The 288358-nt window shown below is 44.0% G+C and overlaps 3 protein-coding genes across 3 annotated transcripts; 2 read left to right on the forward strand and 1 right to left on the reverse strand.

Annotated features, from left to right (window-relative positions):
- Positions 1-13439: 13439 nt before the first annotated feature.
- On the forward strand, positions 13440-156309 carry SULT4A1 (sulfotransferase family 4A member 1). The gene is made up of 7 exons (XM_085652466.1): positions 13440-13901; positions 73464-73594; positions 129036-129116; positions 129215-129341; positions 133777-133871; positions 143532-143670; positions 154121-156309. Exons 1-7 carry the CDS (start codon positions 13733-13735, stop codon positions 154231-154233), a joined length of 855 nt encoding a protein of 284 aa, XP_085508592.1. The 5' UTR covers positions 13440-13732; the 3' UTR covers positions 154234-156309.
- Positions 156310-218486: 62177 nt separating this feature from the next.
- Positions 218487-220658, forward strand: LOC146855002 (uncharacterized). Its single transcript, XM_085652467.1, has 2 exons — positions 218487-219249; positions 220077-220658. The coding sequence occupies exons 1-2, from the start codon at positions 218599-218601 to the stop codon at positions 220539-220541; spliced, it is 1116 nt and encodes a 371-aa protein (XP_085508593.1). The 5' UTR covers positions 218487-218598; the 3' UTR covers positions 220542-220658.
- Positions 220659-230405: 9747 nt separating this feature from the next.
- LOC146855003 (uncharacterized) lies at positions 230406-232577 on the reverse strand. Its single transcript, XM_085652468.1, has 2 exons — positions 231815-232577; positions 230406-230987 (listed from the first exon to the last, which is right to left on the reverse strand). Exons 1-2 carry the CDS (start codon positions 232463-232465, stop codon positions 230523-230525), a joined length of 1116 nt encoding a protein of 371 aa, XP_085508594.1. The 5' UTR covers positions 232466-232577; the 3' UTR covers positions 230406-230522.
- Positions 232578-288358: the final 55781 nt, after the last annotated feature.

Genomic DNA, 288358 nt, shown 5'->3' on the forward strand with positions numbered 1-288358 from the left:
TTCATATAGGTTTTTTTCTGCAGATATTTGGTTAGTTTCCAACCCCAGGAGCTTATTATGTTTCCCTTTCATACCTTGTTACAGTCGATCGGACTCTTGGAACATAAGCGACAGCTATCCAGCAGTTCGCGTTTGCAGCTCCCGTTTCTTTATCATATGTAATCAGACCCTCACGCCGAGTACATTCAACACTAGATATCCAACCAGTGGGCTACTGCCTCTTCGTGAGTCCCCTCTCACAGGGGTAAGTAGAAAGTTTGAGCACCCTGATAATCATGTATTTTTACGATATCGAGTTTGGCACTAATAGTTTTTTCATTGTTCTCACACAGCACCCGGCTGGGTCCCTGTGAGTTATTTTATGTCAGAGGGCAAATATTACCAACAATGCTCCGGGACCAGCATGGGCGCAATTTTTGCACCGAATCTGGCAAATATTTTTATGGACAATCTAGAACATAAGTTTGTCCTGAATAACGACAATATATACCATTCCAAGATTACCTGTTGGAAAAGGTATATAGAGGACATTTTTTTGATTTGGTCTGACACTATTCCTGAGTTTAACAACTTTGTTCTTTATTTAAATTCTGTCCAACCACACTTGAAGTTTACATCTACTATACATGATTCATGCATTGCTTTCTTAGATTTAAACATATCACATGATGATGGGAAACTGTACACTTCACTACACAGAAAACCAACCGAGCGTAATACATTACTTGCTTACAACAGTTTTTTCATTGTTCTCACACAGCACCCGGCTGGGTCCCTGTGAGTATTTTATTTCACATTGAGCACGGTGACACTGCACACTAAAACGTTTCATATCATCCATGACGACCAGGTAGAGAGACTTAATATCAATGCTCCTCTAAAACCTTTTTCTTGGAGATAAAAGAGCATTTTTTCTGACAAGTATTTTTCTTTATTATTTTTTCGTAGGTGTCCCTATATTAGACTGTCCTGACAAGACCCTTTAATTGTCATAGGGTCGAAACGCCGTTGACGTGAAAGGCGAATCATTCTTTCGACACTCAGAATGCTTGAGTGTTGATAATTGGATTTATTAATTGTTTATGATTGCCTTCGTAATGAAAAATTGAAACCTTTCTGTATGTTGCACTTTATGTTACTTGTTTGTTTAGGTTAATTTTTTCACTGGGACACTATTTGAAATTCGTATAAATATTGTCAATTTGTATTGTGAATTTATGTCCACTTCCTACAAAACTTTTTTATTATATAAAGAGAAAAATATTTTCTACAAAAGATCTAATGTGTATGGCTGTGCTTTTCTTTCTGACATCACATTTAATCCTCTTCTTTGGACTGCTATCATGTATTATACATTATATTAGCAAGTATTAATCCACACGAGCCATTGTTTCCTTACAACACATAATACCCAGGCTCCTTGTGGGTAGGGTTTCCTTGTTTCCTAATCAATATGTGGTGGAAAAGGCAGCAGATTCACTCCACTGAGGATCAGTCTACATTTATTATCTGGTGGTATACCTGCTAAAGAGGCCGATCCTGCCTTCTCTGTAAAGCTCTGTGTACAGTACTAATTGTTTATGGCTATTAGATCGTGCTGTGAACGTACTAAGTGCAAAGTTAAAACATATCTGTTAAAGGTACTCCTAAAATAATATTAAGAAAACATTATACAAAAACATTCACCTGCACTAATTCACACTCATGGTGGAGCATTCTATGATATCCTTTGCCTTTATGCATTAAATCATCGATTGAATCAAAAACTGAGAGCGCGTACTGGAATCCCATAACCTTGGTAGTACTGGAATCTCAACTATTTAACACCAGTATGAAAAGTTAAAAATATTGAGGGCATAATTCCAAGTTGTAAGGAATTCTGTGTGGAGTTGGAATTCCGGGCAGCTGGGATTTCTGATACCGGCCAGAACTGGGCATAGGACTGTAACAATTACAAGTTATTTCCCTCGGAATGGGGAATAACTGTTTCTTCCTGGAATTATCAGGCACAATTCCGCACAGAATTCCTGATTCCAAGGGTTTCAATGCAGACACTGACCATCTGTTATGAGCAGGTGATAAATGTCTGAAAGTGTGTGGGGGATGGTGCGAAGGATGGATGTGGAGAGGGTGGGTGAGGGAATGTTAGAATGGTTGTTGGAGGGGGCATTACTTGCCTTGGCTAACACGCCGGTGGGGGCTCAAGAACAGGCCTACACTGCAATTCAGTCTTTTCACAAGAGGATTTAACAGGCTGCATTTTCTGGCCTCAGAAATTGGGTCTGGTGTTCCCACACCAGACAACTGATAATTGTGTGGAGCGGAATTCCACAGAATGAAAAGAAGTGACTATGCAGTCTGACAACTGGCAACCTGCACGGAACCGAGGGAGTTTTGAATGCTGCACCACAGACCACAAAGACATGTGAGTAGCCCTGAACCACTAGGTAAAAGTCTGCAGTTGACTCATTCATCCCAAATTAGGTCTCCAGGTGTGAAACTAAAACGTGTGCACAAAGCGTCCAAATTAAATCCATAACTGACTAACTAATTAACCAAGTTGGATCTTGCTCTTCCAGCAGGTAGTGAAGAAAGACCTGTGACGCAGTCACGCAGGTGCTGGAGCGGTGACCTCAGCGCTGATGAGTCACACAGCCTGGACACTGGAGAGCATGGTGGCGGGCTATGAGAATACAGGTGGGGCTGTGAGCAGCCAATCAGGAGTCTGACATGCTGGAGCCGGAAGAGATGCTGCTGCCTCCTGTTCAGAAGTAGGCCAGGGTGACATTTGAATTACGCCGGAGTGATTGGAGTATTTTCTCTTTACCTTTTGATGCAAAATTACCCAACATTAATCAGTTATGCCCATTTGCTTAATTATGAGTCACTTTGCACAAAAATCCTACCCCAGGAGAACAGGAACAACGAACTAAGTGAGAGAGGGCAGCTGATTCTATTTATATTCTGTTGCATTTTGCACCATTTTATTAGTGCAAAATGCATCCTCGTGTCCTTTGTGGACACGAAGGTGCCCTTTCCTAAGGTTTCACTTATGTATTTCTGCACAATCACGCATAATGTTGCTGTCATTTTTGTAATTATGCTACAAAAGTTACAGGAGTTACTCCCATCGCAATTCAGAATTCTGAAAGACTAGCAGAGAGATCACAATTGTTTATGGATTTTAGTTTTATGAGTCATAACCAAGGGAGTACCCCAAAATTCAAATACCCCCTACTAAGAAGTAAGGCCCAGATGTACGACTGCTTTTTGCGGTCGCAAAAGGAACATTAACCCGTATGTGACTGCCAAAAACGGTGGTGGTATGTACAAAAGCTATTTTGCAAGTCACTGACTCGCAAAATAGCGTTTACGACTCACTATTAGGAATGGGTGTGCCAAGGGCATCCCTTCCTAATAGCGACTCTAACACCAATGTACTATTGTTTTGCGACCGCATTTGCAGTCGCAAAACACTCGCAGTTGATCACCTACTTCAAGTATGTGGTAAACCACTTGCAAATGGGAAGGGGTCCCAAAGGGACCCCTTCCCCTTTGTGAATGGGTGCGAAAATATTTTTTAAGAGCAGGCAGCGACGACTGCCTGCCCTTAAAATATGGAACTGGAAAGTCTCATTTTTCTTTTTTAAATGAATCCCGTTTTCCTTTAAGGAAAACGGGCTGCATTTTTAAAAAACTGCTTTATTGAAAAAGCAGTCACAGACACGGTGGTCTGCTGACCCCAGCAAGCCACCATCCCTGTGAGTGCCAGCCATTCTCAATGGGGGTTCGCACATAGTGGTTGCCTCATAAATATTGATGAGGCATGCAATTTGCGACCCCATTGGGAATTCCAGTGTCTGAGACACTATTGTATATTCAGTTTAGCGAGTTGCAAATTGCGAGTCACCATTCTGCGAAATTTGCGACTCGCTAAACTGAATGGTCATACATCTGGCCCTAAAACAGTTGATGGCATGAAGCAAGCAAAGCAAGTGAGCCCAACCCACCCTAGGAATGCTCTCTTGTATCTTCCATTCAAGCATCTATCCATTCATCCTGTCACCCTTCCATCCACCTGCTGATATCCACGTTTTCACTGTTGCATTTTGTTATCCTTTAATTCTTTCAACCATTAGTAAATATTTCCCTATTCCATCCCTCCAACCAATCTGTACCCATCTATCCATTCATCCACTCTGCCATCCCCCAGTTCATCCGTCAATCCACCCACTTTGTCATCCATCCAACCACTCTATCCACCCTGGCATACATTCATCCATCCACACGTCCATCCACCCACCCATCAATCCATCCATCCATCTATCAAGCATCCATCCATGCATGCATCCATCCATCCCTTCTGACATCCATCCATACACTTTGCCATCCATTATTCATTCTGCCATCTACTCTGCCATCCATCCATTCATCCACTCTGACTTCCATCTACCCACCTAATCACTCTGCAATCGATCTATCCATCCATCCATCTGTTCTGCCATCCACCCATCCACCCATCCATCCATCGTAGATTCATCCACTCTGCCATCCACCCATACATTTGTCCATCCACTCTGCCATCAATTTACTCATCCTTTTACCCACTCATCCATCCCTTTACTCTGCCATCCTTTCACCTGTCCGTCCACCTATCCATTCAATCACTCAGCCATCCATCCATCCCTTTACCCTGCCATCCTTTCACCTGTCCATCCACCTATCCACCCAGTCATCCTTTCACCCATTCATCCATCTATCCACATATTTATCTATCTCTCATTCACCCACTCACCTCATTTCACTCTTCCTTCCATTCAATATTCCTTCCATCTTTCCTTTTTTTATTTGGCCATCTTTCGCTCTTTTTTGCTCTTGCTTACTCTTGCTGTATTATTTTATTTCAGTATTTAACAGATTTTGGCTGTGGAGTGGCAAACAGAAGAGGTCCATAAAGAACCCTACACCAGTTGAAGCTGCTAAAGCAGTGGGTTTACAACGCCCCGGGTCACACCAAAGAGCTGGAGCAAAAGGAAGTTTCAACAGAAAACACAGAGTTCAAGTCTTAGTGTAGCTTTCAAACTAAACAACATTTGAGGTCCACATGGTAAGACACCAGTCTTTGCTTGTGCCTAGAAAAATTGAGGTTCAGGCTAAGGCCTTTGGCTACAGCATATACTCACTCCCTCTGACCTCAGAGCCAACAGATCATGGCCTTTATCTATGCCCAGGAGACTCGGGTCAAAAGGAGTGGTCTTTGGTCACATCGTGAGCCCACTGCGCTGGCACCATAGTCCCCTATCAATAAAACAAGAGTTTCCCATAATCCAGCAGACGCTGGGTTTACATAATATTGCAGAAACAATGGTCCAACTGAATTTCATTCAACAAATATTTCCGATAAGCCAAACATGTTCTTTGCCAAACACTATATGTCGAAAATACAGCAGAAGTGTTGATTTCATATAAACCATAAATTAAAGACAATTATTAAAAAAATACAAATCATATGACAATACACATATATACAAAGAATAGACAAATCATGTTGTGCACTGTAACCCACAAAGAGGTAGCACATTTAAAAAATCTCAAATTGTAGAAAACACTCATAAATTATGTTTTTCAGGCCACACATAAACTGTTGGAATATATCCAAACACATAAGCCTTTTGTAACTGGAATTTTATTTATATAGCGCTTCCTACCTCTGACGAGGCGTTCTAGCACTTTTCAGCGAAACACACGCTACTTCGGAACCCAAAAAGGATTAGTGCTGGACTAGTATAAAGAAATATAAGTTGTTAATTTGAGCGGTGGACATGTGAGTCTGTTAGTTTGACTGAATAGCATAATGGCGGGATAGAGGAGGGAAGAGTCTAGAAAGTGTTATTTATGAGATCATAGTAGTAAGATGAGGTTTGGATGAGTCAAATGAGGAACAGAGGGGGGGAAGAGTCTAGAAAGGGATAAGAAAGATTGTAGTAGTAAAATGAGGTTTGAGAGGAGTCAAAGGAGGGATACATCAGGAAAGATTCTAGAAATAGTTATTTGGGAGATCAGAGTTGTAAAATGAGACTTGGGTGAACAAAGGAGGGATAGAAGAGGGGAGAGTCTAGAAAGGGTTATTTTGGAGATAATAGGACTAGAATGAGGTTTGGGATGAATCAGAAAGTAGAACTAGAGGATTTATTGAGAGAGGTAGTGCATTGGAGAGAGTTGTATGTTTTTTTTCTTCTACAGAAGGAGTAAAATAATACATATATAGGTACATACCGACATTGAAAGGGTAAACATTTATAAGGAATATAATCTATTGTGACACGTTTCCAGCCTCCTGCACTCTGTGCTGGCTCTCTACTTAGTCTGCTTTTCCTTCTCTGACTAATCCATGGGGGGATTCCCATGCCATTTCCACTGAGGCTGGAGAGAGTTTCTCGAAATGCTGTCGTTATTTGTACGGACAAGGTGAAGAGGTTAGAGGAAGAGGCTAGGACGCAGGGAGTCCTGCCATAACTTGTTCTTTTTGTCAAGAGACCTAGAGAACTGTTTCAGTGTAGGGGTCGCTCCATCAACAATGGTGCCTGCTGTTAGAGCCCTTTGGTGCTGGGGCTACTTCAGAGACTCCAACTGGCCCCTCTGGCACTGCTGGTAATCACCCACTGCCCCTCGCCCTCTGGAGGCTCATGCTGTAAAAACTGTTCTAACGTATGCTATACGAGCCTCTTCCTCCTCTCGCTCATGAAGAATATCAGGTTCCTCCTTCCAGGTGGTGTGATGGAGCTTTCCTTGAAGAGCCCTTCTATTCTGCCAATGAGCTTCACTGGATAGGGACTATTGCCATTAACACAGGATAGTGAGCTCGTGAAGAAGAGTCCATAGTACAGTTCTGAGGGGTGCGAGAAGGGAATGTGCTGCAGCTTGTTGTTTGGTGTGCTTTTAGAGTCTGGTGACTTAATTGAGTTAATTTGACCTAGCCTTCAGTTAATGCTGAAATCAATCAATCAATCCATTTATAAAGCGCACTACTCACCTGTGAGGGTCTCAAGGCGCTGGGGGAGTGCTGCTACTGCTTGAACAGCCAGGTCTTGAGAAGTCTCCTGAAGGTCAGCAGGTCCTGGGTCTGTCGCAGGTGGATGGGGAGGGTGTTCCATGTCTTGGCGGCGAGGTGGGAGAATGATCTGCTACTGGTGGTCGTTCGGTGGATGCCTGGAACGTGGCGAGGGCAAGGTCAGCGGAGTGAAGCTGGCGGTTTGGGGTGTAGAAGGTGAGTCGTTTGTTCAGGTATGCTGGTCCGGCGTTGTGGAGTGCTTTGTGAGCGTGGGTGAGGAGCTTGAAGGTGATCCTCTTGTTGACGGAGAGCCAGTGCAGGTCTCTCAGGTGGTAAGCGATGTGGCTGTGGAGGGGGGATGTCGAGGATGAGGCGTGCGGAGGCATTCTGTATGCGTTGAAGTCTTTTCTGGAGTTTGGCCGTGGTTCATGCATAGAGGGCGTTGCCGTATTTCAGCTTGCTGCTGACGAGGGCCTGGGTGACCGTCCTGGTTCCGGTGGAGATCCATCTGTAGATCTTGTGAAGCATGTGGAGGGTGTTGAAGCATGAGGAGACAGCGTTGACTTGCTGGGTCATAGATAATGATGAGTCCAGGATGAAACCCAGGTTGCGTGCGTGGTCGGTGGGTGTCAGTGCAGCTCCCAGCGCGGTCGGCCACCAGGAGTCATCCCAGGCGGATGGGGTGGAGCCGAGGATGAGGACCTCTGTCTTGTCTGCGTTCAGTTTCAGGCGACTGTTCGTCATCCATTCGGCGACGGCCTTCATTCCTTCGTGGAGGTTGGTTTTGGCGGTGGCGGGGTCCTTGGTGAGGGAGAGGATCAGCTGGGTGTCATCGGTGTATGATTGATTGATTTAAGAATTTATAAAGCGCGCGTTTGCCCATGGGCGTCTTGGCGTTGGCCGATGAGACGATGTTGAAGGTCGTGCGATCGGATGATGTTGGTGAGTGGTGCCATGTAGACGTTGAAGAGGGTCGGGCTGAGGGATGATCCTTGGGGTACACCGCAGGTGATCTTGGTGGCATCGAATCGGAATGGAGGGAGGCGGACTCTCTGGGTTCTGCCGGTGGGGAAGGAGCTGATCCTGTCCAGGGCTTTGTCGCGGATCCCTGCGGTTTGGAGGCGCGTGCGTAGGGTGTGGTGGCAGACGGTGTCGAAGGCGGCTGAGAGGTTCAGGAGGATGAGGACCACGTTGCACGTTGCAAATGTCCCGAGAAAGCAAGGGGCCTCATCCCCCACCCATGGCACGCTTAACTCTGACAACTCTTTTTTTCTCTACGTCACTTAATGGGAGGAGCTTAAATATCAACAGAAACGCCCTAACCTTGTGGCGCTTGGCAGGCGCCACATACCACTGGTGTCCGGATTAGTGCTGACAAACATTCCAACTCACACGGTGGCACCCTGTGTACCGCAATATCGGCTCCCATCACGCGGTCACCCGGTGAGTAGCCGGTCTCACAGGATGTGCACACAGTAGTTAGCTGGAAACACCTACAGAGCGCAGGATTCCAGCTAATTGTTTTGAGGTTCCTCACAGCCGGTGTCCATTACGCGTGTGAAAACCCTCCTGGATATCGGCGCAGCCGCAGAAACTTTTTTTTGGGAAGGGGTGAGCGGTTTGGAGAGGGGAAGCGGTGAACTTAAATGTGCCTTTGGCTGTGCTCGGCACTACTCCTACCCCCATTCAAGACCCGCCCCTCCTCACAAGGTGAAAGATTTCATAAGTTGGCAATGTATTGACGTCTCCGTCTTGACACCCTGTGCAAGTACGTTGAAACCGCCACCATTACTGTCCGTGCTTTAGAATCTTTTACATTTTAAAATCCGTTGTTTTGACACAACACTCGAAGGCTCCGCGTTTTGTGCATTCGTTAGGAATGTACTTTACGATGTAAGTGGCCATAGCATAACTGTTGTTATTCGTAATAACAACATGTCAGCACACCTGTCCTCCTCGCGATGTAAGGTGTTGGCCTCACATTCCCAGCTATGGAATGTGAAACAACGGCTTCGGCTGCGCGCGGTGAGGCACGTGACAGGCTCATGTTTGCCCTTAGGTACTTGGGAGGTTGCGTGCACTTTTGAAACGTGAACATGACACAAGAAGAAAAATATATGTTTGCATGTAGAATACAATGTGTTTTATAGCAAAAAGAGATGTAAAAGCAGAGTGAGTCAGGCCTGTGGGACACACACAAACCTCGGTAAGCTGAGGGCCAGGGTGCTGCTTTTAGGGGCGGGTGAATGACAGACCACCAGCTGTCCAGCCTGGGAAACGAGCCCTGACAGGACGCACCCAGTGTTCTTGTGGACACGCTTGTGCATAACTCTCCCGACCCCCCACACCCTGCTGCAGACGGTTGGACTCACATTACACTCACTGGATATGCTAATGAACTGCCTTGAACACATTTCCCAACGCAGCTTTCAGCCGCTGTGCACAAGATTCCTACACTTGCACAATAATGCGTATTCTCCAGACTTACAACAAAGACGACCGGGCGAGCGAGCAATTATACACGCTAACAGTTCAATACATACAAACTTCATCCATACAATCATCAAGAGAGTGGCAGGGGCTTTACGGGTGTCACTGTTTTCCTATCATGAATAGTACATAACACAAAACCAAAATCCACTTTCAAATCTAACACTGCAAACCTAACAGACCGTCCAATCACATGGCTAATAACAATCAAATTCAACTAAACAGCACACACAAGAACCCCCCAGTGCACCTATTCAAGCGAGAGGCAGAGCCCAGGACCACGCAGATGGCAACACGTTGCTCTCCAACAGCATTTAACACTATAAGAGTATCTCCAAACTTCTAATAGAAACATGGTCTATGGCTCAATACTGCAAGCACAACAAAGAACAGCCCCCTCCCCCCGCACGAACAAGATGCCCAGGACCACTTAACAGAACATCCTAACATGCCACATCCTTTTGCAACCAGCACACTAATAATAACATGGCAGACTGTGTAATGTAATGCTCTCCATCAGTATCAATCATAAAGAGACTTATCAACGCCTAAAAACACTGCTAGAACAGTGGCGGCTGGCATGTAAGCAGGGTAGTAGGGCGGGAGGGAAGAAAAGAAAAGTTAAGAAATTTAAAAAAAAGACTCTTACCTTCAATCCTGGAGCGACGTCCTCTTCGCTTGGATCCAGGAAGGCCGGCCCCAACGCGGGACCGGGTAACTGCAGTAACCAATCCTGGTGCTGCTTTCATGGAGCAGGAAAGCAGCACCAGGACTGGAGGGAGCAGCCTCTCTCGCAGCTCCCGAGGGCACCGGATCCCTATGCTGTAACAATTCCCAGGCTATCATAAGTATTTGGGGGACACAAATGATGATTCAATTATGTAAGATTAGTAATTAAGGCAATAGTAGTTGCAAGAGATAATTCTGGAGCTTTTCTCCTGATGTTACTTTCGGTTGTCCGTGGTGAACCACGCACGGGCCCAGGGCATGCGAGCTGTAAATGACACACCCATCCCCCAGCATTTTCACATACGATGCACAACATTGGACAGACTGGAACAGGAAGGCTATGCCTGGGAGTAGAGCTTTAATAACTTGCACCGCTATTACATATTATTAAGTTGTTGACTCTAATAGTTAATAAAAGTCTTCTCTTTAAAAAAATTACATAATAGTCACTGGAAAATATAATTATTGTGTTTGGTGTAGGTGTCAGATAGATCTGAATTTCTGAACTTAACCACCACTTCAAGAGTAACCTTGACAATTTGACCTTGGCGATTCCTGAAAATCAAAGCCAAAATAGGAGATACTTTTCTCCCCAGAAAACCCCACCGCCTTCACACCCATCATCAGAGACCATGCATACAAAATAAAGCTCTTTGGGTTGTGTGGCGGAAAACCCTCATCCGATTTATTAAAACATATAAACAAACAATACATTTTGTCATTTTTATGCACAGTAACCCATAATTTTACATTTTTGCCTACAGAGTTACAGCCTAGCCTTAACAGAGTTGCTAATATGTGGGAGTTACCTAACCATAACTAAGATTGTTCCTGTGATACATCACAAATATCTTCCCCGAGTGAGATAACGACTGATTCCGGGACCATTCCTCTTAGAACCCTTGTCCAATACCAAATGGAAATGGATGGGTCACCCCTTTTAGGAGGATCCAACCGACCGATCTCCCATACTGGGAGTGCCTGTGTAGGGGGCCGTCTGCCCATTAGGATACCTCCCTCAGGCACCCCCTTCACCAATATTCCTCCCCCAAGGGCCTGTGCTAGCTTACGCCCACTGCGCATGTGCTGGTTGGTGGGAGGTAAGGGCCACGTGTCAACGACCACCTCCAAACCACTGCACCACTGCAACCTTCTTTGACTTGCTGCCAACACCCCTTGGAGGGTCCAGCGATGCATCTGTTACTTTGGTCTAAAAAGGGGGCCGTACATGGACCCGAACTGTTCCACCAGTCATGACCTCACCTGCCAACCAACAATAAATACAACATATTAAGATGAACTGCAAGAGAAAAGAACCAACATAACTACGACATAATACGATGACCAGAAAGAGAAAAGGTGTGCTATACATGACACATGCTATTACCGAGACTTTCAATAGAGCTCAGATGACAGCACCAAGCAAGGACTGCAAGATCTAACACTTTCCCCTACCTCCTAAGCCACAAGAACCAAGCAACACCCTCTCCACCCAGTGCCCTATGCTCTGGTGATGGCGGGCGGGGAAAACAAGCTCTTTAACCTGTGCAGCTTCCGGGAGCGCCACCAAAAAATGAGATTTGTGGTTGCAGGGTTGTGGCAGTGGAGCATACTGGTCCTGTACCCCTGTGGAGGAAGTTGCGAGGTCCTTGTTGTGTCTGAGGCAGCGAGTGGGAAAGAGTCCCGCCCACGGCCTCGCAGCACCTTTTGAAGGGGCGGGGCACGAGAACGACCACGGAAGCACTCTAATGCTTCCGAGTCCCGCGGCCCACCCAACCAATCCTGTACCTGACCCTACTCAAAGGGCACAGCGATCTGCGCGTTGACCCCCCGGTGTGAGCCCTAGCGTCACCGCCATAGGCACGGCTCCCCCTAGACAGGTGAGCCTCTGCATATTGTGGAGTCAGTGTTCTGCAGGTTGATATTTCAACCACGATATTGAAGTGTACCACTGTGTGAGCAGGGGGATGTAGGGCATGACTTTGACTGCAAAGTCCCTAACATGTCATGGAATTCTTATATCAAGTCTGTGACATAAACACTAATTTATAATGTCCGATGGTATAAAGTATATTATATTTAATTTTTGTTCTCACAGGGCTTTTGAGACTATGCCAAGAATGGTGGAGTTAACAAACAAGGCATTGTGAGCGATATTTTCCTTTCACAACTTTTGTTTTACCTGGCAAAATCTGTGTGTGTGTATGTGTGCACGCAGAAGACGTGTGCGGGGTCTTTTGTATTGCTATACTTTCTGTAAATCCGATTAAGAGGCAAATTTCCATTTGTGCCCAAATGCATATTCCCACGAGATATGGAATGAGGTCCTTTGTGTTCTGTTTTTTAGTTATGCTCAGGCAGCAGACCTTACACTGACCACTCATTCATGCCACACATCCCATTCAGTTAGGATACTCACGTCTTTGAAAGCAAAAATTGCTTCTTTTCACTATTCTCCTACCCAAAATCGTACTACTTCATGCAACTCGATTGGAAAAGTAAAATCTCCCAATTTATTTTCAAAATGTCCCTCTTTCCACCTCTCAGATGTTGACATTTTTGAGTTCCCCTTTTTGTAGGGAAAAAGCATGCAAAATATACTGTTTGCTCCAATGAACAGCAAATGTTTTTTTTGTTTTTTTTTTATATATATAGAGGTGCTAAAATAAGCAATGCTTAAAAATGAAAGAAAAAATGTCCTAAAGAATTACACATGAAATTTGAGTTCACACTTGAACTTACAAATGAGTGATAATTTAGCAGTGAGATAGTACACTATAGGTATAAAAATATCCGTATTTTATTTTTTGGGCCAGGAACACGACTCAGCGCACTATCCGCACATTTAGCACGTTGTATTTCTTATGTTTAAAATGATTATTATTTAATTTATTTAGAATAGTTATAAAGTACCACAAAGGCTCCCTGACATCATTTTATCAGAAAAGACAGTACTGCAAAAACATCAAACCTCTCAACGGCCGTGCAACATCCAGGCGGAGGTAGGAATTTGAACATGCGTGTGTGAGAGCGCTCCCACCAGCGTGCTTGGGTTCCCAGCAGATCAGTATGGCGTCGCAGAACCCACGCAGGGTATGGCGCATGCGCGCTACAGACGGCTGCGAGGTGTGTGGCACTGGGTTAGGTATTGGAGGAAGCGATGCTGATGCTGATGCTGCGCCCTGCTAGTCTCTGCCGCTCCATCCTTCGCATTACATCATCATCCCCTGAGCCCATTCGCTTGCTGAGGAGGGCGCCTGTACCGCTGATAACAACGTAGCGGGTGGAAGAACAGCGCTGCCGGCGGCTCTTCCTCGTGCCACCCAGCACTACAGCCTGGAGGCAATACTCGCCGTCTTACGGGTCGTTACTCTAGAAGCCTTTCCCATACTCGGCCTGGGCGTCCTGGTCCTGTGCGTCTGCTATTTAATTGCAAAGCCTGGAAGCGACGGCGCGAGGAGGATGGCGGAGAGTGAGGCAGAGACCCCCAGCACCCCAGGAGAGTTCGAAAGCAAATATTTTGAGTACAACGGGGTGAGGCTGCCCCCCTTCTGCAGGGGGAAGATGGAGGACATCGCAGATTTTACCGCGCGGGAAAACGATATCTGGATAGTAACATATCCAAAATCAGGTAATGGTGTGGGGGTGGGGTCGTATTTACATAGGGCATGACAGTGTCGTGGCATATTGTGCATCCGCCACCCCTGTGATTTTTTTTACATCCCCCTAGTAGAGTTAACATTTCACTCGTTTGGTACTGTCCAAGTTATGTGTGTCTTCCTCCCTATCCTAGTTACCAGAAGTTAGTTCCCCTTAATCCTCTCAGCATGGTGAACTCTTGAGCGTCAAATGGCGGGTTCACACGCAATTTAAGGTAAAGCAATATATATTTTGGAGGCCAGTGTACGTTTTTCACTCGAGCATTTTTCTCACATGACAACTGGGCAGCTGCCATCTCAGATTTGCACCAACAGGGTCCTCTGGCCGCGCTCGGTGCATACGAGTAGTTTTGCCCGGTGGTGCCTGCCAGAGAAGGATAGCACTCCTTTTATACAACAAAGCCTCGTACATGCGAGTCACTTCTGTATTTCACTGCAGGTCTGCTAAATGTGTTTCACATTTGATGTTACATTTCCCCGTGTATAATTTGATAAACAGATAACATAGCGGCTTCTCCAGTATTTGTAAAAAAAAATATAACGTGCTGCTTGGCACACCTCGAATGTAGAGTATTTAGCTATGTATTGAGTTAAAATGTAATACAGGGTAAATCTACATGGATATTTACGGCATACGTGGGTTGCCATGGAGAATCACCGTTGTAATGTTTTTTTTCATTTGCAAAGCGCCTCATACCCAAAAGAAGTGCCGAAGCACATTGGCTGACTATAGCATGCTACGTTGTATGTGCTTGGTTGGAAGGGTTTAGGTTGTAGTGTGTGGCACGTTGGAAACTTTTTGGTGTCGTTCTTGATTACCAGAGTGGCGATTTCCTTTAAGTTCAAAGAGTTTCTATTGAAAGAGAATGAGGTGTCTGTGTACAGTATACAAAGTTAAAGTTACATTAATACATCTGAAGCATATTACATTAAAAGTAAAAACATCGGACTATGAATATTAATTTGATAAGAAGAAAAAGCAAGATATGCGAAACATAAATGCCATTGGGATACAAAAAATAACATTTTGGAACCTTTGGGAGAATCAAGGTGGTTTAAGAACTTCCTGTTGGGAAGATTTGCGCATAGAATATCGTTTAGCACTAATATCAATATATTTTGTGACAGGTGACCACAAATCAAGACGTTTCGTTGCCATATGAATAGGATATACAAAGGCAGTATCTAATCTATTATTATGGCAAACCGTATACCACCAAGCCTTATAGGAGATTTTTGTAGAATCTTTCCAATTAATGGTGATTTGCTGAAGAGCAATTGCTAATAGTAAGTTAACAATTTTGACATTGACCGGAACCTCGTCCCAAATAGAAGAGAGGCTGCCTAAGAAAATATGTGAAAAAGAAAATTTGGTATAAAAAATTAAGTTAATTTGAGACCATACTTGTTTCCAAAAATGGTGTACATGTGAGCATGAAAATAGCATATGGAATAGGTCAGCATTGGGAGATGAACAAGTCCAACAGGTTTCTGGTATGGTTGAGAAACTTTTGCTTAAGGTAGCTGGTGTAAATAAGAGTCTATTGTAAACAAAGAATAATGTTTGCGTGGTATTTGCTGCCCTGGAGGATTTGCGTATCTTAGTACATATGCCGTTCCAGAGTGATAATGGCCAGCATGTAGTAAAGTCACGTTCCCACTCTTCTTCCGTTTTAGTCTTTTGTCTAACCAAGTCAATGCCTTGCAAGTAGTTATAAATAGACGAAGCTTTGGGTGCGGTCCTTAATAATGTATGAAGGCTAGGAGAAGGTTCTGGGTTAGCAGAAGTGTCTTGTGCCGCGAGGAGGTGAGTATAGGTTTCCAACACAGTTTTTTTGAGTATGTTATATTTGTGAATAAAGGAGGCTGGTAAGTTAAATAATTGGCTAAGTGTAGCAAAAGACAAAAAAATTGATTCTGATAATAACTGATAGATCCATATTAAACCACTATTGCTCCATGATCTCCAGTAAAAAGGTTTAATATGGACCGTCAGGTTTTTATTGTGCCAAATTATTGAGTCTAGGAAGGAGTCTGTGGTAATGTGAATAAGAGAGGATGGCAAATCAAGGAGTTTGGAAGTATGTCTTATTATTGGAGTGGAGATGGATTGTGGCTTACGTGAAAAGGAGAGGTATTCCCGAAATGAGAAAGGAGATAAAAAAAGAGACTCAAATGAGATCCACAGAGGGCAGCTGTTCGTAGAATCGAGCAGCCAAAGAGAAGCTTGACGCAGAAGGAAAGCTTTCTGGTATTTCCGGAAATCCGGAAAGTTCACTCCACCTTCTGGTTTGGGGCGTATTAATTTCAGTAGAGACATTCAAGGTTTTTTGTTGTTCCACAAAAAGGAGGATAAACTGGAGTTCATTTTCTTAAAAAATTTAGTAGAAATTGGGACTGGAATGTTAGAAATAGTGTATAAAACTATGGGCGACATCATCATTTTTATAGTATCTAAGCGACCCCACCAAGATAAATAAAGGTGATGCCATTTGGAGGTTAAATCTGAAATCTTTTGAGTGCATTTATTCATACACAATGCCACCGTGCCTGAAATTGAGGGTGTAAAGTGTAAACCTAAATATTTAATATGATTTGGGCTCCAGGAAAATTTATAAGCTAGAAAATCTGAGCTAAAAGTGTATTTTGTTAAGGGCAGAATTTCACATTTATCATTATTCAATTTGTACCCAGAAATGAGAGAGTAAGACTTTACTTCTTCTAAAAAAGCCGGGATTGAGTCATTTGGCTTGGATAAAAAAAGTAAAATATCATCAGCATAGGCTGCGAGTTTGACATGGACATTTGACGTTTGAAATCCATGTATGTTTGGATTTTGACGTAGTTTAGACAAAAATGGTTCCAAGGACAAATTAAACAAGAAGGGGGAGAGAGGACACCCTTGATGTACTCCTCTGCCTAAGTTAAAGAATGGGGAAATCCAACCATTGGCGCATACAGCAGCTCAAGGGTTAGAGTAAAGGAGAGATATTAAATAAAAAAAAATAGGGCCAAAGCCAAACCATTTAAGAGTATAAAATAAGTATTTCCATTCAACTCTATCAAAAGCCTTTTCGGCATCCAACGCAATCGCTGCTAGAGATTGATTTAGGTGAGAGGATTTGGATAGAACATTAAAAAAAAGTCGTGTATTGTCTGTTATAAACCGCCCCTTAACAAAGCCATATTGTTCTTTCCCTAACAACTTCGGTAGGTACGAGTCTAGATGTGTGGCTAAAGCTGTAGAAAAAATGTTGTAATTAATGTTGACCAGGGTAATGGGCCTATAGTTTTTACAATACTTAGAGTCCTTACCCTCTTTGGGGATAAGACAGATATGTGCTTCGAAAAAAGAACCAGAGGAGTTATTTGAAGAACAAAAAGTTTTTATCAGAGAGTGGAACTTGGGTATTAAAAGATTAGAAAAATGGAGATTGAATTCAACAGTGAAACCATCTGGACCAGGTGCTTTGTCTTTTTTCAGGTTATGAAGAGCTTTTCAAAGTTCTTGTTTTTATGGTCTGATTCTAAGGAAGACAGATCCGGAGAGTTGTGTTGGGGTTTTTGGATGGTTGAGAAAAACTGTGATAAAGGACAGTCCTTGGGTTGAGTTTCCGATGCATATAAATATTTGTAAAAGAGAGAGAACTCATTCAAAATTTCGGCATCTTTGAGTTGTAAGACATTATGTTCATTATAGTCAGACTCAATGTTTAATTTGTTGTGCTTAATTTTTAAGTAATTGGCTAGTATTTTTCCTGCCTTATTTTTACCACCATAAAACTTTCCGCTGGACTTTAACAAATAAAGTGAGGCATCTTCTGTTGATTTCTTGTTAAATAACAATTTGGCATTTATAAGAGCCGTTAAACATTCTTTCGAGTTAGAGACATAATATGAGTGTTCCAGTTTCTTAATGTCTTGGAGGAGATCTCTGGTGCTCTTACGTGCAGTTTTTCGTTTTTTTTGCAACAAAACTAATAATAAAGTCTCTTGCTGAAGCTTTAAAAGCATCCCAAATAGTCGAACATGGCAAGGACTCTGTTTGATTTATCTCAAAGTAATCATTAAGAAATGAAGTGAAAGAAGCAGTGAACTTTGGGTCTAAGAGAAGCGCGTTGTTAAAACGCCATCTTTTCGGGGCATTAAGTTTGGGTAATATATCAAAGCCAATTAAAACTGGTGCATGATCCGATAAAAGGATAGGATCAATTTAAGCATGTGTGAGGGACTCAAAAATGTTGTGGGAGACAAATACATAATCAATTCTGGATTGAGTTTGATGAGCTGGGGAATAAAAGGTATATTCTCTGGTAGTCGGATTACATAGGCGCCAAGCATCAAGAAGTTTATGCTGAGTAATAGTGTGAATAAAATATTTATGTGATTTATTGGAGACAAAAGACACTTTAGAATTTCTGTCAATGAAAGGGTCAAACACCTGGTTACAGTCACCAGTTAATATAAAGTTGTCCTCCATACAACTAGAAAGTTGTTTAGCCAGTGCAGGCCAGAAAGAGGCATCTCCTCCAGTAGGGGCATAGACATTGAGAAAAGAAACTGGAACACCTCTTAGTAATAATTTAACAATGAGCCATCTACCATTTGCACCTGAATCCTGTGATATAAGTGTAACTGGAAGAGATTCACGGCACAATATCGCAACTCCATTTCGCTTACCATCACCTTGAGAAAAGTAAACCCCCCCCCCACCCAACCTCTTTTTAATTTCAGGGATTCATTTTCCGTAAGGTGCGTCTCTTGCAAAAAGACAATATCGGCATCTAGCTTGGCCAAGTGAGTTAAAACCCTCTGTCTCTTTATGGGAGAATTTATTCCCCTAATGTTTCATGAGACTAATTTCAGTGGCATATAATATCAGAAAAGAATAGAAATAACAAGAGGAAATAATAGTCCAATTCAATGAGGCATAAAAAAAGAGCATACGAAACGAGAAGACAAGAATAAATGAGCCAAATAATCCTGAGCCAAAGAGGGGTAAAAATAACAGTTGACTGAGTCCAGAGATAAAGCTCAGGTAGAACAGAATCGTGAGAGATAGGGAAGATGTATAGATAACAATAGGATCGAAAAAGAGGAAAAATTAGATATATTACGTGAGATAAGAATAACAAAGTAGAGAAGAAAAAAGAAATTGAATTATGAAAGACACCAAGAAAGAAAGAAGAAAAGAGACGTAGAACCAAAGACAGAACAAAAGACAATACAAATAACATACCTACATAAATGGAACAAGGATGTGAGGGTGGGAGGAACCACATGGAGTAGACGAACCGTCTGGGGATGGCTGAGCCGGACCGGGAGGACATCATGCCATATAGTAAACATAACTAGAAAAAGCGAAGAATAGCATAATTACCAACAAGTTATAGAATTAACAAGAACTGAATACTGAAAAGGTAAGAGTAACTGGAGACAACTTAATATAAACAACAGTAAATTAATGAGTTGGTATAAGTAAGCTGACAGTGTATGCAAAGGAATAACAGCAAAAAACTGTCAATTACAGGGGTTAAAGTCCCTCAGAATAGAAAAACAGGAAAGTCAAGTAATGTGAGAAGAAGATGATCCTGAGGAGTCCATCTGAGACGGAGCATGGGAGTTGATGACGCTTTGTAGACATATAGGATCCTCATATGATGTTGTTTTATTATTATACGTAACTTTAAATAGACATGGGTGATACAAACCATATCTGGCCCCCATGGAGCGGAGAACAGGTCTCATATTGAGGAACGCTTTACGTCTGGTTGCTGTATCCCTGGAGTAGTCCTGTGCAAAGAATAACATGGAACCAGACCAAGAAATTTGCTGGATGGCTTTAGCAGCTGACAGAACTTTCAATAGGTCAGTATATTCAAGAAAGTATAGAATGACTCCTCTAGGGCATTGCGTGGAAGAAGTGTTAGAAGAAACTCTGCCTAGCCTGTGAGCGCGTTGTATATTCAACAAGGTATCCTCTGGCAGGTGTAGAATCTTTGGAAGGAAGGACTTAAAGAAGCCAATGGAGTCCGCACCTTCCAACCGCTCCTGCAGCCCATAAATGCATACGTTGTATCTTCTATTGCGGTTTTCAAGGTCCTCAACCTGCTTTTGAAGTGACAATGCCTGGGACTGCAGGGATGTAACACTCTTGCTGGCACATGCATCAACAAAGACTTTTGCGATTCCTTAATTGCGATTTTTAAGGAATCGCAATTAAGGAATTGCAAAAGCCTATGCATGTAGGAATCTCTATAAAAATAGAGATTCCTACAAATTCCTTAATTGCGACTCGCAAATTGCGAGTCGCAATTAAGGAATGCCGTCCCATTCATTCCTATGGGCCTGGAGATTGCATGAGTAATTTGCGAGTACCAGTAGGTACTCGCAAATTGCTCATGCAATTTCAAGGGTGCAAGGGTGTCAAAATGACACCCTATTGCACCCCTGAAATTGATCTGTGCACATATGTTGCACACACACATGCTCTAAGGGCATGTGTGTGCGCAACATGAAACTTTGAAAAATGCACAAAAGTGCATTTTTCAAAGTTTTTGCAAATTACCATGAAGTTCAACTTCATGGTAATTTGCTCCCCCTATTAGCGAAACCGCTATTTTTTTCACTTTCATGCATTGCATTTAAGGAATCTCAATTTGGGATTCCTTAAATGCAATCGCAATTTAAGGAATCGCAATTTAGAGATTCCTTAAATTGCGATTTTTGCATTTGTGATGATGCATCCCAAATGCAAAAATACCGGTCGCAAAGGGGCAGATTCTGAGAATCTGCCCGTTTGCGACCGGTTTTTACATTGATGCATGTGCCTATTGGTGGTGTCAGCGAGGGAGGAAACATTTCGTTCAACAACCGTGAGTCTGGTGTCAAGTTGTGACCAGTTATCCGAAAGAGTTTGAAGCTTGGAGTTGGTTTCTTCTACAAGGGCCGGAGAGCTCTTATCTCCTGTAATAAGAGTTCCATTGATACTGGAGGAGTTGGTTTGGGCGGTGACGGAGGATCTTTTTTCAGGCGTTTAACATTGGAATTTCCTGGTATAACTGGTGCAAGATCCATAGTTGTGTTATTATTTTCTGACATAAGCAAATCTGTGTCTTGTACTTTAGAAAATTCAGAAAATATCTTTGCGTTTTTGACAAAAGAATGCTTTGGCTTAGAGGTATTGCAGAAAGACCCTTTCGTCCTGCCCATTACACATCAGATACACAAAGTGAAGAAACCAAGTAACCAGATGAAGAGTCAATTAGTTGTGAGGAGCAATAATTGAAGTAAAGTTGTGCAGCCAGCAGAACTATCATATGAACTTGTGTTACTCAGAAAGTGTAAAGTCATTTGATGCCCCGGGCTATGATGGCAACAGCTGTGATGAAAGCAGGCAAAATTCAGAGTATTCCCATTCTTTTGTCTTAAAAAACATGGAGAAAATGATGATGGTATGGCATTATGTAGAGGGAAAAGCATATAATGAGTATTGAAAACGAATACACATGATGACAAAGTTCAGGAGATCGTTATCGATTTGCATCACATCCACAAAATGGCGGTCGCACTACAATCTCCTCAGTAAGCATGAGGTATGACATTAGGAAATTAGTGCTTCTCCGCAGTAAAAGGTGACAATAGTAGTCATAAATCAATTGTATATTTCGTGGATGAAGTAGATGAAAAAAGCTAAGAAAAAAAAAAAAGCAAGGCTGCTGCTTGTGGAGGCAGGCAACCGACCACGGCACGGTAAAAATCATCAAAATGGCGGCCGCGACTGAACTGCCTCACATCTAAGTCTTTACCTGCCAAAATAAGTCTGAATTGCGGCTAAAAAACCTTCGGGCGGAATCCTTTCCCAGTGAGCGGCTCTTCCGACTTACATTGCGCAGAACAGCTTCGCGGTAAATGGTATCTTGATGCGATTCGCTGACCTGGCTGCGGGAGCCTCACCGAGACGCCACCATACTCTCCGGGCGCCTAGCCACGCCCCCCAGAGTGGCGCTTTTATCTAGTAAATGTTGCTCATGTTCTTGTTGCGGGTGAAGGTCAGAGGCCTGAGGCCTACAGTGGTTCAGCTTTATATCATTGTTGGGTTTGGTTGAGGCTGTGTTGTGAGTGTAACGCACGTGTGAAGTGTTTTGATGTACATTTGAGCCGTGTGCAATTCTCATATTGCATTATCACGTAGCTGTGTTTATGCATCGAGTGGAACTCAGTCAGTGCTGGAAATTAGGGGAATTCAGTCGGTCATGGGACTGGTATGTATTATTGAGCCGGCCATGGACGTCATTCAGCGGTCGCACTTGCAAACTCTGGCTTGCCCCTTGCGACCTCTGGCACTGTCTTTGTGACCCCTGCCACCAGAGGTGGCAAAATCAGTGCCAGGAACACAAGGGCAGCTCCTACTTATGTAAGTCGTTTGGAGATCCACGCTTCTTGTTTTCTATACATTTTATTATTAGACTAAAAGTGAAAAATATTACATTATTCACTATTAGTGTATGAAAAAATGGAGTACAATTAACTGGAATGTAACACTCCCTTATAGCTGTGGTAAGTAAATAAATGATTTGAAATGTATGTTGTGTGCATGCTTGCTGGTGAGAATATGTCTTTGTGAGAGCGAGTGTTTGTATGTGAGGATGTGTGTGTATATATAAGGGTGTGGGAGTGAAAGAGAAGGTTAAAGGGCATATGATGTAATTTCTGTTACTTCTGGCATTTTTGTGAATTGATGTCCATGAAACCGGTGGCGGAGGTAGCACGGGACCCATGTCTGGGCATACCCTTCCCACTTAGGGTGAAAATGCAACACAAAAAGATGATGGATGGAATGTTGAACATTGTCAAACACTTACCCTAGTCACAGATCTGGGTATAATCCATCAATATCTTGCTCTTCTCTCCATTCCAGTTTGGGCCAGCCATATGCAAAGCGAGCTTGACCTTGTACCCCATGGGAACAGTCCAGCCCGAACTGCCAGTCCAGGTCCTCCCTGGACAGAAACCGGTTCCAGGATGCTTGTTTCCGGTCCAGGGAAGACCTGGCTGGGCAGTTCGGGCTGGACTGTTCCCATGAGAAACAGAGTCAAGACTGATTTCTATATGGCTGGGTCCAAACTCGAATGGCGTGGCGAGCAAAATAACGATGTATTAAACCCACATCTGTGACTTGGGGTGAATGTTTGACAATGTTCAACATTCCATACAGCATCTTTTTGTGTTGCTTTTACTCCATGTCAAGCCACTGATCTGCAGTGTGATATTTTTACTCTTTGACAATTCATAGTATTTGAGGTGTCCCTGAATGAAATGCTCACCAAGATATATTTTCTGATTTTAGGGTGACGGTATTGTTGGAGCGCCCCTGCATTTTTTTAAAACATGTCTGCACTATTCTGACTTTCCTATGCTGATTGGGGGCCCCTTGCATCTCGGATTCTCTTAAATCCACCACTTTTATGTGGGCAAACAAAACTAAAAAATACAGTTTTCATCACAACTGGTTTTATTTTTATGCTGCTGAACTTGTTGTTGTTTCATTAGTGACTTTGAAATATTTGTGCATCCAGACAGGGAATTGTTTGCCTAAACTAGTTTGATTTTCATGCTGCGGAATTTGTTATTGTTTCACCAGCTACTTTGAAATATTTGTGTCTTCAAAAAGGGAATTTTTGCATAAGGAGTTGATTTTTATGCTGCTGAACTTGTTATTGTGTTACCAGTAACTTTGAAATATTTGCACCTTCATGTACAAACCAAATAGGTTGAATGAACTGGATCTATTTGTGTATGCTGCTGCCTGCTGTACTTGTTATTGTTTTAACAGTAACTTTGAAATATTTGCACTTTCATGCACAAACCAAAGGGGCATTGTTATATTAAACTGGTTCAATCTTCGCAAGCTATTGCACCTGTTTTTGTTTGACAAGTCACTGTGAAATATTTGCACCTTCATGCACAAACCAATGGGCCATAGTTAGATTAAACTGGTTTGATTTTTGTAAATGTTTCACCTATTTTTGTTTGACATCACTTTGAAATATTTGCGCCTTCATGCATAAACCAAAGGGGGAATTGTTTGACTAACCTTGCTTCATTTTTGCATACTGCTGGACTTGTTTTATTGTGCACTTTGCAGGTATTTTGACCTCGATGCAAGAAGAAAAGGGGATTGTTTTACAAAACACACTTGATGTTTGTATAATGCTGGACTGGTGAATGTTTTATTATGCACTTCAAAAGTATTTGTACTTTTCAGTTACTTCACCTTGCTAATATGGTTTATTTTTATTCTCAATGATGTGATATTTATGGTGTTGTTTGCACGTGTCTGTAATATGTGTGGCTTAAATTGTGTAATTAGCATTATTTACACTACAGACATGATAAATCTAAACAAACATCTGCATCAATGTTCTGAAGCATCCAAGCAGTTTTCATCCTCGGCCTGGTTTGCCTGCCTGTCTTTGTCCTGCTTACAAAGAAAGCCATGATGGTAGAAATTGAAATTGCTTCTTCATTTTTTTTTAAATTCTAGAGAATGGTTATTATCATGCACAGCCCCTGACAGATGCAAGTGTGTGGCATGTAGATCATTCATGCCAGTTTATTTCTCTTGGAGCTGGCAGGGCACTGAGTTAAATCTTGTGTATTCCTGAGACTGTGGAATCGCAGATTTGGGTTTGTCTTTCAAATTCAGACCCCATGTTGTTGTTCTTTGTTCTTCAGCGATAGGCAGTTCCTGTGACAATAAGACTGCTCCTTGGCATTGTCCTGATTGCTGTCTCAGTTAAATAATCTGCTCTTGACAATATTCTTACAAATGGTGTAGCTTGTTTCCCACTTTCTTATTAGAACTTTGAGTAAAACAATATAGAGCCATTTCATTAAATGTTGGAGATTTCAGTTCGGTCAGGGGCTCCCTCCATGTACTTCGCAGGGCCCCCCTCCCCGAGTTTCGTTACACCAATGGCATGCCTGTGACCAATTGGGTAGGCCTAAAGAGATTTACTGTCTCATTTGTCCTTGTTGCCAATTTGTTTGAAGCAGAGTTTCGACAAAATAAATGTATAAATTAATTGTCAAACTCTCACCCCTCTTCTTCTTTCTCACCTTGACTCTAAAGTTATAGGATCTCAAAGTACATTTTTCCCATTTCCAGCATTGAACACAGTATAGAAATAGATAGCTGATCATGCAATTAGCCTTACAATTGTTATGGCTAATCGCAGCTTGGAACAGGTTTAAAATGATAATTTCAGTCGATGCATTTACCAGAGCACAGAAGAAGTAACAAGCCACCTCTTTAAACACACAAAGTTTTCTCCCACACTTCCTTATTTGCCACTTTGCATGCGATATCAACATACATTTCAAAGAGATTTGTTTTCACTCCCAGTTTATAAACAATATTACTTACATCAGTATTAAAATGATTGGATTTTTTCAGTATTAAAATGATTGGATTTTTAGTTCCCTTATACCAAATGGCCTAGCTCCATTGTTTGGGCTGGCTGGGCATTACCGCTGACTGGAGGCCCATTGTTTCAGTTTCTTTAAAATATATATACTGTGGTCTGTAGCTCCGCCCAAAGGAGTATTTCCCTCTCACTTCATGGTGTTAGCTGTTTAGTGTATCAGGACGACTTGACCACTTTGATTGCAGTACATGATGTAAACATCTCCCTCATATTTTCAGTCTCAAAAGTATAGTGAATAATGACACAAACAATTACTGCGCCTCGTGCATTTATTATGAACTGAAAGCAAGTCTATTTGTTTTTTTCACTGCAGCAGGCTTTTTTATTCTTTTAGTCAGGACTCGTGCATCTTTACTCTGTTTTTCTTCCCCACTTTTCTGCCCCCTCTAGTTCTTTGGTCTTTACTTTTCATTTATGTTTATTTCCCGTTGTTTTTTCCTCCTATTGAATTTTTCCATTGTAACATCCAGCTAGTTCTTCCTCTCCATGTCTTTCCTATTAACCTTGCAGTTGTCTTTATCAACTGTTGGCCAAAGTCAATAGGTATTGTTTTAATGAGCCACCAAATGCAGCTTCAGGCATATGAATGCTGTTTTCATGTTAGTGCATTACAGCTGGACCTACTCCCTTTTACAATACTTCTGTCAAAGCAAGAAGTATTCACTTTTACCTCCAGGGACTTCTTTTACATGAATACTGTGCAGAGCATGGCTGATCTCAAATACCATTAGACAGGTCATTGTGAGGGCAGCATATGAGATAGTGGCAGGATAGTCCATATTAAATTACTGCCTCCAGGGAATTTTTGTCAAGGTTTCATTCATATTCCTCTACTACTGTATATCAGCGGTGCAGAAGGGCCGCAGGCGGGCTATCCTTTTTCATCCCCAGCCAATCCGCTTGGCAAACAGATGGTTACAGAGGTTGGACTTAAAGACCACAAATAGAGAGATTTCAGAACTTATAGCTTATTTTAATAATGTAGAAACATCTTAAGGCCAACATCACAGTACACAGGCATTCTATATTTAATCATAAAGGAAACCTTGTTGCATAATTATTGTTGGTTTTGTAGCAAAGTACGTCTGTAAACTAACTATTTGTTTATAATACTTGTAGGAAAGTAGGATCTGCTTCTGTGGTTAACCCCACTTTTTGCCGGTGCTAAGCTATAATTGACTAGTCTGACTGGGATCCTGCTAATCAGGACTCCAGTCTATCTGCTCTCTTCCTTAAATTGTTATGTTCAGTACTTAGGTAAATCCCAGATTGGATACTGGGGTACCCTTATCAGTCCCTAGTATATGGTACTAAGGTACCCATGACATAGGTACCCCAGAGGTCTCCCATGGGTTGAGGCATGCATTATGCCACCCATGGGAGACCATTCAAAAAAATGGAACTACAGGCCTGTCATTGCAGCCTGTGTAAGCTGGTGCTAGCACCACTTACTAAAGATATAGGTTTCCTATATCTAGGGTTACTGCACTTAAAACCTGTAAGTCACCCCTCTAGCAGGCCTTTGCAATTCTGAAGGCAGGGTGCTTGGTTCTAAGTGAGAGGGTGCCCCTGCATGTGCAGGACACCCCTACAGCCTACGGAGTCCTATCTCCTGGGATGTCAGTGAAGTAGCCATATACAGAGCACCTTTTAAGGAAGGAAAGGCGGTCCATTTTACATTAATCTTACCTATGAGAGGTCTTGGATGTCTTGAGAAAGATGTTCTGCCCTGTTGTGATCTGTTTGTTGGCCTCTCTATCTTTCTATCTATTGTAGGAAAGTGTCCCTTTTTGACATGGTCACACCTACTTTTTGCCTGGTCAGTGATGGCATTTTGACAGAAGTGCACTGGATTCCGGCTATCTAGGCCCCCAGTGCCAGATCTCGTTCCCTAAAATTGTACAATTGTTTACCCAAAAGGCAACGCCTTTAGCACCTCTGTAAGTCCATATCAAATGGTATCCCAGGTACCTAGGGCATGGGTACTAAAGAGGGTCCCTAAGGGCTGCAGCATGTATTGTGTAACCCTATAGGATCCCTCACCACACTCATGCAAACTGCCCCTGCAGGCTGTGTGATCTGGTGCAGGCAAAAGAGAAGACATGACATAGCTCACCTCCTGTACACCATGCCTACAGACACTGCCTGCCATATATATAAGTCCCCCCTACAACAGGCCTTACAACCCTAAGGCAAGTTGCTTTATATTACATGCGAGGACATATCTGCATGAGCAGATTTGACCCAGTGATGTCCAAGTCACTTTTTGGACATTGCCAGTGAACAGTAAAGCCATCTTTAGTATATGTACTCAACACTGGCGACTCCGAGTTCCCCAGCTACATTAGGGGAGTTTACTGAAACCAAAGATGTTTGATATCAAACATCTCGTATTAATGAGCTTACACTGATTCCAGTGATGGATTTATTAATACATGCACTCAGAGGGTACCTTAGAGGTGCCCCCTGAAAACCTACCAACCCCTAGTGTACTGGCTGACTGGTGTATACCAACCTGCCACCACAGACAGGTTTCTGACCCCCTGCAGGTGTGTGCCCACGCTCTTTGAGGGCAGAAACAATGACTGCTCAAGCCGGACGTGTTGTCACCTCCTCCAAGCAGGATAGCTACTAATTAGCCTATCACGGCAGACGGCTTCAAAGGCTTCTTCCGCCTTTCATATGTGACCCCGGCTTGCCCCAGACAGAGGAAACTCTGTTAGAAATGGGGGTCTCTGGTTGGCAAAGGTAGGTACCTTTATCTAAATATGGACCCTTGCTTCTAGTCAGCGTAGGGGGATACACCTCTAGATAACCCCTGCTCATCCCCCTTGGTGGCTTGGCACAAGCAGACAGGCTTATCCCAAAGGCAATGTATAAAGTAATTTTACCAACACTCACAGTAACACAGTGATAACACCACTAATGGACACCACACCGGTTTAGAAAATTAAAGTATCTTTATCTAAACTTAACAAGACCAGAACCACAAAAATCACAACATACAAGTATTAAGAAAAATGACTTTCAAAAGGTTTTTGCAACTGAGTCCGTAGAAAACTATGGATGTGTGATTTCTTGCAATGTACCTGTCGTTGCGACAAAATTCACCAAGCCCATCAGCTGCAGCGATGAAAAGCGCCGAAAAACAAAGAGATGTGTCGATTCCGGGGACCTTTGTGTATGCGAAGCGACAGTTCCGCTGGACACAGGGGAGCGGTGTGTCGGGTCTGGTCTGTAGGAGGAAGAGATGCTGACGCTTCTGAGATGACTCCGATCCGCGGGTGATGCGTTCAGGAAAACTTGCTGCACAGGGACGATACGTGGAAATCCTGGATGCATTGGCTTCGAGCGGCGCTGCATCGGTTTCTTCAGCCGCGATCCCTCGATGCATTGATTTTTGCAGCGGCGACAGGCGCTGTGTCGGTTTCAGCAGCGGCGGTGCGGTGAGATTCTTCACGCACCACAGCGTTGCGTCAGGAAAACTGTTGCAAGAAGATTGATGCATCGATTTCCTTGTTGTTGCATTGCTTTCCAGCTCTCAGCAGCAGAAACAACCTCCAGAGGCCCCACACAGCCATAGGCACTCCTGGCAGGTCAGCACTCCCAGCAGGGAAGTTCAGGGGAGCTGGTGGTGAAGTCTTTATGTTCCTGAGACTTCAAAACAGGAGGCAAGCTCTACTCAAGCCCTTGGAGACTTTCCTCAAGCAGGGAAGACAGCACACAGCAAAGTCCTTCTCCTTTCCTTAGCAGAAACAGCAACTGCATGCCAACCCCAGACACACAGCAAGGGCAGTACTTCTCCTCAGTTTTTCCAGTTCTTCTCCTTGGCAAAGGTTCCTCTTGATTCCAGAAGTAGTCTAAAGTTCAGGGATTTTAGGTCTAATAGTTATACCCCAAAATGCCTTTGTTCTCTTTGTGCAGAGAAGCCCTGTGCCCAGTTAAAACCAGTTCTGTCCTCTCTGGTGCAGTTTCCTGGCAGGGGCTGGAGACAGCATTGTGGAAAGCAGACCAGGCCCATTCAAGTGAAATGAAATCTCCTCCCCCTATTCTAAATGCAGCCCAGGTCTATTCAGCCCAGCCCGACTCATCAGGCTCTCTGGAGCCACTGCTCCTCCCCAGCCCCAGCCCCTGACACTCCAAACCCAGACAGTCAATTTAGATCCTAGCAGAGGCAAACTGGAAGTTTGGATCAGGGAAAACCACACCAAAGATGCAAAGTCTAACACGCCACCCCCTGCCCAGGGCCCCTTTGGCACCAGGATAGGTGGGGAAATTACCTAGTCAGGAGGCGTTTTTACTATCAGGTCAGTTTCAACCCTAATCTGGGCTACACTAAAACTAGAATTCTAGCATCTTGTTTTTTTGGTGGAATTAGGTTCACTGGGTAAGGGTTATGCTCGCTTCCCACAGGAAGTGGCCATATACGGGGTTCAGTCACCATAAAGCTGAGTAGCCCATTGGGTGCTACATGTCTGCTTAATGCCCCTAAATTGAGTATTTAGGTGGTACCCCTGATGCCAGAAACTCACATTCGATGGACCCAATAGAAGAGGACAAAGAAGAGCCGCAAAAATGAGAACTAAAGTCTTGCTGTGGACTTTTTGGTGCCAAAACATTCCGACACACCACTCAGCCAGGGAGGGTATTCGTACCTTGCATTGGCTCCCCATTAGGAAGCGCATCTCTTTCAAGGGCCCTAATGTGGATTATAAGGTCTTGCATAGTAAGGGTTCACTGCAGCTGAAATCCATGTTCCAATGGTACACCCCAGGAAGGACTCCGAGATTCACCTAGCAGAAAAAACTGATCTCTCCAAGATACCGCAGGGCCAGATGGGGCGGTCGCTCCTTTTCAGTAGTGGCCGCCAAACTCTGGAACTCCCTGCTCCATTCCATTCCCAACACGGAATCTCTCACGGTTTTCAGAAAATTGCTGAAAACATGGCTCTTCTCATCATAGATGGTTGATTCGTGCCTCCTTCCTCTCCTTCGTCTGTCCAGTGCCTTGACACCCCTGTGTATAAGTGCGCTTTACAAATTTTATCCTATCCTATGTAGAGAGCCAGCTGTTTCTATGCTATTATCTATCTAATCTTATCTAATCTTATCTAATTTTATCTAATCTAATTTAATCTTAATCTTATCTTTCGTGTTTGGGTGCACCCCATTGCACAAAACGTAGTGATATTATTAAAAACATATTTCACGTAAATCGTGAAATATGGATTTTAACATCATAGTGACATTCCCCAAACCACTCTATGCAGATTTACCAATGTCAGGTCTACTAGTATTATGTGGCATGGAATATATAATTATGAGGAAAAGTTATGTAAATTATGCACCAAAAATGCACATTATTGCAGCGCATTCTCTGACAGTATTCTCATCTTTCAGAGCTAGAAACAAAATTCTGCAGCCAAAGAATTGTATAAATCCACTGGCCTATACCAAATTGTCTTTTATTTCATCATGCACCTACGTATGAAAGGTATACAAAATCAAATATTCTAATTCGAGCCAGTGCTCATTGCTAGCTGTGCTTTGAAAAAATGCTAAATTATGTTTAAAAAATATATTTATATAAAAATACTTAATGGGTAACTTGTAGTGTGGTCATATATATCATTTCAGGGTTCTGGTCACATTTACAAATCACTCTGTCTTCTGTCTCACGGTTTATGATGTCACCAGAAACCCTCATTGCCAATACTGGACCATTATGCTCATTATATATTCTTCTATATATATATCCAGTGGCGGCCGGTGACATTTGAAAGTGGTGTGCGTAAAATAATAGTTGTACTGCACTGTGGCGAGCAAGCGGAGCGAGTAAGCCCTAACAACCTAAGGGGGGTACGGTGGCGTTCTCCCCCGAGAAAATTTTGAAAAAAGTGTGGAGAAATTGTGCATTTTCAAGCAAATTTGAGAAAAACTGTTCGACCCGCCAAGGCTTAGATTAACAGTGTATTTAATACTGCCCTGCTTCCTTACAGGTCGTCACACCCCATGGGCCATTATAACACCTCATACCGTTACAGTTTGATATCTGTGTCACAGCTCACCTCTCGCCCATTAGTAGTCCCTCAACGGCCATACTAGAAGCAATTTCTACATCTTGTGCCTCAATCTTCTCCTCAACCCCTGTCCCCTGCACTTGTGTCACAGCAATGTCATCTCACCCCTCGGCCTTTTTCACCTGTGTAACATGCTCACAAGAGGACAATCCTGCATCTAGCGATTCCTATCTCCTGAACCTCTCTGGGCACATACGTGGTGCTTTCCAGCAGCCACAGCCTATCCACCTAAAAAAGCCCCCCGCCCCAAATCAAGTTTATTTGCAAAACCTTTAGCTCCACAGATTATCTTCCATTACATGCACAAGACTTTTTTTTACTAGCACAAGTCAGGTCTACCAGTAAATGATAAAATACTACTTTTTAAGTGGTTTATTTTCATTTGCAGATTTGCCAATGTAAATATGACCCAAGCGTGCCCTGTCCTGCTGACGCCTAATGCGCCTCGAGGACTTCAGTGCCTCTTTCCTGCTCCAGACACCGAGGGAATGGCTGGAGTATAAGAACCCTTTGGCGTGTACGAGTATTGTAAATGCTAACTTTCTGAACTCCACTCCCCAGACCAGGTTTGGCGGAGCGCTCTGCGTCACAAACTGTCTGTGAGTGCGCTTGCTTAATTGGCAATTTAGTCAGCAGGAAGACAGAGAACAGGACCTCGGGCGCAGGCCAGGGGTTCTGCGAGACGGTATTCCTGACTGTATCCATTCGAACTCAAATTAATTTCTGTTCCTCCTGCAAGTGTCGGCACGAAACCTGACTTACGCACCTGGAAACAATTCTATTTTTGTACGCATATGCTCCGTGAAGCGTCAGTGGACCGCAGGTCAAATAAAGGTTTGTGAACATTTAACAACTTGAAACGGCTTTTTGAAGACAAAAGCATCTGGTTTGATAAAGAAACTGTTCGCAGTTTTGTTTGTCTGACTTTAGGCCTCTTCTTGGCTCAAGGCAAGGACGGGAGTTGCGCTTGGAGGGGGAACACTGCAGCACTTTGTTGGTCAGGCAGCGGGTGAGGCTGGAGTGAGCAGGTTTAAGTGCGCACATCAAATAAAGAAAGAAGGAAAGGGTCCACTCTGCCAGTCGCGGCTCGCAATACTCATGGGAGGGGAGTGGGTTTGCGCGGGGGTAGTGGGGGATTTAAAAAGAAAACTTACCTGACCGGGTCCGCGCCGCCTCTGCTCCTGGGCTGGGGTCCCACGTTCTAAACAGGAACAGGCATGCTGCAGCTCCCTCCCCTCCTGTAAGCCAATCGCAACGCTGCAATGGCAGCGTTGTGATTGGCGCGTAGTCAAGGACGGCGCCCAGCCGGGCACCAGTAGGAGGACATTTTCTCTATGTAGGCTGCCCCCAACCAGGCATATGCTCCCACCCACCCCCAACCAGGCATACCCCTGCTGTCTGCTTTCGCGCAGCGCGAGAAGCAGAAAATAAAATGGTATTTAAAATACTATTTTATTTTCTGCTTCTCGCACTGAGAGAAAGCAGTGGGCGGCGCTCCCATGCCCTAATGGAGTGGCTGCCACTGTATATATCTTCAAGTTAAGTAGATGTGCAGATAAGAATAGTAAATTTATACATATCTACATATGCATACCTTCATAACTTAGGTAGTTGATATTCTGGATGGGATATTTATTTGTAGCACAATATTTAAAAGACTGTCACAGCAAAGGTGATCGCCATATAACGAAGGACATAAAACAAGCAACAGAGATGCAGTGTCCACTTGTTGTGGTTCTCAGCCACCTGATACAAAACGTTCAAAATGAAAACAGGTAAATGACCTTCCCTGGGTCAGAGTCTGTCAGGCAGTCGCTTAAGAACATGAAAGACAAACGCAGTATAATATGCAGTAGAATTATTTATGTGAACAAGCAAAGAAAGAGATGATAAAGACAGTTTCTTTAAGTGAAGAAAATAATTGCAAAAATGCCTGAGGTAATTAGTCTAGAGAAATGTTGGAAACCTTTTTTGAAACAATTTTGAGGGAAAAGAAAGCCTTTCTCATTAAATGGGAAAGTATCTGTTGCTGAAAAAAGGCAGAAAATTCTATTGGAAAGTAATTTAAAAGTTCTCTAAATAGTTCCCTCTTTTCTTCAGTGCAGGGATTTTAAAACATTGCGTTTGGGCTTAAAGGAACCATTCACAGTAGAGAAAAAAAGATCTCTTTAACCAGTCCTGCACCTCTGATAATTACAAATAATAGGCATTCTACAATGTTCCTTTGTTTGATGCCGTTTGCTTGGGTTCTGAGGTGTATTGTGACATCATTCATCGAATGGCTTATTTCATTATTTGAATCCTCTGAATTGTCCTCATTGATGAATAAGCATGCCCATATTTCAGTACCATAACCTCAAGGTAGCGAAGTAAGAAACTCTTTGAGAGCAGTGATCAAGTCGTTACTTGCCAAGGGGCATGCTTTGCTTCCAGGTGGGTCTTCATTGGTACACAGATAATGCTTTCAAATAACTGGGCGGCTTGACTGCAAGGGTCCAATATCCTTAATTCTTCACTGAATAAAGGGATGCAAGTACAGAAATATTTCTTCTTTTTTTGACCTCTGTTTTCCAGATGAGTCGGCGCATCACCAAGTTGTCTCTTGACTTTCATGGACAAGCCTGCCCACTTCCTGGCTGGAACAACTGTCCTTGCAATCAGGTGCCATGACCAGTGAAGCGGCTTTGCAGCTCCACTGCTCTTCAGCCATGGGGATGATTCGAAGATTCCAGTTGGGCCGTTCTGCCCAATTCATTCCCCTACCATAAAAGAAGCACACTGCCTGGCATACCGCCACACAGTTAGCCCAGATGCATTGTGGTAAATGCAGTGTATGATAACACTCACTACAGTTGAAAGTCTTTAGCATTCTCCATTGTTGGTGCAACCAGTGCTGTGTTTCTCTAGACGTGTTTGTTTCAGGATTGTTAGAGCATCTACTGAAGAAGGACCTATATCTTGAAACATATCTAGAGAAACACAGCACCGGCTGCAGCAAAAATGGTGAATACTAAAGACTTTCAACTGAAGTGTTATCACGCACTGCATTTACCTCAGTGCATCTGGGCTAATTGTGTGCTGGTATGCCAGGCAGTGTGCTCACTCTTTTTGCAATTGGATTCCCCGACCATCTTGTTTTTACTGGGCTAAAGAGGGTTTATTTTGTCAGTGAACCGGGATGCCGGGTCTGGTGGCTTAGTCGACTAATGCATCCACTGCAGGGGCCTGTTTTCGACCTCCTGGTCACAGGTTCAAATCTCGGCAGGTCCACTCAGCCTTTCATCTATCTGAGGTCGATAAAATGAGTATCTTTGAGTTAGGTAACAATGAACATCTGTTATTCAGTGCAAGATACCCTGTTTGGGGTGAACGTGCGCTTTACAAATCCACGTGTTATGTTTATTTTATAAATAAAGAGCTTTATCACTTCCACTACAGTGTTTGCAAAACACCTTCCATAGTGCTTTGTCACTCTCATGAACAAACGTGGTGTGCCTATATTTTCATGCCTCTCTCTTTTTGTCAAAATATTTCTCCTGCTCTGGCCAAGTTAAGGTCTACATTAAAAAAAGCATCACTGGCTCCGAGGCAATCACCACACCATGTTTTACTCCAATTTTGCTAGACGTAGCATCATCCTACCTCTCCCATCTCTCACCAGTATTGAGCACATAAATAAATGCCTGGCTTGTTTGCCCATGAGATCAAAATTCTTGAAAAAAGACCAGTGCTGCTATGTTTAGATGGCCCTGGTTACGCTTGATTCTGAAAAATTGTTGTAGAACACAACCTTATCTAACCACACAAGGCTATTCACAAGGCCAAATAATTCGTCTCTGGTGCTCACATCACAAGTGGGAACTGAAAGGTGTCTTTGGGATGTAAACACCTTGCTTTATTGAATCAGATGTTACACCCACACCCCTCATTTTGCTGTAAAATCTGCATAATAGCTTCCCATCCACATTTGCATACTGAATAGGAACAATGAGGTGGGGGCTGACTTTGATTGCTAAGCAAGAAATAAGTCATGAATGACAGCCATTTTTATCCCTGCCAGATTAGCCACCTCCATTTTAAGTGTCCCAGCTATCACAAGCTCTCACCATCAGAAAAGTTTCCAACTCATCAAAACAACCTCTTTTTTACTGATTACTTTCCAGCCTAGTCCTTGCGATCATGTATCATATACTTTGCACCTGTCTTCACTATATCTGTATCTGAAGTTGCTTACTGCTGCATTCAAACATCTCATTCTCATATCTTCTGTAAAGAAAATATTTTAGTGTAAGCTCAAAGCTCAAAGTAACATTATCAAGGCAGCGGGCAAAGAGCAACACTTCTTTGCTCTGTCTCAGGAGTATATAGCGGTAGCTGTTGACAGTGCTGCTCGTTACGTCTAGTGAAGTGCCTTGATGCTAGCCTTAATGTCACCCCTGTCCCTCTGTCATCGTTTCTATGCTGTCTCGCATCAAAGGTAAAAATATATCCAACTTACCATGTTCAAATCTCCCATTGCTTAGCATGCTCAAATTTGGCATAGGACTTCTTATCCTGCCACTTCTTCATAACCGCTATTTCAGCCCTTTTCCTTTCGTATCAATATTGTTTACATCCCTTTATCATTTTTTGTGAAAAATAAATGCTTTACTTACTTATTACCTGATATGATGGTACAAATTAGTTGGCCTGCATAGAGCAAATCTCTAGCTCATAATTAAATATTTGTTGCCTAAGGCAGGCACGTTGCCAATTTGTATCCCACACAGTGGAATCTCGCCAGAGGATCAATTAATCTCCACAGTGCCTCCTTAGCCTCCCTAAAACATATACAAATTATCTCTAGTGCTTAGCACAGCCAATGCACAACGCCAAGAGACAAATGTGTTAGTTGTAGAAAATTGATTTTCCTATTCAATTTTTGGCTCTGAACTGCATTGTAGTCCTATTTTCCAGATAAACCTTCTGAGCAGGTAGAATGTAGAAGAAACTTTGTATTGAATTGGAAAATTCCAGCTTTCTAGAAACCAGAAATTGTTCTGTGGCAGACCCTTTAATATGGAATAACTACAAACAGAAGCAATGTATCCAAGACTGATGGCTTCTCTTCTTGTGAGACCCAGGAAGTCTGCTTCTGGTACTGCCCTACTCCTCCATTTGATTATTAAAATGTCTCATGGGATGATTGCCATCTGGCCCTTTTTCTCGCAGAGGGCATGCCAACAGCACAGTTAGAGACCTCACTTGGTGAGCCTTACCTTTCCCTTTGATTTGTAGGTGGATGAATGTGAGAAGACCTCTGAACATTTTATCTTACTGTATTTGTCCTCTTCCGATGCTACTGCTGTTTGTGAGACCCTACCAGCACTGATCTATGAGGGTACTTTGGATTGCTGCTGATGATCCCTGATTGTCCCCCCTACTCAATTTTTGCCTTGAATGTTAGTGTTCCCGGATGGCCCATATGGTCCATTTGGTTGCATTTGTTGTTTTACGACTATGCACTTGGTAATCCAACCGAGGACACTGTTAAAACACAAGGGATGATTTGCTTATGACCTCTGTGCTTCTGTTGTTTTAAGGTCTTTGTATCCTGGCTGTGACTGATTGTTTTGTTGGTACAACAGACACTTCTTACTTTGGGGGGCTGGGTAGTTCTGCAGGCTCGCTGAGGTGAAGTTTAGGATAGGGATTGGCAGTTTATGGGAAACATGGTAGATTTTCCTTTTCTGTTTATTCATATATGTCACCTGAGTTGCCACTGTGGGTAGATGTGGTGGATCTAGTGTATGGGATTAACACTGCAGCAGAACTAGAGTGTGGTATTCCTTTGAATCTCCTAACTTGGAATGTAAATGGTCTCAACAAAGGTTGGACTCCCAAAACCTACAGAAACAGAGGTTGCATATTGTGTTTCCCCACAATACTCATTCAATGGGAAATTAGTGTCACGTTGTGGCCCAGAGAAATCATAAATTTTTAGCCAAGGCTGGTGTCTCCTTAGAAGTCTGAATATTTGCAGGGGTGGGCGGAGCTCGCGGAGTTGTACTCTGTGGAATTCTGCGGAGTTCCTTAAAAACTCTTCCAAATTCCACAGTGTTCCGCATTCTGGCCAAGTAGTGCTCGGCCACCCATACCCTTTGTCTGTTTGTTGTTAGAAACCAAGGATCCTAGATTGTGCATGTCAAATAAATACATGGACATGTCTGCTTGGCAGGAGCAGTTGCCATTATGATAAAGCCAGGTAAAATAACAATCTTAAAAGTGACAGAACTATGTACGACCGTAGTTAGCATTAGCACTTCTGTCACACTCACTAGTTCAACCGCAAAAGGACAAATTGCAAAACCGAAATGAAAACAACATCACCTGATTGGCAACAGCCTTCGTTATGTTGTTACTCTTAAGGAACGCTCTTAATTCAGGTGAGCAACACTGTGAAATATAACGACATAGATAAAAGCCCTAGTTGCAGTATGCCCTGGCTGATATCTTTGGTCATAGCGGCAGAAAAGAAAACACAAGAACTGTTCTGCCAAGCCTGTTCTAAATACATCGAGACACCTCAGAACAGTTGCCCTTCTTGTATGCCATTGACCCCTCACCTCTCTTATACACCGGCGAGGCAAGGAACTGACAAACTGGACTTCAAATTTAAAGTAAACCTCACCTGACCTGACATTTTGTTTTAATCCTATGGGTGCCTCCAGTCCAACTCCTTAGTATTCAGGGCTCTGTACTGGGTGATCCTTCGCTGTACAGAGCCCTGGGAGCAGAATCCAGCCAGGTACCTTCTTATCAGGTTAAGGGTGCGATTGGCACAGCGCTGGCTGGCTGTTATCCGGCCACTCAGAGCTGCTGCCTCTAATCTCTGGGGCCCGCTTCCCACAGTGATGCTGCATGATAGGTCTTGGGTTAGCACTGCAGTGGACCGCCCTTGTCGGGTTGGTGCTGCTGCTCTCCAGGCTACGCTGGAATGTCCGGGGGCACAGCCTCACTCCCTGCTCGAATTCCATGGAGCGCGCATCGGATGAATTTGTTCGCTACGTGGGGTCCGTGCATATTGGCATCATGACGTGCCTTCATGACCGGCTTTGCCATAGCAACACAATGTTGTGGATGTGCAGCTGATCAACATGGGAGGACACTCAGGTTGGCGGGTGCCAGTAAAACTCCACTAAGCGGCAGAGATGGAGTTTTTGCTGGACTCTGCCTCCAAGCAGAGTGCGGAGTAGCAAAAACTCCGATACCTCTGCCGGCGGAGCAGAGTTTATCGACCACCCTTTAATATTTGTTATGAAGTACATGCTTTACGACAGCTGTTTTACTATGGAACGTCCAGGAAGTTAACATTAAGCATGTTTACACCTCTACCAGGCCCCAATCGCCTATTAATCAATCCGGGTTTGTGAAGCGCACTTCTCACCCGTGAGGGTCTCAAGGCGCTGGGTGGGGGGTGGGAGCAGCTCTGTTGGGGTCATTTAAAGAGCCAGGTTTAAAGGTCCTTTCTGAAGTGGTGCAGTGTCGGGCTGTGTCAGAGGTGAAGGGGGAGTTCATTCCAGGTCTTGGATGCAAGGTAGGAGAAGGATCTTGTACCTGCTCTGGTCCTGTAGACACGAGGGACGGTGGTTAAGGTGAGGTCGGCTGATCAGAGGTTTCTCTTTGGGGAATGGAAGGAGATTTGGTCATTGAGGTCCGGTATTGTGGAGGGCTTTTTAGGCGTGTGTGGGCAGTTTGAAGGTTATTCGTCTTTCGACGGGGAGCCAGTAGAGGTCGCGGAGGTTTTGGGTGATGTGGTCGTGTTATGGGATTTCAAGGATAAGTCTGGCTGCGCCGTTCTGAACGATGAATGAGATTATATGCCCTGGTGGATGCTGACTAATGAAGCTTCATTCAAGAAGTTCCATGAGACTGAACTTGGTAGACTCCACAAGTGCTTAGACTGCATGAGGAAAATGCCATAGCCTCTTGATATTCCCTCTCTGGACGCAGAGAAGGCCTTCGATTCTTCTGAATAGGGCCATGAAAAGATGGGCATTGGTGCTAGATATTTAGGCATGGTTCACCCTGATGCACACGGAGTCCATAGCATCAGTCAGAGCGAATAAAAAGATAGGCATTGGTGAATACATTTTAGATATGGGTGTCCCTGATGCACACAGAGTCCACAGCATCAGTCAATGGTGTTTCATATCAGTGGCAAACCTCAGGACAATGTTGGAGTGCTGTCTCCTCACTTTTGATTTCATTCTCCCTGAAGTAAGTAGCTGGTGATGCTAGGGAGACCTAATTGACCGGGAATATCAGTGGGTTGATTCGGGGAAGGGGAATGAGAGGATTTGACTTTATGCAGGCAACATTCTGTTGCATCTAGCAGATTCCTGTTTTATAGATCACCTGGGGGGCTATCTATTTTTTGGGATGTTCGGTCTCCACTCCAGTTTTTGTAAACTCTGTGTGAAGTTCATATTATTCTGAATGAGTAGCCTACTTTGTTACAATCTTGCTTTTGGTGATCCAGGATTGTGTTATTTGGAGATTGCTAATGATTGGTTGTGATTCTTGGAGATGTACTATTCACACCAAAGAATGTTTATTTCGAGCTAAGCTCATAAACCATATAAATAGCATAGATACACACAATATTAATACAAAAAATCTAAAAAAGATAAAATCTGTACATTAAAATGCATAATTTCTACAGACAGAGAAAAGGGACAATAGTAAACCAGAGCATGATACAAATTCTAAGCACTTCCAGAGTGCCAGGCCTTAAATAGCAGCTGACATGTCTACTGTAGTTAGTTACAAGTCCTGCCTGACCTTCTTCCTAGTAAGCTATACACTGCAAAGAGCTGCTCAGACAGAACACAATTAATTCAGATGAATCAGTCTGAGTGATCCGTAATGCCTCCAGGTATGACTTGAGGCCCAAGCTTATACATATGGGTCGGATCCATCTTCTGTGTGCAGTTTGATAAGCGGTGCAGAAGAAATGGACATGAGGCACTGTTTGCATACTTTGTTATCACACATAGTGCAAATTGTGTTTATTGTGCCGCCATTTGTCCAATTAGCAGTGTAGTTCTTGATTTTAGGAGAGCCATAGCAGAATTCAAGAAATTACATTTTTGCTGTGTTTGGGGTGATGCAATCTAAAAATACTTCAAAGGGAGGAGCAGGTCTGAATTGCAGGAACTTGTTAGTCATGGTGCCATTGTGCAGTTTTGGGTAATGAAAGGATATAATATAATCCCAATACTCTCTTTAATGTATCCTTTGACACCATTTGTAATGACCGGGGCATATCCCATAGGGTCGATATGCCAACAATTGCAAAGCAATTTTTTAATATGTCTAACTCATGGTAAGGAGTGTGAACCCTTTAACTCCAGTAGTTCTTCCAAACCCTTCCTATTAATTTGAAGCTTCCGAGTCGCCCACTAATATATCCAATAGATAAGCGGACGTAAAGCAGCCAGTTGGTCAACTCTTTAAGGCTTTTAAGACTCTGTCAAAATAAATGGGCAATGTGGAGGGGGGGTGCTCACAGGGCGACTGAGTGACACATTAACAAACAAGTTTTCACCGCTGGCCAGTGCAGTGGAATCTTCCGAGCCCCAAAGATCTGGCTCATACAGAGCTATACACCTCTTAAGGGCGGGATTTACTATTCTCAACTCCACATCTCCACATATATATATATATTATCTACTGGCGGTCGCCAGTAGATAGTTATAGTTAGGACCGAGTTTCCTTAGGAAATCTGAAAATTCTATTTTGAATAACTTTGGCGCCGGTTGACGAATCCTCGCGAAATTTTCAAAACTAATGGGGCGCTCCGTTCAGCTCCTACCCTGAAAGTCTCGGGGTGATTCATCAAGCGGGGGCCGAGAAAAAAGGGGGGTCCCAAAACGCGTTTTCCCCATGCATTTTTCCATAGGACCTTTAGTCGAAGGTACAGCCCGAACGGCTGAACAGAATTACTTGAAATTTGGCAGAGAGGTAGTCCTCAGGTCAGGGAAGTGCCTTTTGCAGGTCTGGTGTCAATCTGTTCAGTAGTTCCTGAGAAAATAGCATTTAAAAGCATATAAATATCTATAAGCGCGCACCGTGCGCGCACCGTGCGCGCTTCCTAACGTACGCAAGCGTAATTCTGATTGGTGGTTACATGTTAGTCAACGTTCAAATCGGTCGAAATCAGGAAGTGTCGGCCGCCATTTTGTTTGTTTTCAGTGCGAGAGTGGAAAAGGAAGGTGGCGAACGTGAAAAGGGGGCAGGGTAGAGAGTTCCTGACCCCCTAGCCTTTGTCAGGGGGTCCCTGAAGGACCCCGAAGGCAGGAAAAAAAAAAGTAAATTCTTTTTTTTAAATCGCGGGGGTGTGCGCACCGTACGCGCTCGGTGAAAAACCATAAAAAAAAAATTTTAATACGTAGTTTATTGAAAAATAAATATATAAAAAAAATAATAATACATACATAACTTAGCATTTAAAAAACCATACAAATTCACTGAAAAAACCATAGGTTTCACACATGTTATAGTTAGGAATTAGCATTTAAAAAACCTTGCAAATTCACTTAAAAAACCATAGGTTTCACACATGTTATAGTTAGGTGGATATTTCACTCGTAAAAAACCAATGAAATTCCCCCGTTATAGTTAGTTCAGATAACTATAACTCGCGCGACCGCCACTCTATCACAAGGATGATGTCATCAGTGATGTCATGAGTGATGCCACTGACCATGTCATGAGTGATGTAATATGTGACGTCATGAGCAGTGGATTGCGGGCGTGCGAGTTATAGTTATCTGAACTAACTATAACGGGGGAATTTCATTGTTTTTTTACGAGTGAAATATCCACCTAACTATAAAATGTATGAAACCTATGGTTTTTTAAGTGAATATATATATATATATATATATATATATATATATATATATATATATATTGCTCGAAGATATATATATGTGTGTGTGTGTGTGTGTGTGGAGTTAGGTATAGACAATCTAGACTTCTGTAGATATTTCATTTTTGATTCTTTGGCCTCAAGACTATGTTCCATCTATATTCTGGTGTTGATATTCAGGGTGTACACCCTAAAGGTGCTATTCACTGCGAAGCTCTGCCACAATTTCATGGGGGCAAGAGCACCACTCTTTCCCAAGTGCATTATGGTAAGTGCAGTTCTTTATAGTATTTGTACTAAAATGGTGTTTGCCATCCAATAAAGGCGCAACCAGTGCTGGATACCTCTGGACGTTCAGGTCGTGCATGCATCAATCTTGGCCAAATGCAAACCAGGTGGATTAGGTCCTCTTTTGGCGCCTAACAGTCTGCACCCGGTTCCTGCATTTGCCAGCCAAGGCGGTATCCCCACTAGTGACGTAAATGACTCTAGTCTTAGGACCAACTATTTCCATTTTGTAATCACTGAATAGGTGCAAAATCAGATGCAGGTTTCATGGAATTATAACCATTACTGAGCACACTATTTTACTATTGAAGTTTTGTGCAGAGCGCTGAAGCCTGTAGCAACACCTGGTAAAAGCACACTGTCTCGCGAAGACTTGCTTAATAAGGACGAATTCCAAATGAATCTGCGCGGGTGCTGCGGTTCTTGGGAGTGAGGATTGAGGCAAGTTTTGTAGCCATGACTGTCAGCATTGGTGTAGGTGTGGGTCCATTTAAATTATTATATCATGTGAGAAAGGCAGCTGTCGGTGCATTCCCCTTTCTTTTTAGTTCTTGCTTTTGCAGTAGTAAGGTTCCTTTACTGTCGATCAAGACCCCCAAATATGTGTAAACATCTACAGGCTCAAGAGGCTGCCCATTTAGAAACCAGCTTTTGGTGCGATTGTTACTGGCCGAGATTGTCATGATTTCAGTCTTATTTCTGTTAATTTCCGGCATGTTTTCATGGGTGTATTCAGAAAGCGCATCAACAAGCGCTGTAGTCCAACCTTAGTTAGACTGCAGAGGAACACGTCGTCTGCATACAATAGATGGCTAAGCCGCAGTGGACCCGGACGAACAGGATGGGAGTTTATCTGACCAAGAATCTTTGTTAAGTCTGATAAAAATAGGTTAAAGAAAAACGGTGCAAGGACACAACCCGTTTGAGGCCTTGATGCGTCCATATTTTACTTGAGTACCATTGCCTATTTTTATTCGGATCAATGTGTTGGAATATAGTTGTTGTATCTCTCTCAGGAGGGGTTGGAGAATCCCCCGTTTGATGAGCTTTGACCATAATTTTTTGGAATCAGTGCAATCAAAAGGCAACTTGAAATCAACGAACCACAGATGTAGAGGTTGTTTTTTTTCCAGTGTGTTAATGATGAGCATCACGATATTAATTGTTGCCCCGACCCTATCATAAACCCTGTTTGATTTAAGGGAATGATGGTATTTGTGCGTGACCACGTGGTTAGTTCGGCCTGGAGAGCTGATGCGAAATGCTTTGCCTCTGCATCTAATAAGGCTATTAGGTGATAATTTTCCGTTTTGACCTATCTCCACCTTTAAATATTACATTTAAGATGGAGCCATGCCAGCTGTCTGGAGTTGTGCCTGAGATGGAAACATAATTAAAAAGATTTGAAAATTTGTCGCCCCAAAACTGGAGGGGGGGTGGTAGGGATATTGTAGATAGCCAGTGGCATGCCATTTGTACCTAGCACACCATCAGACCTGCCTGATCTGATGATTTGAATAAGTACAGGTTTATAACATTTTGAATTTTATCCGTAACTACTCAGAGTCTTGGGAACAGCACAATGTAATTGGTTCTGCTCTTGTTGTTTTGAGAATAGATTTTGGGCTTTGCATTGCCATTGTGTTGGACTGTTTTTGGCATTTTCTGCGTTGACAGGCTGTCTTCCAGCAAATACATCAGTTTAGATAGGTGGCTTAGATATATTCAGGGATATTAGAGTTGTTAATGGTGCAAGTTGGTCTAGTGATTTATTCATGTACTGTTTTCCAGAAATGTGTTTAGTTACTTTGTTTATGTTCATGAAGTAACGTCTTGATAGTAAACTCTCAGAATCTATATGTTAAGGGTTATTGATATTGCATCTAACCCGCTTTGTGCTGATGGGCTGAAATGTTCCTCCGAGTTGTGATTGTGCACATGGTCCTGGTCAGAGCTCACAAATGAATGGGCCAGCTCTGACCTTGGACTGGTCCCACCTTAGTTGATTCATTTAGAGTTCTTATCATTGAGTTTGATTTAATAGCTGTTGGAGACATTAAATTAAGTATGTGCTGTGTTGAGTGTTTTTTGTGCTGTACATGTTTGAGTTTGATGGGTATTTGCCTTGTTTGCATAAAGGTTCTGCTCATTGTTGTTTTGTATGTTATTTATCTCTATGTTATTTGAAATGTGTTCCTGGGCAGGTTGCTCGCTTATTAAGCTTTGAATATGTGTCAAGGAGCTGCTGAGGATATTGCTTTTTCCCCTTCTTAAGAGCTTTAAGCACAAAATTACTTGCCTGATTTTATATATCTGTGCACCTGAAACTAACTTTTGTGGAATATCCACATTTTTCCCATCTTCCCAATTACTGCTATTTTGATTGGAAATTTCTTGGTTTGTGATTGGAATAATGGGATGAGGTTTGACCTTATACGTCCTTTCTGTTGGAGTATATGATTGTTGGTGGGTCTTTTGGAAATGTGATTTTGCTTGGTTGGTGTATGCTTCTGGCGAACATTTGCGCAAGTGGGAAAATCAAACAAAGAGCATCATGGACAGTTTTCGACTTGGTGATACTTGTAGCAAGTTCCTGCTGCTGCTCCCTCCACCTCCGGGCCATTGTCTGGGGGGTGGGTACAGATCGGGTCTTCCATAAGTGCTCTAAGACAGTCCTGGCCTCTGGCCTGTGCCTGGAGTTGCTGCTGGCACTACTGGCTTACGGCTCCGGAGTTCAAAGCAGACTTTTGAGTGGAAAGGGGGGTCTGTTAGAAATGGGGTTTCTGGTTGGCAAGGGCATTTGTCTCAGCCAGGTACAACCCACCTCTCTAGTCAGGGTAAGTTAGTTACACACCTAAAATAACCTGTGCTCACCCACTGGTTGCTTAGCACAGAGCAGGCAGGCTTATCCGAAGAGGTAATGTGTAAAGTATTTGTGCAACACACACACTCAATAACTCAATATGTATACCACAAAAAGACTTCACAAAGATTTAGAAAAATAGGCAACAATTTTATGTATAAAATAAGACCAAAATGATAAAAACCTAATTAGTAGATTTAGAGATATACTTTTAGAATGGTTTAAGGATAAAGCAGTGCTTTGGGTTATACGAACATTTTTGAATCCAGGTGAAACATCAGAATCTTAGAAGTAAGTGCGCGTCTATTGTAACCATTCCGCTGGTGATATGCCCCTAGTGTCCCGTGGGCCTACCTTAAGGGTGACTGATGTGTAATAAAACAGGAGTTTAAGGCTTGGCAAGTGGTGTTTAATGCCATGTCTAAGTGGCAGTAAACTGTGCATGCAGGCTCTACAATGGCAGAGGTCTTAGACAGGTTTGAAAGGCTACTTGTGTGAGTGGCACATCAAGTGCTGCAGGCCCAGTAGTAGCATTTAGATTACAGACCCAGTGTCACCATGTTTATACAGGAGAAGCACATGCACTTTAGCACTGATTGACAGTGGTAAAGTGCTCAGAGTCCTAAGGCCAACAAAAAGCTACAACAAAAAGTTGGAGGCAACAGTCAAAAAGTTGGGGGAAGACCACCCTAAGGATGACCGGTATAACAGGGTGTGTTTGTTTAGATTAGTTTAGTTCATTGGACCAAGAGGCGATGGGAGAACATCAAGTCTATAGGCTCATCAGCGGATACGTGGGTGGAGGAGGATACAGCTCTGGTCATACGAGAGCACAACTCAGCTGGACTGTAGTGTGCTATAGATTTGTGATGCGCTATGATATGTTGAAAATTAAGATTAAAGCAACACCGTTGTGGCCTGCCCACCACGTGAAACTTTATAAGTAAGGAGTAATTTTGAGCCCACATGGTACTTCTGCCCAAATGACCACATAAGTGTCTATATTGAGGAGGATACTCTTCATCTTTCATGCCTAGGATGCAGATTTTGTTAAGACCATCCCTCCTAGCAGTGTCTTTATGTGAGTAACAAGATGGCTACCTCTTCCATTTGAAGTCTTCCAGGACCAGTCAATGCTTTTCATTGGATCTTTTGGCATACATCTGTGTGAAGGTCTTCTTTCTCTTTTCTTCTCTGGCCATGACATGGGTTCTGCTTTTCTTGGCACTCTGCCTTGAGTCTAGCCCAAACCTCTTTATTCGTTATCTTTGTAGGCATAGTTTGGACATAATCTGCCATTGTAAAGGGGGAGATTCATTCTGTGGGCCTAGTGTCATTCTGTTTATCTGGGCTGATTTTGCCATCCCAAAAATTATTTGATCCCAAAACATCTTCAGGATCTTTGCCATCCTACCAGTTGGAACTCTCTTGTGCCTCTCTAATCCCATATTGGATCTGACTGATGGTTCCAAATACCCAACCTTCCTGCCCACGTCAGAGGATGTATCATCAGTCTGGATCCCATCTTTATATAAGAAGTCAAAGACCTGCTCATTATATGGCTTGTTTTCCTATGAAGGGCAGTTTTAGAACTGTCACCCTTAGGGTTGTCATCCCCCATTTTTTAGTTTGCCTCCACTTTGTGCTGTATCTTTGTGTTGGCTTTAGGATTATAAGCACATTACCACTGCTAAGCAGTGCTAAAGTGCATGTGCTTCCCCCCTAAACATGGTGACATTGATGTATACCTGATTGGCATATTTAGCTTACTTATAAGTCCCTTGTAAGGTAGTATACCATATACCCAAGGCCTGTAATCTAAATGCTACTAGTTGGCCTGCAGCACTGGTTTTAACACCCACATAAGTAGCCTTGCAAGCCTCAGGCCTGCCATTGCACGGCCGGTATATGCAGTTTACTGCTACTTTGACTTGGCATTTAAAACAATTTGCCAAACCTTAAACTCCCCTTTTATTACACATAAGTCTCTAGGTAGCCCTAAGGGCAGGGTGCTGTGTAACTAAAAGGTGAGCCATTTACTTGTAAGTTTTTCATGTCCTGTTAATGACATACAGCTGAATTCTATTTTCACTACTATGAGCCCTAATCCTCTCATAGGCTAGCATTGAGAATTCCCTAAACACTTTAAAGCTATAATTCCGGATTATAAAGGAGTAGCTGCATCATGTTTCATATCTTTGGAATAGTAATGAGAAATCCTCTTTAGTGGTAAAGCTGGATTTAACATTACTATTTTAGAATTGCCGCTTTTAGAAAGTGGGCATTTCTCCGCTCTTATCTTAGCTCTGTGTGCCTGCAGCCTGTCTCCGATACACTTCTCGGCTGGGTGACAGCTACACTTTATGCATTCCCTGCAGGCAGCCACAAACACAGGAATGGTGGGTGTGGCAGAGAACTCAATTGCATTCATCTACATTCTGATAGCTCTTCCTGGTTAAGAAGAGGGAGAGGGGGCTGACACTTACATCTGAATAGGCATAGTCCTGTCTCCCACACAGAGAGCTCATTACCCCCCGCAGATAGCCTGGCAAACAGGGCTGGGATAAAAGTGGGCCTGTGCACCTCAAGGACCTGCTTTGAAGTAACCCCTGTCACATGGCCCATGTGGATTTTGCAGTCTTCTCTAAGTTAGCATGAGTACACTGCAGGCTGTACGCTGCTTTGTGCACGATGCCACATGGCTTTATTTTTTGCAAATGCCTCATTTGTAATTTTCATATGAGAACCTATTGCTGTGTACATTCTGTGCAGGTTCCTGGGATTTAGTCTGAACATTGTGAGCAAGGTCGATAAACAATGTCCCTTGTGATTCTGTTCTGGTCAGGCCCTAGCACTTAGACACAACATACCAATGCAGCTGTTTTTTGGGAAACGTACTTTGGTCTTATTGGGGTACATGCATAGGGGACGCAAACTTGGAGAGGGACCATTCCGGGGAGAAGAGCGGGGCAGCACCTATGAGGTAGATCTACCTTCTATAGTCTGAGGTATGGGTCTGCAGATAACACCCATAGATCTTATAATATATAATCTTTCTGCTTCTATAAAAGGGGAGAGAGGTTAGGCTACACTGTCTTTTCATAATGACAGCTGCTTTTAGGATGCATGGACTACTTGCTATGCTGACCGTATTTATGTTATCCATTTTTCTGCTTGGTGTGGCACGTATACTGCATATTAGAGCAAGTTATTTAAAATAAATATTTTAAACTTGTTCATGACTCTCTCAGATCTTATTGTGGACAAGTACAAGAGTGTGAGCGAAAGGGTGTGTCTTGCAGCTGCGATTCATGAGAGATTCGGGAGTGTTGGTTTCTGAGGTGTCTAATCACTTGTTTGTCTGTGAGTGGGTAGGAGAGCAACTGAGACACTATAGCTAGTCGGTGCTGGGCTCATGAGTACTAAGGGGGTAGGGTGACTCAGTCCCTATGCACTAAGGTCCCATAATCCTACGCATAGTTCTGTGTTTGGGCAGAATCACTGCAATACCCCCACTTCAAGGGTACATTTGGGTATATGTCCTGGGTTTCTGACCCTACCAAGACAGCACACTATTTGACCTGTGAAGAACTCTGCCAGGAGTAAGGACTGGTGTGCTACAAGGATTGCCACTCAGCTTGACTGACTATTTCAAGGAACTGCTTCACTGCTCTGTTGAGCTACCCTGCTGCCCGCTGATCTCTGCCCTGCTGAGGACCAGGACTGGACCCATCTCACTGGAACCCAGAGTGACTCCAAGGGTTTGCTGGCTTGCCTCCTGTTTCTGAAGTCTTAGTGCCATCAAATACTTCTTGTAACTCGGTTTCTGCTGCCCCTCCAGTCCTGGGCCTCAGAAGGGGGTTCTGCAGCAGTTTTTGCATCAAAATCGACACTTTGACGAATTTGCACCGATCCAAACCAAAGCATTGCCCCTTGATGACGACGCAGGAGCTGATCAGCGACTGCCTCGATGGACAGCATTGACTGCACGGATAAGCTTGTTTTAATGCCATACCTATCTGACCAATCACAGTTGCAGGAACCAATTTATTTTCATCAGGGCATCCCAGATTTAATGCACTGTGCTTTCAGTCCTTAACCTAACATTTGCCTATAACAGTGGGTAATTATAGATAGGCCAGAGTTTCCATAGGAAATGTTTTTTTTGATTTGCTAATAACTTTAGCGCCATTTGGCAAACCCAAACGAAAGGTACCAAAAAGTTTGCGCATGGAAAGTGTTGGGTGATCTATCAAGCGAGGGGCAAGAAAAAGGGGGGGGGGGGTCTCAAAAAGCAAAATCCCCAAGCATTTTCCATAGACTTTTTAAGGCAGTGCTACTGCAAAAGCTGCTGAATGGAATTACACTAAATGTGGCAGTATGCTAGACCTTGGTCCAGAAGGTGTGCTTTTTGTGATTTGGCATTAATCCATTCAGTAGTTTTAAAGATATTAACCGACAAAAATATTTGTGTATCTAGACAGCTGGGTTCGAGGGACTCTTCTGATCAGCTGAGGTGGCTTTTTTACCCTTGGGCCTTGTTGTTCCCACAGGAACAAGCTTTCCATGGCAGAAAGGCTCTGATTGTCTGCTTGCAATATGAAACAAAATGTTGCAGGCAGCCATTACAGGAATTAGGGTCTGATTTAGATCTTGGTGGACGGGCTACTCTGTCACAATGGTGATGATATCCCATCCACCGATATATAAATCCCCATTATATCCTATGGGATTTATATATCGGGGGGCGGGACATGCATCACCATTGTGATTGGGTAATCTGTCCTCCAAGATCTAAATCAGGCCCTAAGTCTTCTGCCCTGCAGTTAAATATTAGAAGGGGGCGGTGTAGGGAAGCCCTGCCCCACTAGGCCCAGTGATGGGGTCTCAGAGGGACCCTAAAGCCACAATCACAATCCTGCAGTAGTACCGCAGGACTCCTGTGAGACAGCATTTTAAATATTATTGAAAGAGATCCCCAGGGTCGGCCAGGGTTTGGAGGTCCTTTCAATATCATTTTTGGAGAGGGGGCGTGAGTGGGGCCCCTTCCCCTAGCCAATGAGGGTCCCGGGGAACCCAACCGTGATGCCAAATGTAAGTTTTAAGGGGATTAGCATGCATACCCCCTCCCTGAGCCTCCTATGGGCCTCTCAATCCCATCTCTTGGGGCTAAAATACAAATACATGAGGAGGGGGCCTACACGCTCATCTCCATGTGCCAATATCAGCTCCGGAAACCCCTTCCCCAGGGCACGATAATCAAAATTGTCTGACCACTGGGACACTGTGGAACCTGCCTGGGAGAGCAACGGCATACCGTGTCCTCACTCTCCCAGGCAGGGACCTGCACTTTGCTCTCTCCCGGTGGGAGCAGTTAAAAATAGCTGCTCCCGCCGGGCGAGAGTAAAGATAACGGAATTCCAAAACAAACTCACAAAATGGCCGGGAACAGCAGTCCACGACTGTCCAACCGAAGAAATGCCACACAAGTCACTGCTCACATTAAAAGGAAAAACGTAGGGAGGGAACAAACGTGTTGAAGCGCAATGCACCCTTACCCCACCACTCTTTGGAGGTTCCTGGCAGACTTAGAGCCAAAGCCTCACAACGATGAATAATTGGACTGGCTCCCTAGGCGGGAGTGTCCATGAAGATTAGCTCCACCGCCTGCTCAGTTGCGCACAGCACATTAGGAACGTGCATGTTCTTGGGCAATGTAGTCTCCATTATCCTTGTGGACTTATTAAATGATTGTGGTCTGCGAGACATTAGTACGGAGTGAAGTGGCTCTGGTTCTAACTGGGGATTCCTGGTAGCGTTTACTGCCCCAGTCTGCTTGCCACACATTACCTCCATGACAGCACATCCCTTCTCCCCGGAGAACACTGACAGGGACGTAGTTTATCTGGATAATGATCATGAAAGCTTTTAACCAGCTTAGGAGCATGAAATGCCGTAGCTGGTTCCCAGGAGTTTCGTTTGGGCAATATAATTTCCATGCAATTAATTTCCATAGTCCTGAGCCTCTTTTCTTGGAATCCTACACCCTCTTAGCTTCATATTCTGGCTCGTTATTTACCCCTATTGGAACGGGTGTTTTCTTTTTTGGAGTATAGGAGGAGTTTACATGAAAGGCAGGGTGAATTTGCAAATTGGAAGGCAAGGCTAGTTTCACTGCTACCGGATTAAAGAGTTTGACCACTTTATAAGGTCCGATGAATTTGGGATTGAAAACACTATACCTTTTAAATCTCATGTTTTTTGTTGATAACCATACTACATCCCCCTTTTTTTTTATTGTGGACAAGGTCTATGGTGTTTATCGACGTGTTGTTTGTATCTGGTCTTTGCTACTTTTAGCAGTTTCTGAGTGCTTTTTAAGGTCTCTTGAATGTATAGTATTCTATCTTGGACCTCGGGAATCTTGTCAGTGCGTTCCAGATTAAGCAAGGGACTAAATCTGAGCGAAAACCATACGTACTATAGAAGGGTACAAACGTGGTGGAACTATGCTTCTCACTATTGGATGCTACCTCTGTCAACCATAAACAACCCACCCAAGAGTCAGTGTTTTTCTCCTCATAACAACGCAGATATTGCTTCAGTGTCTGTTTTAGACGTTCTGTCTGACCATCACTTTGTGGATGGAAACTAGTGGATTTAGCGTAGGGCATGTGTAACGCCAAACACCACTCATTCCAAAATTGGGCGGTTAACTGAAGGCCTCATTCTGAAAATATCTCTTTCGGTAGTCCATGCAATCTCACAATGTTTACCAGCAACATTTGTGCTAATTGACAAGAAGTGGGCAGTTTTGAACATGCAATAAAGTGTCCCATTTTGGGTAAACTATTCACCACCACCAAGATGGTGGTGCATCCCTGATCCAGAGGGAGTCCGACTGTGAAGTCTAAAGACATGTTTTCCCACTGAGTTTCCAGTGCTGCCAAGGAACGGATGAGACCCTGCTTTTTCATATGATCAGATTTAGCTTGCATTCATTTTTCACACTTTCGTGCCCACTGTGCAATGTTCTGATAAACGGTAGCCCACCAAAACTTTCTTTGAGTCATGGCAGAAGCCCAGGCACTCAAGGTACACCTTGTGTGGGGACTGCTTCTTGCAGTCGTGGTACACCTCGAATCCTGATATCTTCGTTGGGGACATTGTTCCCTAACACACTGTGAAGAGGTTTTGAGATCATCATAAGACCAACAAAGGTGGGAGCAGAGATATGGATTCACATCGGAAGTCGTTGAAAGAAGGAAACTGACACAAGCATGCAGGGGAGATGCAGGACTCCACTTATTGTTGCACAAGTGCTTTGCTAGAAAATTCTCTGGATCCAGTCTGGCACCTGTGGGATATTTTAAGGTGAGGAATCTGCAGTTAGAAATATCCAACAAAAGCGGTACTGTCCTCGCAGACCTGTTAGATCTGGTGGCGGAGGTCATTAGGTAGGTTGTTGTTGCTACAGCTAGACTGTCACAAAGATCTCAAAGGAAAGAGTCTGACACAGGATGTAATGTGTGCTTACTCTGCATAATGCTGAGTGAAGGTGGGAGGTACTATCTACTGCAGCTAAAGGAGGGAAAGTTATGCTTGGCGATGTGAGACTTACTTTCTTCAGTGACCTAAATTCAGAGACACTATCCAGAAAATGTTCTCTTTTGAATATCAAGTGCAAAGGGGAATTACCGCATTAGTTGGCTTCCCTGTGAGGCTAAGAGTGGATTATGACGGAAAGTCATTTGTGTTTCACAGTTGTAGTCGGACAGGAAATTCATACACAATCTTGCTGACGAAGACCCTACCTGAAGCGTACAGCACTGTACTGTTACCTTTCTAGTGCAATGACTTTAGAGTGGGGTTGGTACTGTAAACCATTGGGGCGTGGTCTTCCTTCGAGAGGGAGTTGATAGGTAGAGGATAGTTCAGTTTATGGAAAAATGTTCTTTCTTCTTTTTTTCACTGTTTTCTACATTATCTTATGGCCAATGTTGTGTTGTATTTCAGAGCCTGATGGCAGTGCATGACTTAATATTGAATTTGTATTTCCAGTGTGTGGTTTCTTCAATTGTTATACTGAGAAGCTATGTATTAATTCCCACTTTTGGTGTTCACTGTGCAATGTATTTTTCCAAGACGTGGCTGCAAGCAAAATTATTTAATCGTAAAGGTGGCTTGGGATCCGTCAGATGAGACCTTGGGGCCAGAGTCTCCCCTAATGTGGGGGCTAAAGGTCCCAATGCTATGGTTTAAATACACCCCTAAATGTGCCATACGCTATGCTTTTGTAATCATTACTGTGAATGAGCACCCCTGCTTATCAGAGAGACATGCATCGTCCAGTTAAGCCACAATTATTATAGTGTGAAAGGAAAGTTTACAGTTTTGTCATGTTAAGTTAGTTCCAAACATTTAACATCACTTCAACATGCAAGTATAAAGGGATACTATCCTATGACTCAGGTTTTAACAATGTTTCACATTGTTAATTTGAATACAGTATATTTGATGAACGAGCAGTGTTTCTGTGCCTTGTCTACTTCAGTCCACCGTATCTCCAATTTTGTAATTTTGTATACTCTTAGGGATATTTTCCATTTTAAATGCATCGTGGAGCATTTATACATATCCGATTAGATAACCATGTTACTTTCTTTGCATACTTGCTTTGCCAAGGATAGTGAGGGCAATCAGGTAATGTTTATCCTAGGAAGCAATACAGGGTTTGTAACATACTGTGTTACACACAATGTATATCGAATCTCCAGTGAGCGCTATAAAGTAGCCAAGAGCCATTTCCTACAGATACGGGGCAGGTTGTAGCCAACAGGAACTTCTTTCCACCTGGGTGCTACAACAGATTGTAACTAAAATACTCCTCTGGCCACAAAAATGCTGGGGCAGACTGTGGCATTTGTATACAGAGAAAGACAAAAGACAGAGTGGGGAAGAGAAAAAGAGAGATGGAAATAGCGAATGACAATGAGAAATAGAGTCCGGGACAGAAGGGGGCAGCAGAGAAGCATAGAAAGACATCAAGAGACAAGAAAGACCAAAAGACAAAAAGAGACACAGAAAGCCAATGAGTGAAATAGAAAGGCTGGGATTGAAAGAGGGAGAGAGACAAGGAAGGAGAGAGGGTAAGAAGGAGGAGGCACAAAGAAAGACATGGAGAGACATAGAAGAGGAAAGACAGGGAGAGCCTGGAGAAAAACAGAGGTGAAGGGAGGCAGATAAAGAGAAAGATAAGGAGGGACCAGGGATATGCGAAGATATGCCAGGGCAGAGAGAGTGAGTGAAAGTGAAAAATAGGGGAAGACAAGGCGAGACAAAAAGAGACACTGAAAAACAAGGAGAAATAGCAGAGAGATATATAGAGAGAAAGCGATAAGCAGAAAAGGGCAATCAGAGAAGTAAAAAGAAAGAGAAGCAGGAAGACATGTGCAAAGATAAAGAAAGATAATCAGAGAGAGAGAAGGACAAAGAGGTAGAGAAAGTCAGGAGAAATAAAAATACAGAGACGTAGAGAAAGTAAAAGAAAGACAGAACTGAGGTGAGAGGGAGAGACACAGTGATGGAGAGAGAGGGCAACAGTGAAAGAAAGAAAGACTGTCAGAGAAAGTTAAGAAGGATGAGATGCAATTAGGATAGAGAGACAGAGAGAGAGAGAAAGACAGGGCAAGTCAGGGAAAGTGAGATAATGACAGGGGGAGATGGAGAGAAAATAACAAGGTGGAAAAAAGACAAATAGAGGGACAGTGAAAGATAAACAGAGATAGTAAAATACAAAGAGACAGAAAGACAGGGAGATGTAAAAATGCATGGAGTGAGAGATGGAGAAGTAAAGTAAGACAAGGAGAGATGGATGAAAGTCAGGGAGAGAGAGAAAGAAAGAGAATGACAGAGAAAGTGGATCTGCCAGAGAAATCAAGACAGAGAGAGAGACAGAGAGACAAAGAAACACTTAGAGAGAAAGAGAAAGTTTGAGACAGCAGAAGTGGATGAAAAAGAGAGAAGAAAGGAGAGAGAGAGCGAAACAGAGAGAAAGAAAGAAAGGAGCTATGGAAAGGCACAGAGGGATGGAGTAACAGAAAAAAAAGAAGACGAGGCAGAGAAGGCAAAGAAAGGGGAGACAATGAAATAAGAAGAGAGGTGAAAAATGGGAGAGATAGAAGTTAGAGAAAGATGGAGTCACATACAAAGATCGAAAGAGGGAGCAGGGTGAGACAGAAAGAGAATGAGATGACATGGAGAGGCAGAGTAAGAAAGTCAAGGGGAGAGTGGGGAAGAAAAAGAGACAGGAATAGACAAAGAGAGACAAAGAGATAGAACAAGATGCAGGGACAGATAAAGAAAGACAGTGAAAGACAAGAATATTAGAGCCAGAACAAGACAGACAGGGAAAAAATGCGAGAGACACAGAATGTCAGAAAAAGACAGGGAGAGACACAGAAGGTCAGAGAGAAATAGGGTGAAATTGGGAGAGAGTGAGGGGGAAACAAAGACAGGATGAGAGACAGCAAGACAAAGAGAGGGACATAAAAAGTGTTGGAAGAGACAGAGACAATCAGAGACAGAGAAATAGGGCTAGAGACAGGGAGAGAGAAGACAAAATAGGCAAAAGAGAGAAGTATAATAAAAGAGAATCTCTGCCAGAACCGGTCCAGCCATAGTTTGTTCATGTTACTACCATTAGTACAAAGAGTAATAGGTAGCTTTCCCCAAGTGCTTCCACGCATGTGTTTACATCGAAGTCAGTACCCCGACTGCGAAGTTACCACGCGTTCCTTTACCACGCAAGGTGCTACAATGACTTCCTTAGAGGGGCGCTGGACTTTGGAATAGTATAAATTACTATTCCAACTCCAGTCAGTGTATCAGTAGGGAAGGTGTTGGACTTAAAATCCAACACCAAAATATATCTCCTAAAGGAAGTCGTTGTAATGACTTGTGTACTAAAGAAATGCGTGGTAACGTCATAGTCGGGGTAGTGACTGCTGTGTAAAGGCACATTGTGGTCTTGACTGCCGTGTAAAGGATGTTTCCCTCCAAAGGCATACATACATAATAGCATTTCAAACTCCATCTCAGACATAGTAAACTACCTTCAGCCAACATTTCACAACCACATACCTTCACCCTAAGAATAAAAACAAAATTAAAACAACAAAACCTATTACAACCTCTAAGCAAAACCAAGCAATAAAAGAAAAACAAAGACAACAACCCCACATGCAACCAAAGGGGGTTATGATTACACATAGGTGCTGATTTAAATTTGATTGGTCGGCTGTCCTTCACCAGGGCAATGGAATAAATTACTCTGTTGCCCTGGCGGAGGTGCAGACCTGGCTAATTTTTTAATGTCAGTAAGCTCGGCGGGCCTTTCAAGCATTGACAGCAACCGCCACCAAGGCGGTTTCTGCCATTGTATTGGGACTTTCTCGTGTAAGTGACGGCCATTGATAAAAGAATATATATCTGCCCATCTAAATTAGGGATGAACGGACATTTAGCCAATTCTCTGATGACCCTTACTCTCTTGGGCCACTAGATAAGTTTTCCGTAGCAGAGATGGAATAGTCCCCGCCGTCATCAGACTCTGCTTTGCATGCATTTAAATCGGAAGGGCAGACCATAGCCTTAGCAAGACAGGAATGTTGCGATGGAGTTCCCTTTCCGCCCAGATCTAAATCAGGTCGTTATACCTTGCAGGCATTTGTGTGGATCCTAGGCTAAAGGCTTCATTGTCATGTGATATAATAAGCAACACAGTAGAGCCCTTACTCTCTTCACAAATTAAACAATTCAGCCTTCTCCAACTCTTGCCTCATACAGGGGTCCCTGCATCTTGCCTGTTCAAACTAAGATAGCTGGACATTACTATCCTCTTTCCTCGAAGAAAGGGTTGAGACAGCTTCCCACCAACACCCACAAATTTACATCCTACTCAGATTATAAACTACATCTCCCTACACTCTCACAGCAATATTCAAAATGTCAACAACCTTAAAAGCAGATAACTATTTAGACAACTGCATCGTAATGGTTCTACAAGTCACCTTTCTCTTCCTTTCTGACATAGAAATCTTAATTTCCTGATTGTGCTCCTCCAATGTCTGACTAGCCTCATAACAGAGGTTCCTCCTTGGGCTACTATCCCCCCAACATCTCCCAAATGCTAGGAGCAAGACAAGATCCAGGCTTCCTTACCCTGCACAGTTTGAACTGAGAATAAACAGTTACAGACTTGGAGGTGGTTTGTGGGACACTAAAGTAGCCAATGACACCTTCTTGCAAGTATGAGGCTGGCCTCATACTCGCATTATAATCGGTAATACTCACCGCTCTTTTAGCGGGTCCTTTACTCAACTCCACTACTTTGGGGGACATTTTGGGGGGAGAGAAGGACGCCTGGCGGCGCCATCTTTGTTCATGGTCTAGTCGTCAGAAGGACGCTAGACCTGTACTTTAGGCGGGTGAAATCTTGCGGGGATCTGGACCTTGAACTGACACTAGAAGCGCATTGCGCGTCTCGCTGGAAGCGGCGTTAGTGCATTTTGTAAGAATCTTTTTTAAATACGTCCTGGTTTGGGTATTTAATTTAATTTTGTTTCGTTTTCCCCTGCTTTTAACTGGCTGGCCTCATACTTGCATTATAATCGGTAATACTCACCGCTCTTTTAGCGGGTCCTTTACTCAACTCCACTACTTTGGGGTACATATTGGGGGGAGAGAAGGACGCCTGCGGCGCCATCTTTGTTCATGGTCTAGTCGTCAGAAGGACGCTAGACCTGTACTTAAGGCGGTCATGCGGACGCGCAGCGGGCACGCGCAGCGGGTTCGCCGGATTTCCGCCGGATTTCCGCCGGAGTTACGCCTGAGTTCAGCCCATCTGCGCCCGTCCGCGCTCGATCGGGCTCAGGCCAGCGGGCTACTGCTCTACGTCAGGTATATTCTGCCAGAGATCTGCGTTACTTAGACAGTGTTATGCAGAGGTTAGATTCCACGACTATAGCTAGGTTAGGGGACATGAATCTTCTCCGAGCTCCTAGTGGGAGGTCTGGGGCTGACCCACCTCCTTTAAAGTTAACTTGTCTGAACACCAGGTCGCTTCATAAGCACCATCTAGAAATCTTTACACTCCTTCAGGATGAGGATATTGATGTCCTAACCCTTACGGAGACATGGTTGGGTGATGACTCTCTACCTGACATCATAGCCGCCCTCCCCCTTGAATATGATGCGGTTTGGCACAATCGTGCCAATAACGCATGGGGGGGTAGCAATTCTGTACAAAAAACATCTAAAGGTCGTTAAAATTGCGGCCGAAACATTGGATATATCCGATGTTCTTGGAGTGAAGATTATCCTGAATAATTCATGTCTTGTGATTCTCACAGTTTATCGTCCTCCTAATTCTACGTCAGCATTTAATGATTTATTTGCCTCCTTGATGTCTGACCTTTGTACAAGATATCAAAAAATAGTGATAACCGGGGATTTTAATATGCATTGGGATAAAGTTCATAAAGATCTGGCAATTCGTCATCTGGAGAACATTATGTCCTCTTTTGGCATTAAACAGCTTGTAGATGCCCCCACTCATATTAAAGGGCATATTCTTGACCTTATTTGGACCTCAGACCCCAAGGTATATCTTGTGGATATTTTACCCTGTATCTGGTCGGATCATCATATGGTGAACTGTGAGATCCCCATTATGGGGTATCCAGTTCAAAAATCTTTAAAAATGAAAGTAGTTAGTCGGTGGACAAGAGTTGACTCACAATCACTGACCAATATCCTTCCTGGGTATGCCCAACTATTGGTGCCTAGTGGAGATTTAGACCAAGACTACAAGAACATAACACGGAATCTGAGTCAGGCGATAGATCAGATAGCACCTGAGAAATTACAAAAAGTAAAAAGAGTAGGAAAAGGGGCTCCGTGGTTTACCCCGCCCTTGAGGGACCATAAAAAAAAGCTCCGTCTTTTGGAAAGGAATTGGAGGAGAACAAATGAGGGCACAGATAGGGAACAATATAAAATTTCTCTTAATGTATATAAAAAGTTGATTATGGCAACAAAAGCAGCCTTCTATGAAACCCGTATTAATCAGGCTGAGAATACTCAGAAGGAAACATTTAAAATCTTGACAGAGTTAAGCAAAAAATCAGAAACGATTGAAACTACAATAAATGTGGACACGTTTCAATGCTTCTTTTTGGAGAAGGTGGAGACCATTCTCTCTGAGATTAAGAATGGTATTTTGAATAGCCCGCCTTTAATACAGGAAGCCCAAACTCCCCTGGAAGTATCCATTTTCAGGTTTCCGGAAATAGATTATCAAAGCCTTGAACAGCTTATGAGCAGAATTAAGTCAGGATCCCCGGCGGACCCGTGTCCCCCTAGGGTCTTTCGTTTGGCGTGCCCTATTTTAGGAGATCATATTATCTCCCTCCTTAACAGCTCGTTGGAGACCGGCCTTTTACCATCAAGTCTCAAGGAGGCTCGAGTTAAACCATTGTTAAAGAAGCCAGGAGCCGATCCGACCATCTTGAAAAACTATAGGCCGATCTCTCAACTGCCTTTCTTGTCCAAAGTTTTGGAGCAACATGTGCTGAAGTCCCTCTCTTTATTCCTGGAGTCACACCATATACTCCAGGAGCGTCAGGCAGGCTTTCGTGCACACCACAGCACCGAGTTGGTGATGATCTCGGTGCTGGATGAGCTCAGAGGCATGGCTGACAGTAAGAAACCAAGCGCCCTGATACTTTTAGATCTATCAGCGGCGTTTGATACTGTCAGCCATTCCCTGCTATTGGACAGATTGGCCCTTTTTGGGATAAAGGATCTGGCCTATAAATGGTTACAGTCTTTTCTGAAAGGAAGGGCACAGAGGATCCAATTGGGGGATTGTATCTCGGAGGTTGGTGTTCTGGAGTGCGGAGTCCCTCAGGGCTCTGCCCTATCTCCACTACTGTTTAATCTCTATTTGCAACCTCTGATCAACTCCTTAGCTAACATGGGTTGTCGTGTGTTTAACTACGCCGATGACACCCAGTTACTATTGAGCATTGATAATACGGCTATAGCACAAACCAACGCTCAAAATATTCTTAGACACACGGTCAGCTGGATGACGGCAAATCTGTTGAAAATAAATCCAGATAAAACGGAGATACTGGTGGTTTCGACCACAGTCTCACCTTGGTGTGACCTATATTGGCCCCAGGAACTAGGTCCCACGCCGATACCAAGCAATAAAGTAAAAAGTCTTGGTATCAAGATTGACAATGAGCTGTCAATGGCCAGTCAGATTTCTTCTGTTGTAGGGACTTGTACTGGCTTGATTAGACAGTTGCGCAAACTTGTCCCTTTCCTTTCCTTTTCCATACTTTGTACAGTCGTCTCTGCTACAATTATATCAAGGTTGGATTATGGGAACGCCCTTTACTTAGGTCTACCTAAGTCTCTGACCAACAGATTGCAGGTTGTGTTGAATGATGCAGCACGATTTATTTTTAGGCTCCCTAGAAGAACTCAAGGCTCATCTTTATTGCTCAAGTTACACTGGCTTCCTATTGTGCAGAGAGTGGAGTTCAAGAGCCTTTGTACGGCTCATAAGGCAATTTATGGACAGGCTCCTGTATATATTAAAGAACGTCTGGAGCACTACAAGCCTAAACGAGCTCTTAGATCTTGTGACGCTCAGTTGTTGGTTTGTCCTCGATACAAGCTGTCAACTAAAGGAGGTAGATCCTTCTCGGTGCTGGCCCCACAGTTATGGAACAGATTACCAGAACCACTTCGGAGAGAAGGAAATCTTCTGTGCTTCAGGAAGCAGTTAAAAACGCTTCTATTTAAGGAGGCTTTCGGCCTATTTAAATAGTTACCTTGCAAGATTCCTCTCTCGCTTCTTTTATGCTTGAAATATAGTTGTTGGTTATCGGTTCTAAGCGCCTAGAGACCTGTAGGTGAGTTGGCGCTATATAAACCGAAGTTAACATAACATAACATAACATAATCCCTCCATTGACAGCCAACTGTATTGATTCCTGTATGACAAGGTTCAACCTCTCCCCCCTGACCTTTTGTCTCAGGATGATATACTAAAATGCATTTGTGGTTTATCCCACACCTCTTCATAAAAGCTGCAAACACGCACTACAGAATTGAAGACCTTTGGCAAAACCCAGGCAGTGAGGCATTAATTACTTCTATACAAAACACGTCCTTCAGAAAACTTGTAACATTAGGTGCTGAGACTTTATCCACCACCTTCCCTTGAGGCCACTTGTAACAATATATGACAAAAAACAAAGTTAATACTTCTTTTTGACTAGGAAGACACAACAGCCCTATGATGTCAAGCCCCAAATTCTTCTGGCAAAGAAACAGAAAGGTGAAGCATCACATATGACTGGGTGATTTTATCATTGTTAGAACACAACCTACATAACCTCATTTGCGATTCACCTTCTCATCCATTCCAAATAAGACTCCCTGATACGCCGCTTTGTTGCAGATTTCCATACATATCTCTTGTGGCCCCGATCAAAAATGTTGATTCCCAAAGCATGCACAAGAATTGCTCCATTGCATGCATATGTACTCTATTCTCTCATGCCTGCTCACATTCTAATTTGCTAAAGGACTTTAACTCTCGCAATTCTTGCTCATCTGGCTAACCTTCACCCAGATGCAATCTGATTTCACTTATGACTGGTTCACATCCTGAGGCCCCCAGACATTACCCTTCAGTACAAACCAAGTTGCTTCTTGGTACAAGATCAGGCAAACAAAAAACAACTATCACATCCATTGTAATTCACCAGTGGTAGCTAAAGGTAGATGAGATTTACATGGAGTCTTTTGGTTGTTCCTTCCATGTGCGTGCTCAGTCACAAATTGGTAATTCTGCAATATGACCATGAACCAGATCTATCTGGCTCTCATGACTCTGCCACCTCCTGATATCAACATATTCACCAGAGATTAACGGTTCAAAATGAATTGGGTACCCCATAAAAACACTCAAGATAGTTCTGCATCGCAGTTGTGGACTAAATGCTCCTTCTCTATGACAGAGTAATTAGCTTCCGATTCATGTGAAGCCCTGTACCTCTATGCTACCACATATTCAGACCCTTTGTCACACTGCACCAGCACAGCTCCATGGCCATAGATGCTGGCATCCTCAAAACACAGACATTGTTTTCCCACTGCATACAAGTCAAGTCAAAAAGGGTGCTTTATTCGAGTATTACTCATAAAAGCAAACATACACACATATAATAAAAAACAATTAAATCTGAAATGTCATATTGACATACGCACATTTCTAAAAAAGAAACAAATTATTTTCAGAAAAGAAATATACATAATCACAGGTGTAAAATTCATTGGTGTTGATAATAGAATTAAGTACAATTTATAAAATCTTTATACTAAAAAAAAAGAACCATTTAAAGTTTCATTTCACAGGTGTAAAGTTCATTGATGTTGATGATACAATTAAGTATAATTTATAAAAACTTTATACTAAAAAAGAATCATTTAAAATTTCTTTTCCAGATGTCACGATAAATTACACTAAACAGAGAATAGACAATACTCTAGCAGTCTCTGAGCGTCTAGGCAGAGAGTAGTCACCGAACTAGCAATCTCTGCCTTATTATCCATGCCCACTCCAAATACTTAGCGGTGGCAATTATAATCCAAGTTAAAGTAGTCGATCTAACAATGCGCAAAGCCACCATACTACTTTTAGTACCCAGGTTCCTACACATAGGTGCCAACCAAACACGCCTTGGAGTAGAGTATGGTTTACAGGAGAACAAAAAATGTCCAAGTGTTTTGTTACCTTCCCCACAAACTGGGCATGTAGCAGGGCCTCCTTCCCTCCACTTAGATGTTAAGTTACGAAGAGGAAGAGAGCCCGCCCTTAGTTGAAAAAACAGTTTCCTATCCAAAGGTTTGGATATATAATCCCAATACAGTTCATACATGGGGTACAATTTAACCTCAAGAAAACTAGCAGTCATGGACCCACAGTTGATGCTGAGCAAACTCTTGTTAGCAACATTTTCCCAAAAAATATTTTTTAGGGTTGTCTTATTGGGAAATGATGCCCCAGCTGGGTCGGACCATAATGCATTTAGACCCAGTTCAGATAGTGCAAGTTTTAATGATTTGAACCATCTAATTCTATTAAAGCAATCTGCTTTAATAACGTCAGTGAACCCAGCCGCATAATGAGAGAGCTCAGGTGTGGTCCATAACCTACGCCAATATAAAATCGGTCGTAGTTTGCCCATTTTCGAGATTTCTTTCCTGCCAAGCTCGTATCTCAAAGGCAATAACGGACTACTCTGTGGAGTACCCATTAGTTTCCTAAAAAAATTGTTCTCAGAGGTTTGTAACTCCTGTAAATTTTCATGCCCCCATAACTCAGCCCCATATAATGCTGACCCAATTGCTTTAGCCTCATATATAATCAGGGGTGGTTTGATCGGTTTGGTCAATGATTTCCTATGCTCCTTTATAATGGTTCCAGCTAATTGCTTATGCCTTAAAATTGCAATATTTAAATGCTGGTTCCACCTATTATCATTAGAAATAAGGATCCCCAGGTATGTGAATGATGTTACAACCTCAAGAGTGCGTCCACTCATGGTAATATTAGGTTTAAAATTTCGATACGGATTAAAAACCATGAGTTTTGTTTTAGACGCATTCACCTCCAGTCCGTGATCCCCACAAAACTTATCGAAAATGGCCAATGCTTTTTGCAGTCCACTTGGAGTTTTGGATAGAATTAACGTGTCATCGGCGAACATTAAAATCGGAACTTTTACACCTGCAAGAGAGGGAGCATCCACTGCCTGTGATTGAATGCGGGGGACAATGCCATTAATAAAAAGGGTGAACAAAGTTGGTGCCATTGAGCACCCTTGCCGAACCCCACGCTCAACAGGAAATTCGGCTGTGTCTTTACCGTATCCACCCCATTGGATTTTAGCATAGGTGCCTTCGTGTAATCTCATGATCAGAGTCAACAAGACTCCTGGGACCCCTAAGGCCACAAGTACTTCCCACAGTTTCGCCCTTGGTACCAGGTCGAAGGCAGCCCGCAAATCGACAAAAGCCGCATAAAGGCTGCCCCCACCTAGCACCACAGTCCTCCACTGGATCAGCTGGAACCGAAAAACTTGATCCACAGTACTAGTGGCCCTGCGAAACCCAGCCTGAAAGGGAGATAGAATATTAAATTCTTCCGCCCAATCGAGCAATCGATTAACAATCACTCGCCCAACAATTTTTTGCACTGTATCAATTAGACTAATTGGGCGGTAGTTACAAGGCTGGGTACGATCACCCTTTTTATACACAGGGATAATAACAGCACCCCGCCATGATACCGGGATAGCTGCACCCTTAGCAATGTGGTTTATTAACAAGTAAATATATTTACACCACCTTCCAGTGTCATTTAAGAAAACGTCCGCTGGGACCCCATCAATACCAGGAGCACGTCCACTGTGTACGGTTCTAAGGGCCAACAGAATTTCACCCTTCGTGAAGACATTGTCTTCAGAAAATGTATAAATAGGGCAGGTACTATTTACAATCTGATCCCTGATAGCATACTGATCACTAAAAAAATTTATCCAGGCGTCCTGCGGGACATTGTTATTACAAGCCTCTTCAGACCTTTCTTGTCCCCATTTGACAATATGCCAAAATAATCTAGAATCTTTTCGATCACTAGCACACTTCAACTTGTCCCAATGGGCTTCGTCCCAATCTTTTTTCGCCTTGGCAATACAAATTTTGTAAAACTTTCTGGCAGAGCGGATGGCCCCCAGGTTTTTGCTCTTGATTGCTACTCCCAAAGAAATTCGTGCCACCTTGCAAGCATGGTTATACCATTTAGCTGCTCTATAAACACGTGTCATCTTAGAATTTACTGGTTTCAGAAAGTAGCTTTTAATTTCTTGGAAAAGAGACTCATGTACTTTAATAGTATTGACTTGACCTGTAGTGATCCCTGCTTCACATTCTAGGGCCATAATAGCCTTATCGGTCGCAACTCCTATTTTTTCTATAGCTTGCTGGTCCGTCCTAACACTTGTCCATCTTAACCTACGCATATCATTTGTTGGTACAATTAGCGTGGGTAGGGGATCATCCAGAGGTTTAGAAGCATTGGATTCAGACGACCACCATCTGTGAGTAACACATAGTGGATTATGGTCACTCTCTAACATTTCTGTTACAACCATATCACTAACAGTTGACCAAAGGGAAAGGCTACAAATAATATAGTCGATACGACTTTTGCTTCTCCCATTATTAAAGGTCATAGCTGGTACTCTATCTGACTTTGTCCTTCCATTCAAAGCTCTTAACCCTTGTTCGAGGCACATTGCATTCAAACCCAGAATATCCTCTGTCCAACGAGTTACTGGAATAGTATCTAGTAAGGGGATGTCCCATTGTTTGTCTTCCTCTACCCCTAAGAAGGCTTCGCCTGTATCTAGAGGTTCAAACGTGCGGTTTAAATCCCCTGCAATTATTATGTTTTTCCTACTAGAATGTGTCTCAAGGAGATTATACAGGGTAAGAAGAACCTCAGATTTTCCTACATTTCCACCTCTGGCATATATATTATAAATATCGATGGATAAGGATAGATTACTCATAAGTCTAATGAGCTGAATATCTTTTTGACCAATCTCCACACTTTTTACAACAACCTTTAAAGATTGTTTGACCCATATAGTAAGGCCCCCCATCGGACGCCCTTTAGGGCCCTTAGAAGCTGGTACATAAAAATTTAGGTACCCCAAAGCAAAAACGGGGTCACAGGCCCATGTTTCCTGAAAAATACAAACATCGAACTTGCTAACAAACCTAAACCAATCACCACAATCCAACTTGGAACATAGCCCAGCCACATTCCAGGATAATAAATTCCCAATATCCTGTGCCATTACAGGTTTGGGGCTAGAGACAAGCCCATTCGTCACAATATCGTTGTATTTTACGTTTTCAATAATTAAACCAGCTATGGCCTCCATATTAACAATCTCAAGTCGAGTACCTACTCGTTGTCCTAGCTCATCAGTAGAGCGTGAATCAAATGAATGGTGAAATGGTTGTCAATCACAAGCATCCAGGTTTGACAGGGCAGAAAATCTATTTTCCACACATAGACCCCATTCGCGAAATCCAGCATCATTACCACCCCTATTGGTCACAACATTCCATTTAGTTCTTAGAATACTAGGATTCGGACCTCTTCCTTTCCGAGGATAAAAAAAGTCCAGGGTCAATGGTACAATTGAAGTTGACCTTCGCTGTGGAGGCAAGATGTTAGGCAAGATGTTTGATAGTACCTCGGGGTCAGAGAAGTTAAGGACAACACAATCCCCTCTGAACCTCTTAACTCTGTTACCAACCCACTCAACCCTTCTGGCATTAACAAGTTCTCCAGATAGTTGTTGCTTCCCCCAGGGGGATATTACCATGTTGTTTGTAAGCCACGATAAAGATTTATTTAATAAAGAAGGGGCAGATTCGACCTCCCCAGAAGCCAAAGGGGGGACATTTGCAAGGACAAGAACTAATGGAGAGGCTTCAACTACAAGCTCGAAAGACCCTTTCCCCATGTTAGATTTGTTAGTGGCAGAGATAGGGGGTATATCTACAAAGGCACCACTAGGTACATTAGACAGAGGTACAGGATTAGAGTCAGATCCACTATTCTCAACAAGTAAGGTTTTACTCGTTACTGGCTCTACCCTAGACACAGCAACTTCAGTAATATTTCCTGTCTTCACCAAAGTTTTCTCTAGTAAACCACCTAATCTATTAACCTCAGCGGTTAATTTGTCAATTTTACTAACCAGAGGTTTAACTATACCTTTAATTTTTGTATCCATCATGCTCCATAGTTTAGTAAATTGAGCATTAGAAAGGGTTACGCGAGCTTCACTGAACAGATCATCCTCCTCGTCCTCAGATATTTTCCTCGGAGGGGTTGCAATTTTATTTCTGCCAGATCTTAGACCCCCCCCGTTTTGGGATAGCCTTGCTTTTACCCCTAGTAACCCTCGGAGCTGGAACAGGGGTAATAGAAAAAGGGGACTCAATATTAGTGGATGTCACTGACACCCCTTCACTATCACTGTTGGCTTCAGTAAGAACAACTACGCCACTAGGCAAAATGGGGTTTGTATCGTAAGGAGGGTCATGGGCCACACAAGATGTACTACTATTATGTAAAGCCAAGGAATCCCCATACTCTTTATCAGCCATAAGGAATTGGTTGGATGAATCTAATCCCAGTGAGGATCTCCTGTCGCTGTTAATTTTAGCCACAACTTGGATAGCTGGGGTTTGTTTTTTTCCGGGCATGAGTAAGGTAAATAAGGTGGCTAAGGTAAACAATACACTTGAAACACAAGATTCAAATAGATGTTATAATTACCCTGATTAGACAAGCTGCTCATATGTCCAAGAATAGTGAAAATAAATTTTCAGGCAGGGTCCCTGGCCCAACCCAACCTAGTCCAACCTCGGACGGCCACAGACGGTCCCGCCCTTGTCCCGGGCTTCTCCCGGCGCCGCCCGCGCGCGTCCCGCGACGCGGGGGGCGAAATCCGTTAAGTAGCGCCTCCGGGCGCGCTGAGAACGTCTTTCCTGGTTCCGGTTCCCAGGGGATCTTGGGTAATGTAGTTCTTTCTGGCGCTCCCCCCACACGGCGGTCGCGGTGGCAGGCGACAGCGGGAGGGAGACGTTGCAGCCGGTAAGGAATGAAAAGCACCAGGGGACTCGGGACCTCTCAGGATCGCCGCTATTTTCACCCAGCCTTCGTCGGGATTACAGTACTCAGCCCCCGCTCTGCCGGAGGCGAGATCCGTTAAGTAGCGCCTCCGGGCGCGCTGAGAACGTCTTTCCTGGTTCCGGTTCCCAGGGGATCCTGGGTAATGTAGTTCTTTCTGGCGCTCCCCCCACACGGCGGTCGCGGTGGCAGGCGACAGCGGGAGGGAGACGTTGCAGCCGGTAAGGAATGAAAAGCACCAGGGGACTCGGGACCTCTCAGGATCGCCGCTATTTTCACCCAGCCTTCGTCGGGATTACAGTACTCAGCCCCCGCTCTGCCGGAGGCGAGATCCGTTAAGTAGTGCCTCCGGGCGCGCTGAGAACGTCTTTCCTGGTTCCGGTTCCCAGGGGATCCTGGGTAATGTAGTTCTTTCTGGCGCTCCCCCCACACGGCGGTCGCGGTGGCAGGCGACAGCGGGAGGGAGACGTTGCAGCCGGTAAGGAATGAAAAGCACCAGGGGACTCGGGACCTCTCAGGATCGCCGCTATTTTCACCCAGCCTTCGTCGGGATTACAGTACTCAGCCCCCGCTCTGCCGGAGGCGAGATCCGTTAAGTAGCGCCTCCGGGCGCGCTGAGAACATCTTTCCTGGTTCCGGTTCCCAGGGGATCCTGGGTAATGTAGTTCTTTCTGGCGCTCCCCCCACACGGCGGTCGCGGTGGCAGGCGACAGCGGGAGGGAGACGTTGCAGCCGGTAAGGAATGAAAAGCACCAGGGGACTCGGGACCTCTCAGGATCGCCGCTAATTTCACCCAGCCTTCGTCGGGATTACAGTACTCAGCCCCAAATAAATACATACAGTTTTATGCATGGAGCACATATAATATAATTTTTAAGTCAAACAAAAGCATTTCTTTGACTATCTTCCCAAATTAATTGTGCATTCTTCTCTAAAAGCATTCTCAAAGGATCCAACTTTCTGTATAGTCCTGTAAAAGTTTTGAACTGAGTCACGGAAACAGCACTGATTGCTCTTTGGTTGAAGGCCTAGGTGCCTCTTTGACATGGGAATCCTTGGATCTTATTCCCTCCTTTCTGATGATACGACCAAGATACTCAACAGTATAATTCTAGAGTTATTTTATTTTTATATTTTAACTTTGAGCCTTTGTTTGACAGAGCTGGGACTATCTTTCTTGGGTGCATGTTGTGCTGCTCAACATGTACACCAAACAGTGTTGGCCATATCTAATGCTGAGAACACCGCTGACCTACTTAAGTGGAAACCATTTCATGCATGTTGGGCAATGAATGTTGACAGATCCAAATTGCTTGGTTTAGACTACAGAGGTCAACACATAATCTAACTTCACCTGAGCTTTTAAGGGAAATCCCTAGGCGGCAACCAAGGGTGAGGTTTATATAGGCTCAATAATGTCTTTGGTACAAAGATCTTCCAAGTTTTCCTTCAATTTCTCTCAGTACACCAATGGTATGATTCTCAATTTCATATCTCCCTCTTTTAGCCTGTTGTTGTGTTCAAATCCTTTGTATTCCCCTAACTTTTCTGTGAAAAAATCCTGCAAACTCCACACCACATCATCTTTTCCTGCTTTCCTAGCGTCTTCATAATCTCAGCATTCCTTGACTCCCCAGATCGTTAATCACTGACATAAACTGAAGGACCAGCTCAAAGGTCCAACTTGATTGCCATCTCCTCCTGATAAGCACATCCTGAAATCGTCCCCTTTATGGACAACACAGACCATTCCTTGAGTCGTGCGCCCCATATTTCATACCAAAAGGAGCCAAAAATATATATTCCATGCCCGGTGTAACTACCCAGAGATATATTAATTGGCAATCATTTTTATCCTACCAATACTCTTGGACCAATAGCTTCCCTACAATTGTTAGCCAGGCACAGGACTGCAAATTGACATGGCGCTCAGCCAAGGGCTGTAGGGGTGGGCATGTTCTCCATGCAGACTGTAATGCAGCCTGTGTGGAGAACAGGGAAGTGCACATGACTGCTCTGGGTGGCCTGAAAAGGCTGACCAAACAGTCATTGCGCACTTGAGTGGACAAACCATTACGCCCCTGCCCTGCTCCGTGAGCAGAGCAGCCCCGCCCACCCTCCCACCCGCAAAGGAAACATAGCATGACAATAACTGAAAGTTATTATCATATTATGTTTCCTCTTCTCGCACTGCTTGAAAGCAGTGGGGCGACACTACTCTGCCATAGCGATGTCCAACACACCCAGGAGAGTGCTAGGTCAGACTGTCTCTTGCTGTCCATAAACTGTGATGCATATTTGCGCACAGTCATAAAGTTGGCTACAACTTTTGTAATGGTGTATCCCTTGTTAGTGAGCCTCAGGAGTAGGGCCTTTTTACACTTGCAGCCGAGACAAACTAAAAACTATGACACCTGGTATTAAAGTGTAATGTGAGGCATTGCACATGTGTAATAAGTGAATCTGTTAGGTCTTTTATGAAGTGGCGGCTGGTGACATTTGAAAGTGGTGAGGTGCAAGAGTTCAAAGTGAGTGACCTTTGGTGGCGAGCAAGGGTAGCGAGTGAGACTGACCATCAAAAAGAAATTTTGAAAAGAAGTGGGCAAATGGTGCATTTTCAAGAATATTTGAGAAAGCAAGAAGGTAAATAAAGCAATTTTGAAAGTGTATTTTCAGACTCCCAAGCCTGCCAAAAAATCTACTGGCACTGCCCCAGCTCAACTGTCCTTTCAGACTCCCAGTCCGCCCTTTCACACTCCCAGGCCTGCCAGTAGGGGTACCATCACTGCCCCAGCTCCACTGTCCTTTAAGACTCTCAGGACCGTCAGTAAATCTATTGACACTACCCCAGCTCCACTATCCTTTCAGACTTCCATGCCTGCCAGTAAATCTACTGACACTTTCCAGCTGCGGTGCGCGTTCAGTTGCACAAGGGAGTCAAGAAGCCAGAGACCGCGTCAGCCTTGCTTCATCAGTAACCTTCAGGCTTCAGGCCACCCACTGGCACCAAACACCACCCCATCCCCCACTACAGACCTCACCTAGGCCAGCGCCTGTCGGACGGTTAAACCACTTTCTTCCACCACACAAAAGCAAGCAGCTTTGTAATTCACAAAGAGCGCTATGCAGTGCTGTGTCCTCTAAGGGCTTGGCAAGGGGGAGAGGGGTTACTGAATGAAGGTATGGACTGTGAAAGCGTGCCTTATAGAAAAGTGGGAGGCAAATATCGAATTTCAAAATACACATGCCTGCAGAGACAGTCAGAGTGTGGTTAGGATGATGCAGACATCTCCCTCAGGCACAGGGTGAAGGAACATGAAAAAGACAAATACCTCTCTCAGAAGTAGAAGGGGCAACATGAAACAGAGAAACACCCCTCTCAGGCATAGGAAGTATTATGAAAAGGTAAGACATCTCCCACAGGCACAGAATGAAGAAACATGAAAAAGACAGACATCTCTTCCAGGCATAGATAGAAATACTAGGAAAGCCAGACATCTCACTCTGAACTAGAAAGAAGTAGGAGGAAATACAAGACATACCCCAGAAAGGGAAAGACGGAAATAGAGGACCCACTACAGGATTAGGAAGAGGTGGAACTGCCTAAGGGTAAGTGTGTCAGTAACAGACAGACAGGCACCCGCCCTAGAGAGAATGAGGGGAAGTGGAAGGGGAGTTGAAGTGCTGGAGGACCCTCCAGGCTGAGGGCTGTCCCCCCAGCCATGTGGATCAGTCACCACTGTCCTTTGTGCTGAGTGATGCAGGGTTGTTCATTTCCCGTGACTGCACCATAAACAAGACCCTTGCATATCTGATGTAAATGCCGTCCAATTATAGCCCAGCGGCCTCTACCTTTATAGACCTCTCGTGCCGCCGGGATGCAGCCGAACCTCGTGTGCCAGTCAGTGCTGAAGGACGCAGAGGCAGCCAGAGCCGGTCTTTGGTCGGGGGAGGCGGTATCCTGAGAGGCCCGTGGACTTAAAGCTCCGGGCCACTCACCTGTGGCCAACGGCAGTGCAATGATCAGTCTGCAACCCACCTCCGCCAAACAAAGTCAATAGTGAACACAATAGCCACATTTCAGCCATACACCTAGCTGGGCTGGTTGGGCGCAGAAACCTTTGTCTAACCTTGAAGTCTAAGGGCCGACTCAGTTTTTTGTCCTTTCGATGATGAAGAAAGAAGTGCCATTGAGTTGAGAAATGATCTCGCCTATTGTTTTAATACCATGGTGCTACAGTCAAGTGGTGTACACTCAAGGCAGTCTGTCCAATGTCTCTCCTCTCCTGGGATAGATGAGCAAGAAAGGGAAAGAAGGTGGGTGACTTCCGGCACGCGAAACCAACCAATCCTGGAGCTGCTCTCCTGCTGTTTTCAGCATGAGAGAAGCTCCTGGATTGGTTGGAGCAGGCTAACCCAGCATTCGTTTTGAGCCTAGGGGCCTGTGCCTGCAATTCCCTGGATGTTTAACAGTGCTGGGATTGCTGTGTCTGAAGTGCAGATGCCGGATAGGCAATCTGTAGACAACAGGCAAATTCGACATGCACACTGAGCACTGGCAGTGGCAGCCGTCATCCTGCAGTCCGCAGGAATCTACCCTGCCCTCCCCTCACACGCACACTTCAAGAGCACAGGCCGGCATCACACAGATTAATAAAACGGTAATGACCCTTTTATTAATCTGTGTTTACTTCTATGGTCACAGCAGGCGGAACGATGCTCTTCCGCCCTTTAGGAGGAACCGCCACTGGGTGAGGGGTGAACAAAATGCTTGTGTTTTCATTAGGTGATGTTTGACTCCAGATACGACCATAGGTCCAAAGGAGTATCAATTAAAACGAAGTAATAATTAAGGAGTTTAGTTAGGATGACAAAAAAAGAGCATCCATTTAAAACCTTCGTGTCCCTGTAGGGGGAAAAACAGCTTCTCCTAAAAGCTCTCTTGCAATTGTGAAATAAAAGTTTTTAAAACGACATTCAGACCTGTTTACACAATTACCCATACTGTATAAGCTGAATCTTTGTCTTGGTTTCAGGTACAAGTTTGCTGCAGGAAGTAGTATATCTGGTAAGCCAGGGAGCTGAGCCTGACGAAATCGGATTGATGAATATAGATGAACAGCTTCCTGTCCTGGAGTATCCTCAGCCTGGTCTCGACATCATCAAGGTAAACGTGAAGAGAATGTGTATGGGAAACAGAAACGAATTCGCTTCTTCTGACCCCCAACAGAGAGAGTCCAAATGGGAGCCCACCCTGTGAAAGTACAGTCCAACCCGTTCCCGCCAAGAACGAATGGGGCCCCAGATCCATGAAGGAAGAGTGCACGTGCCTGCAGCGGTGTCAGCATGTCTGCTGCTCTCTATGGCTAGCAACTAAAAGAAGGGCAAATACATACGTACATAGGAACCTCGGTATCTGCATATATCCGCAGTGGATCTCTGGGGCCTCATTTATATGCACTATTGCACATTTATGAGTCCACAAAATACTCCTGTATACACGCGTCTCTATCCACTTCTGTATTGAACACTTTTTTGCATTTCATTTTCTTGTTGGTCATTTAATATTCTTGTAAGTTAGTTGATCTTCTGGAAATCTGTTGAGCTGTATTATTTGTGCAGAGTATGTTATTCTGCTCATAAATGTATAATACTGTGTATAGGGGAGCCCGCAGCAAACCACTGTTGCATAGGTCACGGCTGGCACAGATGCAGGTTGTTGTGCCTGACCCGGAACAGCAGTTCTGTTCCGCCTAATACATAATGCAGTGAATTGTTTAATAATATGCTGCACATAGCATATTCAGTTTGACATGTTTCACAATGATGTGTACATCTCATTTGAATGTATTTATTAGGCACAGCTTGTACCAGAACACTTCTAATTTCATGGTGGATGGGGTGGTGTAAAATAAGTAATGATGTCCTGGAAGTTGCACTTCAAAATGATGTTTATTTGGTGAATGAAGTACAGAGATAAGAAACCCACAACCGGTCATCCACAGCTCCCGAAGTAACTGCCTGAAAGAGCAGTTACAGGCAGCCACAACGGAAACCCTGGAATGAGCTGACCATTACGAAAGTACACAGAGCGCGGGGAAGACGCTCGGGGAATTAAATTAACAGCACGTGAATAACAAGTCGCTCTTAAAGGGAAAGAGCGACTTGTTACCTTAACAGGTGGAGAGAAGGAAGTGTGTGAAGAGGAAAAGTACACATTTGGGGGGAGGCAGTGCGAAAGAGGAGACCTTACAAACTGGTCAGGAGTTCACTGGACATTGAGAGAGAGATTGTACATCAGAAGCTTTTTCAGGTTGGACTTGAAAGTCAAGAGTTTAAAAAATATATATATTTATTGATTTTATTTAACAGTTCACAGCAGTGCACGTAATTCTGTAGTATTTAAAAGTACAGCAGTGAGAATATATAAAGTAACAGCAAAATGAAAACATCACAGGGTTATCTGCCGTTTAGATGAATAACAGGGACGATTACATGTCAGATAGCACGAGCCAGACACCTGGGCTACATCGCGGATATAACATCAACTGAGTCAGCATTGTAATCCAAATCAGTCCTCATCAACACGCCCTCCCCTAAATGACATAATTCAGCTTAATGAAGCAGAACAACATTCAGCGGACATTCAGCCCATCCTCCTCCCTGCAAAAAGATATTGTTTATACAAACCCCAAAAGCATTTTGGGCGGCTCTGTAGGGGCATTAGCTCACTGTATATTTCAGACTGTGTATTACAAAAGATCATGTATTTTTCCCATTCAGACTTTGAGGGAGGAGGGCCGCGTGCTCATCGCAACGCAGTCCGGCGCTTTGCCAAAAGTAAGCCCAAACCGATAAGTTTCCTAACATCATTTGGCAGAGGTTTTGTGTATCCTAATAGGGCCAATAGGGGCTCATGGGCAAGCGGAGTTCCCACCACCGTACCCAACTCTTGAAATATTTGATTCCAGAAGGCAGCAATCTGGGTACAGGGCCATGCGTCACCTACACCACAGTGCTCACAGCAGTCTGTGTCTCTTAACCCATATCTATGAAGCCGTGCCGGCATATAGTATGTCCTGTTAAGGAACTTGAATTGGATTAATCTATGCCTGCCGTTTAATGCCACTGATTGAGTGACCTCACAACAGTACCTCCATTTACTATCATCAATGGGAGCACCCAGGTCAAGCTGCCACTGCGCTCTAGGTGGAGAGTCAATTGTACGATTGTATTCCTGGGACATGGCATATATATTAGAGACCAGCTTATATGGAGATTTGGCATGAAGGAGGTAGGTGAAAGAAGGTAGGGCAGGAGGTTGCAGATACTAGGCACCGAGCAGTGATCTCATGGTGTGACGTGTCCTAAAAAATTGGAATTGTGTGAGAGATTTGGCCCTTTGCCCCTTGACAGCAACCTCGTCCCAAGTACGGACTCTACTCTCAGAGAAAAAATCTCCCATATTATGGAATTGAATGCCCCTAAGTGATTAAATCACTGCGACCTCCGCACTCAGTGGGAACCATTGACACCAGCCCAGTGGGAGCAGGGTACCCGCTTGTCTTTTCAATAGCTCGTGCCACGCATCAACAGTCGAACTGATAGAGTCAAGAACTCCGTAGTGTCTATTGGGAGGCTGTGTGAGTTGCCTGGGAAGCGGGGATGGGTCGGCCGCAATCCTCTCTATGAGGAGGTGTGGGAGAGTGCGAGGGCCATGGCACCAGGAGTAAGCATGTGAGCTCTGAGCAGCTTTATAGTATAGACCCACGAGGGAGAGTGGCAGCCTGATTCATTTCTCAATGTTGCCCTCTAGCTTGGTCATTGCACGGCAATAATTCACGCAGTACTAGCTCCGAGTCGGTATGCACCTGTATGCCAAAGTACCTCACAGAGTCGGTGGTCCATTGCAGCGGAAATTCCAGATCAAAAGGGGCCGTAGGGGGTGTGTGTGGGAAAATAAGAGAATTACTCCAATTTATTTTTAAACCTGAGAGTCCGCCAAATCTGATCACTTCACAAATTAGAGGAAGGTTGACAGCAGGGTCGCACACATATAATAACATATCATCATATAGGCTGACATAATCAGGTTGTAGTTCGGAAAGCGGATGCCCCCTGTGCTAGTGGTACTCTCTCAGAGAGCGCGCTAAGGGTTCTGCCACAATAGCATATAATTACAGGGAGAGGGGGCAACCCTGTCTAGTTCCCCGAGATATTGGAAACGGAGATGTGACATGATTCCCAATCCTAACCCTGGCTGTCAGCTGGTTGTATAGTACTGAACCAATCTAAGGAAAATCTCTCCCAAACTCATCCCACACAGCACAGCAATCATGAAGGTCCACTCAACTGAGTCAAAAGCCTTTTCTGCATCTAAAAAAAACTGCAGCGGCCCTGACTTCGGGTCTAACATGTTGTATAACTCCAAATACTGTCCTTAGGTTTTGGGTCAATGTGCGTCCAGGCATAAAGCCAGCTTGCTCTGGACCAACAAGGGAAGGGAGAAGGGGAGCAAGTCTATTGGCTAGGATTTTAGCAAAAGTTTTTGTTTCCACGTTGAGGAGTGAGAGTGGTCTATAGGACGAGCACGTCTGGGGGGACGCCTGGCTTTAGCAATGTGACTATGATTGCTTCTCTCATGGATTGTGGCATTATAACAGTGTCACCTATCTCCTCGAATAACCTACTGAGGTATGGCCCCAACAAATCAATGTAGGCCTTATAGAAGGGAACAGTGAGACCGTATATGCCCGGAGCGCTGTCATAGCGCATTGAATTCAGGGCAGTGCGAATCTCTGTAGAGTCTAGCGGACGCATCAGGTTTTCCCTATGAGAGTTGGACAGCCATGGTAGCTGCACATGCTCCAGGTAATTCAGAACAGCTTATTCAATAACTGTAACGTGAATACGGGGGTAACACTCCATGTGAACGGGGCAACAGTTCGCGGCGGGATTTTAACCTCTAGAATGATTGGGGCGTGATCTGAGAGAGTGCAAGGCTGCACTGAGCAGTCGTGAACACGGGGGAGAAGCGAACCATCCAGCAGTAATTAGTCTATTCTAGTATGTATAGCGTGAGGAGCTGAGTAATGGGTGAACCCGCCCGCCTCTGGATGCATAGCCCTCCATATATCCCCCAGGCCCAACTGGATTGCAATGTCAGAGATGATTTTAGCATCCGCCAAGGGGCGCTGGGCCGCCGGACCTAACACAATTCAGGTCACTGCCCCATACTTGAGGTAATGTAGGACCTTTTGAAATCTGAGCCAGTAAAGACCTATAAAATAGAGGATCGTCACAGTTCGGCCCATAGATATTTACAGCTTGGATATCCAACCCTCTTCCCTGGCACCTGGAGACAGCGAACCTGCCATTTTGATCAGTATTCAACTCAACCAGAGAGATCCCTGATTTGGGGTTAATCCAAGTAAGAACACCCCTGGCATGGGAGGTAAACCCCGCCGCTTGGAAAGCACCCTGAAGTCTCTTGTTATAAAGCATACGATTATTGGGGGCTAAGTGTGTCTCTTACAGTAAGGCAACGTCAACCTCATGCCTCTTGAGGTTGGCCAGTATTTTACGTAGCTTTCTAAAATCATTTAAGCCCCTGACATTCCAAGTGATGAACCAGACTTTTAGCTCAAATGATGAACTCATGTCTTGTAAAGGTGGCTTGGAAAGGGATACTTGCTGACACTGGTGATCTGTGATGTGTAGTGGAGCAGCAAGAGTGTATTGGGCCTTAAGGCAAGCAAGGACAATTGGGCTCTTAACCCCAGGTCTCTCTTACAAGGCAGCTACAATTTAGGTGCAGTGGGCCCCTCACAGGCCTGGACAGCAAAGTCACTGCAGCTACAAGCACTAAGGATAGTCATGTCTCTGCTTACAGGTCTCTGGGTTCCTGATTCTACTTCTTGTTCTTCCCTTTCTCCCTTCCCTCTCTTTTATTAACTCTTTGTGCAATGTCCCTTTACCTTCTCCCTATGCCCTTCTACGTAGTTTCTCGACCCTCTTTTCTCACTTGTCTTCTTTGTCTTCTTCCCTGCGTTACTTTATCTTCTTCTTCTCTTGCTCTTCTTTACCCACTCGTCTTTTTCTCCTTTCTTCTCTTCCCCACTTCTCACTGATCACGAGGATCAGCTATCTATATCCTATGTTTTTACCTTTATTCTCCACGTCCTCTCTCTTCTTTGCCTCCCTATTGCTCTCAAATGCCCATCTTCTCTTATCTTCTCTTATCTTCTTCCTCCCTTTTCTTCTCCTCCTTTAGATTCCTGCCCTCATTCTCCTTTCTTTGTCTTCCTTTTCTCTGTACAGTATTGTTTTCCTCGTGATGAGCCCTCTATATGCAGCTTTTCAATTCTGAGTTTGCCAGTGCCTGCCAGGCTCCTCTCTCTCTTCGTGGCAGTGACTCTTCCCCTAAATTCCCAGGAGTAGTCAACAAGGACCAGGCACCAGGGAGGCACTTCCAAAAAGTATTCTGAGCAGACCGCAGTTCATTCAAATTGCAGCTGGTGCAGAGAACGCTGGGGTCCCTCTCACTTCTGGGCCTCGGTGCCATTGCACCTGCTGCACGACCTTTAGCTACTCCCAAGTTTACATGTACTGTTTGAGGTTGATGCATCCTTTCTTATTTATTACTAAGGAGTCGAGCCCAAGCACAAGCCTTTCCAAGAGCACCGAATTCAGAGTTACAGCTCATGATCAGTTATGTCAAAGGCAGCGGATAAGTCCAATAGGATGCGCTTTGCATAGTAGCCTGTGTCACTAATGCTAACAAGTTGTACCCTGATGTTTAGGATTGCTGTTTCTATGCAGCTGTGTGATCTGAATCCTGATTGGTAGTCTAACACTGGCTGGTCTCCGCCATTATTAAAACTTGATTTGATACCAGTGGAGCTTTGTTGTTTAAGCATATCTACCTCAGGTATAAAATATTTCTTTATTTCTGCCCGATTAACCAGCCTGCACCAATATAAGTCAGTCATGTTCCAATAGACATAATATGATTTAATAATCAGTGAACACTTTCTCAAATGTTGTGGAAGACCTGAAAACACAGGAGGTGGATAATGGCAGTACAGTAGTGTTCGGCTAGGTCACACTCAAGCAAGCCTCTACCAGGAGCAAGTCCCATTAAGTTCCCAACTTAAGAACAACTCAGTGCGATTTACTCCACTAAACTAATGTATGGTGGCGGAAATTCGAATGGTTATTATTCCATTGGATTTAGCACATATTACAGAAACTGGAGGATTTTACATTCCTTTCGTATGAAAAGTATTTATTTATCCCAAATCAATGACAGTGTATGTTACGCAAGGAAATCTGCACCAAGGTTAAAATATCAACATCTCTCAACTAATAGCCTAGAAAAAAGGGACTTATTTAGGAAAAGTGTTGCATGGCTGGGGTGAAACAACGATGCAACACTTTTCAGTGCGCCATCCTTGTGACACCATGGATGTGCCGTATTTACTGGACGGCGCTCAATGTCGCAAGGATTTACAGATTCGTCAGGAATCCTGACGTATCTGTCGGCGCAAAAATGGCGCATTGCTGAAGTGTGTCTGGAAACAGACGCAACTCCTGCAATGTGTAATTTCACACGCCCCACGTGAAAGGCCTGCGTCATCCCTTATGCCTGCTTCAAGCAGGTGTAAGGAGTTTACGCAGTGACGTCATAGAAGTGGTGCAGTGAATTCTCATAGATTTCACAGGGCCTTTTTACAAAGCTTTTTAGCATCTAAGCGCCCACCCTGCATACATTATACCTGTCACAGGTATAATGTAGCGCAGAGGTTTACAAAGTGACGCATCTGCCTAGATGCATCACTTTGTAAATATGGCGCAGTGTGGCACATTTCATACGCTGTCACAGGCTACAAAATAGACATGGTCACTACAGACCCATGTGATCAATCCTGCCAATGACCCAAAAGGGAATGTTTAGCTCACCACTTCCTCCGCCAAATCTGCATATATATAATCTAATATATATAACTGTTTATTGTGCAGTACCATGCAGTGGAGCATGCTCTGCATGATTATACCGATTATAGTTATGGTATTATGTTATGTTATGTTATATTATGTTAATTGAGATTTGTAGAGCGCATGATCACCAACAGGACTCTAAGTCCTGAAGAGAGAGTAGCTATGGCCCACCCCAGTGAGTCTCTGGTCAGTGCGTGTGATTGTGCCCAGGCTTCTGTAAAGAGGAGGGTCTTCAATTTTTTCTAAAAGGGAGAAGGGATTTTTCCTTACAAAGGTTTCCTGGCCGCTTATTCCACAACTGTGGGATCAGGACCGAGAATGCTCGCCCCACTTTGGTCGTTGTGTTGAAGCGTGGACAGGCCAGCCGGCCTGCTTCTGATGACCAGAGGGGCGTCCAGGGACGTAACTCTCCAGGCACTCCTTGATGTAAACTGGAGTCTGTCCATAAAGGGCTTTGTGGGTGATGAAGAGGCCTTTAAACTTGGCTTGCTGCTTGACAGGGAGCCAGTGAAGTTGTTGCAACAGAGGTGTGGGCCGTGCCCGCCCAGGGAGCTTGAAAATCAGCCTAGCTGCATCATTCATTGTTACTTGCAGCTTGTCTAGTAACTTTACGGGTAATCCAATGTATAGCGCATTGTCATAGTCTAGGCAGGACACGATCAATGCGGTCACCACCGTCCGCAAGGAAGAGAAAGAGAGGTGGGGTGATAATTTCCTCAGCTATCTCAGCAGGCCTACGCAGGTCCCAACCACCGAGGACACTGGGTTAGACAATGTGAGTTTGTCGTCTACTTTAATGCCTAAGCTTTTAACGACTGGGGCTGGAGTAGGTGTAGCACCCAGCTCCAGTGGCCAGAAGAGGTCAGACCACAGGGTGCTTCCTGTGGTGATGGCTAGGACCTCAGTTTTGTCCGGATTAACATTGAGTGAATTAGCTGTCATCCAGTTGACCACGTATCTAAGGATATTTTGCATGCGTAAGTGGGCTTGAGTTGTGCTGTCAATTTGAAGAATTAATTGAGTGTCATCGGCGTAGTTGAACACCTACCAGTCCATGCGGGCTAGGGCCCCCACCAGTGGTCTGAGATATATATTAAACAAAAGCTGGGATAGTGCAGCCCCTTGAGGGACTCCACATGTTACTGTCCCTTTATTGGAGACACAGTTCTCCATCTGGATCCTTTGAGTCCGGGCTGTCAGGAAAGAGGCGATCCATTGATATGCCATCCCACTAATGCCCATATTATACCCCTGATTCGTGTCAGGAGTTGGCTGTGGTTGACCGTGTCGAACGCCGCCTTGAGGTCTAGTAAAATAAGGGCGCACAGCTTCTTGCTGTCAGCCGTGAGCCTGAGTTCATCCAGCACCGACAGCATCACCAGCTCTGTGCTGTAGGGTGCCCTAAATTCTCGAGTAGCTGATGTTTCTGGATAAATAGGGACAGCGTTTTAAGGACGTGCAGTTCCAGTATTTTGGCAAAGAAAGGAAGTTGGAATATGGGCCTATAATATTTTAGGTTGATAACGTCTGCCCCCGCCTTTTGCAACAGGGGTGTTACTCTGGCTTCCTTGAAGTTACTGGGAACACTGCCCTTTTCCAATGATCGATTGATCAGAGAGAGGATCTCTCCCTCAATTGCTGGTAGGGCCATTTTAAATATCCTTGTTGGGCATGGGTCCGCTGGTGAGCCTGATTTAATTTGAGCCGCAATGTGGGCCAGGTAGTCATGATCTAGCCTTGGAAAGGAGGCTAGAGGCCCCCTACCATCACATTGAACCTCATTCATACCCAAAGGGTTCTGGCTGGTGGGGGTGGTGTCTATATCAGTAAGAATGTCCTTCACTTTCTCTAAAAAAAGGTCAGGAACCTATGACAGTGTTCCGGTCTAGCGCCTGTTTCCTGTACCTGCTTTTGCCTGAGTTCATTCAGAATTCTGAAAGTTTCTTTTTGCTTGTTATCTGCCTTGAAAATCCTGGCCTCATAATACGCTGCCTTTCATACCAAAATCCCTCTTTTGTATATCGCAAGCTTGGCCCTGAAATCCTTAAGCGCCTCAGGGTCATATAACTTACGCCATTGCCTTTCGTGTTGTCGTAGGGTCCGTTTCTGTCCCCTTAGTTCCTCCGTGAACCAGGGGGCTCCCTTGCCCATATTTCGCACTCTTTCTCTGTGGGCTGGTGCCAACATATTAATGGCGGCTATCAGCTGGTTGGTGAGGAGTTCGCTCTCCTCCTCGAGATCTTCCAGCTGTGATCTCCTAGGTGAGTTGCCTCACAGTGCATACCCTAGGCTGCCTGCCTTAATTTTGCTCCAGCTTCGTACCACTCTCCATTCCAGGGGGGGTTGCGAGGGGCGCCTAGCTTGGGGGATCCGGAGGCTGATCAGGTAGTGGTCGGACCAACTACATGGTCTGATGTCCGTCAGTTTAGCCTGTGGCTGAGTGGACCAGATGAGGTCTAGGATGTGTCCCTTCTCATGGGAGCGGGAATCCACAAGCTGCTGCAGCCCCAATGTGGTCATAGTTTCCTCTAGCTGACTGGCCTGTGATTCTCTAGGTATCTGGTCCCAGTGGTAGTTAAAGTCCCCCACCACCAGTAGGTGCAGGTATCGGGAGCATAGGTAGGTGACTATTTCAGTGAGGAGATCGTTAAATCGGGGGTTGGCCGAGGGGGGCGATACACCACCACCATAGCTAGGCATGATGGTTTCGAGCAAACTTTTGCCACTAAAATATCTGCGCCCTCTAGATTCTCTCCAGCAAACTTTACCACTAGCTGTTTTTTGCCCGCCACACTGTGCATGCTTGGATCGGGGGGACCCATGCGCACCCCCTTGCGACCGATTCGGAGGGCTCCAGCTGAAGAGGTGCCTGTTACAGCCCTCGAAGTCCGATTCCAACAGCCGTTTCGTCTCGCTGACACAGAGTTGCTACAGCTGTCCTAATCGTGCATCGTACTCGCTCTTTCAGAATCGGGCTTCATTCTATGATGTACCTAAAGTTTTTATCTTATGCACTTCCTTTGTATTTTCCCTGTTGGGCTACACCCATCGGGTACGCTGAAAACTCTATAAAATATGTTGTTAAAAAAAGAATCCGGCTTCATTGGGCGGCACGATTCTGCTGTGAACGAGTCGGACGGACAGGATCTGGTTCGGAAGCGATTTAGTCGACGCGGAAGAGATCTTCGCATTGTGCTTGGTTGTTCGAAACGAGGGACGACTCAATCGGAAGCATAGGGTCCAAATTGGATTTGCTTGTTCCGGAACCTGTCTGGAGGCCTTCCTAGCAAGATCGTAATCGGCCGCAAAGTGAATCGGCCGCAAAGTGTGCGTTCCAGATTTTAAGGGGAAATATAGTGTAATACAGTGTACTTTTAATTTCGTACATCTTTAAAAAATGTTACATTTCTGTAAGTACTGCACTACTTCCTAGGTAGTAGAGCAGTACTCCGCAAACAATTAAAAAAAAAGTAAAAAACGTTAATAACCAACTTCATTGTTTTATGTAACAGTAAACTTTCCAACACTTCCAGTTGTTGCCGGTTAACAGTAAAATGAGGTAAATCAACACTGTAACAGACAAGGCATCACAACCACAAGAGACACATTGGGACAAAATTTCAAATACACTTATCTTAGCGAGCCCACCCAGCCCAAAGTGATTCCACCATTTACCCTAGATCTTTGCATGTTTCTTAGGGCAACCTCTAGCCTTGTACACCGTTTTTTCTTGCTGAGCACAACAGTCCACCCCATGACAGGTATGTCTCTTTTTGCCACCATAGCGCCCACTCCCAAAACACTTGGTCAGCCTTTGTGCCTCCCTCTCCATCAAAAATGCCCAGGAGGAGTGACTTCGGTGAGAGTTCCACCTCCCATCCCAGCACCTCCAACAGTATTTCAACAATTGCACTCCAATAACTCACAATAATTGGAGTCCATACAATATGATAGAAATCTGCGGGAGTAACCGGACACCAGAAGCATGCTGAACTTGAATGGAGGTGTGCTCTGTGGAGGCAGGTGGGGCTTAAGTAGGCACCAAGCAAATAATATGTGTGGACGAGCCGCAGTCTGGAGGTAATCGTAATAGTGCGGGGGTCATCATAGCGTCATGACAAACCTCATCTTCCAGTTGTTCCACCCATTCCTCCCACTGAGTTCATAGATGTGTCAAAGTTTCGGGTGCATTTAGTATCGGTGAGTGATAGATTTAGGAGCTACCACCCCTCAACAATGCACCCATCAGGATTTTTGCTTCTAAGGGACTAAACTCAGGGAATTCTATGTCTGGAGGATTGTGTGTCCTCAACGTGTGCCACAACTGTAAGCACTTATGAAATTCTGTAGGCAGTAGGGCATATTTAGATTGAAGCTCTTGAAAGGAATACATCGGGTGCCAGACCAAACATCCCTCACTCTCATTGGAGAAATCCCTCCATGGTGGCAGTTTCATGTAGTCACCATCCCCGCCACAAAGGGGTTCGTTGTGTGAGCCTGGTGTCCCTGCAAAAATGCTGGAGCAGGTCACGCTAGTTGAGAAAGACCTCTCCGGTTAACTCTGAGAGGGTCTGTGGGAGCCAGGCACCGTATAGCATCCCCAGCGCTCTCTCATACACCAGTGAGGTTAATTCCATTATATATGCCGGATCTGACCATCTGTCATTAAGCCAATCATTTATAACCAGGGTCTGAGACGCTAGGTAGTAGAGGTAAAAGTTGGCTGTGCCCAATCCACCATCGTATGGTGTCCACTGACACCTTACAAGAGCTTGCCGCGGTTTGGACTTGTGCCAGTGAAAAGACGTCACCAAGGAGTCCATCTCTGTGAACCACTGCTGAAGTATCAATTGCAGGAAGGTTTGGAAAAGATATAACAACTTTGGCAGGACCATCAGCTTATAAAGAGCAATCTGCCCCAACACGTTGAGTGGGAGGAGCTACCATTTTTTAAAGTCCGCCTTTCCGGACAGTGGGGTAAAGTTAAGAGTCCAAGTCAACTCAGCATGGAGTGCAACTTTGATTCCCAAATAACGGAAGCTCAAAATCTGCACTGGTATAGTGTCCTGCCACTCAATGCACTTATGAGAGGGATGGAGAGGAACCAGCAATGACTTTGAATGATTAACCTGCAGACCATAGGCCTCCGCAAAAAGCTGAAGGAGACGAAGACTACGCAGGCCAGTGTCCTCAGGTTTGGAACGGAATAGGATGACATCATCAACATATAATGCGATGCGATCATTGTATCCTGTATCCCGCTTCCAGTCTTGTACTTTTGCATTACTGCATATAAGTCAGGCCAGAGGCTTGATGAAAAGGGCAAAAAGGGTGGGCTACAGGGGGTATCCCTGACTAGTACTCTGACAAACATGGGCGTCATCAACCCCCCGCTTTAGCAGCTGCAGCGGAAGGGGGGATTTTGATGGGACTCGTCTGTCTGGAATTCAGCAGACAAAGGCTCATAATTAACATGAAAGAGTGAGAAGGTGTTAGTGGATGGATGGATGGCTGAGTTAAGGGGTGGATGAATAGATGCATGGATGAATGAGTAAAAGGGGGATGGTGGATGTATGGATGATGGAAGAAAGGATGGATAAATGAGTGAGTGAAAGAATGGTTGATGAGTGGGAGGATAGATGATATGTGATGGAAAGATGGAGTGAAAGGCTGGATGAATTGGGCAGGTTGAAAGGGTGCTTGGATGGATGAGTGAAAGAATGGATGTAAGGACGGGTGTATGGATGAGTGAAAGGGTGAATGGATGGATGAGGGGGTGAAAAGGTGGATGAACAGATGCATGGATGAATGAGTTAAATGATGGATGTAAAGATGGATGAGTGAAAGGGAGGATGGATGAGTGAAAGACCGGGAGGATGGATGAATGAGTGAAAGGATGGATGGATTAGTTAACGGATGGATGGATGTGTGAGTGAAAAGGGTGGATGAATAGATGCATGGATGAATGAGTGAAATGATGGCTGTAAGGATGCATGAATAAAAGGGACAATGGATGGATGACTGAAAGGATGGAGGGATGTATGTGTGAGTGAAAAGGTGCATTAATAGATAGATTGATGAATTAGTGAAATGATGGATGTAAGGATTGATGAGTAAAAGGGAGGATGGATGGATGACTGAAAGGATGGAGGGATGGATGTGTGAGTGAAAAGGTGCATTAATAAATGCATTGATGAATTAGTGAAATGATGGATGTAAGGATAGATGAGTGAAAGGGAGGATTGATGGATGGATGAGTGAAAGACAGGAAGGATGGATGGATGTGTTAACGGATGGATGGATGTGTGAGTGAAAAGGTGGATGAATGAGTGAAATGCTGGATGTAAGGATGGATGAGTAAAAGTGAGGATGGAGGGATGGATGTGTGAGTGAAAAGGTGGATGAATAGATGCATGGATGAATGAGTGAAATTTTGGAAAGATGGATGGATGGATGGATGAGAGAAAGGATGGATGGATGGTTGAGTGAAAGGATGGACCTATGAGTGAAAGTGTAAATGAAACGATCGATTAGTGGATGGATGGATTGAGTGAATGCATGGATGAGTAAAAGGTTGGATGTAAGGATCGGTGAGTGAAAGTGAAAGAGTAGATGGATGGCTGGATGAAAGGGTGGACGGATGCATGAGTGAAAGGGTGACTGGATGGACGAAAGAGTGAAAAGGTGGATGGATGGATCAGTGAGTGAAAAGATGGATTAAGAAGTGCAAAAGTAATTCGATGGATGGATCAATCAATCAATCAGCGTAAGCGCGCTACTCACCTGTGGGGGTCTCAAGGTGCTGGGGGTGTATGCAGATCTGGTAGCCGAAGAGCCAGGTCTTGAGAGTCTTCCTGAAGGTGTTCATGGAGGGGGCATGTCTGATGTCTGCTGGTAGCTCGTTCCAGGTTTTGGCTGCAATGTGAGAGAACGATCTTCTGCCTGCTCTGTGGATGCACAGTGTTTCGGCCAGTGCGAGGTTGGAAGATCGGAGTATTCTTTTGGGTACGTGGAAGTTGATTCGGTCATTGAGGTATTTGTGTCTGTTGTTGTGTAGGCATTTGTAGGCGTGGGTGAGGACTTTGAAGGTGACTCTCTTCTCCACGGGGAGCCAGTGGAGTCTCTGTATGTGTTGGCTGATGTATTCGTGTCGGGGGATGCCGAGGACGAGTCTGGCAGCGGTGTTATGCATTGTCTGGAGTTTGCGGAGTATGGACTTGTTGATGCCGGCGTAGAGTGCATTTCCATAGTCCAGTCTGCTGGTGATGAGTGCGTGGGCGACTGTCTTCCTTGACTCAGGGAGATTTCATTTGAAGGTCTTGCGAAGGATGCGGAGGGTGTTGAAGCAGCTGGAGGTGACGGCGTTGACCTGTCGGTTCATGGTGAGTGCTGAGTCTAGTACGATGCCGAGGTTTTTGGCATGGTCTGAGAGGGTTGGTGGACTTCTGAGGGTGGTAGGCCACCAGGTGTTGTCCCATGCTGATGGGGTGGTTCCAAGTACGAAGACTTCTGTCTTCTCGGTGCTGAGTTTGAGGCAGCTGTTGGTCATCCAAACTGCGACGTCTTGTATTCCTTTCTGGAAGTTGAGTTTTGCAGTGGAGAAGTCTCTGGTGAGGGTGAGGATGAGCTGGATGATGTTGGCGTAGGATACAATGGTGAGGCCGTTTTGTCAGATGCTGGCTGCGAGGGGGGCCATGTAGATGTTGAAGAGGGTCGGGCTCAGTGATGAAACCTGTGGGACTCCGCAGGTGGTTTTTGTGGGGGCAGAGAGGAAGGAAGGTAGTCTGATCCTGTGGCGAACGATCGGATCCAGTCCAGGGCTGTTCCTTGTATACCGGCGTCGTGTAGTCTGGTGACTAGTGTGTGGTGAAAGACGGTGTCGAAGGCTGCCGAGAGGTCGAGTAGGATGAGGGCTGCGGAGTGGCCTTGGTCCAGGAGGGTGCGGATGTCGTCTGTGGTGGCGAGTAGGGCGGTCTTGGTGCTGTGGTTGCTTCGGAATCCAGATTGTGACGGGTCTAGGACGGCATTTTCTTTGATGAAAAGTGACAGTTCCCTGTTGACTGGTTTCTTTGCTACTTTGGCTGCAAAAGGGAGGAGCGAGATGGGCCTGTGGTTCTCGAGGTCGGTGGGGTCAGCCGTGGGCTTCCTGAGCAAGGGCCTGACTTCTGCAATCTTCCAGTAATCTGGAAAGGTGCCTGTCTTGAAAGTGGTGTTGATGGTGCGTTGTAGTTCAGGTGCAATGGTGTCTGCGGCTCTGTGGTAGATGTGCAGGGGGCAGTGGAGGCCCCCCTAGTGGATGCCTTTCATGGTTGTGGTGGTGTCATCGGTCGTGATCTGTGTCCAGTTGGAGATGGTGGGCTGGCTGGTGTCTTGGGGGGTGTGGTTGTGGCATCTTGAGGGTGGTTGATGAAGTTGTTGTAGAGTGTTTTGATCTTGAGGTGGAAGTATGTTCCAAGTTTATCGCAGAGGTCTTGGGACGGGGTGATGTCTGTAGCTTCGCTGCATGGGTTGGTGAATTCCCGAATCACACTGAAGAGTTCCTTGGCGTTGGTGGAGTTAGCGAGGATTTTGTTGTGAATTAAATTCCTCTTGGTGGTTCTGATTTGGTTGTGGTAGTTCGTCATGGCGTCCTTGTAGGTGGAGTTGTTTTCGGTTGTCTTGGTGTTCTTCCAGTTCTCCAGGAGTCTTCAGGTGTGCCTGGCTTCTTGGAGATCAGTGGTGAACAAGGTGGCTTTCCTGGGGCGCTGTTTGCCGTGGTTGCGTAGCAGGGCGAGCTCGTCTGCACTGTTGGCAATCCAAGTGTGGAGTTCTCTGGCTGCGATGTTTGCGTCGGATGCCCAGGTGTGGCTGCTTCGGGTGAGGGTGGAGTTCAGTTGTTCGTCGGTAACCTTGCTCCAATTTCTTTGTGGAGTGCGAGGGGCTGGTTTAGGTGCCTTGGGTTTGTTGACAGTGAAATGTATGCAGTGGTGGTCGGTCCACTGGCGGTTGCGTTGTGTGGCTGAAGTGGATGCTGTTACCTGCTACAAAGATTGGGTCGAGGGTGTGTCCTGCTCTATGGGTCAGCGTGGTCACCAGTTGGTTGAGTCCAATGTTGGCGAGGTTGTCACGAAGGGTGGTGGAGTTGGGGTCGCTGGGGTTGTTGAGGTGGAAGTTAAGGTCTCCGATGAGTATGTAGTTCATTGATGCGATGGTGTGGGGTGTGATGAAGTCGGTGATGGTGGCAACGAAGGGTGTCCGGGGGCTGGAGGGTCTGTAGACGAGAGTTCTTCGGAGTGTGGTGTTGGGGCTGGTCTGGATCTCGATGTGCAGGTGTTCGGCCGGGGGGGAAGGTTTCGCTGGAGGTGGTGAGGCGGAGGGTGCACTTGTGGGCGATGGCGAGGCCCTCTCCCGGGTGGTTGGGGCGATCCTTCCTCTGGATCTTGTATCCATCCAGGATGGCCGTGTTGATGTCGGGGGCGGAGGAGGAATTGGTCCAGGTCTCCGTGAAGAAGGTGATGTCGGACAAGAGAGAGTCGAGTAGGTTCCAGATTTCCACGGCGTGTTTGTATACGGAGCGCATGTTGAGGAGGATGCATATGAGGGTGTCATCGGTGCTGGCGTCGGTGGTGTTGGGGGCCGGAGTGGTGGTGAAGGTCCAGCGGCAGTGGAGGTAGGAGAACTGGCCCGGGGTCATGTTCGGTGAGGCCTGTTGGCAGTCTCTGCCTGTACCTGGGTTGAGTGCGAGGATGGCGGCGGAGTCGTAATGGTGGGGGGTAGTAGATCCAGGGTTCCTGGCCCTTGCCACGGTCAGGTCGCGGACGGGTGCAGGCGGGCTTTCCTTTGGCGTGCCAGCGGCCCCCATTAAATAGGGGAGGGAAAGTGCAGATGGGAGGCGGGAAGGGCGGGAAGCAGTGAGCGGGAGGTGGGTGGGGTCTGCGATCGAGGGAGAATCACAAGACAGCAAAAAAGAAGAAACAAGGGGGCAGCAGAATAAACTAAATTCACATAACCAAGACTAAAGCAAAGGCAAAACTAAATTAACTTACACAATGACAAAGGCACAGAGAGCGAGTCGAGAGCGGTCTCAATCCCTACTCTTCTAGGTCAGAGGTGGTGACGGCTAGGCGGAGCTGCGTGGAGGGAGACCGATTCCCATGCCAGAAGGTCAGGGCACTCGCTCGGATCAAAGGGTGGATGGATGAGTGAAAGGATGGATAGCTGAGTAAAAGGGTGGCTCGCTGGATGAGTGAAAAAGAGAATTGGTGGCTGTATGGAGTGAATGGATGGATGAGTAAAAGGGTGGATGGATGAGTGAAAGGATGGATAGTTGAATGGATGAAAGGGGGATAAGTGAAATGATGGATATGTTTGATGGATAGGTTTGAAGGTAGATGGACAGGTTTGGATATGATCGGCAGTCAGATGGACGGAAAGGGAACAGACTGGATGAAAGACCGAATGGATGACAGAATGTAAAGCTGAAATGGTGATCATCAGCGGGTGGATGTAAGAATGAAAAGATGAATGGATAGAAGCTTGGTAAGAAGAGACAAGCATGGTCTTCTCGGGAGGGTCGTGATGAGTTAGTCCATTGCTTAGTGTCATAAGAGTTTTGGTTCAAAGTGGGGGGTATTTTAATTTCCTGGCTACTGCCTTGATAACAAATGGATAATGGATCAGAGACCACACTGTTAATCTGCACTTTCGCAATTGGGTTGAAGCAAAGTAACTTGACATAGCCACAAAAGCGAGGTCCCAGACCCATCTTCTGGAGAACCGGAACCAGGTAAGCCCAGTCCACTATGTCAAAGGCCTTCTCAAAGTCTATTAACAACAGGGCCACAGAAGGTGATAGGAGATGCCAGAGGGTTAAGGCATCATGGAGGCGTCTCAGGCAGTGCCTTGTGCCCTTAGCCGGCATCAAGCCACATTAATCGGGTTGTATGAGGGCGTTAAGATCCATTTTCAGGCATTTGACTAAGATCGCGGCAATTCTTATTTCTCCATCAATAAGTGAGATGAGCAGATATACCGCACAGTTAGTGGATGGAGGGTTCGATTTTGGAGTGACCACAATTGTGGCCATATCGAGCTCCTGTTGGAAATGGCCAGCTTCAGCAGCCTCATTATAAAGGTCAAGTAATAGTGGAGAGAGGATCTCCCACTATTTACTATAGAATTCAGTAGAGAATCCATCTGGGCCGGTGTCTTTCCCGCTGTCAGGCCTGATACAGCACTGGAGAGCTCTTCAACCATGAGGGGTTGTTGCAGAGGCTGCCTCTTACTTCATCACACCTGAGGCAAGAGGTCGTTCAGAAGGGGGAAGTCTAGTTCTACTTGTGGCCAAATAAAGGTACTTTTAACTACATTTACTCACTTACATATCCTGTCTCATTCCTTTCTATCCACTTATAAAAGAGTAGTACATTATTTTTACACTTAAAATTAAAAACACAGACTGTTGTCCAAACAATATGGCTGCTTTGAATGTTGTAAGGGCTTGCATTACCCAATCATATACTGTTCTGTCTTCACGATGTACCATGGTATACCGCAGTATACCGAGTAATTGCTGCAGTATAGTGTGGCACAATATATCACTAACTTTTTGTGCATTATGAACCTGATTCACAGTGGTAAATGTAGACTTTTTTTGTATGTTTACCATTGTTTGCTTTTCCCAAAGGTATTTTACTAGTAGTAGCTTTACCACTGTGGAATCTCTGCACATAAAAAAACAGTCCTAATTTTTATGTGTGGTACAACTCATAAAATACCTTTGTGAAAATCAAACAATTGTTAACTTACACAAAGGTGTAAGTTTAAGTTTCTGAATCAGGCATGATTACTTTAAAACTACTGCACTAATTTAGAACTACCAGTTATACCACATAACCTATATTCCTGCAAAATGTGCCATATTCTTGCTACGTCTGTTTAAACTACACTTGACTCCACAGTACGACATGCCCTTCCACTCTACGACACATCACTCTACTCTACACTATTCAACTCTACGCCACTCCACTCTATGCTTTTCCACTCTGTGCCATTACGCGCTATGCTATTCCACTCTACACCACGACACTCTACGCGCAAACGCTCTACACAAATCCACTCTACGTCATTCCACTCTACATCATGACATGTACGCCACTCCTGGCCATTCCGTTCTATGGCACTTCACTGTACACTAGTCCACTTTACGTTACTCCACTCTACGCCGCTCCCCTCTATACCACTCCTCTCTACGTCATTCCACTCCACGCCACTCCGCTCTACGGCACTCCACTGTATGCTAGTCCACTCAGCACCACTTCACTGTGTGCCACTACAATCTAATCTATTTCACTCTACACCACTCTACTATACCCCACTTCACTCCACAGCATTCTACTCTACACCTCTCCGCTCTTTGGCACTCTACTGTATGCCACTGTACTTTATGCCAATGCATAAAAAGAAAAACGATGATGGATTTACTTGCCACTCTACCATACACAGATGTTCTAACCAATTATCTCATTTGAGATGTCGTAACTGTTGTTATGAATGTTATGATGTCCCATGGTATAACTCATGTAATATGAAAGGGCATAAGCAGTGCATCGAAAATGTGCTAGTTATAGTTAATGGTAGTATGGCTAACGAGTTGACAACACTGCGTACAAAGGTGCACAAGTTATAGTAATTTCAAGTTGGTACGTATATTATAAATTTAAAGTATAACTATAACTTTAGAATTTCTAATGTTTGTATAGTTAAAGTTAGGTTTGTATCAAAAGAATAATTAAAGTGTTCCTAACTATAATTGAGATTAGATGATACACATGTAACATGCCAGCCAACATATTTTTACCAGACAGTCTTGATTACGGCAGGTAGTCCCCTGTCAGTTTTCACATTCATACCACTCCAGCCAGCCATTTCTGCTGCATTGTGGTACTGGTAGTTTATGTACTATTGCATCCTGAAAATAAAACAAAACAAAATTGTATATTATTTCATTGTTCCAATTGTGAGATTAACAACATTCACCCTCTAAGTGAGTGAGGTAACCACCTATCTCATGGTTACATGCAGTAATGGCAGAATTAACAGTAGGAATAACCCAGATGTTTGTATCTTTAATTCTTCCCATCTGTATATTTACTTTTATTTTATTTAAGTGTTGCATCAGTTCTTAGTACTCATATTCCTATCAGTGAGGTTTCATGGCATTTCATCCGATTATCCATTATTCATTATTTTCCTTCACTATAATTCTGATCCCTGAGGATGCAACCATTTCTTCGAAACATATGGGAACACATTGAGAAGGATTACGTCTCAGCACTATTATAGTCATTCAAGATGAACATAAAGTTCCTCATCATAATTGAAGCCATTTGGGCTTTTTGTTTTTAACCTGATTATATATCGGGATTCTTTCGCAATAGGCAAACTCTTTCACCTCCTCACGAAGACTTGGCCACATGTTCTATGCCATAGTAAGGGATTGATTCCCACGTTTGTTTTTATTTTTTTATTTTAGTTTTATATAGCGCTGGCTAGACCCAGAGGTATCAGAGCGCTTTACATAAGGTTCCACAAAGTTACAAAGTTACATAAGTTACAAGTTACATCAGTTACTAGAAAAACATTCCACGAACGTAGAAGACGAGATAAGTGGAGCTTAGGAGGGAAAGGGTGAAGGGTAAAGGGGTAGGAGGGAAATAGGACGGAGAGACGAAGGAGAGTCTCTCTGTCTCTCCTTTGTGTTCCTTCATGAAGTGTTTATCTATTGCTAGGTAGTGTCTTTGTTTTCAATGGCCCTTATGTCTTCCAAAATTTGTTTTTTTTAAAGGACAAATTGTACTCCTGATACATTTCAAGCAATATTTGCTCTCAAGTATATATACAACAGATATCTCACATTCTATCCCTTGATTTATTCTGATTGATTTACCATTGTTGTCTTTTATTTCGCTCTTGTTCTTTCCTATTTTACACGCCTTGCATTTCAGAATTATTTTTAAATCCCTTCATTGATTTACCCAGCCATGTATCACCTGGTTTTTATTCAAAGTGGCTTTGTACCAATTTATTTCTCAATAATGGTGCTTTCTCGTAGGTGATGAAGACTGTCGGTTTTAACTTCATCCCTATATCTGGGTCTTCCTTAAGAACATTCTAATACTTTTGAAAGATTTTTCTGACTTGTTGACTTTCTTTGCTATATGTTAGAATTAATTTGATGTCATAGTTTTTGCATCTCTTTGTCAGTCTTTCTTCATTTGTAATCAGGGTCTCCTTTCAATTTATTAATTTATATCTTTCATATCGCCTCTGTATTTGTTTTTGTTGATATCCTTTTTTGCAGAACCTTTTCCGTGTTTCTTTGCGATTTTGTTCAAAATGATCATGTGTTGAACAGTTTCTTTTCAGTCTCAAGAATTCTCCATAGGAAATGGTGTTAAGTAACATCTGGGGATGGAAACTAGAACCATGTAGAGTAGAGATGGTGGAAGTTTATTTTTGATACAAAGTTATTATAAAGTATATGCATTGGTAAACATGTTAAAAATCATAAATAAGCAAAACTGTTGTAATGCACAAAGAATATTCATGAGTGAAATGTATAAATGCCTGTATAAGCTACATACCTAGATGGGCACAAACTACAGATTATAGGTTATATCAAGATTCTAAAGGAAATAGATTATGCCTGATACCTAGATTATTGGTCATTGGATGCATGTACATATTGTTATGTTATGCAGATTTGTAAACCACAGGATCACCCCAGAGGGTATTCTGGTGCTGATTAGGTATGAGTGTAGCCACACCCCGGACTTAGTAGTACTACTCCTATGCCGCTGCCAGCGAATTCTTCCTTTGACCTCTGGGAGCTCTGAGACCCCGATTCCTGGTGGAGGCAAGGACGCTTTAACGGCGGCCTACCACTTTCCGAGTAGCGGCATCACTATTGGACCTTGAGGCGCCCAGGGTCCCCCTACCACTGGGACCGTGCACAAATGCCCAACACTCACTACTGCTGCTGGAAATAGGGAAGATCCGCAGACTTTGAAACTATCCCTTCCACCTCTCCTCTCACCACTCTTGACCTGGGGGCAAGCTGGAGGACGAGGCGGACGGCGCTTCCCAGTAACACCGGGACCCGTGCTTTCGATGGAACTATGACGATGCCCCCCGGGCAGAAACTATAACTGTCCTACTTACCGCGGAGCCCGAGCAACCTTGGCCGATGCCTGGTGGAGCTGTCCTATGCAGCTATAGAGGAGTTTGGCTCACCCCTTGGCCGTCACCTACCCAGCTGGACATCGGACATGGTTTTCCTCGTCTCCCCGTTGTGTTTCCTTCCCAACCCCGCCTCCTCCCTCCCCGATTCTGTTGCTGTTGCTACCTCCCCTTTTCCAGCCTTGCGTGGAGCCAGCTACCTTTATTGTTTTTCGTTTGATTTTGTATATCCCGCCATTTTGGGAAAATGCTATCGGCTTCTGTGGGTCCTCCATCATGGCGGTTTTGACCTATCCTCTTTGCTACTGGTCTGCTCCTTGTTTGCCTGATTGACCTTTTCATCTATTCCACCCCCGTGGTCTCCCACATCCCTCCCTTTGTATACTTTCACCGATACTCAGGTCGCTTTTGTCTGTCTTTCACTTTGACTGCTTTGTTATTCCTGAAGTACTTTTCCTCTTTGCCGGTCTGCCTGACTCTATCTGCATTCCTTACCCGTGTTCACCATTCCCCCTCTACCTTTCATTCCCCATAAGACGTGTGTCTTGGCTATGCTACGTGCTAATAACTCATATTATTGTAAAATCTCATGTTTTTCTCCTATGTCTATACTTGGCTCCTGTAATGATGTAATTATGTAACCTGTAACTCGCTGATCCTCATGTAAAGGGCTCTGATACCTCCGGGTCTAGCCAGCGCTATATAAAACTTTGTAAATAAAATAAATAAATACTAAAAAAGCCAGGTCTTCAGCTTCTTGCGGAATTCAAGAAATGAGTAGGAGGCTCTTATGTGTAGCAGCAAGTCATTCCACGCTTTAGGGGCAATGTAGGAGATGGCTCAACCGACGGCTATGGTTTTCCATGACATGTAACACTGCAACCAGAGCTTGTCATGCACAATTATTTTTTTTCAGTTTGCCACATCCTGGTTACCCACCAGAGGAGGCCAGCAGTTGGCAATAATGCTGTTTTCACCACATAAACTGATGGGATTTGTGCCAGTCAATATTTTCCATTTTTGAAAGTCAAATCTCAATAGTTATTTTCCTGATCAGTACTCTCTTCCCTCAGACTGCCTTTAATTTGAATTAGAGTTTGACTTGCTTTCCATATTATAAAGTCAACTAGTTTATTTTAAGCCCAGGTTAAAGTTTTGTCAGTAACTTTAGCATAGTGACTGTCAGTTATTTTATGGTTTATGTGCCTGACTTTTCATTATTTAAATTGTTATTCAGTTAATTGTTTTATTTTTTTCACTTGATCTTGGAAAGGAAAGACTTGTGTTTCTCTCTATGTTGACTATCTTGGCATGATTGTTTCTAGAAGTTCTTACACAGGGTTTATCTGTGTGACAGCCTCTCTGCCCCAAGCTGTTAGATGATAAAGTAGAACTAGGTTTGTGTTTAACAACTTTTCCATACTCTGACCACTTCCATTTGCCTCATATGGCTGCTGTATGTGATACAGTTTCCACTATCATCTGTGATGACACACTCTTATTTTCTTTCCCATCCTTTACTGCTTAATGACAATGTTATATATTAAACTGCCTAACAGCTGTATGCCACTAAATAGTTCTACATTCAAGTTGGAAAACCAGACTGTTAACTCTGGGGGAGAGTTACTCCAGTGCAGTGCTGATGTGAGCTGTACCTGAACTCACACAAAGGTAAACTTAGCTCATCATAAGTAAGCATGTTTGTGTGCAGAATTCCAATCAAACTATTGATATTTCGGCAAGGCCTTCTTCAACATTACAGCTAAGTCAAATATTCCCAAATCAATTTAGTTAAAAAGAACAAAACCTAATGATCAAACTGTCACAACAATTAAGTAAATGTGATAAAGAGAACACGAGTCATTAAAATACGATTTTAGATTATTATTATTTTATAATTAGAATTTATGTTTGGAAATATAAAATAACACAATAGTGAGCTGGCTATGATTCTCAAAATGGCCAATATTGTGTAGCAATGTATTGACTTTTGTCTCTTACATTTTAAATCAATGTCTCAGACAGAATGTGTTTACAAGAAAGAGTAGTTGTGTTCTTCAAAAATATACACTCGATTGTAGCAACAAACGTTATTGTTCAAAAGTAGCTGATGAAAAAATATCACATCTTCAGGATATTAGTGAGTGGTGTCCAGTTTCAAGTCCTCTCCACACATCCAAGCAAAATGTTGTAAGCTCTTCCCTGATATTCCAAACGTCCCCTAAACTCTCAGAGGATTGTTCCTGGACACCAGCCACTCTGTCCATGCAACAGAGAGACCCCCAGCCAGGATAAAGACACACTTGTTCTTGTTGGACCTCTCTGGCCCTTTGAGCAGGCTTCAGGTGCAAAGATTCAAAGTAAAGCTGGTGTCTCCTCTCCACAGTCATCGTTAATACTTCCAGCAAGCAGTATTTCATCAACTTTCTCTTCTGTTTGTCTCTCTCGCCCTAAAGACTGAAGTCAGCTATGGTTAGAGAAAGTCCTTAGGTGAATCCATCTAAATTGATTTCAGATGCTCCACCTAACGTTTACTGCACTGAGTCCTAGTTCATGTCCCACGCGGTTGTTGTATTGCAAAAATAATGCCGCAGTGCCCTGGACTACAGCTTATCTAAAATGACATCTCCAAAGCTGCTTAGAATTGCCCATCTGTTTCGCTCCCTCCAGCTCTTTTACACACGTCCACCCAAAGTCAGCCCCCTGCAGTCGCTTGAGGGTAAGAGAAAAATCCCACCCCTTCTGGACACATCTGTTTCCCCCTTCTGTAAGAGCCCCTCTATACCGGAAATGCCCCATCCTCTCAAAGGAAAGTGCATTGGATCTATTGACAGACAGATGTGACTCTAGAAGTTGGTTGCCCTGACAAGAAGGCCTTTGATCAAAAAAGGCTGTGAAGTTGCAGAGTTGGCCACTGCTCCAACAGGCATAATGACGTGTGAAAAACAACGACCCTTACAAATGGACAGGAGCAAGGGATTCTACCATTAGTTAGGACTGGTGAAACATTTAGGCAGAAATGTGACAACCCTACAAAAGCAATTTTTGCATTGTAGATAACAAAAACCGAATGTGTTCAGTAGTTTTACTTCAGTTACTTACATGTAGCAAAATTAAGTTAGTGAAACTAACTTTTAGGCCAAACATGCTTCTGTCATAACTGCTAACTGCCCAAACATGACCTTTAAGCCTATGCTTAACAAGTAGGGCAATTTATTAATGTGTTTATTCATGTATATGTTGAACATTATTATACAGCACATCTGCACCCAGGGGTATTGGAGCGCTTTACAATGAACATTACATAGACTAGATATCATCAGCCAATGTGAATAAACAGAAATGTGCAATCTGTATTTTTCAAAGCAAAAACTACTTTGATTTCTCTTTTGAAATCACAGGCCTGGTCTTTACAGCCACAGGTACTTGGTATGATTCTAAGTAGAGTGAATATCTCCTCGTGTTTACATTTAAAATATGACTTTTAGCCAACTTGCGTGTGTGCAATGGCATCTTGCACACAGGTAGAAGCAGGGCCGGACTGGGAACCAAAACCGGCCCTGGCAAAGTGCTCGGCCGGCCCCCCGGGACTTGGGGGTGCCTCCGAGCTCTTTGCCAGGGCCGGTTTTCGGCCGATTTTGTTACAGGGCCGATTTTGCAGCTATGCTGCAAAAACGGCCCTGTAACAAAAACGGCCCCCAGGGGCCCAAAACCGGCCCCCACCCGTGCGGCGCACCGGGGGATTGCGTGGTGCCCACTACGGCCAGTCAGGGCCTGGGTAAAAGAATATGTATTTGTAACTATGTTTAGGGAAGGAAACATGGTGTTGTGAGTTGGAGAGACCCCAACTGCCCATAGGTCAAAATATCAGTCGGTTAGGGTCAAGAAATCAAAAATCTTCTATTGGTGTTGTAAATTACTATTTCTTCTATCTATGTGTTTTGGTTTGGACTGTAGTGGATGTATGAACAGAGACACAGCTGCAGCACTGCCTAGAGGAATTACCACTGGGACCAGAGAAAGAGCTGCATTACTGTCTAGCAGGCTTGGAATGAGGAATTACTGATGAGTCCAAAGAAGCATGGAGCAGCACTGTGTAGAGGACTTAAAATGAGTAATTACTGATGAGACCAGAGAAGCAGCTAGCGGCACTATCTAGAGCACTTAGAATGAGGAATTACCACTGGGAGCAGAGACACAGCTACAACACTTCCTAGGGGACGTAGAATGAGGAATTATGGATGGGACCAGAGTAGCAGCTAGCAGGACTGTTTAGATGACTTAGAATGAGGAATTGCCGACAGAACCAGAGAAGCAGCTAGCAACACTGTCTAGAGGACTAAGAATGAGGAATTACCACTGATACTAGAGAAACATCTAGCAGCACTGCCTAGGGGACGTAGAATGAGGAATTACAGATGGGACCAGAGTAACAGTTAGCAGCACTGTGTAGAGTACTTAGAATGAGGAATTACCAATGATGAGACTGGAGAAGCAGCTAGCAACACTGCCTAGAGGACTTAGAATGAGGAATTACCGACAGGACCAGAGACGCAGCTAGCAGCACTGCCTAGAGGACTAAGAATGAGGAATAACCGGTAGGACCAGAGTAGCAGCTACCAGCACTGTCTAGATGACTAAGAATGAGGAATTATCACAGGGAACAGAGACACAGCTGCAGCACTGCCTACAGGATTTAAAATGTGGGAATTTCCGACGGGACCAGAGTAGCAGCACTATCTTGAAGACTTAGAATGAGGAATTACAGACAGGACAAGAGTAGCAGCACTGTCTAGAGGGCTTAGAATGATGAATTACCACTGATACCAGAGAAGCAGTTAGCAACACTGCCTACCGGACGTAGAATGAGGAATTACCATTGTGGCAAGAGACACAGCTGTAGCACCACCTAGAGGACTTAAAATGAGGAATTACCGACAGCACAAGAGTAGCAGCACTGTCTAGAGGACTTAGAATGAGGAATTACCACTGGACCGGAGAAGCAGCTGCAGTACTGTTTAGAGGACTCAGAATGAATAATTGCCAGTGGGAACAGAGATGCAGCTGCAGCACTGCCTAGAGGACTAAGAATGGGGAATTACCACTGGGAACAGAGGCACAGCTGCATTACTGTCTAGAGGACTAAGAATGAGGAATTACCAACAAGACCAGAGTAGCAGCTAGCAGCACTGTCTAGAGGACCAGGAGTGAGGAATTATCACTGGGAATAAGACACAGCTGCAGCACTGCTACCAGGATTTAAAATGTAGGAATTTCTGACGGGACCATCGTTGCAGCTAGCAGTACTATCTTGAAGACTTAGAATGAGGAATAACAGACAGGACCAGAGTAGCAGCAAGCAGCACTGTCTAGAGGGCTTAGAATGAAGAGTTACCACTGATACCAGAGCAGCAGCTAGCAGCGCTGCCTGCCGGACGTAGAATGAGGAATTACCATTGTGGCAAGAGAACCAGCTGTAGCATTGCCTGGAGGAATTCCTGACAGGACCAGAGTAGCAGCACTGTCTAGAGGACTTAGAATGAGGAATTACCGACGGGATCAGAGAAGCAACTGCAACACTGTCTGGGGGACTTAGAATGGGGAAATCACTGTTGAGACCACAGAAGCAGCACTGTCTGGAGGACTTTGAAAGAGGAATTATCACTGGGAACAGAGACACAGCTGCAGTACTGTCTAGAGGACTTAGAATGCAGCAATTACTGACAGGACCAAAGAAGCAGCTAGCAGCACTGTCTAGAGGACTTAGAATGAGGAATTACCACTGGGAACAGAGACACAGCTTTAGCACTGCCGAAAGGACGTAGAATGAGGAATTACAAACAGGATCAGAGTAGCAGCTAGTAGCACTGGCTAGAGGATCAAGAATGAGCAATTTCCACTGGGTACAGAGACGCAGCTAGCAAGCAACACTGACAGCAGACTAAGAATGAGGAATTACCAGTGTTACCAGAGACACAGCTGCAGTACTGCCTAGAGGGCTTAGAATGAGGAATTACTAACAGGACCAGAGAAGCAGCTAGCAGCACTTCTTAGAGGACTAAGAATGAGGAATTCCCACTGGGAGCAGACAGGGCTGGACTGGGAACCAAAACCGGCCCTGGCAAAGAGTTTGGCCGGCCCCCACCTGGGAGTGGATAAGCTGTTTGCAAGAGCCAGTTTCGGCCGATTTTGTTACAGGGCCGATTTTGCAGCTGTGCTGCAAAAACGGCCCTGTAACAAAAACAGCCCTCAGGGGCCCAAAATCGGCCCCCACCCTGGAGGCCCACCGGGGAAACGCCCGGTGCCCGCTACGGCCAGTCCGACCCTGGGAGCAGAGACACAGCTGCAGCCCTGTCTAGAGGACTTAGAAAGGAGGAATTACTGGCAGGACCAAAGAAGCAGCCGCAGCACTGGCTGAAGGACTTAGAATGAGGAATTCCCTCTGCGAATACAGACACGGCTGCAGCACTGCCTAGAGCACTAAGAATGAGGAATTACCACTGGGACCAGAGAGGCAGTTGCAGCACTGTCCAGAGGACTAAGAATGAGGAATCGCCACTGGGACCAGAGAAGCAGCTAGCAGCACATTAAAAAAGTAAGGAAACTATGATGCTGTGCACAATAGGGGCGGGGCAAGTAAGCTTAACATACCCGGAACGGTTATCTTTTTACAAAAAGCAGGAGAAGTGTTTTCCTTAAATTCGTGCCCCTCCTATCCCGCACACTGGAAGTAGCAAGCATACAGGTGAGGTGGTAAAAAGATGCTATTCGCAAGTCTTTTAGGTGCTTGTATCGGACAGTAAACAATCCAGCAAAGAGCCTGCTTACCAAAGCTACATACCTCATTCCCTGAACACACCATCCTCGAACACAACACCTAGCAACCCACCCAATGTCATCTAGTTAGTAGTTGGTTGGTAGGGTGGAGCTTGCAGAACCTCTTTGGACGCCACACCACAGAAAACATGCACAAGTCAACACACAACGCGATTTAACAGCACCAAGTGGCAATGCAACCGCCGCATATGTGCCACACCAAAAACAGAATTACACAAGACACAATTCCGGTAAAAAAGCCATGTCCAGTAAACGGACGAGAGTGCTCGAGGTGTACCTCGACTCATCACACCCTGCTCACCGCCAAACCCAGCAAGTTGTAAACTAGTAAATATGTTACAATACCAATTAAGATGTGAAAAATGTCACATAGTTATCCTAATGGATGGTCGGCTGAGAGGAGGACAGTGACTGCATGTTAAATTTCATTTCTGTTGTGGCTCCAGTCTGTAAATATGAGCACTTCTTCCCTCTGTCAGCCAGGTCAGTGCATAAATGATATTGCTGGAATTCATAGCACAGCATAATTATGCATCCTCTTCCAGGGGAAACAGCACCCTCTCCAGACGAGCTGCTATTTGGAAGTTGGGTGAATTGGAAGGAAGGGCTGCGAATGAATTGATAAAAGCAAATGGCCGTGTTTGTTTTTCCACTCCGATTAAATATATTTAGAATTGTACCCAAATGGTGCTTAAAATAAGCAGTATATGGAATTAATGCGTTTAGCAGGGCAGTGGGGAGGAGGTGGGGGCGTGAGGCAGGAGCGGTGTTACAAGTGAGCCTTCCTGCGTGCACTAGTGTTCCTGAAGATAAGAAAGCGTGAAAACACCAGCGCAGCCATGGGGCAACAGGAGGTAGGCAGCAGCAGCAGCATGGGCACGAGATTTCTAAGAGAAAAAAAATAGCGTTCTTAACGAGTGGTGGGACCGATCACCCATTTAAAACAAGCATTTGCAATGCAATAGGTCTCGCAGTTACGCGAGTTTCAGCTATTGGCATTGTAAATAACAATGCCTTTTATTTAGGTTTTTAAAAAGAAAACAAAAATGAAAGGCATTGTTATTTTCAATGCCAATAGCTCAAACTCGCGTAAATCCGAGACCTATTGCATTGCAAATGTTTGTTGCTTCTCAGCATCTGGCCACTCTGCACTGGAAGGGATGTCTTGCTGAACTGATTGAGTGCATCAGCTTCAACAGCTTACAGGTTCACAGATGGTGGTCAGCAAGTAGGGGCACAGAAACTAGGAAAGTAACCCATTACGCTGCATCAATTGTACCTTTCTCTCTAGTGAATTACTAACATTGGCAAACGTTATGCAGTTCCTGTGGTCAGATGTTTCTGTGGAAGCTTATTCATCTGTAATAATGCTTTTCGAAATCATGACGATTTTTTCAAACCAGCATCATTTCCGGTGTATCTCGATGGATAAAATGGATAGATTCAGCAAGGAAAGTGTGGGCCAAAACACATGAAAACATGTAGCAAATATGTTCTATCCAAGTCTAGGACAGATGAGACGCACACAGACGCAGTGAAACGCGGCCACTGTGACGCGTGGATTTATGTTATGTAGTGCGATAAAAGGTCACTACGGCAGGTGGACCCCTCTTACACAGGAAATGTGAGCACAGGTCAGTGGGAGAAGCCTGAAGCCAAGGAAAGTCTTCATGTCTGTGCTCAGAACTTTCAAAGTATGTTGTTATCATAATGCAAAGTCGATGAAACAGAACATTTTAAAAATGGGAGCGAAATAGCAACAATGCACTAAAGGGCTCATATATCCTCGCGATAATCTACAACACACCTTACATCCCACCACACTGTCCTACGTGGAGGGTGATGCCATTTACACTATGAACTGAGGCGACCTCGAGCGTTCTGGTGAATGTGTCAACGGGCGGGCCGGTGCCAATTGGGTTCAGTTCTCGCTTTCCCCAGTACCTTTAAAACTGACCTTTTAAAGAACGGGAAGGATCACTCCTTTACCTTTTGAAGTCTTGCATGAGCTGCCGTCTGGCCAGGGTTGACATGGGGCTGCTGCTATTTTTGCAGCTTCCGGTTCTCAGTGCTGTTGGGGGGGGGGGGTCGAAGAGAAGGCGTGGCAGCACGAGGCAGGCAGGTTGGCGAATACCATGCACGCGGACAATTAACAACAACGTTCGCGCATCAGGAACAGCATCATTAGTGAAAGCGCGGTGGGAGCACACAACGCCGTGAGCGTGCACATATGCTGTCCGGGCGCAAGCTCACATCGCCAGACATGAGACGCCGTGAAAGCGCGGTGGTAGCGCGCGACGCCGTGAGCGTGCATATATGCTGTCCGGGCACAAGCTCACATCGCCAGACAAGAGACGCCGTGAGCGTGCACATTGGCTGTCCGGGCAAGTGCACATTTCCTGTCCCCCTTCGGCACCCAAGTCGACAATAGATCTTGCCATGGCGGGCAGCGCATGCGCTGTATCGCTAGACGTGACCTAAAAATGGCTACCTTCCTGGGCAAGTACATCCATGACCCAAAGAAGGGTATAAACAGCTCATGGCATTCCTTCCAGGATAATCTCTTGGATGTCACAGGTCTCTTAACAAAGATTTTCAATATGGTAGAGGAAGCTAAAACATCCGGGTCTCTCAAACCTCCCGATATCCTCTTGGGCAGGGCCCAAAGGGCTATCATCCTGCTAGGTAATACAAACTGCGCACTGTCCACTGAGTGCCACAGGTCTTTCCTTATCAAGGTGGACCCTAAGCTGGGGGATCTTGCTATTTCTGAAGCAGGGGCGGTGGCATAAGTTGGTCTATTCAGTGACCTGTTTATGAAGAAACTGCGATGTTTGGTGCTACGTTCAACTACCTTGACAAAGCCCAGGGCACTATTAAATATATCTTTAACCCAAAGGTTTACGCAGGGGCCAACCATGGCAGGGGGCACTCGGCCAGCCATCTCGCCTCCCACGCACCTTTCCACCGCCACACCTCAGGGGTCATGGCACTAGAAGAGGGCAATGGCGAGACACAACGAGATTCAGAGGTGTCTTCCCCTCCAGAGGATGGCCACATCAACATGGGTAACAGGCAGCCCAAGAGGGCATAAAATACATGGAACACTGACGGCAGGTCTTACCCTTTCTTCCCACATAAGAGCTGGGGGTAGGCTGGCACAATTTGTGCACAAATAACATGCGCTCACATCAGTACTTGGGTGCTGCAAACAATTCAGGGCTTCCGGATAGAGTTCTACGGCTCCTCCTTCCAACCACTACCATCACCTTCTCTGAACACTGTGCCTCACTTATAGGTTTCCTTAGCAACCTTTTCCTGGTGGAGAAACAGGACGCGGGCCAACACCCCATCATCAATGTCAAGGAGTTCAACGAGTGACTGGTATTCCACCACTTGAAGATGGAGGGTGTCCACCTCCTCGGGGATCTACTTCATCCTCAGGACTAGCCAGCACGGCTGGACCTCAAGGATGCTTACCTCTCAAACTTCATCTATGGTCCTCAATGCAGATTCCCCCACTTCCAGTGGAGACACCAAGTGTTCAAATTCACGAATCTGCCCTTCAGCATGTCGTTAGCATCCTGGTGTTTCACAAGGTGGTCAAACCAACAATGGAATACTTGAGGGTCAGAGGCGTCCGACTTATAATCCATCTCAATGACATCCTCCTGATGGACCAATTCCAGAGGGGGCTATCGGGAACACCTGCAGTATTCAGTCTCTCTCCTAGAATCCCTGGGCTTCATAAACAATGGCAAGAAATGAAATCTAGTGCCTATCCAGAGGCTGACATTTCTCGGATTTATCGACTCCAAGGAAAACACCCAGAGTCTCCAATCAAGAAAGATGGCACAGATCAGGCAGATGCTGCGCAAAACTATCAAAATCGGCATCCTCCACCTTATTGCGAGAGTGGCTGGCCTCCTCTCACCATCCATTCAGGCCATATCACCAGTGGCATTACACGATCGAGCCCTACAACGGCTGAAGGCTTTTCACCTCAGAAGGACCCTTATGTATGTGGAATAAGTGCCCCTCTTGCCAGAGGTCAAGGAATAGATGCATTGGTCGCTGACCCACATGGAATACTGAAAGAGAAGAGCCATTTTCGGCTGAAGCCCCAATCTGATTATCGAGTAAGACACCAGCGGGATGGGCTGGGGAGTCTTCTGTGGGGAATTACCCACAGAAGGAGGTTGGTCATCTCACGAACAGAAACTCCCCATAAACTGATTAGTACTACTGGCAAGATCCTTTACAGTATGATGCTGGAGCAAGGTCAAAGTCCAATGCTACGTGCCCCTGAAGATCGACAATGTGTCAGTGCTGCGCCATGTTAATCGCCAGGAGGGCAAGATCCAAAGCCATCTCAGACCTGGTCAGGGACTTTTGGGACTTCTGTTTTGCCCACAGGATATCGGTGACAGCAGAACATCTTCCAGGTTCCTCAAACCTGTGAGTGTGTCCAAACTTGTGAATGAGTTCAAACGAAGGTCCCATTAATTTAGAAAGATGCTATGACAAATTCAGAGCTCTTCTGCTACACTGCCAAAAATTGCTTCACTTGTCAATATATTTGCAATACTTCTGCTCTACCATAGGTCAATTTATGGTGTAATCCAACATGGTCGAAATTTTAGGTTCTCTATACATTTTAGCACAGACATCCCGGACTGGAATACAAGGAAAACACAGTATACATACTAACCCCTGACACCAGCAATCAACAGTTATAGGAGCATAATGTACAACAACGTTTGTAAAACCAGACCATTACCTGGCTAACAGAGACCTTCTCTGGGTACCAGGACACTAATCGAGAACTATTGAAAACATACAAAACATGTGCATTTTCTGTTTACATTATTTCCTCACTTCACAATCAACGCCACTTGATAAAACAGTCAATAGTCAAGGCAACTGTTGTAGGGTTCAGACCAAACTGTAAACGTGAGGAGGTAGTAATTTCAACTGCAGCAAGCCTTTGTTTATGTCACAGATAAACCCATGGCTCAGTAATAATCTAAAAACGTTTTTAGGTGTCTTATTAGTTCCATGTTGCACCATATGCTGCTTGACACTAGCGAGTAAGGAGATGTTTAAAGTGCATACAACTCACTATGTATGAGGGTGCCATGAGTGCTTTGTAAAATTGCAGGGATAGAACAGTATTATGCGTAAGGCATGAGTGAAGTCTGAAAGGTGTCATCTGTGTCCTGCCTGTGACATAAAGCCTGCTCAAGAGGATAAGTAAAGTGATTATACTAGGACTATTCAATCAGGTCTCTCTGCACAGACCTAATACTAAATCATTAAACGACAGACAGCCTAGCTAAGAAGTGCAGACAGTTCAACATAAAATATTGTTAACCAGAACGGCAAGCATGGTGACACTGAATGAACAGAAGGAGAAAGAGCAGATATTGTGCCAGGTTAAAACATACGGAACTGCAGGTACTGTAACAGAGAAAGAATAGGAGCCCTGTTGGCAGTGGACAAGTAACTCAGCTCCACTGTGATCTGAATCAGCAATCTGCAGGTTAGGGAGACCCCCTGAAGCAGAGGCTTATCACCAGGGCCACTGGAATTGTGCATTTCTGTAGTCACAGTGTGTCTGCCTAATTATGGATTTGTCATAAACATTAAATGCTGTATAATTGCATATTTTAACAACAACAAAAAATTTCTAGCACTAATAGATCGAAAGTTACTTGAAATACAGTGAAATGTGTTCCCGCCTGGGGAAAGGCCCTTTGTAAAGGTTGACTGATCATCCTTCAACTGCCGATTGCTATACTTGGGTGTTAAATTGGTACCGATTAGGTGAAATCTTTGCCCAGTGTCAACATGTGTAAAAACAACAAAATAATTAATTCTATCACAAAATGTGCATCATTATGCTGATTATTCTTACTTTTCTTGTTGCATAATTTAGTCATCCCTACAGCATAAACTGGTCCTCAACTAGCGCAAATGTCAGTTGCCTGTCACCCTGCCTTACCGAACAATACACACAAAGTAATGTAATAATCGACGCATGGTGGTTTCTCATTATTCACTGGGTGGCTTTTATCAATATTTGCTGCTCGCGTGGATCATAATTGAGGCTCCCTGTTTTCTGATTTTACTGATTTTTACAGATAAATACAGACAGAATACATACATTTTCTTGTCTAGTGGATAAGAACAGAAATTGGGTTGCTTTTTGGGTAATTCTAAATACTGTCTGCCATGACTGCCAGGCCAATAGATGTTTGGATTGATAGAAAAAGGGGTTAAAAAAGTAAAGAACTTTAGTAAAGAGGCTTTAACAGCAGTAGATATGCACATGGGTGATACAGAAATTTGCATATTTTCATATAGGTGCACTGATTTTTCTTCTGCTGATGTTCACAACACTGAAACCTGGCAGACATTCAACTATGAGCGCCGATTTATCGGTTAAAATAAATATGGAAATATACTTTTTTCAGCTTAATTTTTCCGCAAAACCCAAAATAAATACGGATAAATACAGATACAATTAGCAAAAAATAAATATGGATAAATACAGACAGAAATGGCAAAAAAATAAATACCATAAAACTAGCAGCCCTAATCATAATGTGCTCCGCGGAAGGTCTCTATCTGTGAGCAGGATAAGCGATTGTTTTGACAAAGCCAGCCCTAGCACATATGTGTTGCAGCTTAACACATCCTCCACAGCCTTGCAGGTCCCTGCTGCTCAGCCAGTGTGTGAGGTCAAATAGGATGTAGAGAGTATTTGTGGGATTGTAAGTTGGAGATATGGGCTGCGCACCATTCGCTCCTGTGGGGCTTTACCTGTTTTACCTTATTTACTTGTAACCTGATCTGAATTTACATAAACCTACATCTTTTCAACACTACAGCCGTTGAAGTTTGATTACAAGAATATTCTCTTAGGAAGGGAGCAACACATAGTAGGAAAGTCTTTTCACCTCACTGAAATACTTACAGCCAGTCCTGTTTACTCAACAGAAACAACAGAAACAGTGTTCTGTGACCCATAGTCCAACTCTTGAGAAATGGGAACTACAAGTAGTAGTATTTTCCATGTTGTAGTTTGAAAATCCATGGCCATTTGATATTAAGACAGTCCACCCGAATAGAGCACGGGGCTCACAGAAGCAGTGGCCTTCTCTTGGCTACTTTCCATGTTTCTTAGTGGAGTCATTACACAACTGACAGCCCCTTCTGTCATCGTGTTCAGTGACATCACAACATTTTAAATAACATTGGCAACAGAGAAATATGCTTCAATGAGTTTGGATCAGAACAGCGATACCTAGAGGAAACGTTGTGATGACAAAGGTCAGCGATCGGGGAGAAAGCATCGCCTTAGGAACCTATTAACCCTTATTAATGGACCGGAGCAGTGACTGGGGAAATATCTGGTTAAGTGAGGAAACACTTATACATGGTCGTGTTGCAATCTCTACAAACCGCTCAGTCAGAATATACTTCGGCATGGGACAACACCAAACAAACCCTGAAAAACCAACAACTCACATCCACCTGCTGCCCGCTTCTGTGGACGGTGCTGGATCTGGGTCTTGTGCTGATGAGGATACGATTAAAGGTTCAGCTCGACAAGTACAGCTCAGCTCAGCAGTGGTTGGCTGAAGTCTAGTCCGCCTCGATGACGCATTTCTAAATCTCACCTTTAGCGGGGGGCAAAAGACATCTCTGATCCTAAACGCGCTCGGTACCTTCTAACGACCGGGTTGCGCCACCCCCTCTCTCTGTGTCCACATGCGCGTGCATTGTCGACAGCCAGACGGCGCCATGCGAGGGCTTTTGACATGTGCACGCATACGGAGGGACAAAGATGGCGTTGGGCTGTCCACATGCGCGTGCATTTGCAGCTGTATGTGGACAGCCCGACGCCATCTTTGTCCCTCCGTACGCGTGCACATCGTGAATTGATTACAAAAATGCTTCGCATGGCGAGAGCAGCGCAATGCGCTGCTAACGCCAGGCGAGACCTAAAAAAAGTAGAGTAGTCCCGAGACATTATTACAAATGGCCGCTGTGTATTGTTGCAAGAAGTTAGGCGGTGCAGTTGGGGCAGGGTAAACATTGGAAGATGATCTATGCATGCCCTTAACAAATGGGTAAAAGTGACAAATGGAGCAACAATAGTGCCAACCAATGGGAAGCCTAGGAGCTGGCTGAACCCCTAAGAGTAGATACAGTGGGGCTTATTTACAAGCCTCTTGCGCCACTTTTGTGTCATTTTTAACATTGCAAAAGTGGCGTACGGGTGGCTTGTAAATCCTCCCTAGCATGGCTCTGTTAGAGACAGCGCATGTGCACTGTCTAGAGCCGAGACCGAAAAACAGATTTCCTAAAGCTCACTCATGTTGAACTGATGCAACATTGAAGTTCTTTATTTCCGCAGAGCACCAAGCTTTCTTTTTGGCATCACAATGCTCTTTCCCATTTTTCTCATTTGACATCTTCACACCCTTCTCTTTAAAGTACCCCAGTGTTTTGTCAAGCCCAAACATTAACATAGAAGCTTTCATGAACCCCTTGCCATGCCAATGCAGCGAGATAACAAACAAACACACATAAAAACTGACCTATCATCCATTCCACACAGGCAATGGCCACATCAATGCAATAGTAATGAGTAAAACTATTATTCTAATAAATTACTAGACCACCTTCCACAACATGCCCTTGCATCTGCATCATTTGACAAATCAACAACTTTGCCACAGATTCCCATTTAACCTTCTCACATCAACTCCTGGCCCACACTTACAACTCCATGACGGTTAACACTATAAAAAAGAGCCCCATTTAAAATATTACACTAGTATTAAGTTTATACATTGATCAGCTCCTGCTTATCTCATCCAGGCAATGTCCTGGTGGGTCGTGAACTGCAGAGCGGTTTTTAAAAACATAGAACTGTTGTCATCGCGCCCCAGCAGCCCTGCATAATAGCGACTGTCTCTGCCACTCTCTTTTTTCGCAGTTAGCCCAAGGTTCTGAGATTGTGCAGGACCAGCTCAACATCCTTTGAATAACAGCAGTGATACAACATATAAACATTCAGTGTGATTGACAGTAGAGGGCCCAATAAGGCCCTGCACTGTTAATGACTCTGTACGTGAAATGTCGGCCCTGACAATCGCGTGAGTATCCGGGAGCTGTGCAGAGACCATAGTATCGAAGGATAAGGGCCAGATAACATCTAGCACAATTCTGGATTCAAAACTATAGAGTGCCCACACCTCAGCTCTGTATGCGTCTATGTAACCCCGATGCACCCAGCTTCCCTGAGGGTCCCCCTCTCCTCATACTCTACTCAGTGATGGCCCTCAACATTTTCAACAGATGCAACTCTGAGAATGGGACTGGACTGCACCTGGGGCACATGCATTTGAAACCTTTACAAAGAGGTTGGCACAAGTATGCCTGTCTAGAGCATAGTTACTTCAGTTACTTAGGCTATGGCTGCGCAGCTCCAAATGCCAATGACCTGCTAGGTAGTGGCTACTACATAATACGTAGAAAACGAAAGAATCAACACAAACAGCAGGTGTCTGAGTGATAGGAGCAGAACCTTCGAGATGAATAGTGTCAGAATTTACATATTCACTCACTCATCCAGCTATACTTTGAGCTATACTTTGAGTCACTCATGTCTAAACTATACTTGCTCTGTGAGTGACGAAGGGTTGCATTAGTCTGCCCTGTTGATTTTGTTCTGTAGACAATGGAAGTTGCACTTGATGCCTTCTATGAGAGAAGAAAGCTTGCTTTGCTACTGACATGTCACACACAATTATAATAAAGGTCTGACAAATTAACAAAGAGAGAACATAAATGTTGACATAAGGGACATAACCTCACCCAACCTAGGAGACTGTACAACCAAGGAAGAGTAGTACTCAGATGCTTCCCAGTGCTCGATGTGGAACTCACTGAAGCATACCACATTAGTTAGGGGAGGGTTCATCGGTGTTCATCAAGGCCGATAAGTGCTTGAAGGTATGGTCATTCCATACGAGTTTAGGCTGTTTATTCCTGGAGTGTTGTGCTTCTTGCACGTTTATGTCTGTTTACAGAAAGTGTACAACAGTCCTTTAACTCCTCTCATTCCCACTCTAGTCAGATAACTACCTCTTTTGTACCTGTCCTTCATGTGTGACAGAACCGTGTGAAGTCACGCGTGCCCCCTGTCCTTCACTTATTCTTTGTGTTAGGAAAGAGTGCACTGCTGCTGTCTATGATGTACCTTTGCTGAGTTGTGAAGCTTGGTATAAAACATTCCACTACACAAACAATTTACATTGCAGTTGCTTCAATTAATTCATGGTGAGAATGAAAGACTGAACTTACACAAGATATGTAAGCAGAGTTTTTTTCGGCTCCCTGAGTGAAACATGCATTATTTAAACTGGACTGGATGACTTTGTAGTATTTTAAAACATAGCTGACACATGGCTCCCTGTCATGCATAACGCCGTCTGCCTGCTAGTTCTAACATTGTACTACACAGCAGTTTGCTTACTAGGGTTCTGACCCCATAATGACAGTGTTTAGAGCAAAACTCGAAGTTCCACAATGCAATATGCTGTTGACTGAAAAGCCAGGAATGGATACATCCACTTGATAGCTTGTGAAATAGCAAATACGATTCAGTTAATGACCTGCCTTTTTTGTTATCTCATTCAATGGCTAAACAGAAAAGCAGGGGAGAAGGCAGAGATACCCTTTCAACTGCAGATACAAGCATCTCACTGCTAATGGGTTAACATTAACACACCTTGGAAAAACAAAGCTTTGTGAAGAGCCCAACCAGGGGCCTGCCTCTGTTCTATGAGACATTAAATGATGTAAATCAGGCAATTAATGGCATTAAAAGTTTGATAAAGACTGTAACATGAAAACATGTATATTTTTAGCATTCCTCCGTGTCTTAATTAATTACCTATTATTATATCACTGAATTGAGTGACATTTATTGTAAGTAATTTTTCTGAAAACAAGCATTCAAGAATACCCCCATGCCCTGACAACGTTGGCACGAGCAACCCAAGATGTGTCAGTTTATCATGTTCTATATTTATATAGCCTATAATGTTATTAAATGTGAAGCACAACTATTTTATATTAACCATATGTAAAGGAGGTTTTGTTAGGTGTTTGATTACTTCAATGTGCTTTCAAACTGGATGGATAAAAAAAATGATGCATATTGAAGTAAAGCAATGGGCTGTGGATCACATAAATTGCTCAAGTGGGAAACCCTAGGGTTTCATTTTGTTTAGTTCAGAGACTGTAGGGTTACATCACTCTCTCTTCCGTATGACACCATAGTTCAATGCTTGTGTTCAGGGATTTAGTTATTGTTATTAAATTATTTGTAGCATATGAGGTTCAATAAAAACCCTTGTAATCCTTTTAAATCAAACTGACACTATACACACATATGTACATGTGCGTAGTCCTGTGATCTAAAGGTGTGCTTTCCTGTTTCGTACGATTCCAGTCATTGAAGATCAAACCCAGTGACAAAACATGCCTTTCTGAAATCATGCTGTGTTGCAAATGCCTCCTTTAAGAGCAGAATGATTTTAGGAGAGTCTCAACCCCTCAATGATCACAATTGAATAATTAACAAAACAAAGAGGTCCTTGAGCCCCCATAGAGTTAGCTCCTCTAAATCACTTCAAGGAGGCTTCGGTGATGTGCAATAGATGCCCGGCTCCACATAAAACCATGGAAGAGAGGGGAATCTAAAGTTCAACATATTGGCTATTGATTTTTTTGCTTTCATTCAAGTCCCAATCTTTCAAGACATGAGTTTAAGCAAAACTACTTAATTTCATTACAAGACCGGAGGCTACCATTATGCATATTCTTTAATTTACCACTCCTGAGCAGCTCCTTTAAAGAACTTTCCTTACAAAAACAATACAGAACTGGAACAACATTAACACTAATAAATTCCTCCTGCACAGAATCTTCATCCTCTTTTAAATGCTGCTCCTGAACAGATAAATTAAATCTTAATTCTGTTAATGATATGTTGATTTATGGATATAGTGTTTTTAAATATTTTAATTATGATGTAAGTTTTGTGTTAAGCTTCTAATTTATAGAAGCGGTGTGTTTGAGTTGTTTATTTGAGTATTTTAAGTTTTATTAGCTCTGAAAGTAATCTTCGATTTAGAAATTGTAGGAATGTGGTTTGAAAATGAAAACACTATTGTATTGAGTTCGGTAGTTTTTAAAGGTAAACACAGTCCTTCTTACCGTGTTTATTATGCTGTTTTCAGTGCTTGCATGCGGTTTGGCGTTTATAGGGGCACTCGGCATGTAGGCTTGAAGGTGGCGCGTGGAGACTGTGTTTGCATTTGAGTCACGAGCGCCTCCTCGCGTGTTGCCAGTTGTTTTTCAATTCTGGGCATTCAGAGTTCACGCTCATGAGCGTGAGGGCACAAGTAGTATTTAATCGTGATTGGCCGCTAAAATCTCGCGTGAGATCGGCGACCATCTTGGCTTGGGTAGAATTACATAGAAGTTAAAGATTTTATGTTAGCGGGTTCGCACTGAGTTGAATAAAAATTTTAAAAAAGATATTGACATCGTGAATTGGAGGAGCGTATGATATCAGCTGTTTTGTCAGAACTTGAGGGCCCATTAGGGTGGCGGGTGGATCGCCCCGCTGGGCTGGCGGTAGCCACCGCTGGCCCGGCGGGGGCGATCCGCCCGCCATCCATGCCTGAATGACCTCCCGCCATATTACTATGGCTGAGGGGTTCGCGGCGGAACGGAAAGACCATCCGCCGCTTTTCTGCCGGTCGACTCGTTGACCGGGCGGAAAAAGGGCATAATATGGTGGCAGTGTCTGCAAGACACCACCATCCATATTATGATTCAGGCGGAGATTCGCCTTTCCATGGCGGCGTTGCCTCAATGGAAAGGCATGCGGTCCTTGCTTTTGGGGGACTGTTGCGGGCCCCCAGGGTATCGGGGTGGGTAGGGGATACCTATGGTACCCCCCCTCATTACAATGCACTACGTGGTGCCTGCCATGTAGTGAATGGCAATGCTGTGCACAGTCCTTTTACATTGCGAGCGGGTCTGCAGCCAGCAGATCCACCCGCAATGTAAAACGACCAGGATGCGCCCGCCAGTGTTGCCTGCACATCCTAATACACATGGCGGGACCGCCGCAACTTCGGCGGTCGGACCCTGGCTCCGTTGCGATGGCGGGCGATCGTAATGGACCCCTAGGTATTGTATTTTGGAATTTAGGGTATTTTATTATTTAGGGAGTTGAAATGGGTTCAGAAGAAACTAGTGTTACTCAACAAGTGGTTGAGGGAAGGATTAGTGAGGAGAACTTGAGGAAATTAATTCAATCCGTGGTGAAGAGTTCTAAGAGAGAGGTTATTGAGATTGTTATGGACAAGAAAAGGAAAGATAGTAAATCTGAAGAGGACTTTTGGTCTTTTTCTGATGAGGAAGAAGATATAAGAGAGAAAAGAGGTTCAAAAAGAGCAAGGAATACAAAGACCATGAATAAGAAAGGTAAAGATGAATTTAACTCCATGAAAAAGAGTGGTACCCATTGCGGTGCGCAAGTGAAGGGTGTCCTTAGCGGCACAAAGGATGACTCCGAAGAGGAGTATGATATGGATGTGGATGAGAGGAATCTAGAAGGAGGAGATAAGTTATTTGACAAATTTGTTTTTGATGTAGATTACGATGATGATCTTAATGACGAGCTAAAGAATGATCAGCCTTCTTCCTCAAAGATTACTTTGAAAGATCCGCTAGGAGAAATGTTTAGTCCTTATAAATTAAGGCATCCAAGAAGTGCGGATTGGTGGCTGCAAGATCATGTTGCAAAATGTATTAAACACTGGCTAAGGAAGCCTCTAGAAAAGGAGGTGAGGAGTGTTTTGAGAGCTAAATGCTCAAGGCCTCAGATAGACAACAAAGTCTGCCAAACTCCAAATCTGGATCCAGATTTAATTTTGTATCTGTTTAAATTAGGAAAGGATCCTAGGAAAGGTTTGGAAAGCTCTTTGAAAATTTGTCAGGATCGTTTATTGGACGATTTAGATCCTTTAGGAAAAATATTAGATATGTCAGAAGAGGCATATATTAACGGAGATCAGGTGGACATGCAACTATTGTGTGGATGGAGCCGGAGAGCTATGGTGCTCTTAGGAAACGCTAATTCTGGGTTATTACCTGAGAGGCGCAAGACTGTTCTGATGAAGATCAGCCCGAAATTAGGAGATCTGGCAATAAAGGAACCTTGTGAGGATGCAAAAGGTTTATTGTTTGGGGAAGGTTTTATTAAAAGTATAGGCAAACATGTCTCTACTTTCACTGCGCTTGACAAAGAGCAAAACAACATGAGAAAAGTTTTTGGTGTTTTTGGCAGGGCCGGTAGATAGGGACCTTATGCTGGCCGAGGATTTTAAAGGTCCCAATTTAACACCCCGTACAATTATGCAAATAGAGGATCAGGAAGGGGTTTTCAAGGATCCTTGAGTTTTTTTCCATCAAAGAGGAAGATTCCAGAGGTCTAGAGGGGGAAGAGGAAGAAGTCAGTCATGTCAAGGAGCAAGAGGTGAGTATGCTGACTATTTCTGGTTCTTCCCTTAGAAAAGTAGAAAGCCATTTAAGGTTTTATGTAGATGCTTGGACGAAGATTACAAGGGACCCTTGGGTTTTAAATGTAGTTCAGGGGTTCGAGATAGATTTTGTGGAAAGGCCATTCCAGAATGTGGAACCAAAAGGGTTAGCGCTATCCAAAGAACAGATGGAGATTGTAGACTTAGAAGTGAAAGAGATGCTGGAGAATGAAGCTATCTGTATGATAGAAGAGCATTTAAGAGTTTACGTAAGCACCTTATTTTTGGTGGGGAAAAAAGAAAAATGTTGGAGACCTGTGATATATTTGAGGAGTCTGAACCATTCGTTGGTTTACAGGCATTTCAAAATGGAGGGCATTCACCTCCTAAGGGACATGTTGCAAATCAAAAGATTGGTTGGTGAAGTTGGATTTAAAGGATGCTTACTTCACTGTTGCAGTGAAAGAGGGCAGCCAGAGTTATCTTCAATTCAGATGGAGAGGTCAGTTGAACCAATTCCGTTGTCTTCCTTTTGGCCTATCTTCGGCACCTTGGTGCTATACGAAGTTGATGAGAGTAGTTGTGGCCTTTTTCAGGGAGAGAGGTTTCTGTTTAATTATATATTTATATGACATTTTATTAATGTCACAAGATGCAGAGGAGTTAAAGGGTCAACTCAAGATTGTAGTAGATATGTTAGAGAGTTTATGTTTCTTAATAAATCAGAAGAAGTCAGTCTTTCTTCCTGCTCAGAGTTTGGATTTTCTTGGCTTTACAATAGACACAGTTGAGGAGGTTTTGAGATTGCCTTTGAAGAAAGTAAAGATGATAAAGAAAGAGGTTTTGAGAGTTCAAAAAAAAGAGAGTATGTGTTTAAGAGACTTGGCAAGGATACTAGGTTAGTTTTCTTTGTCGATTCAAGCAATTTTCCCAGGTCCTCTACATTATCGAGCTTTGCAGAGAGTGGAAGCGAATGCATTGAGAGCGGGTTTATGGTATGGGGACCAGGTAGTGTTGGATGTGGAAGCAAAGGAAGAGCTAGAGTGGTGGTTGCACAATTTGGAGATATGGAGTGGGAGGGCAATTTTCGGTTGCCTTCCGGATGTTATTCTAGAGACAGATGCGAGCCTGTTAGGTTGGGGGGCTCGTCTGAGTCAACTAGAAACAGGTGGAGCCTGGTCAAGGGAAGAGAAAGTTCTGCACATAAATTGTTTGGAATCGACCCGTGTTTGAAAAAATCTCTTTTATATATTAATTTTTCATTTATGTTTGGATTTATTCAAGGTTGAGCTATCTCTTGGGGCTCAATTTACAATAAATTAATCTGTTCAACTGTTGACTGAGATTACTGAATGAATTCCCTTGTAGGCATCCTCACCGATCAATAATTTGTCTGCCCAAGCCTCCAAGGGTCTTTTGGGTCACCCACTGTTTTGTTACTGCACTGAAAAACAAGCACTGGCAAAGCCAATTGGTCTCACCTTTACTTATGCCTTTTGCCGATGCTGTACAGCATCAGCAAGATGCAGTGAAACATGGGCAAAAGTAAAAAAAAAAAAAAAAAAGCAAAAAAGACCAAGCATCAATAATGCTGCCACAGCAGCCATATTTCTTTTTTAGGCGTGTGCCTAAAAAAGTATGCTGCCCCATTTATATTTTTATTTACTGATACAAGATGAATTCATAAAGAAAAGAAAATGAAAAAAGAAGTAGTGTGAAGAGGTTTCTTTTAAGGCAGAAGGGTAAGCTACTATTTGCTGCCTGGTCCTCGCCAAGAAAGAAAAAAAGGTTGAAAAAAAGTGGGTGCCCATGGGAGGCGCAATGGAGAACCAGGTGAGGCACGCAATGCAGAATGGACGGGCGAGGCTTGCATAATTAGTTACATGGAACTGCACCACTGTACTGAACAGCATAACTTTGTTGCAGAGAGCAAGTGAATTTTGTTGTCTGTCTCCTTATTCATTGAGCAACTGTTGTTGGGATTCTTATGGTATTCGAGACAAGAAAACTCTTCAATCATAATGTTAGGAAGAACATGTTAGATCAGGCTTCTCCAACGAGTATCTATTAAGCTACAGGTAGCTCTCCAGCTACCTTTAAGCAGCTCTCCCGTGTGCAGCCCAGCCTAGTAAATTAGTTTCACCTTCGTTTAATAATTATATGTATGCTAAAATCGGGAGTGTGTATTCAAGACGAAAATATGGGTATTTTCAGAACTCATAAACTGATTTTTGGAGAAAATAGCTAAAATGCCAAAATATGTTTAAAGCTGATATTCAAGAGCTGTATCATGTGGCATTTGGGGAGACTTAGTATTAACATTATGACATTGGTGCCAGGCCGTTGCATCTGTCGCTGTTACGTATTATCCATGTAGAGGCATTCCATATTGACAAAGCCTTTACTGCATTATTGCTGGCAACCCTGCCTGATGCACTGAGGTGATCACTGCAAGTAATCTTGGATATAGTGGACACTAATGTAATGTTGTCCAATATGGTCTCTATTAGAACACCATCAATATTAGTAACTCAGGATGATTTTCATTGACCATAAACAGCTCTTATCACAGAAAAGGATGGAGACCCGGGTTAGATCATAATCTACAAACCTGCCCATATAGAACTAGCATGTCGAATAGGAACTACAGCCTAGAAGAGTCCTTAGATAAAGTGAGAACCTGATGCCTTTTCGTTAGATCACATTGAATAAAAAGAATGTTAAAGCAGTCTTTTAATAAGAGTTTGGCTTCATAAAGCATGCCACCACCGGGTGGTCTCTTGGTAATGATAATATCTTTGATTAATGAGGACAGAATAATAAGAACTGCTTCTTGTTCTTACCGTTGGCCATAAAAAAATTATATTCAGATAATATCCCTTTATCCCAATGATTTGTAATGTCATTCAGAGATGAAGTCTAAATTTCAGATGGAGCAGTCTTAGTCATGAAGGGTCAATTTACTCAAGATACAAGGTACAGGAGGCAGCGTGGTCCCAATGCCATAGCTTATAACATGTAGTATTCCTTAATGATCTACTTTTCCCATTAGAAAGTGGCAACCTGTTATTATCATCAGGATTGTGATAATTTATGTTTCAAACCATAAATCAATCCTACCTAAACTAGCAATGTTATTTCTTGTGTGGGTGAACCAAAAGGACAGCACCATTTTCATGTGCAGGATTTTGGTACTTTCCTCCTTCAAAATCTTAGCAGCAGAGTTAAACTAATTATTAGTAAAAAAAGATAACTCTTTTGACTAAACTGATGCATTTGATACATAATCCCTTCCTCAGGGACGTTAAAGAGGTAGAACTTGGGAGGGAACAAAAAATTCTTACAAAATATTCTGATGTCTTACACATATTCAACATGGTAAAATGAATTGATATCCACAGTTCTATACTTTTTAAACTAATCATCTTAACCATCACCTGGCACGTTGTTAAAGAGGTAGAAACTGAGCAAACCCCTTGATTGAAATTAGAAATTGACATTATAAAAGTGATTAAAATATGCACTCCTCTGGTATTTAAATTATTGGTCCTTTTAGCCGCATTAAAGGATATTAAAAGGACATTAAAAGGATCATTGTATTTGAAGAATGCGATACGATGCCCTTGTTTTATTTAAGATATCAGACATCCACCCTAAAGGGAGACCTTGGCTTGAATTAGTCAGTGATATGTCCTCTAGATTCATCCACTGGAAGGTGTGCAAACTGTGCTTGAGGCCTAGAATCTGAAACAAGGAGACTTTCAAGTAGTGTTGTGTATCATCAGCATATTGGTGCATCTTGATGCTGTTATCTGTGAGTGGAGTACAAAGCTGCTAAATATAAAGGTTGAAGATGACAGGAGACGATATGAAACCGTAGGAGACTCCACATTAGATAGGAATCTTTTGTGACCTGGATATTCCCATGTGAACAAACTAGTGTAGGTTGGAAAGGTGGGAGGAGAACCAGTGAATGAAATTGCTAGTGAGCCCCATTCAAACTTGAGGGTGCATATGAGGGTGGGATGATTGACTGTGGCAGCTGAGAGGTCCAGCAATATCCAGAGGTAGGAGTCATCTTCATCGGTGGTCAAGAGAGCATCCTCTATGATGTGTAATCACTATGCTGAAGCCAGACTGCTTTTTGACGGATCTTGAAGATGAATGGTAAGTGGGTGATGTGCCGGTAGTTGATGAGGTCGTGAGGGTCTAGCATAGGTCTCTTTAAGAGTTGCAGGATCTGGCCTGGCTTAAGAGCTTCTGGGAAGATGCCTTGAGAGTGGGAGGCATTGGCAATGGCAAGTAGGGGTGGGAGGGTATCCCTAGAGAGAGCTCTGTTGAAGGACGACATCATCTTAATAACTGGTTTAGCGCGCTGTCTGCCTGGCCATAAATTTTGATAAATCCCTTGCCTTCCCCTTTAGGGAGGACAGTGCACCCAACACAGTTCAATTCTGTGAGGAAGAACTAGTAGTTGCCCAGAACACGTTTAAATACCTGGGGGTGTGAATGTATAGAACCCAACAAGACACACTGGATGGCAATGTGCAGAGCACGATTGCCTCATTGCGATCTCAGAAGCTGTTCTGGATCACTCTCCCGCTCTACGATGCCAGCTGCTTGGCAATAGCGAAACTAGTTATGTTACCATGGGTGCTATGTTACTTTACTATGCTCCCAATAGTGGTCCCTCTGAAGGTCTTCAAACTACTGCACTCTATTCTGACAGATCTAATATGGGGCACAATGAGGCGCAGGATCAGCCTAAAGAAACTACAGCTGCCAGCAAATTCCGAGGGAATGGGGGCCCCCGACTTTAGGGCTTACTGCCTAGCAAGTCAGTTACAATGGCTTTCGAACTGGTTGGTGGGACGCAACCTACACAAGATTGCATTTACACCTAGACTGGTTGAATGAGTGGCGTTGCACTCCTTACTACATACTGGGCGGCTGACTGAGTGTGAATCGTCGCCTTTACTACGAGTGGCATTATACTATTGTCAGATAAGGCTTACAAACACTGCGCTACTGTTACCTTACACACCAAATATCCCACTGCTGGGACTCTCTACCCCAACAGGAGTCACATCAAGGCACCAACTGGCTACGTGGGAGGGAGAGAGGGTGACCACCATTGGAGCATTGTTTGAGGATGGCACCCTTCTGTCACACACAGACTTCATTCATGCCCAGGGCCTGCCCATGCTATTTCTATTGCATGCTAGCATGACCTGTTACGTCAGGAGAACCTGGGCCCCGGAGGGACAGGAGCCCCCACAAATGAACTAGTTCACATGATACACTTGATGGGCACTGGGAGACACCTGACAAAATGGCTCTACATAAGCATAAAGGCGAGTGTGACCTCGCCTCTTGCCGTGCTGAGTATGAAGTGGGAGATGGACTTGGGAGAGAGCCTAATGGACAAAGAGTGGAAGTGCCTTCTGGCTTACCCAAAAGCAGTCTCACGTAATGCACGCTTCAAATTCATCCAATATATGACCACTCAATAAGCATACCTCACACCACACCATTTGCACAAGATGTTCCCCTCAGTGACAGCGAACTGTCCCTGTTGTGTGGAGGCAGATGCAGACTTCATCCATATGATATGGACCTGCCCCACACTAACTTCATATTGGACGCAAATAGCACAGACACTAAAAGAAGTGGTGGGCGGCCCAACATGGAACACAGCAAAGAGCTGTCTACTGGGGCTTTACCCACACCACAAGGCATACAAAGTACAGGCGCGATTCGCAGATCTAAGGCTTATAATCGCAAAGCAATTAATAACAAGGCGATGGAAAGCAGTATGGCCACCAACACTCGCTACCTGGAGGGAGGAAGTAGAACACTGGGGCCTGGCTGGAAGCGGAGGGAAGAAAAGCGAGGGCTGCGGAAAATACCAATTGTTATGGCCTGGGATGTATTATTTGAGGCCTTCAAAGCCCGGGAACGGGATAAACAGAATAGAGAGGCTAACTATGCACCTGTAATGCCATCAGCCAGTTAATCATGCCAGGCCACTTATGTACACATGGGCACCTGGTGGGGGGTCTAGGTCATTGAGGCAGAAGAGGTTTGGGTTGTGCACAGCATCTCCTGTAGCAATCCACACACTACACTGAAGTGTGCTCAGTGGGGACGATAAACTCTAACAATAGAAGATGTGCCCTGGATTCATGCATAAACAGTGTGATGGTTGCCCAGTTAGTTAACTTTTGGGGGTGGGGTTGCTTTTCAGAAGGTTTCAGGAGTAATAATGACATACTATCACAGTCAGTGATCTTTGAGGAATGTTAAAACTTAATGTACAGTTATAAGAAATTGTCTGTAGCAATTATTTTCCTTTGCTCTGGGATAGAGCACCAATGCCTGTGTAAAAGAGAATGTACTCACTTCATTTGTATACTCACATGCGGTTATATGCATGATGGCTTATGCATGTTATTTGATGCTCCTGACTAAAATCAATAAAATTTGTTTAAAAAAAAATCTTAATAACTGGCTTACAGATGCTTGAGTATGGCAGCCAGATCTGGGAGGGATAGGACTTTGAAGACTGACCATTGTTGGATTCTACAGAAGGGGTGGGTGTGAGAGAGGGAGCAGGCTTGGTATTGTCTATGTGCTGTCTGATCTTCTGTATTTTTCCTCTGAAGAAGAGGTGGACGATATTGCTCTTGAACGGCAATCTGCTTCTGCTGACAGGTTCATTGATGGCAATGGTATAGTACTTTGCGCTGATGTGATGAGCTGTCTGTGTGTTGCATGGAGAACCTTTAGTATCAAGAGGCCCTTGGGAGTTCTGTTTTTCTTCCACTTCATTTCCTGTCTGTGAATGGTTGTTTATTATCAGCAAGTTGTTAAAGACATAGCCTTTGGCACCCTGGTTGAATACCAGGGTGTCGAAGGATTTGGCTTAAACTTGTGTGTTGTAATTAGAGCACAGCCATTTTCATAGCTTTCTAAAACTTGTTGAAGTTGTGTAGAAGGAGGGTTGACCGCTGCGGAACGACAGATGGAAAGGGATATCATAATCCCTACGTTGGTGCCTGGCAGGCACCGCCGCAATGCAGGGACTAGTGGTCGTTCCGATGGGTGGACGGATTAAATCTGCCCGTCTGGACCGCGGCAGTCGGTCTTTCTGCATTACGATGGCGGAGTGACCGCCACCAACAGCCTGTCGGTGGCAGTCCCTCCACCATCGTAATCATCCCCATAATATGTATTTAATGGTAAAGGAGTATAGACATTTCCTACTCCATTGAATCAAGTAGTATCTGCAGAAAACAACCATTACTGTCTATATAGAACCTAGAACAGGTGTCTCCAACCAGTTGATCGTAAGCTACCAGTATCTCGCAGACACCGCAGAGAAACTTTCAGCCTTGAGTTAATTTTTAACAAGCATCGGGACAATAAATGTTGCATTTTCCTTTTAAAGTAAAGGGAAGGCTTTGTTTATTTTACATTAATATCTTCATGCTGCAAACAGAAGGGCCTGATAATGAGCAGTGCTACAGATTTACGAACCGAGATGGCATGCAGAGGTGAAGAACTGATGCACTGAGGTATTTAACTCTTAAACGTCCTTGTCAACTCCTTATATACATTGGGGAGGAGAACAAAATTATGTTTCTGAATGCTTTAAACTGGGAAAAAATTAAAATGAAGCTAACTTGATAATTAAGTTAAATTCAAATTTTCTCCCATTTCAAAGTATCACATTGACAAATAATAGGCTTCTCGCTTCTAGTGGCTGTTAGACAGTGCCAAATTTATGATAAAAAATGCTGTCAGTTTTTTCTAAATGGGAACATTTAAAGTAAAGAGAAATGTTTTTATTAAACATTAAGTCTTAATGTTTTTCTCCACTTTAAATTAAGTCTGTTACATCTCAATGTTTTATGACGCATGTTTCTTCACTTTCAATCCCGCCCATTTAAACAAATTGCTGTATTTTTCTGTTTAATATATGGCACTGTGTCTACAGGTGATTGGGAGCAGGATGCCTGCTGTTTGAAAATTTGGACTTTGAATTGGGAGAAAATGAAATTGACGAGGTTCATAGAATCCATATAAACATAAAGTTAACTCTTTAGTTTAATTTTCTCCCATTTCAATGTATCATATTTACACACATCAGGTATCTTGCTCCCAGTGGCTGGGCGACATGGTGCCATATTTATAACTGAAAAAACAGCCATTTGTATTTATCATTTGGCAGCAATTTAAAGTACAGAAAATAGTTCCATTTATAAAAAAAAATTCAGAATATTTTTCTTCACTTTAAATTTCTGCCTTTTAAAAAGTATTGTATGTTTGTGTTATACATGGAAGAGTGCAACATATGGTGAAAGGTATGTCCTGTTCCACTAGTAAATATGACTCAGGCTCCAGTCACCCATACACCTATACCCCATTCATACACACACATGTTCATACATCTCCACAGGCCACGCTCTCACTGACACACAAAGCATCCCTGTCATAGTGCACCTATTCAAAGTATTATCTTCAAACCATACTATCTGGCTCTATGGACATTAGGCTTAAAGTCAATGAAGCTGGGTGTAGGAGCGTCTGGTAACAATGTGCGAGTTGCTTGGCTGTTAGTAGCTCACAATGATTTTTACTGATCAAAGGTAACTCTGACTACAACCCCTGACCTAGAATCTTTACACAAGCTGCTTTCTTTTAGAGAAAAGGTTTATTTCATCAATGCAAAATGTTTCAATGTGCCTCTATCCAATAAAACATCATGAATACCATTAAAATCAACGCAGTATTGCTGGTCACCATAATAGTTCAGGTACTTATTGGTTTTTTTTTTATATACAACAAAAATGTCAACGTTGTTGTGGGGAAAATAATTCCAGTGCTCCTATGTCTTCTTCTTTACAATTGGTAACTTGATTTTCACTTAGTCTTAACTATCTAAATGGGATTCAAAGGAGGGACATTTAAGTCCATCCCATGCATTGTGCCAAGTCTGATCTTTAAAACTTTAACATGCAATTTTCCTGCTGTTGTGCTTGTTATGAATTTGGTTTACTCCTTCAGAATATTTCATTTTTGAGAGTTCCACTTCCCCCATCAAACCCTATATTTCTGATGTTAGAATTGCACTGTACATTTGTATTCAGGGAATTGTTTGGAAACACAATGGTTACATCTCAGGACTATTCAGGCTCTATTGTTATAAACTTTCAGGCTTGTAACTTCATTTTATGTTGTTTTTCCATCTTCTCTTTGTTCTTGGTATTTTTATGGTTTGTGTATGTTTCAAAATGGAATTCATAGTACCTTTGGTGATTTCTGAAACATTAAAAGTTATATTTATGCATCATCTTTCCCTTTGCTAATATCCCAATTATTGATAGAAACAAAATATTTAATTATTTAGTGATTTGCAGCTTGAAGTTGCACAAAGTTGTACGCAATAAATACTGCCATTGACAATAAATAATACATGATAAGTTGCAATATGGTCCTAACGGTGTGGGTTGGGAATGTAGAACACAGAGTATTGAAGAGTCACAAAATCATGACCAGGATTTAGAGGGGAAAAATAATGAGAGGTAAGTTTGTAAAGATTTTCTATAACTAACTCCTCATATACGTACTTTGATTATATATATGTACATATACATATATATATATATGTGTGTATATATATATTACCTACTGGCGGTCGCCAGTAGGTAGTTATAGTTAGGACCCCTTTTCCATAGGAAAACCTCAACATTCTATTTTGAATAACTTTGGCGCCGGTCGATGAATCCTCGCGAATTTCTCAAAATAGGTGGGGCGCTACGCTCCGCTCCTACCCTGAAAGTCTCGGGGGGATCCGTCAAGCGGGGGCTGAGATAAAAGGGGGGTCCCAAAACGCGTTTTCCCCATGCATTTTTCCATAGGACCTTTAGAACGAGCTACAGCCCGAACGGCTGAACAGAATTACTCGAAATTTGGCAGAGAGGTAGTCCCTAGGTCAAGGAAGTGCCTTTTGTAGGTTTGGTGTAAATCTGTTCAGTAGATTCTGAGAAAATAGCCTTTAAATCAATATATATATCTGAGCCCGCTTACGGTACGCTTACCGTACGCTTACCGTAAGCGTACGGTGGCGTGCGCGAGCGCGATTCTGATTGGCTCTTAGATCTTAGTAAACATTCGAATCGGCCGAAACCAGGAAGCGGCGGAAGCCATTTTGTGTATTTCACTCAGGAAAAAAAAGAGTGAAAACAAGAAAAGGGGGCAATGAGGAGAGTTACAGACCCCCTTACATTTGTGAGGGGGACAAAGAAGGACTGTAAAGTACAAAGAAAACATTTATTGATTTTAAAAAAAATCACGGGGTACGCGTACGGTAAGCTTACGGTAAGCGTACAGTAGAAAAAAAAAAAAAAAAAAATGAAAATCAGATTTAAGTGTTTAGATATTAGGGGGCTCTAAAAAGAGCCGTTGTGTTTATGAAATGATTTTTTAGTGGTACCTACAAGTAAGTACCGATGCAGAGTCTAAGGTTCAAGAGGAAGACTCTGTTCCCTTCATCATTGAAGTGCACACCATCTCCTCTATAAATGTCTTGCATGTCATAACGCAAGTTGTTGTGGTAAATGGCACCCATACCATAGTCACGGAGGAAAGCAGAAACAGATTTGTTGACGTGCTTTCTTGCTTTGTCATCGCACCGCGTGCCCACCGTGCGTGCACGGCACTAACTGCGTAAAGTGGGCGCGCGGTGCGCGAAGCGCACCGCGTGCTCACTGTGCGCGCACGGTGCGCGAAGCGCACCTTGCGCGCACGGAACGAACTGCGTTAAGTGGGCGCGCACGCCACGAATGGCGTAAAGTAACTTAGCATTTAAAAAACCGTGCAAATTCACTGAAAAAACCATAGGTTTCACACACGTTATAGTTAGGAATTAGCATTTAAAAAACCTTGCAAATTCACTGAAAAAACCATAGGTTTCACACATGTTATAGTTAGCGGAAATTTTACTGATAAAAAACCAATGAAATTCCCCCGTTATAGTTAGTGCAGGCAACTATAACTCACGCGACCGCAATCTTCTGCTGATGACATATGTGTCTTTATGAAAAAAAATATTTGTAATATATGTATAGCTAAAAATGTATGGAAGAAGACATGGGCAAATAAGTGTCTAAATACAGTATTAGCATCAGCAGAGGATTGCGGTCGCGTGAGTTATAGTTGCCTGCACTAACTATAACGGGGGAATTTCATTGGTTTTTTATCAGTAAAATTTCCGCTAACTATAACATGTGTGAAACCTATGGTTTTTTCAGTGAATATATGTGTGTGTGTGTATATATATATATATACATATATATATATTAATGTCAAGGTACGTATATGTGTAGTTAAGAATAGTAAATCCATACCTCCTTCAGTGCACTTCTCTCTTCAATATTTTGTACCTCGATATTCCGGTCATGATATTGTGATCCTTCGATAGTCTGCCATCGATATTCCCTACCATAAATGGTGCTAACATCAAGCACTGAACAATATGCAGCTGAGAAATACATATATTGGAAAGAAAGAAAGTTTACATGAACTGACCCCACTATTTTAAATAGGTTTTATCAACATTGTACAAGAGACACATTGAGGGTAACTTATCCTAGTTCATAACCAAACTAACAAGGACATTAATTTTTCTAGTTGCAAGATAAATATAGATAAGGTTTGCTAATGGAATTGTTTTGTTTTCTTTAATTCATATGTTTATTAAAATGTATTTGTGAATGTCACTTTTGTTGACAACGGAATGACAATGGAATGTTGCATCATGAGCTAGCTCTGAATTCAAATTTTCTGTAAATTATGTCAATCATTTTAATTGAATGAAAATAATGAGTTTCTAATTCACTTTTAATTTAGGAGCTGACATCTCCCCGTCTCATCAAAAGCCATTTGCCATATACCTTCTTGCCTTCCGATTTGCATAGTGGAGAGTCCAAGGTAACTTGCGATACTTTGATTGAGAGTGCACAAATTACTTGAGTTTCATAAAATGTGCAAGAAACCAATCTAACTAGCTTAACATCACTTATTCATAGGTAATATATATGGCTCGCAACCCTAAAGACCTTGTGGTATCATATTACCAGTTTCATCGTTCCCTAAGGACCATGAGTTACAGAGGAACATTTCAAGAATTCTGTCGAAGGTTCATGAATGACAAGTGTAAGAAAGGACTTACCAAACTTTTTTTGTGCATTAAATTAGCAATGCAGCGAATGTCCTTGATAGGTGTTTGTGTATATCTGTGAGTGCAGTGATGCATTTAGCTGCGAGTCATACTGTTAATTCTACTAATTTTGAAATGTGATGTTAGTCTCTGAACCTATGGTGCTAGCGCGATAAATTAATAATTTGTGGAATTGTTCCGGTTGTTTTTCAGGACAGGAAATTCAAAAGTATCTATACAACTAAGACCTTGGTTTATGCCCATAGCATAGAATGAAAATCGACAAAAGTTTACTTTGATTTGTTAGTTTCTACAGTTTGAATGTGTGGGTGGTGTATGAGATACGTTATGTACAGGCCTTCATTTGAAGCTGTAATAGCAACGATCAACTTCCAAATCCAAATTTTTAGGAATAAAATGTGCAAGTGCACGCTATGCAGATTTTAGCACTGTTTAGACCACCATACCCATACAAAGATGCTCAGCACAGTTATTACTGTTCTCACTAATAATCTCTGATGCTTAAAGTGTCAGGAAACATTAGTTATGTCTCCTTTTCCTTTCACAAACATAGAAAAAAGTTCAGTTATATTATCCTGCTTGATCATCAACACTGAAGACACATTAGTGAGTTATAGCGAACATGCTTAATCTTGGTAGACTAATAGATTTCTCTATGCAACAAAAATAATGTAAAATGTATAATTCTGGGAACTGGTAGCCACAATGTTAGATTCTGTGTTTTGGGAGCATCCTCGTCCCTGGTCTTTCGTATGTAAACAAGTGTTATAGTTCTTGTATGATGTATGTGCTGGTTTACCAGACCAGCAGGGTTATACATGGATTGTGTTGCTGCAAAACAAAGGGTTTGGCATGAAAATGCAGATGAGTGATGCTAAGTGCTGCAGCATTAGTCAGATGATTCTGCCCAATGTTTTCAATTTTTCGTTGCTATAACTTTGAAACCTATACCCGCCTAAATAATAAAAAACATAATGACTTTTCAAACAGTTAAATTGCCAGTGAAAAATGTTGCCAAGTTGGAAAATCACTTCAACTATTTACAGGGTTGATATCAAGCAGGTTTTAAGTTGGTGAGCGCCTTTTGTGTTAATTTTTGACATTGCTATTTTGCAATCGCTTCCATTTCTATGTCGCTAGACTACTTATATCGCTTGATACTCTTCTTGTCAATTGTTTTGTTTCATGTGGTTCATTCCTCTGTATTGCATGTATCAAGAGCTTTATAGATTATCCTTTATCACCATGGATATCGGTATAATAATCAATGGATCCTGCTCCTGATTTCATGCACCTTTGAGTCTTGTAACCTTTCTTTTTGTTGCTATAGTTCAATGCAAAAAGGAGAAAAGAGAACTATGAAAGTGTGATGTACACATCCAAGAGAAGTTGAATGGGAAATGCTAATGAATGAGAGTGATTGTATAAAGTGCAAGTGGGAAATTTGAAACAGGGTCAACATGCCCTGAATTGTCTTTAACTATTTAAACCTTTGCACTGGTAATTGAATGCTTTGAGGCATTTCTGGGCCTATGAATAAATTAGGCCAAACCTGTTGTGCATCTCATGGTAACTTATTTCATTATTCTTTGCAATTACTTCCCCTTCGAAATCTATCACGGATTGGAAGTAGCTGGAAATATGGATTCATGGAAGGCGAATAGAGTTTATAATCCTAGTGTTGAGGGAGTCCTTGAGGTACTGAATAGATCTGTAGATATCTTGGACCATATTTCCCTTGTTTCTTATTGCAAGGTTTGTTACATGCAAGTTGAAAGCTTTCCCTACATTATTACTGCATTATTATTGCAAGTATTTGAATTTGCAAAGATTGCTTTTTGTAAAGTTTTTTTGAAACTCCACCAGTGCCATGAATTTGAACAGTATGTAAAACAAAAATTCCCGATGTAATATACCATAAAAGGTATTGTGTGGTAAAAAGCCCAACAAACCTACCATGTGCATAAGAATAACCTTCTGTAAAAAATGTTTTTTCAATAAAAAAACATTATTTTGCCAGACATTTGCAGAGGTGACAAGGGTGATAAACTTTGCATGTATTTTAAGTTGCAACGTTTTCCATCTGAAAATTTGCCAGTGAAATTGCAGTTATGTACCTCCTATATACTATTCTGTTTTCAAGTAATGCCAATAATTACCCCTGAGTGGTGTTTGACATCCTGAGAAGTCTGATGTTTTGGCTTTAGTGGGATGTGTGTGCTGTTCAAATAGCACATTTAACCCTGAGAATCCATTGTCAGGAAGGAGTCATCACTCTAGAGTTAGATCATATTACCATGTAGTCATGGTTTTCCCTACGCCCATACAGTTAAGACAATTGAATAATTAAATCAGCAATTAATTCCACTTGTTCCAGTCTACTGCGCAGCATTTCATTCCCTGGAGAGACATGGTAAGAGAGGTGCTAGCAGAGTCTGATGACCCGGCAGGTGCCTAGTTATACAGGATGCCCTCTTATGTTCATACTTAAGTATCAATTTTTCAATTTTAATTCACGTTTATTTGGACCGTAGATCCATAAACCAAACACACAATATATAAATTACATCTTAAAAAATTCATTTATTTTAAAATATTAAAATACATCTTAAAAACTCATTTAAACACGTTTATAACCTAAATTGCACGTGATCTATTTGTTTACAGCTCGATAAAAGTATTCAGAAGTACTTTCAATTTTTGCATAAACTTAAGTAATGAGCTAACCATCTATTTCTAGAAAGGACTTACTCGCATGTCAGATATTTTTACCTAAAATGTGTCTTGGCACGATAACATAGCAATTTAATAGTTTTTATTGTAGGGCCAATAAGAATACACTTCTTATACTTGCTGATTGTGCTACAGAAGTAACGTGTCACCAATCTTTCACACTATTCTGGACAGACAAGGTATTAATAAGTCCATAACAGCCTTGTCTGTGGCCAATTCCTGAAATAACAGTAAATCATGGCTTGCCTAAATGGGGTGCAGAACACTGATATACAATCTGCATGGGCCTGTCCATGCGTCCCCAAGAGGTGTGCAGGTAAAGCAGCTTAAAATCGATACAGGACAAGTCCTCAATGAGGGCTTTATTACCACACCAGTCTCACACATCATTGATGGAACCTTATTGTCAAAATGTCCGTGCATAATGTTTAATCTGTCAATTTCTTCAATAGGCAATGAGGACCTGAGAGTTCTGGAGCAATCCTGGTGTAGTGGGTGAGGGGCATGACAGAGTTTTTATTACAGCATCACTGCGTACCTACCTGCTTTGGCATTGAACACAATAGTTCAGGACAGCAATCTAGTGGAAGGTAAACAATTGCTCAAGATTTAAAAAATGGTCAGTGATCTCAAGGCCTGGACCATCGTAGGAGGAGATATTTTTGAGTGGTAGAATAGAGGTTTAGTTAGCTCTGATACAAATGCGTTGGAAGGACTTAAAGAGTAGACTTCTGATTTACGACCTTGCGAACCTGTGGGCTGACACCTGAAAGTGAGATAACCCTTACATCAGGGGTGTTTGCAAAGGCTTCATGGGATAAAGAATCTTGCATAGGCTTTGGGACAGCTGCAACATTTATTTTGCAAACTGTTAGGTACAAGGATCGATCATCAATTAGGATTAGTCTCAATGCCTATCGTCATGCAGAAAATTTATTATACTCTTTGTAGTTTGGAATAATATCAATAACCTAAATATTTAAAAGGATGTTTGAAAGGTTTAGGACCAGACAAAAAATATGCACACTCATTTGGACATATTTCATGCAGAACATTGCAAATGTGACGACTGTAACTGAGTGAAACTGCAATGTTTATCATTATGTAAACAGGAGGTAGAGTGAAAATGATTTAGTTTTTTGCACTGGGTGAAAATTTATAAATATGGCATTCAATAAAATCTGCCAACGTTCCCCTGTTATGCCAGCAGCTACAATATTGTAAAATGGATTTGGACCAGTTTTACTTAATACGTCTGTTCAATACCGCTATTGGTGTCATTTACAACTATGTCCACAGTAATTACCAAAGGCCTAAGCTCACGTGTGTGATTTCTGCAGTTTAAGAATTGCATGGAATAGAAACACTGGAACAATAAACATACATGATTACTTTATTATTAACTATTTTACAATACAGCAACCAGTTAATTCATTATTCCAATTTCATATAAAATTGTTGGGGGTTATAGCTTGCCTTCGCCTGTTCACTTAGGCCAATCCCTTCAAGCCTAAGCATAAGGCCCCTTCCACTATAATCCCTATCCTAATAGTAAGAAGGGCTTTGTATACTAACATTGTCATAGAATGTATCATAAGCATCATTGTAGCGCCCACGGTCAGGCATAAAGCTTTTATTTCTGTTGCTGTTTTGACGTCTTCTTTGTTCTCTCTGCAGTAGGATATGGCTCATGGTTTGAACATGTGCAGGAATTCTGGGACCACCACTTAGACTCCAATGTACTATTTCTGAAGTATGAAGATATGCACAAGGTACTGCTTGGGTGACACATCCTTGATCACCTGTTGTTGTTTTGAATTAAATGCTTAATTCTTGTTCCAAGTATAGCAATGCCATTAAATTGAAAAACTATCTTTGTTTACAACTATAACAGGATTGAACTGGATCACCTGATGTATTTATTGTTCTCCAGACAAATGCAAAAAGCAGTACAAAATTGCTTTACAGCACTTTTATGGAAAGTAGGCATCTAAAGAGATGTAAGAGCTCCGTAAGAGCGTACATCCCTTTGAAACCAACCGCTGGCCTTGAAGCATATTTTAACTACGTTAACAACCTTTACAAGCGCTACTTTATAACAAGCTTCAGGCTTGGTGAAAATATAGCATTACCTATGGTCATTCCTGAAAGGCAAGATCATTTCAGATATTCCTATCATTAGTCCCTTGACAAAATGCCCACAATTCACTCACAATCAACTACAATTCTTGTGTAAGTGTTTCTCTATGGTGCAGCCTAGATATATCGTACCTCTGTTTAGTGTTTTGAATTCTGAAGCTGTCAATCAACTTCTCTGCATTTGTCACTACTACATTCTCCACTGGCTTGTCATGCTGTGTGGATGTCCTTCTTTTTAACCCTAAGATACAGAGATACCCAACCAAAGTGGGAGTAATTCATAAGAGTAAGAACCAGTGGTTTAGCATATCTAGGAATAAGGATGGACTATTTATATCACTATTCATGATGTGTATAAAATATTTTTATATCTACTATTTTTACATAGCTTATTTTTTATGCTAACAAAGTGATTTATTATATAATTGTGGAACAATGTTCTGTGGGATGTTCTGTAATGTTTTATATAAGACAAATGTTGATTGATTGATTAATTTAGTGATAATAGTTCATTGTTTCTAACTTTATTCTAAGTCATTTAATATCTATGAGGTACCACTGAGAACTTAAATCTCATAGAACATCTTGGCAACTGGATCTGTTTTTGTGAAGTGAGTATCTAGAGAGAGTTGAATGGGAGGTGGTAGACATCTAATCGCTAGCATTTAAAAGATTATCTTCATAACCATATAGAGGTGTTTCTTGTGCTCATTCCTTTAATTTGAGGAGACTGATGAATACTACAAACAGTTCCAGTACTAACAAGAACAGTATCAGAGACAGCGTCTGCCTCTCTCTCATGCTCTGTGATGCAAAGCAACCATTGAAGATAAAACTATATTTACATATATCTGCACTTGGAATGTTTGGGCATACTTACATTAAAATGTAAATTTCTACATGCAAACAAGTGTAAGCTTTTACATACTGTATGAATCCACTGGTAGATGAGTCAAAATATATCTCCAATCTCCTAATATCTTCTTCCATGTTAGGCATTTCTTTTGTGCAGTGACAGGGATATTTATAGTACAAGTCGATGTTTACAATATTGATGTATTGCTAAGTTTAAGATAATTCATTTTAAATCATTTTAAGGCCAATTACACAATACCTTTATCATATCAAACAAAAAAACTCATAAAGCAGTGACAGTCTACAACACGGATCAGCAGAGCATACATAAGTAAGCAAATACCTTGTATTGCTCAGAGAATGACTGGAGAACATATTCAAAAAACAAAATGGGGGTAAGGGGAGGGACGGCGAATGACCCAGGACTTCCCACACTCCAGATCGTCCGACTGGATAAGATTCTGTCTCTTGCTTGGAAAGCAAAATACACATAACCTTCACCTTTTTCCACCGAAATGGGTTGACATCAGATAGATACACCACTTGAGGAGATACCTCAAAACGAAAGAGGAATTAAAAACTGCAAGCTGGATACCCAACCCCTCCCACCTCGTCTTTGGGATCTCTAAATTTCCCTGTCAGCCTCTGGCTGGGAGGATCTAAAGATTCTTCTGTTATGGTTTGTCCTCAGAATGGAGGGGAACCATATGAATCCTCTAGTCTGCAATGGTCATTGGGCTCTTACCCTCTCCCCACATCCCATCAGCAGCTGCGGTGGCAGCCATCAGTATTCCTCCTGTCCTGGCCAGAGGAGCCTTCCTTTTCTCTTTGGTCGCTTCAGGTGTTCCCTGCATCCCTCTTCTGTCTAATCTAATTTTCTTTCAGGAAAGAGAACAAGCTGTGATATGGGTACTCAATATGTCCACAGAAATGGTGTGAAGGCAACAGCAGGGCTAGAAGCTGATAGCAGATCTGTCCCGATATTCAGAAATGCAGCAAGGGGGCCCGTAACACACCCACTGAAATAAAAGACTGCCAATAAATTCCCATCAGTTAAAAGACAGAGATAACGATATGCTGAAATGATTTTGCCTTTGAAAGAGAAGATGTATGAAATTAGAACTGCACAACATTAAAAGATAAATATGTTTTACTTTTTCAGCCATATCCAGTAGAGCTGCTTAAATGCACAAAACATATTGCAACAACAGGTAAAAAAAATAATATGCCATTGATTATTCTGTTTAATCGATCATCAAGGATAAGAAGTGCTAAATGCAGCTGCAAAACATGTAAAAAATATGCGTCTTTATATAAGTAGGCATATGATATACACCTTAAAGAAGAATCTAAAACGCGCAGGATATGGGTTTAAATTCCATCAGGTGATTATCAGCCTGTCATTCTTCTGAGATTGACAGAATCGAAATGAAATGTATATTTATAAAGCTCGATTGCCCGGGGGCATTTTGGCACTGCTACTATATGAAGGCATGACAAAGAATCCGGCTATTTAACGAAAGAGCCATGTTTTAATGCTTTTCTGAAGGAGAGGAGATTTGAGCTTTCTTTCAGATTAAGAGGAAGAGAATTCCATAGTTTGGCCACACAGGTTATGAAACTTTTGACACCCCAGGAAGCTTGTTTAAACTTGGGAACGACAAAGTACTTGGCTGTAGCGTATTGAAGCGCTCTGGAGAGGGGGTGCATGGTAAACTTTCGTTTAATGTATTCACGGCCCGAGTTAAGCAGGGCTTTGAAGGCAATGCAGAGGGCCTTGAATTTGATAAACTTTTTAATGGGAAGTCAGTGCAGCTTATCTAAAGCCTGAGTGGCTGATTGGTGTCTAGAAAATCCCCCAATAGCAGACATGCTGCTGCATTCTGCAGAATTTGAAGTTTGTGGAAGAGTCTTTGCTGCAGGTTCAAAAAAAGAGCATTGCAGTAATCAAATTTGGATAAGACAAGAACGGTCACTATAGATTTCTGAAGGTCAGGGGGAATAAAAGGACATACTTTCCTAATAATCTTCAAGGTGAAGAAGGCTGAAGATGTCACCGCATTGACCTGATCGTCAAAAAACAGCTTATTGTCAAATAGAACCTCCAGTTTCTGGACTTTCCTTGCTGGGGTTGGCAGCATACCTAGTTCTTGTGCCCACCAACTGGGAGTCCAGAAGGAGATGTCATTGCCAAGGAGAAGAACCTTAGTTTTCCCTGGGTTAATTAGTTTTCATCCAGTTGTCAATTTGCTCCATGCAGCTCTTGAATCTGGCAGCTGTATTGTCTGGATTGCTAGATACTGAAACCACAATTTGTGTGTCATCAGCATACGAGATTACTGAGAATCTAAAAGATTTGACATGCATAGCCAGTGGAGTGACATAAAGATTAAAAAGGGTTGGACACAGGGAAGAGCCCTGAGGCACTTCATAAGACAGGAAGAAAGCATCAGAAAAAATTTGTTCAAAGAGATGATTTGTTCCCTCTCAAACAAAAAAAGGATTTCAGGAGAGCAAGTGCTGTTCCCTTAATGTCTATATTAAAAAGACGGTCAATCAACAGGTCAGGAATGACCGTGTAGAATGCTGCTGAGAGATCTAATAATATGAGAGCAGCCTTACCTCCCATGTTGAGTGTTGCTCTTAGATCTTCTCAGGCAACAATCAGTGCCGACTCGGTGCTGTGTTTGCTCCTAAATTCAAACTGTGTGGAATCAAGTAGATTATTGACGTCTATAAACAAGGGAAGTTCAAGGTTAATTGAATTTTTTCATTATTTTAGGTGGGGAATGGGAGATGTGAGATGGGTCTACATCTAATAGGATATTGAGGGATAAGAATACATTTTTTAAAAAGCAGGCGTATAGAAGCTCTTTTCCATCCTATGGGGAAGTAGCCAGAGTTGATCATATAATTAAAGATGTTAACAAGATGAGAACTTATGATCTCAGGTGCTAGATGTATAATCTTTGGAGGACATGGATCCAAAGGAGAACCTGATTTGGTAGAATTGTCCAAGCTTAACACCTGTTAGGTGCTAAGCAGCTATCACCTACCCAGCCGGATATTGGACAGACTTTCCTTTGTCTCTCCGCTTTATCTCCCTCCAGTTACCCTTTTACATTACCCCCTTACCCTTCTACACGCCACAAACCAACTGATGTAACTTGTAACTGATGTATCTTCTGTAACAATGTGTAACTTGTAACCCATGTAACTTTCCTCATGTAAAGTGCTCTGATACCTTCGGGTCTAGTCAGCGCTATATAAAACTCAAGTCAATAAAAAGCTTTTTTTTTTAAAGCAAGGAGAAAGAGCACAGTATTTCTGAACTAATGGGCAAGATATTATCATCCTGAGATTCTAAGGCTAAGAGCATATTTGTCGCAAAGGTATTATAAACATCCTCTACTTTAGCCTGAAAGAAAACTGCTAGGGTATTGCAATAGGCTTGGGTACAGTTGGTATTATTTTTCTCAGGTAGATTGGCAAGTTGCGCAACTGTCCTAAACAGTTCTTTAGAAGAGTTCTTAGAGGTCTCAATCTTATTGGTGAAATACAGAGTATTTTCCTTTGTGATCAAGGCTTTGTAGTCACCAATAGACTGTTCGTAAGTGTCTCTTTCCAGAGGATCATAGTTCTTTCTCCACCTACACTCCTGTCTCCGGCAGAGTTATTTCTAACCTCTGAGTTTATTGGAAAACCAGGGTTCTGGCTGGGTAATTCTCTAGTTGGTATATGTTCTTTCTGGCGCAAGTAGATTTATCGCCAAGCCTAACCATATGGATTAGTCCGAAATGGCTTACTCAAGATCTTTGATGACAATAGCTTAGATTTGGAAAGCACTAAGTTAAGCTGGGAAGAGTCAATATTGTGCCATGCTCAACCCTTTATGGCAATGGGGGAAGTATTGACTACCGACTGTATGCAGGGTATTTTAAGTTCAAACATAACTGCTCTTGCGATCCAACATGCGGTCTGCTGCATGAGTTGGTGCATCTGCTAGTTTTAGTAAGCCCAAAATAGCCACAGTATCAACAAAAAATTCAGAGTGTTTGTCAGCAGTGTTCTCTAAGTAAAAATGATAGTCTCCTAAGACCGTAAAAAATTATAAGTTTGAACTTGATTCAAGTAGCAGTCTAAGGGCCTGTGTGAAAAAAGATCTGGGACTAGAGGGGAGATAAGCAGAAAGCCTTTGTATGTATAATGTTTGGTTCCCTCTATTTAGAACAGGAGTGCCTCGCATTCGAGATTTGTGGGTGCTGCGAAGAAGGAGGCAGTGAACTGATCACGATAAATTATAGCCAATCCTCCGCCCCTCTTACTGACTCTGTCCCAATCTAAAAATAGATTACCCTGGTGGGATAGCCAAAATCAGATCAGGGCCTGAAGCAGAATTGACCCACATTTCTGTTATAAATGCAATATCAAGGTTGCGGGCATGTAAAAAGTCTGCAAATTAAATGTAGTTCTTTATTAACGTTTTAGCATTAAGCAGCGCACAGGCAATGGTATTCTGTCTAGCCTGAGTATTAGTTTCAGCTAAACTGCTTAGATTGTTAGAGCCAATTGTGTAATTTGTGAGGGTAAGAATGTATTTTTGGCATTTCAAGGTGTCTAAGATGCAGTGAAGCTCCAAAGTAACACAAGAGGAATTCTTACCTGATGTGTTAAGCGGGAAGAGTTTGTTCCTTTAATAACTCAACACGGGAGGCAAATGGAACTGAAAAGGAGCATGGGGTCTGGCACCAGGCGCGATCCGGGCATGGTTTAGATTGAGTATCACTACAGAACATTTACAGTGCTGCAAAGTTTTTAAAATCTGCTGTAGCAAATGCTATGTGGTATACAAATTAAGAACAGGTGTCAAGCAAAGTTTATGTTACAATGCATAACATACTTCTACGCTTGCTAGAAGAAAAGTTTTAAAATGTACTGAATCGGTGAAACTGCTTTTTAAAAGCATAGCCCTTTACATGAATCTTACATCTTCCTGATTAATGAAGTTATGCTGTGTGTTGTGGAGAAATGGTGATTATTTAGAATTAGGATCTGTGGAGCACTATTGTTTCATTTAAGAGCATCTTAATTGATGCATTTCAGAATCTTTCTGGTATACTGTGAGAAATTGGGTTGTTGGTTGGCTGGGGTGTGAGCCCTGGTCAAGCAGCAACCCAAATTCTGGTCAGAGTAAGACACAAGCAAACCTCAAATTAACCTGTGCTGAACCCCATGGCAGCTTGGAACAGAGCAGTCAGGCTTTACTTAGAGGCAATGTGTAAAGTATTTGAGCAAAATTTCAAACCGTAAAATAGTGAAAACACCACACAAAAAGATCCACTACCAAGTTAGAAAAATAGAGCAACGTTTAATAAATAAAACAACCAAAACGACTAATCCAATCAGTTTTTGAGCCTTAAGTCCCGTTTACATTGGAGAGTATCATGGAGAGCAAGGAGAGCGTCGCTGATGGGGGTTGGCATGGCATGTAGAGCATGCCAGTCACCGCAAATGGGCGGGCCGTTGCTTCACAGTCCCCCGTGGCTGTTAAATGCTTGCTGCGGGAAGAGACAGACTGGGTGCGGCTCACTCTGATTTTAGATGTGAACAGCTCAGTCTTGGTGTGAAAGGGTCCGTTTGCTGTCGTGAAGAGCCCAAAAGCTCGATTTAGGAGTCCGCGAGCCACACCAAGGGTCCAGGACCTTAGAGACAGCACTGGGGGTCAGGAACTCACTTCAGCTGGGTCCAGGAGCTGGTTGGGGAACCATTATGTCCCAGAGGCTAGGTTCAGGAGGCCAGTAGACTAGCTCTTGGAATCACTCTGGGGTCCTGGGTTTAAGATGAGGTTGAGGCCAAGTTCTTCTTCCCCAGGCAAGAGAGCAACAGGAAGCAGATCAGCATAACAGGACAGTAGTTCTTTCAAAGCAGTAGTCCAGCAGTGTGGCAGTCCTTGTAACAGCACAGCAGTCCTTCTTCTTGGCAGAGTATCCACAGGTCCAATTGTTGCCAATATAGGAAACTCAGCTCAAAAACTCTCCATCTATAGTGAAAAATGAATTTCACTACAAGGACATGTAAAACTTATAATGTTCTTCTTTTCAAATGCTTACTTACATGTTCATCTTTTCAAATACATTACACCCTGCCCCCTGGGCAGTCCAAGGCCTGCCATAGGAGTGATTTATATGTATTATAAAGGAAAGTTTGTGCCTGGTAAAAGGTTTATTTTGACATGTTGAAATGACAGTTCAAACTGCACACACAGGTTCTGCAAAGGCAGGCCTGAGACATGTGTAAGGTGATACTTAAGTGGGTGGCACAATTAGTGCTGCAGGCCCACTAGAAGCATTTAATTTACAGGCCCTGGTCACGTGTAGTGCCATTTTACATTGGACTTACAAGTAAATTAAATATGCCAATTGGGTATAAGCCAATGTTACTATGTTTTAGACTCTTTAGAGAAAGATCACAGCACATTAGAACTGGTTAGCAGTGGTAAAGTGTGTAGAACAAAGTCAACAAAAACAGGAGGGCTGAGGGCAAAATGATAGGGGAAAACAATGCCAAGGATGACAGGTCTAACATACACTTTTGTTAAGTGATGCACTTTAAATTATTGTACCCTTACTCATGTTTAAAACGTTGCATTAAGTGAGTTTGAGTGACTTTGTATAGTTATGTAGTGCACAGTACAGAAGTGTCCTAAAGTGTTCTTTTTCATGGTAGGATTTCTGAAGGTGAGGGTATGTGGATATAATATTATGTTACATCTAGCTGAAGAAGTAGGGAGATTGGCAAGTAGAGATAGCCTTTAGAGAGAGCAGTGGTCATAAGGATTAGAGATGTCAGGCCCTTAATAATGGTTTAATAGGGTTGGGGTTGTCGTGCTAGGACAGGGAATGCTTAAAATGCACGATACTAAGGTTACCTACTATTTGCCTTTGAGTAACTGCTTCCAGCTCAGATGAGACACTACTCTATCTCAAAAATCAAATGAGGTTGGGATTAAGTTTGCCGGCGCTATCTATTGTGCTCAAAGTCTTGCCACAGCACAGTACACTCTAGTCTGTATGCAAACCAGTCTTTTGTTATCAAAGTATGATTCTCCCATGTGCCAAAACGCTTCCAATTGTTCCTATCTCCCCTGTAGGAAGTCTGTGTCATTCATTCACCATTCTTTCTGGAAGTACTTTGTCATGAAGAACATTCCCCCCCACCCCCCCCCCAAGTTTTTTTTAACTTTATGCTCACTTCATGACTGTTGCTATTATTTTCACCAAAGATTAGAATAGAATAGAATAACATAGATTATTCTACGGCTAACATGTCAGGCATTGATACAGTGACTCACTGATCAGAAATGTGTGCACAGTCTTTTCCTGTTTCCCAACAACACAGCCTGGGAATTGTACATGTTTATGGCAGTGAAATGAACTCTCTGGTATTCTTTAGTATATATTTTATCTAAAAGACAACTGTCAGAGGATGAAATGAATGTACTTGAAATAGGGCTGTTTTTGAGGATTATAAATAGTAAGGAAGGAAGAAATAAGAAAGGAGAAAAATATTGAATCCAATAAATGGGATGTTGGTGATCAAATGGAAGCTATCCCCAGTGAATTATCACAGAGTTCTTTTATGGGTATAATTACTCTTCTACCTAATACAGATAGGTCAGAAACAATCAAAACTGATGTAGTCCAAAATTTAGGATTAGAGCTTTCTATGGTTCCTCCAGTGGAGATGAAACGGAAATATAAAATGTTCCATATAAGGAAGACTTCAATTTGATTGAAGTATTTAACAAAAGTGCTATGATAGGTTTGGAACAAATGTGCTGATACATCCATTGTCATAAATCAATTTTTATGACTTTTGTCATAAAACATGTAGAGAAAGGGTGTAATGTAGTAACTTTAGATACCGATATTTATGTGACAGAAGTGTGTAAACATCTGCATGATAAAGAAACATATACTAAACTGACATGTGAACTCACTATTGACTATTTAGAGAAATTGACAGATCTCATAGACCCCTGGTCAGCATTGCAGGTTCTAACTAAAGGTGATGTTGGCTATCTCATAAATCAAAAAACATAGCACCCTTTTATATACTTCAAAAATTCAAAGTTTACTAGATTACCTACTCTCCTGCCAATTGTTGCCAATATAGGAAAGTCAGCTTAAAAACTCTCCATCTAGAGTGACAAGTTTATTTGACCTTTTAACCAGTGCAATGCCTGGTGTATATTATTGACGTTAAGGGTAAGTGGCACAGTTTATATGTTTGGCTCTGGTAGCAAATGCCTACTTTTTGGGTGTTCTAAGTAATGTTATTGAAGTAAGTGTGTGTGTGTGTGTCTAAGTATGTTGGTGGGTATCACTAAGCTATTGAGTTTTGATCTTCAAAAGTAGCATCTTATCTTATTTCTACAGGATCTTCCTACGATGGTCGAACAGTTAGTAAGGTTCCTGGGAGTGTCTTACGACAAAGTTCAGCTTGAGTCCACGGTAGAGCACTGTCACCAACTCATTGACCAGTGTTGCAATGCAGAGGCACTTCCAATTGGCAGGGGTAAGTGTAACTGTTTCTCAAGTCAAAGTGAACGTCCTCAGTCCTGTGTACTGTTCAATTGAATAATTGTTTAAAATATTTAAAACAAATAGGTTTACAGTTGAAATGTTTAGCTGTTAAATCGGTTCCTCCTTACTGTGTCTCCTCTCACTGTAGGACCCTTCAGCATCGTTCAGCAGTGAGTTCCAATGCAATTATCAATCCCCGCCGCGGCACACTAGCACCATGGCCAAACAGCATTGTCCATATTTAGGTCCAGTAAAATGGGAGGCGCAAAGCATTAATTTCAATGAGCGGTTCAATGACACAATTTATACAGATGGGAAATAGATGCACATTTTGAGAATTCTCAAACTTCACAAATGTTTTCTCAAGTTGTCTTGTATGACTGTATGATGATTAGTCAAAAATACCTTTCTATGTATGTAAATTAGCTTAAAGTTCAGTCAGTCATTTAACATACGTTGGCAAACGCTATATGTAAGCAAAACAGGACAAGCAAACTTTTAATGTTAAGGAAAGTTTAGAGTACAGCCACCTCCAGCACTTCATACTTTCTGTCATTTTTCATGATTTCCAGCAGATTGGTGGAGGGAGACAATCAAAGAGATAGTTAGATGCTTACAATTAAGAACTCTTGGATCTGCGAATCACAGTGTAATGAGGTAAAGTGTGGTGGAACAAATTGTGCAATGATGAAAACGAGAAATTAGCTTTGTGCGAAGTGTGGTAAGTCAAGCCAAAAACTAATAACCAGCTGTGCAAAGTAAATTGCCATGTGCACACAGAAATCTGGTTCTGGCAATGTTTTAGGAGATGTTAGTGTCAGCAATATCCGTTGGATATCCCAGCGAGGAGACTCTTAACCATTGAGAATGAGAGCCAAAAGATAGTGTAGACCCTCTCCATCCATAAGAACCTCTGAAATATGTCCAAGCCGGCCAACTCATTGGTTGTAACACAAAGAATATCTACTCATAGTGGTACCACCCTTCTTTCCTCTATGCCAGCTCACCTTGCAGCCCAACCCCAATCACACACAAAGAGGCATAAAAAGATGAACTTCACAAAGGCCTATTAGGAGCAAAAACACTTTGTTGTTTACCGATCACAAGACTAGTCATACACAAAATTAAGACTGGTCACAAACAAAATTAAGACTGGTCACAAACAAAATTAAATAAAGAGAAAATACTGGGTGCCGTGCAACACTTGTTTTGTTAATTTTAATTAATTTCGGAATTATGTTTGGATGTGCATGTCGTCCTTTCGGCACCACCTGTGGTTTGAAGAAATTATGGTGATTAGTTTAGCTGATGAATTCAGTGCACAAACAAGCCATTTTAGTTAGGGCCTTGCAAAACCTAAACCCATGTACCAACATTTATCCTGGAAATCCTCGTATTATCTTCTTTCACGTTAAGGTGGTTTAGTTGGTCAGTTCATATCATGTAGGAAAGCTAAGGTAAGTCTAATTCACAAGGATGTACTTAGCAAAATATTGTTTTATTAGTCTTATGTACACCTAAATGTCTGAATAAACAAAGCTTAGGTACAACACGTGAAATATGTAAATGCAACAATAAAAAACTCCACTGAGGTCTTTATTTAGTGGGAGACAGCTGCAGCAGTTGAAGGAACCTACAATCTGCCAAGTAAATACCTTTGTCTGAGGTTATTTTTACTGTTTTCAGCTACCATAGTTTTCATGGGTTGGTGTCCCTGTATCTCTCTGCTTACTCTCTATATCATATCAAAGGTTTCCATGATTACACAAAATGCACTAGAAATGGGTCCGGTGGCAGAAATACACTGTGCATTTACCAAGAGATTACACTTTGCATTACTTACTTACATTACTTACATGATTATTTAAGGTTATAATGAGTTATTGACATTAAAATACATTCACAAAGTGAGATATGCTTCTAATCACAGAATGTCCCAAATACGATAAAATTTTGAAGCACAAGCCATTTGGGTCCGGTGGCAGAAATACACTGTGCATTTACCAAGAGATTACACTTTGCATTGGATACACATGATTATTTAAGGTTATAATGAGTTATTGACATTAAAATACATTCACAAAGTGAGATATGCTTCTAATCACAGAATGTCCCAAATACGATAAAATTTTGAAGCACAAGCCATTTGGGTCCGGTGGCAGAAATACACTGTGCATTTACCAAGAGATTACACTTTGCATTACTCAAGGGCAACTGAACCACAGTAGCATGTTACATCTAGTCTGTCAAAACAAAGACCAATTTAATCACAAAGTAACAATAGGAGAAGATCAGAGTGCCTTTGACTATTATAAAAATCATGCAGCAACAGAAAATAGGCATTGGCAAAGCCAATAGGTCTCACCTATGTGAGAGCTATTGACTTTGCCAATGTCTTTGAGCTCTGCTGTACAGCAGCCTGGCTAAACGTTAGTGGCATGATGTAGAGTAGAGTGTCATAGAGGAGAGTGTCATAGAGGAGAGTGGGGTAGAGTGGCTAGAGTGGCGTGGCATATACAGGCATGGCGCGGGTGGAGTGATGTAGACTAGCATGCAGTGGAGTGGAGTGGCGCAGAATGAAGTGGTGTAGAATGGAGTGACGTAGGGTAGAGTGGCATAGATTAGAGTGGACTGGCGTATAGTGAAGTGGAACACCGTAGCGTGTTGTACAGTATAGTAGCAAAAAGTAGAGTGGCATGCAGTGTATTAGAGTGGCATAGAATAGAGTGGAGTGGTATATAGTAGATTGACATAGAACAGAGTGGCATGGACTTACGTAGAGTACAGTAGAGTTGCGTGGAGTGGCATAGGATGGAGTGGGGTAGAGTGAAGTGACTAGAGTAGAGTGGTGTAAAGTGGAGCAGCTTAGCATGCCATTGTGTGGAGTGGCATAGAGTGCCATTGTTTGGAGTGAAGTAGAGTAGAGAGAAGTATTGTAAAGTAGACTGGTGTAGAGTGGTGTGGCATGGAGTGGTGTATAGTGGTATGGTGTAGAATGGAGTGGCATAGAGTGGAGTAGAGAGGAGTGGCATAGAGTAGAGTGGTGCAGCGTTGAGGTGAATGCCTTAGAGTAGAGTGGAGTGTCATAGAATAGAGTGTCGTGGATGGGTTTCCCCCCACAAAAAAATTGGAAAACAGACCAAAACGATGAATTTTACAGCACATTTTTCATTACATATTCAATTGTATCAACTTTCAAAGCACAGTAAATAGTAGATGATGACCTTAAAGAGCACCAGGTTACCAAGTGGGGGAAAAAAAGTAGGGGAACTGTGGGCGGAGAATCAGAGGGTTGGTATAACCCAAGGATTGGATCAGTGGGCAGAGCCAGAGGTGTGGCAAGAATGCGCAAACATCCCAATTTTTAGTATTTGTTTGGCATTTCACTGCCCAGTTTAATCAACCAATGGATACACATGATTATTTAAGGTTATAATGAGTTATTGACATTAAAATACATTCACAAAGTGAGATATGCTTCTAATCACAGAATGTCCCAAATACGATAAAATTTTGAAGCACAAGCCATTTGTCGCCGAGCCATGGAGTTTCTGTCATCAGCACATCTCCATTTTTCCACAACAGCAGTTCAAACACGAATGGCAAAATATCATAGTTTGCAAATGTTTTCTATATAATCATGGCTCTGCCGTATTTGCCTCATAATGCAAGATCTGCTGCATGATCTAACCATTTAAACTAATAAATTGTTTAAAGCTCAAACGTATTTTTATTCAAGTCAGGGATTGGGGGAGTAAGAAGTGATTTTGATCCATTCAGCTTCCTATTATATAATCAAAAATCAAAAGGGGGAATGGATCACTTGTACCTGCCACCAGGGTCCATTATGTTCTATCCATCAGTACTTCGAATGGAGTACTTAAAAAACCCTCATTCACGCAGGTAGCTCGTGCGGCGGTATATCTTGGTTCTCCGCCTTTGTTATGTGCGTGACAGCATCATCATAGGGTCTCTTTTTATGCTTCCTCCACCTGGAGGGAACCACTGGTTTTTCAGTAGTGATCAGAAATCAAAAAGTGAGTGAAAAGTGAGGTGTGGTGCTCCTTTAAAAAGTGATCCTCATACTGGCCAAAAATAACAATTTTATTCTGTCTGGTGTATGGGAAAACTATATAAAAAAAGTTAAGTGCAGCGAGGGCTACTTATCAGTCCACCGCACTATGGTCGACATGTTTCAGCCCGGTGTTCGCCCATGAAGGGTCGTTGGGCTTTGTTCACGACCTAAGAACTGTGCATAAATTGGATATTTACCAATTTAGGTAGTCAGAGTAAATACCCTGAAGTTAAGGTCAATAGTACCTAGAGGAAGAGACAGAAAGTGAATTATCTTAAGTGCGATAAATGTGAGTAGAATGTTGATGCTCGTAAAGGTTCAACTTGAATCATAAAGTAAAAAGTAACAATCAAGAAACTTTCATGATGTACGCAATAAAAAAGGTGATGCTCGTCATTGACCAAACATGGGACATTAAAAAACTACAGAGAAGAGGAGATATGTGGCAATCCTTTAGCCCATAAAGCATACTTTAAAAATGGCAACTCTTTAAATGCTGTTGACCATGGTTTTTGTGAGTTGTTACCAACTATTACAATTAAACATCATTGCACAGAGTCACTGTTGTTCTAGGGTGTGCTGCTTCATAGGCCTGCCCGCAAGACTGGAGGTGACCTTCAGTATGGATTGTGGTGGACAAGCCTTGAAGGTTAAACCACACTTGCCACTGCTAGGGTCCACCTGCTGGTGCTAAGACACCAGGGCTTCTAAGGTCTTGCGATGCCTTCTAAGGTCTAGCATGGGATTGTGCTCTCTCAAGAGAGTGGTCTGATGGACTGGTTATTAAGGTTGAAGCTGGTTCACCAGGTCCAAATTCAGCAGCTCTGGTCATAGTGCCCCAATCTCTCCTCCACTGAACTCCATACTGCCCCACTGAGAAAAGCTCACACTGCCTTCAATTACAACCCAATTGTTGTCAGCTATAAACACCTGGATGCGGCTCAATTTAAATGACGCACTAGACAAGAGCAATATGTGGCCTAAAAAAACAGTAACAACATCCTGGAAAAGCAAACACTCATAGGGAATGCAAAATTAGCAAACCATGTGAAATGTAAGCAGAAACAACATGGTTAGCTTAGCGCCTTTACACTCTCTATTCAGAAATCAGGGAGTGCTTTTGCCTGAAAAGTTGAGGACATGACTACAGGGGCCTGAATGGACCCATTTCAATGTCCATTGCTTATATCCTTACAAGACGTAGGCAGTATGGTAAAAAGACCACATCCCTGGACGCAGAGCCGCAGTACACATTCCAATCCACACATTGCAGTACCTCCAGGAGTGGTGTACTAGTTGCAAGCCCAGGGAAAACAAAAATAGCGCTTCACTGGCAAACTCTGTAAAAGTGATGCTAATGTGTTTGGGTGTAAATAAAATCAATCTGGCCAGTTTTCTACCACTCTGTCTTACTTTATTTAGTTATTTTATCATATTTTTAACCTTTTATATGATGCACCTTGGAAATAAAATAACAGAAAAATACGACATTTCCAGCAAAAGTGTTTTTTCTTTTTTGGATCCATTTCACAGGGGAGCAAATAAAAGAAAGGAGAGGAAAGAGAAAGGGGACGCACATCGCACCGTGAACTAGACTGTCAATCAGCGCTGCACAGTCACTCAGTCCTGCGGCTTTCAGTGTCAGGGCCGGGCTCCACATCGCGTGTCAGGCAGTAGGCGATAATCATAAACCCGTTCTGGGTGCACTGCCAGGCCTGAGCCTGAGGCCAGCCACCACCTCGCTCCCTGCTCACATTCAAATTAAGCAAGCGACAACAACAAACTAAAGCCAGTGCAGTGCCACTGTGCTGCGGAACCGGGCCGGGGCCTAGTAGTAGCCCCCTTGCCCCTTCCTTCCTTAGGCCCCTTTTGCCTTTGAAATTTCTGGTCTGCCCCAGCCCAGTCGCGAGTCGCGCCCCCCGGCCCAATGCCCAGGCCCACTGCCCAGACACTACAGTGCCACCACGCCACCCATAAATCAACAGATCTGGCCAGGAAGGAACAAATAGCATAGCACTCACCTGCGTGCGGCACTGGCAGACAGGGGGAATTAGATTATGGGGTGCTGAGCAGCCGCTCGCTTTCCAGTCCCTGTCTCCTTCTGGCCTCTGAAATGCCTCAGCCGGCCTCGACCCCGCCTAGGCTTAGAGTCAGTGTGTGGTCACGCGCACTTTTTCCCCAATGCACATGAGCCCCTGATGAGCCTTGCCCCCTGATCCTCACTACCACTCTACCAGGCAGCAGACCCTCACCAAACCCTAAAAAAAAACAGGAGCGCAGACGCGGAGGCGGTGACATCTACGCGCTGCGCGCGCCATTATCAAGCAGGCTCTATGATCATCAATGATCATCATGGTCAGGTGACAGGTCAGGTGGTGTTGTTTGTTTAATAAATTATAATGAGTAGGGCGGGCGGCCTGCCTCCTGATCATAGAGCCTGCCTGCCCTGCAATGAAAATCGGCGGACACGTCACACGCGTCGGAGCACCAGCAAGCATTTTTGTGCTCACAGTCATCACCAGGCCGCCGCCTCAGTCAGACAGCCAGGCGGCCCGATTTGGCCATAAATAATGTAAGTAAATGGTGGTCGCTCACTCACTGTGTTCTGTTGTTGGGGCCGATTTGGACCGACCGGGGTCCAAATCGGCCCCAACAGCAGAACCGGCCCCCCTCCCCATTCAGCCTACCGGGGGATTGCCTGGTGCCCAGAATGACCAGTCCGGCCCTGCAGGTCGCTCACTGATGCAAGGTTACACCTGTCAATTTGCTTGAGACGTTGTCAATCACATGAAGGCACCTTGCCTCTCCATGCTCCAGAACGCATATTTCCCACATCCTGCCACAGTGCATATAGTAATCCTGAAAAAATAGGAGGAAAAGAGAAAAAAGTATTTTGATGAATAGTGTGGTTGTGACATCAAACACTGCCCTGGTTGAAGAAAGAGGATACTCTGATTCGCTTCAGCACATCTTTACTCTTCAAGTAGCTAGCTCCAGCTGGTGCACAGCACTGACACAAATTGGAAATGTTCATCTGATTAATGCTCATAATCCTCAGAGTTAGATAAACATAGAAGAAGAATGTCACATGTGTCTTTGACCACATAAGTACTTTTTTATGGCCCGCAGTGCTTAATTTGTAAAGGTTAATGCCTTTCTCAAGAGGCCACTGCAGCTTGCACCATCCATTGCCCCTACCAGCACTGTCAATGACATACCATCATAAGTACGACCCATCGCACTCCTACCAGTGTGACAATTCACACTATTTGAGGCCACCCACACCTATAAGATTGACGTGGGTTGCAGGTATTATTCATCTTTAATGTACAACATTAAAGTATTAAACGCCAGTAGCTGCCGCCACATACAAAAAGTGGTAGGGCAGGGGGAGAGTGCTTGGGGTGTGGGAGAGGGAGCACGGGATGGGCACATGGTAGCAGGGGACTTTAATAATAATAATAACAAAATTTAAGTTGTACTTACCTGCTGCGGGCCGCCCCCCGCATTGTGTCTCGGTGCTGAGACTTCCTTGTCCCAGCAGACACTGTGACTACGTCAGACTCCCTTTCATTCCCGAGCTGCTGCAGGGGGGGGATTGGCCTGAGCAGACCGGAAAGACCCTCCGCTCAAGTCAAGGAGTCTGTGGGGTTTCTCTAACCCGGCTGTTCAATACAGCCGGGTTAGAGAAACCTAAGTGCGCATGTGTGATTTGGTCGGTCTGAGATGGCCGGGCAAACACACACAAGCACTTAGCGAGTGCATTTAGCACTTCTCCGCCCCCTTCCCATGCCCCAGCCCCACCCCTCCCTGTACAGGCTGGCTAAGCCAGCGGCTTAAAAAAAAATGATAATGAAATATCGTTTTATTTTTTTGCTGCTGGCTCTGAGCCAGTGGGGTGACGCTCCTCTGCCATTGCGGAGGAGCCGCCCCTGTTAAACACTATTGTTGTGCTCCTCTCAAAATTAGAGAGACCGCATCACCAAGTGGTGGACTGTTATTTAGTGCCGGTGCCGGAAACCACCGGCTGAAATTAAGCAGTGTGTGTGGGCTCATGTTTGAGCATGACTTGTGCCTGGAGACATGATACAGGAACTGATCATCAGGAATATAAGGCTTCCTCTGATCTGAACCTACCCAGCTTTCTTCTGGAGTTCAGACGGTCGTGCTACCTGTAGAAGCAAGCTTATGGTTAAAGAAACAAAAGTATTTACTGGCTTAAATGGCCATGCACCTGAACTATTTTAAGGTACAGAGTTTGTGTCATAGGATTTATGCTTTTAAGGTACCTCACCTCTACAGCGAAAGCTTTCCAGAATGTTCTAGTCAGTTGTCTCAAGCTGTCCTCCAGGTGTTTGACTTTTATGTTAAATTACCAACACATCCCAATTATAAAACAAGTAAAGTTTTTTTGTGTGTATGTACATCTTTTTTTATTTGTGTAGGGTTAACTTGAACTTTCAGGATGATGTATTATTATGTACAGCACCAATATGTAATGATAAGTGTTTTCTACCTGATGGAAACTGCTGGTAGCACTTGATATTCACTAAAGTTGTGTACACTATTCACTCATAATCTTTTCAGTTTTTATATTATTATTATTATGATTATTATCATTTTTATTATCATCATTATTATTTGCAAGTAATCTTTTATTTGGTTTTCGTTATTAATTTGTTTTTTCTTTTAGCTCATTGATTCTTTTGCCTCGAAGATTTCACTGGGTTGATGTGAAAGCTGGGGATTCCTTTTGCTTTTCTGTTTTCTACAAAACAAAACTGTTGCATGATTCAAACCTGAAATAAGGTGGGTGACGTTTGCCAAGTTGTAAAACATTAAACATGTTATCTTGGTCCTCGGAAAGGGAAAGAATCGTCAGTGCATTGTTGATGATACTTGATGTGAACCAGATCTGACTGCTCTCTGATTTTGTACAGAACTATTCAACAAACTCCATTTGATAGCAAAAGCATCCCAACTTGGACAAACATGTTAGGCCGTTTGTCCCTTTCTAAATCTATATTGGGCCTCTTCCCCGAAGCCATTTGTGCTTGTAAGTGTGTCTTACACACGGAAATTGCTGGATTTATTAGTGCAAGATATTCACAAAAGATGGTCTAAGGCCTGCAAATATTCTCTAAGGTTTGCAAATCCCTTTAATAACCCCTAATGCCAGAGTCCAATTTTGTGATATTATGGACGAGTAAATCCCAGCCCTGGGGTAGAAGTGGAGACACTTCCTACCCCTGGACTGGGATGTACACGTCAATCATATGGATGCACGTTCTACATCTGTACTGGGATTTACTGGTCCATAAAATGGATGCACTTTCTGCCCCTGGACTGGGATTTACTGATCCCTAATATCACAAAATTAGGACAGATTTTGCCTTATCGGTTTGAGAGCACATCATATTTCTCTCTACCCCCTTCCCACACCAGAAATTCTAGGAGATGTATTCCTGAAAAGATCAGAAGTAAATTCCTTTCCAGGGATGGAATGGGAATCTATCTCTTTCAAAACTGGTGGGAGTGGAGGAAAAGAGGTTGCTCCATGGGTAAAAACCTTTTCCTTGAGGAGACAAAGTGACATTGCACCGAAGTGTTGGCATTTTAGCGTACCTAATTTTACAACTCATACAATAAAGAGGCGGAAATGCTAGCGTACTGGCGAGAACGGTAATTCACAAAAGTTTCCCCGAAGTGTGTCAAGAAACCTGGGGCTGATGCCGCTGCCAGACGCAATTCTGAAAAGTATTGACAATAACCAACATATCTAACTCTACACCCATGCAAGGGTGGAACTCTTTAGGTGCAGATCGTTGTGTGAATTGGGACCATTGTGCCACCATGTACCTTTCCATCTCAATAAAACACTAAGCCAACCAGAACCTGAATGTAACACCTTGTTGCACATCATACCTCAGCCCAACCTCTGAGTCACTCCATTATGTGGCAAGACATGAACTTAACCCAGATTAATTCAACGATAGAATCTAAGTGTGTGATCGGATATGAACTTGGCGCACACTTGAAAAGAATGCCCTGGAGCCTTTACAGACCATGTGTGGAAAATCTGAATTCTTTTTTTACAAACATAATTTCTATCGTAATGATTCCTAAATAATATTGGTTTTCCAAAGCAGGGCATTCAGTACTTGGCTTGCCATTTACCACTTAATGAGTCTAGATCGAATTCGCCTGCCTCACCTCTTATTTCCCTTGGTTTTCCTCAATGAGTTTGTCCTGCTGGAAAGACTGTAGCTGGATAAAGGTAGAATAATTGTGGTGCAGAAAATGAAGATGGCAACAGGATATCTGAGTGTGACTATGTATTTTCTTTTTCTTTTTTTACACATTTCAGGACGAGTTGGACTGTGGAAGGACATCTTCACTGTATCCATGAATGAGAAGTTTGATTTTGTGTATAAACAGAAGATGGGGAAGTCTGACCTCACATTTGACTTCAGTTTGTAAAAAAAAAACTGCACACATTGAGTTCCCACTTATAAGCTAGAAATGCCTTATGCGTCTGTTTATTACCTGCTCAGTAAAGTACAATAGCTTTTCGGTGTGACACTATAACAAAGCAAACGATAGGAATATGTTGTTGTTCACAGTCATAAACAGCTGCTTCTCCTTTATTATTCCAGTTATTAAGCTGCCTTCATAAATTTATTGCTATACGAATATCCGCAGCTGTTTATGAATGTACAATAAAAGTATACTGTATGCTTCATGTCTTTATGCAAGTAGAATGTATGTCCCCAAAAATACGTTTTGAACTTTTTAGTGATTGTAACTAAAGATATATTAAACTAAAGCCAAAAAGCTCAATTAAGAGAATTCCTTAAAAGGCCAAAACTGTATATTAAAAGTATCTCAGGGCTAAGATGCTGAAGTGGTTTTTAACATTTTGCGACTGGAACTCCAATCCCAATTGAAAGTGGTTACAAAGAGCAATGGGACGTCCTTTAATGACTGTGTAAGCTCCAGCAGGCATGGTCATGTTTTGGAGTTGATTCAATTCATGGGTGCAGTTCTAGCCATAGACACCACTCTACGTCCCCAGTCACATGGTAGTTTGTCCCCAATTTCTTTGAGAGCAGCAAGAATATACAGCCGTCTATTCATCCCATATATTAGGAATAGCGGAGTATGTTTTTACTCCTGATGACATCACAGGTGGGACTTAAGATCCCACTTTTAGCCACTCAGCAGCCTTCTGTTTGTTGCCGAAGACTTAGGTGGTGGGCACGAGTGAAAAGTGTGCAAAGAATATAGGACTCTTGCTGGCGTCACGTAAAATGACGGGCCCCCTGAAGAATGTAATGAGGGGCCCCTGAGTCTCCCATATCTCACCAATATTCATTTGACTTGAGCTGAATGGGGGCTCATGAAGGATTTGGGGCTTCCCTGCACCCCAGGGGCTTCAGGGGCCTGTGTTAAACCAAAGGTAGCAAGGGCGTCACCAAGTGTAAGAGGGTAAGCCAGGCATAGCATTTGAAATCTGTAATTGATGTCCATAAGAGAAAAACTAAATCTACGTCCCAGTAAGAGGTGATTACTACATGCAGTGGTGGATTTCAGACAAGCATGTATTATAAACCAATCAGTTTAGTGGGAGTGGGCCTGGAGCTCGTCAATTGAAAGAAGTGGCTACCATCTGTGGCAGGGACACAGTTAAGAAACAAACCCTTTCTATGGGGAGCATAGCATTACTTGAAAAATGCAGAGTGTTTTATTGCATGCGATTGTAGGATGGTCACTTTTTCCCCAGAATAAACCAGCATTTTGCATGATAAAATCACCGCCTTATGGGACCTTGCTCCGTATTCTCCTAAGTCACAGAAGACAAAGTGACATTGGCCCACAACAGCTACTGAGCAAAGTGGAGAAAACTATGAAAAGACTTCCCATGGGCAGCCATCTTTCTTTCATTAACAGCAGATGTCTAAAAATGCTCGAAAACAGTAACACCAAAGGCCACTAAGAAGGGAATGTTCAAGAATGCAGTACCCCACTTCTGCAAACAATGACCGGCTTCTAGAAAAAAAGGAATTGCTTTCAAAATTCAAGTTGCATTGTGTGTGTATACTTATTTTTTATTTTTATATAATAGGCCTGCGTTCAAACATATGACTCAACAGAACATGCTTAAAGAATGAACACTGGCCATCGAAGAAGTATTTCCATGATGGGATATGTCGTTAATGTTGTCTGTACTCTGGGTGAAATCTCTGTATTAATGGGTAAATAAAAATGATATTTGTGCATATGTTTCCCGGCTGCAAAGACGCACATACTGACAGCCCTCCTTCCTGGCTCATCAAACGTCTCTGATGGACTTGTCTCTTTCTTATTTCTGCTGCAATGTATCATGCATTGAGACAAACACGATGGTTTATATAGCATGGTGTGCCTTGCCAGCATTGTCCTAGTGTATGTCTGGGTGGAACGGCTTCAACTTAAATCGTGTTCATATTTTTATATATCTACAGTGGTTGCATTTCAAGCAGTACACAGTACACTTCTGTGCTTGCTTGCTTATCTAATAAAAGCAGGTTCCATCCACTGTGTTGCTGGTTTTGTTCTTGGTAATTGAAATGCTGGGGAACCACGTGACCTCTTTGAGAAGACATCCTGAAGCCTGTTAATGTAGTAATATCCGGCTTTTAATGCAGCAATTTCCGACTTTCACAGGGTACTCCGGACTCAGAAGTACATTAATATGTAATGAGAATGCTTTCTTTAAGCTGGTATGCCCTCCATGTTATGATCTTCAAATGATTTGGTCATGTGACCAAGAAGAACCTGGCTAGTAGATTTCAAACAGTTTGTGACAGTGAGAGCGATGCTAAAGCCATTAAGTCACTGGAAACGTTCAGCATGATTTATAAAGTTATTTCTGCTAATAACATAAGGTATAAAGTTTTATGAGCGCATACGGTACGATTCCGACTCCTTGTCCTTTGCAGAAAGTGATCCGCCAATTGTAAATCCATTTACTCCCGCATAACATCACTCCACAACATTGTAATATTTTGTGAGAGTAAATCCCTCACAAGAGTGGGTTGTTCAAGGCATGGTTTCCCTTGAAAGTCTGTGAACTCTCACAGACCACATCCTACTTACCCAGGAAATAAAGATTTACTTCCGCCAAAGGCTGGAGTCAATTCTCTTATAGTGAGAAGAGTATCGGAGCAACCCCAAAGATAGTGGCGGTGTTGGGGACGAGGCTTCTTCAGAGGAAAGAAAAAACAGAAACAAATCGACAGTTGCACAGAGGCGCTAGCTTTGAGGGCCCGGCTAGGAAGCAAAAAGAGCCATGGGTTTCGTGAGCAAGTGAACCTAATGGTTTATGAGGATTTCGGCTCCCAAATTTATTTTGGAAAAACTGAGATCGAAGGAAATGTTCAAATATTGTGGCTGAAAAAGTAGTTTTAAAGGGAAACTATTCTAGTTCTCCAGAGCTTGCCGCAGTAACCAGGGACGCCATTTCTTAATAGCAGTGAATCATGTATATGCATATTGCCAAATTCTCTACAAACAAAATACTGTGTGCACTTCCGGCAAAAATCTTGGTGCTAAAGAAGAAGCAGTGCTGATCTGATACCATTTTCATCATGGAATGAAAAAGGTTCTCAGTACAAATAGGTGTGAATTGAAGAAATGCAATTTCTGGCGTTTTAGCCAATATCACGTTGCATTCTGGGACTTGAAGTTTTCATTTTACAGCTCTAAGAATGGGCTTAACACTTAATGATGCACAATCATATAGGCTGCAAAGTCATAACTGACTGATGTTATGCATGACATTGGGACCACTTGGCAGCATTTGAAACAAAGTACTCATTTATTTTTATTTATTGCATTCTAAAAGAGAGAAACAACAAATCCCCTTTCTGGGAAGAGTATTTTCAAGACTATTAGTGATATGCATAACCTCCTGGATGACACTTTCAAATCAATGAAGTGGAACTCAGCCTTTCATCCTTTGTAATCGATAAAATGAGTTTCAGTGAGTGCAGTAATAATCAGCATTGATTATTAAGCGCTACGGAGCAATTATGTTGTGTGCTCTTTACACGTTATATATAAATATATGACTACTATTATCGTAACTGTGCACTTAGATATACATTGACTCAAAATCAAATCAAGCAAATCTTTATTCGAATTTATATGCAAATCCTTAAAAGATACAAAATACAATAAAAACATATAAAATCCACGCACTTTAAAGTTACATCGAATACGTCAGGTCACCAATTAAAATTTCATTAAAGGTCAATGAAACCAAACAAAAGAAAACATGTCAATAATAATAAAATCCTAAAACCAATGGGGAAATTTGCAGGGAAGTTCAACAGTTAAACATAACCCGCGCCCCTTTCAGTTTTCCTCGTGGCATAAATTATCTAAGTGGGTTAATGATTTATGCCTACGAAGGGCCATTTTATTAAAATCAAGGATCATACAGCAGATATAGATATTTGATCATTTCTTTAGGAAGGTAAGTGCCGCCTAATGGTGAATAACGCCCTGAGACAGGAAGATAGGGCGTAATAAAAGCCTTCTAATGTCATTGTAAAATTTACAGACCATAAAATGTGATGTAGATTCTATTACCTTCTCATCGCATGGGCATCGAGGTAGATTCTGGGGCCACAAATCAGTTTTTGGGGCGACCACTAAATGGTGGATTACCTCTAGACATAATCTAGTCAACAGAAACCTATCATGAACATTTTTTACTCCAACCAAGTAGTCTTGTGTCCACTGTACAACATGGCTCATCTATAAATTGTGGGTTTTGCCTTTTCCTGGTGTTCTTTTCACACATTCCTTTTCCCGACTAAGATATTGTTAATTTCTTTTTTACTATGTTTCAAAATACTGTTGGGTTCTAGAGGGCTCAGATTTCCCCCCAATTCATGTACTAGTGATCCCACATTCTGTAAACACAGGATTTTGTTAAAAATGGTCCAAACCCAGGCAGTCCCTGATGACTTCCCTGGTGAATCTAGTGCCCTCCTTTAACCAGATACCATGCTACTTCTTCAGAATACTGAGTTGAATGGTATCTTCAATATACTCCAGACAAAGCTCTTGTTATGAAGGTAGGGGTCGAGCTGGGCACACCCAGGAGCTTCCGTAGAAAAATATTTTCTTGGACCTGCAGCAGGTTACACTTTTCCCTGCCCCACACCGGGGAGGGGAACCATACAAGGCTACCGGTAAGCATTTGCTTCTATACAGCTTAATTGTATCTCTTATAGGCTTATTTCCTATCTTCTTGAAGAAGCAAAAAACTGCAGCAATAGCGCTAATAAATTTTAATTTAGCTACTTCCATATGAGATGACCAGTTCCCTTTGTAGGAGAATGTAATACCCAAGTAGCTAAAGGCTTTAGGCTCTTCTAGTTTTTGGCCCTGTGCATAAACACTCTTCCCAGGTCTCTTCTTTTTCTCACATGTCATAATGAATGTTTTACCTAGGCTCAGTTTAAGATCTCTATTCTCCATAAAATTTACAATATTGTGAATCAACTGCTGGAGACCGTTTGCTGTCCTAAAGATGGGTACTGTGTCCTCAGCATAAAGCAAAATAGGAGTGGAACGCGCACCCACCCTAGGTGCGTCAGCAATCATTTCATACATTGTGCATTTAGCAACATGTTCATTTTTTCCCTTATCCTGAACCTCTTTCCTATTCCCTGCAAAAATCAGCTGTTCGTTTCTGGAACATACCCAAAATGCTTTCACTTCGTGTCTGTCTTAGCAAGCACTCAGCCGAGGACTTTACCTGCTTCTTTGAGCTTCCTCTGACTGGCTGATAGCTACAAATTGCCCCAATTATCGCATGATGATTAATTTGAGGCGGTGGTTGCTGGTGGGGGCCACCGGCATTCATTTTTGGAGACTATTTTTCGTGATCAGACATTTTCCGAGAGCAAGAGAGGGCAAAAACATGCAGGGGAGATACGGAGGAGAGAGAAAGACGGGACAGTGCTTAATTTGAGCCAGTGCTTTCCGGTGCTCGGCACCTGCACCTAATTGCCTGCACTTGGAACAGCTGCTCATTTAAAGATGAGCAGGAAAACAGTTATTCAATAATTCAATACATGTTTTAAACAACTACTACCAGCCACCCAAACCATTTTTAAAGCTTGGGGGCCTTGAACAGTGTGAATTCTCACACTCGTAGCAGTGTGATGGTTGTTAGTTGTGTAAGTTCTGTTGTTGGCAGCGCTGGCACTGGAAATGTGTGGTGCAAACTGCGGTGCATTCATCACGAGGGCCCCGGCACTTATTTGTTTACAAATTAAGCACTGCGGGACACCCATCACAAGGGAGAAAGAAGAAACCTGTACGAGTGAGATAAGAGGGAAGGGAGTGTCTGGTAGTGGATTAAAGAGGCCTGAGGAATTTGGCACGCTAACAATGTATATCTCTGTATGCAGGCTTTTGAGCACAGCTTTGGGCACCGGCACTCATTCTTTTATAAATTAAGCACTGAATTTGCTCCAACCATACAATGCTTGTGATTTTGTACGCAGTCTGTTACAGAGTTCAGAGACAGATGGGATGTCCTTGCTTGCCGGGCCACAACACAGTAGTTTTCGAACATTAATGCGGGGCAGAAAATGAGCTGCCGCTCTCGCTGTTTCACCAATGAGAGTCGGGTTACCAGGTGGCTTCATGGCACCGACACGCCCTTTTTCCATTTCTGGACTTTGCTTTTACAAGTCATTGTTATTAGGTGTGTTGGTTCAATTGGCTCAATTAAAATTAAGCAAGATTAGAACTCCCAGAATGCACTGATATGTTAAATCAAAACACTGAAAGTGAAAATGATGTCCCCCTGCTATGGAGTCTTCTTGTCACCCTAGAAAAGAAGCTCATTGCGGGTAGGGGCGAGGACAGGAGCAGGGCCGGACTGGGAAAAAAACCGGCCCTGGCAAGTGCTCGGCCGCCCCACCTCCCCCGCCCGTGCGGCGCACCGGGGGATTGCCCGGTGCCCGCTACGGCCAGTCCGGCCCTGGACAGGAGACCCCCCCCACTCACACACAGACAGGCCTGTAGTATTCCTGCAGGCCAGGCATCACAACAGACCGCAGCCAGAGCCTGCCTGTCAGTCCCGAAGCCTGGAACAGTGACAGGCAGCATGCAGTTCTTCACCGATCAGCGGCGCATGGAGCAGTAGGCGGGCATGGACAGGAGTAAGCATGTGCATCACTACGACCTGGCCTGTCTGACACAAAACAGGTATTTTTATATGGGAACACACAGTGTGGTGCTAACACACAGCATCACCCAGGAGTTGAAGGACAGTGATAGTTGCCTTGTGCCACCGAGTCAGACCCCCAGGTTCCCAGCCTGCTATGGAATTGCCACTGCTTATTATGCTCAGTCCAACCATGCTACCTTCCCTTGATTGTACTATGCATATAATTCTGCAGTTGTGAAACACCAACATGTAAACAAGTCACATGGCTTTCTCAGCAGTATGCCTGCACAGCAGCAACTAGAACTGCTTTACAGACATACTTCTGGAAAGGTTTGTGACTAGGCAAAAGTCATAAATCTGCAACCCACAATCCAAACCTCAGCAGTTAAAAGTGGCAAGCAGCTGCTGTGATGTGACGTTGCAGCTTTATTCTAAGGCCAAAGGGCACTTAACAGTGCACCTCACTGACAGCCAAAAAGTGGCAGCAGCCTTCCCCAGAAAGGCTGTGGGCAAGGAGTAAGGAGCATGAGCGAGAAGGGTCCAGTGAGGAGCATAAGGCAGGAACTCATGGACAAAGTGATAGTGTGGAAAAGACCACTTTAATGAAACGGGTGCGACAGCCTCAACCTAAAAGACCTAAACTTTACATACTGAACTTCAAAATCCGGACTCACTAATACATATGGGCGAGTCCTCCATCTTGGGCGGCTCTGGGTCAGCGCTGCAGCTTTTTGGCCTCTCCACCCCCTGCCACTCCCCCTCATGTGTTCCTATATCTTGGCTAGTCAGCCCTGGCGGCGCAGCGGACGGGCGATGCGGGCGCGACGAAGGCGCGCCGAAGTTGCGCCTAAGTTAAGCCCGTCTGCGCCCGTCCGCGACGGGCCGGGACCAGGGGCCACAGACCCTGCTCTTCCTCTGGTTTACACTTCGGCCCAACTGTCTGCACATTTCACCACCCAGTCTCTCTCCCCCTCCTTACTGCACCATTTAGACATCTTGGGTATTAATGCCCACCTTTCCCCCTGTTCCCTTCCTGCTGCATCTAGCTCTACCCTTCCCATGCTTTGTACCCCCCCTGCCACTTGCCCCTCTCCCGGTCCCCCTCCAGCCTCTGCTATTTTGCTTAACACCCGCTCAGCGGCCAAAAATCAAACGGCACTCTCCACCCTCCTCCACACTGACACCTGATTTTTTATTTCTCACAGAAACCTGGTTCTCCTCTGATTCTCTTCCTGATCTTTTGGCCATCCTACCTGACACCTATTATGCCCTCCGAGCAGACCGCCCGGACGGCAAGGCTGGCGGGGGTGTGGCTATGATAATCTGCTCTTCTCTGAAATTCCAACTTCTCGCTCACCCCCCCATACCCAATGTGGACTACTTGGTGGCCCGTTCCCTTAATCTTCCCTCACCCCTCACAGTCGTCCTTCTGTACCGCCCCCCCAAGCTATGCCGCTTTTTGTGCCCATCCTGCAGGATCTCCTGGCCACCTTGGTGGTTAACAACTCATCGTTGCTACTACTTGGTGACTTTAATTTTTGGCCAGGTGACCCCAGGGAGGACTCATCATCTAAAGACTTCACTGCCACACTTCAGTGTCTTAATTTCTCTTCTCATGTTTCGGCCCCCACTCATATCCAGGGTCATATCCTGGATCAAATTTGGTCTTCACGTTGCAATATATCATCTACCTCTATCTTCCCCTGCGTCTGGTCGGATCACTCCATGATTTCCTTCTCTATCCATCTGGGCCCTGCCGAGAAAGCTCCTCTTCCTAAAACCATCCTGGCTCGTAGTTGGAACCAGACTGATCTCAATGCTCTCTCATCCTCTTTGGCTTCATCTGCCCCTGACTTGACTGATCTGTCTTTGGAAAATCAGGCTGATGCCATCAGCATCTGGCTCTCTTCTTCTTGCGATCAGGCTGCCCCGCTCAAGAAGGTTAAATCTGTCCGACCCTATGACGCCCACAAATGGTTTACTAGTGACTTAAAAGCCCTTAAACTTGATCTCAGGCGCTCGGAACGTCAGTGGAGACGGAACTACTGCCCCACTCTCCGGCTTAAATATAAAACCCTCCTGAACGATTACAAAAGAGCCATTCTAGTGGCTAAGACCAAATATTTCACTGCGAGAGTGGCCTTCTCCGCCAATAAATCTTGCGAAATTTTTTCATTAGTTCATAACCTTGCCACTTCCGATCGCACCTGCACATCCCTTGTTCCATCCCAATTGTTATGTTCCTCACTCAATGATTTTTTCATTGACAAGATCTTCAACATTAAGGCTAACATCCCTTCTGTATCCCAACCCGAACTCTCTGCTTCTCCTCCTCCACCCTCCTCTTCTCTGAACTATTTCCAACCTATTTCTTCTCAGCTTTTCCTGGACCTGCTTGCTAAGGTTAAGTCTGGCTCTCCTGCGGATTGTGCTCCCGCACGGATCCTCAGAGCACTCTACACTAGCTGCCCCATCCCCCCTCTTGCCCTTCTTAATGCTTCCCTTACTTTGGGCTCTGTCCCTTCTTCATTCAAATCTGCTATTGTTCTTCCAATTCTCAAAAAACCTAGTCTTGATCCCTCTCTTTTATCCAATTTTAGGCCTATCACTTTGCTCCCCTATCTCGGGAAGATCCTTGAAAGCCATGTCACATCTTGCTTGTCCACCTATCTCGAGGAGAATCATCTTCTGGCCTCCCATCAGGCGGGCTTCCGCCCATGCCACTCCACTGAGGGAGTGGTGCTTGCGGTCATGGATGAACTCAAGGGGAAAGCTGACATCAATCTCCCCCAAGCTCTGGTCCTCCTCGATCTGTCCGCTGCATTTGACACGGTCGATCATGCCATTCTTCTCGATCGTGTCAGCGCAGCGGGCATTCAGGGCACTGCCCTTTCTTGGATCGCGTCCTTCCTCCAAGGCAGGACGCAAGCGGTTCACCTTTCCGGTTTTTCCGCTCCCCCTCGTTTGGTTACCTGTGGGGTTCCGCAGGGCTCCTCCCTTTCCCCTCTTCTTTTTAACCTCTACATCCGCCCTCTTGTCTCCTCTCTTCTCGAGCTGGGGGTCTCTGTGTATAATTACGCTGATGACCTCCAGCTCGTCTTTGATCTTTCGTCCCCTCTTGTTTCCCTCCCCAAGTTCTGCTCCACTTTAGTCTTCATTTCTCAGTGGATGAGCTTCAATCATTTGAAGCTCAATCCGGACAAAACGGAGCTTGTCCTCACGGGTGGTTCCTCCAATCCTTGGTCCCCTGCTCATTGGCCCCTTTCCTTTGGTCCCCCCCCGGTACCGGTTTCTTCTGTCCGGACCTTGGGCATCAAGGTCAGTCATGACCTGTCCATGCATTCACAAATCAGCTCCGTTGTCTCTTCGTGTTTTCTTTCCCTTCGTTTAATCCGTAAGATCTCTCGGTTTTTTTCTGTTGATGCCCTTAAAACCATAGTCATCGCTCTTATCATCTTCCGCCTTGACTATGGGAATGGCCTGTACGTTGGCATCCCCGCCTATGAAACCCGCCGTCTTCAGGCCATTCAAAATCAGGCGGCTCGTCTTATCCTCCGCCTACCCAAATCTTCTCACATCACATCTGCTCTTAAGTCTCTTCACTGGCTCCCTGTGCATCTCAGATCTTTCTTTAAACTCGCCTGCCTGGCCTTTCGGGCTCATCATCGCTCCGCCCCACACTTCATCAATTCTCTCATCACCTCCCACGTCCCCAGTCGAATTCTTCGTTCCTCATCACTTTCTCTGCTTCACGTCCCCCGCTTTCGCAAATCCCGCACTGGGGGCACACGTTTCTCGGTTCTGGCCCCCCGGTTCTGGAACAGCCTCCCCCTTTCTATTCGCTCCATCCCCATCTACACTCACTTTCGTAAGGCCCTCAAAACCTTCCTGTTTTCTCAGGCTTTTCCCAGCTCGTCCTCTTGGGTTTTTCTGTGAGCTTGGATGAGTCCTCGGCGCCAGGAAGCCGCTTGGCCGCAGTGTGCTTAATTAAATACCCTTTTTCATTTCATTTCATTTCATTTCATATTAAATGCTTTCCATTCTACTCCCCCTAACATAAGCAACCCTGGACAACCCAAACACAACTCACCTCACTCGAACTCCCCGCATTCAAAAATCTTGCATACACCGCTGTTTGTATTCTTATTGCATTCATAACTTTACCCCCTCCCCCTGCAGCCTCAAATGGATGTCAACATGACCAAGTTTTGTAGAATAACTTTAACCCCTTCGCTGCCAGGCCTTTTCCTCTCCTGTGCCACGCCCTTTTTTGGCTATTTGGGGTAGTGCGCGCTGAGGCCCCTGTAACTTTTTGACCACATAAGGTATCCACGCCAAATTTGCGTCCTTTTCTTCCAACATCATGGGGATTCTGAAGGAACTCAGGGTTTGTGGATTCCCCTGGAGGGGTCAGTGAAATGAGCCAAAATACAGAAAAATTTTGTTTTTTGGGGGGAAAATGGGAAAAACGGGCTGCAAATGAAAGCTTCTGGGTTTTTCCCTGCAAGTGTTATCAAAAAAGGGTTTGTGGGGCTGAAATCACCATTTTCCCAGCTTTTAGGGGATACCAGACTTTTGTCAGAAACCCAACATTTTTTACACAATTTGGGCATTTTTCTGGGACATAGCCTATTTTTGCAATTTTTTGTGCTTTCGACCTCCTTCCAGTTAATGGAAGAAATGGGTATAAAAGCAATAATGGATCCTGGAAAGCTATACATTTTAGAGAAGTAGACAAAATTCTGAATTCAGCAAGGGGTCATTTGTGTAGATCCATCAAGGTTTTTTTTATAGAAACTAACAGTTAAATATAGGATAAATTGAAAATTTGTTGAATAAAAAAGACTTTTGTGTCAACGTTTTCATCTGTAACTTCTTCTAATTATGACAGCTCTTTGAAAGCAACATACCCTTACATCCGCTGGACATTTCTGGTTGTGGGGATATATAGGACTTGTAGGTTCACCAAGAACCAGACGAACCCAGAGCCAAAAACTGAGCAGCAACTTGCAATGGTTTTTTATTATGTACCGGGTATATAGTAATTATTCTGTAAAAATGTGTACATGGAAAAATCGGTATGAAAGACACCTATATATTTCTGAAATGGGAACAAAATATAGAGTTTAGAAACAGTAGATATTTGCACATTTCCGAAATTGGGAATACTCATACTAGCATGAGAATTATCAGTCATTTTTTAGAATGACTTCTTTTTTACACAATGTCTTTCATTTGGAAGGCAGAAATGCATCGAAAGTCAATAGGTAATAACAGTTCCTTTACAAATCTGAATTACCCTAAGTCTCCTGATAAAAATGGTACCTCACTTGTAGGGGTAGACATAGTGCCCACAACAGGAAATGGCTCAAAACCCAACGTGAACACACCACATTTTCACAATGCAAAATTACCCTTTTTTAGCAAAGTGCCTAGCTGTAGTTTTTTAACCCTAGCTCTGCCGGCACCTAGGGAAACCTAACAAACCTATACATTTTTGAAAACTAGACACCCAGGGGAATCCAGGATGGGGTGACTTGACTGCCTCCCACCAGGTTCTGTTACCCAGAATCCCTTGCAAACCTAAAAAATTGCCAAAAAAAACACTTTTTCCCCACATTTATCTGGTGGAAAGTTCTGGAATCTGCGTGGATCCACAAATTTCCACCCACCCCGTGTTCCCCAAAGTCTTCCGAGAAAAATGGTACCTCACTTGTGTGGGTCGGCCTAGTGCACGCAACAGGTAACGGCGCAAAACGCATCGTGGACACACCTCAATTTCGCAGTGAAAAATGAACTTTTTTTGGCAAAGTGCCTAGCTGTAGTTTTTGAACCCTAGCTCTGCCGGCACCTAGCGATACCTACTAAACCCACACATTTCTGAAAACTAGACCCCCTGGGGATTCCAGGGAGGTATGGCTTGCGTGGATCCCCCAAAGTTTCCTTACCCATAATACCCTGCAAACCTCAAATTTAGCTGAAAAAATCACCTTTTTCACACATTTTTGTGTGGGAAAGTTGTGGCATCACCGGGCTGACACAAATTTCCTACCACCCAGCGTTCCCCCGGGTCTCCCGATAAAAACGGTGCCTCACTCGTGTGGGGGGCCCAAGTACCCGCGACAGGCAATGGCCCAAAACGTGGTGAGGCGACATGAAAATTGCCTATCTCAAAACGACCTGGTTTTGCAAGGGGGGTCACTTGGGTTTTTGGCCCGGTGCTCGGCGGCCACCTAGGGAAACCTACCAAACCCACACATTTCTGAAAACTAGACACCCGGGGGATTCCAGGGAGGTATGGCTTGCGTGGATCCCCCAACGTTTCATTACCCAGAATGCCCTGCAAACCTCAAATTTAGCTGAAAAATTCACCTTTTTCACACATTTTTGTGTGGGAAAGTTGTGGCATCACCGGGCTGACACAAATTTCCTACCACCCAGCGTTCCCCCATGTCTCCCGATAAAAACGGTGCCTCACTCGTGTGGGAGGCCCAAGTACCCGCGACAGGCAAGGGTCCAAAACGTAGTGCACCTCAACAGGCAAGGGTCCTAAACGTAGTGCGCCTCACTACGTTTTGGACCCATGCCCGTGGCGGGTCCTTAGGCCTCCCACACGAGTGAGGCACCGTTTTTATCGGGAGACCCGGGGAAACGCTGGGTGGTAGGAAATTTGTGTCAGCCCGGTGATGCCACAACTTTCCCACACAAAAATGTGTGAAAAAGGTGATTTGTTTAGCTAAATTTGAGGTTTGCAGGGCATTCTGGGTAAGGAAACGTTGGGGGATCCACGCAAGCCATACCTCCCTGGAATCCCCCAGATGTCTAGTTTTCAGAAATGTGTGGGTTTGGTAGGTTCCCCTAGGTGGCCGCTGAGCACCGGGCCAAAAACCCAGGTGACCCACCTTGCAAAACCAGGTCGTTATGAGGTAGGCAATTTTCATGTCGCCTCACTACGTTGTGGGCCCTTGCCTGTCGCGGGTACTTGGGCCTCCCACACGAGAGAGGCACCGTTTCTATCAGGAGACCCGGGGGAACGCTGAATGGTAGAAAATTTGTGTCAGCCCGGTGATGCCACAACTTTCCCCCACAAAAATGTGTGAAAAAGGTGATTTTTTTCAGCTAAATTTGAGGTTTGCAGGGCATTCTGGGTAAGGAAACGTTGGGAGATCCACGCAAGCCATACCTCCCTGGAATCCCCCGGGTGTCTAGTTTTCAGAAATGTGTGGGTTTGGTAGGTTTCCCTAGATGGCCGCCAAGCCCGGGGCCAAAAACTCATGGGACCCCCTTTGCAAAACCAGGCTGTTTTGTGATAGGTAATTTTGATGTCTCCTCAATAGATTTTGGGCCCTTGCCTGATGCGGGCACTAGGCCTACCCACGCAAGTGAGGTACCATTTTTCTCTGAAGACTTTGGGGAACGCAGGGTGGGTGGAATTTTGTGGACCCACGCAGATTCCAGAACTTTCCACCACCGAAATGTGAGGAAAATGTGTTATTTTGGCCACATTTTTAGGTTTGCAATGGATTCTGGGTAACAGAACCTGGTGAGAGCCAGTGAAGTCACCCCATCCTGGATTCCACTTGGTGTCTAGTTTTCAAAAATGTACAGGTTTGCTAGGTTTGCCTACGTGCCAACTGCGCTAGGGCCCAAAATCCACAGGTATGCACATTGCTAAAAAAGATTTGGAGCCCAGTGGGCTTTCTGCCGCCCTGGGGGGGAATCGGGGAAGGGGGTTTCATCCCGATATGCCCCTAAAGGGGCAGAAATACTGTGGCTATGTTTTGTGGGGGTGGGGGCATTGGTATGACCATTTTGGGCAGCCCCCACCCCCACGCATAAAAAAAGCCTGCGTACTCGCTGGCGCCTAGTGGGCTTTCTGCCCCCCCAGGGGGCAGATCAAGGGCCACTGCCACCATCTGCCCTCCCGGGGGGGCAGAGAGATTGGAATTTCTCTGGGGGTGGGGTGGGGTATTGTCATGCCCATTTTAGGGAGCCCCTACCCCTACACTAATAAAACAAAAACATCCATGGTTTCTAGTGGGCATTCTGCGCCCCCCAGGGGGGCCAGATTGGGGGCTACAGCTCCCATCTGCCTCCTGGGGGGCAGAAAGACTGTCATTTTTGTGGGGGGGAGGGTGGGGGCATTGGCGTGCCAGTTTCGGGCAGCCCACACCCTAAAAACAATTGCGCAAAAAAAATCCCTGGTGGATAGTGGGCTTTCTGCCCCTCTGGGGGGGCAGATTGGGGGCTACTGCCCCATCTGTCCCCCGGGGGGCAGAAAGGCTGTAATGGTGGCGGGGGGCATTGGCGTGCCCGTTTCGGACAGCCCCCACCCTAAAATAAACTAAAAACAAATCCCTGGTGTTTAGTGGGCTTTCTGCCCCACCGAAGGGGCAGATTAGGGCCAGTGCCCCATCTGCCCCTAGGGGGGGGCAGAAAGGCTGTAATGGTGGTGGGTGGGTGGGGGCATTGGCATGCCCGTTTCGGGCAGCCCCCACCCTAAAAAAAAAATTACAACGAATCCCTGGTGTATAGTGGGCTTTCTGCACCCCCGAAGGGGCAGATTAGGGGCCAATGCCCCATCTGCCCCCCGGGGGGGCAGAAAGACTGTAGTAATTGGGGGGGTGGGGTGGGGGCATGGGCCTGCCCGTTTTGGGCAGCCCCCACCCCTATTTCTTTTTTTTTTTTTAATTCCCTGGTGTCTAGAGGGCTTTTTGCCCCCCTGGGGGGACAGATTGGGGGCCAATGCCCCATCTGCCCCTGGTGGCGGGTGGGTGGGGGCATTTGCGTGCCCGTTACAGGCAGCCCCCACCCTAAAAAAAAACTAAAAACGAATCCCTGGTTTTTAGTGGGCTTTCTGCCCCCCCGAAGGGGCAGATTAGGGGCCAGTGCCCCATCTGTCCCCGGGGGGGCCGAAAGACTGTAGTAATTGGGGGTGGGGTGGGGGCATGGGCCTGCCCGTTTTGGGCAGCCCCCACCCCTATTTTTATTTTTAAAAAAATTCCCTGGTGTCCAGTGGGCTTTCCCCCCCCCCGGGGGGGTCAGATTGGGGGCCAATGCCCCATCTGCCCCCCAGGGGGGGCAGGAAGGCTGTAATGGTGGCGGGTGGGTGGGAGCATTGGTTTGCCCGTTACGGGCAGCCCCCACCTACAAAAAAAACCTAAAAACTAATCCCTGGTTTTTAGTGGGCTTTCTGCCCCCCGAAGGGGCAGATTAGGGGCCAATGCCCCATCTGCCCCCCGGGGGGGCAGAAAAACTGTAGTAATTGGGGGTGGGGTGGGGGCATGGGCCTGCCCGTTTTGTGCAGCCCCCACCCCTATTTTTTTTTTTTTTAATTCCCTGGTGTCTAGTGGGCTTTTTGCCCCCCCCCCCGGGGGGCAGATTGGGGGCTACTGCCCCCATCTGCCCCCCAGGGGGGGGCAAAAAGACTAAATGTTGCCAAAATTAATTAGGGGGGGCAAAGGCCCTTGCCTAAGGGGCCGCTACCCCCCTCCCTGGTGTCTAGTGGGTGGATCCCTGCTTGGGGATCGCCCTCCTGTTGTGATCGCCAAGCAGGGATCCACTGGGGAGGGGTACCATTGGAAAGGGGTGATTCTCCCCTTTCCAACGATACCTCTCCCGTCTTTCTACGTGCTCAGGGGGCTGAGATAGCCCCCTGAGCACGTACAAAGTGAAACTGAAATGAGCTTCTTGGCTCATTTCAGTTTCACTTTCACTGTAATGACGTCGGCGCGACGTGCGCGCCGATCGTCATTACAGTGAAAGGGGGGGGGGGGGGGGGGCGGGAGCTGGGGAAGCTCTTCCCCAGCTCCCGAGGCTATTTTGAATGAAAGGGAATGCCTCATGACGTGCTGGACACGTCATGGGCACAGCGCGACTGTGCTCCATGACGTGTCCAGCACGTCATGGGCACAGAAGGGGTTAAACTTGTTTAAACAGCCGCCGCAGCACCTGTCCATTGAAATCGACAACCAACAAAAACCCAACCTGGGCACCTAATTCACCAAAAACATATGATTCCACAAACCAGGGGAACCCAAAAAAGAGATTGGGAGTCTCCCCTGAGGAGAAAACCCCACACCCCGACTGAATGGGTAGAAGGAAAGGTACACCAATAGCTCATCACCTGGAATTAGGGTTGGAGGAGTGAGAACAAGAGAAGCGGATCCTGCCAAGACGGTGTGTAGCTAACCTAAAATGGTGACCCATGTCCCCTCACAACTGACCTTATATCCCTGAGCTCCCCCACATGTCCCCTGGCCAATCAATAGCTCCCTATTGTCCTCGGACATTACCACCCCATGAAGATCCTAGGGGGGTAGGGCCTTCTGCCCACCCCATTAAAACCTCATGGGGAGGGATGTAACATCATAGAACTAACAGACAAAGTGATAGTATGGAAAAGGCCGCTTTAATGAAACAGGTACATAAGCATTAATCTAAAAAACCTTGGAATTAAGCCTTACATACTAAACTTCAAAACCCAGCTTCACTAATACATACTAAATACTATCCATCCTCCTCCCACCTCGCCTCCCCTAAGAAACCCTGGACAAACCAAAAGCCCAGTCACATTTCACCTCACTCCCACTCTCCACATCCAAACATCGTGCACACACCACTGTCTGCATTCTTATTGCATTCAGAACTTTCCCCTGCCCCCAGCAGCTTCGACTGAGTGTCAGCATGACCAGCTTTTGTGAAATAACTTTGAACTTTAGACAACCGCCACCAGAAAAAGCCCTGAGTTTTCTATCCCCCCATGACAAGACAAAGAATTCACATGCCAACCAGCAGATGATATAACCCAGCATGAATATTGCGTACCTGCATAAAGTACAACTCTGCCCCAAATACTGAAAGGTGCACGCCGTCTTCCCGGAAAATCTCAGCATCTTCATACCAAATGTCCTTATGGTCTAAAAACACAACTCCCTCTGCTTTACATAAATTCTTTAGCTCCCTGTTCCCCCTCCGCCTTGTTCCTTTGATAGCACCTGGTTTAAGCACCCCACGTCATGCTCTCCTCAGCAAAACCTCAGTCAGTATGATGGTAAAACCAAAACACAACCTCTTTATCTCCAACAAATCCCCTCTGATGCTTCTCAAAAGCGCCAGTCCTTTAAGTTTCACCAGGCAATTTTACCCCAAGTGCAACAATAACACATCTGGGCAACCCTTCGTCAACAAGTTTAACTTGGGCAAGCGCTCAAACCTCGACATGCCCCACTTCCCAACCTATTTAGGCTAGACTGCAGTATCGAGGAAGCCAAGCTGCCTTCCACCTCTCCTTGTCTCCACATGCCGAGCTGCCCATTTGATGAAGGAGTTCCCACATGTCCAAACCCCTAAATACCCCGTTCCAGGGCCTGTAAAGCAACCTACAAATAGAAAACAACAAAACTAATGCATATCTTGCAAAACCCAGCCCAACCGCAAATAACGCTCATAACAATCTGACCGCCATCGTCCTACCTGCCTGATCTCTGCCACCGTCCAACCCCAATGCTCTGCCTCTGTAGCTATCTCAGTCCGGAAGTTATGTGTCTCAAACTTATGAGCCCGGTATCCCAGCTCTCTCAAAGCCTTCCTCAAAACCCCCAGCACCTGCGCTGGCTGAAATATTAGTTCCATCTGCATGCCTGAATACCTCACCCACTCCGTCACCTTGCCCCAGCAGTCTCCTCCACAATGCCCAGGGGAAAACTCACACATGTGGGTATGCTGACAAAAAACACACATGGCTGGATAGCTTCGTCTTGGAACAGGCAACCACACCTGCACTGCACTGTCCCCCAATCTCACGCCTCCCATCGGATCCCACGATTTTCTTTAGAACTTACCACTTCAGTAACCCTGAAAGACAAAAATAAAAAACAGCCACACCATTATCACAGAAATCCTGAGGGTCTTGTGTGTCCTTGCTAACACGAGGTAGCACCAAAATCACCCCTTTGAGAATGCTCAGTGAGCAAATGTGGTTGGTACCTGCAGACAGCAGGGAATTGGCTCCTCTACTTCAAGGGAGATGCTGACTGGTTGGCGAAGTGCTGGCAGCCCTCCAAGGTTTTAGAAGGATGCACATCTGCAGGACCAGTCGGGTCTTTGCAGTTACCAGGGCAGCAGCAGGTAGGCAATGTTCTGTGTCAAATCCGTGGCTGGTCCACAGTCCTTGCATGTTCGGCTCCTGTTTGTCCTTTTTCTGTTCCCAGTAGATGAATCTGAATTCCTGGTGTCAGGAGGCCACCTAAATGCTGAATTAGTGGCATTAATGGGAGCGTAAGGGAGTAGCCAATGGGCTACCTACCCCTGGGGGGGTCTACATCCCCTACATGATGGCTTCCTGTGGAGAGTGGGCATAAACCTGACCCAGAGTTCCTAGTTCTACTAAAAGCAAGATGGTGGCACCCTTCTTTCTTTGTTCATTTCAGGTAGGCCACCTTAGGGGTGTGACTAGCCAGGGACTGAACACGCCTTCTGACTAGCTAATTTTCTCACCTGTCCTGGTGTCAAATGGGCCTCAGGGCAGGGGGTGGTATCTTCCAGGTCTGGGGAAGCCAGGGTTGCATATCAAAGACAGTAAAGGCTTTGAAGCCTCTGGCCTTGATGTGCTAAATCATTACCCATCCTGCTGGAGGAGGTGTGAACACCTTCCTCTGGAGCAGGCATTGTTTCTTACCTCAGAGAGCACTGTCTCTCACCTGCAAGGGGTCAGAAACTTGTCACAGGTGGCAGGCTTTATGATACCAGTCGGCAAGCACACTAAGAGACTAGTAGGATTCAGGGGGCACCTCTAAGGTGTCATCTGGGTGCATGTCAGGACAAATTCGATACTAGCATCAGTATTGATTTGTAAACATAAGTAGTATGGCTACAAACACACTTATTTTCAGTGAAGCCATTATGTAGCTGGGTAACTAGTTATGACCAGTGGCTAGTACATATACTTAAGATGGCTTCCTGAACACTTGGAATGCCGTGGCAATGGAACCAGACATCACTGGGGCATATCTGCTCATGCAGATATGTCCTCACATATAATATAATGCACCCTGCCTTAGGGCTCTAAGGCTTGCTGTAGGGGTGACTTACATATAGTATATGCAGTGTGAATAGGCATGGCACACAGGCAGTGTGCCATGCCGTGCTTTCAAAATGTTTTTCACCATTTCATGGAACGTGCAATGAGATTTGTGTGCGGGTCCCGTAGGGTGGCATACTACATGGTGCAGCCCTTAGTTTTTTAGGTAAAGAGCACTGGTGCCTAGTTAGCAGGTACCTGGTGAATTGTCAGTTGAAAAGCATCAGTACTAGGGTAAAATGTGGGGGTGACAATCTCAAATGGATGCACTTTCCTATAACAGTCCATTGACAAAGCCTTGTCAACGTAGAAATATAACGCAAACTGCATGCCCAACAACTCAAAATCATCAGGGTGACCAGGAAGCAATCTGAAAGCCGATTTTACATCATATTTTGCCTTCAAGGAACCTACACCAGACATGTGGATCAATGCTTTGGCCATGTCGACCGAAGCATAGTGCACTTGACTACACGCCTCTGGGATGAAGTCATTGCCTGATGAGCCCTCGGGCCACTACAAATGTTGAATTAAGAGGAACTCACTAGGTTCCTCCTTTGGGACAACCCCAATTGGGGAAACCCTGAGATTTTCCAATGGCCAATCCTGAAATGGACCTTCCAGGCGATCTCTTCATGCCCCTTGACAGACTTCCAACTGTCTGCCCAACGGTGTACCCTGGGCCCTTCATAACACAAATGGAAACCGTGCTCAAAACCTTTCAAAAACAAATCCTTCTCCCTGTCTGTACTCAACAACCTCAACCAATAATGAAGTCTGTCAACCCTAACTGGTGTCTGAGCCCTTGCCCATTAGGGTCTGCCCCCCACTACCCCTGACTATAACTGGTGCCCTACCAATCACCTCCTGCACTGCCCTCCTGGATAAGACCCATGCCCTGTGGCCCACACTGGGTGAGCATGTGCTTTACGTCACACTTTGAGCATTCATGATGGTACTTGCAATATTTCTGCATTCATTGACCTCTATTATATGACCAGTATGCTACAGCATTACCAGCCTGCCCTCGTCCCACTGCGCCCACCCTGGTTTGGATGGATCACCCTCGAAAGGGCTTCTAAATCAATGGCCAACCACTCGCCGTATAAGTGGATGGGGCTGATCACTCTGGTCTCATGGTCTGAAAGAACAGCTCATTATCTAACTGAACCCACACCCCATTAGCCCTAAACTCCTTGTTGTACTCATATTCAACATCCCATGCCGCAGCCACATCACCCGCTACCTGAGAGACCTCCACTTGTTCCTAGTCAACAAAGAATCACCTTCAAACTCCTCATGCATGTCTACAAAGCTCTACACAATGTTGGACCTGCATACCTTAACCACCGCTTCACATTTCATGCACCTACCAGAGACCTCCTCTCCACCGAACTGGCCCTGGCCACCATCCCACATATCCACAGGACCACGGCCAGAGGAAGATCCTTCTCCTACCACGCAGCAAAGAACTGGAACACCCTGCCTCTCTACCTCAGGCAATCACCGTCACTGCCTCAATTCAGGAAGGACCTTAAGACCTGGCTCTTCGACTGAACCACAGCACCTCTGGCGGACCAGCTGTTTCAACTCCCCCCAAGCGCCTTGAGACCCTTACGGGTGAGTAGTCGCAATTTACAAGTAACCTGATTGATTACCTCACCCAGGCCGAACCTCTGAACATTATCTAAGCCTTCCTCACAATATCTATGTTTTTGAACAGTGCCACTCACCACTCTGGAAATTTCTCGCAATAAACGCTGGAGTAAATGAGAAGCACTCCTGCCCAGTTATCTATATTGACCAGCACCTTATGGAGATGAGATAGCTCGTACTCCTCCACCTTAGATCCATCTTTAGCTCGAATCTCTCTGTTGAGCAACTTAAAAATCTCAACATACTCCCCTTTCCAAATGCGCTCCTTTGTTGCTAGCATTAATTGGGCTCCCAGAGGATTTGTAATGGCCATATATATGGAAGCTTCTTATGCTTGTTCTCCTTGGTCTCCTTTTTGTCCCCACTGCCTCCCTCCTTTTCCTTGCCCCCCTCTGCCTGTACTGCATCCAGCCTGGACTTAACCACTTTGGGCACAGCAGCCGTACCTATGCCCTGATCTTGCACATACTTACCTTTGGATAATTGGAGCCCCTCACCTAAGTTGTCCTTTGCCTCAAACCCCACCGACTTTACCTCAACCTCATCCTTTGCATACCAACAACACCACACACCTTACCTGGCCTCAAGGTGAGGGGCCGCACCTAAGTAGTCCATTCTGACACCGCTCTTGTTTGTGTTTGACTGGAGACTCCTCTCGTAGATACCGCCAGTTGCTGAAACACACCAAAACTCCCCCTCCAGGTAGAATCACCTCACCCATGTCACACATCATGACGGGCCTCCCACCAAGTGCTTTCCTATCTCACATCCACAACGATTCCCCCTCCTCAACCTCGTCCTCATCATAATACAGAGTCAACTCCTCATCACACTCACTCACTCCATTACTGCCACTCGTACCAGGAACCTCACCATCACCAAACACCACCATTTCCAAATTATGCATTGTAGCCGTCTTGATATGAATCCACATGGTCCTGTTCAGGCAAGCCCGGCACAGATCCAGACCCTTGGCGCTACTACTGTTGGTCCCAAGTCGTCCCAGAGCCGGCTGCAAAAACACAAGCTCAGTCTTTAGGTCGGGGCGGAGGGTCGCACTAAACCCTGTTGACTCTCTGGGTGGCACCAAGAATGTAACCCCTGCCTCACTCAATGCGAAGAAAGGAAACCCTGCTCATGAAAGCAGTTCCAATGACAGGGAAAATACTAATTCACTAACCATACCCTTGGCAAATATACAAATCAACTCAAAATTAACACAATTAGGCCAAGCAAACATGAATATATTTAAACCTTATTTATTATTATGGTGACTACTATCTTAACAGTAATTATAATTCCTAAAAATGTGAATAGGCTTTGATGACAACAATGGTCCTATTCATATCTTAAAATCATAATACGACAACAATCATACCTTCAAGCAACCATTCAGTCATACAACATATAATCATAATAATCAACATTAGTCAAGAATAATCTAGGCATGTTACATGAATATATCAATAGTAAATAATCTCAGAACATTTCATAAATAGCATAGATACAGTGACAGTGGAAAGGAGGTGGTGGCTTATATTTCTAGTCATTTCTTCATATGTTATATTCCCTTTCTACTGGCAGACATTCAACTGCTCCTGACCTGCCTGTTCAATACACTCTGTTGGGTCTCAGGTACCCACCCCCGCCTCCCCACCCCCAAATGGTTCCCCTCCCCTCGCACCCATTCCTCCCTCCAAACCTCCCACGCCCCCTGAATTTTTTCTACCCAGTGGACCCCCTGCTCTCCTCCAGCCATTCCTCTTGCTGTGATTGGTTCCTGTCACTCGCCGGTTGGGGCCCCATAGATAAAACCATGGCCAACTCACCGGATTCCGCAATTGCAGGAATGCCTAGGTGCTGGCCTGCATGGCTGGTGTGAAGACCACTCCCACTCCTCCGTATTCTGCTCATGGGCCTGCCTAAGCAGACTATACAAGTCTAGGGGCAGCCACACCCACAACACACAGGAATCCTACCTCCCTGCAGCCGTGCGGCATCACCTCACTCTCTTCGGCCTGCCGTCGTCCAAAGTGGACCACTCTGGCAAGTTCTCCACCTCCCGCCACACAGCCTCCCTGATCTGCCCACTCAATTCCTCCCAGCACTGGCGCTTGACATGTCCGAGCCAACCTCCCTGCCAACTCTCCACACATGCCCAGCTCCCCTGAGCGGGCTCCAACCTGGCCCGAAACATTCACCACAGGAGTGCTAACTGCCGCGTCTCCACCAGGGCGTCACCCGTTTTGATCTGCCTCTTGCCACCAGCAGACATTGCACGATGGGTCATCCAGACCTGCCGCAAGTTGTCTCTCAAATTATAATACAACAAGGGCACTCAAATTAGGTCGACCAGGGACCCTGGGAATCAATCATTTTAAACAACAACGGTCCCTAGAAAGTTCAAGATAAGAAAACAACGGAATGAATATAGACTCAATCAGTAATATATTAAGTGGACTTGTCCAGCCGGACAGAGGTCAAGTATTTACTTATAAGCAGATAAACAATTGTTTAGACATTAATACATAAAGTGGGACATAAGCCAGTGTCCTATTTGACCAACCTAGAACAATACAAAACAAAATAAAACAACAGGGGGCTCAGGCAAAGCTCATGGTTTATTGTGAAGAAACAGTAAACATTTTCAAAGAAACAAACAGCGGTGAACAGCTTTAAACTTTTAAAATGAATTATTTAGGACGTATAAGGTGTTTTTAAAGTGTCGACGGCGTTTAGATCCATTGGGAGGATACAAGGATCATCATCAGGACAACGAGTAATATGTCTGTATAGTAGAGCCTGAATAACCTGGGACAAATTTGGAGGGGGGAAAGATTTAAAACGAAAGATATGGAGAGGATACATTTAATCACAATTAAGCAAGAGGAGGAGTGTTTTTGTAACTATGTGATCATGCTGACAACTTGGGAGGTGGTAGGGATAGAGCCATACATGTACTGTGAGAAGGGTGATAAAACCAATGACAATCAAGGTTAAAAGATGATGCTTGGTGAGCCAAGGATGAGTGTGCATATACTAAGGAATTATCATGGCAATGGTTGGGACGGATAACAAATTAGCATACGGTGAGATTAACCACGAGGAATCCAAAGGTAGGGGCAGGTGAGAACGTGAGGTGGACTCGCCATGCAAGTAATGCGTTACAATGCTATCAATTAATCAAAAATTGCATAGTAGCGAATGGCAAGGCACATTTGTAAGTACATTCCGAAAAAACAGATATGGAGAAACCTTATTCACGCAGTGAGCGACAGTCTTATAGTCAATGCGGTCAATTCCTTAAGAATGAATTCCAGCATAGCGAACAACATATTAATTGAGTACCATGTGTATTAAGGTTCTAGTTCGTCAATGCGAACGGAGTTGAAGCGAAGGAAAAAGTGAGCCAGTGGTGACGTGAGGCTAAATAGGCTTCCCGGTGAAAGAATCGAAGGAGAGGATGGCGTCAGGGCTAGGTGAATAGACCAACCGGTAGTGTGGGGGCAATTAGGCTGAAACGAAAATGCTTCCAGGCTTACCGGTATGCAAGAGGAACGGGGAATAGTCCGGCAGAGAATAGGTATAGCGTCAAATAACAGCTGCGGCTGGGGGAAAAGGATTTCTTGGTTACAGCGATGCGAAAGTTCCCGAGTGGAGGAACGTGTATCTAGTGCTCGAGGAGTGGCGTCACGGTGTTAGTGTGTATGATAACTCACCGGAGGACGGAGGTTGGATCGGAGCCGCGTGTGCATACTCAGGGGCACAATGGCCTGCAATAGAAGGGAGGGAGAGAGAAGGGGGTTAGCCAGAGGTACGTCCAGTACAGGAGGGAATATAGCGCGTACCATAGCTATGACTTACCAAAAAGGTATTGAACCAGGCTGAATAGCGGGATTCCGGTTCCGACAATGCGGGAACTGGGAGTTTGTGTGGGCGGGAATATAAAAAGCCTTAGGAGTAATGTGATTGGTTTTACGTAGTCAAGTGGGAAGTGAGTTAAATAGAGAGAGGACTGACGGCACCCTCGAAGGGAAGGGGCCATCTTGGAAGACGATTAGTTGAGGAAGATAGGCATTAGTGGTGCATGTGAGAGGGGGAAGAGTAAAAGTCAAAAATTATATATACAATTAGAAATGAACCATTAAAACAATTTAAATTTAAAGCTCATGACAGTAGTAAACAGCTTTACAGTAGAGCACAAATCTAGATGAGTGTGGTCCAGTCTTCGAGACGGTTCAATCCAGTATTGAGACTGTTAGTTTTCAAAATCCACTTTAGCTCTTCTTTGTTCAACAATTTTGAAATGTCTCCGCCCCTGGGTGGGAGTTTAACCACAGTGATAATTGTCCAACGTATTTCGTCTTCAGAGTGTCCATTCTCTACAAAATCTTCAACCAGGGGGGCATTTGATCTCTTACACCTGATTCTACTGCGGTGCTGGGAGATTCGTAGTCAGATTTTTTGAGTGGTCTGTCCAATGTAGATTTTACATGGGCAGAAAATTGCATATACAACATTGTTGGTGTTACAGGTTGTAAACATTGTCAACTCATTCTTAATGTTGCCAAAAACTAATTATTTACATTCAATTGTTAATGCACAAACTATACAATTATCACATTTTGAGTGACCTTTTAGAGGTGGTAGTGCCCAGATATCGTTCAGCGTGTTGCTGCTTTTTTTGGTGTTGGGTAATGCTGCACGGACCAAATGGTCCTTGATATTTTAGTTTTTCTTAAAGGCAAACATTGGGCGTTCTAAGTTAAGGGTCCCAGCATTCAGAATTGGCCAATTTTTTATGATGGTCTTCCGTATACCATTAGATACTGTGCAGAAGGTAGTTACGCATACCAGACGGGTAGCATTGGGTTTGGTTTTGGGTTCTAGTAAAACCTCACGTGGACAATACCATGCTCTTTTCATTGCATTCCGTACAAGTCTGCGAGGGTATCCCCTATTGGTGAGCTTTATATAAAGCAATTTGGCTTCATGGAAGTAATATTCCTTCAGAGAACAGTTCCTACGAATACGCAGGAATTGTGAAAAAGGTCGAAGGTCTCTGAGTGCACGGGGTGGTTACTGTCATAGCTAAGCAGAGTGTTACGCTCGGTTGGTTTGCGGAATAAACTGGTTATAAGGATGCCATCCTTGTGTTTAATATTAAGGTCAAGGAAAGGGATGGATTCCCTATCATATGTTAAGCCAGTGAAGAAAGGGTTCGAGTATAGTCTCATTAGCCTGCCAAATCATAAAGACATCGTCAATATATCGTTTCCATTTGCAGATACATGAAGAAAAAGGGTTTGTGGCTGCTAAAATGCAATATATCTCCAATGAATCCATATAAAGAATGGCCAGGTTGGGGGCAAAAATAGCCCCCATGGGAGTGCCCTTTACTTGCTGGTAGAACTGGTCCTCAAATAGGAAAAAGTTCCTAGTAAGACAAACCTCCAAAAGTTGGAGTATAAAATTAGTGGGGACGGTATGTGGGCGAGGTCTTAGATTGAGGGTGGTTTCCATCACAAGTAAGGAGTCTCTCTGAGGTATATTTGTGTACAGGGACTCCACGTACAATGTACACAGAATATTGTGGTTAGGATCAAAGGGATGGTTTTCAATTAAATTAATCATAGACATACTGTCCCGGATGTAGCACTCAGTGTGGGGGATAAAGTCTTTGATGAAATGATTGACATAATGACCCAAAGGTTCTAAAATAGATCCGCAACCGGACACAATGGGCCGACCGGGAGGGTTTTCCAGTCTCTTATGTACCTTAGGTAGTGTGTAAATGACGGGGGTCCTTGGGCTTTTGGTATTTAGGAATTGATGTTCCTGTCTACTCAGAAAACCTTTTGAAGGCCATCGTCGGTAATCTGCTGAATTAGAGTCTGTAGTTCCTTAGTGGGGTTTGTCGGTAACTTACAATAGTGATCTGTTTTGGCTAGTTGGCGATTAACTTCATCCCTGTAGTTGTTAATCTCTTGGAGCACTATCCCCCCGCCCTTGTCTGCAGGTTTGGTATTCTGGCGCAGGGAGGATATAGCTGCCTTTTCTTCTCTCGTAATGTTGTAAGGGATGTAGTGATGTGCGTCAGAGAGAGTGGCTACCTCTTTTAGAACCAGTTTTTCGAATGTGATGATCTCACTAGGGATCATACTGGCGAAAGGTGAAAAGGTGGAAGGGGGCCTTAGCGGTGTGTTAGTAGCCTTGGGGGGGGGGGAGGGGGGGTTCTGTAAGAAGTAACTCTGTAGTCTTATTTTGCGGAAAAAACGTAGTAATTCCGTCTGTAAATCCAGAAAGTTGGGATATGTGGTAGGGACAAATGACAGCCCCTTACTCAATAGTGATATCTCATGGCTGGATAGTTCATGTGTTGATAGGTTAAAGATAGGAATAGTCAGACTGTCAGCGTTCATGTTGACAAGTTGTCTCTCAGCACATCCCACAGGCCTGCAAATTTGGCAATCCGCTTCTGCTTTATTTTGGGGAGGAGAAGGCTAAAATGGTCGCTGCTACACCCCCTCCACTGACCTTTTCCGAGGCCTCCCCTCCCTGGGGACCAACTCCTGTGCTAAAACCACGGGCTGCAACAAATCGAGCCTCCAACATCTTTGGGCTCATGTGTCCCTCCATTACTAACCTTATACTCCTGACTAAAGGGAAAAGCAACAAAATGTTGGATGATATGCCAACGAGTTGGACGAGACAATCTGACCCTGCTAAGCTGGTGTACTTAACCTAAAATGGCAACCTATGCCCCTCACGCCTGACCTTATATCTAGAGCCCCCCATTCGCTCCCTGGCCAATCACTAGCTCTGCATCGTCCTTGGACCCTACGACCTGCCCAAAGTTTCTGACGGGGAAGGGCATTCTTCCCCCCTCCCCCTAAAACTCCAATGGCAGATTTCTGTCATGGCTGAGTGCATTGAGGAGAGAGCCGTGGCAGCACTATGGAAGTGACCTGAGGAGTGGAGACTAAATGGTCAAAACGGCACATATGGGGAGTGGAGAGGCTCCGAGTAGCTAAAGGGACTGGCATAGGCATTCCTGATTTCTGAGAGGTCAAGCCATGCAACACTATGGCCCTGATTACTAGTAGTGTGGTATCAATATTGGCGTATGTTTCTGTAAAATACATATACGTAAAATAGTATGCACACTCAGGGCTTGATTATGAGTTGGTTGTTCTGTGTAAACCCCTGTTTACGCACAGGTTTGGATTACGAGTTGGTAGATATTTAATGCATCCAATAACTATCTGATGCATTAAATACCTCAACCTTTTTTACGTGTTCAGCAGGTCAAACCTGCCGAAATTTAACGGTGGAAAAACACACCGCATTTACGGTACCATGCAGGTTTTTGTGCGTTAACCACCAAAATCAACATGTTATTCCCACCAACGTACAATAGGTGTTAAGCATAGTACACGATAAATAACATACCCAGTGGTATCGGTATTTAACAGGTGCGATGAATAGCACCTAAACTCATAATCAGGGCATTACAAGTTGTCTATCGCATGCATAAATTACCATGTTTGGAAAAAATTACACAATATTTTGTATCGCATGTTTATTTTAACACATGTTATATTTACAATATGTGATAAAATACACATGTCATATATACGCATGCAGTAATTAATATCAAATCACAAGTGAGGTGGAATAGTAAATCTGATCCGAAATTAGCAACAAAAAATAACACCAGCCTTGATCAGGTGGTATTTTCCAAAAAGCAGACATATGTGGAATTAAAGTGGCTTGTGTAGACAACAATAAGTCTGATACATTTTTCTCAATAATTAAAAATCATTTTGTACAGTGATGAGTGGTTATATGTAAAAATATTACATTCTTTTAATGTACTCAACATATATTACACTATTGTGGTGGAACTCATTTCCTCATAATGTCTACACACTATATATGCTTGTATTGTTTGAAAAAAAACACAATATGAAGAGTAACACTGTAGAAAATGTATTTAAAATACAATTAGTACAATCTCACTGCACCAAAACATTGTCACACTTGTCATCGAAGTGAAACAAATCATCAAACCGTAAAATGATGCTTATAAATACTCCCAGTCAAAGATTCTGTGGCATCTAGAGCATGCACAGTACTGCAGTTAATCTAAAGAACATCAACATAACGAAGGGCTTGTCAGTGCTCACGGGTGCGGAGCCGGCTGACTCGCTCGGTCAGAAGCAGTGTGTTCCGCGTTGCGTGGCTCTGCGTCCCTCGTGGAGGTGGAGAGCTGGATATAGGAGACGGAATCATTATCCCAAGCCGCGAATTGGGCCATTTGAGACAATGTCATTTCCGGTCTTTCCAGCAGATGACCCAGGGTTATTAGGGCGGACCCGTTTGAGGTATGTCCATCCACATCTGAAGACTGATAGCGAGTATATATGCGATCATGTGGGTCATGGCACTATCGCAGAAGAGGCCTATGTTGCGCATTTGAATCCTTCATGTGCTGGAAACTGTTCCTTTAGGCCAGGGTTCCTCCGATCGGTGGAACAGCAGAATGCGACTCTACCTAACTCTTGGAAGCTTCTAGTAATCACTCTTGTCCCTCTTCTAGTGTTGCTATGGTTAGTGTAGAGTTGTTAAGGGTGGAATTCTTCGCTATGTAAGTTTGATATAATGTGGAATGTAGGGGGAGAAGGGAGGGAAAGCTGAAGAAGGAAAGACGGTTGATTTGAACTGGGGCTGCGAACTGAATAAAGAAGTTAAGGAGAAAGAAAATTGCGATTGTGACATCTGTACATGGTAACAAGTGACTGTCTGGCCAGGGGACAGACATTAACGCATCCCTGGGTTTATGAAAAGGAAACTGTTGAAGAGCTTCTCATGAGAATACTTCGGTTTGTAAACACGTTCGAGTAGATTGGTACACTGCCTCGCTACAAATGGTGAAGGTATGACTACAGAAAATTCATTTTTGTCAAGTGATTTTTTAAACTAGCTGGAAAGCCGGGCGCGAGCTGGGACCGCATACTCTATACTCTATGCGGTCCGTTGAGGGAATCTCCCAAACAGGTGAACAAGAGTGTGGTTGTCCATATACAAGTGTACGAGATATCCACACCCCCTCCGAGACCATGGGGCACAATTTTGCTTCCTAAGATATACTACCTGATATTGATCAAACGTATGTATTTCCTAACACATGCTTATTAGTTGCAGCGTCTCACATTGGATTTTCTTGCACCTTAATTAGGTCGACTAGGAGTGTTTTTTTGCACAGGGCTGGTCCCTGTGTAGTCCTGAGGAACAGCTAGGGGAAGCTCGAAACTGGTTGACAATATGCTAGGTACACCTATTTCATTATAGCTAGGGCCTTCAGCATATTACCCCGTTTTTAATTTTATTAGCTAGGAGCAAGAATAAAATTATTTGGCCCACTAGTTAATTATTTTAAATACTCACAATATCCCACTCCACTACACTTTCCTGCACTACACATAATTGGTACTACAGTGCTTCTACGTAATCCGCAAGTCGCAGCCCGCCTCAGTCCGTAGAGAACTGGGAGGACCCCAATGATGAAGCATGTCACCGTGGGGAAACCCTGGTGAGTGAGGGGACTCAAGAAAGAAAAAAAAAATTCTTCTTTCTCTGGTGATTTTCAGAACCCAATTGATTTCTGACCCCCTAAATATTTGGAGCTAGGTTCTTTTACCTGAAAACTAAGGTTGTTTATGATTCAACTCAATACTGGCCCATTCAAATGTACAATCATATTTGTGAAAGCACCTATACAACCACCCACTGGTGATATATTGCAGAAAATATCCTAGATCTACTTTGTCATTAATCCCTTTAGGGTCCTGGGTTTCTAATTACCTTATCCAATAAATTTCCCTCTGTAACAATGTTTTCGTCAGATTTGTGGGTTCTACCATCTCAATCACTTGGAATTTGATTTGAGCTATAGAGTACCGAAATTTCATCCAATGTACAGCTAAACTGCTTTTCGTGTTGCAGTTGCGACTCTTATGTTCAGAAATGCATTTTTTTATTTTTCTCTCAGTTTTGGCTATATATAGAAGTCCACATGGACACTTTATACCATATATCAAATTTTTTGAATTGCAATCCGCGTTGTGTTTTAATTTTATTGTCTTGCCTGTCAATGGGTGTTGGATGCCATCCCCACAGATCACGTTATTGCAATGTACACAGTTTTCGCATCGTCTAGTGCCATTGAATTCTTTGATGGTTTCTGCTAATTTATACGTTAACATTTCTTTCAGGTTTCTAGATCTTCTATATGCAAATAAAGGTTTCTCCTTAAATAGACCTTTGAAATCCCTTTCATCCATCACAAAACATGCGTTTACGTCGCAAGAGTTACAACGCAAGCGACGTTACGACGCGGACCATTACTACGCATCCCATTACATCGCATGCGCTTCTACAACGCATGCTTTTAAAACGCATGTGATGTAATGGGCGGCTCCGGGACGGACTTGCGCCGGGATAGAGACGAGGAAGAGACGACGCTGGGACCGGAACCGGGAGAGAGGAACCACGACAAGAGAGAAGTAAGGAGTATTGTGCTTAGAGTAGTAGTGTACGGTAGTGTTTTAGTCTTTAGGACTTAGGGATTAGGGTTTAGTGTTGTGTAGGGTACTGTTTTAGGCTTTAGGGCTTAGGGTTTAGGGTTGTGTAGGGTACTGTTCTAGGCTTTAGGGCTTAGTGTTGTTTAGGGTACTGTTTTAGGTTTAGGTTCGTGTCAAGGGGTCGTAGTGCAGGGTAATTAAGGGTTTAAGGGTTTAGGTTTTAGGCTTTAGGGTACTGTATTGTTTTGTCCTGTAGGGTAGTGTTGTGGAGTGTTTTATGTAGGGTAGTGTATTAGTGTTGGGGGGTTAGCTCGGGAACACAATTGTGATGTAAGAGCATGTGGGGGATTGGTGTGCATTGTAAAGGGGTTTTGTATGCATTTCAAAGGAAATGCGAAGCAATGGTTTGTGATGTTATGACTTGTGCTGTGACGGTACATGCAAACTAACAACTGTGATGTAAAGGCATGCGTTGTTTTAATTTGTGATGTATCGTCATACATCCGTGCTGGATCGACGCTGAAGTTGCTTTGAAAGCGCAAGCCTACCACTCTACAAGCGCAAGGCATTAGAGGAGCGCGAGCAGGTAGAGCACACTGGAGAGTTGCTAAAACTGCTTTGAGAGCGCGAGCCTTTCTGCTCTGCTAGCTTGAGGCCGCTTTGGTGAATTAAGGAGGCCGGATAAAATACTTCTGAGCATCGTGTATTAATTGCGGTGTGTTACTATAAAGGAGACAAGAGTTACCTATCTGTGTAGAGTACACGTTTTCCCTGAATTAACTTCCACTGAAATGTGAGGAATAACTGTTGACAAACATCAAGTTGAGACAACTTCTTCTTAGGTGATTAGAGGAATCGGCCTAAGCAGAAGTAATTCAAGGTAACAATCAGAGAATAAGAAGAACCACAGATTTTTAAGTTACATTTTTATTACAGTTTGTTCTTTTAGTTCAATATATTAGAATTTTATTTAAAAAATTTATTTTTGATTTTTTTTTAAATTCTCATTGTAGGTCTTTGTGGATCAAAACATGGCATCACCCCTTGCCGACTCCTGGTGGACCTCCAGTACCCTGGAAGCAGGGGGAAAAATATTTTTAACGTATATTTTAGCTAGCGGTGGGTATAAATATGGACCAGTAAGGAGACAAGTAATTTTATTGCATAACTTGCATGTTGAAGAAAGGAAGTCATCTGAAGCCTTGCCGAAAATATCCCTGGGAAAATATGCCGAAAATATCCTTGGGAATGGGTGATGGGCAGCCATGTAATGTTTCTGAAATAACATTGCAGATGTTAGACTTGCAGTTCACACCTAAGACTAATGTGGGTCTCAAAGGGCATATGTTTCTCTCTAGAACTCAGAGAATGGATGAAGATATTGCATCCTATGTGGCCACTTTGAGGGGGTTGGCCATATCTTGTCGCTTTGAACAGTTATCGGAATCGCTGATCAGAGACCAAATAGTGAGATGCACAAACATTAAAACTGTGAAGGAGAAGCTCTTGATGAAATACCCTGCTTTAGAAGAAGCTATATAGATAGCCAAGAGTATAACCACAGGACGAGGAGGCGAAGCTGGACCCCGTAGGGGCCCGTGTCAAACGCCTTCCGGGGGCTGGAACGCCCCCCGCAATGAAAGCCCGTGAAAATGGGGTGCACCAGATTGGTCACCCCACAAGCCAACCGCTAGCCACCCAATCAGCATAGGAGGTGGCTAGAGGTCCGGGGGTTCAAAAAGGGGTCGCAAACCCTAAATAGGCACTTGACCCCAGCAGGAATCGGAATCCCACCCACACACACCAAAAGGAAGTGGGATTCGCAGCCGCAAGGTCAAAGGGAAGGGTAGGGCAAGTGCAGTGGAAACCCAAGAAAAATACACAAAAGGAAACAATTACTTTAGGTAGATGTGATGCTCGCACAGTGTGCTTGGGATGCCACATGGCAGGGGCACTGAGGAGCAGGCGAGTGGCCAGCAAGGGTCCAGAACAAGCGGAATGGCACTTGGAGCCCGGGCAGTTCCTAACAGATGCCCACAAATTCGGTAGCAAGGGAAGCCTGGAACCGTAAACGAGATGGAGGATGGTGATCACAGCCAAAAGAATGTGGTTATCGAGGTAGCAAAGGATAGTAAAGTGAAGATGAGAATGCATGAATAGGGGGTAGATAAGAAAAGCAGTGGCATAAAACAGAACTGTGTCACTTTTACTGAAAGTATGAAATGGTACAATAACACTTTCAGAGAAATAAACTGTTTCGGTTGTGGGGCGCCAGGAGATATAGCTTCCACCACGAGGGGTGCTGCTAGAAACATATTATGCAGAAATTATGGAAGCAGAGGACACCTTGCAAAGGTATGTAGGACAAACATGTGATATAGGAAAGTACAAAAAATTTGCCAGGATGTTGATATTTACAAAAGTGTTCGAGAAATAGTTTTAACCATAGAAGAAGGATGTGATAATGTCTCAGATAATGTGAATGAAGTAAAAATATCAGTATCAGAGGTGCAGAAGATAAAAACAGAAAGTACAGACACATTAGACAAACCATATTGTGAGGTCACTGTCGATAATAGACCATTAAAAGTGGTTGTGGACTCAGGAAGTCTTTATACACTTTTATCTAAGAAGACACATGAAGGATTAGGGTTGGATGGTAATGCATCGTTGGAGAAGTCTGACATTAAGGCGGTTACATATGGAGGCAAATGGATTGAAATACTGGAAATGAGGTGGATGACTATCAAATTCAAAGGAGACGGTGTTAATGGATGTGTTTATGTAACCAACTACCAGACTTATTGGGATGGCTTCATCAAAGGGACCTGAACATCATCATAAATCCTAATACTAAAGAACCAGTAATGGTAATTGTTAGACTTGGCATCCTTGGCATAGTTTTCCCAGACTCTTTGCCTCTGCCTCCTGCATTTTTTGACTAAGTGATGGATTTCGTTTTTGCTGGCTTAGATGCTTTGGGCATTTTGATACTACTGATCAGTGTCAAAGTGCAGTTCTCCCTGTGTTAATTGTAAATATGATTGTTTACCCAATATTAGCATATTCAATTTACTGGTAAGTTCCTAGCAAAGTGCACTGAGTGTGCCAGGGCCTTTAAATCAAATGCTACTAGTGGGCCTGCACCACTGCTTGAGCCACCCACATGAGTAGCCCTGTAAATCTATCTCAGACCAACCACTGTAGTGTATGCACGCGCAGTTTTAAACTGCCATGCCGACCATTTGCCAGGCCTCAACCTTCTCTTTTCTTACATTGAAGGCACTCCTCAGGTCAGCTCAAGGTAGCCCTCTGGGCACGGTGTAGTGTGTGTAACAGATAGGACATCTGCTGGTGTGTTTTACATGTCCTGATATTGAAATATTGCTTTGTAACATCTTCCAAGTATACCTATCCATTTGGACAAGATAGAGAAATAGAGTGTAGGCTCTCTTAACTCAGAATTTACTAACCTTACTTCTAATTTGCTTTTTATAGTCTTTCAAAGCCTTGTGATAAACAGTTTTATCCTGAATGTTATGATATTGATGCCAACGGCTCTCGAGATGCTTACAAGACTTTTTCAGCATCCAAAGCTCTTCTTTAAACTATTCGGTTGAGGGTTTAGGCCGTTTAGCTGTGTGACTCGTCACTGGTGCAATACGGTCAAGAGCATCTGTGATGCAAAATTCTAGTTGTGAAATGACCACTTCCAACTCACCACATAAAGTTGGGAAACTTGACGCCAAACCATCCATTTAGGTGGGAGGGGATGACCTTCCTCCATCTTGGTGATTTATTCTGCCTACCTAAGATTCCACGCAAGATAAGACTAGGTGCAGAAATCTAAAAAGGTATGGCCCAGTTGTCCGACCAAATAAGGGGAATACGAGGATCCATCACCACTCCTGAAAAATTAGAGAAGATTGGATCTAACGAGTGGCCCATCTTATGCGTGGGTGCATGCACCTGTTGGACACACTGAAGAGCTTCTAGATCTTCTACAAGCATAGTAGTCGACTTACATCTTGAGTCTTCCATATGAAGATTCAAATCACCCAGAACTAGAAAATGGGAATAATGCACTAGAAAAGAGGGCAAAGTATCAGCCAATGCGTTGACAAAGTTCGAAATCAGATCCGGTGGACAATAGATCAGAAACCCCGCTGGGGTAAAATTGCCAGATAGAGCCAGAGTAAAAAGAGCTGCATCACAGCCCGCAATATTTATCTCAGAAAGGGTACAATAAAAAGTTTGTCTAAAAATAATAGCAATTCCTCCCTCCTTTGAGTCTTTCTATCGAGTCTCATGATTGCATATCCCTGTGGAATTGCAGTTAAAAAATCTGGAGCCAAATGTTCAGTAAGCCATGTCTCAGAAAGAAATAGAGCGTCTGGCCAATAATCTATTAAAAAAATCAAAGAGCTACATTTTATTCTTCGCAAGAGAACGACAGTTTAGCACAAAGCAGTGTGCCCTAACTAAATTGGACTGATTCTCACGTCCTCCCAAAGGCCCTGCTTGCGGTGCAGAAAATAGAAATTCACACCTACCACAGCATCATAGCGTAGCAGCTAACGTTTTTTCACAACTCTCAAGCTTCTCCTAAATATCATACTATCTGACACTACATCCTTATTACCACCCGAAGCATCATTATCATACATCCTAACAACATCACTACACTTCTCTCCTATCACTCTTTCCTTCAGATTTTCCTTGCCATGACAAGAAACTACTGCACGCCCCTTACTCCATATTCTCCAATCATGAGTTTTGATAACATTTTTTTAATAGTTTTCTTACTTTCGGTTCCTTAGCAGCACAAGGCTTTCCCAGTTCTCGCAACCTGTGAATATCAACCTCTCCTTTAATAATTATTTGAATTATACTTCTAAAACATAATTTTCCTCAACCCCTTGTCTCCAGTCATCTTCAGACTCTACACCATCTACAATTATGTCTTCATCTTCCCATCTTTGTCCCACACATTCATTGGAAAAGATAGTTTGCAAACCAATCCCCCCTCACTTACCCACCCTCCTTACTCACTCCTATAGTCTATTCGAACCCCCCCACTCAGCACCTGGCCTCGAGGACCCAGAACCTGCCCCCATACTGGTCTGGAATCTAGGTTGGATGCTATATCACTTACACTCCAACAACTTAAGGCAGCTGTACATAGCCTCTTTCTTCTCACATCGAACCAGTCGGTTAATAAGTAGTCTAGGGGGTTCTCAGAGACTCTGCACACATCTACAGTCATCCCTCGACGTCTGGGTCTAGACTGCCTGTATACACCACCACACTAACTGTGTCCTCACCTCCAGGGGCTCATACTCTCCAAAGCTGGAAAACACTACCCTTCCCTAATGACCCCTCTCGGCCTCTCAGAGCTAAAGTCCCCTCCTAGATTCGCATATTAGAACCCTTCTGCTATCTTATGACCCATCACCTGCTTTGAACACTGATATGATGTACCAAATTTAAACTATCCACTCTGACCCGGCAAGAGAACCCACGGCTAACACTAGATCGTTAAATAATAGCAACCTCACCATAGTCCCCACCACCTCCCTCTCCTCAGATGATCCCAAACCCCAACTTAAATGCACACTTCTCAATTGCAGATTGGCAGTCTGCCACACTGCAGACATCGCTGACCTTATCCTTGCAAATGATCCTGATAACTGCAGTGCTGGCGGAAACTTGGCTTAACGATTCTGCTGGTCCGATAATCAATATTCTAGTGCCCCCCAACTATAACATTATCAGGCTTGACAGACTGTGTGGGCTAGGTGGTGGCATTGTTTGCATTCATCGTATCAATTTATCAGTTAGACAACTGCACTCTGATTCCCTGGCTTCATGCGAATACATGTGCTCTGAGGTCTCATGCAACAACAAGCAGACCTGAAAATTCCACGCCCTCTACCACCCTCCAAGAGACAATCCCCCTTTTATAGAACAGGCTATGGAAATCATTTCAACAAATGTGAGCAATCCCAGAACCCAGATCTTCCTAGGGGACTTTAACTTGCATTGGAATGACTTAAATAACGCATCATTCAATAGCCTTAAAACCTTCATATTAGACCTCAACCGTACTCAAATATGTGACAGCCCTACACACAACAAGGAAGCTACCTTAGATCTGGTTATTGGTAATAGCAACTCCACTCAACTTATACCTATCCTCCTATTTGACTGGTCCGACCACCGCTGGATCTCCATTGTCTCAGAACTGGCAAGAACCATTAAATCGCAAATGAAGAAACCTAGAATCTGGCAAAGAAACCTGACAAATATTAACCAATATGATCTGTCCTGCTGCACAGACAACATACTGCCTCCTCCCCCAGACATGTTGGCGGTCGATGACCTCACACATCACTGCAATCACTCGATGTCCAACATACTAGGCGCTATGGCACCACTACAACTGAAAAGAATACCCTCCAAAATCTCCAAACCTTGGTACAACAGGAACCTAAATACTGATAGAGTAAATCTAAGACAGGCAGAACATATATGGAGAGCCTCGCCCGCCGTGGACCATCTTTTGCAGCTGAGATCTCTCAGAAACGTATATAACAAATGCATCAGAAGTTCTAAAGCTAGCTACTTCAGAGAACAACTAGATCAGGCAAGAAATCGTCCAAAAAAGCTATTTGAGCTAATCAAGCTTCAATCAAACAACACACCTATTCCGACCTCCACAGGACCTGACCAGCAGCCAGATTGTGAGGAGTTTGCTTCCTTCTTCCGGGATAAAGCAACAAAGATTTAACAGGATCTACAGGCAGCCTGTGAGAATCTACCTGCCAGCTTTCTATCCCCTGGGCTGGTTATGCCCCCTCAAAGTCTGGTTCCTCCGCCCAAAAACAATGCCTCTTGGAATCTATTCCAAACCGTTGATGAGAGCAACATGCGAAAAACCCTTGCTACTCTGAAACCTTCCAACCACTTCAATGACCCTGTACCTCCAAACTTCTTCAAGGAGATCAGATCATCCATACTCCTCGATGGACGAAGATAGTTAATGCCTCTCTGCTCCAAGGGTCTATCCTGGACTGCCTAAAGTCCGGGCAGGTCACCCCCATATTAAAACAAACGACGGCTGACCAGACCAATCTTCACAACTTTCGTCTAATCTCCACCATTCCCACACTGACAAAACTCCTGGAGAAATGCATTCACACCCAACTTTGTAGTCATATTGAACAAGTCCAACTTCTTGACAAATTCATATCCGGCTTCAGACAAGGTCATAGCATGGGATCTGCTCTTATTCACATTGTGGATGATGTACTACGTATGCTGGTCCAAAATGAATCATGCCTTTTGATCCTATGTGAGCTTTCATCAGCGTTTAACACAGTCAAACATGATACCTTCATTGGTCTACTGGAGCACAGGATGGGGTTATCTGGGACGGTGCTTAACTGGTTTTCTTCTATTTTTACACAATAGATCTGAAAGGCTGAAGGTTAATCAGTCCCTCTCCGAACCCTCTCTGCTCACTCTGGGAGTACCGCAGGGGTCCACGCTCTCATCCACTCTCTTTAACCTGTTCATGGAACCTCTAACAGAAATCCTGAAAGTGTCCAACATCCATTATCACATGTATTCTGATGACACACAACTGTACCGGAAAATCTCCTCCCCAGAGGACATCAGATCTCTCAACTCAGTGCTTCAAGAAACACAAAGTTGGCTAACACTCAATCATCTGAAACTGAATGCTCTCAAAACTGAATTCTTCCTCATCGCCCCTGACAAACAGTTGGTGCATCCATTTTGCAATGACTGGGAACTGACAGCCCTCAACTGCTCGCCAAATATTATTGACTCGACAAGCTCACTCAAATTAATACTTGACAGACACCTGAACATGCAGAATCACATCAGCTCTTTCACCAAAGGAGCAAACTTCCATCTAAGCATCCTAAGGAAATTAAAACAGTTCCTCCCCCACAACGACCTGAAAACTGCGGTGCAAGCATTAGTGATCTCTAAGCTGGATTATGGCAGTGCAACCCTATGTGTTCTTCCGAGAGCGAGGACTGCCCCACTCAAGGCCTCTCTCAATTCATCTGCAAGGCTCATCACAGGCTCCAAACGTTATCATCACATTTCGCCTGAGCTTAAAGCTCTTAATTGGCTCCTGTATGAGGCAAGGATACATCTAAAAATTGCTTGCATAACTCACAAAGCTCTTCACTTCAACACCCCTCTATATCTTGCAAAAAAACGTGAGCTCTCAGGAGGTTCCAGACCTTCTAGGGGCTCCAGCACCTTACTACTTAAAACACAGAAATTCCATAAAATTAAAACATACAATTGAGCATTCTCAGGTATTGCACCTAGAATTTGGAACTCCTTACCACCAGAATTAAGACTGAATAATTCCACAGCTTCATTCAAAAGGGAAGTCAAACTGATGAAAAAATGTCTGGCGTAGTACTACAGCCCACTTGAGAAGGCGATGCTTTTCCCTTATCTCATGTGTACTACAAGGATTGCTATTGTCATTTAGTTCTGCCCTCTCCTGTTCAGCTATGACATTAACTCTTGCTCTCCGATTAATAAAGTCATAGGGGTACACTGAAAGAACTTGGGCTCGCTGTCTTACTCTCCACCCTGTTGAAATATGCTACGGTTGTGACTGATGGTGTCCCTTTCCGGGCCTCCCTGTTCTAATGTCGTTTTTATTGCTTGTACCCTGTAATGTAGTTTCTATTGCTTGTACCCTTGTACCTATACAACTAACTTTCTGTGAAGTGCTCTGATACCCCCTGTAGTCTTGTCTGCGCTATATAAAACTTTCTAAATAAATAAATAAATAGTCTTATCCACTATTTCATTTCTGGTGTCTAAACAAGACAATCTGCAGGGTAATTGTTTACTGAGCTTATGATCCATCTGCGAATTCTTGATGAAACACATTTCAACCATTTTTAAAAAATACTTCTATAACTGTTTGTGGTCAGATGACAGTTCAAAGTTTGTTCCTCACAGAAAACTCCTGACTCTGTTGAGTGCTCTCTATATACTGCCAATGACTCACGCTTTATAAAGGCCGAATAGTTATGCTCAGCACCACAACGAGCTTGAAAGGCATATGGAATAATTTGCTCCTTGACTTTTTTTTAAAATTAATTATGCTGCTAAATCTTTTGTGCTAGCATCTCTAAGTATGTATTTTCATCCAGAATAAACGCTTATAAGCAAGGTGCCTTGTCTAGCTCCTCTTTCACCAACACAAACTCTTTTCTAAATTTTCCTTCCAGTTATAAATTGCTCTGCTATTCAATAATTTTCTCACAAACTGAGTTTCCCATAATATTCAACCACATCAACAAATAATAATAACTCTTCTGTGCTAGATAGTAAATGTTAATGATTTTATGGTCTTTACCTTTTCTTTCTTAGTATTTACTTCTTCTCCAGTAAACGTATACCCTAGATAGTTCACCTTTTTGATGCCAAATTTACTCTTCTCAGCTTTCAATATGAAATCTGCCTCTTGTAATCTCATGAATACTACTCAAACTCTTTTGTTATGATCTTCCATTGTCCTGATAGCATTTAACTCCTGGCAAACCCTTACAAACTGACATAATAGCTTTCTGAAATATACAGAGGCTGCTGAAATTAAACCAAATAGCATTTGTCTGAACTTGAGTGCTCCAAAATGTGTTATGAATGCTGTTAGTTGTTGCAAATCCTTCTCCAACACTTCATGGTGTACACAGGAACTCAATCAATCGTAGTGAAATATTTTTCTCTTGCGAAGGAGGAAATCATCTCTTCTATGTTGGGAAATGAAAATGTATCTGCCACTACCTCTTATTGAGAGCCAGTAGATTAATACATTAGTGAGCTTCTTCATTGGACCTAAAAGCTACTGAAACAAGGGGTAGCTACTTACTCATATCCACTGATTCAGTAATTCTGAAAGAATACAACCTGCCCAATTCTCACCTCACTGGTTCCTTTACACTTAACAGTAAACTTCTGTCTAGCTCACCTCGGAACAGCTTCTTTCTCCATCCTTATTCTATGTTTATGCCCTTTCAAACATCCCAAGCATTTACTAAAACTTTATTTAAACTCAGATTCAAATAGCCTTTATCTGATTCTACCTCATTAACCTGAACTTGTAGTCTTGCATTGAGATTTAAAATTATCCACAGTTCCTCTTGAAGGGGCAGATTCACAAAATTAATCTGAGACAAAATCCTAAACTTACTACTTTTGGTATTCACAGAAGGCACTTACAATTTTTGGTATTTACAGAATGTACTTACAACTCCTAACTTTACGTCCGCACTCGGGCCGGAATTTCCACACCCGGAGTGTACTCTCCGCACCCGGACAGTGCTCTCCGGCTAGAGCCGGATAAAATGTAATCAATGGACCGGATTGCACTTTTGACAAAAAGGAACATTAGGAATGTGTGATAAATGGTAGAGAAGGTCATGAAAAACAGTTTGGGCAGGGAACAGGGTACAGCCAGACACTACATCATAACCCAGAAAGGTTTTCTCCTTTGCATCATGGTACATGCTGTACACAATGTGCGCTCCCCTCAGTGTTGACTCTGTTGCAGTCAACACTGTTATGTTATTTATTTCTATTAAAAATAATGTTGATCCTTTACACTATTTAAAAACTTTCATTGTGTTGCTGATGTCATCAGCCAGCTAGTGATCCTTTCACACAAACACTATCCATGCTGTCATCTAATCTCTGTAGCACAACTTTGGCACTAATAGGATAAGGCAGGCATTATCCTTGCATTTTTCGTTTCACTGAGGCAAAACCTATGCACTCATGCAATCACCGAGACAATACCCCTGCACCTATGCAATCACTAATGCTCTACCCATGTACTCATGCAATCACTCAGGCACTACTGTTGAACTCATTCATTCACCTCTAATACTACTTCTGCACTCATTCATTCAGTGATACACTACCCATGCACTCATCCAATGACCCAGGCATTTCTGTTGCAGTCATCCTTTTACGCAGGCACTACCCATGTACTCGTCTAAGCAACCAGACATTAGCCATGCACTAATAGAGTCACTCAGGGACTACCCATGCACTCATCCAATCACTCAGACAGTACCCCTGCACTTATGGAATCATTCAGGTACTGCCCATGTACTTATGCAATCACTCAGGCATTATTATTCCACTCAACCATTCACTGAGGCGCTAACCATGCACTCATCCAATGACCCATGCATTAACCTTGCACCCATTCTTCCAGTCAGGCATTACCCATACACTCATCCAATCACTGAGGTACTGCCCATGCACTCATGGAATCAGACAGCATTACTCTTGCACTCTAGCATTCACTTAGGCAGTACCCATGTGCTCATCCATTCACTCAGGCACTACCCATGCACTTATACAATGACCCAGGCATTACTCTTGTACTCATACTTGCTCTCATCAAATGACCCAGACCTTACCCTTCCACCAAACCTTCCACTCAGGCACTACTCATGCACTCATCCATTCACTCAGGCAGTACCCATACACTCATGCTGTGCAGTTAACACTGAGGGGAGTACAAATTGGGCACTGCATGTACCATGATGCAAAGGAGAAAACTTGTCTGGGTTATGATGTAGTGTCTGGCCTTACCCTTTTCCCTGCCCAAACTGTTTTTCATGACCTCCTCTATCATTTATCGCACATTCCTAATGTTCCTTTTTGTAAAAATTGCAATCCGGCCCATTGATTACACTTTATCCGGCCCCAGCCGGAGATTACGGCTCAAGCCCGAGAGTACAGCCCTAGCTGGAGAGTACGTTCCTGGTGTGGAAATTTCGGCCCGAGTGTGGACATAAAGTTAGGAGTTGTAAGTGCATTTTATGAATACCAAAAATCGTAAGTGCCTTCTGTGAATACCAAAAGTAGTAAGTTTAGGATTTTGTCTCAGATTAGTTCTGTGAATCGGCCCCCGAAGTGTCCACCCAATTAAGTTATCTCCTTTCTGTGACACATACACTTCACATACAATCTATTTATTTTTCACTTCTAAACATGCTGCAAAGTACCCTAACATTTTTATCGGAACTCCCCCATATCCTCCTGGTTTTATATCCATTCTTTTCAAACTCTTTTAATGACTAAAACCTTTTTCTTAAGTACTTCTCGAGATGATCGTGACATATGAACAAGAGTCAAATTTCATTTTGATTTCTACCATCAACCAAAATCTTATTTATTTATTTATTTATTTATTTATTTATTTATCACATTTCTAGAGCGCACTGTTACCCAGAGGTGTCCTGGCGCTAGTTGAGAGAGTGTGTATGATCAGGGGATTACTGTGTGAAAAGCCAAGTCTTTAAAGCTTTCCTAAAAGACAAGAGGTCCGGCAGTTGTCTGAGGTTCAGTGGCAGCGCATTCCATGCCTTTGCTGCCCCTAGAGAGAAGCTCCTGCCTCCCCAACGAGTTTTCCTAACTCTGGGGATGACTACCAGACCCTGCTCAGCGGATCTCAGAAGTCTTGTCGGTCTATGCCACTGAAAAAGTTGGGAAATGCAGTGGGGACCTAGGCCATACAAGGCCTTGAAAGTAACGCAAAGTGATTTAAAAATAATTCTTTTGCGAACTGGTAGCCAGTGTAACTTCACCAGGTCCCGTGATACCGAGGCAAATTTAGGTGTGCCTGTGATTAATCGGGCTGCAGCATTCTGCAGAGTCTGGAGTTTGTTGAGGAGCCCCTGTTGGGCGTTCAACAAAAGGCTGTTACAATAGTCCAGCCGGGACATCACCAGTCCTGTGACCACGGTTTTCTTATGCTCGTCCGCAAGAAACGACAGGACTTTCCGAATGGTTTTTAGGACAAGGTGAGTTGCTGAGGAGAGTGCGTTGATTTGAGTCTTGAAGGACAAAAAGTTGTCCATAAGTACACCCAAGTTTTTGACCTTTGGGACCGGAGCAGGGGGAGTGCCCATTTCCTCCGGCCACCAGTGTGGGGACCAGAAATTATCTCTGGACCCGAACAGCAAGACTTCGGTTTTAGTTGAATTTAATTTGAGACAGTTGTCTGCCATCCAGTTGCTGACTTCCCGCATGCAGCCTCTGAATCTATCAGCTGTGCTGTCAGTTTCCCCTGGTAGCAGAGATACCACTATCTGAGTATCATCTGCGTAAGAAGTTAACTTGAAGCCAAAAGATCTGATGACTGGTGCCAGAGTGGAGACGTATATATTAAAAAGGGTGGGACTCAAGGAGGACCCTTGAGGGACTCCGCAGGGAAGCACGAAAGGGTCTGATTCATAGTCCCCTAGTGCCACCTTCTGAGTCCTGTCAGACAGGAAGGCGAGCAGAATTTTAAGCGCATTGCCCTGAATCCCAGTAGCCCTGAGCCGGTTCCCAAGTATCTTATGGTGGACCGTATCAAAGGCCGCGGACAAGTCCAACAGGATCAGGGAGGCTCTACCTCCTGCATCCATCACTGTTCTCACGTCTTCTGTAGATTTAATCAGGGCAGATTCGGTAATATGCCCTGCCCTGAATCCATGTTGGGAACGGTCCAGGCCCTGGCCTGCCCCTAGAAAAGAGCTAAGCTGTGTGTTTAAAATACCCTCCAAGATTTTAGCCGGAAGGGGTAGCCTGGCTATTGGCCGAAAGTTGTTCAGGTCTGTCACCTCTAAATTCGGCTTCTTCAACAGGGGTAAGATGGAAGCTTGTTTCCAGCGTATGGGGAACTCCCCATTGTCTAACATAGCATTGAACAGTGGGGTGAGCCCTGCGGCCACGGCCGAAGAGGCCAGTTTGGCCACGCTGGCTGGACATGGGTCATTAGGGGAACCTGATTTTGTCCGTTGAAGTCTGCTCTCCACCTCCTCCTCCCTAATGGGGGAGAAGTTGAGAAGCCTCGGAAGATTACTGTCTGCCTCAGGGTTAGTTTCTGGAGCGGAGGTCTTGACACGAATGTCAAGTGGACGGAAGATATTTTCTACCTTTTCCTGGAAGAATTTCGCCAGATCTTCGCAAAGTTTGCGACTAGGGGGAATCTCCACTGGTTTGGTGACAGCCAGGGACGAACCTGTGCGAAATAATTCCTTAGCGGTGTTACTAGCCTCCTTAATACGTTTCGTGTAAAACTCATGTTTTGCCTCTTGGATCGCATATTTATACCTTTTTAACTCTAAGTAGAGAAGCTTTCTGTCCTCCTCTTTGTAGTTTTTCCGCCAGATTCTTTCCTGCTTTTTACAGAGCAATTTGTGGTCCCTGATACGTTCAGAGAACCACGGCGCAGAGGGGCTAGATCGAGTGGAGTGAAATGTTACAGGAGGGGCAAGGTTGAGGCATGCTGCCTCCAGCCAGTTCGTGTATGAAGTGGCTGTATCTTCCACATTAACCATAAGGGGCCGCATGGAGGTTTTGAGCAAGCTTTCTAGAGCCTCTCCATCTATATTTTTCCACCTCCTGATCGTTCTGGGCGGGTTCGTGACCTTACTAGGTCTAGAAGGCGGGGCCAGGCTGATTTCAAAATGCACTACCGCATGGTCAGACCAGGAGACCGGAAGAATTGCCGTGATTTCAAGGTTGGGAAGATTGGAGAAGATCCCATCTAGCGTGTGTCCTTCCCTGTGGGTTGGGCCGATAACCCTTTGGTTGAGCTCAACCCCAAGCATCTGATCTAAGAAATCCCGCGTATCGGGATCTGAATCACATTCCAGATGAAAGTTAAAATCTCCCAGCGCTGTAAATGTCTTAGCGCAAAGTGCTTCTTCTAGCAAGCAACTGAGTGCTGGGAGGAACGAGGTTTTAGGTCCGGGGGGCCTATAAATTAGGCCTCCCTTGAGAGATTGATGATCTCTGTAGGATGCTCTTTTGATGCCTGATTAACTTGTAAAACTACTTCGACATAGATTCTTGCACCTCCTTTTTTACATTCTTTCTTTCCGTACTCCTACAACATTGACTAAAATTACCTCTCTTGCTGCAACTGTTGCACATAGCATGTGCTGCCGAATACTCTGTCATTTGCCATATGTCTTAATTTGCCACTTCAAAAACATTCACCCTTAAACATTGAATTTAGATATTTTTTCTCTTCTTTTCTCACTGCACACAACATCTTCCTTCACCTCCTCAATTGTTAACTTCACTTCTCGATTTTTATTGAGCTCTCCTACAAACATGAACGTATTCTTTACTCTCTTGGCATTTAAAAGTGCTTCTTCCAATGCTGCTTTGTTGTTCATCCATAGTTCCTATGTTATTATATCACTATTACCATTTAACAAAAAAGATCTCTTATTCTCTCCCCTGTAATGTATCCAAACTTGCAACTGGACACTTTCTTAAACTTTGACTCAATCTTCAACAGACTCATATTGCCCTTGAACTCTTAGCCCAAAATGAATACCTCTCTAAGATAGGGCTGATTCACTGTTAATAACAAATGTCAAGTTTTGTTTTGTTTCATCTTCCTGACATTACTCTGAAAGGTTCTCCAAAACCTCCTTGTCTTCTGGATTTGACCAGAGAACTTCCTTGAGACATTTTGGTCAATGTTCCAGTCCCGCGCTATTTAAGAAAATGATTTTGAAGGTATTCTAATCCAGGTATACGTTTGAATTTCAGGGGTCAAAGATATTCATTCTACAAGACCTGAGGTAAATTACTTTGAATAAAAGAACGTTTATAAGGGAAGTCATTAATTACTTGACCCAGACACATACTGTAGGGCTAACCTTTGAATGGGAAGAAGAAGCCTTCCAGGTCAAAATTTGCACTACTGAAGTACAACAATATACTGAGCATGCAATACAACCAATGTAGGAAATGACAATCTTTTGCAAGGTATACCACTAGATTTACGCCCTATCTTTTTTTGCTGGCTGTAGACTTATGTGCTCTTTAGCCCTACTAACCAGTATTAAATTGCCTGTGCTCTCCCTTTTAATGTGATTGAATTGGTACATTTAACTTACCTACAAGTCCCTAGTATATGGTACCAAGGTGTACCCAGGGCCTGCATGTTAAATACCACTAGAGGACTGAAGCACCTATTGTGGCATTCCATTCAGTGGCAGTGTAAACATGGCTTCAGACCTACCATTGTGGCCTGACTGTAGCAGTTTGAAAGCTGAATTCCACTTATCAAAATAAACCCTTTTGTCAGATCTAAACTTTCTTTTTGTATATTACTAAGTCACCCTAAGTAGGCCTTATAGCCCATAAGGTAGGGTGAATGGTATTTAAAAGTAGGACATTCAGAGAATTAAACAAGTCTTCACAGTGATTAGCACCCAAAAACTAGTTTTAATGTAACATGGTTGGCTGTTCCATAGAGAAACACTGGGATACACTATGACATTTAATAATGGTAACTTCAGCTAGGAACACACCTAGATCTGTCATTTTTGGGCTATTACTACAAGCCCTGTTCATTACTGAAGTCAGAGTTTAAAAATAAGGAAAATGTTGTTTTAGAAATGTTTCTTTTCCCTGCCCAAAGCCTCTGAAGGATAATTTGCAGGAGCCTCTAGCTGCAGCATTATGAGTGTTCAAGCCCTGAATGAGTTGTGAAAACTGGTCCGAGAGCAGTGAAAAAGACATGGGAGTGGGAAGATGTTTCTGGTCGTCAGGCAGGATTATTGTTTGGGCAGTGCCAGGGACCTTAATTAACTTCAAAGGGGCCTCCCAGTCACAGGCAAATGTCAGATGACATCTAGACAGGCTCCTTCTTTTGTTCCCAAAGTCAGGCATGCACCAATCCTAGTGGGAAGGGAGCTGGCCCCAGAACTGGTTGGAAAAGACTGACCAGGGTGGGGGGGTCGTTCATTTCTCTACCCACACCTCTGGGGTCGGCACAAAGGCTCTGAACGAGCGGAGAAGCATTTCACCATCTTAGATTTAAGCTGGAGGCGCGCTGTGGGATTGTTCGCAGTAGGGCACACAGGAAATGCTGCAAAAAAGCGAAGTTTAACCCCTGGGAGCTTTTACCTGATTGGTAAGGAAAGAACCAGAAATCGCCCTAACACACAAACTGGTGCTAATCATAATTTTGACATCCCCAGTACCCTGCTCAGCATACTATTTGACAGGAAGACGATCAGAAGAGGACTAAACTTGATGCCTGAGACCTGAAATGAGCCTTAAAGGACTAGATCTGCTCTCTCTAGTACTCAGGACAAAGAAGTGGACTCCAAGGGTGAAACAGCTGACCTCCTGTCCAAGCTACATGGACACACAAGCTACAATTGACCATTTCAGCAACTGTCCAGCTGACCAGATCCTACTGGACCTTCCCTCGACCCTGTTGGCCTCTGCTTGATTGAGTCCTGACCCCCAAGTACTGTTCCTGAGTTCCTGGACCCTTTGACTGTATCTGGCAGGACTTCTCCTACTACCCCAGAAAACCTGGAACTCAGAAACATTATGACTCCAAACACCTCCTAGGGACAAACCTGCCAAGCTGATCTGACCAAGGTGTGTTGCAGCTGGGCTTAAGATTCAGGTTACAGGTTTACCTGCTCAGAGATTCTCAGCGGCAAAAATGTAATTCCGCTGGACCTCACAGGCAAGGTGTCTGACCTTGTGGAGCCTGTTCAGCCAGAGCCTGTAGCCTTGCCTCGCTGGAGGGATCTGAGCTCCAAAAAAGTGTGAAGAAAGTAATCTTTATCAGCTGAAGGTGCCAAAAGTATCCGATTGGCGAGGAATCTTCGTTGGGTGCAGAATTCACATTTCTCCTGCTCTGATCTTTCCTGCCAAAAACCAAGAGCTTCACCACGACCTCGCCCAACTGCTAACTGACCTCGTGCAACCCTCCTCAGCTAAAGCCAATAATCTTAACCAAAAGTTCATATGATGGCCCTTCTGAAAGAACTTAATGCTTAGAGACAATGTAGTTGTCTACAGGGCTACATACACATTTTTACTCATTCATTCCAGTCTACCGAATTTTTTTGCGTTCGTCACTAACTTCTCAGAAACATAAAAACACTTAAAAAGAAAGTGGGGTATCCATTACCAAAGCATCTTCATAACTGAGAGTTTCTGTACCCCACGCAAACAAGCAACTATCAAGAAAACAGCTCTGATTAGCAGTCTAGAACAGAAGTCTCCATAAAACATATTCAGATTATGTCACACTAAGAAGACTTAAGATGGCTTCAGTTAAGTCAACTAAGGCCTCTTTGGTATCAGAAACAATAAAGTGGATGTTATTGTGGCGCCTTTGTAAACCTTACCGCAGAATCAGACCTGTGAAATGTAAAGGAGACCGTTTTGTAGTAAGGATGCTATAATATCTTGGAGGCACGCAACATGCCAGTGATATCCACCTTATCATGCCTAGGATGTCCACACCATGCCAGAGCCACTGTAGTGTCTAAGATACCACAATATGCCAAAGATAGACACCTTATGCCAGGACTACTCTAAAGCCTAGATTGGTCACAAAATGTAAAGGACAGTCACTTTATAAAAGTAGGCTAGACACAATATAACAAGAAGGTAACCTTATGATTAGACTAGAAACAATATGACAAGGATCATCACTTTCTGCTAGGGCATGCCTGGAATGCATCCAATATGTGAAGGGTGGTCACCTTATTTCAAGTCCACCACGATGCATAGGATGCTCACACTTTACCAATAAGAGCCACACTCTGCCAGAGCTACTATAATGCCAAGAATGCCACAAAATGTAAATGAGGTGAGTTTTATTCAATGCCACTATAATGTCTAAAATGCTCACAGTATACCAAGAGGGCGCACCTTATGCCCCGGCCACCATTATGTAACAATAGCTTTGATGACAACTATTATAAGGGGGCAGTCACTGCCCATGCTACAAGGAGCCTACAGACTACTGACACACAGACATGGACCTTACAATTCACCTGATGGTTGTTGCAGCTCTAATTTGTCAGTTCTTGCAGGGAGTGGAGGACCATCAGTAGTGCCAGGAGCCACCCACAGCCATGACATCATGCCTGACAGAGCTTAATTCTTGCAGGTAACTGCACACGCACTCATTCTTGGGGACCAGGATTTGTTTATCATCATCAGATTATAATCCAGGACAAGAGAGGGAATGAAAGAAAAGGGAGAGCGAGGGATGAAGAACAAGACAGAAAAACAATGACAAAGAGACCAAAGTGACAACAAGGAACTTGCAGGAGTGAGTTAATGAAACAGAAAGGTGAGAGTCATGGAAGAAAGAGGTATGAGATGGAATCAAGACTAGCCCGCATTTGAATTTGGCAACAATGACATATGACAGCATCAGTGGTAGGCAGCTAAGAAACACTTTGTGGCCCAGATTTTGCGTTGGGGTTGCGTCAATATTTTGGCATAACCCCAAAGCAAAATCAAATTTATTAAATATTGTAATGCACTAAAATGTACTCATGATAGACTTGTTAAACATATGTGAGGTCTTAAGATCTGATGTCACTTCCGCTGAGGTCATGGGTTGTGATGCCACATGTGATGTAATGCACCCTGATGTCACTTCCTGTGATGACACACGTGGTGATGGCACGCCCAGTCTGCCTAACTTGGTGAGTACCCTCACTTCTTTTTTTAGGACTTAAGTCCCACCAGTGGGCCTCTCTGTGCCATATATACTCTGGTGTGATGTCTGATGCCGATGAAGTGTGGCTGGACCAATGTAGTGCCAGCTGGTGCCGCTGGAGAGCTATTGCTGGGGAAATGTTTTCCATACTATACCCAGTCTGACGCCTGGAGAATATCATACAGTGGGCAATCTGCATGGGCAAAAGTACCCAGATGAAGGACATTGGTGGGGGCTTTTTTCATTCAGGGGTGTCTCTTGATAAGTGCTGATATTCCCTTCTCATGCTTTCCAATGCCCCCATTTCCTATTGCCCTCACTTTCTTCTTCTTGAAGTGGGTTTAATAATATGGTTTGAAGGCATCGTCTTTTATAGCAACTAGAAAATTGGAGGTTCCCTTGTTTACTTGTGTGCTGTCGCTTAGTGGGATGAGGCAATTTGGCAGATAATTTGATGTATCTTGCCCTCTTATGTTTTATCTCAGTTGTTAAAGAAGTTGCTTAAGAAAGAGTCAGCTGCAGGTGAGGCAAATGTAATTACAGGAAGGCATAATAAAGGGGCATAATTACGAAATAGAAAAGAGAACTATAAATGGTAAACACGTTGCCTGTCACCAATTGGTCATTATGGACACTGCTTAAAGTCCTGCAATTTTATATGAAAACCTCATGCATTCTGGGTATTGTAGTTTTGATTTCCTTCCATTGGGCTAATACCTGGAATAAGTGGTTTGTAGGTGAAAAGTTCAGGACTGGAGAGTGTCCGTAGAGACCTGGAGTGATTTTGTCGCCCTTTTGACCTGATGGGGTCCCCACTCCACTACGAGGCTGGTGATGGGGAATGTGGAGGGAACCACTGTGAAGAAGGAGTAGGTGACATCACTAGCTCCCATTAAGTGATTTATACAAAGACTTGAGGCATAGAAGAGCGCAAGTCAACGACAAATACGTTTATAATTCAAATCGTCGTTACAATTTAAATGGTGGTTCTAAAGCCAAGGCTAAGGTGACAGGAAAGCTCACACACATGAGCGTAAATAGCATTTGAGATTCACAGGGCCCATGATAAAGATGGTGGCCACAGAGGATGAGAACAGGCCTTGAAACGTGCCTCTAGTCTGCGCCATCTGAAAAACAGTCACTGCTCCGTTTGAAAAACAAACAGTCACTTTTCTGAGTTTACTTGACAAAATGGGCAGCAAATAAAGCGAGGACAATGAACCATTTAAATCAACTGCTGAAATATGCTTTATGTTCTTGAAAGCAGCCATCACATAAAGGGGAATTGATTCTCGTGGACAATTCCATTCTATCAAAAGTAGCAACGTTCACGCTGAAAGCCGTATTGTATTCACGTATTGTGCCGTCTTGCACTTCTTTACGACGTTTCCGGTCATGTTATTTCCTCCTTGCTATGTCCATTTATCGTCTATCAGATCTTTCTTCTTTAGTCTGCTTTCATTTTGAAATACCAGGAAAAATTGTACTTTTTATTTGTTGGCTTAGATCAGAGGCACAACTAGAGCCACATTTCGGGGGGGGGTAGGGGGCAGGGCTGGCGTTAGCGCTGGTGGCGCCTGGTGCGACAAACACATTTGGTGCCCCCACGTCACATGACTGCCTCCTCAGATTCTCTCACTACCACCTGCAATGGTGCCCCTCATCTCTCCTATCATAAGATATTGCTAAACACAGCGCCCCTCTGAGGTCACAGCGCCCCCCTCTACAGGTCAGCACCCAGTGCGGCCGCACCAGTCGCACTGCCCTAAAGCCGGCCCTGAGCGGGTAAGAAAAATGTGTGTGGGGTAATTCTTCCAGCAATAGGCAGAGTGGAGATTCAGGGGCTCTAGGAAGGGGTGAAAACAACAACAAAGCCTCATTAACAAGCAAATGGTCTTTTAAAGCCCTGTGAGGTACTCAGGTGCAGCTATGTGTCCCCGGGAAGCTGTCTCAGCCCGGGCTGCCACACACGACGGTGGGGGGAGAGGGGCTGGGGGGCGGTTGAAGCCCTTTGAGCCCAATGGGCGTTGCGCGTCTGGCTTCGATGGCTTGCGACCCTGCTGTGAAACGCACAGTAAACAGTTTGCCAGAGGCGAGTGGTAGAGTAGACGGGCCTCAGCACTCCTTTCTGACTGAGCCAAGGAAAAGGAGTTCTTGTCTCTGTGCTTCATTGTCATCCGTTACAGCGTACTCTGGCAGGCCTGGGCGCGTTAGAATTATATATTTAAATGAGCATTAATTGTTAAACTGATGTGCTCCCCATCAGCACCACCATGTGGTGGTTTCTCATAAGTAAGTGCCGGTGCTGACAATTATGTGATGGTGCCAAGCACCAGAAAACACTTACAAAAATGAAACACTGGGCCTCCTTTGCCTCAGTGTATGTCAGAAAGGGCACTTGGCCCTGGACCAAATGAAACCCTTACTAATACTCCCACTAGAACAGGACGATTAACAGAAGGGCCCCAATACATACCCTGAGTATTCTCTGGCAAGATTAGACTATACATAACTCTTATTGCCCCATACTCCCTGATTCCTGTGGGAATACCATATTAGGTACATATTACATATAAATTATATGTGAGTGACATAGAGATCACGTATGGTCCTGAAGAGAAAGCCAAGGGGATTGGCTTTGAAACATGTTGACCAAGTAGACTACTCATAACAGCAGACCACCTACATATTCCCCAGTTTTTTAATGTTACCAGCTAGGGAAGTGAATAAAGTTTATTTTTTGACCCTATCACTCTAACTCTTACACTATACATAGCCTTTTTCACTGTATTAAGTGCTCCCACATCTCTGTAGGTTGTAGCACGCCCGCCCCCGTAGAGGGACGGGAAAACCCCCATGATGAAGCATGACACTAAGTGATTCTTAGTGTGTGAGGGGTATTTTAAAAACACATAGTGTCTCCCATGACAACTCTTTGGGTTAAACACTAACTATCCACCATTTTCATTAGAATTTCTTCACACAAGGAAGGATATATTGAATATTGGTAGAATCTCTTTGTCTAATTTTAGCTATATAGGAGGATGATTCTACTCTTCTAGCTCTCCATTCCCTCCTTTTGATTCTTTGCTCTAATTACTTGTTATAACAGAGTAATGAAAATGGCCACGTAAAAAAAAAAGAGATCTATAAAAATGAGAACCCTGTGATACAGTTCCAGTGTAGTCTAATTTCACATAAGCATACTAAGAGCACTGCTTTGTATTAATTTGTTGTTACTCAGTGGCGGCTGGCTTGTACCGAGGGTGGTAGGGTGGGGGTAAAAGTAATAAATTGACTCACCTTCGCAGCGCGACATCTTCCTCCCTCGGATGTCTTCAGGAATCTCCAGATGCAGATACACTACCCAATCCTGGCGCTACTCTCACAGCATGACAGCAGCACAAGGATTGGATAGAGCAGGCTCTCTTAGAGCTCCTAAGAGCACTGGAGGCCTGCACTTTCTCTAACCCAGCTGTCCAAGACAGCTGGGTTAGAGAACTTTAAAACGTGCATGTCTCGCTGGCCGTCCCAAGACCGGCCAAAGAGATATGTGCATTTTAAAGTGCACAGCCGCACTGGCCCGCCCCGTTCTGACACTTAGTTCAGGACGGGCTACTAAAAAATAAAATGGTAATAAATAAACTTTATTACCATTTTCTTTTGCAGCTCTGGGGCATGTGGGGCGACGCTCCTCTGCTCAAATGGAGGAGCCGTCGCTGTTACTACGTATTGGAATATCTGTTTATCCTTCTTAGATGCGTACATGGGAGACCTAATTATGACAAAATTCATGTCCAACAGAGTAGAATGCCATCATTTTCCACACCAAAGATCTCAGGTTGACTGCAGAATAGGCACTGAATGGTTTGAAACTACTTGTTTCGCCAACAAATTTTGTTACATAGACTGAGAGTAATAACTAGATAAAAGAACCGCTGATTGGCCATCATGGGTGTGAGCCCTCCAGCATGAGACACTGTACTACCGATTGACAAAAAGATACAAAACTGTACTTTTTAAAAAAAGTAAGAATGAGGTGCAAGAATTATGTAAATGAAAATGAAAGAAAACTCTTCTTATGTATGAAGCTGTCTGTATATAAAGAGCTCTGTCACTGACTGGGTCTTGTCCACAGAGTATAAAACTGCAAAATAATTAAAGAACTGTCTAGCAGACAACTTAATTCACTACTAATTTATATTTTAGCAGTTCTTTCAGGGCCAAAACCAGATTTTTTAAATAGGGGCGTTCTGGTAAAGAAAGGATACTTTTGTTGCAGGTTTGAAAAGAGCTGGACTGGTCGTATCGGGCATCAGGTGTTTTTCCAGTGGACTGGTGATTTTCATCTGCCCATGTCGTCGTCGTTGAATGCCTGGGTAGGAGGTAGTAATTCCAGGCCCTGGAGTGAAAAACAAGCATTGACAAAACCAATAGGTCTCAGCTATGCAAGACCTATTGGCGTTGTTAAGGTTTCTCTAATTATGTTGTATAGTATGGTATGGCCTGTCATGGTATGGTATGCCTGTCATGTTATGGTCTGGCATGGTATGGTATAGTATGGTATTGTATGGCCTGTCATGGTATGGTCTATTATGGTATGGTATGGCCTGATATTGTATAGTATGGTATGATCTGGTATGGCCTGTCATTCTATGGCATGGTATGCCCTGCAATTGTATGGTATGGTATGCCCTGTCATTGAATAGTATGTTATGGCATGGCTGGTCATTGTATAGTATAGCATGGTATGGTATGGCCTGACATTGTACAGTATGGTATGATTTGGTATGGCCTGTCATTGTGTGGCATGGTTTGCCCTGCCATTGCATGGTATGGTATGGCCCATCATTGTATTGTATGGTATCGTATTGTACGCCCTGTCATTGAATAGTATGTTATGGTATGGCATGGCTTGTCATTGTATAGTATAATATGGTATGGTATAGCTTGTCACTGTATTGTATGGTATGGGATAGTTAGGCCTGTCAATGTATGGTATGGTATGGTAAGACCTGTCATTTTATAGTATGGTATGGTATGACTGTCATGGTATGGTGTATTATGGTATTGTACGGTGCACTATGGTATGGTATGGCCCGTCACTGTATGGTCAGGTATGGTATGGTATAGTATAGTATGGTATGGTATAGCCTGGCATTGTATAGTATAGTATGTTATGGTATAGCCTGCCATTGTATGGCCACGTATGGTATGGTATGACCTGTCATTGTATTGTATGGTATGGTATTGAATGGTATGCCCTGTCATTGAATAGTATGTTATGGTATAGCATGTCACTGTGTATATTACGGTATGGACTGTCATGTATGGTATGGTGTGTTATGGTATGGCACGGTACAGTATGGTATGGTATGGTGAAGTAAGCAAGTAGCAAGTTTTGTTGAACTCACAAATGTTTTAGAACTTATGCTCTTGCTAAGGCAAACATCTGAGTTCCATAAGAATGGACAATTAATAAGTTGTGTAGAAAGTGAGTAAGATGCATAAAAATTACTCTGGAAGAAAAAGTAGAAAGGTAAAATTTGAGTTAATAAATTCTCCCACCTCTACAGATGCTTGTGATGCAGTGTTTACAACATACATTTGTAGGGCTCTAAAAAGTAATGTAAACATGCTATGCGAATATCAGTCATGTGGTTGTGCGGTTACATGGTGCGTACAATACACGAGTCTCCTGGATGGAAATCAACGTAAACTTTCTCCTGGGTATAAATCGCATGCATAATCTTAATTTACTCTTTGAATATTGTGGGTTCTGTATGTGCTTCAGTGCAGGTATTCTCACTTCCGATGAATTTGTAGGCCAAGACCCAGTGCTGAGGTCAGGAGCTACACAGCGCCCTATGATGCGTCATGGTGCATACAGTGGCCATATAGAAACGCTCTCAAATACCTATAACACCTCCTGGAGCGGAAAATCATTAATAAAAAAAACACCTTGATAAGTTCGCATTTGGAAATTGCCACTTTTGTTTAAACAAAAACAACTGCAGTTTGCATGTAGAAGCGGTAGGAATGGACTGCACGCCGCGCATTGGAAAGCAGCCACACGCCGGGACCAAAAGAATTTAGTGGAAAGCAGGTGGACCTCCTAAAAGTGTGGTTGATGCCATCCGTCACTTTTATTTCTCACCTCCCCGCTCTCTCTCTGTGAATCACGAACTTAAATATATATATCCTATCTCTCTTTCTATAGTCTTTGGCTTCTATCTCACTTTTGTTATTGTATTTTTCAGTCTCACCTCCTCACACTCGATTTCAATGACTAGTCCTAGTAACCCTTGCACTGCGCTGGAAAAGGCTTTCTTTTTTTCTTTATTTTGCTATTTATCAAGTGCAGCCTAGTGATAAATGCCAGGGGAGCTGTACAAGCGGAGAGCCATAAAACAAAATTAAAAAACACACAAATGTAATAAATACAAATAGATGAGAAGCAAAACTCTAACAGGACTGCTAGGAAAGTGAAAGAAAAAACACATAATCAAAGAACCATAAACATGAGAAATTCAGTGGACTAGGCTAGGCAAGGCGCAAAGGCGAGGGCTATTCAGGGCTCTCTGCAACACTAGGAGGGTGAGGGAGGGCAGTCTATTTGCAGGTGGGAGACGTTCCATGTGTGAAAGGAAGTAGCATAGAAAGCCTAGGCAGAGGGTTTGACATTTCAGAATTTAGAGCCCTCCGGCAAGACTAAATCCCTGTCACTCTGGATCCACCAGAGGTGACCAGTCTGCATGCTACCCTTGACAGCTGTTCAAACACAAGTTCCTTATTGGTCGTACATTTGGAAACCAGTCCCGTAGAGCGAGGTGCGAAGAGGACAGGAGTGATCTGACCACATTTGTGTGTCTTGGACACCATCTGAGGTGCAGAATGAAGAACAGCTTTTAAGGGAGAGGGAGTGGATTCTAGAAGTCCTCATTAGAGATTGTTGCCTCTAAATAGCTTTGACAAAACATGAGCTTGGGCAGTGGAGCAGAAGACGAAAGCAGAGGCTTTCTCTCCGATGGCATGAGGGCTGATGGAAGCCTGCAGAGGTCAGTTTACGTGAAATGTAATCTGAAGGTCAGGGAAGGATCGAGAGGAGAGCCCAGAAACTGAACTGACCTGAAAAGTGTTGGTGTGATGCTAAAAGTGGCCAGGGTGAAGAGCCATGTGAAAACAGAGGGTGCACAGGAGGAACAAGAGATAAGAAGAAAGGCTGTTTTGGTGGGTTTACTTGTGAGGAAGGTAGATGACACATAGGAGAACATTTGCAATGTTTTGGTGCAGTGTAACACAACATCCAAAGTGGCTGCACTGTGTTGCATCAATGGGAGAGACTAAAACAGTGGCATATCTACAAGATATGACATTGTTGCCCCCACCCAGGTCTGGAACACTTTTGACTGCCATGCGCCAACGAAGACACCCTTGCACATAGTGCTAGGGTCATGTGCATTTTGTCAAGCAAACTTTCCAGTACAAAAACTATGCTTTGATATTTTTCCCACATTGCATGTGTGCTGTACAGTGCACTATTCATGCAAATTTTAAAAAGGTCAAAGGAAAGATAGATTTTCTCAAACCTTACGCCTGCCTGGAGGAGGAATACATTTTGAGAACAAATGCTCAACTCACAATATTAGTAGATAGGGCTTTGTTAAAAAAGGAGGTCTCTAGTTTGGCAGGTTGTTACCCTGTTCAAGTAGGGACCCGTTGTGCTAGTCAGGATAAGGGGGATACACCCCTAAACTAACTCCTGCTCATCCCCTTTGTAGCTTGGCACGAGCAGTCAGGCTTATCTCAGAGCCAGCATTTGCACATAACTAACAGTAATACAGTGAAAACACTACAAAAGGACACCAGTTTTAGAAAAATATCTAATATTTTATCTGCAAAACAAGACCAAAAACGATAAAAAAAATCCACCATACAGTTCTTAGAAATATCAATAAGCAAAAACAGACTTAAAATATAGTTCCTTGAAGTTTGGGGCTATAATGGCGTCATGACCAGCAAATATTGTTGGAAAAGATTGGACACCGGGCACAGTGTCATTATTAACTTCGTTGCCTATTCACTCCCAAAAGCATAGAAAAATACTAACATTTAAATGATAAACTTTACTTGCATGTACTTCTGGAAAGTACGTTTACAAATGACAGAATAAGCAAGTTGGTCTGTTTATCGTTTTTCTCTTTAATTAATTTTTTAGTTAATTTCTTTTTTGTTGTTTTACAACAAATATATATTTTTTTTATATAATCACTCAGTTACTCAATATATACATATACATTTATAGAAAAAGATACATCAATACAATCTCTTTATACATACAAAATGATTCACAAAGAGTGCAAGTAAATCTCGCTGAGGAATGAATAATTATTCAGATACAAGATGCAGTGCAAGCATGTTCATGACTAAATCTTTTCAGACAATTGATATTTCTAAAACACCACAATTTTTTCCGTTCAGGTAAATACTCTATGAACAGCTGAAATACATGGGCTGTAGGTAGACAACGCGTTTCGGCTAGGTCTTCGTCAGGTGCCCATTCAGATTTGTGCACTATATACAAAAAAATATAATAAAACAGTTACCAAATAATAAGTATATAAGTAGAATAAAAAGCCTTTTTATATGCTTAGGGAGTCAGAAATAGCAATCACTTTACTTTTTATAGGGAACTATATACATTGATATGAGAATTATACTCAAGGAATCCCAGTCTAAGGTCCCCAAATCCAGCCAAGGGCAACAACTGTGTCGTAGTTATATAAAATCTAAGAACCCTGCATTGATGGTCACAAGATTATATTAGTGTGAAAAACACTAGCTTGTTACATCAGATTCCGATTTATATGATTGCATACCTTAGATGTAGATTACATTTAAGTCATTTTCTGGATGTTCGGAGGATATCTGTATCAATCCTATACAGTCTTTGTTTATGCCTAATGGGAGCATAAATATATCACCATTCTTTTCATAGGACTAGGTAAGTGTGTCGTTAAAACAACTCAACTATTATTCAAGTTTGATCTATATACCTATTGCGTATCTAGACTTGGAAAAGGCTTATATACTTGAAGAATAATCTTCTTGACTTCAATTTGCTAGCATAGACATGGTATATCGTCAAAAAAGAATACAAAACCTTAAATCAGTTTCAGAAGGGGTATAAATTTACTAACTTCCGATTTTTTATTCTATCTGCATTAGTTACACTATTGATTCGATCTATTATACTGTGATATTATCCAAATGCCTACATTGGCTTTATATTTATAAGATTGTAGTCTCACCAATACGAATACTCACTTCGTTTGATAGAATCAGTTGACTGTCAACATGGCTTATGGTAGTAAACTAAGGTCTCTTTTTCCTGATAATGGTTAAAATGTATCCTTTCTTCAAGCAAGATGTAAGCCTGGGTGCCTAGATGTAACAAAGGTTGCCAGTAAGGTATGGCCAAACATACTTGAATTAGTTTATGTTAAATGCAGGCATTAATTATGAATTATCAGTAAGTCTAATGACGTCACTCGCTTTGACTTAATCTATTTATATTACGTTGTATTATTAGTTATTTCACTCCTTAATTGAACGAATTAGCCAATGTATTTAAACCGACATACCTGAATTGTAAGTTGTAATTTATTTTGACGAAAAAAAGTCTCTCTTGTTTACGTATTCGTCAGAATTCTATGTATTCGGCTCTGTCCATCAATCTAGTTAAAGACACACAGTGTTTTCTATTAGTTTGCAAATCAAGTAAACCGCTACTATCTTTCTCTCGATTATACGTATTCGTTGATATCTATCTAAAGTTTGTTTGTGATACCGTAACTATTACGTAGGACTCCCCCTGTGGCTCCTCACCTTTTTCTTTATGCTGCTCGCGTCTCCGTGTGGTTCCGTGATGGCCACAACCGAGATCAATATGATCTATTTATCTGCGCCGTGGTTTCATGCGAGCGCTCAGCGTAATGGTTCAATGTCAATCTAGTTGAAGGCAAACAGTGTTTCCTATTAGTTTGCAAGTCAAGTGAGCCGCCACTATCTTTCTCTTGATTACACGTATACGTTAATATCTGTCTAAAGTTAGTTTGTGGTATCGTAACTAATACGTAGGACTCCCCCTGTGGCTCCTCACCTCTTTCTTCATACTGTCCGCTTCTCCGTGTGGTTCCGTGATTGCCACAACCGAGATAAGTGTGATCTATTTAACTTCGCTGTGGTTACGTGCGGGCGTTCAACGTGATAGTTCAATGTCATAGAAATAGGACTGCGGTGGAGCCAAGCTGGAACGTATTTACTTCCGCCATGTTGTAATGACCAGCAAATCCATGGCACCGGGAAGACCCGCAAAACAGTACCTTCAGAAATGCAGGACATCGGTGACATCTTGTTGATCTCCAAAGAGCCGGCGTTGGTTCAGAAGGTCAGTGCAGGAGTCGTCTGGCCCTTGAAATCACACGTGTTGCAGATCAAACTCCTCGTGGTTGAAGTCAGGACTGCCAGCGTCGGCAGGTGTCGGCACTGTCGGGGCTATGGTGCGAAGTGCAGCGGTGCGGTGTGCGGTACCCCCAGGTCAATGTGCAGGAAGCGGCCCGATGACGGTCATCCAGCGGCATCGGTGAGACCAAGGCTGTGGTGTGAAGTGATGCGGTGCTCGTCACAGTGCTGGCAGGTCACGATGCAAGCGGCAGCGGCATCATTGCTGAAGTGCTGTAGTCGACTGATGAACTAGAGTCGATGGTGCCGGTGTCGGATCGCCAATGCTGCAGTGCGGGATGAGGGTGGTGCGCCATGTAACTTACGAACGGTGCCATCGAACCACGGTGCAGGCAGCGGCATCGATGTTGGTGCGGAGCGTCGTCGTCTGGGATACCAGGGTGGTGGTGTGAAGTAAGGTGGTGTGAAGTGAAGTGCGGTGCCCACAGGTCAGGGTGCAAGCAGCAGCTTGGTGGTGGCGGCGACAGTGATACAAGGCTTGTGGTGCAAGTTACTTATTTTCACTCTCCAATTAACCTTATGCATGTTTTTTCAGAAGCCTCACTTTTTCGTTGCTTTTCACTTTCTCAACATAGTGTTTTGCATTACTTCATCTGTAATGCCCTTTCCACGTGTCATATTTTACCCTCACAATATGGCCACCGCGTTTTTACATTCTATCAGCAAGCGCGAGTAGACGAGCACCGTAACTTTCCCTTGTTATTTATTTGCGTAGTCTCGCAATCTTCAGGTCACCCGTTTTTAGGTCTCGTCTGAGACAGCGCTTTAGCGCTGCTCTGGCGAGACTTATAGTAAGCGAGTTTTGGAAGTGCAAACAGTGCTTTTCAGGCCTCCAAATACAGTGCATGTGCCCTGGGTGCGCGCACCATTTGGCAGCCTGAAAAGCACTGCCTGATCACTTGCTTTGATGTCCTCAGTGAGCCGCGGGGCCACTGAGGACATCAAAGTGCACACCATTTGCCACCCCCTTGTTTTTTCCTTTGATCCCTATCTTTCCCTTCCTCAATCTCACCCTCTCCCTGCCTTTTACAACTGCGGCCCGCACCACTGCGCCCGCCCCCACTCCCCCCTCCCACTCCCTCCTCGTCAGCTTCAGTGCGCTCTTGTTCTGTGCCACTCGTTTTTCCTCGTTTTTTGTGCCTTTCTGCCCTCTGTTCCACTCGTTTTCCCTCTTTTTGTGCCTTTCTGTCCTCTGTTACACTCGTTTTCCCTCTTTTTTTGTTCCTTTCTGCCCTCTGCTCCTCTCGTTTTTGTGCCCTTCTGACCTCTGTTCCACTCGTTTTTGTGCCCTTCTGCCCTCTGTTCCACTCGTTTTTGTGCCCTTCTGCCCTCTGTTCCACTCGTTTTTTGTGTGCCTTTCTGCCCTCTGCTCCTCTCGTCTTTTGTGCCCTTCTGCGCCACTCTTTTTTGTGCCTTTCTGCCCTCTGTGCCACTCGTTTTCCACTCTTTTTTTGTGCCTTTCTGTCCTCTGTTCCACTCGTTTCCCTCTTTTTTTTTTGTGCCTTTCTGCCCTCTGTTCCACTCGTTTTTTTGTGCCCTTCTGCCCTCTGTGCCACTCGTTTTTCGTGCCTTTCTGCCCTCTGTTCCTTTCGTTTTTCTGTACCGGCTTGTGTGGAAACGCATATAATTGGGTGAGTATCTGTGCTTTTATCTGTGTATGCTTATTTTGCTTGCATACCACTTGGTGAATATCTGAGAGTGTGGGTTTGTGTGCCTTTTTGAGCTAACCAGGGACATTTCCACCTTAAAGATCAGGGAAAATATTTTAATCAAGAAATATTTCCATGGTTTGTCAAATGAGTAGTATAGGTTGTATACTACTCGTCACCATGTATTTTTTGACAGGTGGCCACGCCCCTTTGACCACGCCCCTTTGGTCCGTGTGTCTATATTGGACGCGTTCCAAGTCTGCTTTTAATCGGGGTTTTAATCGGTCCTTATAACGTATTGATAAGATTATAGCATTTTATTGTTATATAGGTCGTTATTTTGTGAATCATGGCTTATAAAATGATACGGCGATGAAATAAAAAAAAAAAAAAAAAAAAAAAAAAAAAAAAGCGTATAAAACGATAAGTTAGGATTTGTGAATCAAGGCTTATAAAATGATACGGCGATGAAATCATAAAGCGTATAAAACGATAAGTTAGGAATTGTGAATCAAGGCTTATAAAATGATACTGCGATGAAATCAAAAACGTATGAATCGACCACGCATGCAGGAGGGTTGCTAAGAAGTGGGGGTAGTGTGAAATACGAGTCTACAAACATACCGCGGGGCGTGTCTAGTATGTTCACAGAGGATATAAGCCAGCATTCCGAGGACCGTGTGTTAAGAAACCCCCGCTTTTTTCCGACAAAGAAAAGCTCGAGCTTTAAGACAACTTTGAGAATGTCTTGCTCTAGCGTGGAAGCGGGACCCCTTGGAGAAACTATAACAGCGATGCTGAAGGAAGCGGCAAATGCTGCAGACGACGCTGCAGAACTCGACGATAGTGATAAGGAAAATTGCGCGCCAACAACGCCTGCGGGTACTACGTCGGAGATGTCGTCGGCGATGCTGAATAAAAAGCCCGAGACAGACGTCGAGGCATCGGCTATGCCGAATATAAAGCCCGAGACCGGAGCCTGCGAAGAGGCGGTTGGTGGCGTTGCTAAAATGGCGAGCAATACCTCCGATGCTACAGACGGCGGTGGAAGAGCGGAACCAAGTGAAGATGACGAGGGTATTGACCTGCAAGAGCCTGAACCCGAGGACTCCAGCGACTGTACAGAGATGGATTCCGGAGAAGAATCTGTAAACGAAACAGAAAAGTGCGAAGTTGGAAAACGAAAAGTAAGTACGAACCGCAATTTTTCGGCAAATCCTCTGGGGTGTTTAAGAGTGTGATGATGAGGCGTGTAGTTGTGAGGAAGGCTGAGGTCGAAAAACCCCTTTTTTCTTTTTATCAGCAAAAGAGAGGAGGAGGAGCCCCAGGCGACAAAACCGCTAGCACGACTATGGAAGTCACACAGCCATCGCTACGTTTTTCATGTCTCTGCTGCTCAAGACAGAAAAAACTTGCCGTAACGCATAAAAACTGCAGCTGTAAGCGCTTAGACGCAATTGTACAATTTTGTCGTGGTGAAAGTTGGAGCAAGGATCGATATCGCGGACTTTTGACAGCGATAGCCGCGATCATAAAATTGTGCTTAAAGGCGGGGTGGTACGACGAATGCGAAGGTTGTAAAATTGACGACCCGAGTCAGTTGCATCACGACTGTCTCACGACGGGTGATGAATATGAAGACAGTTTGATACGGAAACTATGTTACAAGCTGGACCCCTATAAGATTATGGCGACGTTGGGGGCGGTCTATGGCTTGAAAGAAATGTCAGTACCCGAAGATTGTAGTAAGATGATTGCGAATGTTTTAAAGTATATTAAGAGAGTACAGTCCCCATCAGAGCATGTGAAAAGTATGTATGAAGCGGGTGATGAAGACATACGCTTGATAATGAAACAGCATTTGAGAAGGAAGAATTACCGTAGATATTTTAAGATCAAGTATCTTTACAGGAGTTTAAAACCGAGGAACATGACATTTCTTAATGTAGAGTAAATGAAAACATGATGATCTTCGCGATTGCTACTATTATGTATGTGTGTTTTTCCGTTGCAGGAAAGTGTGTTTCGACACATGGTGGAGATCGGCGTGCGACCGAGCGTTAGATGCCTGGAAGACGCTTTTTATTTTCTGATCAGAGCAAAGATGGCGTACCCCAAACCAGTGTTTCGCCCGACCGCGCTATGTCGTAACAAGCGATGTGAAATCATCGAAGAGCTTGAAAAAGAACTGGGTCAGAAACCTAGAGGCTTTTACGACGTTGAAAAGAGCAAAATCTTCTTGGGCGCTGACGACGTGCTCGAAGATTGCATCGACAATTATATCAGGCGGACATTTTGCACCCTAGGAACTACTCTGAATAAGAAACAGTTTTTCAATTTCATGAATACAATATCTGATTTGTTTTGTCGAGCCTTCTTGAAGGGGCGTGGGGAGGATGTAAGAAGACTGGTACCGTTCATAGCTAGCAAAATCCAAATATTGATTCTACGTCACGAGTTTTTGAGAGCATTGTGTTAAATATCTATGTTTTTATCGTTATTATCGTTTATAGCGCTGTACATTCCTATATTACCAGTTTAAATCATACACTGTTTAATTCGTGTGTTATTAAATAATCTACTATTGTAAAATAAACCGGCTTCTAGTTCTGATTATTTGATAAAGAAAAATAATAAAACAAAAGTGAATTAATAGAATAGGGGGGCGGGAGTAGGGGTTGCGGTATTTTAGTTCAAGAAGCGCTACGATGCAGAAGCTTTTCAAAAGAGTTTATTACAACCCCTCGAAAGTTGGTAGTTTTGGCGGTGTAGAAGCCTTGTACAAGGAGAGCAAAATCCACAACGACGGTGTTAAAAGAACACAGGTACGCGACTGGTTATCGGGCGAAGATGCCTACACGCTACATAAGGGGTCGAGAAAGCGCTTTCAAAGACGGCGTGTGATAGTCAGCGGCTTAAATCATCAATGGCAAGCGGACCTTCTAGACGTCCGTGAACATGCCGCGGTTAATGATGGTGTAAAATTTATATTAACGGTGATAGACGTACTGTCAAAGTATGCATTCGCCGTTGGCCTGAAGGAAAAATCGGGGAGCTCGGTCACAAAAGCCTTTGATTACATTTTCAGCAGCGGGAGAATTCCTAAAAAGTTACAAACAGATAGAGGAAAAGAGTTTGAAAACAAGACGCTAAAAGCTCTGCTGAACAAGTATGGTGTAAAACATTTTGTTACAAACAACGAAGTGAAGGCGGCGATTGTAGAAAGATTCAACAGAACTCTCAAGGCACGAATTTGGCGGTATTTTACAGCGTACAACACATTTCGTTATATAGATCGTTTACAAGATTTTATTGAAAGTTACAATCATAGCTATCATAGAACCATTAAGACGTCCCCTGTAGAAGTATCCCCGCAAAATGAGTTGAAAATTTGGAGAACTGTGTACGGGTCCGTGTTCACCAACAACCCTGTTTCAAAAAACACTCTCAAAAAAGGTGATCATGTTAGGGTATCTAGATGCAAGGGGGTATTTCAAAAGGGGTATGAGCAGACTTTTACAGATGAGATCTTTGTGATAGACAAGATTTCCAAGCATTCAGGCGTTACAGTTTTTAACTTAAAAGACTATGCTGGGGAGGAGGTCGAAGGGTGTTTTTACAAAGAAGAGCTGCAAAAAATAAAACAGGATCAAGATCGTGTGTACCGTATTGAGAACGTTTTGGCAAAGAAGGGGCACGGGGCACAAAGACAGTGCCTAGTTAAATGGCGGGGATGGCCTGATAAATTTAATAGTTGGGTCTCTGAGAGTGAATTAAAGGATATACAAAGTCTACAACAGCGGATATAGGCATTTAGGTACCGCGGAAGCGCCATGGAGGTCGGACCTTTTTATCTGACGCTCCCGAGTAACGCGTCTTTGGACACTTTCCCTAATAACAAAATTTCAAATTTTACGGTGAAACTAGCAAAACCTATTCATCTACAAGGAGATTGGGAGGTGGCCCTAACAGAAATTCAGTACCCGCACACGTGGGACACTTTTGAAACAGAGGATGTTAGATTTACGGTGGTACGCAAGAAGGAAAGCGCCCACGAACTTTCTTTCCCGCCGGGGCACTATGACAACATACGAGACATTGTAGAAGTAATGAATAAATCCATTGGTAACATATCGGAACTTGTTGACCTTAGATTAACGTATGAACCACGACTTCGAAAAGTGCAGTTGAGGAATGCTCAAGACTATGGTATTTTGGTGCGTGAAAAACTGGGGAGAGTGTTGGGGCTGACGCCTAACGTTCACCACTCTTCATCAGCGGGGAAAGCCTACACGGATGTACACGGCGGATTTTATATGATGTTTGTATACTGCGACGTGATAGAGCATCAGAGAGTGGGGGATAGCTACGTGCCTCTCCTCCGGTGCGTGGAAATCACAGGCAAGAATAATAGCATGATAAACATCATTTACACCAAAAGAGATTATGTACCGATCAGCAAAAAACATTTTCACACAATAACTTTGGAACTGAAGGACGATTTGAACACTAATATAAGATTTAAAGTGGGTAAAGTCATAGCGAAGCTTCATTTCAGGCCGCGACGTGGTGAAGTGTACTAGAATAATGATTTTACCTGAAAATTACGGCGACGCGTCGCTCTATAGGGATTACTATAGAGCACAAGCCGGCTCAGGCCTCCCGGGGTTCCACGGGGCACCTATTATGTACGGGGCGGGTGTTGGCGGTATATTCAGAAGCCTTTTCAGAAAAGCAGTACCGCTTTTAAGAAGAGGGTTCCAGTTGGTAAAACCGTTCGTGAGCTCTTACCTTGGCAGAAGACGTTTTGCACAATGTATAAAATGCTAAGATTACGATGGTGAACATACTGAGTAAAAGCTTTTTCAATTTCACCGCTGTCACAAGCAGAGGCCATTAGATCATCTACAATTAACATATTAACACTAGAGGGTGGAAATAAAATGTCATCATTTAAGGCGGCGGGGAGCCCCTCGACAAATTTGAGGTGTGGAAGCTTTAGCGCGAGTTCTTGATAGAGCCGCTGCCAACAGGAATAGGCCCACACTACGTTGGTGGGTGGCTGGGTCAGCATTTGATGCGCATTTTCCAAAAGTTTTTTTACAAAGTAACTTTTACCAGAATTGGAAGGACCTGCGAGGATGCATGAGAACGGATGTTGCAATCTAATATCCATACTTTAAACAACCTCTAATAAACTATACACACCAAAAGCGGAAAGTCCTTTTTCTCGCTAGCCCCGTGTTTACACAGAGGCTGCATAACTCTTAAAAGCCGTAGGGCAGGGTTTTATAGTCCTCTTTAAGAACGCGCTTATCATATACAACCCTCAACGTTTTGCGAAGCGGGCGTGTCTCAATATCCCAACGTTTTTTAATTCTCACAATGCAGGGGTGCTGCACTACTAAGCTTTCATCTTCTGGAACACATTCACCTCTTTCGGCGTGCTTGGCATATTGAGTGACCAGCTCTTTTAAGTTTTGAAAATTTACTTTTTCGCGGTTCTGAACATTGAGGGTGATCCCCTTCACCTTCAAGCAGATTTTACCGCCTGATAAGCGGTAACCGTAGGTTTTGGGGCCGGCTGAAACAAACTCTGTGATGTGTTCATCGGGAGGTGTTTCGCTAGTGAGTTCCCCCAGATAGTCACCCACCGGAGGGTTAACATCGCCCTTTTTGCTCACAAAAATCACAGAGTCTGTGTCGTGGTAAAGACAGCGGTCTTGAAGCAACTCCAGGAGCTTGTACAACTCCAATCTAGCATAAGCGGTGGTGAAACTGGCAATAAATATGTTAGCGTTGCATGAAGGCGGGTAATGTTCTTTGGTATACCGCCAACACACACAAGCGGTATCATCATCTATGAACTCGCAAGATGACACCTCGCAGTAGGAAGTAAAAAAGTACTGATCAAATTCATCCGGCTCTGTCACTAGAGTAGTTTCTGAGCGGTCTTCTCTCTGCCCCAGTTTTCCCCATAGAGAGTTGAGAAACAGTTTAGCAATCTGTCTTTTAGTGGGGTTCACATGGATTTTATTAGAGCGCAATCGAATACCCTCTTTCTGAAAATATTCCCTCCGGTACTTCTGTTTCTCGGCATTATCACTACACCACTGGGGGTAACCCGAAGCTTCTTGCTTGTCTCTAAGGTGCAAGTTGATGTAGTCGGTAAACAGATCACTAGAAACATTTTCAAAATGCCATATCTCATAAATGCGATCTATCACATAGCCTTTTTTCAGAGCTACATTCACTTCTACGGTGCACCAGGTGCCGGTCAGAGCACGTTCGTCATCAGAGTGATCACACCGGAAGGTCTGTCTGGCTTCTGTGCAGGAGCGGCACAGGGTAAATAATAGTTTTCCCTCGAATCTGTAAGGAAGCACCGGGAAAAAAAGTCCTCTAGGCGGACGAATTCTACATCTGATTAGACCGAAATACATTTGAGGGGCTCCAAAATCTTTATAAAGGATCTTAGGATGTCCCACAGGGTAGACTTTTGTCTTGTTAACAAAGGGGTATAAGCTGGTAAAATCATAGTAAAAAATCTTTTCATCACCAGAGGCCTTTCGATAAAGAGTAACGGCGTTGGTTCGTCCTCCGTAGAGAGAATCACGCGGTTTCAAGGGCTCGGGTAAGTCACGATCCTTGATAAAAGTCTGCAGATCTAGATTACATGTTAACTGCTCACGCCACGCGTGTTCCCAAATACTTCTGACGTTGAAGCCGCGTCTTTTTAAAAACTCCTGTTTAATAGTTGTGCGGTTAAGCAACTGACCATATGTACAACCGGTCATCTTGTTAAAATCGTTTCCGGCGTAACAAATTGGACAGCCGTGAAAAAAGCAACCATTAAATTCAAAGGCAGTAGGGACCCCGTCAATATTGGCATAACCATCTAAAAAATAGGACCCAATTTTAAGCTCCCCGCCCCTCAAAGCGTGACGGATGGTGATTTTTTCACTGTATTCCAAATACATCAACCATTGAATAGCGGGTGTTGAGAATCTCTTTTGCTGTCTGTGATAATTATCACGAGGTAGCAACGCTAATGTGTAAGGTTTTAAAAAACAAAATCTGAACATCGCCAAGCAGACTGAAGCTAAAGTGATGTACTGAAAGGGGTCGATGAAGTCAACATAGGCATACTCATTGGCCTGACCCGGGTTCACCAAGATTTGCTTGCTAGACATGGCAATGACGCCTTCTCTAAAGCGGATACACGCCTCTCTTAAAATGTTCACATCTTGTTGGCAGTAATGAGACAGCTCCTTCTGGAAATCAAACTCCCGATCTTTGTTCGATTCATACCAGGACACAAATTCTGTTTTCTCAGAGGGTGACATATAGTTTACACCGTAAAATTCTGCTGAGGGCATAGCACCAACGTATTTTTGGTTCTGCAAAGTGTTAAAGTAATGCGGGAAATACCCTTTAGACTCTTGGAAACCCATTGCCTGTGGAAGTTTACTGAGTTTCATGGGCAAAAAGTTTATAGAGTCTAAAGGGTATTTCCCGCATTACTTTAACACTTTGCAGAACCAAAAATACGTTGGTGCTATGCCCTCAGCAGAATTTTACGGTGTAAACTATATGTCACCCTCTGAGAAAACAGAATTTGTGTCCTGGTATGAATCGAACAAAGATCGGGAGTTTGATTTCCAGAAGGAGCTGTCTCATTACTGCCAACAAGATGTGAACATTTTAAGAGAGGCGTGTATCCGCTTTAGAGAAGGCGTCATTGCCATGTCTAGCAAGCAAATCTTGGTGAACCCGGGTCAGGCCAATGAGTATGCCTATGTTGACTTCATCGACCCCTTTCAGTACATCACTTTAGCTTCAGTCTGCTTGGCGATGTTCAGATTTTGTTTTTTAAAACCTTACACATTAGCGTTGCTACCTCGTGATAATTATCACAGACAGCAAAAGAGATTCTCAACACCCGCTATTCAATGGTTGATGTATTTGGAATACAGTGAAAAAATCACCATCCGTCACGCTTTGAGGGGCGGGGAGCTTAAAATTGGGTCCTATTTTTTAGATGGTTATGCCAATATTGACGGGGTCCCTACTGCCTTTGAATTTAATGGTTGCTTTTTTCACGGCTGTCCAATTTGTTACGCCGGAAACGATTTTAACAAGATGACCGGTTGTACATATGGTCAGTTGCTTAACCGCACAACTATTAAACAGGAGTTTTTAAAAAGACGCGGCTTCAACGTCAGAAGTATTTGGGAACACGCGTGGCGTGAGCAGTTAACATGTAATCTAGATCTGCAGACTTTTATCAAGGATCGTGACTTACCCGAGCCCTTGAAACCGCGTGATTCTCTCTACGGAGGACGAACCAACGCCGTTACTCTTTATCGAAAGGCCTCTGGTGATGAAAAGATTTTTTACTATGATTTTACCAGCTTATACCCCTTTGTTAACAAGACAAAAGTCTACCCTGTGGGACATCCTAAGATCCTTTATAAAGATTTTGGAGCCCCTCAAATGTATTTCGGTCTAATCAGATGTAGAATTCGTCCGCCTAGAGGACTTTTTTTCCCGGTGCTTCCTTACAGATTCGAGGGAAAACTATTATTTACCCTGTGCCGCTCCTGCACAGAAGCCAGACAGACCTTCCGGTGTGATCACTCTGATGACGAACGTGCTCTGACCGGCACCTGGTGCACCGTAGAAGTGAATGTAGCTCTGAAAAAAGGCTATGTGATAGATCGCATTTATGAGATATGGCATTTTGAAAATGTTTCTAGTGATCTGTTTACCGACTACATCAACTTGCACCTTAGAGACAAGCAAGAAGCTTCGGGTTACCCCCAGTGGTGTAGTGATAATGCCGAGAAACAGAAGTACCGGAGGGAATATTTTCAGAAAGAGGGTATTCGATTGCGCTCTAATAAAATCCATGTGAACCCCACTAAAAGACAGATTGCTAAACTGTTTCTCAACTCTCTATGGGGAAAACTGGGGCAGAGAGAAGACCGCTCAGAAACTACTCTAGTGACAGAGCCGGATGAATTTGATCAGTACTTTTTTACTTCCTACTGCGAGGTGTCATCTTGCGAGTTCATAGATGATGATACCGCTTGTGTGTGTTGGCGGTATACCAAAGAACATTACCCGCCTTCATGCAACGCTAACATATTTATTGCCAGTTTCACCACCGCTTATGCTAGATTGGAGTTGTACAAGCTCCTGGAGTTGCTTCAAGACCGCTGTCTTTACCACGACACAGACTCTGTGATTTTTGTGAGCAAAAAGGGCGATGTTAACCCTCCGGTGGGTGACTATCTGGGGGAACTCACTAGCGAAACACCTCCCGATGAACACATCACAGAGTTTGTTTCAGCCGGCCCCAAAACCTACGGTTACCGCTTATCAGGCGGTAAAATCTGCTTGAAGGTGAAGGGGATCACCCTCAATGTTCAGAACCGCGAAAAAGTAAATTTTCAAAACTTAAAAGAGCTGGTCACTCAATATGCCAAGCACGCCGAAAGAGGTGAATGTGTTCCAGAAGATGAAAGCTTAGTAGTGCAGCACCCCTGCATTGTGAGAATTAAAAAACGTTGGGATATTGAGACACGCCCGCTTCGCAAAACGTTGAGGGTTGTATATGATAAGCGCGTTCTTAAAGAGGACTATAAAACCCTGCCCTACGGCTTTTAAGAGTTATGCAGCCTCTGTGTAAACACGGGGCTAGCGAGAAAAAGGACTTTCCGCTTTTGGTGTGTATAGTTTATTAGAGGTTGTTTAAAGTATGGATATTAGATTGCAACATCCGTTCTCATGCATCCTCGCAGGTCCTTCCAATTCTGGTAAAAGTTACTTTGTAAAAAAACTTTTGGAAAATGCGCATCAAATGCTGACCCAGCCACCCACCAACGTAGTGTGGGCCTATTCCTGTTGGCAGCGGCTCTATCAAGAACTCGCGCTAAAGCTTCCACACCTCAAATTTGTCGAGGGGCTCCCCGCCGCCTTAAATGATGACATTTTATTTCCACCCTCTAGTGTTAATATGTTAATTGTAGATGATCTAATGGCCTCTGCTTGTGACAGCGGTGAAATTGAAAAAGCTTTTACTCAGTATGTTCACCATCGTAATCTTAGCATTTTATACATTGTGCAAAACGTCTTCTGCCAAGGTAAGAGCTCACGAACGGTTTTACCAACTGGAACCCTCTTCTTAAAAGCGGTACTGCTTTTCTGAAAAGGCTTCTGAATATACCGCCAACACCCGCCCCGTACATAATAGGTGCCCCGTGGAACCCCGGGAGGCCTGAGCCGGCTTGTGCTCTATAGTAATCCCTATAGAGCGACGCGTCGCCGTAATTTTCAGGTAAAATCATTATTCTAGTACACTTCACCACGTCGCGGCCTGAAATGAAGCTTCGCTATGACTTTACCCACTTTAAATCTTATATTAGTGTTCAAATCGTCCTTCAGTTCCAAAGTTATTGTGTGAAAATGTTTTTTGCTGATCGGTACATAATCTCTTTTGGTGTAAATGATGTTTATCATGCTATTATTCTTGCCTGTGATTTCCACGCACCGGAGGAGAGGCACGTAGCTATCCCCCACTCTCTGATGCTCTATCACGTCGCAGTATACAAACATCATATAAAATCCGCCGTGTACATCCGTGTAGGCTTTCCCCGCTGATGAAGAGTGGTGAACGTTAGGCGTCAGCCCCAACACTCTCCCCAGTTTTTCACGCACCAAAATACCATAGTCTTGAGCATTCCTCAACTGCACTTTTCGAAGTCGTGGTTCATACGTTAATCTAAGGTCAACAAGTTCCGATATGTTACCAATGGATTTATTCATTACTTCTACAATGTCTCGTATGTTGTCATAGTGCCCCGGCGGGAAAGAAAGTTCGTGGGCGCTTTCCTTCTTGCGTACCACCGTAAATCTAACATCCTCTGTTTCAAAAGTGTCCCACGTGTGCGGGTACTGAATTTCTGTTAGGGCCACCTCCCAATCTCCTTGTAGATGAATAGGTTTTGCTAGTTTCACCGTAAAATTTGAAATTTTGTTATTAGGGAAAGTGTCCAAAGACGCGTTACTCGGGAGCGTCAGATAAAAAGGTCCGACCTCCATGGCGCTTCCGCGGTACCTAAATGCCTATATCCGCTGTTGTAGACTTTGTATATCCTTTAATTCACTCTCAGAGACCCAACTATTAAATTTATCAGGCCATCCCCGCCATTTAACTAGGCACTGTCTTTGTGCCCCGTGCCCCTTCTTTGCCAAAACGTTCTCAATACGGTACACACGATCTTGATCCTGTTTTATTTTTTGCAGCTCTTCTTTGTAAAAACACCCTTCGACCTCCTCCCCAGCATAGTCTTTTAAGTTAAAAACTGTAACGCCTGAATGCTTGGAAATCTTGTCTATCACAAAGATCTCATCTGTAAAAGTCTGCTCATACCCCTTTTGAAATACCCCCTTGCATCTAGATACCCTAACATGATCACCTTTTTTGAGAGTGTTTTTTGAAACAGGGTTGTTGGTGAACACGGACCCGTACACAGTTCTCCAAATTTTCAACTCATTTTGCGGGGATACTTCTACAGGGGACGTCTTAATGGTTCTATGATAGCTATGATTGTAACTTTCAATAAAATCTTGTAAACGATCTATATAACGAAATGTGTTGTACGCTGTAAAATACCGCCAAATTCGTGCCTTGAGAGTTCTGTTGAATCTTTCTACAATCGCCGCCTTCACTTCGTTGTTTGTAACAAAATGTTTTACACCATACTTGTTCAGCAGAGCTTTTAGCGTCTTGTTTTCAAACTCTTTTCCTCTATCTGTTTGTAACTTTTTAGGAATTCTCCCGCTGCTGAAAATGTAATCAAAGGCTTTTGTGACCGAGCTCCCCGATTTTTCCTTCAGGCCAACGGCGAATGCATACTTTGACAGTACGTCTATCACCGTTAATATAAATTTTACACCATCATTAACCGCGGCATGTTCACGGACGTCTAGAAGGTCCGCTTGCCATTGATGATTTAAGCCGCTGACTATCACACGCCGTCTTTGAAAGCGCTTTCTCGACCCCTTATGTAGCGTGTAGGCATCTTCGCCCGATAACCAGTCGCGTACCTGTGTTCTTTTAACACCGTCGTTGTGGATTTTGCTCTCCTTGTACAAGGCTTCTACACCGCCAAAACTACCAACTTTCGAGGGGTTGTAATAAACTCTTTTGAAAAGCTTCTGCATCGTAGCGCTTCTTGAACTAAAATACCGCAACCCCTACTCCCGCCCCCCTATTCTATTAATTCACTTTTGTTTTATTATTTTTCTTTATCAAATAATCAGAACTAGAAGCCGGTTTATTTTACAATAGTAGATTATTTAATAACACACGAATTAAACAGTGTATGATTTAAACTGGTAATATAGGAATGTACAGCGCTATAAACGATAATAACGATAAAAACATAGATATTTAACACAATGCTCTCAAAAACTCGTGACGTAGAATCAATATTTGGATTTTGCTAGCTATGAACGGTACCAGTCTTCTTACATCCTCCCCACGCCCCTTCAAGAAGGCTCGACAAAACAAATCAGATATTGTATTCATGAAATTGAAAAACTGTTTCTTATTCAGAGTAGTTCCTAGGGTGCAAAATGTCCGCCTGATATAATTGTCGATGCAATCTTCGAGCACGTCGTCAGCGCCCAAGAAGATTTTGCTCTTTTCAACGTCGTAAAAGCCTCTAGGTTTCTGACCCAGTTCTTTTTCAAGCTCTTCGATGATTTCACATCGCTTGTTACGACATAGCGCGGTCGGGCGAAACACTGGTTTGGGGTACGCCATCTTTGCTCTGATCAGAAAATAAAAAGCGTCTTCCAGGCATCTAACGCTCGGTCGCACGCCGATCTCCACCATGTGTCGAAACACACTTTCCTGCAACGGAAAAACACACATACATAATAGTAGCAATCGCGAAGATCATCATGTTTTCATTTACTCTACATTAAGAAATGTCATGTTCCTCGGTTTTAAACTCCTGTAAAGATACTTGATCTTAAAATATCTACGGTAATTCTTCCTTCTCAAATGCTGTTTCATTATCAAGCGTATGTCTTCATCACCCGCTTCATACATACTTTTCACATGCTCTGATGGGGACTGTACTCTCTTAATATACTTTAAAACATTCGCAATCATCTTACTACAATCTTCGGGTACTGACATTTCTTTCAAGCCATAGACCGCCCCCAACGTCGCCATAATCTTATAGGGGTCCAGCTTGTAACATAGTTTCCGTATCAAACTGTCTTCATATTCATCACCCGTCGTGAGACAGTCGTGATGCAACTGACTCGGGTCGTCAATTTTACAACCTTCGCATTCGTCGTACCACCCCGCCTTTAAGCACAATTTTATGATCGCGGCTATCGCTGTCAAAAGTCCGCGATATCGATCCTTGCTCCAACTTTCACCACGACAAAATTGTACAATTGCGTCTAAGCGCTTACAGCTGCAGTTTTTATGCGTTACGGCAAGTTTTTTCTGTCTTGAGCAGCAGAGACATGAAAAACGTAGCGATGGCTGTGTGACTTCCATAGTCGTGCTAGCGGTTTTGTCGCCTGGGGCTCCTCCTCCTCTCTTTTGCTGATAAAAAGAAAAAAGGGGTTTTTCGACCTCAGCCTTCCTCACAACTACACGCCTCATCATCACACTCTTAAACACCCCAGAGGATTTGCCGAAAAATTGCGGTTCGTACTTACTTTTCGTTTTCCAACTTCGCACTTTTCTGTTTCGTTTACAGATTCTTCTCCGGAATCCATCTCTGTACAGTCGCTGGAGTCCTCGGGTTCAGGCTCTTGCAGGTCAATACCCTCGTCATCTTCACTTGGTTCCGCTCTTCCACCGCCGTCTGTAGCATCGGAGGTATTGCTCGCCATTTTAGCAACGCCACCAACCGCCTCTTCGCAGGCTCCGGTCTCGGGCTTTATATTCGGCATAGCCGATGCCTCGACGTCTGTCTCGGGCTTTTTATTCAGCATCGCCGACGACATCTCCGACGTAGTACCCGCAGGCGTTGTTGGCGCGCAATTTTCCTTATCACTATCGTCGAGTTCTGCAGCGTCGTCTGCAGCATTTGCCGCTTCCTTCAGCATCGCTGTTATAGTTTCTCCAAGGGGTCCCGCTTCCACGCTAGAGCAAGACATTCTCAAAGTTGTCTTAAAGCTCGAGCTTTTCTTTGTCGGAAAAAAGCGGGGGTTTCTTAACACACGGTCCTCGGAATGCTGGCTTATATCCTCTGTGAACATACTAGACACGCCCCGCGGTATGTTTGTAGACTCGTATTTCACACTACCCCCACTTCTTAGCAACCCTCCTGCATGCGTGGTCGATTCATACGTTTTTGATTTCATCGCAGTATCATTTTATAAGCCTTGATTCACAATTCCTAACTTATCGTTTTATACGCTTTATGATTTCATCGCCGTATCATTTTATAAGCCTTGATTCACAAATCCTAACTTATCGTTTTATACGCTTTTTTTTTTTTTTTTTTTTTTTTTTTTTTTTATTTCATCGCCGTATCATTTTATAAGCCATGATTCACAAAATAACGACCTATATAACAATAAAATGCTATAATCTTATCAATACGTTATAAGGACCGATTAAAACCCCGATTAAAAGCAGACTTGGAACGCGTCCAATATAGACACACGGACCAAAGGGGCGTGGTCAAAGGGGCGTGGCCACCTGTCAAAAAATACATGGTGACGAGTAGTATACAACCTATACTACTCAAATGTCCTGGGCATACGCTGGTATTCAGTGAATATAAAAATGTGTGTGCATTGCAATGTTTGTGCAATTATATGCATTTAACAACAAATACATAGACAAAAAGAATGCTCTACAAATAGCAGAACTGTTGCTGCGTAATTGTGCACCGTTTCACACCAAGAACATATCAAATTAACTGCTTGTCTCCAAGCCACGCCCTTAGCTTCGCCCCTTCTGTTACATTTAGTTAGTGCCTGCATTTTTTTTTTTTTTCCATTTAAAGCACTGATGCTTCTAAGTACATAATTCTCCATTAGTCTGTACACGTTTGCCTAGATCTCTGAATAATAATAGGTTCAATAACTCGAAAGAGAAAAATATACAAGAACAGTATTTCTTACGAAACGTCCCTAAACCTATAAACATTAGCAGAAAAGAAGTTGGTCATTTAAAGAAGCAGCGAGTGCTTTCCTAAGAAGAGCTCTTCAGGAACCAGCCAGCGCCACGTTGACTGCAAGGTGACATGTTTACGTAGGACCACGTTCCCAGAACAGATGGCTGGCTTGTCTTTACCCACGCAGAGGAAAGGAAATTAGGGCTGCACACAGAACAAGCATTTGCAATGCAATAGGTCTCGCATTTGCAAAAGTTTAAGCTATTGGCATTGTTCATGACAATGCCTTTTTTAATCTATTTTATAAAACAAACACATAATGGCATTTATTTATCATTTACAAAGCCAATAGCTAGTGTTGCATTATTATTAGCAATGCCAGCTGCTCACACTTTTATAATGCGAGACCTATTGCATTGCAAATGCTTGTTTAACACAGTCCCAGAGCCGAACTTTTCAAGCTCGTTTGTAAGGTTAGTTTTAGTTCTTTTTTCCTCTTTTACAATTTTGTCATTTTGGCCATCACACAAGTTTTTAGCGCCGTGCTCTTTACATTGCAGGTTCACATTCCAGTGTCTGGTTACCCACAAGCGGTTTGCGCGTTTACAGGTATTTTTGCGAACACTTATCTCTGTCATTATTCTCACCGTTCACTTCTTGTGCTTCGGTCAATTTCAAGGTTTGCTCGTTTTTGTTTTTTAGGAGTCTACATTTGCTATCAGTTTATCGCTAGTTGTCGTGTGAGGAGAAAGGCGATTTTCTGTGTTTCGTGGAGTCTCCTATCGCGTGAGAGTCAGTCAGCATGTTTATCATGTTTTGTCAGTTACACCTATATACACGGGTGTTTCGGTACATTTTCAGATCTGTCAACATCAGTTTCGTTTAAACTTCATCACCATGACTTGACATCAGCAGGGGTGTGTCAGCGGTTTTCCGTCACATTTTTCTGTTCACCTGCATGTTCCATCTGCTGGTTGCTACCTTTTAGCAAGTAAGACCTTGGTTTATCAGCCCTTGTCGCACGCATACAGTCACAGTTGGTTGACACATGGTCCTAGTGGTGACTTTGGATTTTGAGAGTGCTTTAATTACATCTTTTATCATGGGTTTGTATGCATATTACCTACATGATTGTTTGTTCTTTATCCACAGTGGCCCCTGAGTATGGGACCAGCGGTCCTGAAATGCATTGGGCCGAAGGACTTCATTCGTCACTGTGTGTGTTCACTGTATAATCATGTGACCAGCAGTTACTGTTTTTGTACAACATTTATCATGAATTAATGATAACTTCAACACACTGTTACTTTTGGAAAAAAGATGTTATTATCGTTTCATACAAAATGATGAATGAAAAAGTTTTCATGAAATCAGTGTCTTTTTTGTTTTTGGTATAGCTGTTAATAACAATGCAATACTGTTTATAAGCTTGTATAATATGAATATTGTTTCCAGCTGTGCACATGGTAGATTCTCGACACTCGTCTTGAATTTTGTACACATGTTCATGGTCCTGGAGGGACTGGCAGCCCTCTAAAACCGCGTGGCACGCTTTAGTTTGAGTCTATTCTAATAGTCTTTTTGAAACCAATTCTGATTAATGTGTAAAACATAGGTGTGCAAGTGATTCTTCTTTTCTTTATATTCAAGTGGGTGCACTTGCCAGGTGGACATGGCAGTCACAACTGAGATATATTTACAGGGCTACTCATGTGGGTGGCACAACCAGTGCAGCAAGCCTGCTAGTAGCATTTGATTTACAGGCCCTGGCACATCTTCTGCACTTTACTAGGGACTTATAAGTAAATCAAATAAGCCAAACATGGAAACACCAATCCACACGCTTAATTTACCATAGGAGCACGTGCACTTTAGAACTGATTAGCAGTAAGAAAGTGTGCAGAGACACTAACCCAGCAAAAGCAGAGTCAAACCCAGGAGGTGAGAAAGCAAAAAGACAGGGAAAACTCGCCAAAAGATGCCTGGCCTAACACATGTCCCCTCCACCTGAAAGTAGGGAGAACTACCCAACCACCTGGGAGTTCTTGTCACTTAGGCGGAAAAACCTGGATAGACCATCATTGTTGGCGTTTTCTGTGCCAGGGCAGTATTCCACCATAAAGTCCATTCCCTGTAGGGAGATGGACCACCTCACCAGTTTTGGATTCTCACCCCTCATCAGTATTAACCATCTCAAGGGTCTATGGTCTGTCTGAACTCGAAGTGAGTCCCAAGCAGATAGGATCTTAGCTTCTTTCGTGCCCAGACCCCAGCAAAAGCTTCTCGCTCTATGGCACTCCACCTCTGTTCCCTGTGGAGTAGTCTCCTGCTAAGGAAGACTACAGGCTGGTCTAGGCCCTCTTTGTTCAGTTGTGAGAGCACCGCTCCCACACCATGGTCTGAAGCGTCAGTCTGCACTACGAATTCCTTGGAGAAGTCAGGTGCCTTGAGCACGGGCGCCATGTACATGGCTGCCTTCAGGGCATCAAAAGCTGTCTTGTAGGTATCAGTTTAGATCACCTCCTTGGGCTGCTTCCTGGAAGTCAGCTCAGTCAAGGGGGTAACAATGGTGCCATAGTCCTTGACAAATCTCCTATAGTAACCTGTGACACCTAAAAAGGCTCTTACCTCGGTCTGGGTCTTGGGGGGCTCCCAAGTCAGAATGGTGTCAATCTTATGCTATAGCGGCACCACCTTGCCGCTTCCTACCTGGCGTGCTAAGTACACCACAGAGACCTGCCGACCTGGCACTTACTGCCCTTGATAGTGAAGCTTGCCTTCTGCAGAGCCTTCAACACTTCCCAGAGATGTTGCAAGTGATCATTCTAGCTGGAACTAAACACTGCCATGTCGTTCAGGTAGGCGGCACTGAAATCCTCCAGCCCAGCCAACACCTGGTTAACCAATCTCTGAAAGGTTGCAGGGGCATTCTTCAATCCAAAGGGCATCACCCAGAACTGGTAGTGCCCCTGTGGAGTTGAGAATGCTGACCTCTCCTTGGCCCCATCTGTTAAGGCAATCTGCCAGTATCCGAACGTTAAATTTAACGTGCCGAGTAACTTGGCAGTTCTCAACCGATCTATGACGCCCATTGGGCTAAGTTGCGCGTTATAAATTAATTTTCATTTCATTTTCATTTCATTTCATATGAGATCATCAGCTCTTGGGATGGGTTGCGCGTCAGTCCTGGTGACAGCATTGAGCCCACGGTAATCCACACAGAACTGCAGTTCAGGAATGGCACCGGGTGCAACAGTCTTCGGGACCAGGACCATTGGGCTGGCCCAAGGACTGTTGGAGGGCTCAATCACCCCTAACACCAGCATCTTAGAGACCTCCTCTTTGATGCTAGTTCTGAGCCTATCAGTCAGCCTGTAAATCTTGTGCTTCACAGGAGGACTGTCCCCAGTGTCCACGCCATGGGAACACCAATGGGTGACACCTGGAGTCAGGAAGAACAAGGTGGCAATCTGCCCCAACAACTGGCGACTGTCACTCTGCTGTTCTGGGGTCAGCGTAGAGGAGAGGATCACACCTTCCACTGACCCATCATGCTCCTTGGTAGACAGGAGGTCAGGAAGAGCTTCACTCTCCTCCTCGACCCCATCATCTGTCCCCAAGGGCATACTCACTTCGGACCTCTCAAAGTGAGGTTTGAGGCGGTTCACATGGAGGACCCTCAGAGGGTTTCTGGGAGTCTGCAAATTCACCTGGTAGGTGACTCTACTTTTGCGCTCCACCACCTCAAAAGACCCAGTCCACTTGTCCTGCAGAACACAAGGCTCTACTGGGGTCATGCTTCACCAAACTGAGATGTCCTCTCACAGGGTGGCCCTAAAGAAGCTCAAAGGGACTGAACTCTAATAAAGTCTGTGGTACCTCCCTGTATGCAAAGAGAAGGCATGGTAAGAGGATGTCCCACTTACACATCATGGTTTCTGTTAGACCCTTGATCATGCCTTGTAGAGTTTGGTTGAACCTTTCTACCAACCTTGGGGGTGGTAAGGAGTGGTGAACTTGTAGGTTACACCACACTCCTCCCATAAGGATGTCATATACTTCGATATGAAATTGGTACTTCGGTCAGATACTTCTTCTCTGGGGAACCCCATGCGGGAAAAGATCCCCAATAACGCACGGCCCACCACTGCTGCTTTTGTTGTCCTGAGAGGGATAGCCTCCGGGCACTGGGTGGCATAGTCCACCAAGACTAGGATATACCTGTTGCCCATGGCTATCTTAGAGTCTAGTGGCCCCACAATGTCCATCTCAACTCTCTCAAATGGGCTGCCAACAAACAGAAAAGGTTGGAGAGGAGCCTTATACTTCCTCCCCCTCTTACCACTTGCCTGGCAAGTTTGGCAAGACCTCCAATGTGCATCTGACTGCCTTCAGACTTGGGGCCAAAAGAAGTGGGTGACAATCTTGGCAAAAGTCTTATCTTGCCCTAAATGTTTTGCCAAAGGCACGTCATGAGCCAGACTCAGTATGAAGGTCCTGAAGTGCTGGGGTACCACCAGCACACGGGCTGACCCAAGCTTAGCAACCTTAGGCTCGCTGTATAGGAGACCATTCCCCCAGTAGATCCAGTGTGATCCAAACTGATCACCACCTGCCTGGTTTGGAGCCTGCTGCAGCAAACCACCTGGAGAAGGATATTCCTTCTGCTCCCTTGAGAATTCTTCCATGGTGGGACCACCTCTTGCTGCCAATCGGTCAGCTCAGATAAGTCCCCCAGTTCAGCCACTTGTAGGTGCAGGGGGATCCCCCTCAAGGTCAGCCTCCTCCCAGACCATGGGAACTTTAGGGGCAGGTTTACAGCACCCCTGCCCTTTCTCTAGGCAGGCACCTGGGCCACTATTTCAGGCACCAGGTCCTCCTGATCACCCTTACTGGCTGCCATGGACCGTCTGGTCATGCATACCCACTCTGGCAACCCAAGCATCTCCAAGTGAGATCTGAGCTCTACATTCTTCCACAAGGACTGCTCCAGATCATTACCTAGCAGACAATCTACTGGCATGGTAGGGCTCACAACCAACCTCAAGGGACCTGATACCCCCCCCATTCAAAGGGAATCTGTGCCACCTTACACTGGCACTCTGAGTTGTCCACAGCAACCACTTGATGGAATGCCCTGGGGACTACTTGCTCCTCAGAGACCAGGTGACACCAAACTGAGGTCACACTGGCTCCAGTATCTCTACCCTTCTCCCATTGATGGTCACCCAGGCGCTGCACTTCTTAGTGTTTGCAGGCACTTGGTTTCCTGAGACCATCGCACTGTCCCCTAGTGAGACAAGGGTCATTTCTGCGGGATCCCCACCCTCCTCTGGGTACCTCCCCAAGCGCTACACTAGCCAACACCTTGGACTGCCCACCAGTGGGTGGCTATGCCTTTTTGGGGCACTTGGGATCCCCCTTCAAGTGACCCACCTACTCACAAGCATAGCATTTGCAGGGACCGGTCTCTGCAGGCTTCCCTGAAGAGACCCCTGGTTTCTTATCTCCTGGGGGATGGGAACCTTTACCCTGGGTACTAGTTTGAGGCCCTTTAGAGAACTTCTTTGCTGTACCCTTGTCCCCACCACTCTTCTGCTGGGGACCCTGTTCCCCTTTGGTGGAGTCTCCCCATACACCTTCTTGTGGACCCTAGTACTCACCCAGCGGTCTGTTGCCATAGCAAGCTTCCTGGGGTCAGTCAGCTTACTGTCAGTCAAGTACTGCCACAGCTCTGCAAAACATAGACTAGATAAGGGCTCCCACACAATCAAATTATAGAGCCCCTGAAAATCTGTCACATTACTGCCCTTCACCCAACCATCCAGTGACCTACAAAAAGAATCTACATTTTCTAACCAGGTTTGTGCATCGGTTTCCCTACTGGACCTAAACTGAACCCTGTACCTATCAGAAGTGAGACCATACCTGGTAAGAAGGGCCTCCTCCTTGTCAGCGTAGGTAAGGTTACACCCCTTACCCAAAGCCACTAAAGTGTCCCTCCCCTCTTCTGGGAAAAGAGGCCACAATCCTTCTCCCCAATTCTTTTCAGCAATCCCATTCATGTGGATAGCTGCCTCATAACCCTGAGACCACCTTTGGCTATCATCACCCTTCTTGTATTCCTTGCCTACATTTTTAGGAAGTGCTGCCACCATCTGTGCTGGGTCTACTCTGGTCCAGCTCCTTTACTCTAAGCTTGTGGTCTAACATCATCCTTTTCTTTTCCATTGCCAACCTTAGCCTCTCCAGCTCCATTGCATCTCTCCTTGCTTCCCATCTGTCCTCCAGCTCCTCTCGGGACAAGCCACTGCTGCCTGACCTGGGGGGTGACCCCCTCCCAAAAGCACATCAACCCTTGGAATAGGCTCCTTGGCCTCCACAGCCACACCTTTTGTAGCTCCCCTTTTCTGGTGAGGCCTCTAATTCGGACTTTAAGGTTTGCAAAAAGCCTTCAACTCCTTTATGTTGTAGGTTTACAACCTTTCCTCCTCAAAGGCTACTTCCAGAGATTATGCTATTTACTCAGGCATGATGCAATAGAAAGTTCAAGTTTCCAACAAATGGCAAGACCAAAAATAGACCCAAAAAAACCGGTATGTGGTACATAATGATCTGCGATATGGTAGTAGTTCACACCAATCACTGTAGGTCAAGTGCAAACTCAAGTCCTATCCTCACCGCTGACAACCGATGTTAATAATGGGGGCCTCTTGTTGGCAGGTTGTTACCCTGGGTTTGGTCCCCAATATTTATACAACATTTCCCTTTATTCTTTTGTGGCAGAGAGTATCTGTGCTTAGTCCAAACCAGTTCTGTCCTCTCTGGCCCAGATTCCTGGTAGGAGGTGGAGACAGCACTGTGTAAGGAATACCAGGCCTATTCAGGTGCAAGGAAATCTTCTCCCACTACTCTAAATGCAGCCCAGCCCTGACTTATCCAGGAAAGGAAGGACACACCTCAACCCCTCCAGTGGTTGTCTACAGTGAATGCACATCCAAAGCCCCTGTCATTTCAAAGCCAGACAGTCAATCCACAATTCAGCAGAGGCACACAGGATGGTTAAGCAAGAAAATGCAGACTTTCTAAAAGTGGCATTTTCAAACCCCTAATATAAGAACCATCTTTACTAAATGATGAGTTTTTAAATTCTGAGTTCAGAGAGCCCAACTCCATTTCTCCATCTTTTCCCAAAGGGAAGTTATACTTGTAAAATGTTATAAAATATCTCCCATTCTAATCTATGGGACAGATAGCCTTTCAATAGTGAAAAACAACATACACTGTATTTCACCATCAGGACATGTCACACACACCGGTACATGTCCTACCTTCCCCATAGACTGCACCCTGCCCATGGGGGTACCTTGGGCCTACCTGAGGGGTGCCTTACATGTAAGAAAAGGGAAGGACTGGGGCCTGACAAGTGGGTGTACTTGCCAGATGGACATGGCAGTCACAACTGCGCGCAGACACTGCAGTGGCAGGTCTGAGATACCTTTACAGGGTTACTCATGTGGGTGGCCCAACCAGTGCTGCTGCAAGACCACTAGTAGCATTTGATTTACAGGCCCTGGCACACCTTCTGCACTTTACTAGGGACTTACCAGTAAATCAAATAATCCAAACATGGAAACACCAACCCATAAACATAATTTACCACAGGAGCACTTGCACGTTAGCACTGATCAGCAGTGAGAAAATGTGCAGAGACACAAAACCAGCAAAAGCAGAGTCAAAACCAGGAGGTCAGAAAGCAAAAAGACTGGGGAAACCTGCCAAAAGATGCCAGGTCTAAAACGATTTGATTGAAAACCAAAGGGTGGTTGCCTGGGAATGCCTATATACTACCACCTATAGAATGTCCCCTTGATGCAAAGTGCTGCAAAGTAGCACATAGAACTAGCTTGCGTCACTCTAGGCAACTTTCCATCGCAAATCTGAATTTGTGTTGAAAAGTAAATCCCAGCATAACATTATGCGGCAAACCCAGCACAAGGTGTAGACACATTTCACCCTCAGCCTGGCAGTAGCTCACCCGAAGAAAGTCAATGAAGGTGGCCATAATTTAAACCAAGTCCCTCCCACCACCTCATCTCCTAGGCGTCCACCAATTGAGCTCTTTCTGGTTACAAGTCGGTTTCTAGGATTGGCTGGACCAATGAGAAATAATAATAGGAATAAAAAAGCGAAAAAGAAACATTCAATGGGTTATGTTTGCAGTGGCAACGCTGAACAAAATGTATTTATTTGCTGTTTTAGACAGTGCGAACCAGACCTGCCACAGTAACAGAGCACTTTGCATAAACAGTGATTGGCAGTATAGCGATTAACAAATCTCTAGCAATAAAGTTCCGATAAATATTCGTATGCCCTTATTTGCACGGTCGGATTGGTAAGGCGGGCACTCGGGCAATGGCTAAGAGGCCGGTATCAAAGTTCCAGCTGTGGGCTGCTTTTTTTGGCAGCCTAGAGGGCCGAATTGGGCTGTGTTTGGTTTGTTCAAATGTCGCCAGCCGCCCAGTGGGGCCCTGAGTGGCCTTTCTGGAGGCAGATGGGCGTGCATTACCTCCCTTTTATCAACAGGCAGAGGTGTCACTCCCTTTCTCTCGCTGGGCCGGCCAATTGATGTGTGCATACTGAGCGGGGACAGGGGGCCTGAGCAGAAGTGGCCTCACTTGTTTTCAGGTGTTTAGAAAACTTTGTTGAAGCAGTGTTTGGAGGAAAGGCAATATGCAAATGTGGCCCACTTTCTTTATCGTGCCCGGGCCGATTTCTAATCCCAATTCAACGCTGCTTATTTCTACCACCAGCAATTTAAGCTCTTGCTTGAATATGACTTAGGAGGTGTTTCTTCTTATAGTAGGAGGAATGGAGGTCCATACCTTGTGTGGACTTCCTGCGAAGGACTATTTCAGAGCAGGTGATTTTTGAAGGCTGGTGTTTCAAGGCGCCGGAGCTTCAGGGCGTTGGAGATTCAAAGCGTTGTGAGTGAGTCAGCTCCATATAGTTTCATGAATCCAACTGAGAGGACAAGATTACCTAATAGTTTGCTGTTCCTTCCTGAGGGGTGAAGGTGTTTCTAAAGTTGTGAGGTGCAGGACACCTTAGTTACTTTTCCTTTCTTTAACTTCAATTAACCTTTAAATAAATACATGCCCTTTATTTAACATTTTTTAAATCTTAGTGCTGATGGAATAATCATCAGCCCAGTGCTGTTGTTGACCAGAGGCAGCAGTCCAGTGTGGCTTCATACTACCCCGGGCCCTACTTTGAGTATCACTGTTTTGGAGGAATCAAGAATCTCGCCCTATCAATTAAAATCCCCCTTTCACTAATTAAAAACTCGAGCACAACTTGTTATATACCTAATAATCATGGTTTATGAAGATCAAACAAAAGCAAAGGATAAAGTCTACATGTTTATGATTCACCTGGGATCATCAAACATTAGCATTCTGGAAAAGCTACGTATTCATGCCTGCGACAGTAAATATTTATAACCTGGTAGATGTGCGCCCTCTACTGGCAATATTTTAAGTTGCACCCACTGTTAGGGGATTTTTGCGTTTAATTGTACCTCAGCTGCCTTAACCCCTTAGAAACTTAGTATCACACACAGGCTGGAAATGATTCACCGCTGATTGGGGCTTCAGCTCCTTAGGAGCAGGGGTAGATTCTGAACAAGCATTTGCAATGCAATCGGTCTCGCCTTTGAGACCTTATATGTATTTAGCTATGCAGCACATTAGCCTGGGCGCTGAAACATCTACTGTTCTTTAAATCATGGTGGAAAGTAAGCACCAAACTGCGTGACAAACCAGGTATGGGGACACATGGAGAGAAATAATGCCTTTCAGCTGGAAATGGTATATTCCAAAGCTCTGTTTTAATATAAAATCAGGGCCTTCGGTGGTCATATCACTGAAAATACAAGATTTGGAAAAAATATTATTGACTACGGGTGCTTGTGGAAGACAATTTCTATGACCTGGAATCTAGAGAATGCTAAAGTGATTCTGGTATTTTACAGACCTCTCCTGGTCGTTTTCTATCAAGAAAGTGAAATAGAGGAATTTGCCAGAAAAAGAAAAAAAAGAAAGTCCCTCAGCAGAAAGCAATTCTGGTATTTTACTGACCTCTACTGGTCCTTTTTTATTAAGACAGTTAAATAGAGGCAGTTGAACTGAAAAAAAGTCCCTAAGCGGCAGCAGACAAGTCCTAGGGCTGATCTCCAGAGCTCACAAAGTACATACATACAAGTATATACAAGAGGTCTTGAATGCGCAACCTAAAAAAAGCTATCACTTCGTGGTGCTCTCTCATTGAGATAGCTAGTGGTAAATCAGCACGGATTCCAATTCCTATGAAGAAGAACCCAGCTTCATATTTCCTCTACGTTAGGCTGCTTACTATCTGACGCCACCAACATGTAACTTCCTTTACGGGACCTTAGGATCAAACCTTCTATTATGAAACACGACAGAGACCCTCCAAAACCCTGTCACATATCCTCCTGTTTCATCCATCTTTTACCTCCTTTCAAAAGAAACTACAGAACCAATATGGGTGACATACTAGTTCAAAGCAACTTACAGTGGCTTACCAGAGAACAGTTTTGCCTCCTATCCAAAAAAGGGTCGGCCTTGTCTTTTTGACTGATGGCATTTGGTAAGGTTGTAAAACCTACAGTGTCATCATCAGTGCTTGAAATGGAAAAATAGAAGTGCAGGTACTCTGCACTTGAGTACCTGCTTGTTTCTGAGAAGTGCCGGTACTCTCCAATTAAAAGTATTATATCTCTCTTGAGAAGTGCTGGTACTCTCCCTCTCAGAATAAAAAAGGGCTGTACTCAGTACCGGGCAGTACCGACCCATTGAAAGCACTGGTCATCATTCACCAGGTGACCCTTTAAGGCACTTTGATAGGCTGAATATTTTTGAATGCAGGCACATTGAGTTCGGCGTTCACTGCTGACGTGATGTTAACTGTAGGTGTCAAGTACGATGCATGGTAAGGCAACTTCACCCTTTCAGCTTCCTATGGGCGATACATTGTGTGCCTGCAAGAGATGTAATAACAGCATGCATGGGTTTTCACAGACTAGCCCCTGTGCTTGGATCATTTTGGAGGGCTGCTGGCAAACATTACGAATAACTGAATGGTGAACTGTAGATGCTTACAGGGCTGAAGGAGAGGATGGTGGGCTTATTTAAGATCTGTCTTAGCTGCAGCAATGATTTCTTAGACAAAATAAACTCACTCTTAGCAATGTTGACCCATGCTCTGCGCATCACATTATGAGCCTCTTTAACTACCTATGTGTAATCCCTAACAGAGCATTTCACATACCACATCCACTAGACACGTGGAATACAGACAAGAAGGAAGGACAGAAGCAAAGAGACTATTAACCAGTAGCAACTTACCATAACTTTCATCACTTAATACAACACTCATCCTTACAGACTGAAACTCATCCCGCTCTCAACATCATCCGTAACACAACCCACAGCCAACATTCATAACACAAACAACATAATTCACCACATGAGATGCCTCACCATGGTGGTAACCACATGCAAGAGAAAGGGCTAAAACAATGCACACTCAAACACCTCCAAAATGGATGAAGGCAACACGTTACACAAAACAATGCACATAGGCAGAACATAACATCTATATTCACTGGGAAAGTCCACAACTAAAACATCAAAAGCTTAAACACCACAGACATAAAACCCATTGCTCTTCAACATCGAAAGCTGACTCACTCTGAAAACCACCACCCTCCACAAGTACAGCACTAGCAAGAAGCCTGGTACCTCTCCAAGGGGCGGCTCACACTTATGAGTGTCAGGGCTCCTCATCCATTTTCTCTGTCCCATTTCTTCTATTATACCAAGTGTAAATAATACAATAATATTCACTATCAATATGATGAAACAAAATGCTGACCTGTGCTGCGAGCATGGGTCCCACACCAGTCTAAGGCAGTGAAACCTGTCTGACAGTTGGTTCATGCACTTGAAGGCACCAGCCATCAGACAAGTTGTCCAAGGCTAGTGAATTCATAGCTGCCTAAAAACCTGACTGTTCAACCAGGCCTTCTAATTCTCATCTTAATCTGACAAGTGGTTTCTAGACCTTAGCACCGGGATTCACATGCGAGTAGCCACACACTCTATAAAAACCAAAATAAATAAATAAATAGCCCTGGTCTCAGAGGCCTGTCATGCATCAGTACCTCCCGATTTGCAATGTGCTTCAAATTCACTCCTAAAGGTGCTTTAGACATCTGCCCTTAGTGCCCGGAGGCTAAGCATTTATCAACCCGTAACCTCATCTTTTCCCACTTATTCATAGACCGGGATAAGGTCCATGGACTTCTTTGACCACACCCCACCCTGTGATGAGTTGGGAGTCGGAGTGAAAAAGCAAGAAGTCGCGGGCAGCAGGATCCAACTTTCAGTGACCTGTTTCACTGATTGTGATAGAAGAGAGGTATGTGCATGTCCCGATGCACTGGCACATAAGTAGCTGATGTGCACTGGCACATGCAATTGAGGATAAGTAAAAAATGCTTCAAATTTGTGAGTACATGCAAGTGAGAGCCTAGGTGAGAGTGAGAAGATGCATTGGTTCCTCTGATAAGCACCCTAGGCACATTTCCAAGAGTCCCGAACTGGGGTGGCACTACTTGGCAGGGTAGACTCACAGATGGCAGAATGTAGGTGCAGATGCAAGGTTGTTGGATGCCTTATGCCCCTGAAGCTTCAGATCAGCAGGGCAGCCAACTAGCCCTTGGAGTCCTTCTGGGTTCTGGGTTCAAGAGATGCAGGTTCAGCCCTTCTCACTCAGGCAAGAGGGCAGCAGGTCAGCACAGCAAAGCAGGAGTCTTGCAGAGTAGCAGTCCAGCAGAGTGGCAGTCCCTTTAGCAGTACAGCAGTCCTTTTTCCTGGCAGAGTATCCACAAGTCCAGGAGTGAAGTGGTGGTATCTGAGGTCCAGTACTTATACCCAGGGGTGCCTCTGAGGTGGCTCCAGAAGCACTACAGTGGGGTATGCAGTTCATTGTGTGCGGACAAGACACAGTCTATTCAGGTGTAGGTGAGGTTGTGCCCAGCTCCTCCCTCCCATCCTGCCAGAGATGGCCCACTGAGACACACCTAAGGTCCCATTGTGTGCGGCTGTCTAGGAGGAATACACAAAGCCCAACTGCCAACTACACCCAGTCATGTGATAGGAGACAGGCTACAGGCACCAAATGGCTAAAGCAAGAAAATGTTAACTTTCAAAAGGCAGCATTTTCAGAATTCTCATTAAAAATCCGACTTCACCATGAATTAGGGTTTTAAATTAGGATTTCAGATACACCAAACTTGAACTAGCTATGTTTTGCCATTTGGAAATTGCACTTATAAATGTAATAAGGTCATCCCAATGTTATCTATTAGGAGATACAGTCCTATCAGTAGGGAAAAACTAATTTAAGAGTGTTTCACTACCAGGACATGTAAAAATTGGAAGCCAGTGTCCTGTCTTTTAAATACACTGCACCCTGCCCACTTTGCTGTCCAGGCCTATCCTAGGGGAAACTTATATGTATTAAAAAGAAAGGTTTGGGCCTGGCAAGAGGTTTTTCTTGCCAGGTCAACATGGCAGTTTAAACCAGCACACACAGGCTGCAATGGCAGGGCTGAGACATGTTTACAGGGCTTCTCAATTGGGTGTTACATGCAATGCTGCAGGCCCACTAATAGCATTTAATGTACAGACCCTGGGAGCCAGTAGTGCACTTTAGTAGGGACTTATAAGTAAATTAAATTTGCCAATTGGGGATACACCAATGATACCACATTTTGGGGAAAGAGCACAAGCCCTTCTGTACTGGTTAGTAGTGGTAATGTGTGCAGAATCATAAGACAAGCAAAAATTAAGTTAGCAAAAACAGGAGGTCTAAAGGTAAAAAGTTAAGGGAAACCACGCCAAGGACGCCAGGTCTAACAACATGCAACATTACCCAAACTGGTGCATGACTAGGGAACCAAGCACATCCACAAAGCTCCGTAAGCAACTTTCAAAATGCACACAAGAATGCACTTCATCATCCCTAGCAGAAATGTCGGCCAATCTAAGAAGGTCACAGATAGAAATCAAGCCACTTCCTCATAATTACAGTATCAACGTAGATATAACACAACTCAGAGAAAAGACACAATACAGTACGGGAAATAACATGTTTCAAAGCAAAAGCACAACAAATACATTTCACAGAACTACGCATGTACTCAGCCAAAACCTATCCTAGTGTAAATGACAACACAGCAATACAAATGGGCACACAAAAAAACATTGTTTCACCCTAAAAAGGTAAACTATCAGTCAATAGAACATACTACAGTCATGTAGAAAAGTATATGGGCAATATGCATTGACAAATCCAACTGTCTCATTAGTTTTAAAGAAGCAATGGCATTCAAATTGTCATGCTCTTCAAAAATGTCAGCACTTATGTGACTCGGGCTGCAGTATTTAGAAGTCCCTCGAGTTAGAAACATGTTGTTTTTTTAGCAGCGTACAAATTCCCAAGCTGTTACTATTTAAAGTAAATTTGTAGATTTACATAGCACAGCTTTTCACCCGCTGTCCATGGGCACGGGGAGATTAAGTCATTTGGCCAGAATCACAGGCTGTGAGCTGATGTCGAGACTCGAACCCAGATCCCCAGCTCTTGAGTCAGTAGCTCTCTCCGTTGTGCCACATCCTCTGATTGCCCCTTTTCATGTCTCACTTTTACAGACAACTGTAATACACGCATACAGAAGAGTGGACTTTGGGTGAGTCCCCTTCAGACATTGGTTTCTTCCTAGGCCAAACCCCCTTACGCATCGGCTGAATGGGCTGTCCAATCTGTATCTTCTGTGCATGGCATTTCGCAGATGTTTACATTATTTTCGGCTTTTGCTGAAAATTAGATTTTCTGTGACATTCTTTCAGAATGTATTAATAGAAGCCACGGCTTTCTAGGGCCACTATGAAGACTGCACACATTGTAAGCAAGACGTTTTAACCAGAAATGCTTATAAACTAGAAATGCTTTGAATTAACAACTAGGTCTCCAATGCTAGGCTATGCTGCTGAGCCAGCGAGCGCGTCACAGTAGGCAAAAGAAACAACTGTAGCGTATATTCATTTAACCTAAAAAGTATCCCTTCTTCTCTGATGAAGACCACCTCAACATGACGGCAGCAGTCTTAGAATTGGATTCATCTGCTATTATGTTTTCTTAATAATCCCTCTTTCCCAGACATTAAACACCCTTGTGGGTATTATTTCCCTTCTGTTACATATCCCTGCATGCTGTAGTGTGGGTGGAAGGATGGGGTCAATGCGATCTGTACTGAAGCGAGCCGCAAAGGTCTCTGGGATACTGCATACTTAATGAGAGGGTCACTGACCTTGACCCACTCATTTAGCCGTACAAATCCCAGCTTCCCTGCCCTTCCCTTCAGAGTGGCAGCTGCTGGGCTCAGGCGTGGTGGAGGAGGGAGAGCAGGCCTCCTCCTCTAGATGTCTAGTTGTGTCGCATTCTGACATGCTAAACCCTCTATCCCAGGCCTTCACTGCCGCTGCTTTTTAGGTCGAGCCTAAACAGCGCTTGCACTGTTATTAGGTCGAGCCTAAACAGCGCTTGCGATGTTAGGCGATCTGTTGTCTGTACTTTGTGGGGTGTGACTCCTCCCACACTTTGGATTTGCTTGTGTGTGTGTCCTTTAGAAATTGTAGTCTACAAATGGCTACTGGTGGGTGCAAGTCCCACCTTTTCTCGCAAGTATAGTCCCATGGAGTATTGAACCAATAGCTTGCCCCTATATTAAAACACAGCGGCTGATTAGTCCCTGATTTTTAACCATATAGGTATCACAAGTCCTCCTGATAAAGAATCACCCTGATGCAGACCTTATCCATAAGAAGCGCCAAATAGAAGGTCGAAACGCGTTGGTTACACTCTGTGGGAGGCTCACTCTATGAACCTAGCTACAACTGTGGTCCTGGATTTGGACATAATAGAGCCCACTGAGTACGGCCCTATTCTAGGTTCAAGATAGTGGTGCGACCCCCCTTTAGGCGCAAGCTATTGGTGTACTTTGAGGACAGAAACAATATAATTCCCTGCACTGTTTATTTTGAAAGGAGTAGGACTATTATGAGTTTGGTGAAATATATAGTTTCTGGTACATGTCAGTATCAAAATGTGTTATGTTTGTAAATTGTTTAGATGGTTGTCTATTGTAAATATGGTCTAAATGTATAAATGTTTTGTCATTTTTATGTCATATAAAAACACAGTAAAAAGGTTTATGTTTAGCTGGTTCTGCATAAGAGCAATGTGTTTTGGGAAAACAAATTAAAATCATTCCATATATTTAAATATACCCAGGGATAAATAAAAAAATCCGTCTGGAGTAAAAGTATACCTGGATCTATGGTGCTTCTGTGCCACATAATTTGGTGCTTCCCTGCCACATAATTCCAGTGGTCTTGTTTATTTGATAAGGGCTGTAAATACATATCAATGTGGAAAGGTTCGCTACCTGTAGAATTACCCCCAGGCGTCAGACTGGATCCGGAGAATTTTTTCGTCAGCAGTACCCCTGCGTATCGAAAGATGGCGTTGGTCAACTCCGCGTTCGTCGTTGGCGTCGTGGTCGCTGGAATGACGTCGCCGTATCGACTTAGACGCCGACCTCGTGCGCTGACGTCAGTTCTTTTACACGACATTCCACGCCAGAAGCGCAGACCCATGCAAAACACTGACCACGGGTGCACACAACTAGGGCCCTGAAAGGAAGTCCTTAACCCTAGAAATCAGTTCGCCGAACGGGGAGGATTGGTGAGGCGGTAAGGAATCTATAACTAACTAATGTTTCTTACAGATATATCGTTACTGAAGGTAAGTAACTTGTGCATCTGAAAGAAACACGTTAGTTATAGATTCCTTACCTTAGAATAGATACACCAGCAATACCAACCCCGGTGGTGGGTCTGCAAACCAAGATCACACCAGAAAGCCCCATCTTCACAAGAAACCTCAAAACCTGGCTCTTCGACAGACCCCCTCCTTGTTGGACTGGAACCTGCGACCCCCCCCCCAATCCTCCAGCGCCTTGAGACCCTTACGGGTGAGTAGTCGTGCTTAACAAACACCTGATTGATTGATTGATTGATTATATTTCGTAAATCCACACAGTGTAATGTTAAATAATAGTGATTGTCTCTAAATATTGTCAACAAAGCATTTTAAAATAGCATTAGATATGTATTTTCAAAACGTTTTCAGGCCATAAAGTGCAGCCATGGAGCCAACCATAAAGGTTCCTTGCACTTCAGTTGAACAGCATACAGCAAGTGGTAAGCTCTCCTCAACTCATGGATTCAAAGACCCAGGAAACTTACTGGGTTTTTATAATGTTGCAGGAGTGCTGCACCGCTCCCTGTAGCTCTCTACAACATTAAAAAAATGCTTGGTGGGGCCCCTGATCCTTCTAGGGGACACCACCAAGCTCACACAATCTTACTAAAAAGCCCTCAAAGGGCATTATGGGACAGTCCTTGACATGGCACTGAAACATAAATGAGTGTCTCCTGCCACTCATTTATTATTCTTTTTTGTGTGTGCTTTTTTGAGTTTTTGGGTGTGCTGGTCCACTTATCCATCCATTTCTTTTCCATCCATCCTTTATACATCCCTCCTTTTCTCCAGCCCTCCCACTTCACTTCCATGCTGTCTTTCATTTCATGCTCTCTTTATGCGCTGTCTTGTTGCATGTGTTCCTACGCTCCATCATGCTATTATTTTGCAGTAGTTTTTCTTATGAGCTTTTGTTTGGAGACCAAAGCGATCAAAGTCATAGGGGCAATAAACACATTCACCCCCAATCAAGCTGCTAAAGTGTGGGGTTCAGGACAGCCTTCCTTTGAAGTGTGTTCACAATACTTGGGAAGAAGATTTGAAAATAATTTCTGATACCTGCCTTGAACTGCTTCTAGACCAAATCATTAAAATTGATGGCGGATTGGATCCTGCTGGGGATGGCAGTTATGGTGGCAAAGAGAGATATTGCACCTCGCTGGAAAAATCCTGAGCCCCCTACAATAGCTCAGTGGCACCAAGGAGTGGACTGGTGTGCCGTGCAAGAGAAGCCGGTGTATGAGGCTCAGGGATATCCAGCCAAACATGGTTGAATATAGAACAAATGATGGGGAGATGCCGATGTGGCTCTGTGATATTGTCTTTATCAAAGCGTTATCTGGGTGGAGGCCCTGTGGGCTCACCCTTGGTGCAATCCCTGAATACCATAGTGGTAGGGACTGTGACCTATTGTATTGTTATAAACTCAATATAATTGTTTATGAAGAAAAAGATGCATTAAAAAAGACCCCAATCAAGGCAATTGCTAGAATACTGTACTTATCCTTGTGACTTCTGGCACAGTATGAGATTTACTGGTAGGGGCACTTCTTTGAAGCAGGCTTGGAAGATCTAGAGCACCTTTTTTACGGCCCCTACCTTAAACTTTGAGCTAGCATGATAATGGCTCAAGATTGCCAGCAGTAAGATGTTTGTGTCATTGCTTCTGATTTAGAAATACTTTAATTGTAGGTGCCCAGCATAGCTCAATTGGTGCTACTCGTGATTCAGGATTCTCCACCCACATCTGACGTTATGGCATGAGGGCGAGTCAGAAGATGGGTAAAACAGGTTGGGATTATGAAAATTGGGTGAAAATAGAGCCTTTAGGTGCTCATATAGAATTGCACAATGATATATAATATAATACCAATATCCTGCTGTGCATTCAAGAATAGAGGGTAGTCACCCGAACCCTCTCAAAATCCCAATCCAAGATTGAATAAACAGTTAACAGTTTCTGAAGCACACACAAATTATATACATTTGATAGTACAGTTCTATAAAAGAACAAAAAGAGTTTTCATTTTCTTGGGCTTGTCCAGTCTTTTAATTTGTTCAAATTCTTCCACTCCCTTACACCAACGCGTTTCATCGCATATGGGTTGTAAACCCGACGACTTCTTCAGGGCTGGAAGTAATACAAATGATCGTATTGCAATATCACAAAAAACAATTCAGTCCATTCACTTATATGCCCAAACATCCCCTCTGTGCATCAAGGGACTATACAAAAAAAACCAGAGTATTGTGCATTTTTCGCATGTGAGCAGCAAGTACCATTCAAATATAAATATCACTTTTGACAAAGTTACGCTAGTGTTTACCGGAAACTTCCAGGCTTTTTCTTTACATACGATCGTGAAGTGAAAGTGATTCTGTGAAATGTCACTGTGATGGCCAAGGTGCAGTTTGACAATTAATACACCATCAGTGAAAACATTGTTTAAAACATACAACAAAGCACCCAACATTTTACCTTCTAAATAGTATCAAACAGTTTATCTGTTGAATTAGAATACAAACAAGAGGGAAAGATTCCCCTTAGGATTGAGACGACAATGGCATGAGGCAACAGCTATTTACAATACTCCGTTGGCGAAGAGGTGACTATATGCACCACAAGAGAGATCGCGCCATATTTAAATGGCAAATTAAAAACACTCATTTAACATCATGTTATGATAACAAAACTATCTGCTTGAATTCGGGGATTTAACTATGTAACAATGTATTAATTATGAATATAATATAAGCGCCACTCTTAGTTACTCACACCTTGTCATCTCGGTCCTTAGTTATATAATTACTAAAAAGAATCACGCGCCATCTTTAAATGGAAATTGTAAATCATTTATTTCACATTCTATCTGAATTGCAATTCAATCAAAATTATCTTATTGCCACCTATAATGGCATAGATAATATATAAAATGTTCAACATTTTATATATCTATGCCATTATAGGTGTTACATAGTTGAATCCTCGAATTCAAACAGATAGTTTTGTTATCATAACATGATGTTAAATGAGTGTTTTGAATTTGCCATTTAAATATGGCGAGATCTCTCTTGTGGTGCGTATAGTCACCTCTTCGCTTTTTGTTAACCATTATTTAATCTCACTCAGTAACGGGAACAGGTTTTACCGTATCCGGTATGATGTGAGGACATATACCCACTGAGGTATGTTTATCATTGCGGCATAGATACATTTCAATTACATAGATTTTAGTTGGTATGTTAAGTTGATTATTTTCCTTTTTTTTAATGTATAGGCTACCCCGTACTGCAGGGACTCTTTTGGATATCGGAGGAATAGGCTCTGTGTAGTGTCAGCAGTTTATACATACGCTGACTTGAACATTTGGTGGGATACAATCCGTGGACCTTCGGGTGAGCACTGTTGAGTTTTGTTTTTGATATAAGAGATGTCGAATTATCAGTGAAAGTATCATATATTACGTTACAGGCTCGTATGTTGGACGCCAATTTGTACAATTTGGACTTCTCATTTGGAAGGAATTTTGAGTTTGAACATTGATGAAATTGGAATAAATTGTGAGAGAATCTGTGGACCTTCGGGTGAACAATTGAACCAGCCAAACGTTTTTCGATAAAGGAATAAATATCTGTTAGTGAGAATGTTATTATATTGTGTTACAGGCTCGATTATGGGACTTATCTTTTTGGATTGTGAATAGTTATTTGGAAGGAATCTTGCTTTGGAATATTGATAAAAATTGGGAGGTAAGCGTCAGTACTCAGTGTTGGCTAGTTGGTGATTCCAACGGAGTATCGTAAATAGCTGTTGCCTCATGCCATTGTCATCTCAATCCTAAGGGGACTCTTTCCCTCTTGTTTGTTTTCTAATTCAACAGATAAACTGTTTGATACTACTTAGAAGGTACTGTCCTATTAAACATTTTGGGTGCTTTGTTGTATGTTTTAAACAATGTTTTCACTGATGGTGTAATAATTATCAAACTGCACCTTGGTCATCACAGTGACATTTCACAGAATCACTTTCACTTCACGATAGTATGTAAAGAAAAAGACTGGAAGTTTCCGGTAAACACTAGTGTAACTTTGTCAAAAGTGATATTTATATTTGAATGGTACTTGCTGTTCACATGCGAAAAATCCACAATACTCTGGGTTTTTTTGTATAGTCCCTGCACAGAGGGGATGTTTGGGCATATAAGTGAGAGGACTGAATTGTTTTTTATGATATTACAATACGATCATTTGTATTACTTCTAGCCCTGAGGAAGTCGTCGGGTTTACAACCCATATGCGACGAAACGCGTTGGTGTAAGGGAGTGGAAGAATTTGAACAAATTAAAAGACTGGACAAGCCCAAGAAAACAAAAACTCTTTGTGTTCTTTTATATAACTGTACTATCAAATGTATATAATTTTCGTGTGCTTCAGAAACTGTTAACAGGTTGGGATTATGCTCCTTACTAAAAATACTGACAATGCATGTTTGAAAAATTAGATTCTTTAACTGGTGCTGACAAAAGTACCTTAGCACGTGATTGTCTAAAAGAATTATTACAGAGCAGCTCAAATTGGAGAAAAATTAATAAAAAAGATCACATCATTGTCAGAAATCTATTAAGGGAGCTTTGGCTATCAAAGAATAAATGACGGCACCATAATTCAAATCAATAGGGACAATTCAAAACATCTGGCCATTATGAGATCATATATTGCTGTCAAGACCTCTATAGCTTCTGAAAAACTTTTTTTTACAACCATAAAAAACCTCAAATTAAATAGTTAACTGTTTGTTTTCTGGTAGACTATCCTGTATATGGATTACACTCAAGATTGCCGGGTGTTGACCTTGGAATCTACTAGCAAAGCCTTAACAAAATCTTTGGACAAGCAAATTCCCCTTGCCATGTGAAAGACGGTTCCCATATGACTTGGCTCATGAATTGTGTCTTTATCCTTTTGCATTAGCTGCACAGCAGATTTATCTCAAACCGAATATTAATGAAGCAGTGGAATATTTGCTAGAAATCGGATCAAGGACAAATGCACTTCCTGTGGCTTTATTTTTTAACAAAAGTATAAAATGAATAAGTGATTTTAACATTTGAGTACATTCATTCTTAAGGTTGCTTATGTTTTTAACTGGCACAGACTGTATGTGAGGTCAATAAAGTATTCAAGTATGAAGCTCATGGTCACAAATTGATAAATCAATTGAGAGTTTATTGATTTCAGGGTTCCTTCCTAGGCCAACACGTGTTTCACGACAAAATGTTGCTTCATCCAGGCCAAATCATAAATTCTTTTGAAAATGCTGTTAATAAGGTACATCATTTCAAAGAACAATTAAAATACAAGTTAAAGATTTAGATCATAAAGGAAAGATGACAACAAAAAATAAAAAGACATAAAAACTGTTTGTTAAATGAACTAAAGTAACCTGATTTTTCTAAATAGAAAATATCACTTAAAATGAATATAATGCAACATCTGATACAGCAGACTTGGTGGCAGTACAAACAATGTTTAATGAAAAAACACAAATACGAAAGGAGCGGGATATAATAATCTGTGTGTTTAATGGGAGTGATATTTGAGTGACACATCTGTTTTTTTTAAAAAGGGTTACAACATGCGTATCTCAATAGCCAAACATTATGTGAAAATAAGTGGTCAGAGACCCAAGGATACCAAATAGGTAGAGCCAGGAAAGGACACACCATACTAAAGAAGCTGTGATTTCACGCAGTTCAACGTGTTGCTGTGAAACATGTGTTGGCCAATGAAGGAACACTGAAATCAATAAACTCTCAATTGATTTATCAATTTGTGACTATTGAGCTTCATACTCAAATACTTTATTGACCTCGAATATAGTCTGTGTTTGTTAAAAATTCATACAGGACTGGAGGGTGTTGTCCTGTAATCCCCTTTAGGGTCAGTGGTCAACCCTTGGAGAGCCTCTTTTCCCCCTCTCTTTCTCTGTAGCAATATGTTTTTAACTGGTTGTGTTGATTATATTTATTCTCAATAATGATGCTTTCAACTACGAGAGAGCCAATAATCAATATTATTATTATTATGGGTACAGCAAAGGCCACTCTTCTAGGCACCAGGGGAAACTAGATCTTTGGGCACTCAGTCTGAATGTGGTGACCTTGCTCCCACGTTTACAGACAAGGGCGGGAGGGGAACAGGATGTCTCATGAGATACCCCAGCTGAAGCAGAGGTCTCCTATTAAGGCCCTGCCCAGGAACAAGAATATTGAGCTGCCATATCGACTATAGGGTTCCCACGACGGCCTGACTCCCAAGATCACGGGTGAAGAGTTTACGGATAGCCTGTTATAACAAGGTCTGTCAATCTGAAAAGCAAAATGCATTGGAAATGCCAATAGGTTTGATTTATTAATGAAAGCACCTTTTTATCATTGATTGGTGTAGGCACTCAATAAGTCATCATACAGGTGATCTGTCACTCATATTTGTACTCATGCATTCACTCCTCCATTCAGAGTCCTTCTTCCATTTACCCTCTGACACAGCAGCAATAAAACACACACAATCTGAACAACATGTGCAAGATAAATTACAAGAAAAGTGGAAAAAAGAAAACATATTCAGTTTGTCACAGGGCATAACCAACACCCTTGCCTACTACAGCAACCTGTGAATGCATTTAACTAAATCCTTTTCTACAGGATTCATACAGAATAATACAATCCACCATAAAATGGACTGATGTCAACATACGATTATCAAAATAAATACGTCAGGCTTACTGCCATTATCATAATATTTCCTAATAAACAGACAAATGATCATTGGTTTGCCACCATAACCAACTGAGTCGTGCTATTTTGAATTTAGGCTTTTCAATAACCCAAAAAGTGCAATACAAACACTGTACACAAGTGCAATACAACTTTGGCACAATCAAATTATGCATTCTGAGGAACCAACATGCAAACTGAGCCTAGCCCCTCTTTTGGAAGTGCGCTAAAAGCTCTTTGTTATTGATAACATAAGGTCTGCTGACAGTATTGCTGTCCAGACACATCTAACAAAGCCCTGCTGTACTAAACATAAGCTTTCACTTATCTAAGAGAAATAGCTTAATAGGAAGGCAGTGGTATTTGTCTGACCTTAACGGGAAAGCTGCATCCATCACACAATTGCTTTACTTGATAAAGTGAGTAGCTGAAGCAGCTGGATAAGCCAATGACCACAACAGGTTGGAAGGTAAGCACCCTTTCTGTGGAAACAAACAGCTCTTGATAAATCCAATGTTGTACTCAGATGAACCAAAATCTGGGCAGAGTCACAGTCAGTTGCTATAGTACCCTGGGTATTCTACCTTGTCCTAGTAACTGAAAGCCAACCCCTAAATAAAGCAAGGTGACAAAAGGAGCAACCTTATTTATTCCCCATAGAGAACAACATGGAACTAAGGAGGAGTCATCTGAACAAGTTAAGTACCTTCAGTAACATATTTTCTGGTAGACTCTATCTACAGCAGATTCCTCATCTTTTGAATATCCCAAGGCTTCAGACTGAATACAGAAACCTTTGCATAGCAATTTCCCCCAGTGCCAGCAGGTAGAGCATGTGACATTGTGAGACTGCGTGCCTCTCCGTCTTGTGTGGACGTGACATGGGATTAGTATATATACACGTTACCTGCTCATGCTGGTGTCAGTTTCTTAATGGACTCCAAACGACATGGAGCCCAAAGAAATCAATATGAATCTGTGTGCAGAACTTTTTGAAATGGAATGTTATTAAGATTGGTCTGAATGAGACCAGTCAACAGCATGGGGAGGGCAGGTAAGGAATCTGCTGTTAGATAGTCTCTCTACCACAAAAGGTGTCACCGAGGTAAAGTAACTTGTTCTTTTAATAGAGAATTCTAACTGCAGATTTCTCAACTTTTGAATAGATACTAAAGCAGTATCTCCCAGAAGGTAGGTTTGTGGAAGGACTGAGACCAGTAACTCTTGTAAGAGAGAGCCCGTCCTGTCGGACCTTGCTGTCTAGGCAGTACTGCCTTGCAAACGGGTGGAAGGATGCCCACATAGCAGCCTGGCAAATGTTCAAGACTGGCACATAGTGTGCTAGCAACCTTTGTTCTCGTGGAGTGAACATGTAAACCCTGCGGGGCTCCTTTTTGGCCAGCCCATAGCAGATCTAAAATACAGAAGACAATCCATTTACAGATGGTTCTTTTGTGTACCACCGTGCCCTTCTTCTTTTCAGAAACACAACAAACAGTAGGTCATCCGGCTGAAATGCCCTGATTCTCTTGATGGAAAAGGGCCCTCTTAGGATTGAGAGGATGTAGTTGAATGAGACAGTGCATAGAATGTTGGCAATGTGATGGATTAACCTAAAAGAAAGGGCGCGACTACCTTGGGCAGGAATGCTCCCTTTGTCTGATGGACTACTTTGTCCGAAAACAAGGAAAACGGTGGAACAGAAGATAAGGTCTGAGGTTCACTCACTCACCTGGCACTTGTTATAGTGATGAGGAATACCATTTTAAGTTTAAGCAAGCATAAAGGTCAACTGTAGTTAGAGGGCAAGCACAAGATTTAGATCCCACTGCTGCAGTATAAAATAAGTAGATGGGAGCATATGGGTCAGCCCCTTCAAAAAACACAAATCACAACAGGTGATCTGAAGAGGGATGGCTGATTCGGTAAACATATAAAGGCTGAAATGGCAGAGATGTAACCTTAAACTGTTTCCACAGCCAGGTCATCCTGGGCTAATGAAATACAAAACAACAATATATCAGACAGGGAAGCCTGTAGGAGTTGGCTGTGACTAGAAGAACACCAAACAACAAATTTCTCCCAGTGTTGTGCATAAACAGTATTTGTAGAAGTACGCCAGCTACCAACTACTTCACAAGAAAGTTTGAATGCCATAAACTGTCACTGCTTTATCTACATGCATGGTGGTGAAGTTGGGCAGGCTCGGTTGTAGAACCCACACTGGTGATGCGACAGTAGATCCTTCGGAAGAGGCTGACAAATTGGAGGAGAGATGCTCTTGGCTAGATGTTCCGGGTACCACACTCTCCTCATCTAGTCCAGAGCCACAAGGATGACTTGGCCCTGGTGTGTTTTGATTTTTTTCAGCACTCTGGACAGGAGAGGTAGAGGCAGAGGCAGAAAGGCATATAGGAGTCTCATGTCCCAATGCAGGTGAAAGCTATCTCCTAAGAATGCCTTGGGAACTCCAATGAGCTAATGTCATGACACGGCGTTCTCTGCAGTGGCCAATAGATCAAGCCAGGGTTCTCACCATTGCTGGATGATTTCCTGCCCCACCTAAATAGCACTCGTGCTCAGCTAGGCAATTACAACTTAGTTTGTCTGCCCTAGCATTTAAAGATCCCACCAGGTGCGAGGTAATCAGAGAGATGCCCTGAATGTTCAGTCACTACCCAAGGCAAAGGAGCCAATAACCCCACTCTGCCCCGTGAGAACCTGCACACGTTCCTCCATGATATTTGTCAGGAATACTTTTAGTGCCAAGAGAATCACTCACAACTCCAGCAGGTTGATGAGGGGGCAAGCTACCCCCAGAAACCTCTGATCTCCACCTCTACTATATGACCTCTCCAATCCAGTAACGATGCATCTGTCACAATCGTTAAACCTGGGTGGTGTAGGGGGACGGGTCTACCACCAGTCCAATTGTGGTCTAGCAACCACCACTGCAGATCTTTTGCAGTCTCCTCCAACACTCAGATGGATTCTGACAGACTTCCTTGGTGCTGAACCCACTGACACTTCAAATCCCACTGCAGATCTCGCATGTGCCACCTGGCGTGGACCAGAAGCAGGATGCAGGAGGACAAGCAGCCCAGAAGCCTCAGTGTCATTCAATGAGACCCAGGTCAAAGGATAAAACATCTGGATCATAGCTGAATGTCTTGGACTCTTAGAAGTGGAAGAATAGCTTGGAAGACCACTGTATCTACATTGGCTCTGATGAAGGAGAGCCGCTGTGAAGCAGCAGCTGTGACTTTGGCACATTGAAGGAGAAACCAAACGATGTTAACAGGTAGGCCGTCATCTGGCGATGGTTTGTGACTGCGTGAGGTGAGCCCACCTTCAGTAGCCAGCCATCGAGTTATACAAAGGCTGGCATTCCCAACCTCCACAAATGGGCTACAACCACCACCATCACCTTTGTGAACTGAGGTGCACTGGTCAGGTCAAAGGGGAGCACAGGGAACTGAAAATGCTCCTGACCCACCTGAAACCGCAGGTAGCACCTGTGGGACTGCAGAAAGGGAAAAAGTATGCATCTTGCAAGTCCAACACCACCATCCAGTCAACCAGATCGAGGGCAGAGAGAACTTGGGCCAGGGTGAGCATCTTGAAGTTGTCTTTCCTTAAGAAGAAGTTAAGAGAGTGAAAAACTAGAATGGGGCAAATGCCCCTATCCGTATTCTGTATCAGAAAGGAACAGAAGGAGCAAACAATCCCCATTTCTGAATCCAGCATCCTCTCCCTTGGGCAAGAGAGCCAGAACCTCTCCTTGTAGTATAGACAAGTGGTCCTCCGAGAGATGTGGTGTAGGGTTATGTTTGGAGGATAGGTAAGGAAGGGTAGGGAGTAACCACGTCCCGTGATCTGAAGCACCCAATGCTCTTCCAACCGGAGAGGTAAAAGGCAATTCAACCTCCAAATGGGCAATTGTGGGGTGTCAAGGTTAAATTAAAAAAGGTTTTGATGCAGCTGATCCTGGGGAGAACTGGGATCTGGGCAGAACGCTACCCTTGAGGACCTGAACGCTGCAGTCTTGCTTTCCAACCACAGCCTCTAAAAGACTGGGTGGTCTACAGCAATTGAGACAAATACTGACTCAGTCTCTGAAGGTGACCTCTTCAAAAGCCACAAAAATGGCTTTGTTGTTGAGGAAGTTGATGAGCTGACAGGGCCAAACCCACAAAGCAGGCAGTAGCATTGCTCTCTTTAAATCTTTCAAGGGCTAAATCCACTTTCGCCCTGAATAGTCTAGAGCAATCAAAAGACATATCTATAAGCGATTGCTGTACATCTGTGGAAAAGACAAGAGCTAATTCAAGCGTGGTGCCCAAGCACAACACTTGTACCAATGTCCCTTCCTAGCAACACAACAGCCACTTTATCCTACAAAGCATGGGAATATCTCCTCAAAAGGCATGAGTTATTTACAGACCTAAGGGCCATACTGGTCAACGAAAACATCTTTTTTGCACATACGTACATCTTCTCTGATTCCCTATCACAGGAGTGGTAGGAAAAGCATTAGGGTTGGTATGGCCATTAGAAGCTAGTACCACAAGGCTTTCCAGCATTGGATGCTGCAAAAGTACATCCGGATCCCCAGGAGCAGGTCTATGCCTTCTTGCAATTTGTCTATTCATTGGTGAGCATGATCCTAGCTTATCCCAGGTGCCCACTAACACATATGTCAGAGCCTCATTGTATAAAAACAATGACTCCTGCAAGGAATGTGCTGGCCTCAACACTTTTGTCAACAAAGTAGTTTTGACCTATTAAGTGGGCTAAATAAAATCAAGAGTTTCTGCTGCCCTCCTTATTACTGTGGCGAAGGAGACTGCTTCTTCGGTGGCCATAGCATGATTAGGTGATGCCAGTTTGATTATAAGTGTCTAATCCGCTTTCATACGGTACATTCTCCATTATATCATCCTAAGTATAAGGCTGAGATCGAAACAGATACTATTCCCTAGAAAAATCAAGTTCAGACGGAGCAATAACCCTAGTGGTAGGAGCAGCACTGGCTTTAGTGGCGTAAGAAACTTGAGGGCCCCCCTGCAAATTTCATGGAGGCCCCCCTCCACCCTCCAGAACCAGTCGGTAGCTTTCAGGCCAGGGGCCTGCGGTCCAAGTACAGTGTCAGTAGGGGGTCCACTGGAACTCGGGGTCCCCGCACTATGGCGGTTCGGGGGCTTATGTTAACCCATTGATTGGTCTCTGAATCCAACAATAGGATCTTCAACCAGTGTCTGTGACGTATGTATCGGTTAGTTATAACATAGTGGTAACAGTTCCTAAAGAGAAAAGGGGGAGAAAAAAAGAACAAATGCTCACCAACCGCTATTTTGGTACTGTCTATGTTTATTACTATCTTATTTTTCAAAACCACTGTTTGATTCCACACTCAGTCATGCTGGATTCTTGTCCCTCCTCTGTCTCCAACAGGTTCTGGTTTGTTGAGAACACGGACAACACGAGTCTCGGATGCAGAGACGTCTTACATAACCTGACAACATATGACGTGGAAGTATAGGGTGTCTTTCCCTGACTCCCTCTAGCCCTTTTTTTATACACACGGTCCTGATGAAGCGCAGTAGGATCCATTAGGGACCATTGGACTGCGTGAAACATGTCGACCACCACTTACCTTTAGCACATCACACACTTATATTCACGGTTTGAGAGCAGGTGGGAACACACTAGTCCCTCCCTTTTATTCGGTCCAAAGGATAGCCTCCAAACCATAATATCCTTTTAATTTACCTTGAGGGCCCTTTATTAAACTCATACCCCCACCTCTAGCACACTCAGCCGTCTTTTGGAGACATTGACAATTGACTCACAATCATAGTTAGGTTGGTGAGCATTTGTTCTTTTTTTCCCCCTTTTCTCTTTAGGAACTGTTACCACTATGTTATAACTTACTGTCTTAGGAGCGTTGGTACAGGACCTTCCCATACTCTTTAAACCAGCTCCTTGTCCCCCCTCTCTTATGTTAGTACGTATATATCGGTGCCAGATGGGTCAACTGCGGCATTGATCATGGTGCCACAGAAGGAGCCAAACATGTTTTTAGGTCCGGATTCAATGGACCCAGAACTGGCACAAACCTTTAAACTTGGAATGAGGTCAAGAGAAAGCAGTGGCATCGAGGATGGCTCTGCCACAGGTGGAGGTACCCTCTGACCCATGGGGCCCAAAGGTGCACCTGAGGGACCCGGTGTGGCACCATTCAGTTTTGCCATAGCTAGCAGTTGGAGTTGATCTGTCACCACTGATCCAGAGGAATCCAGAATTGGAATGGCGTTGAAGCTGGCCCAGCAAGAGAGGAATGGCTTCATGTCCTAGAAGTACCAGGTGTATTGCGTGACTCCGAGTGATGTGAGTCACGTGACCCAGGAAAGACATGCTAGGACTGGTTATGCTTCTTATGGCTCCACTTCAAATTACTTGACTTGGAGGAGGCTGGATCATACGAATGATCTAGAAAACGAGGGCGAATTCTTGCCCTTGACCAGGACCGCCACCACACTGTAGACTCAGATCGGGACCAAGTCATCGGATTCTGAATCGTCATGGCAGCTTGGCCTCGCATTCATTAATGACCTTCCTGTTTATCTTGGCACATGATGAACACGACTTTAAGTCATGGCCGGAGCCAAGACACCAGAGGCATCTGTAACTGACATTTGTTAGGTAAAGGTCACACATGACTTAAATCCTACTGATTCAGGAGACATTTCTGCAGACCGTAGAGAAAGATTTCCAGAAAATCGCAAATTTGTCAAATGACAGTTGAAGCTCCAATCTACATCGGTTGGTGCAGAAAGAATGGAACTGATGCCAGCCTGAGCAGGTGCACAATATAGTGCAGCACGAGATAGCACAACGTGGTATGGCACCACCTGCCTATGCTGAAGGGAATTGATAAGGGCATCAAAATACAAAGTGATGGATGGAATGCTTGAATTAATCTCAGCCACTGGTGATTGCTTGGGCTGCATCCCAATCCATTGTCTTTTGCCCACCATGCCACCTTAGACTCATTGGAGTAGGGTCAAGACTGAGTGGCATGGTGGGTGAAAACCGATGGCTTGGGATGCGACCCGAGCGATTGCCAGTGGCTGAGATTAATTCAAGCATTCCATACATCACCTTGTTGTTGTTGTTGCATTTGATGCTCTAAGTGTGACAGGTATGCCTAGACATGGGTCCTAGGCTCACTGTGCCACTGCAATCAAGCTATACCTGGCTGATGAGAGCTTATGAGGACGAAACCAGTCCTAGGTTGCTTGTCTTCGGTTTCAGGGAGGACCTGGCCTGGCAGTTCGGGCTGATCTGTTCGTATTGGAGCAGGAGCAAGACTGATTTGAATATGGCTGGGTCCAAACTGAGGTGGCATGGTGGGCGAAAAACAATGGTTTGGGATGCGGCCCGAGCATTCTATCTATCACCTTATTGTTGTTGGAAGGAATAGCTATGCAAAAGTTTCCGGCTCCAGTCTGACACCTGGAGATATTCAAAAGGTGAGAAATCTGCAGTAAGAAGTCTCTAAAAGAAATATTCGACATTCATAGATATATAGATGTTAAGTAAGGACTGTGAGGTAAAAGCATGAACGTCAACTCACTAAAATGCCAGGGGTAGCGGAGGTGACATCACACTCCATTTAACCTTCACTTTCGCTCAAACACTCATGCTTACACATATATACACACATAGACACACACACACGCATGCACACACACACACGCATGCTCTCTCTCTCTATCGCTGTCACTTAAAAACTTTCACCCAGAAGCATGCACACAGCATGCATTAAAAATTATGTTTTACTTACCTCAGCGGCCGGGCAGGGTCATATACCGCCAAATAGTTTTTCATTCTTTATTACACTAATAGTGAATAATAAAGTAGTATTCACGATTAGAGTAATAAAACATTGAGAGAAAAAAAAGGAAAGTGGAGCTGCCCTTGTGTTCTTGACACTCATTTTGTTTCCTCGGATGCCAGGGGTCGCAAAGGTAGTGCCAGGGGTCGCAAGGGGCATGCCAGGGGTCACAGCTGCATCCCCTGGCGACCCCCAAAAGACGTCCAGGGGTAGAAGATGGTACAGCGAGATCGCGGAATTGGTTGGTGGCTAACGGCGATTTCTGCATTTAAAGAAGTGACCAGAATTTTTTCGAACTCTGCTGTAAGTATTTGCTTTTAATGATGTTTAACTTTTATGCCAAAAATTGACGAATAGTCCTGTTTTTGTCTTATATGCGTACAATTTGTAAGTACCTCTCCGTCGCCCAATTATGTGTCGGTTTTGTAGGGTGCGTAAACATTTCAAACTTGTTTCACTGGCTTGTGTGCGAGCCATCTTTATTAAAGTTTCTCGCCTCGTCTCTGGCGCCAATGCTTGGAAACGAATGGACGCCATTTCACCAGTTTTTTAGTGTGCACAATTATAACATAATGGTACACTTATTACAGGTTCGAAGTTTTTTTTTTTTTTACAGGGTACAGTCCTTCTCAAATCGCGATCTAGAGACCAAAACGTGTGACCCTGGTTTATTTGGGTCAGACAACTACACTACCTCGCAAGTTGAGGTGTCTCCTTTAGCAACGCCTCGGCAAAATGGAATGTTAGTGCAATATCCCGAACCTAACGGTAGAGGGCATGACGGGAACATGCCAGCTCTTCCATCCCCTGGCTACAGAATGTATTTATCACTCTAAATTGCAAACGCCAGATTTCACAGGCATATGCAACATTAAAGTCTGGTGCCTATTTTAGCTCGCAGAAGGCTGGAGGAATTGTACATATGCTTGAAAGAAATTGCAGTCAGCAATGTGTGATGTACAGTGGCTGAAAGGCCTTTTTATAGCACAGCACATTACTTCAGCATATGTCAGTGGTGTTTGGGTTATAACATTTATCTTCAATTCTGTCTGAATAAAGACGTTTTTCAAAGCCGTGCTTTCGCTCGAAGCAATTATTTTGAGATTAAATCTGCTGGAATGAACGATCCTTCTAAAAATTAATTACTATGCATTGGAGAGTTATTTTTCGTATCTAGAAAATAAACCATTCACGTGAAATTAACGGGAAATTAATAAAAGCAATAAATTGGTGCGAATTGTGCTTCACAGAAAAAAAAAAAAAATGTCATTTAAAAAACATGGCTGGAGCTCGTGAAAGGTCTCTGCTTGGCTAGAAAAATGAAAAGTGTATTCTAACACCTGCACCACCACCTTCATTACCATCGCCAAAGTAACTGCTTATTTGGGGTCTGGAAGCTTAGAAGTGGGCTGAAAAATCAGAGATGGCGGTGCCCAACGGTCTGCGTGGTCTGCTGCTGCTTGGTGCCCTGGAGGCATGGTAGACACATGGCAGGGAGCAGGGTAGAAGTGAAGGGGTGGGGGGGAGGGGGAGGGTTCAGATCTTGTTGACATAATGTGGCACTTTCGACTTTGAGATGAAGGGGGAGGAGATTCCATGCAGCAGGCACATTAACTCTCTGTGCTACCATAAAATGAGTTAAAACTTCCACTTGACAAAACTCCTTCTCTCTCCAGGAAGAACATTAATCACTGTTATCTTGAAAAAATATTTGTAGGGAAATTGCAGTGGCCAGCAATGCAGCAGGCAGCAGCAAGTGCTTTTAAAGCCATAAAATACTTCCAAACGCTGCGCCCCCTGGAAGAGTCAGCACCTGGTGCGGTGGCACAGGTCGCACCGCCCTAGAGCCGGCCCTGTGAATGCGCATGCACTAAGTGCCGCGGAGTCACAGCCTCGTGCCCAATCCTGTATGACTATTATTTATGTGTGTTCTCTGTCTATATGTAGACTTGCCACTTACATCAGGAAACTATACTCAGCATTTGATTATGTTTAGCTATTCTGAAAGGGGCAAGGGCTGGTGGTTGAATAAGAATGTGTGTAAAATCATGACAATAATCCCTCTGTTTAATAATCATGAGGAGATCATTCAGAGAATTCTCAAATACCTTTTAATTGATTAATTGATTTCTTCATGTGTTTATTGTTTTACATTTATATTTCAAAATGTATTGGATTTCACTTATTTTCCCAATTTATTTTATTGGCCTCACCTTTACCAAAAAATACTAGCCAGACAGGCACACAACTATCTGCAAGTCAGTCTGCATGTTTGCACCATTAATTCGAGAAGTGACACAACATAAATTGTATTCAGTTTTGATGCACAGTGCCTGTGTCCCTTGATCAGCCTCTTGACAAGTGCTCCTAGCTAATCCTGAACAATTACAGAGGCAGCCCTCAGTGGGCGGCGCCTGTAGCATGTGCTGCACCCGTCAGGGGTGCTTCATAGAAGCTTTGCAGCTACAGCAGATGAAGTCTGTATTCGGTGGGAGCAGCGCCTGCAACATGTGCTGCACCCTTTCGGGGTGCTTCATAGAAGCTTTGCAGCTGCAGCAGATGAAGTCTGTATTCGGTGGGAGCAGCACCTGAAGCATGTGCTGCACCCTTCAGGGGTGCTTCATAGAAGCTTTGGAGCTGCAGCAGATGAAGTCTGCATTTGGTGGGAACAGCGCCTGCAACATGTGCTGCACCCTTCAGGGGTGCTTCATAGAAGCTTTGGAGCTGCAGCAGATGAAGTCTGCATTTGGTGGGAACAGCGCCTGCAACATGTGCTGCACCCTTCAGGGGTGCTTCATAGAAGCTTTGCAGCTGCAGCAGATGAAGTCTGTATTCGGTGGGAGCAGCGCCTGCAACATGTGCTGCACCCTTCAGGGGTGCTTCATAGAAGCTTTGCAGCTGCAGCAGATGAAGTCTGTATTCGGTGGGAGCAGCACCTGCAGCATGTGCTGCACCCTTCAGGGGTGCTTCATAGAAGCTTTGCAGCTGCAGCAGATGAAGTCTGTATTCGGTGGGAGCAGCGCCTGCAACATGTGCTGCACCCTTCAGGGGTGCTTCATAGAAGCTTTGCAGCTGCAGCAGATGAAGTCTGTATTCGGTGGGAGCAGCGCCTGCAGCATGTGCTGCACCCTTCAGGGGTGCTTCATAGAAGCTTTGCAGCTGCAGCAGATGAAGTCTGTATTCGGTGGGAGCAGCACCTGCAGCATGTGCTGCACCCTTCAGGGGTGCTTCATAGAAGCTTTGGAGCTGCAGCAGATGAAGTCTGCATTTGGTGGGAACAGCGCCTGCAACATGTGCTGCACCCTTCAGGGGTGCTTCATAGAAGCTTTGCAGCTGCAGCAGATGAAGTCTGTATTCGGTGGGAGCAGCGCCTGCAACATGTGCTGCACCCTTCAGGGGTGCTTCATAGAAGCTTTGCAGCTGCAGCAGATGAAGTCTGTATTCGGTGGGAGCAGCGCCTGCAGCATGTGCTGCACCCTTCAGGGGTGCTTCATAGAAGCTTTGCAGCTGCAGCAGATGAAGTCTGTATTCGGTGGGAGCAGCACCTGCAGCATGTGCTGCACCCTTCAGGGGTGCTTCATAGAAGCTTTGGAGCTGCAGCAGATGAAGTCTGCATTTGGTGGGAACAGCGCCTGCAACATGAGCTGCACCCGTCAGGGGTGCTTCACAGAAGCATTGCAGCTGCAGCAGATCAAGTCTGTATTCGGTGGGAGCAGCGCCTGCAACATGTACTGCATCCGTCAGGGGTGCTTCATAGAAGCTTTGGAGCTGCAGCAGATGAAGTCTGTATTCGGTGGGAGCAGCGCCTGCATCATGTGCTGCACCCGTCAGGGGTGCTTCATAGAAGCTTTGCAGCTGCAGCAGATGAAGTCTGTATTCGGTGGGAGCAGCGCCTGCAACATGTGCTGCACCCTTTCGGGGTGCTTCATAGAAGCTTTGCAGCTGCAGCAGATGAAGTCTGTATTCGGTGGGAGCAGCGCCTGCAATATGGGCTGCACCCGTCAGGGGTGCTTCATTGAAGCTTTGCAGCTACAGCAGATGAAGTCTGTATTCGGTGGGAGCAGCGCCTGCAACATGTGCTGCACCCTTTCGGGGTGCTTCATAGAAGCTTTGCAGCTGCAGCAGATGAAGTCTGTATTCGGTGGGAGCAGCACCTGCAGCATGTGCTGCACCCTTCAGGGGTGCTTCATAGAAGCTTTGGAGCTGCAGCAGATGAAGTCTGCATTTGGTGGGAACAGCGCCTGCAACATGTGCTGCACCCTTCAGGGGTGCTTCATAGAAGCTTTGCAGCTGCAGCAGATGAAGTCTGTATTCGGTGGGAGCAGCACCTGCAGCATGTGCTGCACCCTTCAGGGGTGCTTCATAGAAGCTTTGGAGCTGCAGCAGATGAAGTCTGCATTTGGTGGGAACAGCGCCTGCAACATGTGCTGCACCCTTCAGGGGTGCTTCATAGAAGCTTTGCAGCTGCAGCAGATGAAGTCTGTATTCGGTGGGAGCAGCACCTGCAGCATGTGCTGCACCCTTCAGGGGTGCTTCATAGAAGCTTTGGAGCTGCAGCAGATGAAGTCTGCATTCGGTGGGAGCAGCGCCTGCAACATGAGCTGCACCCTTCAGGGGTGCTTCACAGAAGCATTGCAGCTGCAGCAGATCAAGTCTGTATTCGGTGGGAGCAGCGCCTGCAACATGTACTGCATCCGTCAGGGGTGCTTCATAGAAGCTTTGGAGCTGCAGCAGATGAAGTCTGTATTCGGTGGGAGCAGCGCCTGCATCATGTGCTGCACCCGTCAGGGGTGCTTCATAGAAGCTTTGCAGCTGCAGCAGATGAAGTCTGTATTCGGTGGGAGCAGCGCCTGCAACATGTGCTGCACCCTTTCGGGGTGCTTCATAGAAGCTTTGCAGCTGCAGCAGATGAAGTCTGTATTCGGTGGGAGCAGCGCCTGCAATATGGGCTGCACCCGTCAGGGGTGCTTCATTGAAGCTTTGCAGCTGCAGCAGATGAAGTCTGTATTCGGTGGGAGCAGCGCCTGCAACATGTGCTGCACCTGTCAGGGGTGCTTCATAGAAGCTTTGCAGCTGCAGCAGATGAAGTCTGTATTCGGTGGGAGCAGCGCCTGCATCATGTGCTGCACCCGTCAGGGGTGCTTCATAGAAGCTTTGCAGCTGCAGCAGATGAAGTCTGTATTCGGTGGGAGCAGCGCCTGCATCATGTGCTGCACCCGTCAGGGGTGCTTCATAGAAGCTTTGCAGCTGCAGCAGATGAAGTCTGTATTCGGTGGGAGCAGCGCCTGCAACATGAGCTGCACCCTTCAGGGGTGCTTCACAGAAGCATTGCAGCTGCAGCAGATCAAGTCTGTATTCGGTGGGAGCAGCGCCTGCAACATGTACTGCATCCGTCAGGGGTGCTTCATAGAAGCTTTGGAGCTGCAGCAGATGAAGTCTGTATTCGGTGGGAGCAGCGCCTGCAACATGTGCTGCACCTGTCAGGGGTGCTTCATAGAAGCTTTGCAGCTGCAGCAGATGAAGTCTGTATTCGGTGGGAGCAGCGCCTGCATCATGTGCTGCACCCGTCAGGGGTGCTTCATAGAAGCTTTGCAGCTGCAGCAGATGAAGTCTGTATTCGGTGGGAGCAGCGCCTGCAACGTGTGCTGCACCCTTCAGGGGTGCTTCATAGAAGCTTTGGAGCTGCAGCAGATGAAGTCTGTATTCGGTGGGAGCAGCGCCTGCAACATGTGCTGCACCCTTTCGGGGTGCTTCATAGAAGCTTTGCAGCTGCAGCAGATGAAGTCTGTATTCGGTGGGAGCAGCGCCTGCAACATGTGCTGCACCCTTCAGTGGTGGTTCATAGAAGCTTTGGAGCTGCAGCAGATGAAGTCTGTATTCGGTGGGAGCAGCGCCTGCAGCATGGGCTGCACCCTTCAGGGGTGCTTCACAGAAGCATTGCAGCTGCAGCAGATCAAGTCTGTATTCGGTGGGAGCAGCGCCTGCAACATGTGCTGCACCATCAGGGGTGCTTCATAGAAGCTTTGGAGCTGCAGCAGATGAAGTCTGTATTCTGTGGGAACAGCGCCTGCAACGTGTGCTGCACCCTTTCGGGGTGCTTCATAGAAGCTTTGCAGCTGCAGCAGATGAAGTCTGTATTCTGTGGGAACAGCGCCTGCAACGTGTGCTGCAGCCTTCAGGGGTGCTTCATAGAAGCTTTGCAGCAGCAGCAGATGAAGTCTGTATTCGGTGGGAGCAGCACCTGCAACATGTGCTGCACCCATCGGGGATGCTTCATAGAAGCTTTGGAGCTGCAGCAGATGAAGTCTGTATTCGGTGGGAGCAGCGCCTGCAGCATGGGTTGCACCCTTCAGGGGTGCTTCATAGAAGCTTTGAAGCTGCAGCAGATGAAGTCTGTATTCGGTGGGAGCAGCGCCTGCAACATGTACTGCACCCGTCAGGGGTGCTTCATAGAAGCTTTGGAGCTGCAGCAGATGAAGTCTGTATTCGGTGGGAGCAGCGCCTGCAGCATGGGTTGCACCCTTCAGGGGTGCTTCATAGATGCTTTGCAGCTGCAGCAGATGAAGTCTGTATTCGGTGGGAGCAGCGCCTGCAACATGTGCTGCACCCTTCAGGGTTGCTTCATAGATGCTTTGCAGCTGCAGCAGATGAAGTCTGTATTCGGTGGGAGCAGCGCCTGCAACATGTGCTGCACCCTTCAGGGGTGCTTCATAGAAGCTTTGCAGCTGCAGCAGATGAAGTCTGTATTCGGTGGGAGCAGCGCCTGCAGCATGGGTTGCACCCTTCAGGGGTGCTTCATAGATGCTTTGCAGCTGCAGCAGATGAAGTCTGTATTCGGTGGGAGCAGCGCCTGCAACATGTGCTGCACCCTTCAGGGTTGCTTCATAGATGCTTTGCAGCTGCAGCAGATGAAGTCTGTATTCGGTGGGAACAGCGCCTGCAACATGTGCTGCACCCTTTCGGGGTGCTTCATAGAAGCTTTGCAGCAGATGAAGTCTGTATTCGGTGGGAGCAGCACCTGCACATTGTTTCTTTTTTCGTTGCTCTTCAAACTCTTAAACTGCTATGTAATCCCATGTAGACTGATTGTTCCACACAACTCTCTGCCCACATAACTGTTCAATCGGCTGCAAAATCAAAATGATTTTTTTTTTGCTTTTCACGAGGTTGCAGAGTAGTTATAGTTGCACGACATGTGGTACCATCAGCCATACCTAGCTTTTCAGCCAACAGCTTCTTGCATTCTGGGGCTTGTAGTTTTGCTTTTATTACTGTCAATATGGCCTGAAAACTCCAGCATGCAAATTGATATTGGCTAAGAAGACAGGATTGGCTGGAGATATCACATGTGACCCAGAGCCAGTTGCGGATGTTTCACAATATTACAAAGTGGTACAGTCCATGTAAAAAAATGTGTCCTCTTCACATGCAACACCAAAAGTCAGCTTGGTGTGGATATTTTGTAAGTGTTCACTTCTTCAATGATATGATGCATTAAAAGAGGCATTGACAGTGCCAATCATTGTGGCTTTTGTATAATAAAGGGTTTTGTCCCAAGTTACACTAACACGCAGCACAGTAGCAGTGAAATCTTCCCTTACACAAATGATCGACAAAGGGAGAAAGATCACAAACTCTTGTCACACAGAGAACACGCACAATACAGACAGCACCAGTGCATGCTTCGCTTCTCACAGGACAGTTCTAAATGTCCCTTATTCACAGAACAATTGTGAGGAGCAGCAGTTGTGCTATTTTTGGTCCTTCGGAAGGAGGTACAAATTAGGAAGCAGCAGTATCCGTTCCCCCTCCTTACTCACAGAAGTACAGCAAGGCAGCAGCAATGTAAGCTTCACTGACACACAGAGGGCAGTCAAAGCGCAAGCATCCCTTCCCTACAGGACAGATGCCGCACAGCAGCATCTGTGACAACGTCCATGGCTCACAGAACATGAACAGTAAATGCATGATTGGCATGCCACTTACAAACAGAGCTCTGGTGTACTTGCTGCGGTGCAATGACTGCATAGGTGGATGGGTGAGTGAATATGGGAGTACGGTTCCTATTTTAACCGAGATGACATTCCATGTCATTACAAGTGATGTGACCTTCTTTCACTCTTCCTGCGTTGACTTACAGACCTCTTGGTGACGTTTGTCTTACATTATCATATTCTGCCGTCTTCCTGCTACCACTACCTCTAGAGCCCACTGCTTCCATTCACATGTATATTTGTTAACTAACCTAAATCTTCCAGAGGCTGAGGCCCTTGCTATAATACAGAGAGCTTTCCTACACTGCAGTGAAAGGGGAAAGTAGGAGAGGTCTTGCCATTTAAGGAAAAAATAACAAAAGTGCATGATATGCAGCTTTTATGTTCTCACCCCTCCCTTTTCCCTTCTGGTGTCTGGAGCTTATATTCAGAGTTCATGTGAGCTGCTAGTATGGTGTGAAAAAGCAGCAGTCCGATAAAAAAGGCCAATTCAAGAGGAATTTACAACAGAAGTAGCAGGAGACAGGAACTGATAAAGCTGTGCTTTGCTCTGTGCTCTCATCTGTTAGAAAGAGCCCTACTATCACATTAGGTTGCAAAAAAAAGGCAACAGTTAAGTAATAAAAAAAATTTAAAAACAAAATTGCATCTCTTTTAACGAATTCGCCCTTTGTGAACTGAACGTCAATCAGACTCAGAAATATGCAGTTATGGATGCCATTAGACTCAGACCAGAGGTCACTTATTAACCGATGACAGGTGGGGTGGCATGTAGCCAGCAGAAAAACACGCAAACAGGAAATCCCAGATGGTCTAGGGAGACTGGCCCCACGTAAAGCACACATGGCCGGAGGGGAGCGCGCGTTCCCAAAACACCATAAAGTCAGATGCCACATGAAGTTAGGAACACTTAGCCAATCAAGACACAGCACACAGCACACACATTTCACACAGTGATCACGCCCTCCTCATGCCGGACATCTGGACACGTTACCCACTGGTCACATTGTGTTCATGCAAGGTTGTGGCCCACATGGATTCCTCATCCAATACCTTAATTTATGACTCCAAAGACAGAGGTACACATCCTTACCAAACAAGTGTACCAGAGTTCGGAGGTAGGCGTCCTATGCACATACCACAAGTTGTAACCACGCAGGTGCCGTTTAAAATTCGCTTCCTCTCCCAGGCGAGTTTGAATGTGGCACTGTTTGCACGGAATGAGGCTATGGTTCAACGCTGACATCAATGTACCCACAACTTGCAATTTTGTTACAATGGCTAGTTGTCACAATAGCGATTGATTTTAAGTCTACACTTCCACAATATGAAAATCATATCTGTTTGGGCAGACTGTATGTCTGAGATGTTAGAGAAACTTTACTGCTAACAGAGTTTGTTCAAATTGTTTCTGGCCATACACGAACGTTACTTTTTCATCGCTTGAGCACGGAGGACAAATTTTGAATTCAATATCTTTGACTAAAAAACAAGCAACACGAAGGGCATGGATAAGGGAAACAATGGCGCGTCGGAGGAAGCGGTGATGCATTACATTACAAGACAAAAGGCCCGGCGCGTGTAACCTGAGACACCAGGAATGCAGCTGGCAGCCTGCGCGCCCCTGCTCGCTCCCGAGACCCATAGGCCATGGGAGTGAACGTTCACAAAAAAGGCGGGACATACCCGCCTTTGGCCATTTGCGTGCTTTCAATTATTGAAAGCCACACATAAAGGCCAATGAGATGTGTGGGAGGAGGAAGACCCACACGGAGAAGGCTCGTGGAAGTCTGAAGTGATTCCAAGAGCCCTCTACAAGAACAGTGCATGCGCGCTGTGCTAGGCGAGACCTAAAAAGGATTGCCAGAAACATTTTATTGCATTCAATGAACAGTATAAAAGTCTATGTTAGACTGATTGTAAATTGAGACAGTCGCCTGACCCTATGCCTGTGACTGTGCTGCATTGTTTATTAAACCAAACTGTTCCTGTTTTGCCAAACGCCTTTTGTTTTTTCAAGGAATTTCATGTTCAAGAAACATTTTGCTGAGCCAGATAGAAGCTGATTGGAACCTCAAAATCGACTGCAGCCAAAGGAAGGGGATTCCGCCTGGACAGATTCACATTTGAGCACCAAGGATGGTGAGCAAACACCCAAATTGACCAGAAGTTCTGCTGAATCCGCAGAACTACATCAGAACCTTAGTAAAGCAGGTAGCGTATGACAAACTAGGGAAAAGCGTAAAAAGTTAACCTGAGCACCCTGCCACTGACAGAAATCTGGTATATTACCTATTTTGTATGCCCTAGCAGAGTAGTCACAAGGTGGCCTGGAGGTGATCCTGCGCAAATCACCTTTTTAGGTTGTGCCAAGGCAGCTCTTGCTCTGTCGTTTAGCGACCTGTTGTAATTGCTTTGTGGAGTTCCAACTTTGCCCATTGCTTGCCTTTGCTATTCATTTGTCTATATCAGTGTCCTTTAAAAATCCTTGCTTGCTAGTGGTCAGTCCTGCCTCTTTGTCCATCCTTTTTCTCTTCAGTTCATGCAGCACGGACTAAGTACTATCTCATTACGCTACGGTTCTTTATCTATTTGTTGGGGGACTACTTTGTTCTTGGTTTCCTGCTCTGTTACTGATTGCTTGTGTTCAGCTTCGGCACGATAGCTGATTACATTTAAATATAGCATTTCCCCCTCCCGTCTCCTCTTAGCTTTTCTCCCTCCCATCTCCTCTTAATTCCACAGTTGTATTAGTGTTACCTTTTGCACCATGCCTCCCGCTTCGTTGTTTATATTTTTTAAGGCTTTTAGCAATTTTCGATATTGACTGTCCGCTGAGCTTTTTTTTAGTAGGATGTTTGTTTGGTTTTGGGCTTTGTTTTAAGGATGATTGGGATTGTTGTATTTTTTTATGTCAGAAAGGAGGTTTTGAAACTGCTTTACTGCAATCTGAAAGGTAGCGTGCATTTACATTTAATAATTTCTACAATCGCTCCTCTTTTCTTTTAAGGTCATTGCTTTATCAACAATCATCATGTATTTACATTATTTATTTCATTTTTTGGAAGGCACAGTTTTACCGTTACGGAGGCTCAAACCGGTTCCCCAGCTCCTAAGCCGGCATCTCTGGAGACTACGCCACATTCCCAGCCCTGCCAAGTGCCACAGAGCGCTGGTTATTCCAACGCATTTTTTAGAGTTTTCCCGCACTAAATTAATTGTCACGCATTATAGCTCCTCTGCCTTCAGGTCGAGGTGCTTTGCTGTCAGTGCAGCATTGTGCAGTGCCAGAGCTAATCTATAAATATTTGTGAATTCTGGGCACTGCAAGTCGGGCCCACAGAAGAGTTTACTGTGGTTGTTATGGAAAGCGCCTCTGGGCCCAGCTTATTACAATTTGCGGCTCCTCCCTATCATTGGGTCACACTGCACATGCAGTTGGTATTGGACTCTTCCCTGCCCTGACAGGATGGCGCCATATGACCTCCGGAAGGAAACTTGATCATCCCAGCAATTCCCAGCCGTCCTTTGAGTAGCATGCACCACTACTCAGGAGAACGAAATTTGGAGGTGAACCCTGCAGGACCGGTCGGAGCCCGGCCAAGACCCAGCACCACCTGAAATGCGAAGTACTCAGTGTAGTGATCAGAGTTCTTTCCTCCTGGTCAAAAGATTGTTTCTTTGGCACCTCACAATGGCATCCGAACCATCATGCCGTACTGTAGCAGGGACAGTCCATGGGATAGTGTATTATGTAAATCCTTTGTTCCATGAGTCTATTCCCCATTCTTCCCTGTTCCTCTTCCACCTCCCACCTGCCTCCGTCTCTGCAATCTCAAACTAAAAAGCAATATGAAGTGGCCAATGCTAGCTGCTTTATAGAAGAGGGCGACTGTTCCTTGACCTCACCCCCACTTAAGCTTAAACCCTCCTTGTACCTTTTTGCAATTTTTACAGAGCGGCAAATATTGTTTTTGACCACACCCCGCCCCCTTAGCTTTCAGAGACCAGCACTGAGTGAGGACTCAATTGAATGGCTGTGCTGTATCGCGTAATCTCAGCATTTCATTTCAGCCCTGTCATACCTCTAGGTAATTGTTTGTCTTGCTTCTTCTAATAATATTGAGCAGTCTTTTTTAGGTCTCGCTGAGCCAGCGCATGAGCTGCTCAGCGAGACATTTAGTTAGTGGCTTTTCAAAGTGCTACCACAATCTTTTCCTGGCCTCAAGCTTGCGTTCACGAGCGCGTGCATGCGCGCAGCCGCCAAGTGGCTTTCATGGCTCATTAAGCCTTGCTCTCACAAGTGCCTCGCTCTGCCCCTCCCCCACCACAGAGCGCGTCCCTGCCATCACTTTCACTTTCTCTCGCCAGATAGATGCATGTTAATTCTAACAATTTCCATTACCCGTCCTTATGCTTGTGTCTAATTTCTGGGTGAAGTCTCTCGCAAATGCCTGAGAGTGTTGGAAGGGCATCTATAGCATTACAGAGAATGTCATAACTAGTATCTTAGAAGCACTTGAGATTCGGCGCCGTCCTCGTAATTGTTTTTTAAATATAGTGATATTTCCAACTACCAGTGACGGAGCTCTAGAGGAGTACACATATGAAACTAAATAACATTTTCACAGGGGAAATACCATGTGCATGCCTTCTTATCTCATGTCGTCCTGTTTTTAGTTTGCAGAGTTTTGGCTCCCCACTGCAAAGCTAGGTCTTCTTGGCAGGTCACGTTAGTTACTTTGTCTTGAGCAGCCTCGGCTCACACCTTATCAGTGTATAGCCTGATTAGGTTTGTCTTAATAGTTCATCGCTCATTTACCTTCACTGTCTTGCATCTGTTCCCCACACATTACTTCCTCTTGTTATCTGTTTCCATGACTTGCTTTTCTCATTGGCTTTGTGTTCTCTTCAATAACGCGTTTTATTTTTTTGCGCATTGTTTGAAATTCAGTCTTCCTCTTCTAAAATGGAAGATACTTGGCCTGAGAGGGATTTGGTATTAATGAGAAATGTATATAATACTAATTTCATTGGAACACCTATTCCTGATTGTATTGGTTTTCCTCCTACTTTGGCACAGCCTCGTAGGCTCGATTGGGAGTGTAATGTACTCGTTTTTTTTGTAGATCCGCTCATTGAGATAGGTCACCTTTTATTTACATCCAAGACATTGCATGCAACATCTCTTGTAAATGCCTCCATTTTGCCTTTAACGGACCTGCATAGATTATCTCGCCAGTCTTTCCGTTTGAACTGTAGTGTATTTAAAAGAGTACACCTCTTACTGAGACCTGAAGTCATTGTGCTTTCAACACAGATGACATTTTGATTTTTTTACGTCTTTAGAATAGACTTGTATCTAAGTGTTCTCTGCACTAAAATGGCTGCCCTGTTGGTAGAGAGTAAATTGTAAACTGCACTGGTTTAATGTGCACTTTCATTAGTCCAGGTCCTCTCTGCAGAATGTTGCACCTCTTTCATGTTTCTGGTAATTTACTGTATACATTTTTTTGGTCCTGTTTGTTTCTTAGGCATATTTCTGTTGTAAAGAGAGGTAGGATGTAATTTGGCTCGTTATATAATCCTTTCCTTCAAATGATTACTTTTAATTTCGGGCTCACGTTGCTATTGCAGTGAAGGAACGTTTCCCCATGTTCAGTGCAGAGTGTGCGATCGTCTTTCTGAAAGTACAGAAATACGTTGCGATACGTGGCATGGTGAGTTCAGGCTCTTAAATGACAGATGCGCGTTCTGCTATTCAGGATCCTTGCCTGGCCTTCTAAAACAAATAGGAGCAATGTTTGTTTCGGCCCATTGGTCCTTGGGATGTGTCCCCCAGCTGAGTCAATAGGTCTTGCTTTTGGTACCTTATAAGTATTTAGCAATGCAACAGTTGATGTTGTTGCACCAAGGATATTGTGCTGCAAAAGTAAATACTTATGAGGTCCCAAAAGCGAGACCTGTTGGCTATGCCAATGTTTGTTATGGTGGGTTCTTCAGATTTCATCGCACTATTTTGAATGCATCTTGCTATTTCACTCACATCGCTCACCTCTGATCACTAGTCGTTGCTGTGAATGAATATTCACACTGCCTTCAATTCCGGCAAATGCGATATGTCCGATGTTATTTTTTTCCAGCTTTCCTCGAAGCAGTGTGGCGTCCCCTCCCCCACATTGCCTATAATGCTTATAAATAAACAGACCACAGACAAGTGATTGAAGTCAGTTTAAAAAAACAACCTCCCCCCCCCCTTCCAGCACCTCAATGCATGGACTGGTTTTATTGAATTCAAGGGACTGGCATACTCATGCTTTGTGCTGCCCGTTACCACAGCAGACATCATGTAATGCACTTTAGCATTGTAGTTAGAAAAGCAAAACCACACGCCTAAAAATCCAAAGTGCTGTTAGTGAAAACAGCTGGCTGAGTGATGGTGAATATTATTAAAATAGGACTGCTTGATAGTGATGATGGCAATCCAGAAGGTCCTGGAGGTTTTGGTTTAGTTTCATTTTGCTTTCTTTTTTAGATGACTCGGCAGCTGCAAGTTGCTACTGAGCTGCCCATTTCACTTGGATACCACTCCAAAATGGATGTCTTCTATCTTGGAACAATGATACATTCGTGCACATGCATAACGATGCATGCTTGCATCCACTGTAGTTTTTTTTCTTTTTTGCCGATGTTGCTCCACATCAGAAACAAAGCATTTTATTTCTTGTTTTTCATGTAATACTAAAAAACGTTCTAGCTAGATAAAATAAAAGCAAATAAAAAAGGGCAACCACTTTATGTGAACGCATGCATGCATACTACTCCTTTTTTATTATTTAGTTCATGCTGTACAGCATTTGTATGCTGTACAGCATGAACTAAAGGCATTGGCAGAGCCAATAGGTTGCAACGGTGAGTGCTATTGACGTTGCAAATGCTTGTTTTTTTTAACACCCAAAGGCACAGATCTGGAGCTTAGTTCCTAATTATTTGTTTTTTTCATAAACAAAAAGGCAAAGCTATCCACACAGTTCCACGCCACACAATTCAACTTCACTCATTTCCAATCCACACCACATATTTCAAAACCAAACCACATAATTTAACTCAACACCATTACACAACACCCCACATACATCCAATACGCACTACAAAATTCCACATCATTCCACATGATTCAACAGAACACCACATAATTACACTCCATAACACACAATCCCACTCTGCATAATTCCAATACACTCAATGCCACAAATTTACTATCCACATATTTCCACTGCACACATTGCCACATAATTCCACTAAACAAATCCACTCCACACCACACAATTCCAAGCCACACAATTCCACAACTAACAATTCCAATCCAACCCACATAATTCCATTACATATCACTTACGTACACTCCATAACACATGGATGAAAGACATTGTAATTTATAATGCCAATAGCTCTCTCTAACTGAAGCAACTGCAAGACCTATTGCATTTCCAATGCTTGTTTTCCATAGTCAGCACGCTAGGAAAGGTGAATATTTATTGCATTTATTGTCAAAGTTGACATCTCAATCTTATTTTTTAGTCTACAAGGGTTTCTCAGTGCCACCGGTTTTCCAACTCCTTTGGGATCCGAAAGAAGAGGTGTTAATCGATTGGACCGCTGGGCGTGACACAGAGGGTACGCTTGGCTCCTGGGTGTGATACAGGGTGTGATTTGGACATTTAGGGAAAAAGATTTGGACCTAGGAGATTAGGTGTAACTTGTGTTTAGCCAAGAAGGGCCTGTGGTTCTAGAGTTATTCCTTTTTCCGTGAACAATTGTTATTATCTTTGTCCAGGAGCTGATATTTACAGACTTTCAGGCTCACTTAGTACCACGTTCCGTGCCAAGCTTCCTCTGGTCATTGGATAGCATGACCTAGGAGCGAGCTAAGAATTTTTCTTGACAAAGTCATAATTTTTTCTCTGCCAGTTTTTTAGGTGTTGGTAGCTTGGCATGAAACAGACGTTGCGCTTAGCCCCTGGATGTGATACAGGGTGCGACTGTTGATTGGAGGTATATGTCTGATGTTGTGGTGGTGTTAAATTAATACAAACTGTGTTTTGCCCTAAATATTGTGGTTTAGTTGGTGACCCGATGTTTCATATAAAGATGCTGCTATTTCTCACCAACTGTAATTGAGGCCAGAAGTCAATATCGTACAGATACTGTTTTCATTGACAAATTGCACATTTACTATGCATTTGCATTTTTATTTGTGTTTATGAAATGTTCATGTTGAATTGTTGATGCAGCTGTACATAGCACTGAGCTTGTAGTTATGTAATTAGAAGCAGTAAACCCTGTGTATATTTTCCCCATGATTCAGATCGAAACCAGAGTCCCTAAAACAAAGAAGCTAAGGTATCTTGTCCTCTAAAACTACCAAACTTTTCATGGAGACATCATTAAAACACATGCAAACCAGGTTCCCCACACAGGCCAAAAAACGTAATAAAGTTGCCAAGAATGGGGGTGTGGCCTGACAAGATGGCTGACTAGACGTGCCCAGCATTAGCTCCCCCTCAGGAACACGAAATCCTGCACAATTCTGTAATCCTGCTCATGCAAAGCTGTCCATTTTGGCTGTAATGGACCCTACTTTGACCTAAGAGAATATTCAGTCCGAAGGCAGATATTACTAGGGCCTTAAACAAGAGCATGTATGCTCTCGTGACTGAGGCCTTAGGTGAGGTGGAGCGCATGAATGGGCCAGCCCGAGACTGAGAGAGACGGTACAGGTGCATTGCCGGCCTCATTAAACTGAGCAACGGCATACCTTGGGGGACAGAGGTAGCCCCAGAGATCGTGTCTCTGCCCTGGAAAGTGCGGAGTGGCGGCAGAGTTAGCGGCACCAATACCGTGCACCGCAGCAGAAAAAACCTCCTCACCAAAGAGGGTGCCTGGCATGGTGGTGGCGGCCTCAGAGTGAGGGCGAACCCCATCGGTGGCCATGCTGCTAGTGCTAATGAGGGCTCTGGGGCCTATGGTAGGCCCTAGGCCGTTCGGTGAAAGTGCATAGTTGGTGCTATTGGAGAGGCGGCAGTGGCGTAGCAACTGGGAAACGGTGTGTGATCGCCTGCTCCCAGATGAAGAGCATCCGGTCTACGAGACTCTTCGGTCCGTGGGAGCCAGGAGGCACGCGTCTGTGACCGCTTGATTCAGCCCCCTGGTCCTTCAACGAGCCATCGGGGGAGAAACTCTAACACCTTGGCCCTGGTCTGATCATATGAGGTGAGGAGCGATGCTAGTGGGGAGACCGGGACCTGCAAGCAAGGGAACCCATGTGGCACTAGACGTGGCACCCGGGAAATTCCTGGAAACTATGGGAGAAGCCCTCTGCTTTGGGATCCCTGGGCGGTAATTGTTGTGAACTACCCATATCCCCACATGGCTGAAAGCGTGTACAGTGGCTTGGCTTTGGGGGGATTACATTCCTGAAGTGAAGCGCAACCTGGCTGCGCCTTTGACTGCTGAGAATAACGTCATTTAATGCTCCTGGGTTTCCCTGCCATCTGCCACGGTGAAAAAACAGAGGCCAACTGCCATTTCAAAGGTAAATACTGCAACTGCTCAGAGGAGCTGCGGTTGTAATCAGGGCCCTCTGAAATCAATGACGCTCTCTCCTTCCTCACAAATAGTACTTGAGAAAACATCTCTTTGCTGCCACCACCAACAGACGTAGATGTGGGGTGTAAGGTGGGACAGTGAGAGCTGCATGACCCTTTAGCCTCCGTGGGAAAGTCAGCCGGAGACATGGAGGGCGAGATGCCATGGAACACGTCGCAGCAATATGGATAACAAGAGCTGCGGTAATTGACTCTAGGTAACAGAGGAGTAGCCTTGTGAGGGTGTCTTGTGAAGGGGGCCTCACCGAGTGTGGCTTAGTGTGCTTACTGACACTACTATGGAGAATCTAAATCCATGATGGTAAAAGATAAGGGCCCTAAACCTGCACAGACTAAAAATATTGATCAATACACGATCCCAGGTCAAGGACCCCAAGCACAGATGCAGGAAGAATGCTCTAACCTGAATTAGGGAACTCAGGGACGGGCCACTGCTGAGATCCTAGAGGCTATCAAGGGCATCAGGACTGCATTGGAGGCCAAGAGGAACATCATAGCCATAACCATCTGCGTCTGGATGTTCAGAAGGTGGCTGATTGTGTCGCTGGTGCTGAAAATCAACTAACATCCCTAAAAACCGAAGTTGGGTCCCTCAGGGCCATAGTGGCGGAGTTCAAAAGCAATGCAGCACAAATGGCAGATCATATCGAAGATCAAGAGGGGCATTCAAGACAAAATAATATCCGCCTCATGGGAAATCCAGAGCGAGTAGAGGGCTCATCTGCGGAATTGTGTTTGGAAGATTGAATAGTTAAAGCTTAAACTCAAAAGCCTCTCAAAGTTTTTCATAGTTGAATAGGCGCATCAAGCTCTGGTGCCAGTGCCTACACTGGGCGCCCCTCCCCTAATAGCCTGCTTCTTTAATTGCAGGGACCAGGAAGTAATACTACAGCATGAGTAAGCTCATAGCCTACCGCTCTTCAAAGACTTATTTTTCTCTACACGGAGGGTCCAGGAGCGGCGTAACAACTTTGTGCCAGTCAAGAAACTCCTTCGGGAACAAAACATCAAAAATGGCCTCACGTATCCCGCCACTGTAAATCAATGGTAAGGTCTAGTTTTTTGAGTCACCTCAAGCAGTGGCTGATTGGTGTGACGCCTTGGGCCTGGCACATGAACGATGGACCTCGGAATGGCAGGAACCGGGTCGCCAAACCTTTCGCCGCTCCACCAGAAGGAATGTGCAGCCAAAGGACCGCTCCCAGAACTCTACCGAGGAAGAATGGTGGATGTATACTGGTCTGTCCTGATGGCACCCTTCAGGCTGAAACTGTAGATGTTGTATTTTGAAATTCTTTAAAACACGACTTGTGTTTGATTACTGTGTATGCACCAAACGTAGACGATGGCTGATTCTTTAGTGGGGTGTTGGCGGCGGCTCAGCCTTACCTGGAATCTGATACAATTATGGCAGGCAAAATGGACAGGCTCTCCTAGAACATAACTGACACAGGGAGAAGAGAACCTACAAGCCTTGGAATGGACACTTTCAAATAACCTCTGGGTGCTGGCTGTGAGGGACGGACAAGGATATCTAGTCAATGCAACTTGGGACCAATTAGACAAGCATACCCGTCTAGATAGCCATAGGAGACTCTATATGGAGGGGGATAGGGCGGGTTCACTATTGGCGCGATATGTGATCAGACACTTCGATTCAGCTTCTATTGACACTAAAAGACCCTGCGAACAGATAGTTACAACCGAACATGCAATAAACAGGGTATAGCTACAACCAAACAGGCAATAAACAGGGTATTTGAGACCCACATACAGGGAGTGTATGCCACACCACATGATACTGATGTTCAGGCCCTTGCCAATTATCTGCATGATCTACATTTACCACACTTGCTCCAGAGGACGGAAAGTCTCTGGGGAACCCCTAACCAGACAGGAGCTACTGCAAGCTGTGAAATCGTTGAAACGTGCTAAAGCACCAGGGGGTGATGGGCTACCAGTGGGGTACTACAAGGTGTACACTGGGACCTTGCTAGATAGACTCCCACTGGTGTATATGTAGACATAGGAAAAGGGGATCCTGCCTGATTCAATGAGGGAAGCCCTAATTGTGCTGATCGCGAAGCCTGAAAATGATCCCATGAATGCGGGCTCGTATCGCCCACTATCTATGCTATATGTAAATCCAAAAATACTCAGCCACTCGATGGCGGCGATTCTACTGTCATTTTTACCACAAATAATTCATGCCGACCAGTTGGATTTTATCCCCTGTCGCAATACGTTGTGCAACCTCCGGCACCTGCTGCATGTTCTGCAAGATCCCCAGTTGGAGGATGACCTTTACACCCATGCCTTCTTAGTATAGGACAGGCGTTTGATTCTGTTTGTTGGCAGTATGTTTGGCTGGTACTGGCCGCGGTGGGGCTGGGTCGTAATTTCATCAAATGGGTTAGTTTATGGTACAAACACCCAGTCGCGAGAGTGCACACTGACCAATATATCTTGTCAGAGATACAGCTGCAGCAAGGCGCGCAGCAGGAGTGCCTGTTGTCACCCCTGCTCTGCGCCATAGCAATGGAGCCATTGGTATGTCGTCTTAGAACAGTACTCCATAACTGGGGTATTCGTGTTTGCAATACTACTCACGTAGTCTCACTTTATGCTGATGACGCATACATGTGAGCTTGATATATTGGTTCCAATACTATTGAATATTATACAGAAATTTGGTGAATAGTCAAACCTGTACATTAATAAAACTAAGTTGGCCTTGTTCCCAATCGGTTTGATGGTAAGATTGTCTGTAGTGCAGCTGCCAAATACTGTCATACAATGGAAACTTAAAACTGTTGAGTACTTGGGTATTTATGTCACGCATGAGGAGCAGCAGGACCATGAATTAATTCTGAGAAGGGTTATACGGAATCCTCGCCCTTCGATAGATTTTTGGAACCTGTTGAAGCTATCTCTCATGGGATAGTAGGCCTTATTAAAATGATAGTGCTACCCAGATGTTTATATGTACTACAAGGCGCAATGTATGAGGTCCCACACTGGATTTTTAAGGAGCTGGGCAGTCTTTTGATTCAGATCTCATGGGCAGGGAAGTGCTGCAGACTAGACTTTGCAACCCTTAAGCTGGAAAGGGGACAGGGAGGTACTGAGGTCCCAGACCTGGAGTTACGCTACTTGGCAGTCCACCTCCAACAAGCCATCCTCTGGTTTGATATCGATGATAACTGGGAGAGAATGCTACTAGCAGGCACACTCAAGGGACACCAAGTAAGTGCATTGTTAATGAGAGGCAGTAATGCTCCGAAGTTAATGCCCCATATAATCTGGCTACTGTGCCGGCGTTTGGAACCGACTTTACAAAGGGTGCTGCGCGAGTCCCATATACCCCAGATCTAGACTTATGGATAGTGCGTCCCTTTGCTCAAATTGCCCAGACAATGTCAACCGACAAATGGAAGGAGGACAGGTGTCTTATGCTCTCTGACCTATATCCAGGGCACCGTTTCATCACCATAAATGATATCTCTGAGGCGTTTAGACATGCACACAAGCAATCCATGCAATATACTAACTGTGGCTAACGTTCCTCAAGGCCCCTGAAACCACATCAACCTTGGTTACTATACCCTCCCAAGAGGGAGGCCAAAGACACATAACACATATATACCGGGCACTCAAGAGAAGATTCTCATGTGGGGCCACTCCGACTGGAAGAGAAATGGCAAAAGGCATGCGATGAGCTCCTGACTTCAGGGGATTGGGCCAAAATCCACGAGGCAGTGCGGAAAGTCTCTATAAACCCTTGGTTAAAATGTATACAATATGATTACGTGCAGTGCACCTACTTAACTCCAAGATGGCTCAACACTATGTACGCTAGCAGGTCCTCTACGTGCACTAGCTGATTTTCTACACATAGTGAGGCACTGCTCAGCCATTACGATGTACTGGGCTGTTGGATGTCTTACTCTCCTGGGGGAGAATGACACAGATATTGGCCACTCTCTCTGATGAGGATGTAATGGAATGAAGGCCTCCTTCTTTTACTAGGTGGGATGGTTGCTGCAACACCAAAGCCCTGACTTCATGGGTTTCACACAATACCGGGCTGCCAGGGGTGTATCCATCAAGCTAAGAGACCTTGCTAGTGGTCCATCCAGCTTATATTTCTTATTGTAATCATTGTGACCGATATCCATGTGGAAGCCAAAGGAGGGAGTTCTTTTTGAAGTTTAAGTTGCCATGATGGAAACTTTGTTATGTATGTGCAAGTCAAATGATGGTAGAATAGAACTGTAAACGTGTTAAATTGTGAGTATGTATAAAACAAGCAACTAGAACATTGATCAACAGTCTGTAGACCACATGGACTAAATCGCGTGCTGTTTTTTTTCCTACTGCAAAGATTTGTATGCAGTCATATTTCTTGAAATGCAAATAAACCAATAAAAAAAAAAACACATGAAGGCACATACATTTCCCTGTCCAAAGGAGAGAACTTTTGACACTAACGTACTTAAACACATGAGAACATACATACCAACCAACTACACAGGCCAAGAGAAAGATAAGAGAGAGGCATTATTAGGACATCTTCGAGGAGGCCTAGATCAACAGTTCTGCACTATAGATAGCAAACAAGGTGTCAGCACCTCTCCCGCCATATGTAGGTATGGAGGTGCTCTCGCCGTTTCTCCCCGCATTAGGACATGGTAATCCACCAGTTGAAGAAGTCGGCAGGCCCCTCACCAAACAATGAGCAGTTAGGCCCAGACATGAAATATTAACAGGCCAGCATGCTCAAGCAGTCACATAGGAACCCCAGTCCGGTGCAAGTGCTCCCAATAGTTCGACCCCACCTGTCCATCGTGTCCAACACATAGAACCCCAGCGGCACAGAGAATACGCATCCTCACTAATTTAGGCAAGCACAGATAGGCGACAGGGAGGTTTGTAGCAGTTCTAGTCAGTGACACAGCTAGCGGGCGTGAGGAAGAGGGCCCCAATCCCCTAGGATCCAATGACGAGGGTGAAGCTGCAGGACTTGCCCAGGTAGCCAAGGAAACAACAGAGTGAATTTGAGGGCAAATCTTGACTGATAAAATCAGCGCATAGCTGAGAACGAAGGAGGCAACCTAGACGGGATGTGGAATAAAGGTAGGAGTTAAGGAGGGAAAGAGAAAGAGCTCGCACCCAGGTAGCACAACGAGAACACAGAGCAGTGCGCCCCTTACATGAGGAGAGTGGGGGTAGGCACAGGGCACCCATTGATGAGAGACTTTTGGCTGGGATCCTAGCCTCACCACACTTTCAATGAAAGAAAGGGGCTGACTGGAAAATCAGGGACAAAATAATCCTGGTACTGACCCTACCAAGACATAGGAAAAACAGGATGGCACCTTTGCGCGCACATAAGGATAGCAGCGACAAAGACGTACGCTGTTCCAACCGAACGTACAATATAGATAGACTGACCCCAAGTGAGATAGTGGCCAGAGAGGAAGAAGAGACCTTTGCGTGGCCTTCTGCCACCTGCTAGCCCGCTGGACCAAGGGAAAAGACCAATACGTTAGGCCCTGGCCGAAGGATGGATCCTTCGAAGCAGAAGGCATGGCCATAGCGGAAGACTGCATCTGGCACTGAGAAGGAGATCCCAAGTGAAACTTCCCCTACATGCATGAATGCCTAAAAAGATGGGATCTCCATGTTGAGGAGAAACCAGTAGAGTTGCCTAAAGCAAAGTTGTACCCGCTGCTACAATAGGACACATCACGGACCATCTATGTGCCGTGGGCTCAAATGGACAAGTAAGGGCTGTGGACAAAGTTTCCGCCATTGTTC

Source organism: Triturus cristatus, chromosome 4_1, assembly GCF_964204655.1.
Source record: "Triturus cristatus chromosome 4_1, aTriCri1.1, whole genome shotgun sequence".
Classification (NCBI taxonomy): Eukaryota; Metazoa; Chordata; class Amphibia; order Caudata; family Salamandridae; genus Triturus; species Triturus cristatus.

Excerpts from the sequence above, each read along its gene's own strand:
- SULT4A1 (XM_085652466.1), top strand. The coding sequence starts at position 13,733 with ATGGCGGAGAGTGAGGCAGAGACCCCCAGCACCCCAGGAGAGTTCGAA. Across the intron at positions 13,902-73,463 it reads AGTAACATATCCAAAATCAG|GTACAAGTTTGCTGCAGGAA; the intron begins GTAATGGTGTGG and ends TCTTGGTTTCAG. Across the intron at positions 129,342-133,776 it reads AAGGTTCATGAATGACAAGT|TAGGATATGGCTCATGGTTT; the intron begins GTAAGAAAGGAC and ends TTCTCTCTGCAG.
- LOC146855002 (XM_085652467.1), top strand. The coding sequence starts at position 218,599 with ATGAAATCAAAAACGTATGAATCGACCACGCATGCAGGAGGGTTGCTA. Across the intron at positions 219,250-220,076 it reads GCGAAGTTGGAAAACGAAAA|GAAAGTGTGTTTCGACACAT; the intron begins GTAAGTACGAAC and ends TTTCCGTTGCAG.
- LOC146855003 (XM_085652468.1), bottom strand. The coding sequence starts at position 232,465 with ATGAAATCAAAAACGTATGAATCGACCACGCATGCAGGAGGGTTGCTA. Across the intron at positions 230,988-231,814 it reads GCGAAGTTGGAAAACGAAAA|GAAAGTGTGTTTCGACACAT; the intron begins GTAAGTACGAAC and ends TTTCCGTTGCAG.